Genomic DNA, 242160 nt, shown 5'->3' with positions numbered 1-242160 from the left:
GGTGCCATGGCGAGGTCTCCCAGGCGAGGGCGTTAGTTCTCGGGCCTCAGGATAATCTGGTGTAGACATATTTCAATGAGCCTAATGGCTCACTTAAATTGTTCATTTGGATCTCATCCCATGAGTGCGAGATCCAGATTGCGATGTCTCACGAGATCTTGTTCAATCTCGTTAGGCGTTCTGAGCGTCGTAAATCTCATGAAAGGTGGCCTTGTTGCACCAACAAGGTGGGCGTGACGAGGCTATTACATTGCACCCATTGTTTATCTCCTCAATCTATTTCTTCGTCTCCCCAGGTGCCATTCCTGGCCAAGAGAGCCTGTTGCCCGTTCTGTGTCAACGTTTCTCTAAGCTGACAGTAGAGTGTGAGACCAGGGCAAGGTGGCTATCCCCCTGCTTTTTCTTCCCCCACCACCATGTGGGATGGTGTCTCACTCTGCCTCATGTTTCTCTGTCACGTTATAGTGAAGAGTGATAATGGTATGCGGAATTGTAGTGCAGTGGGTGTTGTCTTGGACAAGTTGGCGATTTTGAATTCAATTCAATAGTTCTTATCATTTTGGCATCAGACGTCAGAACTGAAATGACCATTAAAGCTGCCAGATTGGCATTAAAAACCTAATATCCTTCAGGGAAGCGAACTTGCTATCCCCACCTGCTCTGGCCGACATGCAATGTCAGTCCCTCATGACATGGTTAACTCTGAAGTGGCCTAGAAAGTCATTCAGTCATAGGACAGTTGCTTCAACAAGGGTCCACCATCTCCATCTGAGGACAATAAATGTGGCCTTGTCAGCATTCCCCAGATTTTGAGGCCAAACATTTAAAAATTGATGGTCCCAACAAGTTTCTTACTCGTCTGTTATGCTCTTCATAAGCACTCCTGTATCATGCCCTCTCTGAAATAGGTATTGCTGAAGAAGCAGTTCATCACAAAATTGTATTCACTGCAAGTGTTCACTGAAAGAATCCACTATCACTAAAGTGTCCTGTTCATTTAATTAATCACACAGGAGAAAAAGTAAAGGGGGCTTTTATGAAATGGAGCTAAGTTAGCACGCTATCATGGAGTGAATGACATAGGCCGGGAGTCTCTAATCCCCCTCCGCTAAGATCAGGAATCCCGATTGGGTGGAAAATGCTGCGTTGGCCCAAAAACGGGATTGGCACCGAGCGGCAGGCCTGTCCCCAGTCTCTGGTCCCATCCTGACGGCCAGAGTGGGATTCCCACTGTATGCCGGCGGGTACACGCTAACAGCTCCTCTGCATTCATTTGAATCTGATTAACGGGCTGGAAGCACTTATGCTCAACCCCTCCTAGCCGGGAGTCACGTGGGCATGATTCGGTGTTAGTATTTAGAAATGGGGTCCTGGCGCCATGTTGAGGTGGAACCAGAAAGTAAGTACACTTTATATTGTCTCCTGGCTTGCTGGGGAGTGTATGGCTGGAACTCTGGGACTAGTGGCGACCAACTTGGTGGCAAGGGTGTGGACCCACCCTCGAAATCGGGGTGCCGTGACTGGACCTTCCATTGTTGCTGTAAAAAACTAGCAACTCAACCCTTGGGTGTTACTTACAGGCTCCTGACTGTTGAAACTGTTGACTGCTGCCAGTATCCTGGAAATGCTCTGAGGTATTCTGATCATGTAGATACCCATCTACCCCACTCATCTGGAAACCCTCATGTATCCGCGGTACAATCAAGGGGATGGGTGTGGCCATGCTCAATCGCCAGACCACCAGGTGTTGGATCTCCTCATTGTGCTCCTTAGGTGCACAACTCCACAGCAGAGGAAGCAGTGAATTAACAGAGCTCACCCCACACAAAGGACACATGCACCAGTGGCCGCTGGAACCCTCCCTGGCACAGCTCCTCTCAGAGTAACAGCCTCATTAGTGAGACCAACAGCTAACCCACTCCTAAGGATTAGGCAATGGCTCCAGGCCCTGCAGGTCAAACATGGCCCATTGATTTCAGATGCTATGAGTGTATGGATCATAGAATCATAGCATTTACAGTGCAGAAGGAGGCCATTCAGCCCATCGACTCTGCACCGGCCCTTGGAAAGGGCACCCTACCAAAGCCCACTTCTCCACCCTATCCCGTAACCCCATCTAACCTTTTTGGACACTCCACCTGACCTGCACACCTTTGGACTGTGGGAGGAAACCGGAGCACCCGGAGGAAACCCACGCAGACACAGGGGGCGCGATTCTCCGAAATGGAGACAAAATCCCGATGCCGGAGTGAAAACTGGAATGTTTCACTCCGGCGTCGGAGCCCGCTCCCAGCCCCCTATTCTCCCGCCCCCGGGAGGCTAGGAGTGGCGTCACGTATTTTATGTGCGCCGGCCTTGGCGCCGCGTAAAAAGCGGCGACGCGGCTGGCGTCGCGTAAATGACGTCACCCGCGCATGCACGGTTGCCGTCCTCCCCGAGGCCGCCCCGCAAGACGATGTCAGATCAATCTTACGGGGCGACGGAGGAAAGGAGGTCCTCCTTTAGAGAGGCCGGCCCGCCGATCGGTGGGCACCGATCGTGGGCCAGACCCCATCGGAGCCCCCCCCCTTGGTGCAGGAACACCCCCCCCCCCCACAGGCCGCCCCCCCCCCCCCCCAGCGTTCCCGCGCAGTTCCCACCGGCAGCGACCAGGTGTGGACGGCGCCGGCGGGAACCTGTCGTGTCGGGGCAGCAGCTCGGCCCATCCGGGCCGGAGAATCGCCGCTCGCCTTTTGCAAACGGCGAGCGGCGATTCTCCGAGCGGCCAGGCATGATTCTCGTGCCGCTGATTTGGGCGGGGTGGGAGAATCGCGTGTGGGTGTCGGGGCGGCGTGGCAGGACTCGCGCGGCACCCCGGCGATTCTCCCACCCGGCGTTGGGGGGGGGGGGGGGGGGCGCCGGGAGGGGGTGGAGAATTCCACCCAGGGAGAACGTGCAGACTCCGCACAGACAGTGACCCAAGCCAGGAATCGATCCTGGGACCCTGGAGCTATGAAGCAACAGTGTTAACCACTGTGCTACCGTGCTGCCCCTATCCTGAACCCGGCCAAGAAACCTGAACAGCTCCCTCTCACAACCGGTGTTAAACCCAGGCTGCACATCACACTGCAGCTAAGCTTCCAGCAAAGGCACTCCCTCAGCGACTCCCGTCTGCAGGATGTGCCCGCACACCAATCACCTAGCATAGAGCTGCATGCCCGCACAGTGTGAACGTCTCCACCACACAACCAGCTGCCAACGTTCTGGTGGGAAGATACCAGGCTCACTCAATGAGGACACCCACAGTGGACCACACTGGGAGAACCAGGACAGGGGTCACCCAGCCCATCCCTAACACCTGTTGTGGCAGCCACCAGTACCCCATTTGGCAGGGATGGGTGGAGAGGAGCTTTCCACGTCAAGGGTCGGGTGCAAGTCACTGATGGGGACAGGGCTGCAGTGTCAAGTACATGATCTAGAAGAGGGTGGGGGAATGGTAAGGGTAGCTGAGCAGTCAAACCCAGGATGATCGTATAATTTGGGGGGTTTGGATGGTCAAGGGAAGCATCACCTTGTTGACAGTCTCTGTATCTCCCCTCTCCCCTGCACAGAAATGGAATTTGGAACTTAGTCTGCCATGCGAGCTATCTACCTGGCAGCTGCTGCTGTCACCGATGCACGGGGGGGAGAGTGCCAGGGCCAACCCAGGGAAGTCTCAGTACGACAGGACCTGCCCCAGAACAGTAGGGGCCAGCCAGTGAGGCACACGTGCCGGCCATCCATCAGGCCGAGGAAGAGGTACGAAGGCGGTGCCACAGCAGCCCACGTTTCTACCGTCAACGCTTGTCCTTCGAGGAGCTGCCAGACCATCGACTCTGCCTCACCAAGGAGACCGTGTGCCACCTGTGCCAGAGGGTGGTGGACCCAGCACCCCGAGGAAAAGGAGGACGACACTGGATCTCGGTGGCTGTCAAGTTGACGGCTGCCCTCAACTTCTAGCTCGTTCCAGGGCTCAAGCCGGGGCATATGCGGGATTTCGCAAATGTCCGTGCACAGGTGTGACGGATACCCTGCACCTGGGCAGCTACCTACATCCACTTCAACCTGGACCAGGTCCACCAGGATGCCCGGGCTTCTGGATTTGCTTACTATCCCATCCCTCCCTCATCCCTCGGGGTGCTCGCTGGCTTCCGGGCTACTCCATGGAGGAGCATCCAGAGTGAGCTCCAGTGACCTCAACATCATTTGCTGCTGCCAGTCCTGGAGGCCCGCCCTTGTCTGAACCATAGTGTCAATGTCCTCAGGCATGCTGCTCTGTGACTGGGACATGTCCTTCAGCGAGTGAGCCATGTCCCTCATTGCCTCGGTCATGTCCTTCTGTGACTGTGTCATGTCCCTCTGTGACTGGCTAAGGTCAGTCAGTGCCCAGCCAATGCTCTCGATGCCCTCAGCCATGATCTGTTGTGAGTAGACCAAGCTCTGGCGCGCTGCAGCAATGTCCATCTGTGGCTGGGACATGTCTGCCTGTATCTGGGCTCTCCTGTCCTGCGTCTCAGCCATGTACAGCACAGTGTCCCCCAAGTCTTGGACATCCTGACACATGGCTCTCACTTCTTCTCCCACTGCTGACGCCACCATCTCAGTGTTGGTCTGGGTGCCACGCATTGTCGACAACATCTCCTGCACCTGAAGGTGATTGGATTCCTCCAGTTGTACTTTCAGGTGCTGGAATGTAGCTGACATCCCCTCCTGTAAATTCAGGCTCTGACTGCATCAGTGATGGGATCATCTTTTCCAGATTGGGGGCAGCTGTTCCCTGGGATCGGGCAGCCTTCAGACCGGCTACTCCCTCGGGAATCCCTGCCTCCACCTGATATGCTGCAGCATTTATGTGAGGCTCTCCAGAGGGTGACCCAGGAGTCTGACCGCTAACATTTCCCACCGAGGACTTCCGGGTGCGGCTATGCGGAGCTGAGCCGCACGATTCGGCAGCTCCCGCTACCACAAACTTTTGGGCTCGCTAGAAGAGCCCCAACCGAACTTTTTTCGAGACTAACCCGTGGGGAAGGTAAGAGGGAGGTCCCCCTCCAACTTTTATGAAACGGACTCGAAGCGTAACGGCCACAAAAGTGGCATTGGAGCAACGGGGAAAACCGGGGAAAAAAGACAAAATGGCGGCGGCCAGAGACAAAGTGGAGCTGCAGGAGTTTATTAGGCACTGCTTCGAGGAGCAGCGCGAGGAGATGCGTAAGGAAATGCTGGCACCTATGCTTTCGGCAATCAAAGGACTAGGGATCACCCAGAAGGCCCACGAGGTTCAGATCCAGGAGATACAAAAAAGAGTTGGTCAGAACGAGGACGAGATCTCGGGCGTGGTGGTGAGAGTGGAGCAGAGCGAGGCGCTACACAGGAGGTGGGCGGGAAGACTCGAAGACCTGGAGAACAGGTCGAGGAGAAAGAATCTGCGGATCTTGGGTCTCCCTGAAGGAGCGGAGGGGGCCGATGCCGGGGCGATGATGGGCAAGGAGGCCCCTTCGAGGCCGCTGGAGTTGGACGGGGCACATCGGGTGCTGGCGAAGAAGCCCCAGGCAAATGAGCCGCCAAGGGTGATGGTGGTGAGGTTCCACCGGTTCACGGACAGAGAGTGGGTCTTGAATTGGGCCAAGAAGGAGCGGAGCAGTAAGTGGGACAATGCAGAGATCCGAATATACCCGGACTGGAGCACGGAGGTTGCAAAGCGGAGAGCAGGTTTCAACTGGGCCAAAGCGGCGTTGTACCGGAAAGAAGTGAAATTCGGAATGCTGCAGCCGGCGCGACTGTGGGTCACATACAAAGGCCAACACTATTACTTCGAAACGCCTGAAGTGGCGTGGACATTTGTACAAGCCGAAAAGTTGGACTCTAACTGAGGGTTTGTGAGGGTAGGGGGGATGTTTGAGGTTTGATGTGTGATGGTTGTTGTATATAGGGGGTCAATCACAATCACGCGCAGGAAATGTTACATGGGCTGGGGGAGAGAGACAAGGCCGCGACAGGAGCTGCGCCAGAGGGGGCGGAGCGGGCTTTGGAAAGCGCGGGGTTTTTTGTTTTTCCCTCGCGCGGGAAGAAAGGTGGGAGGGGGAACTCCCACACGGGGAGGTCAATGGGATAGCGGGGGTAGCCGGGGTCAGCAGGTGTCAGCTGACATACGGGAGTGACATTGGGGGAGCAAAAAAGCTAGACAGGGTTCTAGCGGGGGGGGAGGGAAGGGGGGGGGGGGGGAAAGGATTGCTGCTGCACTGGCCGAAAGGGAATGGGACATAGAAGAGGTGGTCGGGACGGGGGTCCCCCGTCTGGGGGACTGGAGGGTGAGGGAGGCGTGGACACGGGACTGGCCCAGAAAAGGAGATGGCTAGTCGGGGGTGGGGGAGGGGGGGTGAGAGCCCCTCCAATCCGGCTGATAACGTGGAACGTGAGGGGGCTGAATGGGCCGGTGAAGAGGGCTCGAGTGTTCGCGCACTTAAAGGGACTGAAGGCGGACGTGGTCATGCTCCAAGAGACTCACCTGAAGGTGGCGGACCAGGTCAGGTTAAGAAAGGGATGGGTAGGACAGGTATTCCACTCGGGACTGGACGCGAAGAATAGAGGGGTGGCAATATTAGTGGGAAAGCGGGTGTCATTTGAGGCCAAGACTATTGAGGTGGACAATGGAGGGCGATATGTAATGGTGAGCGGTAGACTGCAAGGGACGTGGGTGGTGTTGGAAAACGTATACGCCCCGAACTGGGATGATGCAGGATTCATGAAGCGCATGTTGGGGCGCATTCCGGACCTGGAGATAGGAGGCCTGATAATGGGAGGGGACTTCAATACAGTGTTGGATCCAGCACTGGACCGCTCCAAATCAAGGACTGGAAAGAGGCCGGTGGCGGCCAAGGTACTTAGGGGGTTTATAGATCAGATGGGGGGAGTGGACCCATGGCGGTTTGCAAGGCCGCAGGCAAGGGAATTTTCTTTCTTTTCCCATGTACACAAAGCCTACTCCCGGATAGACTTTTTTGTTCTGGGCAGGGCGTTCATCCCGAGGGTGGAGGGGATGGAGTATTCGGCCATAGCCGTTTCGGACCATGCCCCGCGCTGGGTGGAACTGGAGCTGGGAGAGGAGAGGGACCAACGCCCGCTGTGGCGGCTGGATGTGGGACTGCTGGCGGACGATGTGGTGTGTGGGAAGGTGAGGGGGTGTATCGAAAGGTACTTGGAGGCCAACGAAAACGGGGAGGTGCGGGTAGGGGTGGTATGGGAGGCGTTGAAGGCGGTGGTCAGGGGAGAGCTAATCTCCATTAGGGTTCATAGGGAGAAGACAGAGGGCATGGAAAGGGAGTGGTTAGTGGGGGAGATTTTGAGAGTGGACAGGAGATACGCAGAAGCCCCGGAGGAAAGATTACTTGGGGAAAGACGACGGCTCCAGACGGAGTTTGACCTGTTGACCACAGGGAAGGTGGAGACACAGTGGAGGAAAGCGCAGGGGGCGACCTATGAGTATGGAGAAAAGGCTAGTCGGATGCTGGCACACCAGCTCCGTAAAAGGATGGCAGCGAGGGAAATAGGGGGAGTCAAAGATGGAAGGGGAGCCACGGTTCGGAGTGCGATGAAAATAAACCAGGTATTCAAGGCCTTTTATGAAGAGCTGTACAGATCCCAGCCCCCAGCGTGGGAAGAGGGGATGAGACGATTCCTAGACCAACTGAGATTCCCGAGGGTGGAGGAGCAAGAGGTGGCTGGTTTGGGGGCACCAATTGGGTTGGAGGAGCTGAGCAAGGGTTTGGGGAGCATGCAGGCGGGGAAGGCCCCGGGACCGGACAGGTTCCCGGTGGAGTTCTACAGGAAGTACGTAGACCTGTTGGCCCCGCTACTAGTGAGGACCTTTAATGAGGCAAGAGAGGAGGGGACCCTACCTCCGACAATGTCGGAAGCGACAATTTCTTTGATCCTAAAGCGGGACAAGGACCCACTGCAATGTGGATCGTACAGGCCGATCTCGCTCCTTAATGTGGATGCAAAGTTGCTGGCAAAAGTGCTGGCCACGAGGATCGAGGACTGTGTCCCGGGGGTGATTCACGAGGACCAGACAGGATTTGTAAAGGGTAGGCAGCTAAACACCCATGTGCAGCGGCTCTTAAACGTGATAATGATGCCATCGGTGGAAGGAGAAGCGGAGATAGTGGCAGCTATGGACGCGGAGAAGGCCTTTGACTGAGTAGAGTGGGAGTACCTCTGGGAGGTGCTGCGTAGGTTTGGGTTCGGGGGAGGGTTTATCAGTTGGGTTAAGCTCCTTTACAGAGCCCCGATGGCGAGTGCAGTGACGAACCGGCGGAGGTCGGAGTACTTTCGACTGTACCGAGGGACGAGGCAGGGGTGCCCCCTGTCCCCCCTGTTGTTCGCATTGGCGATCGAACCATTGGCCATGCTATTGAGGGAGTCTAATAAATGGAGGGGGGTGGTCCGAGGGGGAGAAGAGCATCGGGTGTCGCTATATGCGGATGACCTGTTGCTGTGCGTGGCGGATCCAATGGAGGGGATGGTGGAGGTCATGCAGACTCTAAGGGAGTTTGGGGAGTTTTCGGGCTATAAGCTCAATGTAGGGAAGAGTGAGCTCTTTGTATTACAGGCGGGGGACCAAGAAAGAGGGATAGGGGAACTGCCGCTGAGGAGGGTGGAGGGGAGCTTTCGGTATCTGGGGATCCAGATAACCAGGAGTTGGAGGGCCCTACATAAACTGAATCTGACGAGGTTGGTGGAGCAAATGGAGGAGGATTTTAAAAGATGGGACATGCTACCGCTCTCGCTGGCGGGTAGAGTGCAGTCGGTCAAAATGGTGGTCCTTCCGAGGTTTTTGTTTGTGTTTCAGTGCCTTCCCATCGTGATCACTAAGGCCTTTTTTAAGAGAATAGGCAGGAGTATTATGCGGTTTGTGTGGGCGAATAAGACCCCGAGGGTAAGGAGAGGGTTCCTGGAATGCAGTAGGGACCGAGGAGGGTTGGCGCTGCCAAACCTGGGGAGCTACTACTGGGCAGCAAATATGGTGATGATCCGCAAGTGGGTTATGGAGGGAGAGGGGGCGGCATGGAAGAGGGTGGAGATGGCGTCCTGCAAAGGAACGAGCCTGGGGGCGTTGGTGACGGCACCGCTGCCGCTCTCGCCGACAAAGTATACCACGATCCCGGTGGTGGCGGCAACGCTAAGGATCTGGGGCCAGTGGAGACGGCACGGTGGTCCCCGATCAGGGGTAACCATCGGTTTGTCCCGTGGAAGATGGACGGGGGGTTCCAGAGCTGGCATTGGGCGGGGATCAGAAGACTGGGGGACCTGTTCATCGACGGGACGTTTGCGAGCCTCGGGGCACTGGAGGAGAAGTTTGAGTTACCCCCGGGAAATGCCTTTAGATATATGCAGGTGAGGGCTTTTGTGAGGCGACAGGTGAGGGAATTCCCGTTGCCCCCGGCACAAGAAATTAAAGACAGGGTGATCTCGGGTGCATGGGTCGGGGAGGGCAAGGTGTCGGCAATACACCAGGAGATGAAAGAAGAGGGGGAAGCGCTGGTAGAAGAGTTGAAGGGTAAATGGGAGGAGGAGCTGGGGGAGGAGATCGAGGAAGGTCTGTGGGCTGATGGCCTGGGTAGGGTTAATTCCTCCTCCTCGTGTGCCAGGCTCAGCCTGATACAATTTAAGGTGGTTCACAGAGCTCACTTGACGGGGGCGAGGTTGAGCAGGTTCTTTGGGGTAGAGGACAGATGTGGAAGGTGCTCAGGGAGTCCGGCGAACCATGTCCATATGTTTTGGTCATGCCCGGCACTGGAGGGGTTCTGGAGGGGAGTGGCGGGAGCAATATCTCAGGTGGTGAAAGTCCGGGTCAAGCCAAGCTGGGGGCTAGCAATATTTGGAGTAGTGGACGAGCCGGGAGTGCAGGAGGCGAAAGAGTCCGGTATTCTGGCCTTTGCGTCCCTAGTAGCCCGGCGAAGGATCTTGCTAATGTGGAAGGAGGCGAAGCCCCCCAGCGTGGAGGCCTGGATAAATGATATGGCTGGGTTCATAAAGTTGGAGAGGATCAAGTTCGCCTTGAGAGGGTCTGCACAGGGGTTCTACAGGCGGTGGCAGCCGTTCCTAGACTATTTCACGGAGCTATTTCACAACCTGGGGGTGTGGGGGGGGGAACGTCCGGGGGGGGGGGGGGGGAGCTGCCTGGGGGGGTGGATGAGCAAGAGATAACATGAAGAGTCGGGGAAACTGGCACGTACGGGAGAGAGCCAGTGTACAAGCTATGTAAATATACTATTTTGCCATGTATATATCTTGCTCCGCGCGATTTCCCGTTTCCTTTTTTTTTGTTACGGCGGGGGGGAAGGGGGGGGGGGGATGCGGCGGTATTGTTTGTAAGGGAGAAAAATTGTGTTAAAAACTTTAATAAATACATTTTTTTTAAAACACACATTTCCCCCCGAGGTGATAGTCTCTGCGCTGGTAGATGGTGCTGGTGAAAGCAGTGCCATAAAGTCGGTGGGCGTGATTCAGCGGACCAAAGTTAAAGTCCGGTTTTGGGCACGTTCGGCAGGGAGTTTCACAATGGCTGAATTGGCGAGACCACGGCACGTATTCAACGGCACTTAGTGCCAAAAATTCTCGCCATTACTGGCTCCCTTGCTGTCTGATTCGCCAGAGTTACGCTTCAGCTACTCGCTGCTAACAAGAGGGAGCTGCTATTAAATGCTCCCTTACCACTCACTCCCAGTCAATACACAGGAGAGCGCACAGACCTGCTCCTCGCTTTGGGGATGCTCACCTCAAAAGGCTTCTCGACGCTGTGGATGAGAGGCGGGGCGCTCTGTTCACCCGAAAGGTCACCAGCAACAGGGTCAGCAAAGCTGCCTGGCAGGCAGTGGCAGCGGCTGTCAGTGCGGGCAGCATGACCGGGAGGACCGCCATACAATGTCGAAAGGAAACCAACGACCTCCACCAAACTGATTACTACCTCTCTCCTGCCATCAGTTCCGCCTGCCACCCCTCAAATTCCCCAAATCCCCCTCTTCTCCACTCCCCCCAATCGACTAGTTGATAACTCAGACCCTCCCCACACTGATCTTCGTGCTTGTTCCCCACACTGATTCTAGCTGGTTGCATATGTGGGCAACGTGCCTGGCCAAACAGGGCAGAGCATGTTTTAAGGGTTCCTAGAGGATGTGTCCTGAGGGACATGCTGGTAGGTGGAGTGTTACTGGCACAAGGAAGAGAGTGATGCCAGGTTCACACAGGCGGATATTCGCCCGAGCTAGTTGAAGGAGGTTGTTTATCTTCGTCCTACATTGCATGGTCTTCTTGGTGAAGCTGACCGCACTCACTGCATCCACCACCTCAACCCAGGCGTGATTCATTACAGCTGGCTGTTGCTTCCACCCCACCCTCAGGAAGAGGGTGTCCCTCCTCTGCTCAGTGGCTTCCAACATCCTGTGGATGTCTGCAACCAGGAATTGTGGTGGAGGTCTTTTAGTAGCCATCTTCTTGGCTGGAATGAGAGTATGGGGTGAGTGGAGCGTTTAAAGGCTGCTCCAGCTTGTCAGCCTCTCAATGGAGTTCCTGACCCCAGCGAATCACACACCCGGGGAACCGGGACTCGGGCGGGATGCACTTGGGCAGCGTGCTGGCCCACTTGCATGGATGGAATCGCGCCTCCCCAGCCCGTGAACATGTGATTCCCCCCCTGGTGGGAGCACTTAGACTATGGAATGGAAAATCCTGCCCACAGAGGGAATGGGGGGGACTACAAGTGGTTTAGGTTTCTCCAGGTTAGAGATGGGAAAAGTTGGTCACAACTCACTCTTGAACTGTTTGTTTGAAGCTCACATGAGTACACACTGGAGAGAACAGGGTCGGGTTGGGATGTGGGTGTTTATGCTGCTAATTACTGTTCAAAGGTACTGCTGGTGAGGTGCAGAAGAGCTGCCACAATAGAAACATAGGCCAACACACTGATTACATATTATAAACCAACATGGTTTAATAAAAGGAGTATAGTAATGTGATTTTCAGGCTATTTCACCAAGTTTAGAATAAAGCATTTGGTTATGTATATCATTATATCAAATACGTGATGAAAAGCAAAATATTTTTGGGAACAGCGTTCTTGATGCCCCATTAACCTATGCCTGTTGCTTCTGACGCAGGCAACATGCAGACTTTGTGCTGTCTGCTCATTAAACCGGAGCATCCGGAGGAAACCCACGCAGACACGGGTAGAAAGTGCAAACTCCACACAGACATTGACCCAAGGTCGGAATCGAACTCGGGGCCCTGGCGCTGTGAGGCAGCAGTGCTAACCACTATGCCACCCGTGGCCAATGCCAGCAGTGTAGCCCAGAAGATCTGGATACTTTGCCACAAGAAGTTCAATTATCTCACACGAATGATTGAGAAAAGGAAGATTGATTTTTTGATTTGATTTATTGTCACACGTACCGAAGTACAAGAAAAAGTATTTTTCTGCGGCCGAGGGAATGTACACAGTACGTACACAGTAGACAAAAAGAATAATCAACAGAGAACATTGACAAATGGTACATCAACAAATTGGTTGGTTACAGTGCGGAACAAAGAATGTGGCGGGTTAGGGGGGAAGGCAGGGGAGTGACACTGAATAATTTCTTCAGAGAACCAGTGCAGACACGATGGGCTGAATGGCCTCCTTGTGCTGTAACAATTCTGTGATTCTGTAATCAGTAACTGCATCGTCAAATGCCTTGGGCCGGATTCTCCGTTCCTGAAACAAAAGTGTTGACGCCGGGGCAGGATTAGTGGTGTTCTATGACAGCACAACTGGCACCGCACCTGGACTGATTCAGCAACCATTAAGGGGCTAGCACCGCGCCACACAGAACACAATTGATTCCAATGAGAAATGGTGCTGGATTCGCCGGATTCGGGATTGGCACTCAGGAGGCTGACAAGCTGCAGCCACATTTAAGTGTTCCACTCCCCACACACACCATCCCAGCCAACAAGATGGCAGCAAGATAAGCGGCACCAAGATTCACATATGCTGAACTGGAGACCCTACTAGGCGCCGTACCCTGTACCCCGGGGTGGGAACGAGGCTGCCAGCCGCCACCGTTCACCGGGCCTGGATGCAGGCGGCAGACGTCGTCAGCACAGTGACAACACCGTGTGGACTGGCCAGCAGTGCAGAAAAAAACTCCTTAGGAAGGCCAGGGTGAGTAGGCAGAACTGTGCCCCTAGCATCAACCCCGCCCACACACCCGTAACCTCACCCCTTCCCCCCACCCGGTGGCCGAACCCCCACCCTGCATCACATGCCGGCACGCATACTGGCCACCATGGCTGGGTGCCCCGGCCACTGAAGCCACCAGCTGGGCTGCATGCGTCGGACTGTCTAACACTGCATTTTCTGTTCCTCCCGGATGCTCAAGTCCAGGGATTACACTGACTTCCCCTCACATCTGTCTCCAACACCCTCCACCATCCCAGAGACACACACCTTGGTTGCGCACTTTAGTGAAGAGGCTCCTGGGACACTATCTGGTGCGCACCACACACACATGCTGTGGTACAACAGGTGGAGGTATGCTGCCGTCCAAACGGGTATTGGGGCATCAGGAATGGACGGTCCCATTGATAGTGGAGATGCAGAGCCAGGGACTACATGAGAGGTTGTTGGCGAACACCCAGCACCTGCAGGTGTAGTTGGAGGAGTCCAACCGCGTGCAGGAGCAGGAGATGGTCCCTACCATGCGTGTCACCCAGACCAACACCGCATGGGTAGCATCCGCGGTGGAGGCCTTGGGGGCTATGGATCAGCATGTCCAAGGCCTGGGGCAATCTCTGCAGGCAGTGGCAGAGGCCCAGGAGAGAGCTGTCCTATCACAGGCAGCCATGTACCAGAGCCACCTGGACATTGCAGCGGTGCTCCAAAGCGCGGTCCAGTCACAGCGGGCCATGGCTGAGGGCGTCGGCAGTATTGCCCTGGTACTGGTTGACGTGGCACAGACCCAGAGGGAGCTGACCCAGTCGCAGAGGGAGATGGCGCAGTCACTGGCTGATGTGGCACAGACCTAGAAGGTGGTGGTACAGTCGCAGTCCCAGGTGGAGATGGTCCCTGTCCTGTGGATTAGCCCGGGGGCTATCGGGTACCCTGAGGGAGGAGCAGGAGGTGATGGGGCCCGTGTTGGTGACTCCCGCAGGGGAGGTGTCGGAATGCCACAGAGCTTTGGACTCCCCCGTCACCTCCTGTCCCTGGCACAACACATGGGCAGACCAGGGCGGCATCACTCCCCCTTGGACACCCAAGCAGCAGCCAGGCCCATCCAGGCCCAGTCGCTCTAGAAGACGGCTGCCTAAGGGAACCCAGGTCAGAAGGCGGGAACCACAGCCGGGTGCCTCCACTCCTGATGCCTCCCCGCATGGTGATCCATTGCAAAGCTTGGCAGCAAGTCTGTGGTCACTGACCAGGAGCATGGAGGAATCTGGCACTAACCTTACGCATGATTTTGTGCAGAGCTTGGAGCCAATCTTTCCAATATTGAAGTGGTGACCAACCCCATGAGAACACTCGTGGACTCAACTATGATGCACAGAAACTAATCACCATTGTCTCGGCTTCAATTGCTGCGCAAGCAGAAGCTATCTAATGTCTGAGTGCTACAGTGGGAGCTGAGACTGAGGTCATGAAATCAGCTTGCTGCCAGACTGTTGCCATCATGGCTGCAAATACCAGTGGTCAAAGGGGCATGAGAGGTATCAGCAGTCCAGCAATGTGCCCAGCAGATAATTAGAATAGCTGAGGTGCCACCCTAGCGGAGTAGCAGTGGCTCCATGGACCACAAGTCTGCTGCCCTCTCAGACGATGTCAAGCGTGTGTGCTCCCCCACTGTTACTCCACCTATGACCCTTGCTGTTGCCAGGCAACCTTAGCCCTTGCTAAGGTGCTGCAGTCCAAAGCTGAACCTTCTGGGGCTGGAGCTGCTCGAGGACATCCTCTAAGGCCATTTGCAGTGTCCTCCACTGACAATCAGCAGCCTTCCACTATCTGTGCTGCAGCCACTGGGATAGCACTGCATGGAACGCTGGAAGAGGCAAAGGCACACAGAAGGCAGACACTGAGGGAATGCACAGCTTTGACAAAGTCACCCAGACTTGAAACATTCGCTCCCTTCTCTCTCCACAGAGGCTGTCAGACCTGCTGAGTTTGTCCAGTATTGTCTGTTTTTGTTCCAGATTCCAGCATCCGCACTTATTTGCTTTTGTTATTCTGGGAAATTGGGGTTGTGTTCACTGGTTCTGCAGTCATGTGGTTACCTGGCTGGAAAGGAGATATGATGGTTGCCCCCTCCTTTCCTTCTCATCCTCTTCTTCCTCATTTTCCTCCCCCTCAGCTACACACAGTATACCTAGTGGTGAGCAATGTTCCCTTTAAAATCTAGTTGCAGTCCATGCATACATCGTTCTTTTTTCTCAGTGCACAAATAGTCCCATTAGATTTTTTGTGTGTGGCAGTACCCACGTTATTTAACACAGAACAAGCTCTCTGCAATACCTTGAAGGCTGCTGTGCACCTTAGCAGTTTAGTGGGAGCATTGGTGATGAGGACTGTGGCCTCATGTTGGCATGATCATGCAGAATGCAGCAGACAACATGAAATCTGTTCTGCAGGGCTCCTCCAGAGCAGTCCAGGCAGCAGAAGCATTGTTTGAACATCCTGGGGGCCTGCAGTGACATTCCAGGTTGCAGCATGGCTGCTAACCTATGCAAATGTCCCTGGCACAACACCTATTCAAGCTGCTCGAAGTGGGAGGAGTAGAGAGGGACTCTCAGCAAGAGGCCTTCAGGAAGCAATTCTGCTCCCTGAACCTCAGCGAGCAACACCTCCAATATCTTGCAGTTTATACAACAGTGGATTATGAACTGCAAGATATTGGAGGTGTTCCTCACTGAGGTTCAGGGAGCAGAATTGCTTCCTGAAGGCCTCTTGCTGAGAGTCCCTCTCTACTCCTCCCACTTCGAGCAGCTTGAACTCCTCTTTATCATCTCAGTTCATTCTCTGCATCATGTTACAGGCCATGGGGGATAGAAACGACTGCACCCGTGCCTAGGAGCAAATGTTCTGAGCAGAACCTTGAAGTGAGAACCAAGGCCTCATTCTGCAGTAATATCCGACTAAAATTTTTTAATGTATGTGGAAAGAACATTGCCCTAATTCAGTTGTAATTCAAATTTGAACTGAGGGGAAGGATGGAGGGGTTCTACAATTCCTGGGCATTATTCATTATGCACTTTCGAGAATTGGATCACAGCGAACATTAGGGAGAGTTGGGGGAGGGGGGCTGTGTGTGTTAATGGTGACTATGGGTGATTCCTGATTCCTTTTTGTCATTTGTTTATGTTTGGGGTTTGGTGGGAGGATGGGATCGTTGTTCTTGATATGGGGATTGACATTACATTCGTTACTGTTTATTGTTGGGTGTAAATTTGGGAGAAAATGTGAAAAATGAGAATAAAAATATATTTTTAAAAAATTCCGTTGTAATTGATACTGGGTGGGCAATCTCACTCCAAAAGGCCAGATTTGGAGAAATGTCTTTCTGGTGGAGTAAGAGGCCCTCTTTTTAAGGTTGCTGCTGAGACCCTCATTGTTGAGACAGTGTTGAAGGAATATTACTCAAAACCTAACCCATAGCCAAACTTTACAAAATGTGATGATGGCTTTGACATAGAATTTTCAGGTCAGGCTGTTCCTAGTTATTGCAGGACAATAGCCGAGCCTAAAGTGTGATGGTGCTTATTTCTTGTACTGCCAAAGATAGAGTTTATTTGCTGTCTCGAGTAAGAATCAAAAGGTTGCGTTCTTCTCATATTTCTTTTCTTGAAAAATATTTTTATTCAAATTTTCAAAATGTTAACATTTTTACAACAAAACATAACCGGCCCCCGCCCCACACCACCCCTTGACAGCAACCAAGTTTCAAAATGTAAAACAAATAACCTCCATCTCTGATGGACCCCCTCATGCACCCCTCTCAGAGTACATTTCACTTCTCCAAATACAGGAACTCCAACAGGTCCCCCAGCCACACCGAGACACTGGGGGGAGAAGCTGACCTCCACCCCACCAGAACCCACCTACGAGCAATCAACCAGGCGAAGGCTAAAACGTCTGCCCCCACTCCCGTCTGCAGCTCTGGCAGGTCTGACACCCCGGATATGGCCCCCAAGGGACCCGGCTCCAATTCCATATGCAGAACCTGGGTTATGGTGCTGAAAAACAACCCGTAATATCTCTCAAACGTGGGGCAGGACTAGATTGGCTGGGCCCCTCCCACACTGTTCATAACTATCCTCCACTCCCTCAAACAGCTGGCTCACCCTCGCCTTTGTTAAGTGTGCCCTATACACTACACTTAACTGAATCAACCCCGGCCTCGCACACGAGGTCGAGGTATTGACCTTCGCACCATAATCCTTCTTCCAACCCCATCCTCAACTCTTCCTCCCACTTGGTCTTAATCCCTTCCATCGACTCCTTCTCCATAGCAGGCAGGAATCAGCCCGAGCCCACGTCACCGTCACCCCCTCCAACCCTCCCCCCCTTCCCAGCAACCCCCCTACCACCTCCTTGAAAACACCTCATTCATCCCCCACTATTCACACCATCCAGGCCCACTGAAACCTAGAAAAGCTCCAATGACTGCGGCCCCTCCCCCCACATTGCTCCTGTTCACTAGCCAAAATTAAATTTGCTAGCGCAGCGGCCCCTGCCAGAGCACCCTCCCCCACATCAAAAAACACACCAACTCCCCCCACATGCACCCCTTCCAAACTCCCCATACCCTGTGCCCTAACAAACCCCCAAACCCCAACAACCATAAATCCCAAACCCCTATTACACAAAAAGATTAACCATAACACCCACAACAGGAACGATGAACAGAAAAACGAGGAAAAAAACTCAGTCAAAAACCGTCAAAGTCCAAATTCAGTCCAGTCCTAGGCATTCTGCCTTCACAAATGCCTCTGCCTCCATTGCCACTCAAAGTAATAGTCTCTGCCGATGTGCGTAACCCGCAGCTTCGCCGAGTAGACCATGCCAAATCGCACGTTGCCTTAGGCTGTCTGAAGGCCGCTCGCCTCCTTGCCAGCTCTGTCATCAGGCCCTGGTGTCTGCGGATATCCTTGCCTTCCCCACACCACCTCTTGCTTCTGCTTCACGCACCTCAGCACTTTCTCCTTCAGCTGGAAGTGATGGGAACAGACAATCACCGCCCTCGGCGGTTCATTCGCCCTCGGTCTCGGCCGGAGTGACCGGTGGGCCCTGTCCAACCTGTACTGGGAGGGCACCTCCCCCATTAACATCGCCAGCATATCGGCAAAGTAATCTGTCGGCCTCTGGCCCTCCACCCCTTCAGGCACACCCATGATCCTCAGGAGCTGTTCCCCAGGTCTTCTACCTTGACTCTCAGCCCTCTGTTAATCTCTGCCCCCCTACGCAGCTCCTTATCTATCGAGGTGAACTGGTCACTGTGTCGCGACAAGGCCTCCTCCATCCCTTTCATTTTCTCCCCGTGCTCCGACACCACTGTCAAAGTCCTCACCAACTCCTCTGTCACTGGGGAAAGGTCTCACCCACCCACACCTTAAGTGAGGCCGGATCACCATCTGATGCTTTTTGAAATGCTTCAAAAACAGCTGTTCGAACTCTTCAGCCATCACCTCCGTCATCTTCTCCACCATGATGGGCCCGGCCCCACCCAACAGGCTCTCTCCCGCCATCTTTCCTCCCACTGCACCCCTCACCACTATCGGTGGTGGACTTTCACTCGCTACCTTCTTCCCTGGATTCTTCTTGCTGGTTTTTGACATTCTATAAATGCCCTAGACCTTCCCACAGCTTCTCACAGACAAATCTTCACCAAAAACTGGACTAAAAGACAGCTCTGGCAGGAGCCATCAAACATACAACCTCCACCTACATATTGCAACCAGAAATCTACTCGTATTTCTGCAATAATAATAATAGATCATTAGATTGGGGGCACAGATTGTGGTTTGTATTAACTTTTAAAAAATCACAGTAATCAACTGTGATCGTGCAATGCAAGAAAGCAAAAGCACTCTGCATAATGGACACTAGGTGGAGCCAGTGCACCAGTTTAACTATTTTAAATTGTAATTTTTCACCTTTATTCTCTCGTCCTCCTCTGCAACAATGGGGAACAAAGAGCCAAATGAGAGTGAGGAATTTAAAGGAATTGGGTGCATAGGTAGTTGTTTTTCATGGGCATCATTGGCTAGGCCAGCATTTATTGCCCCTCCCTAGTTGCCCTTCAGAAGGTGGTGGTGGTCCGCCTTCTTGAACCGCTGTAGTCCTTGAGGTGTAGGTACACCCACAGTGCTGTTAGGGAGGGAGTTCCAGGATTCTGACCCAGCGACAGGATTCTGACCCAGCGACAGTGAAGGAACGGCCGATATATTTCCAAGTCAGGACGGTGAGTGACTTGGAGGGGAACCTCCAGGTGATAGGGTTCCCAGGTATCTGCTGCCCTTGTCCTTCTAGATCAGTGTTCTTCAACTTTTTTTCCCGGGGACCCACTTTTACCAACCGGCCAACCTTTGGGACCCATGCCGGCCAACCTGAGCGACCCACCATTTTCTCTTGTCTTGTTTGCTGCTGACAAAAATGGAAGAAATGGTTTTGGGTCCCTTTGACCCTCGTACACACTCCCCCAATGGAACCTGTTGGATGAAGGTGAAGCCTTCCAGTGTCGGAAAGTATGGAGTCTCCATCTGTCCAAAGTTCTGCATTTTTTCCGGTAAAATTTTGAAGGCCGCTTGCAGCCGGCGTTTTTAACAGCCGGCTGTTGCGCGCAGATTTGTGCGATTGGGAGCGCCGCGACGGACAGCTCCGCGACCCTCCCGCGACCCACCCGTGACCCACCCGCGGGTCGCGCCCCCGAATTTGACAATGCCTGTTCTAGATGGTAATGGCCATGGGTTTGGGAGGTGCTGTCTAAGGAGCGTTGATGAGTTCCTGCAGTGCATCTTGTAGGTGGTACACACGGCTGCTACTGTTCGTCCATGGTGGAGGGAGTGAATGTTTGTGGATGGGGTGTCGATCAAGCGGGGCTGCTTTGTCCTGCTTTGGATGGTGTTGAGCTTCTTGAGTGTTGTTGGAGCTGCACTCATCCAGGCAAGTGGAGAGTATTCCCTCACACTCCTGCCTTGTGCCTTGCAGGTGGTGGACAGGCTTTGGGGAGTCAGGAGGTGAGTTACTCTCTGCAGGATTCCCAGCCTCTGACCTGCTCTGGTAGCCACAGTATTAATATGGATGATCCAGTTCAGTTTCTGATTAATGGTGTGGGTTTCAGTGATAGTAATGCCATTGAATGTCCAGGTGCAATGGTTAGATTCTCTCTTATTTAAAATGGTCATTGCCTGGCACTTGTGTGGCGTGAATGTAACTTGCCACTTGTCAGCCCAAGCCTGGATATTGTCCAGGTCTTGCTGCATTTGGACATGGACTGCTTCAGTGTCTGAGGAGCCGCAAATGGCTGAACAATGTGCATCCCCACCTCTGACCTTACGATGGAGGGAAGGTCATGATGAAGCAGCTGAAGATGGTTGGGCCTAGGACATTACCTGAGGAACTCCTGCAGTGATGTCCTGGAGCTGAGATGATTGACCTCCAACCACCACAACCATCTTCCTTTGTGCCGGGTATGACAACAACCAGCGGAGAGTTTTCCCCCTGATTCCCATTGACTCCAGTTTAGCTCGGGCTCCTTGATGCCACACTCGGTCAAATGCTGCCTTGCTGTCAAGGGCAGTCACTCTCACCTCACCTCTGGAGTTCAGCTCTTTTGTCCATGTTTGAACCAAAGCTGTAATGAGGTCAGGAGCTGAGTGACCCTGGGCGGAACCCAAACTGAGCGTCCGTGAGCAGGTTATTGCTGAGTAAATGCCGCTTGATATCACTGTTGAATACTCATTCCATCACTTTGCTGATGATGGAGAGTAGACTGATAGGACGATAATTGGGTGGGTTGGATTTGTTCTGTTTTTTTGTGTACAGGAGCTACCTGGGCAATTTTCCACATTGCCGGGGAGATGCCAGTTGTTGTCACTCTATTGGAACAGCTTGGCTAGGGGTGCGGCAAGTTCTGGAGCACAAGTCTTCAGTACTATGTTCTCTTGCTCTCTTCATTGAACCAGGGGTGATTCCCTGGTTGGGTGGTAATGGGGGAGTGGGTGATATGCTGGGCCATGAGGTTACAGATTGTGGTTGAATACAATTCTGCTGCTGCTGATGGCCCACAGCGCCTGGTGGATGCCCAGTCTTGAGTTGCTGGATCTGTTCTGAATCTATCCCATTTAGCACGGTGGTAGTGCCACTCAAAATGAGGGAGGGTATCACCAACGTGAAGACCGTTCTTTGTCTGTGTGGTGGTTACTCCAACCGATAATGTCATGGACAGATGCATCTGTGGCAGGCAGATAGGTGAGGATGTCAAATATGTTTTTCCCTCCTTTTGGTTACCCCAATTATTTACAATCTGTATCAATGACTAGGATGAAGGGACCAAATGTATGGTAGCTAACTGTGTCGATGATATCAAGGTAGGTAGGAAAATAAGTTGTCAAGAGGAGGTAGAGAGAGTGCGATTCACCGGAAAGATTTCGAAGTGCGGTAGCAAGCATAAACCGCCGCCGGCTTCCAGGTGCTCGGCCTGGCAAGGGCGGCACAGCAATTCAACGTTGATTGGTCCAATTCTCGCCGCCAGGATCCCGGGTTCGATTCCCGGCTTGGGTCACTGTCTGTGCGGAGTCTGCACGTTCTCCCCGTGTCTGTGTGGGTTTCCTCCGGATGCTCCGGTTTCCTCCCACAAGTCCCGAAAGATGTGCTGTTAGGTGAATTAAACATTCTGAATTCTCCCTCTGTGACCCGAACAGGCGCCGGAATGTGGTGATTGGGGGATTTTCACATTGGGACAAGGAGATTTTCAGAGTAACTTAATGTAAGCCTACTTGTGACAATAATAAAGATCATGATTATGACTTGTCCACGCCAAATTTAAAAACCCTCACCACAACCAGTATGATGCCTCTGGCTCTTTTTGTTTCATGGTGTGGGCCGACCACCAATCCTATGCCTCAGCCCCCCAGACATGGCATCCTGCCCCGCATACCCCTGCCCCCCACCTGGCACGCCCTGCCCACACACACCCGGCCGCAGCGGGGGGGCCCTGCTCACCAGAGCCCACACCCTGCACCCCAGACGTCCGAACAGAACGTCGCCATCCCCTGGGTGTTCTGAGGTTGGCTGCTGTGTCTGCGTTGTTGCCTCCCGCAGTGTTTAGACACAATGTCCAGGCAGCATAGTCTGATTGGGATGCTAGGCAATAAGCCCTATATGCCACATGGCCCGCCCACCCACGGGAATCCACTTTGGATGTGTGAAGTGCTTACTTAACAACGATTGCCAATTCGCAGTTAGCAATAGCCTTCAGCCGCATAGCCAGAGGCCTCAGCGGTCAGTGGGAGTTCTGAGTGTTTGGTGGGGCAGACAGGCAGGGACTAGGGTTGCCCCCGGAACGGGTACACGCGATGCAGGGATTGGCATGGAGGACCCTTGCACGGTTACACCCCCACCCCAATCTCCGATACCCCTGTTCCCCAACCCCCACGGCGGCCCACCCCAACTGGGGCTGCACCCCACCACTCCCCTCCGATTGCCTCCCCCCACCCCCTGTCCGAGCAGGGACAGCAGACCCAGTGACCTCGGGCTCATTGCCTCTGAGAGAGAATGGCTACTCACCTCCTGGGGTCCCTGCTACAGCCCTTCTGCCAGGTTCACGTTTTTGAAAAGGAGGACTAATCAGCGCCAGCTTGGGCACTTTCAGGGGAGGCTGTTGGATCAGAGGAGGCTTTAGATATGGGGTGGCTCCCATTAATTGTATGGAAATAGAGCCTAAGTGGTGATAATTGGTTTCTCGCCACGCTACGGTGGGATCCCGATTTCGCCTACGGGAGGGGGCTGGTTGTATCACAAACAGTTGGCGCCTGGTGTGGTTCTCATGTCTGTCCTCTCCCACTATTCACCAGCCTTGTCGCGCTCGAGTGAAATGAGGCCACTGAATCGCCTCGAATATAGTCAAGTGAGTGCGAAAGAAATGACAGATGGAGTATAACTTGGGAAAATGTGAACTTGTTCACTTTGGCAGGAAGAATAGAAAAGCAGAAAGCAATATACTATTTAAATGGAGAAAGATTGCAAAACTCAGTGGTACAGTGGAATCTGGGTACTATGGTACGTGAATCATAAAAAGTTAGTCTGCAGGTACAGCAAGTGATTAGGAAGGCAAATGGAATGTTGTGCTTATTGCCAAGGGAACGGCTAATAAAAGTGGGGATGTTTTGCTACAATTGTATGGGGTTTGGCGAGACCCCATCTGGCGTACTGTGTCCACTTTTGGTCTTATTTAAGAAAGGATATACTTGTATTAGAAGCAGTTCAGAGAAGGTTCACGTGACTCATTCCTGGGATTATGTACTTATGAGGAAAGAGTGGACATTTACCCATTGGAGTTTAGAAGAATGAGAGGTGCTCTTAGGGGCTGGTTTAGCACAGTGGGCTAAACAGCTGGCTTGTAATGCAGAACAAAGTCCGGAAGCGCGGGTTCAATTCCCGTACCGGCCTCCCCGAACAGGCGTCGGAATGTGGTGACTAGGGGCTTTTCACAGTAACTTCATTGAAGCCTACTTGTGACAATAAGCGATTATTATTAAATAAGGTCCTGAAAGGACTTGACAGGGTGGATACCCACAGGATGTTTCCAATTGTGGGGGAGACAAAAACTAGGGGACATAGTTTAAAAATAAGAGCTCTCCCTTTTTAAATGGACAGTAAGAAGTCTTACAACACCAGGTTAAAGTCCAACAGGTTTGTTTCAAACACTAGCTTTCGGAGCGCTGCTCCTTCCTCAGGTGAATGAAGAGGTATGTTCCAGAAACACATATATAGACAAATTCAAAGATGCCAAACAATGCTTGGAATGCGAGCATTAGCAGGTGATTAAATCTTTACAGATCCAGGTTAAAGAGGTGTAACCCCAGGTTAAAGAGGTGTGAATTGTATCAAGCCAGGACAGTTGGTAGGATTTTGCAGGCCAGATGGTGGGGGATGAATGTAATGCGACATGAATCCCAGGTCCCGGTTGAGGCCGCACTCATGTGTGCGGAACTTGGCTATAAGTTTCTGCTCGGCGATTCTGCGTTGTCGCGCGGCCGGAACCCACCTCTTCATTCACCTGAGGAAGGAGCTGTGCTCCGAAAGCTAGTGACATCGAAACAAACCTGTTGGACTTTAACCTGGTGTTGTAAGACTTCTTATTGTGCTCACCCCAGTCCAACGCCGGCATCTCCACATCATTTTTAAATGGAGATGAAGAGAAATATTTTCTCTGAGAGTCGTTACTATGGGGACTTCTCTTCCTCAGAAAACAGTGGCGGCTGAGTCAGAGACTTTAATCGGGGTCGCGATTCAATGGGAACAAAACAGAGTCCGAGGTTGGCCGTGTTTAACGGGGTGTTTCTCAGCGCCTGCAGGACCGGGAATGACCCCGCTGTTCAACGCACTTTGCCGTTTATTTTGCCTTGGCGAGGAACGCCCAATCAAGGCCGCAGTTTAGTAATTCCCTGCACTGACAAGCTCAGCTCGCCAGTGCAGGAAGACTACTCGCTGATGGGGGTGCCATTTTTAAAGGCAGCCCTGATCTGTCGACGCCCTCAGTGACCCCACTGCAGCCTCCAGACCCCCCCTTTACCTCATGCAACTTACCTCTTCCAAGGTCCTCGAGCCCCTCCCTCACCCACCTCTTATGGACAAGGCACCCTGGGTCCAACTCCCAGCATGGGCTGCGTGGCAAAACTTGGTTCCAACTCCATCTACAAGTTTGCTGACGATACGACCATAGTGGGCCGGATCTCGAGTAACGACGAGTCAGAATACAGGAGGGAGATAGAGAACCTAGTGGAGTGGTGTAGCGACAACAATCTCTCCCTCAATGCCAGCAAAACTAAAGAGCTGGTAATTGACTTCAGGAAGCAAAGTACTGTACACACCCCTGTCAGCATCAATGGGGCCGAGGTGGAGATGGTTAGCAGTTTCAAATTCCTAGGGGTGCACATCTCCAAAAATCTGTCCTGGTTCACCCACGTCGACGCTACCACCAAGAAAGCACAACAGCGCCTATACTTCCTCAGGAAACTAAGGAAATTTGGCATGTCCACATTGACTCTTACCAACTTTTACAGATGCACCATAGAAAGCATCCTATCGGGTTGCATCACAGCCTGGTATGGCAACTGCTCGGCCCAGGACCGCAAGAAACTTCAGAGAGTCGTGAACACCGCCCAGTCCATCACACGAACCTGCCTACCATCCATTGACTCCATCTACACCTCTCGCTGCCTGGGGAAAGCAGGCTGCATAATCAAAGATCCCTCCCACCCGGCTTACTCACTCTTCCAACTTCTTCCATCGGGCAGGAGATACAGAAGTCTGAGAACACGCACGAACAGACTCAAAAACAGCTTCTTCCCCACTGTCACCAGACTCCTAAATGACCCTCTTATGGACTGACTTCATTAACACTACACCCTGTATGCTTCATCCGATGCTAGTGCTTATGTAGTTACATTGTATATGTTGTGTTGCCCTATTATGTATTTTCTTTTATTCCCTTTTCTTCCCATGTACTTAATGATGTTGAGCTGCTCACAGAAAAATACTTTTCACTGTACCTCGGTACGCGTGACAATAAACAAATCCAATCCAGGCACCCGGGCACTTTGGCACTGCCAGCCTGGCAACCTGGCAGTGCCTCTGCCAACCTAAAAGTGCCACCTGGACACGCTGGTTGCGTCAGGCGGGCAGTCAAGGTGCCAGAGTGCCTGTGGGAGTGCCAGGGTGCCGCCCTGCCGAATGCCTGACCACCCAGGGGTCACCAATGGCCTGGGAGACCCACCCAGGTGCTGTTACGATTGGTCCACGTTTGTACGAAACAGCGCCCTGGCGAGGTCTCCCAGGCACAACCGGTGAATCCCGTTCCCCAGGAGGATCCACCAAGCTCATATTTAAATAAGCCTAATGGATAATTTAAATATGCTCACCTGGATCTTGCCCAGCGAGGGAGAGATCCAGATCGCAACATCTCGTGAGATTCAATGGAATCTTGCGAGACATTTCGAGCGTATCGAGGCCTCTGGCGAGATTCAATCGTCTCGTCGTGTCACCAAGTCAAGTGCAATGAGGCCCGTAAATTGCGCCCAAAGCAGAGTTAGATCGAGTTTTGATAGATAGCAGAGTAAATGGTTATGGGGGGTAGTCAAGAAAGTGGAGTTACGATCACAATCAGATCTGCCATGACCTTACCCAATGGCGGAGCCAACTGGTCAAATAGCTATTCCTGCTCCGAGGTCCTGTGTTCCTATGTTGTACATCATACTTAGAAAGTTAACATATAGGCTACAGCAAAGAGTTATGAAGGCAGAGGGTATTTGGCCTTTATTGTAAGGTATTGAGTACAAGTGTAATTAAGTTAAGTCTTGCTGCAGTTGTACAGGGTTTCAGTAAGACCTCATCTTGAGGTCTCAGGATAAGGGGTTGGTTTGTATGTACACCAGCCTGTGTGCTATTCTTTGTGTGACTCAGGCCAGTCTGGGTGGCACTTCTGTGTAACACACTACGATGAAAGGGGTTTGCACAGGAGGCCAGTGTCAGAGTTGGAGAGAGTTTGATGGGTGAGGGATGTTACAGAGACAAGGAAGGACATGAATTCATCTAAACATTAAAAGGAGAATTTTTAAGTTGCGGTATTGAGGACCCAGGAACAAATGTAGGTCAGCAAGGACTAGGATGATGGGTTAACTGGCTGTGGTGTCGTATAGAAAAAGGATACTTGAGTTTGTGATATTGTGGAAGGAGGTGATCTTTGTAATGGAGAGGATATAGGGTTGGAAGCCTATAGTTTGGGCACAAAAATTTGTTCTATTTCCTCATGCACACTTTTTCCCTTTGGAGAATAGTGGGAAAATTATCCGCGGTATTCGCCGGCTGATTATCAACCAGTTGATCCACATCATGAGCACTCCTTCCATGTGCAACAAGTCCTCGAGGGGGACATGTGCTGGGAGCCTGTTGCTCTGAGACTACCAACTGAGCCATCAGCTCTCTCTGGGGGCAAATAAAACATTGAGATTGCAATGAGTCTGACTCAGCCTGAGAGGATGGCTGGGGAAGGGATGGCTTCATTAGCAAGCACGAAGAATTTGTGGTGGTGGACAATAGTTTTTGTCTTCCAATTTCCTCCAGCTAGATACCAGGAAGAAAAGTCATTTTGGGATGCCATGGTCATAATTGGATAAATATGAGTGGAAATAAGAGCAGGTAGCCCGATGGAACTAGATAGCAGAAGAGATGTGTTCGGGGGAAGACAGTGTGGTCAACTATTTCAAAGGCTGCAGAGAGGTTGAGGAGGATAAGGAGGGATAATGCACCACAGTCGCAGAGACTGTTATTTGTAACTGTGTGATTAGGGCAGCTTGGGCACTTAGCCATGCAGCACTGCACAGATGCTGATGTACCCAACTGTGAAAGGTTTGATACAGAGTAACCAAACAGCACTTTTAGGCAAGCTGTGCAATGTCCATATTCCTGAGCTCAACAACTGCAGGTACCCTCAAGCTGACCCTTTGGATCACTGGGGGCAACCTGCGGCCCTGGGGGCCACATGCGGCCTGTCAGAGTTCTGAGTGCGGCCCACAAGACATTTTGTTGATTGTTGGCCACACGCAGGGTCACCACATTCCGCTGATTTACATCCGTGTAGTTTTGTCCTACTGGTATGGCTGAAGTGATTCACACGTAAAGTGAGGACAAGTGAAGTGAGGTGTGTGCTGATTGCTCACAACATTGAGTGTGAGAGGCGTGCCACTTTGTGTCCAAAGTGGAAATATTTCTATTGTTTTTACCACTTGGAGTTGATGGTTCTATTAATTAATATATGAATGATTAAGCATTTTCTCTCACTTGTTATGAACTATTCAGCGTGCATTAAATATATTCAGTCTTATTCAAGGGTCATAGTTAGTGAACATGTCCAATTTCACTTTTGTGGCCCACTGAGATGAAGGAGGGACACTCTTGTGGCCCACTCACTGGCCTAGGTTGCCCATCGCTGCTTTGGACAGTGGGCGATGTTGCCTCCAACTCTACCTGCAATTGCATCTCTTCATTCATGCTATGTGCCTGAGAAAGTACTCCCTCCCGTGCTTCAGTAAATGGTTCCTTTGGGAGCACCACTATGAAGTGATGCAGAGTATTGTGAGGTGCTTGGTTGAGGTTGATCATTGTATTCTGACACTGTACCCTTGGACACCTAGAGGAACAGAACAAGAGCATATTGGCAATAAAATGGCAGTGAAACGCCAGCAGTCAAACACAGCTTTACATGACATTGTCATGTATTAGGATGCAGTGTATGCCTTTGTGTGCGCGAGTGAATGAGTGAGTGCATGCAAGCAAGAAATAATGAAAAACAAACAATGAAGCTAGCCGTGAAGTTGGAGGGAAGCCATTGATTCACAGCTTAGTTGAACCCCTTCTGTCTTCATTCAATCATACTGATTATGTGTACTCTTCTCCCGCGAGCAGATAGACAGATGTTGGGAGAAGAAAAGAAGATCCTGCATTTATATGACACTATTATGCCAAAAGATGTCCCAAAGCACTCCACAGCCAACGGATTACTTTTGCAGTGCACAATGTTATTCTGTAGGCAAACATAGCAACCGATATGTACAAAGCAAGATCCCAGCTACAACAAATGAATGAAAGTCCAGTTAATCTGTTTTTGATAAGTTTGGTTGAAGGAAGAATGTTGCAGAAGAGACTAGGAGCACTCCTTGTTCCTCTTCAGATAGCGGAATGGGATATTTTACAATCCACCTGAATAGCTGGATATCTTAATGTCTCATCTAAAAGTAAGACTTCTGACAAAACAATGCTCCCACGGCACTGCACTGTAGTGTTCTTATAGTGTTCTTATTCTTAAATCAGGCAATATCTGAGATGTGTGTGACCCAAGTATCCAGAGGCAGTCACATGAGATTTTGCAAACATGCAGGGTGTATGTATGTTTGATAATTATTTCTTGCCCCATTTCATCGGCCGCAGGGCAAATGCGCTGAAATGCCAGCAATGCAGAGTCCACCAGGGATTTGGAAAGCAGATGAGCAGTTGCTAGAGAGCTGGGAATTGTCTCTTGTGCGATGCTTACATTGAAATGTTATTAAAATGCTTGCAAGACTTACTTACGGAAAGAATCAGCAAACTTCTTTGCATAGACCGGAACATTTTTCCTCACCTACCTCTAGTTTTGGGCCACGCATCAGATAGCAGTGACTCACCTGATTACCTCCAACCAGGCTGCCCTGGCAGTATTCTTGACTAGAGAGCGCCTTTTTGCTCCAAACTGTTTCCCAATAACACTTCCATAGCCCTTTGTGCTTTGCTGCTGCCATGTTTTAAATTTGCCGCCAGTTTCTTATTAAAGGAGACCAACTGTTTTTAAGAGCTGCCGCTGAATAACCCGCCCATGCTTCCAGCGTACCATGTGCTATGCGCCAGGAGTACAGAACAATTGCATTGGTTACAGAAGGTCGACGCAGTGCAATGTGAGGAGCAACAGTTCCACATCTGCTGCGACTGGACCACATTACCAGCCGCGATCAATGTACGTTCATTTTGAGGTGCACAAATAAGAAAAGAGCTTTTTATTTTGATGAAATGTGTTTTATTGATGGAAATTTACTGATACATATAGTGAACCTCCAGATCCCTGGTATGAATCACCACCCTTCAACGATCAACCTTTAGTGATGACCTGAAAAAATAAAACATGATTATTGAAGACAAATTCATTGTTTCTTCAGCAACTGTGTTTGATTCGACTGACTGACACTCAACCTCACCTCACTTTGGCTTTCATAGTGGGATCTGTAGCACTACTGATTTCAATATAGTTTCTGCAAACCCTCATCTCATTTGCTTCTGACTTTTGTCATGAGCCTTAGTGGTGATGGATCAGGTCAACTTCACTTCTGGAAACAGCCCCTAGCCCACATATTTTATATGATTTTCAGGAATTTATGTGATATGTTTAGATGAGTAGGATCCTTCAGCCCAACAGATCTCATTCTTCCAGAATACCAACCATTACTACACCATCAGGGCGGCACGTTAGCACAGCGCTTAGCACTGTGGCTTCACAGCTCCAGGATCCCAGGTTCGATTCTCGGCTTAGGTCACTGTCTGTGCGGAGTCTGCACGTTCTCCCCGTGTCTGTGTGGGTTTCCTCCGGGTGCTCCGGTTTCCTCCCACAAGTCCCGAAAGATGTGCTGGTTAGATGGATTGGTCACACTAAATTGCCCTTAGTGTCCAAATGTTAGGTGGGGTTGCTGGGTTATGGGGATAGGATGGAGGTGTGGGCTTAGGTAGGGCGCTCTTTCAGGGGCCGGTGTAGACCCGATAGGCCGAATGGCCTCCTTCTGCACTGTAAATGTTATGATTCTCTGATTTTTTAGAGTATCCAATTAATTTTTTCCAATTAAGGGGCGATTTAGCATGACCAATCCACCTACCCTGTCTTTTGGGTTGTGGGGGCGAAATCCATGCAAACACGGGGAGAATGTGAAAACTCCACACGGACAGGGATCGAACCTGGGACCTTGGCGCCATGAGGCAACTGTGCTAACCACTTGCGCCACCATTCTGCCCTTTGATTCTATGGTTAACATCACCAATTAACAGCAATTTTCCTGGCCTTAACTGCTCTGTCTGGTAACCCCATTCTAGCTGTTAATTGATCACTGTGTGACCTTTTTTTGTTTAATAAACATTTTATTGAGGTATTTTTGGTACTGTAACAACAACAAAATAAACAATGTACATGAAACTATAAACATAGTGCAAAAGCCGTCTCCCTCCCTTACAGGTCCCACCTTTATTAACCCCGTACTCTAAGCTAAACTAACCCCCCCACCTTCTGCTGACGATTAATTTTCCACGAAGAAGTCAACGAACGGTTGCCACCTCCGGGCGAACCCTAACAGTGACCCTCTCAAGGCAAACTTGATTTTCTCCAAACAGAGAAAGCTAGCCATGTCCGATAGCCAGGTCTCCGACTTTGGGGGCTTTGAGACCCTCCAAACTAATAGTATCCGTCTCCAGGCTATCAGGGAAGCTAAGGCTAGAACGTCTGCCTCTTTCTCCTCCTGGATTCCTGGGTCTTCCGACACCCCGAAAATCGCCACCTCTGGACTCGGTGCCACCCTTGTCTTTAACACCGTGGACATGACGTCCGCAAACCCCTGCCAAAATCCCCTAAGCTTCGGACATGTCCAAAACATGTGGACATGGTTCGCTGTTCCTCCCGCACATTGTGCACACCTGTCGCCCACCCCAAAGAATCTGCTCATCCAGGCCACTGTCATGTGAGCCCGGTGAACGACCTTGAATTGTATCAGGCTGAACCTGGCACATGTTACGGACGCGTTGACTCTACTCAACATGTCCGCCCATAGACCATCCTCTATCTCTCCTCCCAGCCCCTCCAGATTCCCACTGACCATAATGTACCGACCTCCCACATCCGAGACTATTCTACCCGCTTAAAACACCACCCGCTTATTGATCACGATCGCGACCCCTCTAGTCTTTGAGTCTAGTCCCGAGTAAAGGACCTGACTGACCCAGCCTTTCCTCAATCTAATCTGGTCAGTTACCTAAGGTGCGTCTCCTGCAACTTACCGCGTCCGCCTTCAGTCCCCTAAGATGCGCGGACACATGCCCTCTTGACCGGCCCATTTAACCCTCGAACATTCCAGGTGATCAGCCTAGTTGGGGGGCTCATTGCCCCCCCCCTTCACCGATCAGCCATCCCTTTTTTGGGCCCGTCTCCAGCCCATGCTCCGCGCCTCCACCGGTCCGCCCCCAGGCAGCCTCCGCCCCCAACCTCCTCTCTGCCCCTTAGCCCAAGTCCCTCCCTCGTCAGCAGAACATTTACCCCCCCTCCCCCCTTGGTAACAACCCTCTGTAACCCAACCCCTTTAATAAACCGAACATATGTACACCCCCCACTGTGCTTCCGTGAGCTAACCCGCCCAGCTAGCTTGGTGGCCCCCATCCCTAGCGCCGGATAGTCTCCCACCTGTTGTTCCCTTCCCACCCTCCCCCCCGCTCATACAAACATACTCCAACATCAAACAATCCCCACACAATTGCCCGACAGAAAAACACCAAAATCTAAACAAGCACACCTCCATTCCCCAACAGTGCAAATGAAAACCTTAACCCACTCAGCTCTACTGCTGGTCCCAAATCAATGCAAAAGGCATTACAAACAGCTTTCACAAAACGAAAACCTTTTTTTGAAAAAAAAGAACAAAAAAAACCCAAACAAGAACGTTGAAGCAAAGTTCAAAAGTTCTCAGTCCATCACCAGTCCTTTCCTTTTCACGAAGTCCAGCGCGTCCTCAGGCGACTTGAAATAAAAGTGCTGTTCCTCGTGCGTGACCCAGAGACGGGACGGATACAACAGTCCGAACTTCACCTTTTTCTTAAAAAGGATCAACCTAATCTGGTTGAAGCCTGCTCTTCTCCTGGCCACCTCCACACACAGGTCTTGGTAAACCCGCAGGATACTGTTGTCCCACTTACAGCTCCGTGTCTGCTTGGCCCACAGTAGAATGCACTCCTTATCCAAGTACCTGTGGAATCTTACCACCATTGCCCTCAGGGGGTCTCCCATTCGCAGTTTCCTCGCGAGCACTCTGTGAACCCTGTCCACCTCCAAGGGTCGGGAGAATGCCCCATCCCCCAGTAACTTCTTGAACATGCCCGCTATGTACACCCCTGCGTCCGCTCCTTCGGACCCCTCCGGGAGCCCAACGATTCTCAAGTTCTGCCGGCGGGACCTATTCTCTAGATCCTCCACCTTCTCCAGGAGCCTTTTCTGCTGGTCTCTCAGCATCCTCCCCTCCAACTCCACCGCAGTTTGATGTTCCTCCTGCGCAGCCAGCGCCTTCTCTACTTTCTGGAACGCCTGATCTTGGGCGTCCAATCTAAGCTCCAGCCGCTCAATTGACTCTTTTATCGGGTCCAAGCAGTCCCGTTTCTGCTTATCAAAGCCTTCCTGAATCACTTGCATCAGCTGCTCCGTTGACCGCTGGGTCGACAAACCAGAAGTCCGGTCCTCCGCCATGCTGTCTCCCGCTGCAGCTTCAGCCCAAGCCTTCTCTGTCTTTCTGTTTCTGCCTTTACGAGCACTTCTAGTCCTTCTCTCCATGCACCGATGTGGGAATTCAGTACACAATTGTCATCAGTTTTACAATTCAAGTCCGGTAGAAAATCGGGGGAAAAGGTCCAAATGTCTGACCAGAGCAGGAGCCGCCAGAAGTCGATCACTGTGTGACCGTAAATATATATATTTTTAAACAGTATTGTGACGGTAGTTAACATTAGGACTGCACACTATTAAATGTTCCACATTGTGTGGAACTGCTTGAGGTGGTGGTGGTTTGAAATGAAGATTGAGGTGTGTCTAGCCTCCAGAAAATTGCCCTGGCTGCTAATTCACTTTTTGCCTGGCCATTTTAATGTGGTCCAAATAGTTTTAAAATATAATTGAAACTTAAGGTTTTGACTGATTTTATCTAAATAGATTTAACTCTTAACGGGATCATTTTTAAAGCAAATATATGCATTATATTTTGTATATTGAAATATTTTTACAAGAATTAAAAATCTTGGCTCACTTGATTGATCCAATCGATCTCAGCTGAAACACGGGTCCACACCGTTGGTTTCATGTAGAACCTGCATCCTCCTGCATAGATGAAGCTAGTCACTCCATGGACATAGAATTTCCCACCCTGTTCACAGTTCAGAGGACCACCAGAATCTCCCTGTGAGAGAAAATAGACAGAAATCCTATTGCCATTCTGTTCTTCTAAATAATATTGTCTCTGAACATAGGGACACAAAGCATGGCAAAGATTGGTTCACTGACCCAGGAACCCCATTTTAATTCCACACAGCATGTACAATCTGCCCCATCCCGCCCATTTAACTTCCTGAGAGAAGGTTCTCTATTAATACGCCCTCATAACCTGTGAAGAGAGAAACAGAGTTAACATTTCAGGTCAATGACCTTTACGTTGATGATATTCTGACAAAGGGTTACAGACCTGAAATGTTAACTCTGTTTCCCTTTCCACAGATGCTGCCAGACCTGCTGAGTATTTTTAGCAATGTTTGGTTTTATTATTGAGCACTTGAGGTCAGGTATAGCAGGCGTATATATTAGCGTTAGTCAGCATTTGCAAGCTTCTGCTCGTTTATCAGCTTTCGCTCAATGCATAATTTACTGTTCTTGGTCTGTTTAGATTGCGGCAGAATATTCCCATTCTGAATGCGTAGCCATGTGGAACCTGTGCGCATGAGCATGACCAGATGATTCTTGCACTGCATCTCTGGCAGTTGGATACACCAGATACGTATTGGCAGAGGAACTGTTGCCCCAGCGTTTTAGCAGTTGGATCAGCTTTTGACCAAGGCAAAGTTGGCAAAAGTTTTTTTTTAAAGCAGCAAATTTCCATGCAGGCCACCATCAGCAGTTCATGCTGACTGACAGTTTTCATTTACATTCCATCCACACATTAGCGCTTGCTGACAAAAACAAATGCCATCCTAGCAACTGTGTCGAGGCCCTGAATGTAGCAGGAATATTATTACACTTTGTTTCCATTCCAGTACATATGCAGCCATGTAGTAAATTGTGTGTATGGGTGGAATTTCATGGCCCCATTGCAGTGGAAGCGGCACCATAAAACGCGGCGAGCCATTCAAATGTCTATAGACTTTGGCGGGACTGTAAATTCCCACCGACATAAAATCCCCATGTGCCCACTTGGCACTTGTGTGTGTACTCAGCTCTTACGATGACAAATGAAACCCAGAAGTGTGCAAGTGCTTCAAATCTTTATGATGAGATAATCTGCTCACCACCCACACAGAAATTGTTCCTGTAAATTACACTCAAGATACTAAAAAGTATTACATATAATAAAGCAAGGATGTGCAGCAGACTTACATGCTAATGTAAAGAATACTGGAGAGGATGATACAAAATATATTGGAGAGAGTTATTTAAAATGTACAGCCCAGAAGATAATACAAAGATACCAATCGTCAATGTTTGGTTTCTGCGCTACAGAGAATGAGTGGAATGATAAGGAAAACAGTACCAGGAACCAATGGAGCAGTCTTTCTTAAAGTTGATGAATAGGGTTTAGTTTCAGTCACATTAACTAAGGTTTTACAAAGTCAGGGTCGCGGGTGGGTGTTGGGAGGGTCGCGGAGCGATTGGCCTGCTGTTCCTGCTGTAGTCTCGATCGCGGGAGAAGCGCTTAAAGGCCGCTACCGTCTCTTACATGGAGAATTTCGGCCGCTGTCACCTTTTACATGGAGATACAGATTAGGCTGTGTGGAGTCTTCCAGCCAAAAGCAGCAGCAGAGAGTGGGTCACGTGCCCTGCACATAGAATTACATGAAACGCCATCCAGGCAAGTGCTTTTGACACCAAAGCAGGGAAGGGAGTTACTTTGATTTTGCATCTGCTGGCAAGCAAGGCTATGAAGATCAATATTTTTTTAATGGAAGAGAGAGCCAGAAACTCAAATAGGCGATGATCTCACAACAGAATTTGCTGGAGAGAGCTGCGCAGAAGAGTCCAGGGCAGGACAGAGCAGTGCTAGTGTTAGAGCTCCAGGGCCTCTGGTTAACGGCCCTGAACAAAGAAACTTAACTCAGAACAAGGAAGTATAAAGATGATTTATTGAGGTATGGTGTTGTCAATTGTGACAATGCAAATAAGGAGGCAAAGCCCATGTGCGTTGTATGCAGGGAATTACTGGCAAATGGGAGGAGACGTTTCAGATTTTGTAAGAGAAGTGGTGGGTGAAAACTTCCTTTTTAGGTTGAGTCCCCAGAATCAGTTATTGACTTAGGGTTGACTCCAAATTAAAAGACTACACTGCTGCAGCTTACCTGTGATACCGCATTAAAATGCTCCAAACGTCCATGAGGCTGTCAGCATTCTGGAGTAGCATCTCCCAGGAATATCCAGTGCTGAGTAAAACAAGCATTTTGTTGCTATTGCCCTTCACGACGACCACATTTGTGAGGTCGGATTTTCCGTTTTCATAAAGATGAAGATGATACAAAGAAACTGGCTGAAGTCTGCACCTGATATGCGCATTGCCCTCTGCTGCTTTGAACCAGATCGCGAGGACTAAGCAGGCTCCCCTTTTGCATTAAAAGGTAAGTACACATGGCGTGTATGGTGAAGATCGGTGGCCGTGGGTCGTGAAGGGTTGGCCAGTTGCCAAAAGTGGGTGCCGGGAAAAAAACGTTTGAGAAACACGACATAGACCTCAGAGTTCCAGAGCACAGTTGTGATTTTTATCCCGAGCGAGAGAGATCTGAGCGAGCCCCAAAGCTACTCGAATCTCAATGGCTTTTAAATTTGTCATGACACACACATGAGAAGGCCACAAAGTACACAAAAGGGAGTAGTCTACAGTTTCTTTGTAAGAGAAATGTTGTAGAAGAGTGTGTAAAGCTGAGGGAAACCCTCTGTCACTGGGTTCATCGATATTCAGGGGCCACTAATTCTAGTGCATTCAGCAATCTGCACAAAAAAGTAGGAAGCTGTGGGGGAAAAATGGCCAAACCTTAGATGTGGATGTGTTCTCCAGCACCAAGATTCACCACCCCACAGGATGACTCCCTAACCCTACCTTCATGTTGTTGACTCACATCCTGGATAGGGCTAGTATGTCTTTACTATGCATTTCTGAAAGTATTGCAGCACATCTTTTTGCAATTGATGTTGCATTGTTGTTGGACTCTCCATGGGAGCTGGTGTGCTGAACTTACCATTTTTGGCTTTGATAGAAGAATGATAGTAGACTCTAAAATCCTAGAAAATGGTTCAAGAAATGTAAAACGTTAACATGGAAAACATCCAAGACCATTACCTGACAGCCTGAGACAAAACCATCTCCTCCTGCGCACACCATGATGTCGGTGACATAGTAGCCCCAAAGGTCAGGTCTGGAACAAGTTTTGTAGTCAACAGTCCTAATTGGAGTCTGCTGAAGAACAGGACTAACTTGACCACCATCTACATCAAGAAAAAATATTCAATGAATACTATGTTTCCTTTTTAAAGTTTATCTTAATCTGGTCCACATTTATTCTATGATCATTGCACTCTGAATTTGTCATTCTTGTGCCTTGAGCTACATATAATTTCCTATGCTCTCCTGTCTGAACCTGCAATTTCATGGTGCTGAAACCAAGGGACGTTGCATTGCCTCCTACTCTAAATCAGTTCTTTCCCAAGACCTCTAAGCTTGTCTGCCAAATCCAATGTTCTGCATTTCTACTGACTTTCCAAACTAAAGCTTGACATCCAACTAATTGCTGCGTCTTGATTTATTTCATCTGCTTTCCAACTCTTTTCAATCTTGGTAGTGTCCTGGACTAGCGCTTAGGTTTCTCCAAAAATATCAATAGCAACAAGCAGATTGAAAACTGTTTGGTGGGACCAAACTGCTAAGCCCACATCTATGAATGTTTAGACAGTACTGATGACCTTTGAAAGTTAATTTGTCTGCTATAGTGTAGATGGGCTTTAGAGTGGTTTCACAGGTCGGTGCAACATCAAGGGCCGAAGGGCCTGTACTGCGCTGTAATGTTCTATGAATTAGGGCAGTTTTGTGCTACGGACTAGCACCCCCCCCCCCCCCCTCCCCCCCTCAAAACTGGGTTGGGACTGCTGCAATAAAAGCAAATTACTTCGGATGCTGGAATCTGAAACGAAAGAGAAAATGCTGGAAAATCTCAGCAAGTCTGGCAGCATCTGTAGGGAGAGAAAAGAGCGAACGTTTCGAGTCCGATGACTCTTTGTCAAAGCTAACAGACAGAGAAAGTGGGAAATATTTATACTGTGGAGTGAGAATGAAAGATGAGTCATAGCCACAGAAACCCAGGGAAACCGGGTGCTAATGGCCACAGAAACCAAGGGGAAGAGTGCTAATGGCAGTCCTCAGAGAGGACAAAAGGTGTGAAAGGTCAAACTGCACGGAAACTAACATCAGAGGATGAACTGAAGGTGTGGGGGGAGGGGAAGGGGGAAGCAAAGAGGAGAAAGGTGCAGGATAGGTGGATAAGATTGGGGGGGGGGGAATTAAATGTATATTAAGAAAGAAAGAAATGGGAAAAGACAATTAAAATGAAATTAAAACAAATGGGTCGAGGTGGGGCTGATCATCTGAAGTTGGTGAATTCAATGTTCAGGCCGGAAGGCTGTAGCGGGACTGCTGCAATGTCATTTCATTTGGGACCTTTACAACCAGCAGAAATAGCTGAAAGGAGAACATGAAATTAGTGCTGCAAGTATCCTGAGAATGATTTGTTTTCATGTTACGCTCAGCATTGGTTCAACATGAAGCCTCTTAAAAAGAAGTCTCTGTCTGCTTTGTCTTCTTGTTTCTTCCCAATTCCCAGGTGAGTATGCATTTGGGATTTTTTTCAAACAAAATATCACGTTGCTTGCTGTTCTTCAATTAAGTATTAGGGGATTTTTATTATGAAGCTTAAGTTTCACCGACTGACTAACATGACTAGCTCAATTTGAAGAGCCAGTCTCCAATACAGCTTTGATTGGTCAAATGGTCTTCTTATAATTATTATTTCTATAATACTATGAAATGAATTTTCATGCATAGATCCAAAAGCACATACTAAATGTGTAACCCCATCCAGTGGCAACGCACAGGTAGTCATTTGGCAGAACCTCTCCCTTTGGTGGCAGTAATCCAAGCTGGACTTTGTCATTGAGAACTGCAGCTTCAGCAAGGCGAACCATTGCGATGTCATGCCTGTATAACATAAATAGCTTTTCAATGTTTTCATTAATAACAGAACATGACATATCCCCCCCCAAAATGATCATTTTAGCTCATGATAAAAATGGATCTACACACGACGACATTGGAGGCTCTATAAGCTAAAGCAAGCGTTCAGAGCATTTTGTTGTGTAGACCATTTCCTTTTTAAAAAAATACATTTAGATTACCCAATTCATTTTTCCAATTAAGGGGCAATTTAGTGTGGCCAATCCACCTACCCTGCACATCTTTGGGTTGTGGGTGCGAAACCCACACAAACATGGGGAGAATGTGCAAACTCCACACGGACAGTGACCCAGAGCCAGGATAGAACCTGGAACCTCGGCGCCGTGAGGCAACAATGCTAACCACTGCGCCACCGTGCTGCCCTTGTAGACCGTTTCTTTTTCACAATATGTAACTGCAACAAAATAATTACTCCATTGTGAGGTTTGTGTATGTGGCCGATATTTAAGTTAATTGCCTTTATCCTGCTTCAGACTGAATAAATTTCATTGCAGATATGTGTTCACCTATATCATTTTCTATGCACCTGGACAACAAGACGGACACCCAGGGTTATGAAATATTGCTCACTTGTGACTGAAGTCTGATATTCACAAATCACTTACTCTGATCACTTACAAATACTTAGCGCTTGGGTCATCAGAGTGATCAGGAGATATTTCCTGTTTGTCAAGCATGCGTATTTCAGTATTGACATGAAAAGTTTTGATTATTATTACATTGCTCAAAGGCAAATAATTTGCCAAATGTTGCACTTACCCAACAGAAAGGTCCCCACTCCACTGCTTATTCAGCACAACTTTATCGACTAATATGTACTGTTCAGGACCTTCCGTCGCATAAATGTTGTGGTCACCCAGCGCAACACGGTATATCGTACCCGGTCTGTTTATCAAAGAAAGAAATTGGAGGCCATTTTAAAATGGATAAGATTACAACTCACTCAAAACCCATTCATGTGCACAAAGTTAAAATTGGGCTCAGGTTGTTTGGTGACATTAAATGTGCAAATCATAGAATTTACAATGCAGAAAGAGGCCATTTGGCCCATCGAGTCTGCACCGGCCCTTGGAAAAAGCACCCCACTTAAGCTCACATCTCCACCCTATCCCTGCAACCCAGTAACCCCATCTAACCTTTTTGGGACTCGAAGGGCAATTTATCATGGCCAATCCACCTACCCTGCACATCTTTGGGTTGTGGGGGCGAAACCCACACAAACACGGGGAGAATGTGCAAACTCCACACGGACAGTGACCCAGAGCCGGGATCGAACCTGGGTCCTCCTCGTGTAGGCAGCAGTGCTATCCGCTGCACCATCGAGCCGCCCTTTCCCATGGAGAAATAACTTCCCTCAGCTGAGCACATTTCCATGATATCACAAGGACATTGTGCATGTCCTTGGGCAACTCTTGAGTTCGACGAGCCACCTTTTACCATTCCATGGCTCTGCACAGTGGAGGCCTGGGGAACCTCCTCTCACTTATTTTATGCAGTTAACACCACCCGGTCGGTCATCAATTGGAAAGCTTTTGTCGTTGCAAATGTAAACTATTTCTACTCACAGATCCTGACGAGAGAAAACAATAAGAAAGACCTATAAAGGCCTAAGATGTTACAAACCTTGTATGAATTTCATTGGATTTTTGGTAATGGGTTCATACGGCAAGTGCTCACTCAGGAAGGAGAAAGGATATAAAGTAGATGTGAGAGAATGAATGTTTTGGAAAAGCGGAAGAAAACAGTCCTCAAAATAAGGATGACAGGAAAGTTGGGAAGGCTCAATTGGGAATATTGCAGTAAGATTCACAAATGATGTGGGACAGGCTAAGAACAAAATTAAAATCATTTACCGGTCTACACAATGGCCAGCAGTCATTACCCATCTGGGATGGACCAGAGTCCCTCCACATGTATGGTACCAGTTACCAGATAAGCCTTGAAGCGAAACCTGTTTAAAAAAAAAAATTGGATTAATGGTTTGGAAAATTTAATTTTGAAATATATCCTATCCCACATTCCCATAACATACAAGGCTACAGACCAAGGGCTGGAAAATGGGACCAGAATAGATCGGTACTTTATGGTTGGTGCAGACATGAGCAGCTGAAGGGCCCCTTTTTCTGCTGTAAAACGCTGTGCCCCTATTCAGAAACTACTAATAAAGATATGAAAATGATTTAATACAATATACGAGGATAGATCTTTAATTGATATTGGCTTCTGACCCACAGACTCCCATTTGTCACTGAGAATTGGCTTCCTTTTCTCAATCGGGTAATTGATCATTTTCATTATTGCAGAAAAATAATAGGAAAAGTTTCATACCTGCCATGGCCAAGCATTGGGTTGAGATTCAGCTCCTCCAATAATACGTGGACTCTCAAAGCACTGCCCTGCATTGAAAGAATTAAGGCAACATTTTAGGAATAGATCAGTTGTGCATTTGTCAAGTCTTGCCACTTCATATCAAGTATACTTCAGTCAGACAATGACTGGTGCTGAATTACATACTTGAGAACTTGTTCACTGTTTAGTGGAGATTAAATTCATGTGCGACTAAATAACCAGAACGTGGAATATATAATTATGTAGTCTACAATATAGTATTGCATGAATTACATTCAGGATATGATACCATTGGTCTTGACTACAACACCTTGCTACCTTCTGCTGGCACACATGCACGTTTGACTCATGCTACAGTTGACAGCAGTTCTTGGCCTGCTCTACTTCCCCATTCCATACAAAGTAAGAAATCTTACAACATCAGGTTAAAGTCCAACAGGTTTGTTTCGAATCACTAGCTTTTGGAGCACAGCTCCTTCCTCGGGTGAATCCAACGCCGGCATCTCCACATCATTCCATACAAAGACAGAACTTGTATTTATATAACATCTTTCATGCCCTCACCATGTTCAAAAGCATTTCACAGCTAATCGGTCTTTTGAAGTGTGGTCACTGTTTTGTGGGCAAACGTGGCCGCCAATATCGCACAATAAGTCCCACAAACAGCAGTGAGGTAAAATATCAGATAATCTGCGTTTTAGTGATGTTGGTTGAAGAACAAATGTTAACCCCAGGACTCCAGGAGATTTTCTTTTCCAATAGATCCACTGTTGGATCTTTAATATCAAAGAGGGCAGAGAGGGCCCTCTCATCTGAAAGATGGGCAACTTCAACAGTGGAGTATCCTCTCAGTGACACTGAAGTGTCAGCCTACGTTACATGCCCATCTCTCTGGAGCACCTCTTCAGATCCCTGTCCCCAAAAAGTGTCTTCCATCCAAGAGTGAGTAAAACTACAACTCTCTGGTGTGTCTGGGACCATCTGTATCCCTGTGTAGCAGTAGTGGGGAAGTACTGGAGGCGTACTTTCTCTTGGAGTTGCTTCATAAGATGGGCTCTCATGTGGAGACATTGTAAATCTATGTGAACAAATCAGAAATTTTGAAGTTCATGTAAAATGAGACAGAGAGTCCAGATTACACTGAACCAGATTGGATCCATGTTGACTAAATCAATGCCTGCTCAATATCCAGTTATACTGTAAAATACAAATGTCTGTACTCACCGAGCAAAGCAAGGCTTCCCAAGATTACCAGTGTCAACATTTTGGTTGTTCTGCTGGCTGTGTGTAGGACTGTTCTACCTGTGTGGCTTCATTTTAATACTCTTTTCTAATCTAAAGAATTGTTAGTGACATGCCAATTAATCTATTAACTGTGGGAAAGACACTGACTGTACAGCAAGGTATGTTGTAATATGCATCATTAGCTTTTGCAATAATCACTGTTAATATGTGAAAGATTCCAGCTGGTTTGAATTCAAACAACAAATCAATCAACAATTTGAAATAAACCCCCCCCCCCCACCTCCACAGATGCTGGCTCCTCAGTCAGGGACTGTTCTAATGCTTTGTTGTCCTCTTGTACAATGCTCAGGTGGTTGTTATTTACATGTGAAACTTGGCAGTGAATGTCACAAACTATTTGATTGCAAGGGGCATTACAGTTCCGTCCACACCTTCAACCCATACATTTCTCTCAACAAGCGAGTGTTGGATAGTGACCAGGAGTGGGACACCTGGATGATATTTTGCACCTTAACTCGGGGTCGCTGAAGTCAGTTATAGCACTGTTAATCTGGCTGATATCATCCAATGAATTGTCAGCCTTAGTTCATGGAAGTACTCTTAACCTTTGACATGGCCCACTCTCGGGTTAGCACATAATCTAGGCTGACAGTTTAGTGTACTATTGAGGGAGTGCGGCCCTCTCAGGGGTTCTACCTTTTTGGTGTGATGTTAAACCAAGGCTCTGTCTGCCCTCTCAGGTGTACGTAGAAGATTCTACAGCACCAGTCAGAGAGTTCAGGATAGTTGTCCCAATTTTTTAATCCACATTTATTCTCCAACCAACATCACCAAAAACAGATTATCTTATCGTTTATCTCATTGCCTGCTATGCGTAAATTGGCTTTTTTGCCCATATGACATGAGCAGTGCTACATCGATATAAGTTCTTTCTTTCTAACCATGTGTATATAGTTGCCCTCTCTTAATTGAGATCTTTTTGTTGATGCAAGTGAAAATAGGATCATGCTGCCTGGACTGCTAAGCTGAGGACTGAATATAGTATTTTAAATAATGAGAGCAACTGAAGTCAGCAACAAAGCAGGGAGCTGTTAACACTGCTTAACGTATATTACAAATAACAGGGCCCTCTCCCTCACCTCTTTTTCCCATTTTTGATTACTTTATCGGTACAGTTACCTAATTTTGCCCTGAATTGGAAAGATTTATCAGCTTTGTTTCCAATTCCAACCCTTTCCACGCTTTAACATGGTCTACCTTTGACTTTTTCTCTTCCTCGACTTCCCTATCTCCATTTCTGGAGAGAATCTATCGACCAATATACTCTTCGCCAAGTAACTCCAACAGCTATGTAGACTGCACCCCCTCCTACCTAGTTCCTGCAAGGACTCCATTCTCTTCTGCCCGTTTCTCCATCTCTGTTGCATAGAATCACGACAGTGCAGGAGGGGACCATTCTCCACCGACCCTCCGAAATAGCACCCGACCTAGGCCCACGACCCCACCCCATCCCCATAACCCCAGCTAACCTTTTGGACACTAAGGAACAATTTAACGTAGCCAATCCATCTAACCTGCACATCTTTGGACTGTGGGAGGAAACCGGAGCACCCGGAGGAAACCCACGCAGACATGGGGAGAACGTGCAAACCCCACACAGACAGTCACCCAAGGCTGGAATCGAACTTGGGTCACTGGCGCTGTGAGGCAGTAGTGCTAACCACTGTGCCACTGTGCCATCTGTTCTGACAATGCCACAGTCCATAACAATACTCCTTCAACTGAGGATTCTCACCCTCCCCAATATAGTTGCCAAGGCTCTTGAACACATCTATTCTATTTATCGCACTTCTGGTCTCATCCCTCCCCCTGCCTCCCAGAGCCACCATAAGAGTACTTGTCCCCATTTCCCACCTAACCAGCCTCTGCATTCAACAGATCATCCTCCCCCACCTCCAGCTTGACATCACCACCAAGCAGATCTTTCCCTCCTTTTCAGCATTCTGAAGGGACCAATCCTTCTATGACAATATAGCCCTTTCTGCAATCATTCCCAATGCCGATTCCCCTTCCCACACAACTTTCCCATTAACGTGCGGGCGGTGCGACACCACCGTCCTTTACTTCCTCCCTTCCCACTGTCCAGGTCGCCAAACACCCCTTGTACCAGGTGAAACAGCGATTTACTTGTACATTCAACTTTGTATACTGTATTCACTGCTCACAATCTAGTCTCCCTACATTGGGGAGTCCAAATGGAGATCAGGTGACCACTTTGTGGAACATCTTGGTTCAGACTGCAAGCGTGACCCTGAGCTTCCGGTCGTCTGTTGTTTTCATTCCCCACTCATGCTTCCATTCTGAACTCTCTGTCCTTACCCTACTGCAGTATTCCAATGAAGCTCAACACAAGCTCGAGGAACACCATGTCAGCTTTCAATTGACCACTTTATAGACTTCTGGACTGGACATTGAGTTGAGCAACAAATCGTAACTACCACTCCCATTTGTTCAGATGTTGATGGTTCAACTTTCCCATTCACGCCTCCAATAGACCCACCTCAAGCGGGAGAATCCAGCTAAGAAGGTCGTGCAGTGCTGGTCCGAGGACACAGATGAAAGTGAACCCTCGGAAGGCGACGGGTCCGGATGGGATTCCTGGTCGTGCACTCAGAGCCTGCGTGTACCAGCTGGCAGATGTGTTTCGCGGACATCTTTAACCTGCCCCTGCTCCGCTCCGAGGTCCCCACCTGCTTCAAGAAGACCACCATTATACCGGTGCCAAAGAAGAACCAGGCAACGTGACTCAATAACTACCGTCCGGTGGCCCTGACATCAGTCGTAATGAAGTGCTTCGAGAGGTTGGTCATGAAGCGCATCAACTCCATACTCCCAGAACGCCTTGATCACTGCAATTCGCATACCGCCGCAACCGGTCCCCAACAGATGCCCTCCCCTGGCCCTACACTCATCCCTAGAGCATCTCGACAACAAGGACTCCTACATCAGACTCCTATTTATTGACTACAGCTCCGCCTTCAACACCATAATCCCAGCCAAGCTCATATCAAAGCTCCAAAACCTAGGACTTGACTCCTCACTCTGCAACTGGATCCTCGACTTTCTGACCCACAGACCACAATCAGTAAGAATGAACAACAACACCTCCACAATAGTCCTCAACACTGGGGCCCCGCAAGGCTGCGTACTTAGCCCCCTACTATACTCCCTGCACACACACAACTGCGTGGCAACATTTGGTTCCAACTCCATCTACAAGTTCGAATGAGAAAATAGTGGAAAATCTCAGCAAGTCTGGCAGCATCTGTGGGGAGAGAAAAGAGCTAACGTTTCGAGTCCGATGACTCTTTGTCAAAGCGTCCAGCATCCGCAGTAATTTGCTTTTATCCATCTACAAGTTTGCTGACGACACGATCATCGTGGGCCGGATCTCGAATAGCGACAAGTAAAAATACAGGAGGGAGATAGAAAACCGAGTGGAGTGGTACAGCGACAACAATCTATCCCTCAATGCCAGCAAAACTAAAGAGCTGGTCATTGACTTCAGGAAGCAATGTACTGTACACACCCCTGTCAGCATCAACGGGGCCGAGGTGGAGATGATTAGCAGTTTCAAATTCCTAGGGATACACATCACCAAAAATCTGTCCTGGTCCACCCACGTCGACGCTACCACCAAGAAAGCACAACAGCGCCTATACTTCCTCAGGAAACTAAGGAAATTCGGCATGTCCACATTGACTCTTACCAACTTTTACAGATGCACCATAGAAAGCATCCTATTTGGTTGCATCACAGCCTGGTATGGCAACTGCTCGGCCCAGGACCGCAAGAAACTTCAGAGAGTCGTGAACACCGCCCAGTCCATCACATGAACCTGCCTCCCATCCATTGACTCCATCTACACCTCCCGCTGCCTGGGGAAAGCGGGCAGCTTAATCAAAGATCCCTCCCACCCGGCTTACTCACTCTTCCAACTTCTTCCATCGGGCAGGAGATACAGAAGTCTGAGAACACGCACGAACAGACTCAAAAACAGCTTCTTCCCCAGTCAGCAGACTCCTAAATGACCCTCTTATGGACTGACCTGATTAATACTACACTCCTGTGTGCTTCACCGAATGCCGGTGCCTATGTATTTCCATTGTGGACCTTGTGTTGCCCTATTATGTATTTTCTTTTTCTTTTCTTTTCATATACTTAATGATCTGTTTGAGCTGTTCGCAGAACAATACTTTTCACTGTACCTCGGTACACGTGACATTAACAAATCTATCCAACCTTCTATTCCTCCACTCGCTCCATTACCATCTCCTTTTTCCCTGCACCATCAGCCTTTTTGTCATTTACTCACTCCTGTTTTCCACCCGATCACAGACTTTCCTCTTGACCTTTCTCCCCGCTTTTACACTTGGTTCAAACCTGTTATTTTCGAACCCTTCCCAGTTCAGATGAACAGTCATTAATCTGAAACATCTACTCTGTTTCTCTCTCTCTCCACATATGCTGCCTGACCCACTGAGCATTTCCAACGTTTTCTATTGCAAATAACAAGTATTAGAGACCAATTTGTAATGATGGAGAAAGCTTGAAAACACCTATAAAATGCCTGAGCTTCTATCAACATTCTTTGATTGCGTTACAGCTTAGAAAGAGTTCGCCATCATCCTGTTCACATTCAGACAAGCAATACCACTTCAACATGGTGGCCAAACCTATACTGCGTCTTTGCATGCACACGGATACATTTTTAAATCATCTTCTACTTGAAGATTGTCAATGCTCCAATATCCATTCGGATTCCTGTATTTTACAGGAAGAGAACCGTATATGTTGAATATTGGATGGTAAAATGGCAGCCTAGTTAGATCAGCAAGACTTCAAGATTGTTGTTTTGCCAGGCTTCAAAATGACGGCCTCATTTCTGGAAGTTAAAATGACAACGCAAGCTAGGGTGCAACACAGGTGATAATATTGGAATAAGCATACAAGTTATAAATAAACACACAATGCTTTAAAAGTCTAACAAACCTATTGATTATCTGATGAAAGTTCCTTTATCAGTCCATACTGGTATAAGGTCAGCAACTTACAGGAGAACTGCAGGAACATACTTTAGTATAGAGGAAAGTGTATGGGAGCACAATGTAATTTATGGCCCCACTTTCTCTATTTTCCATTTGTTTTGCCTGACTAATACATGAACTGGAGCTCATCGGGGATTCTGTTTTTGTCTCATGGAGGTGCTGACTCTTGCTGGGGTACAGTTCTAGAAGCACCTGCTACACTCCAGGAGCTCACCCAAGTGATAGTTCATGGTGAGGCTAGACAGCGAGTGTTGCCAGGTTGCTGGGGACCATGCGTCAAAGCCAATCTGCTATTCGTCTGACACTCATCCGCTTACTGGCAACAGTTACTGAATAATGATGAAAATGGGAACCAACTGATTTTCTCCTTCCGGGCCCAACACAAAGGCTACATGTAGTATCCGACCACATACATACACACACGCAAGTTATCAAACATGAAATCTTCCTGCTTGATGTGCCTTTGTAGTACACTGGACAATCTAATTACATTCTAAACCATTTAGTGAGATCCACTGGGACATTCAAAATACAACATTTCTGGGGCAAGGAAAGGCATTTTTGCACAATTATTCCCCAAACCAGTTATAGTTATAAGAGCGAACGGATGTTCGCTAGTTAGGGCTGGTTTAGCACACTGGGCTAAATAACTGGCTTTTAAAGCAAACCAAGGCAGGCCAGCAGCACGATTCAATTCCCGTACCAGCCTCCCCAAACAGGTGCTGGAATGTGGCGACTAGGGGCTTTTCACAGTAACTTAATTTGAAGCCTACTTGTGACAATAAGTGATTTTTAGGGGCTGGTTTAGCACACTGAGCTAAATCGCTGGCTTTTAAAACAGACCAAGCAGGCCAGCAGCACGGTTCGATTCCCGTACCAGCCTCCCCGAACAGGCGCCGGAATGTGGTGACTAGGGGCTTTTCACAGTAACTTCATTTGAAGCCTACTTGTGACAATAAGCGATTTTCATTTTCATGTCTGGATCTCAAACTTTGCCGAATTAATTTATTCCTCAGCAAGGGGAAAAGAGGTAGTTAAGAGCAGTGTTTGTCAGTGGAACATTTAGGTTTTTCAGAAGTAGCCAGGAAGAAAAGTGGACTGAGAGCAGAAGTGAAAAATGAAAATCGCTTATTGTCACAAGTAGGCTTCAAATGAAGTTACTGTGAAAAGCCCCTAGTCGCCACATTCCAGCACCTGTTCAGGGAGGCTGGTACGGGAAGTAGGACATTTGGCCTGTTGAGCCTGCTCCACCATTTGATAAGATCATTGCTGATCAGATTGTTGTCTGAACTGCGCTTTTTGTCTACTCCACCCCATAACCCTCGACTCCCTTGTCTATCAAAAATCAGCATTGACCAAGTTCCCACTGCTTTCTGGTGAAGAATTCCGCAGACTAATGATCCTCTAAGAAACAAACATCTTCCTGGCCTCCACCTTATCAAGTCCCCTCAGGATCTTATACGTTTCAATAAGATCTCCTCTTCCAATGGGTAAGGACCCAACCTGTTCAATCTTTCTTCATAACTTAGGCCCTTCATTCCAAGAATGAATCGAGTGAACCTTCTCTGAACTTCTTTGAATGCAGTTATATCTATTTTCGAGACCAAAACTGTACAATATTCCAGATGTGGTCTTATCAATGCCCTGTACATCTGCAGTAAAACATCCTTAGTTTTATATTCCATTCCCCTTGCAATAAAAGCCAACATTCCATTTGCCTTCCTAATCACTTGCTGTACCTGTAGACTAACTATTTGTTATTCACGTACCAGGATATCCAGATCCCCCTGTATCACAAAGTTCTGTAGTTTCTCTCCATTCAAATATTTTATTCTTCCTTCTGTTATCACCCATCTGCCAATTTTCTCCCCACTGGATTAACCTATCTATATTATCATTGCCTCCTCTTGACAACTTACTTTCCTAGTCATTAGTTACTAGCCACTAGTTATAGCTTGCCAACTTGGAAATGACCCATTTATCCCTACTCCGAGCTTCCAGTTAGCTCACCAATTCTTTATCCATGTTAATATGTTACGCATCCCCTCCCCCCACACCATGAGCTCTTAATTTGTGCAGCAATCCTTGATGTGACACCCTATCAAATGTCTTTTGGAAATCCAAGTACAGCACATCCACAGGTTCTCCTTGATCCACGTTGCTCATTACATGGTCAAAGAACTTTAATAAATTAGTTAAACATGATTTCCCTTTCACAAAACCATGTTGACTCTGCCCGATTGTAACACGATTTAAAAAAATATCCTGCTTATAACCTCCTGAAGCATGAATTCTTGCAATTTGCCTATGACAAATGTTAGGCGAGCTGGCCCAGTCTTTTTGTATCCCTCATTTCTTGAATAAGTGTTGCATTTGCTATTTTCCAATCTGCTGGGAGCTTTCCAGAATCTCTGGTATTTTGGAAGATGATTGATATCCCTACTATCTCTGCAGCTACTTCTTTTAAGATCCTAGGATGCATTAGGTCCTAGGGACTTGTCAGACTTTACTTTACTTTCCCCCAGTATATTATCCCTGCTGATGGTGATTGTTTTAAGCTCCTCCATTCCTTTCAGCTCTTGATTTAAGAATCTTTGGAAAGTTTCCAAGTCTTCTCCAATTAAGACAGGCACATAATTACTGTTCACAACTTCTGCCATTTCTTGGTTTTGGTTTTCCATTATTAATTTCCCAGACTCACTCTTTGGAGGGCCAGCCCACATTTTAGTTACTCTTTTCCTTTTTAAATAGTTGCAGAGACTCTTACTGTTTTTGTATTACTAGCTAGCTTTCACTTGTACTTTAATTTCTCCCTCTATTATTTTTAGTAGTTTTTTGTTGGTTCTTAAAATCTGCTTAATTTTCTAACCCACATCTAACCTTTGCAGATTTTTCCAGTGTTTCTTTCAATTTGATACCATCTTACCTTCTGTATTTAGCCACAGATGTTGCATTCTTCTCTGTCTTTCTTCTAAATATCTCCTTAAAAGTCTGCCACTGCATCTTAGTACGATCCCAGATCAGATCCCAACAGTGGCTAGGATACTGGACCGAAACCCCAATGTTTTAGTTTATTTTGTAAGAATGTGCGGAAAGAATACTTTGTTCCAGGAATGATTAACAAATCCATACAATCCCTATAATGCAGAATATTGCACCAAGAAATAGGGATTTGGTATTTTAAAACAAAACTTTATTATTAACACAATATTAAACTCTTTAACACCACACCTGAAAATAACTTACAATTACACCCTAAACAATACTCAATACAGCAAAAACAATACTCTTAATTACTATCTCCATTCCCACTTGAACAAGAAATTTTTAAAAATCTACAACCCAACAGCACAGAGTAATACTTGCTTCCCAGAACAGATTTCGCTCCTGTTAGAACCCCTGCAGACTCTGCTGGATGTCTTCAAAAAGCTGTTTCAGCTGGTTTGTTTCAGCTGTACCCTTGTCCTCAGACAAGTCTGCACTGCTTTAAATACTATTTAACTATCCTGAGAGCAAAAGACCTTACTTGTGGACTCAGTGTTAGCCAGACCAGAACTCCACTCAAACGCTTCCTCAAATGTCGAAATGCCTTAACTCCAGCCAGCAATTACATCATCTTCCCAAGCTGAAAACAAATTAACTCCTCAGGGACTCCACCAAGTCAAACAACAGTGCATTAAGCCCAGCCTTCATGAGGCCAGGCAACTCTTGATTAATAAGAGGATCAGGGGTTATGGGGAGAAGGCAGGAGAATGGGGATGAGAAAATATCAGCCATGATATTTCTTGGCTAACACTGAGTCCACAAGTAAGGTCTTTTGCTCTCAGGTTAGTTAAATAGTATTTAAAGCAATGCAGACTTGTCGGAGGACAAGGGTACAGCTGAAACAAACCAGCTGAAACAGACATCCAGCAGAGTCTGCAGGCGTTCGAACAGGAGCGAAATCTGTTCTGGGAAGCAAGTATTACTCTGTGCTGTTGGGATGTAGATTTTTTAAAATTTCTTGTTCAAGTGGGAATAGAGATAGTAATTAAGGGGCTGATTAGCACAGGGCTAAATTGCTGGCTTTGAAAGCAGACCAAGGCAGGCCAGCAGCACGGTTCAATTCCCGTAACAGCCTCCCCGAATAGGTGCCGGAATGTGGCGACTAGGGGCTTTTCACAGTAACTTCATTTGAAGCCTACTTGTGACAATAAGCGATTTTCATTTTCATTTCATGATTGAATGGCGGAGCAGACTCGATGGGCCGAGTGGCCTAATTCTGCTCCTATGTCTTCTAGGCTTTACAATGGTCAATTTCACCTCTGGCTCCTAAAAGCTTTCTGGTCTTGTAAAACAAGATTCTTTAACATGGATACCACAGTCAAACACACGAACAAGCAAATAGCCAATTTTTTATAATCTGATATATCTGAAGTCCTGCATTTGTCACAATCACTACTGTCCTACCTTTTAACCTATTCTCCCAGATCACTTTAGTCAACTCTGCTTACATAATCTCAATTACCTTTATTTAGGTTTAAAACACTAGTCTTTTTTAAAAAATTCCAATTAAGGGGTAATTCAGCGTGACCAATCCACGTACCCTGCACATCTTTTGGGTTGTGGGAGTGAGACCCACGCGGGGAGAATGTACAAACTCCACAATGACCAGGGGCCAGGATCGAACCCGGGTCCTTGGCGCCGTGCTACCCACTGCGCCACCGTGTTGCCCCAAAACACTAGTCTTAAACCCACCCTTCTCACCTCCCAAAGGAATGTGAAATTTTATCATGTGGTGATTAATATCACCTAATGACTCCTTTATCATGAGGTTGATGATTATTAACTGAAGGAACTCTGAAAAGATTTATTTTGCTCCACATTTAAGCACGTCTGTGCTAGTCAGTGATCATGACACCATTTGTATCAAACTAATGGATGAGGAAAAGACAAGGAGAAAATAACCAATAGCACTCTCACAATTAGAACATGGATTTTATTATAACAGCAGGTTTTGTTCAAAATCAGGCAAGGCAAAAAAAAAACAATGTTCACAAGTGCTTGGTAGTAAGAAATAATATTTAACAAGAACACTTACAACTGCTAATTCAGAAAGAAGCCTTTTGGGAAAGTTCAATTCCAGCTTTATGCTTTTTCCTCCTCCAATTTTCTCCTCTTAGCCCAATCCTGTCTTTCATGACGCCAATGGGCATACTCAAAGATCTATTCTAAACTAATTGCAATGTTTCCAGCAGGACTCGCTAAACATAAATACACATTCTTTTTGGTTTTTTTTTTTAATGTAGCACCTTTCAGTGTCTGGTCAAAGTGCTCTACAGTCAATGAATTACTTTGAGGCGTGACCATTGTTGGAATGTAAGAAATATGACAACAATATGCACACAGCAAGGTCTGACAAACAACATTATAATGAACGATCAGAGATAGTGCCCGGATTCTTGCCCCAGCTAATGAAGCACAAAATGGGAATTGAACTCAGGCCTTTCCTGATCTTTATGACTCAGTACTACAGTGAGTGCATTTATTCACCAAGTCATTGGGGCATTGCCTTGCGTCTTCAAAATAGGAATTTCTTACAACTGCAAGTCGAACTGGCAAGTTCTTTTAGCAATTTATTCCATTTTTCAGTCACTTAGCCACCTTTCTGACATTTTTAAAAGATTGGTCTACACTTGCTGCAGCCGTGGTCTGTACAATAATCATACAACATGAAATACATATACAGAGAGCCACCTGCAGTGACGTGTAGAATTAATTCTTCACCTCATTTTTATTTCTGAAAGGTTCTATGGCGTTAGATCTCAGATTTAGGAATCAGAATACCACCGAGGCGTCCGAAGGAGGCGGAATTCAATGGAAAATCAGCAGGAGGGAAGCCCTTTGGGGGTCTTTCACATTCTCACTGAAAAAGGCCAGGATCCAGAATTAAGTATAGTTGGCATCTAAGCCAGATACCACCACCAATTATTTTGCATAAAGCAAACCGACCAAGTAGAATATAAACAACCTATTGGACAGATGATTACATTGACCATTGAGATTGCAGTGTTGGTGGGTGCGTAAATTAGTCCAGGAAGAGTCAATTTAGGCTCACTGTGGATGATCACCCTCATAACTTATTACTAGCATGATACTGTAAGGTGAGGTTGTTCTTTGGTGCTTGCTTGCTGGTGGGATATCATTGCCACGTGTGCAGAAGTGCAACCACACAGCAGAGTATTCTACAAGGAAGAGTATTCGAAAATCGAAAAAGATTAGAAAAATATACAGTTTTCACTTATCAATCCAAAATATGAAAAAGTTCAATTGGGAAATCCCTAACCCACAGTCAAAACAGCCTCGTACAGTTAAATGGGTTCAGCCCGGCTACCTTTGTGAATTCCCAATTGCAGCTTCAGGAGTTTAGATACAGTAATCCAAAATGAAACCGAAACCCATTTCAACTGTGCTGGCAACACATGTATGCAGCTGAAATGTGCAAAATGGAGTGTAAGCCTTTCAATTATCTTAAGTTATCCAACTTCATTTACACGCCCACTTTTGCTGATCTCGCTCATGTGTGGAAATGCAGTGGACGCAATGTACCTCGAGAAAAAAAAAAGTCTTCATGTTTACCCGTAAAGTTGATTCACATGCTTTTCCTAGACAATTCCAGAATTGATCAGTGACAGACTGGCTGGAAATGACCTAGACATTCTGGAGCAGCACTATAACTTTGAGAGGACACTGCTTGTAATGTCCCTACCATGATTTAATGTTAAAGCTGTCTTACCTCTGGTTATATTCATGATACAATGTCAACTGTGCTCAAGCACAAATTGAAACTCAATTGCAACAGTGAACAAGGTTACTCTCGTATTTGTTGGTCAGTGCATTGTTACTGGGCACAAATTTTAAATGCACACTTCTGATTTTATTTTCCATTGCCAGTTTCCTCTTCTATCCTTCTATAGATCTACAGGTACCGACTCCCTTACTAGGGCATGTTCCACAGATACCAGCCACCCGCTGACATCTCATGCAAGTGGGAATTATCTGGATGGCAAATATTGTCATGCTATTTCACCAGTGATGATCCGGATTGTGCCGCACTTGTGGGGATATTTAGCAGGGATCAGAAGAGGCAATTGTGGCTAGCTATATCAAGCCTGAGGCATTCGGCACAAATGTAGTGCTCCTATTGACGTCCCTACTGAGATACAAACCTGGGCCTGCTCACTGGAAATGCTTGCTGAGTCAGTGGGAGGAGCATGCAGCCTACATTTTAGTGAGAACAGTGCACATTTTCTGGAATGTAACCATTTGTTTCAATCCTTTGTCACAAACATTTCATGTCAACCATAATGGAGAAAGTTCTGTATTAAGGAAGTTCCCGCCACGCAGCAGAGTACCATCTGAACATGACAACAGTGCACAGTTCAAGGGCAGCTGTGATCTACAGGCAAATTCTGACACCGGCAACCGTGCCAGAGGGAGCTGCCCATTCACAAGACCTAGACAGAACTCAACCATTGATTAGGGTTATACTTTCCCCTTTAATACTTCCTTCTCATTTGATAGATTATCTTTCAGCAGATTCATAATCTGTACGAATTGAAAAATATCAAAAGCCAAAAACCCGGAAGGCCCAAAACACACTTTTTATCCAGGTGAAACCCCACCAGCAGAAAAAAAGTGATTCAAGGAACTTTAATGTTTCTTCTGGTCCCCTTTAACATGGCCCTTCCCTCTACAACCCTTGTGCCAGTATCATTCCCTTGCTTACAATGTGAATTTTTCAAGGTGACACTTTCTTATCCCCTGCCTCTAGGAGAAATGTCTTTCCTTCTATCTCTTCTGTGTCTCCCTGGTGAATGGTTGATGGGCTTTAGACAACACTCCCGATAGTACAGAGTGTTGCATTGTCAAACTGGATTATTTACTAAAGGCCCTGGGAGCAGGGTTGAACCCACAACCTTCTGAGCCAAACCGATTTTGAATTCACCACTGTTTCAATCCAAAAACAAATGTACCATTCTCAGCCAAGGATACACAGACTAGATCAGGATCCAAGCCCAGACTTTCAGTACTTTGTTCCAGTAGCAATGGCATTATATGCAGATTTTCTCAATGGACACCCCCTCCCAATCCTTCTCCTCTTTGGGAGAAATCCCTCCCTTGTCTTTGTGTCGCTAGCAGCCTGGCTGAGGTTGAGCATTCACCATTCACGGACTATCTGGCACACTTTCCATTTACTAGCATATTCTATTTCATTTACACAGCAGCTAGCACCAGGAGTCTCACACAATTGCATTCCTGGTGCTGAATTCTATATTTCATGGTGTTTAAGGAATTTGTTGAGATGTCATGCAACATGGAATGGTTGAGACGATCCAAGGCTAGTGAACTTGACTAAATTTGAATTGTGCATGATTGTGTTTGAAAAGATTCCTTCCCCATACCAAAATTTGAGGAATTTCAACCTCAAGCAAGAATTTTCAACCATATCGGGCTAAGGAAAATATCAAGACATAATTTCAGATAATCTCTCAACTCCCTTTGTTCTATTAACAGGCTCAGAAGTAATGGATTGGACCACATTGAGCCAACAGCCCCAATTCATTCTCATTCACTTCTTGCCACCTGTACGAAAGTGCATTGCTCAGATGGGTACTGCCCTGCTTTGGGTCAAAAACAGGGTAAAAGTGGGATTTGGATCAGATTCAATGTATGTTAAAATCCAACCAAATCTGACATCTGGAAGTCTACCAGAATATGGGGACGTTCCTGAAAACCAATGCACTCTCTTTCTCAGTGCAAATTATTATTATTCCCCCGCCCCCCCCCCCCCCCCAAAGCTGGGGGCAGTGGGGAAGATTTTTTTTTTCTTTTCTTTTTTAAACAAAATATTTAGAAGAGGCTAACTGCTAGAATCCCAGAGAAAATTGGACAGAATTTTTCAAAATGTTGTGGAAATCCTTTCAATCCATGAGATTTCTTTTTTTTAAAAAAACATAAATTAATGATCTGCTCTCAGCACCAGACACAAAATCCACAATCACAAAGGTTCAATGGTGAAAGGCTGGGCTTTTAAAATCAGGCCACTTGAGTGTTGTCCATTCAGAACGATTTGGATGCTTCCTCAAGCGCAGCTCCTCCCTTGGTAGCACTAGATGAAAGACCACTGTTGATATGGATCTGCAGAGTTGCACGGAGCTGTGGCTGGGTTCTGGCCTGATGCAGTCAAGCACTGATTTGTGGCAGAATTTATTAGATTTTCCTTAAAAAAAAACACACACAGATTCACAAGTTAAAAAACTGTGCTTCCAAATTTCCCCAATGCCTCCTTATGTTGTGGACTTACCCATGTATGGCTGATGGCTGCTGTCTGCTGACTCATCTAAGCAGTCAATCTGCTAGTGTCTCTGAGCAAGAGCATCAATTTAATTTTCAAGGCCCAGAGATAAAATAACACTGTACTAATCTACCACTCCGGTGGGGGGGGGGGGGGGGGGGGGGGGCTTTATATCACCCTTAAAAGAGCTTTAATTTGTCTGTATACCAGTTAATCAGAGGAATACAGCTGACAACTTGATACTCTTCAAGTTCCAGCATCCGCAGCAATATGCTTTATCTTATGACAAGTCCAGAATATATAGTACTTTAAAGTGAACACATTTGGTCGCACAGATCTGGTATAAAAATCACTTTGCTGATGAGCACAGGATTAATGACTGTCCTTTGAGTGCATCAGACTGAACACAACATACCAGAGAGATTGGACGAACATTAGGTTACTTTAAGTGGGTCAGATGCACCTCGCTCAGATTTATTCCCCGAGACCAGTGCTGCATGATAGAGTATGTGCTGACAAGCCACCTCTACATCCAAATGGTCATTCGTCCGGTGTAATCAGAGACAGTGAGTTGGTGTATTCCATTCAACCATTGTGTCTGGGGGGGGGGGGGGGGGGAGGTTTGGGGTAATGGGATAGTGATCCAAAATAGAAAACCTGGCTGATTTTTCCCTTTCTAGTCCAGACACATGGAGGTCAAATGTAAGAGAGAAAGTCTGGCATTTTACATAGCATCATTCAAAGTGCTTTACAGCCTATACTGCTGCAATATCGGAAACGCAGGAGCCAATTTGCACACAGCAAGCTCCCAGAGTGTAATAATTACAAGATAATCAGTTCATAAAATGTCTTTCTACCTCCTTAATGTTCAAAACCAGCCAACCTTTTTTTGTTAAAATGAGAAACAAGGTGAATGTCCAAGGTCCACATTGTAGGATGTAATCAAAATTGAAAAATACAACATAGTGAGAAGGTAAATCAAGTAGATGAGGTTCAGCACCAAGCTTAGCTTCTAAAGTCCTGCAAATTACAGGACAATGAGAAACCGAGGATGGTAAAGAATTCTCTGATTGAGGTTGTGGGAAAGAACAATTTGACTCTGAGGCGGTTGGATAAGTCTTGATTTCAAGACACTGAAGATGCAGGTCGATGTATTTGTAGTTTAGAGGGAATAAGTGGTGGCGGCTTGGCGGGTAACTGCTAATAGAGAAAGATGAGAAAAGTCAGAGCAATGGTTACTTAGTCTATGTTTTCAAGTTTCCTTTCTCTTCGAAACACCTGATCTTCAACTTTCATCAGCACAGTAGCATGGTGGTTAGCACTGTTGCTTCACAGCGCCAGGGTCCCAGGTTCGATTCCGGCTTGGGTCACTGTCTGTGCGGAGTCTGCACATCCTCCCCGTGTCTGCGTGGGTTTCCTCCGGGTGCTCCGATTTCCTCCCACAGTCCAAAGATGTGCGGGTTAGGTGGATTGGCCATGATAAATTGCCCTTAGTGTCCAAAATAGCCCTTAGTGTTGGGTGGGGTTACTGGGTTATGGGGATAGGGTGGAGGTGTTGACCTTGGATAGGGTGCTCTTTCCAAGAGCTGGTGCAGACTCGATGGGCCGAATGGCCTCCTTCTGCACTGTAAATTCTATGATCTCTATTGAAATCCATTTCAAATAAGGAGAAGAACTGCTTCCTTAACGGGTCTGCAAGATTTGTCCCGTAAGTCGCAGAGCCATTAGGGAAGATCAGAGGTTCGATTCCCTGAATTTGCTGAGTTCACTGATGTTAAGCCTAGGCAACAGTGGAAGACACAACAATTTGTCTCACTAACCCTGGGCGAGGGAGGGGAAAGTGAGCCCAGGTTCCCATTCAGGATTTCAGTCAGTCACTCCTGCTGGAGATGTGTTTGCAATGTTTGGAGGAGGACAAGGTCAATAGTGATGGAATAGCTTGCCAACTTACGGTTCACATGAAGAATGACCCTGTTCAAGATAATGGAAGACAGCCATGATACTGCAGGCTGAAATCAAGTCAATACTTTTAGAAGGCGAGGGGAGAGTTGCTAAACCCTTACCCGCCTCCCACAAAACACTTGCCTATCCAGATACATCACTTACTTTTAAAAATTTCCAGCGCTCCTCTCCCGGCACTTTTGTATCCTTCCCCTTGTATTTACAGATCTCTAATCGAATGGGGCTGTAAGCAGCACGAAGACACAGCTGCTTCCCGATGTTGTGCCGTATTTCAGACTGGGTTGTGTATTCAAAATACTGAAAATTTCAAATGGAAAAAAAAGGTGTTACATCAAAACAACAGATGACTGATCCCCCTCTGCCTGCGCCCCTCAACCCCAACAACTCCCAAGCACTGATGCCATTATAGTAGTATTTATTTAGAGGCAACCTACATGACTTTTGTCCTCCTTCCTCCACCAATATTTCTCCCCATCTTTCCTGAAGGCATTGACTCCTTGCTGATATATGGTTTCACAGGCACCTGGCACCCTCTGGTATGTTGCCCAAGTAGCTGTTCTCCAGTTGGGAGCCCAGGCAGCAAGAGTTGGCACACTATTTCACCACGTTGTAGTTAGGGAGAGAGAAAGAGGAGAAGGCATCACATCCAAGCCCATTGTTCCCACATGTTTAATTCCAGTAGGGATCATCAGATAAGAATAATGAGTGGTGATTTCAGACAGAAATCTGTCTGATTTTCCCAATCGACCAGGCATTGAACCCAAGACTTTCCTGGTCAGTTTGACTCATCTCCTCTCTGTCTCAACTAGGTGAATCCGGGCAGCACGGTGGCGTAGTGGTTAGCACTGCTGCCTCACGGCGCCGAGGACCCGGGTTCGATCCCGGCCCCGGGTCACTGTCCGTGTGGAGTTTGCACATTCTCCCAGTGTCTGCGTGCGTGGGTCTCACCCCCACAACCCAAAGATGTGCAGGGTAGGTGGATTGGCCATGCTAAATTGCCCCTTAATGGAACAAAAAAATAATTGGATACTCTAAATTTAGTTTTTTTTAAACTAGGTGAACCCTATAAGAAGCAGTCATTACATTTTTCTTCCCCCACTTAAACCAGTTATTTATTTCCACTCGTCTTTACCTTTCTAACTCAGCTGCAAGGAATCAGCATTAAATCCTTTCCTGACACCACTCACAGACCTTGAATGTATTGGCAGGTCTTGGTAACCACAATTAGACACACAAGGTCAGACCATGACTTACGCCAATTTACACTCCACTGTCTTGGCTATAAAAGTTCAGCATTCTGTTTGCTTTGTGAATAGCTGTTCTCGAAAGTTAATCATCGGGTCATTAATCATCATGCAGCAACTTGCCAAATCTTTTGACAGCACCTTCCAAATTCTATTGCCAAGAAAGACAAGAGAAACGGACGCATGGGAACATCACCACCTGCAATTTCCCTCACCATTCTGCCATAGAACTATAATCGCCACTCCTTCATAGTCACTAGGCCAGAATCCTGGAACTCTAACTAACAGCACTGTGAGATTGCCTTCACCACACAGACTGCAGTGATTCAAGGCAGCAACTCAACATTACATCGAAAACAGAGGCAGGAGGAGGCCATTCGGCCCTTCGAGCCTGCTCCGCCATTCATTTTGATAATGGCTGATTATCAAGTTCAATACCCTGATCCAACCTTCCCTCATATCCCTCGATCCCTTTAGCTCCAAGAGCTGTATCTAATTCCTTCTTGAAATTACACAACGTTTTGGCGTCAACTACTTTCTGTGGCAGTGAATTCCACAGATTCACCTCTCTCTGGTGAAGAAATTTCTCCTCACCTCAGTCCTAAAAAGGTTTACCCCTTATCCTCAAACTATGACCCCTAGTTCTGGACTCCCCACCATCGGGAACATTCTTTCTAAATCTACCCTGTCTAATCCGGTTAGAATTTTATGAGATCTCCTCTCACTCTTCTAAACTCCAGTGAATATAATCCTAACTAATTTAAGTCTCTCCTCATATGACAGTCCCGCCATCCCAGGAATCAGCCTGGTAAACCTTCGCTGCACTCCCTCCATAGCAAGAACATCCTTCCTCTGGCAAGGACACCAAAACTGCACACAATACTCCAGGTGTGGCCTCACCAATGCCCAACACAATTGCAGTAAAACATCTCTATTCTTCTCGGCACGGTAGCACAGTAGTTAGCACTGTCGCTTCACAGCGCCAGGGTCCAAGGTTCGATTCCCGACTTGGGCCACTGTCTGTGCAGAGTCTGTACGTTCTCTCCATGTCTGCGTGGGTTTCCTCCGGGTGCTCCGGTTTCCTCCCACAAAGACATGCCATTAGGTGAATTGGACATTCTGAATTCTCCCTCAGTGTACCAGAATGTGGTGACTAGGGGCTTTTCACAGTAACTTCATTGCAGTGTTAATGTAAGCCTACTTGTGACATTAATAAAGATTATTACTCAAATCCTCTCGCTATGAAGAGCAACATACCATTTGCTGCCTTTCCTGCCTGCTGTACCTGCGCGCTTACTTTCAGCGACTGAAGCACGAGGACACCAAGGTCTCGCTGAGTATCCACCTCCCTCAATTTACACCCATTCAAATAAGAATCTGCCTTCCTATTTTTGCTATTATCCATGTTATACTACATCTGCCATGCATATGCCCACTTCCTCAACCTGTCCAATCCCACTAAGGATCTCTGCATCCTCCTCACAGTTCACCCTCCCACCCAACTTTGTATCATCTGCAAATTTGGAAAAACCACATTTAGTTCCCTTGTCCAAATCATTAATATATAATGTGAACAGTTGGGGTCCCAGCACAGATCCCGGTGGTACCCCACTATTCACTGCCTGCCAATCAGAAAAAGACCCATCTATTTGCTTCCAGTCTGCTAAACCAGCTTTTTATCCATCTCCAGACACGACCCGTAACCCCATGCGTATTAACTTTACATATTAATCTGCTACATGAGACCTTCTCGAAAGCCTTCTGAAAGTCTAAATAAACCACATCTACCAGTTCTCCCTGGTCAACTCTATTGGTTACATATTCAAAGAATTTGTGCAGATTTGTCAAGCATGATTTTCCTTTCGTAAATCCATGCTGACTGTCTGATTACCATTCCAGAGTCCAAAGAATTTTGGAAAATGGATTTACTATTAGGGCCACTTCCTCAAGTACTCTGGGATGAAGATTATCAGGCCCCGGAGATTTGTCTGCCTTCAATCCCATTAATTTTCCCCAAACCATTTCTTTACTAATACTAATTTTCTTCAGCTCCTCACTAAAACTTGTGCTCCTCAGAACTTGCAGTACATTATTCATGATTTTCCTTTCATAAACCCATGCTGACTTTGTCTGATTACACCACTGCTTTCCAAATAGGAGACAGTGCAGGATGAACACCGCATACATTGTATGTTCAAATGACCATTGCCGTGTACCTGGTTGCCTCCCATTCCATGGCACGGGTACATTATCAGAGGTTTCCCACCGTGATTGTTTTCCCCAGCATCCAGGCAAGTTCCTGTTCCCTGGTTTTTAATCTGTAAAATAACACAAACTTATCAAACATTCAGCAGTTGTTACTTTTTATGGTCTATAACAAAATCAAATTACAAAATCAATGAAATGCAGAGGAGGGAGTGATTGCAAAGGCAGTTAAGTGCCTGGATGTCGAATTTTAAAAATGTTTTTAAAAATAAATCGGCATTGCCTGGAAACCGGGTTTGAATAATGATAGGATACAGGCTTGTCTGAAGACTGCATATATGTCATCAGTTGGGTAGTCTTAACCCTGTGCCCAAGGACACTCAGTGCAAATTGTCCCAGCAACTACAGCCTTTTGAGGGGAAAATAATTCTAGATTTCCAGCACCTTTTGTGTTAAACGTAGAACTTTGTGGCATAGGAGAAATTTACAGTGCAACTAACTGCAATAACCGGTTCTGGATTTGGTCCACCACTATCATGAACACGGATTTGGAAACTGGGCTCTCAAGCTCACTAGTTGAACATCATTTTTATAGCATTAATTTATTACATTGATTATCATAGAATTTACAGTGCAGGAGGCCATTCGGCCCATCGAGTCTGCACCGGCTCTTGAAAAGAGCACCCTACCCAAGGTTAATACCTCCACCCTATCCCCATAACCCAGTAACCCCACCCAACACGAAGGGCAATTTTGGACACGAAGGGCAATTTATCATGGCCAATCCACCTAACCTGCACATCTTTGGACTGTGGGAGGAAACCGGAGCACCCGGAGGAAACCCACGCACACACGGGGAGGATGTGCAGACTCCGCACAGACAGTGACCCAAGCCGGAATCGAACCTGGGACCCTGGAGCTGTGAAGCAATTGTGCTACCCACAATGCTACCGTGCTGCCCCTACAAGTACTCGATGGACTGAATAGCCTCCTTCTACACTGTAAAAGATTCTATGGATTCAACCCAATTGATGCTTTGGCTCTTCATAATTTGCAAAGATTGAGAAAGGTACCTCGTGTTTTACAGGGCAGCTGTCAGGAAAGTGGGCACCAGGAGGGAGAAAGAGATGAGAGGGATAAAGAGATATTGGGAGAGTGGTGCGAAAGGAAGAAATTCTGGAGGGTGGAGTTTGAACAGTCACAATAGTTTTCCTCAGATTATAATGAATTAGCATTAACTAAAAAATACAAAGGATTTTTCGAATTTGGTGTTATAGTTAAAAAGGGTTCTGAGGGAAACACGGTCTGAAACTAGGAACCCACATGCTCCTGCCAGCACAAACAAATCTGATCCATGGATTGAACATTTTTTTTTTAATATAAATGTCGTTGGGGAAAATTATTAGGTTCAGAAAATGACAACTCGAGAAGTGCACAGAACAATTAGCCCTCCATTTGCTGTCTCAAAAGAAGAGAGTATTAAGCACTGCTGCCTCAGCACCTGCGTTTGATTCCAGCCTTGGGTGACTGTCTGTGTGGAGTCCGTACGTTCTCCCCGTGCCTGTGTGGGCTTTCTCCAGGTGGTCCGGTTTCCTCCCACAGTCCAAAGATGTGCAGGTTAGATGGGATTATGGATATAGGGCAGGGAAGTGGACCTAGGTAGGGTGCTCTTTCAGAGAGCCAGTGCATACTCGATGGACTGAATAGCCTCCTTCTACACTGTAAAAGATTCTATGGATTCAACCCAATTGATGCTTTGGCTCTTCATAATTTGCAGGGATTTATTAGGAATATCGGTAAATGAGTTAAAAGTGAACTGCATGATATTTAATGGGATTTTGACTTGATCATGCTATGGGTTACTAGCATACAGACACTAACAGGTCTCTGAAGACCTCTCTCCATTCATTGAAAATAGATTAACACTTCTGTTAACTAATGCATTAATGCATTCATGTACTTTCAACCGGTGACATAATTTCAAAGCCCATTAATATTTTGGAAAAAGGAGTTTAAAATCAGGTTAGAAAACGTCATTCAAAACTTTAAGTTGATTTTGCTAAACAGTTCAAAGTTTGTTATTTAACTACGGTCTCCTGCCACCCACACCCTTCTGCATAGGTGCACTGGTCTGCACATGCACACAAAACCCAAAACTGGAATCTTGCTGACAATGGACAAGATGCACTAAAGCGACTCAGAACTTGAGGCTAGATAAAATATGATCTATATGTTCATTCATATATTTAGTATTCTCATTGAATTGTTAAAAAATTGGTGCAGATATTGTGCGTTCCTCACTTGACCATGTTGAATCATCCAGGTAGAGCATTGAGAAAAATTGGGTGACCCTTACACATCTTGGGACACTAAGAGGCAATTTATCATGGCCAATCTACCTAACCTGCTCATCTTTGAACTGTGGGAAGAAACCAGAGCACACGGAGGAAACCCACGCAGACACGGGGAGAACGTGCAAACTCCACACAGACAGTGACCCGAAGCTGGAATTGAACCTGGGTCCCAGGCGCGCTGAGAAGCAGCAGTGTTAACCACAATGCCACCGTATCACCCTTGACATCGTCATGGAGTGAAGCGGCACAACTGTGCATGGGCTTTGACAAAGAGTCATCCAGACTCAAAACATTAGCTCCCTTCTCGCTCCACAGAGGCTGTCAGACCTGCTGAGATTGTGCAGTATTGTCTGTTTTTGTTGTGCATGAACTCCGTTGGCAGCAAATGCAGCCTTGTTTAAATCATCATTTTACTTACCGCCCCATAACGCACTGGAGAAAAGTCTGGTACAAAGATTTCAGGGTACACATTTTGCAGATACCAGGTAAAGTTCTTGCATTTTAAACGCTCCTTCAGCTGAAACCTCTCTGAAAGATCTCCATAAGTTTTCTAAACAAAAAGAGCAACAGATGAATACCGATTCTACAAGTACATTTTACGTTGAAAGGAGTCAGCAATTGCTTCAGCCGCAATTGCGAGTGGGCAGAACATCTGTTAATTTTAAACTCAAAAATAGTGGCGGCAAAGAGTTGCAAGGTAGCTAGCAATCGAGTTTCCACTGGAAGGTGAGTTTTGATGGCTTGTTGAGTTGGTGATTTTAAAGAAGAACATACTTCACACATTATTTAAAACTGGAATGGGCTAAGCCAGAGAAACTACTGCCACAAGGGATGGTGTACCCTATTATTGAGAAAATATTGTGCAGAGATTCCAACTGCATTTTTATTAGTACCCTGTATGTTCTGATCACAATCCTATGTTTTTTTTTTAAAAACACATTTTATTCAAACTTGTATCAAAGTAGGTTACAGCAAATAAACAGCCCGGGAAACATTCTTCCCAACAATCAACTGTACAGTTTGTACAGAGTTTTACTTTATCTTCTCTAACTGCAGGAAGTCACACAGGTCACCCAACCATGCCGCTACCCCCGGTGGCGATGCCGACCGCCACTCCAGTAAAATTCATCGCCGTGCAATCAGAGAGGCGAAGGCCAAGACATCGGCCTTCCTCCTCTCCATGAGCTCCGGCTTCTCTGAAACCCCAAATATCGCCACCAAAGGGTCCGGCTCCACTCCCTCCTCCACTATCCTGGCTAAGACCGCGAACACTCCCGCCCAGAATCTCCCCAATTTTTCACAACCCCATAACATGTGCGCATGATTCGCTGGCCCCCGCCCACACCTCTCACACTCATCTGCTAACCCCTGAAAGAATCCACTCATTCTCGCCCGAGTCATATGCATCCTGTGCACCACCTTAAACTGTATCAGGCTCATCCTTAAACAAGAGGAGGTCCCATTTACCCTTCGCAGTGCCTCACTCCATACTCCCCAATTGATCTCCATTCCCAATTCCGCTTCCCATTTCTCCTTGATCTTCACCACCCGCTCGCCTCCCTGCTCCCCCAGCCACTTGTGTATATCCCCAATTCTTCCCTCCCCTTCCACATCCGGAAGCAGCAGTCGCTCCAGCAGGGTGTATCCCGGCAACCTAGGGAACCCGTTCCAGACCTTTCGTGCAAAGTCCCTAACCTGTAGATACCTGAACTCACTACCATTCAGCAGCTCTACCCTCTCCCTTAGCTCCTCCAGACTGGCGAACCCTTCCTCCAAATACAAATCCCTCACCTTGACCAGCCCCACTTCCCTCCACCTCCTGTATACACTATCCATCCCCCCCGGCTCAAACCCATGATTCTCGCACAGCGGCGTTAGCACCAACATCCCTTCCACCCTAAAATGCCTCCTCAGCTGATTCCATATCTTCACCGTAGACTGCACCACTGGGCTCCCTGAATACCTACTCTGAGCCATTGGCAATGCTGCCGTCACCATAGCCCTCAAACTAGGCCCCTTACAAGGGGGATGTACCTTGTCCACATTCGCCGCCCAATAATAATGAAGCAAGTTTGGCAACGCCAACCCCCCCTGCTGCCTCTGTAGCAGGGTCCTCCCCATCCTCGGCACCTTCCCCGCCCATACAAAGTCAGAGATGATAGTGTCCACTTTCCGAAAAAAAGACTTTTGGTATGAAGATCGGGAGAGCCTGAAAGATAAACAAGATCCTTGGCAGAATATTCATTTTCACCACTTGGACCCTCCCCGCCAACGTTAAGTACAGTGTATCCCACCTCTTCAGATCCTTCCTGGCCTCCTCCACCAGCTTTGTTGAGTTCCACTTATGGAGCCCCGTCCATTCCCTCGCTACCTGAATCCCCAAGTACCTAAACCTATCCCTCGCTACCGTAAATGGCATCCCCTAAATTAGCCCACTGTGCCAGCTCATTCACCGGGAATACCTCGCTTTTCCCTACACTCAGCTTGTATCCCGAGAACCCTCCAAACCTCCCCAAGAGGCCCATAATCCTTCCCATACTCTCCAAGGGACAGCACGAGGTCATCGGCATAGAGCGACACCCGATGCTCCCCCTGTCCCCTGCCACTCTGCCGACCCCCCGAGAGCCATCGCCAATGGCTCTATGTCCAGCGCAAACAGCAGCGGCGACAGCGGGCACACCTGCCTCGTACCCCTGTGTTAAGTCAAAGCTTTGTGAGCTCATATCATTCATCCTCACCCTTGCTCTTGGTGCCTGTCATGTGAGAGTACCTTGAAGAAATGGATGTTTAAGCAATGCACCTTTAAGAAATGGAGCTGATCATATTACTGAAGTGATGTCAGAGGGTGTGGGGAGCTGAGCTCACTTCTGCTTTTTGAGTTTCAGTTTGAGAAGGCAGCTGGGAGTGTCTGTGTGTTTTGCTGTGAGCTGCAAGAAACAACACAGAGCTGGTCTGTTGATTTCTGCAATCCAAAGACTATAAATATATTGAATGTAACCTAATGTGAGAGTACCTTTAAGAAATGGGTGTTTATAAATCGGTATGTATATAAATATCTGTAGTGAGAGTACCTTTAAGAAATGGGTGTTTACCACTGCAGTTTACTGCAACAATAAACATTGTTTTGCTTTAAAAAATACTTTTCCATTTCTGCTGTTCCACACCTGTAGAGTGGGCCGTGTGCTCCCCATACCACAATCTAGTAAAAGTTGTGGGTCAGGTGAACTGCACAATACACTTCGGGGTTCTCTAAACCCTGGCCCATAACAACACCCATTTCAAACATTCTCCCGACCATTACATAGTGCCAGCACCCCGGTTCCCAAGCATTGTCCACTCAGTTTATGCTCCGTAATGAAGTCTTCGGCCGTTTCTGGGGTCTCTAAATAATACTCCTGGCCTCAGAGCGTCACCCATAATTTCGCCGGATAGAGCACCCCAAACCTGATCTGCCGCCGGAACAGCACTGCCTTGGCCTTGTTGAAACCTGCCCACCGTTTTGCCAACTCAGCTCCGATGTCCTGATAAATCCAGACGTTATTTCCCTCCCAGTCGCAGCTACGCTTCTCCCTGGCCCACTGTGGAATTTTCTTTCTCCACAAATTTATGGAGTCTCACGATCACCGCCCGCGGCGGCTCACCAGCTCTAGGCTTTTGCCTCAGAGACCTATGCACTTGGTCCACTTCAGGGGCCTTATCCAGCACCCCTTCTGCCACCAGCATCCTCGAGACGTACCTTGTGGCACTCACACCTTCCATTCCTTCAGGCAGGCCCACTATTCGCAGGTTCTGCCTTCTCGAGGCATTCTCCTGCTCCTCCACCTTTGTCCTCAGCATTTTACAGAGGTCTCCTAGGAGCCCCACCTCCGCCTCCAGAGCCACCACACGATCGCTGTGGTCCGAGATCACTCCTTCGATCTCCCGAATCTGTGACCCCTGCACCGCCAAACACCTCTCCATCTGCCCCAAAGTACTCTTCGGGGGTGCCACAGCTTCTGCAATGCCCTTTGCATGATCCTCATGCATTTCGTTCCTCTGTTTATGGAATTCCTCCTTGATAAATGTCATCAGTTCCTGTATCTGGGGCCTTACAGCTTGCCCCTTCCCCGTCTGCATGCTGGAAGAGACTGTCTGTGAAGCACAAGACTGTTTCAACTTTCCAGCCAAACCTCTCCCTGTTTTCTGCCGGGTCCGGTGATCAGAAGACATCCCATTCCAGGGGTAAAACTACTCCTCTAACATTCACCTACGCCTTTTCATCAAAATTCCACCGGATCTGGGTAAAAAGAGCCCTTTTCTGTGACTTTGAACAGGAACAGCCCTTTATGTGACCAATCACTCCATGGTCACAAGTGGAAGTCACAATCCTATGGTTTTGCTAAATTCTGCTCCCACATTGTGGTTACCTCCGTGTATTGCATGGGGCACCTACATCATCATCAAGTACTGGAAGAGAATGGCGGGTGCGAATCCAGATTGGTGGTCATGGCAAAATGACAAATTTAGTTCATGAGCCCACCAGGAATGGGGGGGCGGGGGGTCTCGGGGGACGAAATAGGGGAAAAGAGATCATGGGGGAGTGGCAGAAGGGACGAATGTGATAACACAATGTACGCTCACTCATTGCAGAGGTTAAAGATGATCTTTTGATCCCATCGTCTTCATTGATTGATTAATAGATTGAGGTGAACAAAAATCCTCGGTCTCAAAACAGTTTAGTAGTTCTTTCACAATTCTGTGATCAAAGGACTATTTCTCACTTCGCTTTTTAACAGTTCCTTTGAGTGCTAGTGAAAGTGACCCCTGTTAAATTAGATTTTCCTCAGGACATCTGTCAATCATCAGAAAAATTTATTTCCTAGCTGCGCTGTCAAAAATGATAATAAAATGCATTATGGACAGTCTCATATTTGCATAAGTGCTTGTGGGACTGTGTGCTTCATATCTTTATTCATAGTGAGGACATATATTAGTTGCAGTAATCTGTCAAAGTTTAATATTCGGAAAGGTGTCTTGTAGTGTAATGTGAGACTACATTAAATTCAATAAATAACTTGCTGCAATTGAGAATAACTAACCCCTCGGGATACACAACTCTTCAGAAAATGGAATGCAGGGAACAGGACTCTCTCACAGGAACCCTGGTTAACCAAACATGGGGGTGGAGGCGGTGTGGAAATTAAAACAAGTCCAATTTCTAGGATTTTAAAGAATGAACTGCTGTTTACTCACCTCTTGGGCAATTTTCTCTGCTTGCTGGTTCCTCCTGTAAAACAGCTCCTTGTACTCATCCATCCAGACCTCAGCCAGGCGCACTTGGTTGCGGGCAATTACCTGCACACCTTTGGGGAAACTGTGAGGGCTCTTGGTACGGAACACGTGACCCACTACCGAGCAAGGAATGATCTCCAACTGTCCACCACATTGCCACACCTAAAACAAAGCAAGTTAGGCAACATACCCAATGCCAAACCGTAAATAAAGGCAACATAAGATTTGAAATTTAATACAGAATTTAAAATTTGCTCGGTATTCTTTTGACAAAATGGATCAATTAAGATTCTAGTCATCTAACACCCAGTTTAAATATATATTCTTGTTTGCATAGCGGTTGAAGACAGTATGATCGGAGGCAACGGACTGTGCGAAGTTATGGACTCATGCAGTCTGAAGGAACTGAATCATTAGTACAGGTACAGATTGTTAATCAATAGGGCCGTAAACAATGTATCGTCAGCTTTTTCATGTTTCTTGACTCAACCAAGTTTGCTTCCCCATGACAGTGTTGAGTATTCTCAATTTCATCTCCAATTGTACTATTGTTTCTGCTCCCACCCCATGCACCAGCCCTTCATCCAAACCCACATCGTTTTACAGAAAACTGGTTTCACACTTTGGTGCCAGAGCCAAATTTAGTGCAAATGTCAGGAAACCTGTTCATTTCCAATGCACCCTGCTCTCCCCACAAACATACGTCGAACATCCCTACAGTAAGTTTACCCTAGCTATTTTTGTTTACATTTATATACCTTGCTCTTGTTCCTATTAGAGACAATTTGTGCTCTGCGTTAAAAAGAAACCTTTATTCTTCAGTTCTTTCCCATTTAGAAAATCACCACAGTTGAGGAAGGCTCATCTTACTGTACCATCCAAAAAGAACCTACAATCGGTCTTTGACCACATTCGACCTGTCCATCAAAGTCTTGAGCATTTTAGTTTGCATTTAAATCATGCCTTTCACAACTTCAGGATGTTCCAAATACTTCATAGACAATGAACAACTTCCGAAGCGTAATCACTGTTGTAGGAAACGCAGCAGCCAATTTGCGCACAGCAAAATTCTACAGCCATTATTAGCGACCAAATAATCAGTTCAGGGAGAACTATTGACCAGGACACCATGGAGAACACCCCTCTCTTCTTTGAAAAAGTGCTGTGGAATCTTTCACACCCATCCGAGGGGGCAAATGGGCCTTGGGCACGTCTCATCTGAAAAATGGCATGTAATACAGCACTTCCTTCCGTGTCAGCCTACATACTCAAGTTCCTGGGGTCCTGAAGGAGTTAACTCTTGCATGTTTTACAGAATAGACACTCATCCAGTCCATCTGTTAATATAGACATCAAAAGCTTAAACACAGCTATGGCAGTCAAGTTCAGAAAATATATTCTTTGGAATGAATCAATTGACATGAAATGACATTGCACAACTGCGCCATCTTCTGGTGGATCTTGTCTCAGCGCCTCAAAACATCTAATCCAAAAGCACCAGTTTTGTTCCTCAATTAGCCCAGACGTTCTGTGTAGGTCCAAGTGGTTAGAGGTGCTGCTACCCAAAATTAATTATTGTTCAGATACACAAAGTACACGGCCATGTTTACATAATACTTCACAAATTAAAGCACATTCCATGTTCACAAGCCAGCTTAGAAAAATAAATTTGACTTCCAGTGGCATTATGTAGGGGAAGACGTGCACAAGGTGGTTCCCGTGAGAGTACTGCACTTTTTGCCCTTTTCTCTTAGTTTCAGGGGGTATTTTCTTTAAATCTACATAATTAATGGGGTAAGGATCCTATATGATGCTGGTGAACTGCCCAGAAAAGTCAGGGGACAAAATGCAGACAGAAGTTCATCGACGGAATCAAAGGCCTTTCAGAGCTTGTCGGCAGATAAAATAATGGAAGCAGGCTCTGGTCACTTCACTAATGGCCGAAATGCTTTCAAGTACCTTGGTGAAAGAATCTGATAAACACTGACGGGTTGTGTCAGAGGACCTCCGCAGATCGCTGGAGGCGGCCTTGGCCCCCATCCAAGTTGGTCTGGAGAAGACCAACAAAACCGTTTTGCCAACAAAAACTTTCAGCCCATGGAGCCACGATAAAAGACATGGAAGTGGCCCTTTCGAGACATACTGATCAGATTGTCTCACTGAAGCAGTGGAGATGTTTCTGGTGGCCGAAGCAATAAATCACGGAAAGCCAAGGTAAATGATCGAAAGAATCGGTCCTGGAGGCAAAATGTTCGAATTGTGGGGCGCCAGAGGGGATGGAAGGCCCAACACCCACAGAGCACTTTGCAGTGATGTTCGGGAAGATGGCAGGGGAGGGTGGATTCACCTCCCCTCCAGAGTTGGACCGAGTCCACTGTACACTCAGGCAGAGGCTTCGTCCGGAAGATCCACCGCGTGAGGTAATAGTGAAGTCCCATAGCTTCAAAGAGAAGGAGCATCAGGTCTCCAAATGGGAAGGTTTTACCAAGACATGGGAGTGGAGCTGGCGAAGAAGAGGGCTGCGTTCAACAAAGCCAAGACTGCCCTGTACAAAAGTGGACTCTGATTCAGTGTGGTGTATCCAGTGTGGCTTTCCATGGAAAAGACTACTCGTTTGATGAGTGGGGAGAGATGGACTCCTTTGTTAAGAAGCACAGGTTGGGTGCAATGTGATTGTATTTTGGGTGTTGGGGATGGGCATATTGACTTGCTGGGGTTCCATGTTTATTTTAGTATTTTCCTGTTCTTGTTGGGGTTGCATTTTTACAGTTTGGGCTTAGATTTGGGGTTTAGTTTGATGTGAGGTACTGTTCTGAAAATATATAGCTCCCGGTTGTACCACAATGGTTTATATGGTTTAAGTATTTTGTTCTTTGTAACCATTTTTCTTCACTTTAGTTGGGAGCCGCCCTGCTAACCTAAGAATTATCAAATGGGAGGGCTGACCGCAGCTCATTATAGGAGTTTTTTTAGATAATGAGCTTCTGAGTTTTTCTTTTGTTTAGGTTCTTTAGAAATAGATTTTATCTGTTTGGGTATTTGTATGCATATTTGGTGTGGTAGTGTCCAAGGGGGGTGGGATGGGATAGTTTGCTGACAGTGCCTGCAGATTTTTCTTTCTTTAGTCTTGTGATTTGGTTTGGTGGCCACCTTGCTGGTTGCTGGGCCTGTTATGCATCTGTTGGGCAATCTCTTGGTGGAAATGGTTGACTCCGGATTGAGAGGGGTGTGGGGGGCAGTGGGAGACCCTCAATTCATTTGGTCACCTGAAATGTTGAATGGCCCAGTGAAAGATCGAGAGCATTTGCTCACGCGTTTAAATTCCGACGGGTTGTTTTTGCAAGAGGCTGAATTGTGGGTCAGAGACCAGACAAGAACGTGGAAGGGGTGGGGAGGACAAGTCTTTCATTCGGGCTTTGCTGGTGGGGCCCGGGGAGCGGCAATATTAATTAATAAAAGGTTCCTTTTCTGCCGCTAAGATCTTGGCCGATCCCAATGGCAGACATGTTATGGTCTGTGGCTCTGGTGGGCACTCCAGTGGTTCTGATTAATATTTGTGCTCCAAACTGGGACGATACGGATTTTATTAATAATCTGTTGGCCTCCCTCCCCAATTTAGACTCGTGTTCTGAACCCTAGTCTCAATTGGTCCAAGTCCAAACCTCTGACTCCATCAGGGGTGGCCAGAGCTTTGTTGTTTTTCATGGAACATATGGAGGGGGGCTTTTTTGCACCCAGGTTATAAAGATTCTTAATTTTTCTGACATGTGCATCAGGTATACTCGCGAAACAATATTTTTGTGATGGACGTGTCTCTCCTCCCTTCTGTGGTGCCGGCTGGTTACTCAGCAATTGTGGACCATGCCCCACACTGTTAATTTGGCTCTAGTGTTGGGTCCCTCCCAGCATCTGCCATGGAGGGACAGAACATTATTAGCAGACAAGGAATTTTGTGAACATATGTCCACTGCCATTGGGGAATATATAAAATTCAATATATAAAAGTCAATCTCACCTTCTACACTGTGGAAAGCCCTTAAGATGGTCCTCAGAGGGAGATTATCTCCTACAAAGTGCACATGGTGAAGACACCGAGGGCAGCAGAGGCTAGTGGGCTCCATGCTGGAGGGCCCAACCCTGGAGATGTTGCAAGTAGGAAAAAGCTGCAGACACAATTCAAGCTATTGTCATCAGAGAGCAGTGGGCCAGCTGCGACACTCGAGGGGTATGTTTTAGGGATATGGGGAGAATCCAAAGAGACAGACAGTCAGAGGGCTTGGCTCGAGCTAATTTATTATTTTACTATTTGGCAGGCAATATTCAGAAGATATTGTTGTGGCTCAGTGATCCTAGGTTTCATAAATGGAAGTGGAAGCGAGCTCCTGCACAGTTTTTAGCCATCGTTGCCTTTCTCGCGGGTAAAATTTTCCATGGATCCACTGGGTGGTGTCCACCTAGAAAATCTGGAAGCAGTTAAGGCAGCACTTTAAGCTCTGTTCCCTGTCTTCGCTGGCCCCCATCTGCAATACCCACCTTTTTCCTACATGGATTTGAAGTCTGACGTTTTAAGTTATGGGAGGGAAAGAATTTTCAGACCGGTTTGTGGAGGGGAGGTTTGCCAGTTTTAAGGAGTTGGCGTAGAAATTCCAACCGTCTGGTTCCAGTCTTTTCAGATACGCAATTTTTTTAAACCCAATACTTTTCCCTTCTTTCCCTTGGCCACCACTCTTTTCCCTGTTTGAGGATATGGTCTTTAGCCAGGTCTGGTGAGGGGACTATTTTGGATATATATGGCCATATCCTCTCAGCAGAGTCAGCTTCATTGAGTGAGGGGAGGGTGAAATGGGAGGGCGAGTTGGGTCCCATTCTGGAGTATGAGGTATGGAGTGAGGCCCTTCACTGGGTCAATTCCATGTCTTCATGTGCTCGGCGTAGTCTGATACAATTCAAGGTGTTGCCACTCAAATAGAGCACATTTGACTAAAGCGAGTGGATTTTTCTCTGGGATGGAGGACAAGTGTGAGCATTGGTCTCGGGGCCTAGCTAACCACATTCGTATGTTCTGGTCTTGTCCCAAGTTAGTAAACATTTGGGCCTCTTTCTTCAACATCATGCCAGAGATACTCAATGTTGATTTGGACCCAAGTCCGTTGGTGGCCATTTTTGGGGTATCAGACTCACCAGTGCTTCAGAGGGGGGTGAAGACCAATGTCCTCACCTTTGCCTCGTTGATAGCCCGGAAGCAAGTTCTGCTTGGGTGGAGGTCTCCTACTCCACCCAGTGCCTCGGCTTGGTTGGGTGACCTGGGGCATCATTCTCTGACCCCCCCGCCAGGTTGGAGAATCGCCGGGGGCTGCCGTGAATCCCGCCCCCGTCGGTTGCCGAAGTCTCCGGTACCGGATATTCGGCGGGGGCGGGAATCGGGCCGCGCCGGTTGGCGGGCCCCCCCGCTCGATTCTCCGGCCCGGATGGGCCGAAGTCCCGCCGATAAATTGCCTGTCCCGCCGGCGTGGATTAAACCACCTTTTGAACGGCGGGACAAGGCGGCGTGGGCGGGCTCCGGGGTCCTAGGGGGGGCGCGGGGCGATCTGGCCCCGGGGGGGTGCCCCCATGGTGGCCTGGCCCGCGATCGGGGCCCACCGATCCGCGGGCGGGCCTGTGCCGTGGGGGCACTCTTTCCCTTCCGCCTCCGCCACGGTCTCCACCATGGCGGAGGCGGAAGAGACTCCCTCCACTGCACATGCGTGAGAAACTGTCAGCGGCCGCTGACGCTCCCGTGCATGCGCCGCCCGGGGATGTCATTTCCGCGCCAGCTGGCGGGGCAACAAAGGCCGTTTCCGCCAGCTGGTGGGGCGGAAATCCCTCCGGCGTTGGCCTAGCCCCTCAATGTTGGGGCTCGGCCCCCAAAGATGCGGAGCATTCCGCACCTTTGGGGCAGCGCGATGCCCGTCTGATTGGCGCCGTTTTGGGCGCCAGTCGGCGGACATCGCGCTGTTTCGGGAGAATTTCGCCCCTAATGTTTTTGTTGGAGAAGGTTAAGTACACCATTAGGGGGCGGTAGAAGAGTTCCAACGAAGATGGCAGCCATTCATTTCCTTTTTTAAGGAACTTGTCACAGTTAGCTGTTAGGGGGTTTAGTTTAGTTCTTTGGGGTTAAGTTAGTATGTGCTTTTGCTCGATAGTCTTGTTCTTTTATTGTGCAACTTTGATTAAATGTTTATTAAGATAAAGGCAAATTGAAGTGAGCAAGTCGAGCCCATCCTAGTATAGCACTGCTACTGCATTTATGGTTAATTTCCCTTCACCCACAACTCTCTCAGGCAAGATCTGCTCTCCCTTCATAACACCCATATATTATTGGTGCAATTTTCAATCTTTACTTCAAATGAGGTAAAGATCCAGTTCCTCTTCAAAATACCAATCAACACAGGATTAAATGGTTTCCCTTTAACTTTCTCCTCTATATATCCCCCCCACCCTGTTGCAAAATAGAACTCGGCCATTTAAATTACACTTCCTTTCGATTTTTCCTCCAAATAATCCTGGAAGGAACACATTGATGTTGCAAAATTACCAATCATTCCCGAATCTTCCTAAAAAGAGCGCTCAGGGCCATTATGTTTTGCTTGCTGGAGTTGGGAATGACTAATGGAGGGGCTGAAACTGGGATGTTTCACAAACAGAATGGAGGAAATGGATTTGGTGACGAAATGGCTGGGGTTGTACATGTTCCCGAGAAACAGCAGGGAAAGATTTCTTCTGCATTTATGTAGGTTTACTCATGTCCTTCAGGGAAGGAAATCTGGTATGGCCTACATGTGACTCCAGACGCACAACTATGTGGTTGACTCTACTCGTAGCAAGCCACTCAAATCACGAGCAATTGTGGATGGGCAACAAATGCTGGCCTTGCCCACATCCCATGAAAAAGAACAAAACAAAACAAAACGGTGCCTTTCGCAGAGAAAACATCCAAAGGCACTTCAGAAGTGTAATCAGACAGAAACAGGCAAAAGTGACAAAGGAGGATCTACCAGCATAACGGGAGACTTGCTCTTAAAATATATAAATTAATAACAATTTAATTTTCCTATGACAGACATCACCTTTCATCACCTCAGGATGTCCCAAAAGCCTTTCAACAAAATAAGTAATTCTGAAGTGTTGCTTTAATGTAGGCCACAAATAACAGTCAATTTGCGCACCCACAAACAGCACTGAAATTAGAGTAGATCAGATGACAGATGGCACCCGTTTTAGGCATTGGTTGAGCTAGGGCACAAGAGAATTTGCCTGCCCTTTTTTGATTAATGCTGTGGGATCGTCCACGTCCGCCCAAGGGGGTATACAGTACCTCAGTTTAATGCCTCAACAGAAAGATGGCACCAAAATTGGAGTAGCAGCCTGGATTCTGAGCTCAAGTCTCAAAGTGGAGCTTGAGCCCAGAAAGCTTGTGACTGCAGTGCTACTTCTGAACCAAGGCTGACACCGGTCAACTTTTGTCTTGATAATCTATTAAAAAATGATTGAATTGGTGAAGTGAAAATGCATCTTTTACACACCAATAAAAGTCAATTTCAATCAAGGCTTATGGCTACATCATTTGGTGCCAAATACAGCCACAGAATGGCATTTTAAAAAAAACATACTTCTAAGCTACACACCGAGTTCCAAATAAAACAGTTATATAGGCAGAAAAAAGATTTGTGACATTGTGAATTCATAATAAAGATTCACATCCACTCATTTTTCTTTTTCTATTTGTTAACATTTTTAAAAATAGATTTAGAGTACCCAATTCATTTTGTTTCCAATGAAGAGGCAATTTAGCGTGGCCAATCCACCCACCCGGCACATCTTTGGGTTGTGGGGGTGAAACCCATGCAAACACGGGGAGAATGTGCAAACTCCACACGGACAGTGACCCAGAGCCGGGATCGAACCTGGGACCTCAGCGCTGTGAAGCAGCAGTGCTAACCACTGCGCCACCGTGCCGCCCCCTAACTCGCTTTTCCAAAATATAATTGGGCACTGGGTATGACAGCAATCAGAAGTGTATTTTTTCAGCTTTGGGAATATGGGCTCAAATCCACTCCAGATCGAATAGAGATGTCTCCAACAACCAGAAACTGGAAGGAGTTTGGCCTTCCCTACTCCAGAATCGAAACACTGAAATGATGCCTGTGCGTCTCACTGAAAAGGTCTAAAGGACATTCAGTTCTGTCAACTGCTTAATGGTAATATCAAGATTAGTCAATAATTATAGTTTGCTAGTGCACTGCAAATATTTTTAGTGCAACAAGACCTAGAATATTAAACTTAACCAGGCAAAAACACTTAGGTTTGCAGCTTTGAAAGAAAAACTATGATGCGGTAAATTTCTGTGGGTGCCTTTTGGTACCTCACCCTGACTGTTCTTTAATGCACGAGCCTGGGTTTTGCTCCTGGAGTGCACCAGAGCCACATCTGACCCTGCTGTCACCAAATACTCACACACTTTCCAGCAGAACTCACTGGATAGCAATCAAGAGCAGGAACATTGGATGATTTCCCCCCTCCCCCCAACGCCTCATTCGCCCAGAAGAACAGGTGCCAATTGAACGGCCTTAACTGGTGCCCTAGTGGAGATCAGCTAACTGAGCACACACTAGGAATTGACTGGTGGGTTTTCTTGGCCTGGGTAGCTTACTTCCACAACAGGCTTTTGCACATTAGGCCACAGGGCCTGAACAAAACCAGCTATTTCTGATAGGTAAAAGGATCATTGATTTAGCCATTTTGTTTTAAATACAACACAGTTTGAAAACCATTTTAAAATGGTTTCTGTCCTAAACCACAGAGTAGAATCAATTCCATTACAATTTTTTAAAAGCCAACACGTAGCTTACAGAGAAATCTGCAAATGCATTTAAAACAAAATGGCTAAATCAATGATCCTTTTACCTATCAGAAATAGCTGATTTCCTTCAGGGCCTCGATTCATATTTAAAGCTTATCAACAGACACAACCAAGGCGTGAGCATTATAAACATAAGCATTTGCGTTTACCCTGAATGACATTTCCACATTCTCTCCTCCCCATATTTCCATCTGGTTGTCGTATGTTCCAATCAGTTCAAAGTAAGCTTTGGAGATCGCAAAGAGGCCACCAGCAAACGCGGGAGTCCTGAAAATAAACTAAATATCAACGCTGTTGGCCGGAGAGAGATTGCATAGCTTCATTTTATGCCAAACTGAAACTCACCCACATGACCAGTGAGAGACTCACTCTCTTTAAAGAGAAGACTCACAATATTTGTATTGTTTTCAAACACCTGAAAAACTTTTACCTCGTAGGGAGCAAATTCATCACATTTATTGAGCAACGCAAGACTTGGGTGGTCATCAAATGCCTCAATAAATATTTACGGTCTCTTGTGTGCCTGGACTTCCTGTTATTTGTTCTAAGGATCTGGATAATGGCAAGGCCACATTTATTTCTCATCCCCAGTTGCTGAGGAAGGGGTAGTGGACCCTGACCATCAACTGTGGCAGTCCTTGCATCGGATAGTGGTCCCACAGCAGATACAGTAAGGTTGTTAGAATTCCTATTGGTACAATCATTTCTGTTCTTGGCTACACATATGGAACCAGTTAGACATTACCTTAAGGGGCCCACTTATATGGGTGACAAATTTATGACGGGGCCATAACCAGGACCCTAAATGTCTACATACCCTGCCATGTCCCACGAAGTAGTGGTGTTGACAGCTCAAGTGCAGATAACAACTTAAATACTTTCCCATGAGCTGACTTCTGAAGAAGTGCTAGGATTATACAAGAATGTATAATTATTCAGTCAATAACTGCAGCCAGGTGATATAACGGAGCAGCTTCAACATGGTTACAAACACAGGTGAGAGCATTAAGACAGTTCTAAACACAAAGAAAACAAACCTCCTCTGCTATTTATCCACTTTAGCAGAAACAGCTGGAGAGAACATGGTGGTCTCAAGACAGCCTCCATTTTATTCTTCTGTAATCCAGTGATATTCAAATTCCAGGTAAAAATCCCTTTGCATTTTAATAGGGCAACTGACTTAAAACTAGAGACACCATTTTCTGTTACCCCAGAGTAGGTGAAAAATCAATGTTCTCATTTGCTCCATTGCTTTTTGTTACTGTTACACATGGGCCTGAGTTTTCAAAACGATACGGTCATGAAAATAATAACATTCAGCCCGTATCAGTATTTCAAATGAGTAAACTCAGGCTGACCCCATTCTTGAACACTAGCTTTTATCCAAATATAACTACTGTTAATGGACTCGCACCACATCTCAACTTTCCTGGATTTGGTTTCAAAATTGTGCTTTGTCTCAAAGTGAAAATGATCCTGTTCCTCTTTGCATGCAGTGACATCCTCAAGCACTCTAGAGTCAGGTACTGTATAGATTGGAGCTCTCTCGATCTTAACTGTGCACTTCATCTCTAGCATCAGAACAGCAATCCATTATTACATCAGCCTGATCTCTCCAATCCTAATTACTACAATCCTCGTCCATAGACAAATGTGGGAGATTAGTATCCACAGGGATCTGTCAAACCTCACTTCTGGGTTGGATTTCAGTTCAGGTTTCGGAATTAAATACATTGTTCTACCCAGTATTAGGTCTAGTCACTGCAGGTTAACGTGCCAATCAATCAAAGGGGATCAAAACATTGTCCAAACCAAAGAACCCATCGCGAAAGAAACAATCGTGAGAGCGGCCACAGTACTGGATGTTTGCTGATTAAATGTCATGTGTGCCTTTGAGAAATGACACCATGTCTGGGGTACACCAGTGGACGGATGGGTTTCTTCACTTTGACTCCAGTTCAAAACTGAATTTCTGACATATACTGGTGGCATTTTGACTGGACTTCAGATTCAGAAACTTGGGTTTAATGGCCACTAATTGCTGTAACCACCAGCCAACTGGATTTTCAAACAGAACAAACGAACTCCTGATTAAAGAGCTGCAATGAACAAAAGTGTGTTCTCGAGAGGAAATTATATTGGGCTTGGATTTGCTGCAATGCAATGTACGATGATGCATGCTGTTAGCAGACATTTGCGCTCTCCATCCATGCCGCTTTAGACTTGCGCCGTGATTTGCTTAACAATCCGTCTACAGCATGGCAAGGTCAGTGATGCATCAGGGACCTCATACACGCTGCAGTCATGGCTTACCCCACAGATCAACTGCATGGCACTATGGAAAGCAGCAAGCAGACACTAACTCATATGGAGGCAAGGCAATGGGAGATAAACAAACTGGAACTTCTGAAATCAACTTTAAAATGCTTACTTCTTACAGCCTTTTAGAAAAGGTTTAAAACACCTTTTGTGTCTGCCCTTTCATTTTTAGCAGAAATGTTGTAATCGATTGCAAAATGCTTATCCCCAGCATGCATTTGCCTTGCCATTCCCTGCTAAATAATTAATGGTGGAAAAAGACAAAGGCGCCATGAATGCTTCCCCGATTCTGAAATAACATATTGGATCTTCAGTTGGGCATCGCAGACAACGAGCACATCAAGCAAGTGTTAACCCTTTCTGTCAATGAAAGGGACAGCAAGAGAAGGGATCAAAATGGTGCCCAAATCAAACATCCCATCAAAGCAATCAGAAAATTGTTAGGAACAGTACGGATGTTCGATGGTTGGCGTCACCACAGCATTTGGTAATGACACTACATATTCAGTCAGATTATCAATCTGATGATTGGTTGCTTAGAGGGGCAAGTTGGTTGCATTGATACCCCTGCACCCTGAGGAAGCTAGCAATCCTATGGATATTGATCAACCAATCTCTTTGTTGTGCATGGAATATTTTATATTTAAGTGAAGTTTTGTGCCCTGTGGAAGAGGGAATCGGTCACATGTTGAATGCAGCTCCTTCGCTGATGTTCTAGAAGTCTCTCGAGTCAGAAGCAAGGTCCGTAGAAATTGAAGGATGCCATCACCTTTGTTGCCCCTGACAGGACCCTGTGGGAGGTGGACTGTGGTTTCAGGCCTTGCTTCCCTGGCGAAGCACAGCCTGTGTACACACAGCTCCTCCAGCAGTGCCTGAATTGGCATTTGTTCCTTGCACAGTGCGGGGAGGAGTGGCAAAAACGGTTCAGGCAATGGTGCGAGTGCTTTACCCCCAGATCGCTGATGAACGGTGGAATACCCAGTAGCTAGGCCATTGCAATATTTTCTCCTTCATAACACGTAGAAAAGAGATGGGGGTGATTCTGTAATCATAGACACTAATAAGTGGAAGGCAATAGCAAACCACCACTGGCAAAAGCTACCAAGAAGATGGCTCAGAATGAAGCATCAGCGTGCAATAAGCCACAAGCCTCTGGGCAGAGCACACATGATGACGAGACACTAACAGGACTGGATGGCAAAACTGGCAAGAAAAGATCGCTAAAACAGAGAATTAGAAAAAGGAAACTCAAATGAACAACTTCCTGACTGCTGGTGCGAGCCTCCACAACTTTAATAGTCCCTCTGTTAGCCTCCCAGGCTGAATCATGCAAGGGCCATAAACCACAGCAATACCAGGTTATTCACAACATTATTTTTCAGTCATTTGCATCACACAATTGGCAATCGCCATTGATTGCAGTGGTAGGCTAAGAGATAAGACAAACTCTTAGCAGCTTGGGCAAGGCTATTGCTGGAGGAGTGGTGCAAATATCCCAAATTATGGTGCATTGCAACTCATGGCATATTCCATTTATTCTAGTACTTCTTGGCATTTTCACATGTTAATATTGCATGCTGTTAATGGGTCATGTCCATGCTGCAATTTTCTGCCAACTTCAGACCTACAGTGAAAATCTTCAGTTAACTAATAAAAAAAAATCTGTTATTCCTGTAAACAAAAACTTAGGGGAAAACGCCATCAATACAATGACACTGCCGGCTGACCTTGCAGACAAGAGAAACAGAAGTACACCTTGGGCCTCATACACAGCAGGTTATGTGCAGCTGCCAGTATGAAGGTTTCTGGTCAATTGGACAGTCATCCTCACCAAGCTTGCCATACTGGTCATAAAGCCTCACTGCCAGGTCCTGCCTGCCCCCTCCCTTCCCGATTCAATCTTCCAGTACACTCTTCCGACATCTCAGCTTTGACCTTTGCAATTGGGACACATTCTGACTATGTGGCACACTTGCCCGCATACTGCAATCTTACTTCTCGTTATTTTAGCATCAATTACTCTCGACTTTTTGGCCAGTTCCAGAAGCCTCCTTGTAGATTCGATTCCAGAACCATCCAACCAAAATGTTCAATTGAAATCAAACTAAAAATCCACCATTATGAAGAAGACATCCTTTTTGGGTTATAAACAATCACAATAAAGACAGTTGTCTCATAAGCAAGAGGGGAAAAATAGGTTATACACAAAAATATATAATTACAATATTTAATAGGAGTAAGAGACTAGGGTGTAATTTTACCCTCGCAATGTCACAGCTGCACTACTTCAGTACAGTAATGATTCTGATAATTATAGTCTGTAACGTTTGGGTGGGATAGAAGTGTCAATACTCCATCCATTTTGATAGAAACTATGAAAAATCCAGAGGTTAAACTTCAAGCAAGCTTCAACCAAAAAGCCACTATAGGGGTCAAATTCTTGGCTATCCCAGCTGCCATATTGGAATGTCCATAGGGTACTGTAAATTATGTGGAATCCACAAGAGGTTAGGAGTATTTATGACCTTCCCCTCTTAAGTTCTTGCCAATTTCTCCCATTTCGCTTTTTAGAAGGCTTGGGCTATGGTACGATAGGAGTATAGACACAATGTTAACAGTCTATTCCATTATGGGAACCTTAAACTCAACACCATCATTACTTTAAGCACGAACCGACTCCTCCTTTTCTCCCCCAACAACCCCCCCCCCCCAAAAAAAAAGCCCAGGTCCTGTCCGAACTCAACAAATTGAGCAAAGACCAGAGATTGAGGGGGAAACTTTCTGGTCTCCAGTGCTCAGCTATTGACTGTCCCCGTTAGCTGTGCCATTCAGAGGAGAGGCACGAAGATTTAAAAAAAAAGAGAGCCCTGAAAAGGTGATATATTTGCAAATTTGTAATAAATGGGTGCAAAGGAATGGATCATGGTTGATGTAAAACATTAGCTGCAGACTTAAAAGACTAAAATAAACAGGTAATTCATAAAATTCAGTTGCTGTTTGCCAGATCTCTGGTGACTGGATAATTCCTAAGCATCGCTGCAGAGTGGGATCTACCATCACCAGTACCTTTGTGAGCATTGAGAATACGGTTGAGGAGCTTTATCCGGTGAAAACACTGGCCCATACTTCAGAAATGTTTTAAAGGTGCCAATGACAAGACATCACAAGACAGGAACTATTAAGACTCAAGAAGACTGTTACACTAGTTCACCTGGTTTGGTGAATAGTTAGGATAAGAGTTGTGAGGGACCCAGAAAAACTTCCGCAACTGCAAGAATAATTCATGCAACAGGAATTATGCTGATGTGGTCAATCACAAATCCCGAGCTACTCACCTCATCAGGAATGGGGAATTTGAGACTTCTGGTGGCGGCCATGAAGTGGGTGGTCGCACATTTGGTGGCTCCCGCTAAAGGTGGGTCTTTACTGTCCTTCCCCACCCATATGGGTTTTGTTTTGAGGGCACAGGGTGTGTGGGTCCCAGGGAAGGTAATACTCCTCTGGTGAAGTTGGTGTATGGATCAGCGGATGAGAAGTGCCATGAGACAGAGAGCAGCTGGAGCAAGAAGGTTTTCATGGTATATCAGGTGAAGATGGCAGAGGGCAAGGGGGCAGCACTGCCCGCCCAGTGATCGACAGAGCAGCTGGTGGCGTTTTTGAACAACAAATTCCAGCAGCAGAGGAAAGAGGCTTTGGAGGTTTTGGCCAAGGTGGTGGAGCCGCTCAGAGCGGTGATCGAGAGAGTGGAGCAGAGGCAGGAGGCTCAGGGCCTGGCGATCCAGAAGGTGGAGGAGGTGGTGGGGGAGCATGAGGAGTGGTTGGCCTCGCTGAAGACGGAGTTAGGGATGGTGCTTGACAGCCAGAAAAGACTGAGCGAAATTGGACAACCTTGAGAATCGCTCACCGAGGCAGAATCGGAGAATCGTCGGGATGCCTGAGGGCATCGAGGGAGCGGAGGCCGCCAGGTTGGTTGTGAAAATGCTGGAGGTTGATGGGGGAGGGGGCCTTTGACTGGCCCCTCGAGGTGCACAGGGCGCGGAGGAGGCCGCACGTGGGGGAACTTCCAAGGGCAATGGTGGTGAGGCTGCATTGATTTTTGGACAAGGAGAAAATTCTGAAATGGGTGAGGCAAATCAAGAAATGCACCTAGGAAGGGAGTGTGTTTTTTTGTTTGAGGGTTGGGGGGGGGGGGGGGGGGGGGGGAGTTGCTGACATGGGAGTGGTTGGTGAGGTTGGGAAAGGAGCGATGGCAGCAGGCATCCAAGGGTGGGCCTGGAGGACTAGCCCAAAGAAGGGCATGACTGATCGGCGGGCGGGGGGGGGGGGGGGGGGGGGGGGAAAGAGAAAGAGAGCCCCCACCCCCACCCCACCAGGCTGGTCACGTGCAACGTGCCAGAGCTGAATGGGCCGGTTGAATGGTCGCGTGTGTTCACGCATTTGAGAAGTCTGAAGGCGGACGTTGTGTTTTTGCAGGAGACGCACATGAAGCTGGGGGGGGGGATCAGACAAGGCGGAGGAAGGGATGGGTGGGGCAGGTGTTTCATTCAGGGCAGGATATGAAGATGAGGGGCGTGGCAGTGTTGGCTAATAGGAGGGTAGCGCTTGGGCTGGAGAGCATCATGGCCAATCCGGGGGGGGGGGGGGGCGGGGGGGGGGGGGGGGGGGAAAGAGAGAAAGGTAGGTATGTGATGGTCAGTGGAAAACTGGAGGGGATGCCAGTCGTTCTGGTAAACGTTTATGCCCCCAATTGGGATGACGTGGACATTATAAGGCAGGTGTTGGGGACGATTCCGGACTGAACACCCACTGGCTGATCTTTGGGGGGGGGGGGGGGGGGGGGGCGCATTTCATTTTTTTTTTATTATTAAGGGGCAATTTAGCGTGGCCAATCCACCTACCCTGCACATCTTTTGGGTTGTGGGGGCGAAACCCACGCAGACACGGGGAGAATGTGCAAACTCCACACGGACAGTGACTCAGGGAGAGGATCGAACTGGGTCCTTGGCGCCGTGAGGCAGCGGTGCTAACCACTGTGCCGGCATGTTTTTTGGGTGGGGTATATCAACATGGACCTGGACAGGTAGAGGGACGTTGGCAGTGGCTAGGGAATGCAGGGGGTTCATGGAGCAGGGGGGGGGGGGGGGGGGGAAGGAGTTTTCATACTACTCCCATGTGCACCGGGTGTACTCCCAGGTTAATTTTTTTCCTGATGGACAAGGCACGCTGGCGGGGGTGGCCGACTCGGAGCATTCAGCGATTGTGGTTTCAGATCACTCGCTGCATTGGGTGGATTTGAGGGTGGTTCAGGGGGAAGCCCTCAGGTGGTTAGATGGGGGTTTGTTGGTGGATGGGGGGGGGGGGGGGGCAAACGGGTGCGAGTGGGTGATGGCAGCCATCCGAGGCTATGTGGAGTTGAATGATACAGGGGAGGTCACAGCCGCCACGCTGAGAGAGGCACTCAAAGCGGTAGTCGGGGGGGGGGGGATTTATTTTGATTCAGGCGCATAGGGAGATGGTGGAGTGGGAGGAGCGGACAAGGCTGGTCGATGAGATTCTGAGGGTAGATGGGAAAGAGTGAGGTGTTCCTGATTAATGCCAGAGCGCAAGAAAGGAGATTGGAGGAGTTGCCGTTCAGGGTGGTGAGGGACAAGCTTTAGGTACTTAAGAATCCAGATGGTAGGGAGCTGGGCCCAGTTACATAGGTTCAATTTGGTTCGAATGGTGGAGGGAATGAAGGTGGATTGCAAGAGGTGGGATGTGTTGCTGCTGTCGCTGGCTGGGCGTGTGCAGTGACAATGACAATGCTGCCAAGGTTCCTGTTGGTGTTCCAGCACCTCTATCTTTGTTTCCCCATGTCTGCGTAGGTTTTTTCCAGGTGCTCCGGTTTCCTTCCACAGTCCAAAGACATGCAGGCTAGGTGGGGTTACGGGGATAGGGCAGGGGCGTGGGCCTAAGTAGGGTGCTCTTTCAGAGGGATGGTGCAGACGCGATGGGCCAAATGGCCTCCTGCACTGTAGGAATTCTGCGGTCCGGTTTTCTGAATTCAAGTTCACAACTGCAAGAGTCCCACATGAAAAGGGATTGGCCAACCTCCACCCAGCTTGGAGCAAAAATGTCCCCTCACGGGCAATTCTTTGGGCTCAAGATTGACAGGGTGGGAATGCAAACAATTAGGTCAGTCTCATGATTTTACTACACAGATGGGTGTACTGTGGCTGAGAAATGGAACATCCAAGGAGTGACTAGCCAAGGTAAACATTGTTGGGTCAATTGCATTGTTGTTCAGCATAAATTCAATAAAATCAACAAACACACAAGACACTCACCTGATGGGATAGGTTTCATCTTTTCTTCTTTCTATTTCAAGAGATGGAATGGCTTCCCAGCCAAACGACAAGCTCCAGTCAAAGTTTCCCCGATTGTGCAGCCTTCCATGCCGGACAGGTTTGGATACCTCAAAGGTATTGAGGTCAATGGTAGTGATGTCAGGGCTTACCACGGCAGTGTCATTTTCAGCTATCCTTCCCAGCAAAGGTTCCAGCCAGCCATTGAAGCACTCACCTAAATATTTGATAAATTAGAAAAAGACAGGGTTTTTGTGAAAGCGTGGACAAAGAAAATGAATTTTCCCTTCTCCCATTATTTGCCCTCCAAAAGGCAGTGGTTTGGCTCGTCAAATAAACCAAACAGTGTAGTACAGCAACAGAAACAAGTAATTTGTCCCAACCAGCCTATTTTGCCATTTTTGTTAGCTACAGGAACTCTTTGCTCCATAATCCTAAGCCCCTGCCTTGCCCACAAATCCTCCACTATACTTACTTCCTAGATAGCTTTACAGTTTCCAAAAGCTCAATAGTTTCTGCCTCCTCAGTTAGATAGTTCCACTTTTTTTAACTATCCTGCATCTTCAATTCTTCACCTTGGGTGACCTGATCAGTGTTCAGCTAGACTGTCTCCTTCATTTAAACTTTGCGGCACCATTCATTCCTTATTCAATTACCATTGTGTTCTGCTATTTGTCCAATTACCCACATTGGTAGCAATGCCCTAGATCCAGGATAGAATAAAGAGACGTGGCTTGGTTCATTTCCTGCAAGTGTGAAATGAATTAACAGTCATTTATAACAAAATCAAACGCAGGAACTATTTGGTGAAATAAATCATTCACTTTTATTAATAAGAGCAAGATCCTTCAAGGGCTTAGTGGGTAAATGCATTGCAGAAGAGAAACGAGTTGCAGCAAGTACATCTCCAGAATGAGTTACATGGAGCAAGCAACTGTGGCTCACTGAAGGGGAAGAAACACAAACCAAATTTCCCCACACGACAGTAGGTTACAGTTTGAATAGCCATTAGAAATTTCAAAGAGGATTCTAAATACTATACTGATGCAACCCAGTTTGAGGCCTTCTGTAAAAAGAAAAATAAACTTGCACATCCAGCCTGTTATTTTTCAACTTGTTGCACGTGCATCAATTCAGTAATCAGTCATTCCCGTTAACAAGTGTTCATTCTGTTCAGCTTTAAATAAATGGCAGCTGGTATTTTGAACAAATTCAGAATTCAATCTCTATTTAAATAACAGGACAGGCCATACTTCAGAGTAATTTTAGAATGAACTAAATTAAACTGGAATCTGGTTACATTTGATCCTATTTTGAGAGACTTTCTCGCCTTTTTTGTGCTTTCTGAGCGGCACAAACCAATCCCCAACCAGCAAGGAAGGCAAACAATCTACGCCCAGGCCTTGGTGAATCTGTCCTCCTTGAAAGATTGTTTCTTACATCTGTTCAATTCATCCCTCCTCCCATCATTGACATCCCACAGAGATTAGGAATTTACCACACGATTGAAGATTGGGACAAATATTTTGCTGCACAATTAAATTCAGCCTTTGGGAAAAGAAATCTCATCAGCACTGCTGATTTTAGGTTGAGTCAGGCAAGAAAGAACAATGGCAGGATTCTCCGGTCTACCAGCTATATGTTTCTCAGTGGCATGCCCTCGCCGGCAGCAGGATTCTCCTTTCCCGCCACCTGCCAATGGGATTTCCCATTGTGGTCACCCCAAGCCGCCAGGAACCTTGCGGGCAGAAAGGAGAATCCAGTCAGCAGAGAATCCCGCCCAATGTTCTTCACAGCTTCAACCTGCCCCGAAGCTCTTCCCAAGAGGTCTCCAACTCATTGTCTTATCCTGATATGCAAAGGGTATGGGTTTTTAAAACTCTATCATTACTTGCCACTTCACTCACCAGTTCTGGTAAGTCAGTCCTCAACTCTTACAGTTGGCTCCTGGTGATTGATGAGTTACAAGGATTTATTTGGCATTGGCTTATTTCTATTTGCAGAATGGCCTTCATATAAAATTGATCCCAGACCAAGTGGGTCCGCAACATACCATCTTCTTTGGCCCCCTTGCCAATCCTCATTCACTGCGGTCTTGTGCGCCATTTTCAGTTGCCCTGACAGACAGCTTATGCTCCTGAACTCGTGCTTTTTAAAAAAATAAACTGTTGACCATGCTGCTTCTTTTTGAAATTGGTGGTCAGATTCGCTTTCCAGCTTTTTGCATTTGAAAATACAAGTGTGTGTGTTATGGGCCAGGGTTTAGAGAACCCCAAAGTGTATCATGGAGTTCACCTGACCCGCAACCTTTAATAGATTGTGGTATGGGGGGCACACGGCCCACTCTACAGGGGTGGTACAGCAGAAATGGAAAAGTATTTTTTAAAGCAAAACAATGTTTATTCTATGAACTCACGTTAACCTTTTTAAAACAATCCGTGAACATCTTAGCAACCTTTAATTCTAATACAACCCCCAAAGAATACAACACTAAGTAATCCTTAATAACTTACCAAACAACATCCAGAAGACAAAAGAAACACCGTTTAACAGAAGCACATTAGGTTTACATTCACTACTCAGAACATTTATAATTCTGAATTCACCAAATGATCAAGAGATAGTCTTTTCATGGCAGAGAGAACAGCAGTACACCTGCTCTGTCTGGCTTCAGCTCCAACACTGAAAACGAAACTAAAACACACCCTGCAGCAAACAGCCTAAAATGAAAGTAAAAAGCTGACAGACAACCCACTCCACCCACACTGACATCACTGATAAACACCCATTTCTTAAAAGGTACATTTCTTAAACACCCACTTCTTAAAGGTACTCTCACATGACATATGGAACTTGATGTGGAAATCTCTCTTACTTCCCAAACTCTATTCTTCTTTGCCTCATATTCTGGAAGAGTCATTTTAAGCTTTGAGAATTTCATGGCAAGTTAGGGGGAGAGATGGATGAGCTTTGAATGGCCTTTCGTTATCAACACCCCTGACCTAATCTGTTAATATGCAAGTTCAACCTGACTCAGTCGGTGGCACTTTCAGTTCAGAGTCAGAAGGTGCTGGATTCAAACCCCATTCCAGGCCTCCCAAAATAACCCTAGGCAGACAATTTAGTGAGGGAGTGTGGCTTTCTTGAAGGTATCATCTTTCAGATGAAACATTAAAGCTATTCAGACAGACCCTGAAGATTCTGTGGTACTATTCACACAGCAACAGGGGTTTATTTGGTGTATTGTGGCCAACATGGACTCTTCAACCAACATGGCCAAAACCGGTTGCTATATGGTCATTTATCTCATTGCTGTTAGGTGGATGTGCAGGTTAGGTGGATTGGCCATGCTAAATTGCCCTCAAGTGTCCAAAAGTGGGATTACGGGGATAGGGTGGAGGTGTGGGCTTACGTAGGGTGCACTTGCGAAGGGACGGTGCAGACTCGATGGGCCGAATGGTCTCTTCTGCACTGTAATTTCTATGATTCTATTTTTAAAAAACATCAACATTAATAAAAAACACTCTCAAAAATCAGGATGCAGCTGGATTCAACTGCAACAAAGTTGGTTTTAAAAAAAGAATGGCATCATTTTTAGCCATAAAACAATTTTCAAAGGGTTTGCATTCATTTTCTGCTTTTGACAGGCAGAATACCTGGTCACACAGTTGCACTTGCCCATTTGATACATGGAAGAAATATGTAAATACTTACAGTGAGCATCAAGAAAGGTCAGCACTTCTCCAGTGGCCACACTAGCCCCCAAGAGCCTTGCAGTTATCAATCCTGTCCTCTCCACTTGTCGGACAACCTTCACTATCCGGAACTGCTTGACATACTCATCCAGTTGTTCTTTTAAATAGTCTGGCAAAATCAGAATCCAGTACATTTCAATAATTTAAAACAGAATTTTATTCATTATTCAAAACTTAGCTCACATGGCTTCACATCACAATTAAAATGGCAGCTCGCAGATTGTTTACTTAGCCACGGTTTGATTGCAGCTACTTCAATGTGCAATGGAGATCAATCACACAAGGAGGGTGTCAATAGTCACTATAAATCATAACCAAGCAACGTGGCCCATCGACATAATTTTAAGCACATTTGCAGCCAAAAGATGCTTTGCCAGCCCCAACAATGGTCCAGGCATCACTCACTGCAGTGCAGAGCTATACAGACTGGATGTTCCCAGATCCAAGCCCCGATCTTAGTCCTACACAATAGTTGGAGTGCAGCAATTGGCCTCAGTATCCCAGAGCTAGGTGGAGAGGGAAGAGAAAAGATTCATAGACATTACAGCACAGGAGGCCATCCAGCCATCGCTGTATATTTCAGGGAGCAGACAGAATAGGGTGAATGGCTTCCTTCTGTTACCAGTTACCTGGGAGCATTTGATGGGAGTAGAGAGGGATCTTATTCTTTCAAACCCATGCTGTACCTGTCCTGGGAGTTTTTAAATGAAGCATCTGGTTCCTTGAAACTGAAAATGTTCCATTCCCCAGCACAAAAGAGAAAAGATTCACTGCCTGCAGCTCATGACATATAAAACGTGCTGGGTGGGGATGGGTGAATGGATTTGATGTGGGGGCTGTGGGAGAGTGTGGGTGTCGGTGTTGGAGGGGCAGGGCCCCGTGGAAGAAGAAGGGGGGGGGGGTGGAGGCCCGGGGATGGGGAGTTGGGGTAAGGCCGCAAAAAGGAGCTGCGCCAGAGGGGGTGGGGCCGGCTCAGGAAAGCACGGGCTTTTTCCCGTGCTAGGGAAGGATGGGGGGGGGGGGGGGGGGGGGGAGGAGAGAAGAGGAGAAGGGCGGTGCTGGAGAGGAGCGCACACTGACTGCCAAGAGGTGGGGGGGATTTTCACACTTTTGGGGGGGGGGGGGGGGGGGTCCACGGAATGGCGGAGAGGCCGGGGTCAGCAAACGTACGGGAGTGTTATGGGGGGAGCAAAATGGCTAGATGAGGATCTAGCTGGGGGGGGGGAGAGACTGGGTTGCTGCTGCATTGGCCAAAGGGCAGCTGGAAGTAGGAGGGGTAGTCGGGGCGGGAGTCCGCCGCCTGGGGGACTGGAGGGTGTGGGAGGCGCGGGCACGTGGCTGGCCTGGAAAAGGAGATGGCTAGTCGGCAGGGGAGGGTGGAGAGTAGCCCCCCGATCCGGCTGATAACTTTGAATGTGAGGGGCCTGACCGGGCCGGTCAAGAGGGCCCGGGTGTTCGCGCACTTAAAGGGACTGAAGGCAGATGTGGTTATGCTCCAGGAGACACATCTGAAGGTGGCAGATCAGATTAGGCTGAGAAAGGGATGGGTAGGGCAGGTCTTTCATTCAGGCCTGGATGCGAAGAACAGAGGGGTTGCAATACTGGTGGGGAAGTGGGTGTCGTGCGAGGCACTGAATATTGTAGTGGATAATGTAGGTCGATATGTGATGGTGAGTGGTAGGTTGCAAGGGGTGCGGGTGGTACTGGTGAACGTATATGCCCCGAATTGGGATGATGCCGGATTTATGAAACGCATGCTGGGTCGGATTCCAGATCTGGAGGTAGGAAGCTTGATAATGGGGGGGGGGGGGGGGGGGGGGGGGGGGACACGACTTCAACACGGTGCTGGACCCAGCACTGGACCGTTCTAGGTCCAGGACGGGTAAGAGGCTGGCTGCGGCCAAGGTGCTCAGGGGGTTAATGGACCAGATTGGGGGAGGTGTTGGGGGGGGGGAAAGAGAGAGTGGATCCATGGAGGTTTGCCAGGCTGCTGGCCAGTGAATGTTCCTTCTTTTCCCACGTCCATAGAGCCTACTCCCAGATAGATTTTTTTCATTTTGAGTAGGGCGCTAATCCCGAAAGTGGAGGGAATGGAATATTCGGCCATAGCCATCTCGGACCACGCCCCGCATTGGGTGCAGCTGGAGTTGGGGGAGGAGAGGGACCAGCGCCCGCTGTGGCGCCTTGATGTGGGACTGTTGGCGGATAAGGGGGTGTGCGGGCGGGTGCATTGAAAGATACTTGGAGGCCAACGACAACGGGGAGGTGCAGGTGGGAGTAGTTTGGGAGGCGTTGAAGGCGGTGGTCGGGGAGAGCTAATCTCCCCTGACCACCGTGGGCCCACAGGGAGAAGAGAGAGAGGAGGCAGAGGGAGAGGTTGGTGGGGGAGATTTTAAGGGTGGACAGGAGTTATGCAGAGGCCCCCGAGGAGGGGCTACTTGGGGAGCGACGGAACCTCCAGACGGAATTCGACCTGTTGACCACGGGGAAAGCAGAGGCACAGTGGAAGAAAGCGCAAGGGGCGGCGTATGAGTATGGGGAGAAGGCGAGTCGGATGCTGGCACATCAGCTTCGTAAGAGGGAGGCAGCGAGGGAGACTGGTGGAGTTAAGGATAGAGGGGGGAATACGGTGCGTAGTGCGGTGAGAATAAACAAGGTATTCAGGGACTTCTATGGGGATCTGTACAGGTCTGAGCCCCCAGCGGGGGAGGAGGGGATGCGACGATTCCTAGATCAGCTGACATTCCCGAGGGTGGTGGAGGAGGTGGTGGTGGCTGGTTTGGGAGCGCCAATTGGGCTGGAGAAGCTGGTTAAAGGATTGGGGAACATGCAGGTGGGGAAGGCCCCGGGGCCGGATAGGTACCCGGTTGAATTTTACAGGAAATACGTGGACCTGCTGGGCCCGTTGCTAGTGAGGACTTTTAATAAGGCGAGGGGGGGCGGGAACCTTGCCCCCGACAATGTCCAGGGCGCTGATTTCTTTGATCTTGAAGCGGGACAAGGATCCATTACACTGTGGGTCGTAGAGACTGATCTCGCTCCTCAATGTTGACACAAAGTTGCTGGCGAAGGTGCTGGCTACGAGAATTGAGGACTGTGTCCCGGGGTTGATTCAGGAGGACCAGACGGGATTTGTGAAGGGTAGGCAGCTAAATACAAATGTGCGGAGGCTCCTCAATGTGATTATGATGCCCTCGGTGGAGAGGGAAGCGGAGGTAGTGGCAGCTATGGACGCGGAGAAGGCCTTTGGTCGGGTGGAGTGGGAGTATCTTTGGGAAGTGTTGCGGAGGTTTGGGTTCAGGGAGGGGTTAGTCAGTTGGATCAAGCTGCTCTATAGAGCCCCGGTGGCGAGTGTGGCTACGAACCGACGGAGGTCGGAGTACTTTCGGCTGTACCGGGGGACGAGGCAGGGGTGCCCCTTATCCCCCTTGTTGTTTGCACTGGCAATTGAGCCGCTGGCCATGGCACTGAGGGAGTCCAGGAAATTGGTCCGGGGAGGGGGGGGGGGGGGGGGGGAAAAAAGAGAGGAAAGAGAGAGAGAAGAGGAACACCGGGTGTCGTTGTATGCCGATGACCTGTTGTTGTATGTTGCGGATCCAATGGAGAGGATGGCTTAGGGATTCTAAGGGAGTTTGGGGACTTTTCGGGGTATAAACTCAACGTAGGGAAGAGTGAGCTCTTTGTGGTGCATTCAGGGGACCAGGGAAGGGGGATAGACGAGCTACCGCTGAAGAGGGCGGAAAGGAGCTTTCGGTACTGAAGGATCCAAGTAGCTAGGAGTTGGGGGGCCCTGCACAAGCTCAATTTGACACGGTTGGTGGAGCAGATGGAGGAGGATTTTAAAAGATGGGATATGCTGCCACTCACTGGCGGGTAGGGTGCAGTCGGTCAAAATGACAGTCGTCCCGAGGTTTTTCTTTGTGTTCCAGTGCCTTCCCATTTTGATCCCCAAGGCCTTTTTCAAACGGGTAAGCAGGAGCATCATAGGTTTTGTGTGGGCGAATAAGACCCCGAGGGTGAAGAGTGTTTCTGGAGCGTGCAAGTGAGGGCGTTTGTGAGGCGGCAGGTGAGGGAATTCCCGCTGCTTCCGGCACGTGGGATTCAGGACAGGGTGATTTCGGGTGTATGGGTTGGAGAAGGCAAGGTTTCACCGATTTACCAGGAGCTGAAGGAAGAGGAGGAGGCCTCGGTGGAGGAGTTAAAGGGCAAGTGGGAGGAGGAGCTTGGGGAGCAGATAGATGAGGGTCTGTGGGCTGCTGCCCAGAGTAGGGTTAATTCTTCCTCCTCTTGCGTCAGGCTCAGCTTAATACAGTTCAAGGTTACTCACAGAGCGCATATGACAGGGGCGAGGTTGAGTAGGTTCTTTGGGGTGGAGCACAGATGTGGGAGGTGCTTGGGGAGCCCAGCAAACCACGTCCATATGTTCTGGTCGTGCCCGGCGCTGGATGGGTTTTGGAGGGGTTTTGCGAGGACTATGTCCAAGGTGGTGACGCCCGGGTCAAGCCAAGCTGGGGATTAGCATTATTTGGGGTATCGGACGAGCCGGGAGTGCAGGAGGCGAAAGAGGCCGGTATTCTGTCCTTTGCGTCCCTGGTAGCCCGGCGGAGGATTTTGCTACAGTGGAGCGATGCGAAGCCCCCTAGTGTGGAGGCCTGGATAAATGACATGGCAGGGTTCATCAAGCTGGAGAGGATAACGTTTGCCTTGCGAGGGTCTGTGCAAGGGGTTCCTCAGGCGGCGGCAACCGTTCCTAGACTATCTCGCGGAGCGTTAGGAGGAGGTCAGCAGCAGCAGCAGCCCAAGGGTTGGGGGGGGGGGGGGTCCCTTTTTGTGTTTTTAAATGTTATATGGGGGGTTATTGTATATGGGGGAAATCCAATGTATAATTTCTACTTGTGTTCTTGTTTGGGGGGGGGGGGGGGGGGGGGGGGAGGGGGTGGTTTGTTGAAAAATTGTTGAAACATTTGAATAAATATATATTTTTTTAAAGTGACATATAAAGCGAAAGTTTAAAATATAACTACCACTTCGTAGGTCTCTTTTTCTCTCTTCCCCCCGCCCCCCCCCCTCCCCAAATCACCCAAGAAATAGGGGGCACAATTCTCCCATCGGGAGACTAAGTCCGACGCCGGAGTGAAAACCAGAGTGTTTCACTCCGGCGTCGGAGGCCGTTCCCAGCCCCTTATTCTCCCGTCCCCGGGGGGCTAGGAGCACCGCCGCGTCATTTACGTGCGCCGGGCCTTGGCGGCGCGTAAATGACACGACCGGCGCTGCGTAAATGACGTCACCCGTGCGTGCGCGGTTGCCGTCCTCCCCGCGGCCGCTCCGCAAGAACATGTCGGATGGATCTTGCGGGGCTGCGGAGGAAAGGAGGTCCCCCTTCAGAGAGGCCGGCCCGCCGATTGGTGGGCACCGATCGGGGGCCAGACCCCTTTGGAGTCCCCCCCCCCGGTGCAGGAACCCCCCCCCAGCGTTGCCGCGCTGTTCCCGCCGGCAGCGACCAGGTGTGGATGGCGCTGGCGGGAACCTGTCGTGTTGGGCAGGCCGCTAGCCGGAGAATCGCCGCTCGCCTATTACCAACGGCAAGCGGCAATTCTCCCAGCGGCCAGCCGTGATTCGCGCCGGTTTGGGGGGGGGGGGGGGGGGGGAAAAAAAGAGAGAATCGCGTTCGGGCAGCGGGGCGGGACTCGCGCAGTGCCCAGGCGATTCTCCCACCCGGCGTGGGGGGGGGGGGGGAAAGAGGAGGAGGAGAAGAATTCCGCCCAGGGTACATTTGCACGATGAACTCAAAAGGTTTTGCACGGCAACAGGTTTCAACCAGAGCAGTTGTGTTACTATCTTTGTAATCTGAAAACAGATTTAATTGGCAATACGTTATATTATTTTGGCAAATGAACAGGAAAGCAGCTGGGCTGGGGGAGGGGTTGGTGATCAGTGGGACATTAACAAACCAACAGCAATCACTTCCCCTATTCACTCCAAGGATCAAAGGGCAACGAGCGAGCCAGAGCTCTGGCTTCATCTAACTCGGAACAAAGATAGAAATGTGGCTTTTATTGCTTAAACGGTGAAGTCACTCGAGCTTTTCTGGCTGCCCACAGTATTTGCATAACGGACAAGGATGTGAGAGACAGTACATCCGAGGTCCAAGCATATTGTTTGTCGACGGTGGGGGGGGGGGGGGGGGGGGGGGAAAAGAGAGCAGGAAAGGTTCAGCTCTTCACCCCCCCAGCTGTACAACTTCTATTCTCCATCCAATGCTAACAGCGCTCAAGGCTGTTCTGAGCTTAGGTGACACATGACTCCCAGCACCTGATCAGTCTCCTGTGTATCTTTTAAATATTTTATGTACACTCTTAAAAACAAAATCCATCCAATTTGTATGGAAACATTGCAACGATCCCACCAGAGTGTGGAAAGGTTTGTATCGGGAAAGAGAAAGTGGCCAGTTTGTGGGGTGGGGGACATCATGTAGAGCAAGCTTGAAGCAGAGTTTTTGAGAATTCCCCTGATATCTGGGACTCCCCAGCAGTGCCAACAAGTGGAGCTGTGTGTGTGTCAAGGACAGTGGAGTCAATGCTGGGAAACAGAACAATGTTCTACTTTTGCAACTACCGCCAGCATGAACAACAATTCAAGAAAAAAAAATACAGGAGAAGTAAAAGGCCATTTGACCCAAAAAGCTTTTTTGATCAGTCTGCAGTATTCCCTCAAATGAAGAAGGGCAAATACAAATTTGCTGATGATACAAAGTTAGGCAGCATTGTAGACAGCCTAGATGATAGCATAGAATTGCAAGGAAATATTGACAGACTAGGTGAATGGGCAAATTTGAGGCAGATGGAATTCAATGTAAGCAAGTGTGAGGTGATCTATTTTGTACCAAAAAAGGACAGAGCAAAGTACTTTCTGAATGGAAAGAGGTTAGGTACAGTGGATGCCCAAAGAGATTTGGGGGTTCAGGCACAGAGATCCTTAAAATGCCAAAAATAGTCAAAAAGGCTAATGGAATGCTGGCCTTTATATCTAGAGGATTGGAATATAAAGACACAAGTTATGCTGCAGCTTTACAAAACCCTGGTTAGGCACCACTTGGAGTCACTGGGAGCAGTTCTGGGCACCACACCTTAGGAAGGATATTTTAGCCTTGGAGGGAGAGCAACGTAGGTTTACTAAAATCATACCTGGACTACAGGGCTTAAATTATGAGGAGAGATTACACAAATCACACCCATTTTCACTAGAATTTGGAAGGTTGACTTCCGGTGATGGGGATATGTTGAGCGGACACACGAAAGGTGGCTCTCCTCCTGAAAACTTGGAAAAAGGCACTTTAAGCCCAAAATAGCCCACTAAAATTGGGAGAAAACACCCCTCACCCTCCTCCAACACCATCAGGACAAAACATACCAAGCAGCAACAGCTCCAGGGGCTGAAAGGACAGAGAAGGCAACAAAAGCCTGGAGCGAAGGAATGAGGTGACGGCAAGCATGCGAGACAGCAAGGCCCCAATCGCACCTAACAAGACAGACCACCAGGCTGAGCACAGCACCCCCTCTCCTTCCCAGATGGATGGAGGGAATTCCTCACACAGGAACTCCAGGAGCTCGAGGAAGCCATTAAGATGGAGATGAGGGGAACAGTCAAGGTGGCGGTGGCAGATGTGCTGATTACCCTGCAAGTGGCTCTGGGAAAGGCAGCTGGTGACCCAGGACGCAATCTTGAGAGCTAGAGAAGGCCTCAACACACCAGAGCGACCGGATCGCTGCATTAGAGATGGAGATGGCATCTGACAGGGTAGACAAAGATAAATTATTTCCACTGGTTGGAGATTCTAAAACTAGGGGGCATAGTCTAAAAATTAGGGCCAGACCATTCAGGGGAGATGTTCGGAAGCGCTTCTTCACTCAAAGGGCGGTAGAGGTTTGGAACTTTCTCCCACAAACTGCAGTTGAAGCTACATCAGTTATTCATTTCAAATCGGAGATAGATGGGCCAAAGGCAGGTACATGGAGTTAGGCCACAGATCAGCCTTGATCTAATTGAATAGCAGGACAGGCTCGAAGGGCTGACTGGCCTCCTCCTGTTCCTAAAAGTCCTCTTCCTCTGTTCCTAAAAGTCCACGGGCATTTTTGGAAGCAAGAATAAGAGAAGGAAGCAGATCTTGCACATTAAGATTTTAAATGGATGAAGAGCAGAGCAGATGTACATGCCATTACTCGAGAGTCAGCAGAAGTAGACACAGCAATAAAACAAACAGACAGCAATAAAACAGACAGACAGACTCCTTTGTTTCCTATGCAAAAACATAGAGGATGCAGACATTTGACAGACAGGAGAAGACGGTTCATCCCAGCCTGTCCCAGACAGAAAAATGGTCGATGATGTTGAACATGTACAAGACCTTAATCAGACTGCAGTTGGCGTATTGAGCGTTTTGGCACCCAATTCTAACAAGGATATAAAAGAAATGGAATAGGTACAACGTAGATTCACTTGAATGTTATCAGAGATGAGGGATTAAATTATAAAGAGACTCGGGAACGTATACATCCACTGACCCACTGGAAATGTTGCAGGTGCCATGGTCGGAGAAGGGAAGGCTTCAAAAGTATCTGGCAAAATGTGAACTCGTCCACTTTGAGTATGCAGTCCACTTTGAGTATGCAGTACAGCAAGGTGGTTGGGAAGACAAATGGAATGCGGTTGTTTATTGGATATAAAAGTGGAGAAAGCTTTGCTACAGTTGAACAGGACCTCAGCACTCCAGACGTGGTCTCTATGCAGCTCAGAGAAGCTTCACTCAACTGATTCCTGGGATGAGAGAGTTGTCTCACGAGGAAAGGTTGGACCTGGATCCGTTGAAGTCGAGAAGAATGAGAGGTGGTCTTATTGAAACACCTCAGATCCTGAGGGGACTTGGCAGGGTGGAGAGACTAGAACTAGGGGACACAGGTTTAACAATAAGGGGCTCTCCCATATAAGACTGAGATGGGAGACTTTCTTTCTTCTGAAGGTCATTAGTCTGTGGAATTCTCTCTCCCAGACTAACTCGTAGGTTCATTCATTTTTGCTGGATGACTATGATAGACCAGCTATGAGAAACGGAACCCTGACTAAATCCAGTAAAGGTTAATATATCTTGGAATTGTTAAGCACTCACCATCTGTACTGGCATCATCCACCAATAGGATTTCCTTCAGGAGTATGGCTGGAGAGGTATGCATGACACTGTACACGGTCCTCAACAAGGTGGACCAGGCCTCATTGTGGAATACTATAATCACACTGGTTGAAGGTAGAGGAGGGCAACGCTTGAATCTTTGTTCAATGCACCTGTATAAGATAATTCAAAAGATTTGAGTCCCTGCCAATATTTCACAAGCCATCCTCGTTTTCCATTGTGAATTTTACACCCCAGGCAAGGGGTATTAATGCTACAAAATGGAGCCCTTTCCGTTCCATTTCATGGGCCAAGTGTTGATTTTCCAAATTGGTGATATTTTAACACCAGTGTTAACCCATTAATTTAAAAACCGATCAACACAAGCATCAAAACAACACCAATTGCACAATCTAGGCCGAAGGGTCAACATCGCGATCGGGCACAGCATACTGAGAAGTAAAACTCTGCCACAGTGCCATTGGGTCCACCCACCCCCCCCCCCCCACACGGGGACAGATAGGTCCTTATTTAAATGTCTCAGCCAAATGATGGGACCTCACTCCAGTATGACATGGGAGTCATCACCTAGATCAAGTATACCAGTCTTATTGACCTCGGGATGTCTGCATTAGCAAAGCTAGGCAATACCTCACAGAAGTGTTTTCTGGGGGTTTGTTTTTACACTGACTGAATGTCTGCCTCCCCATACATTAAACCAATGGAAATTCTCTGGGGCACAAATCCTCCTGGTCAACAATGTCACCAGAGGGAGTCTGAAGGTAAGGAATGGTAGAACAGGAAACCTAGAGTTTATTTTTTAAAGTCCCATAAAAGGATTATACCTGGACTTAGAGCAAATGGAAAATTAACTATTCAAAAATGGCAACTTCCATTGCGACTGGGTGCAATACAATGCAAAGTATTGAATGGACTGATTGCAACTCTATTTCGATAAGCAGAGTGTCTTTATATTGGCACAACTCTCCATGGAATAAAATAAATGGTTTTCTCTTGCTTTGAGGTTGCACCACACCTCGACTATTTTGAAACACAAGAATTTAATCAAACAAAAACTAAAATATGTGGAGATACACGAGGAGGCATTCTGGCGTCACACCCATGGTAGTAAACAGGACATCACCGAAGACAGAGATGGTCCCCAGGCATTTCCCTGAAAGAAAGGCGAATCAACCGGCCTCTAACTGCAGAAGCTCCTACAGACAGCTACTGGGTCAGCCTAGCGTAATCTACAGGCTACAAGGGCCCGACAGGAGAAGAGTTTGGGTAGTCTGAAACCCGTTCGTGGCTGGCATACATCAACAGCAGTAAATCAACCCTATGCTGAAATGGAAATCTCACCTCAGGGCTTTGAAGGATAGTCGGTGCGAGTATTATTGCACTGGGGGCCACTTAAAAAGCCCAGACGTTATAGAGGGAGCTTTTGTACCTCCGAGTGCTTAAAGCCGAAATGGGAAAAAAAAATAATTTCCCAGCACCAATGTTCTTCACGTTAATGAACACAAAAATTTACCAATAAAAACCCAAGAACCCCAATCTCAACAACTCGATCAAATGGGAATATTGATCTCCTACTCTGGAGGCCGCGTGTCTGGTCCAAGGGTCCTGTGTAAGGAGATGCGGTCGCTGGCGTAGGCATTGAAACAGTGTTTCTCAAAGCTGCGCGTTTTCTCCTCCCGTTGTTCTGTTGAAAGATTGTCCGTATGGAATGCCTTTGCATCAGCACCAGGTGCATTGGGATCCTCAGGAGGACGAGGGAGAAAGATCTTCAGTTCTGCCCCGGTGTAAAACCCGGACAAACAGGACTTGCTGTCATCAACAGGCTCTTGGCCTCGATCTGGGGCAATGATCTGAAACTTGGGCATTGAATCTCGGATATTGTTCACTGCTCCGAGCATAATTCCCAGCATGCGGTCTTTCCCGCCTGACAAGTCTTTAAACCAAGAGTCATTCTTTGGGCTTCGTTTGACAATATCTCTTTGAAGGATGAATATAAAGATAATGAATATTATACCGACCATGGCAAGTTTGACTGGACCAAAGCGTTTCCTAAAAAACAGCCGCATGGTTGTTGATTAAATGTTTCTGAACACTAGCAACACAGATTTCCAGGTTTCCTATAAAGCTGATCAATTTTATTCACGGTGAAGCTTGCCCAGCAGAAGGCCGCTCCAGTTTTTTCTTTTCCCAAAGCTTAAATGCAGAGACCTGGGAAGAAGAAGAAGAATTTAAATTAGTCATCACCAATCGTTCCAACCCCCATCTTCTCCTCCTCCCCGCACCCCCCCCTGTCCTGATGGTATAGACACTTCCCAACTTCCCAAGTGTCGGTTGCCCACCAGTGTTACCATATGCTTTTGTTCATGTAAATAGCGACAGAGTATCTACAATCTATTCCATTACGTGGGCGTCATCACCAAGTCCATTTTATCCTCTCCCATGCACTATCCATTACTGTCAGACTGATTTTCTTCTTTGCACAACACAGGCACACTAAAGATAATCGGAGCACATTGATGGCTGCTCCAGTTTGGGATCAGCTAACTTCTGCTGACTGGAGATTAAACCTGGGATTTACGATTGGCTCAGTACCACAATGGACTGAACAGTATCTTTACTAATCCATCCAACAGGGACTTGGGACTAAATCAGTAGCATATTCAGAATGGACAGAGTCCTGCCTCAGATAGAATCATAGAATTTACATTGCAGAAGGAGGACATTCGGCCCATCGAGTCTGCATTGGCCCTTGGAAAGAGCACCCTATCCAAGCCCACACCTCCACCCTATCTCAGTAACCCAATAACCCCACCCAACCCAACCCTTTTGGACACTACGGGCAATTTATCCGGCCAATCCACCTAACCTGCACATCTTTGGACTGTGGGAGGAAACCGGAGCACCCGGAGGAAACCCACGCACACACGGGGAGGATGTGCAGACTCCGCACAGACAGTGACCCAAGCCGGGAATCGAACCTGGGACCCTGGAGCTGTGAAGCAACTGTGCTAACCACTGTGCTACCATGCTGCCCTAGCAAATACACCAAGGGGTAGCAATCACTTCTGGCCCGTTTTCTGGTACATAACCAGGTTCAGCAGAATTATGCCCCAACTGCAAGGCCTGAGGCTCATTTGAAATTAGTCCTTATTTCAATTATTCATGTGAACTGCTGGTGCCAGTCTCCAAGATGTTGCTTGCCCATTTCAAAAAGATGAATTATGGGCTGCTCGCCCCATTGGCATTGGCCCTTGGGCAAGTCCAGCTGTGGTGATGGGGGACAATGGGTGGAGCAATTAAAACTGGGCTGCTCATAGCCCTCATGAGGGAGGCAGAGCAAGAGCCCCTGTTCCTCCTGACTCTACATCAAGTTGTGAAAAATAAAACTATAAAAACAGCTGCTTGCAAGGCCACATGCACAACAGGAAATGAACTGGATTTACTTTGCGTACAGCACACCTTATCTAAAATTATAGCATTTTACAGGAAATTATTCAGAAACAAATGCTGACAGCAGCTGCAGCGAGGACCTGGTTAATAGATTGGCAAAAGACTGGGGACCTTATAGGATGTATGTCATGACAGACAGGATGTGAACACTCTTCAAAGCAGAGGTCTAATGCTGCAGTCGTACTTGTGGTTTAATTAGGTTTCTTCTAAAACACAATTTCCCAATCATTTCATATTCTTCCCTCATCGCACCCAGCTTTCCTTCTGCCCAGGAGCACACTTTGCTGACTTTGAGTCTTGTTACTTGAAAATTACAATCCATATGAATGCGGAGAGTGGGACAGCGTCAATATTCCCCCTTTTATCACAATATTACATGCCAAAAACACAGGACGTTATCCACAGCATTTCTTGCTCACTCCTAATATGCAGTAAATCGGAAAGGATAAATAGGGTGGTGAGAAGGACTTTAAACTGTCAAATGGATGTGTGGGGGAGGGGGGAGAAGGGGGGGGGGGGGGGGGGGGGAGAAAGGAGAACGAGGCCTCAGTGGAAGTCAGTACAGTTCCCAAAACAAGTAGCAGGGCAGAGAGTAAAGAAAGAGTCAGGAGCCCAACTTCTGGAACTGCAGCTAAAGGCAAAACTACAAGTATACTGGTTAAACCAAAAGAGAAATAATAAACAAGCAAATAAAGCATCAGTGCCGAGGGACAGGTTAGGGGAAATAGCCCAATTAAGAGTGTAAGAAATAAATTAAATGAGCTGCAGGCGTTAATGCATATTGAAGATGATGATGTAGTTGCTATTATATGAGACAGCACGATAGCCTTGTGGCTAGCACAATTGCTTCACAGCTCCAGGGTCCCAGGTTCGATTCCCGGCTTGGGTCACTGTCTGTGCGGAGTCTGCACATCCTCCCCGTGTGTGCGTGGGTTTCCTCCGGGTGCTCCGGTTTCCTCCCACAGTCCAAAGATGTGCAGGTTAGGTGGATTGGCCATGATAAATTGCCCTTAGTGTTGGGTGGGGTTACTGGGTTACGGGGATAGGGTGGAAGTGTTGACCTTTGGGTAGGGTGCTCTTTCCAAGAGCCGGTGCAGACTCGATGGGCCGAATGGCCTCCTTCTGCACTGTAAATTCTATGATTCTATGAGACATGGCTGCAGGATGGTCGGGGCTGGGAACTAAACATATTTGGTGATAAAGTTTACAGGAGGGATAGGGACGACGGCAGAGGGGGTGGAGTAGCCTTACTGATCAGAAATACCATCACCCCAAGGGTGAGGGAGACTATAGCGAGGGGAAAATATCCAGTGGAGACTATATGGGTGGAACTGAGGAACAAAAAAAGATCTAAATCTGTAATGGGTGTTGTGTTTCGACCCCCTGGTAGCAGTTCTGAGGAGCTAGATTGTATAAAGGCAGAGCAGTATTAATGGGGGATTTCAATTTACACAGATTGGGAGAGGCAGACAAACACTTGTCAGAAAGGTAGTGAATTTCTGGAGTGTGTCTGGAGTAACAAGGGAACAGGCAATATTAGATTTAGTTATGAGTAATGAGCTGAATTTAATAACAGCCTAACTATATGGAGCTTGTTCAAGGAACAGCTACTGCGTGTCCTTGATAAGTATGTACCTGTCAGGCAGGGAGGAAGTGGTCGAGCAAGGGAACCGTGGTTTACTAAAGCAGTCGAAACACTTGTCAAGAGGAAGGAGGAGGTTTATGTAAAGATGAGACATGAAGGTTCAGTTAGGGCACTCGAGAGTTACAAGTTAGCTAGGAAGGACCTAAAGAGAGAGTTAAGAAGAGCCAGGAGAGGACATGAGAAATCTTTGGCAGGTAGGATCAAGGATAACCCTAAAGCTTTCTATAGATATGTCAGGAATAAACAAATGACTAGGGTAAGAGTAGGGCCAGTCAAGGACAGTAGTGGGAAGTTGTGCTTGGAGTCCAAGGAGATAGGAGAGGTGCTAAATTAATATTTTTCATCAGTATTCACACAGGAAAAAGATAATGTTGTTGAGGAGAATACGGAGATTCAGGCTACTAGACTAGAAGGGCTTGAGGTTCATAAGGAGGAGGTGTTAGCAATTCTGGAAAGTGTGACAATAGAGAAGTCCCCTGGGCCGGATGGGATTTAGCCTAGGATTCTCTGGGAAGCTAGGGAGGAGATTGCTGAGCCTTTGGCTTTGATCTTTAAGTCATCTTTGTCTACAGGAAGAGTGCCAGAAGACTGGAGGATAGCAAATGTTGTCCCCTTGTTCAAGAAGGGGAGTAGCGACAACCCCGGTAACTATAGACCAGTGAGCCTTACTTCTGTTGTGGGCAAAATCTTGGAAAGGTTTATAAGAGATAGGATGTATAATCATCTGGAAAGGAATAATTTGATTAGAGATAGTCAACACGGTTTTGTGAAGGGTAGGTCGTGCCTCACAAACCTTATTGAGTTCTTTGAGAAGGTGACCAAACAGGTGGATGAGGGTAAAGCAGTTGATGTGGTGTATATGGATTTCAGTAAAGCGTTTGATAAGGTTCCCCACGGTAGGCTACTGCAGAAAATACGGAGGCATGGGATTCAGGGTGATTTAGCAGTTTGGATCAGAAATTGGCTAGCTGGAAGAAGACAAAGGGTGGTGGTTGATGGGAAATGTTCAGACTGGAGTCCAGTTACCAGTGGTGTACCACAGGGATCTGTTTTGGGGCCACTGCTGTTTGTCATTTTTATAAATGACCTGGAGGAGGGCGTAGAAGGATGGGTGAGTAAATTTGCAGTGGGGCTGCATTTGGAGTATTGCGTGCAATTCTGGTCGCTGCATTATAGGAAGGATGTGGAAGCATTGGAAAGGGTGCAGAGGAGATTTACCAGAATGTTGCCTGGTAAGGAGGGAAGATCTTATGAGGAAAGGCTGAGGGACTTGAGGCTGTTTTCGTTAGAGAGAAGGTGGTTAAGAGGTGACTTAATTGAGGCATACAAGATGATCAGAGGATTGGATAGGGTGGACAGTGAGAGCCTTTTTCCTCAGATGGTGATGTCTAGCACGAGGGGACATATATTTATCTTCCCACAATTTAAAGCTAAGACAGATGTCAGAGGTAGGTTCTTTTCTCAGAGAGTAGTAAGGGCGTGGAATGCCCTGCCTGCAACAGTAGTGGACTCGCCAACACTAAGGGCATTCAAATGGTCATTGGATAGACATATGGACGATAAGGGAATAGTGTAGATGGGCTTTAGAGTGGTTTCATTGATCGGCGCAACATCGAGGGCCGAAGGGCCTGTACTGCGCTGTAATGTTCTATGTTCTATATGTGAAAATTTATCAAATAGTGATCACAACATGATTGAATTCAGTGTAGCAAAAAAGCACGATTCTGATACTAGAATTTTAGACTTGGGTACGGCTGACTTTAACTGGATGAGACCGAGACTGCCCAGGGTAAACTGGGAAAATGTTAATGGGTCAAACGACTGAAGATCAGTGGAGAATATTAAGATACAGAGCGAGTACATACCAGAGGGAAAAGGCTCCACTTCACAAAAAAACAGCCATGGACAACTAAAGAGGTTAGGGACAGCATAAAACTAAAAGAAAGGGCGTACAAATGCAAAACATCACACAGATGCGGACGAATGGGATAGACACAAAGACCAGCAAAATGTCGCAAAGCAGCTTATAAGAGCTACTAAAAGGGATGAAAAGAAAGTTGCAATGGACATCAAAATCAATAAGACGACATTTCATAGTTATATAAAGGGAAAGCGGGTGGTGAAGAGCAATGTAGGCCCAGTAATTGGATTGTATTGGTTTATTGTCACGTGTACCGAGGTACAGTGAAAAGTATTTTTCTGTGAGCAGCTCAACAGATCATTAAGTACATGGGAAGAAAAGGTGCCCCGATCTCGAAGTGAGCTTGTGGGTCCCCCAAACCACCCCCCCCCCCCCAACCCATGGACAATGTCACCTCCACACACATGGACACTAACCCACACACCCTACGTGAGGACACACCGCTATGGGGTCCCTGGGGGTCCCCTTCTTCAGACCCCCCAAAGCCTACAGCACCCCCTCCCTTCTAGGAACCCCACCCATCACCCCCCTTACCTCCGGCAACCTCCCAGAGGCCCCTACTTACCTGCCCTCCTCCCCCTTCAAACCCCCCCCCCCCAAATCACCCTCATTTCATGAGCATGGCCCCCCTCGCCCCCAGATCCTTGGCAGTGCCACCCTGGCACTCGGGCACCCTTGCACTACCACCCTGGCAGTGAATCCTAATGGCTGGCAGTGCCAAGGTATCAGCTGGACAGCACCAAGGTGCTCAAGTTCCAGGGGGAGGGCCAGGGACCAGCACTGATCGGCGCCCAGCTGCAGCCTCGTTGGGGAGGCCGGAATCGAGGGAGGCTGGTGGATCTCTGGCAGGGAGGTCGTAAGTAGGTTTATGACCTACTTCCGTGAGTGTCATTCGGTCCCGCCCAAAATTCCGACGTCTCGCGGAACATTCGAGAATCCCACGAGGCACAGAGCCTGTCGGGAGGCTCGCTGCAGGCCTCTCCCGGGATTCTCCGTCCGGTTGTGCTCTCGCTTGAGCGCAGCCGGAGAATCACGCCCATTGTCTCAGTATTTACAGTTGAAAAGGAGGATAACACAAGTACAGCGTCAGTAACTAGGAAATTAATGGAACTAAAGAATGACAAATCCCCAGGACCTGAAGGTTTCCATCAGAGGATGTTAAAGGAAGTAGGGTAGCACATTGTAGATGGCCTAACTACAATCTTCCAGAATTCCCTAGATTCAGGAGCAGTCCCTCTGGATTGGGAAATTGCACGTCACTCCACTTTTTAAGAATGATGAAACCAAGGAATTACAGACCGGTTCGCTGAACATCTATGGTGGAGAAATTGCTGGCGTCTATAATCAGGGATGGGGTAAATTGAACACCTCGAAAAACTTCAGGGAGAGCCAGCATGGATTTGTGAAGGGAAGATCATGCCTGACTTTGAATTCTTTGAAGAGCTGAATAATGTAGTGGACAGGGGAATGTCTATGGATGTTATTTTTAGGGACTTCCAGAAGGAATTTGATAAAGTCCCACATAAGAGATTGTTAACTAAGGTGGAAGCAGGGGCAGCACGGTGGCACAGTGGGTTAGCACTGCTGCCTCACGGCGCCGAGGTCCCAGGTTCGATCCCGGCTCTGGGTCACTGTCAGTGTGGAGTTTGCACATTCTCCCAGTGTTAGCGTGGGTTTCGCCCCCACAACAGAAAGATGTGCAGGGTAGGTGGATTGGCCACGCTAAATTGCCCCTTAATTGCAAAAAAATGAATTGGGTACACTAAATTAAAGAACAAAAAAAAACTAAGGTGGAAGTCCATGGTGTTGAGGGCAAATTATTGACATGGTTAGGAAATTGGCCGAGTGGCAGGCGACAGAGTGTGTGGATAATGGGTAATTATTCGACTTGGCAGGAGGTGACTCGAGGTGTCCCACATAGATTTGTGTTGGGGCCTCAATTATTCATTAATGACTTGGATGATGGCATAGAAAGTCATATATCCAAATTTGCTGAAGATACAAAGTTAGGTGGCATTGTAGACAATTGAGATGATAGCATAAAATTGCAAGGAGATAGTGACAGACTAGGTGAATGGGCAAATTTGAGGTGATCCATTTTGGTCCAAAAGAAGGATAGAGCAAAGTACTTTCCAAACGGAGAGAGGTGAGGTACAGGGGATATCCAGAGACTCGAGAGTTCCGGTGCATAGATCCTTAAAATGGCATGAACAAGTGCAGAAAACAATCAAAATAGCTAATGGGATGCTTGTATTCTTGGCTCGCTCAATGAAATTGCTTCAACAGTGATTTAACTTTTCGCCATGAGACTCTGATGAAGCGTAATGACTTGCCCGTAGCCATTTCAGGCAATAAGCAGAAATCTACAGACGTCAGAACAATCCTACAACTTAATTTTGTTTGTTAAAAAGGATTCCAAAAACCAGATTAATCACCCAAGATCAAAGTCATTACAGAAAGGAATTGCAAGGCGTACTAGTCTACAGTTTGATGCACATCACCCCTCCCAAGGCTCAAGACAATGCATATTTGTACTGTACTTGGAGCAATGTTCCTTTCCTTTGATGGTTCAGACAATGATATACATCGTCAACATTCACCCATCTGCAAACACTAGAATTTGAAAAGCCACCAAACAATTAACCTGCAAATATAGGCAAATAATGGAAATCCGCTAGACCAGAAGATCACTGTGGAAATGTGACTATCTTTTGGCAAATTTGGATATTAGCTAACCCAGATACAAAGATCAAGAAACTCCCAAAGCCAACTTTAATCCACATTACTCAATCTATTTAGTTATTTCATAAAACATTTTCCCTGCTTGACACATAATAAAGATGCAGTCCGATAATAATCTTTTCACCTCTCCTCACCTAGAGTTGTATAACACTTCTGTAGGAAGATATTGTCCCTGTAAAATAGGGGCTAGTTTAGCACAGTGGGCTAAACAGCTGGCGTGTGATGCAGAACAAGGCCAGCAGTGTGGGTTCAATTCCCGTACCAGCCTCCCTGAAGAGGCGCTGGAAAGTGGCGACTAGGGGCTTTTCACAGCAACTTCATTGAAGCCTACTTCTGACAATAAGTGATTATTATTATTATTATTATTAAATACCCACCTACAAAAACTTCCCTTGTATGGTGTGTTGATTTTATCATGGTTATGCACCTAGGCAGCTATCCCTTTAAATGAATGAATCCGAGAGGATGGGCCAGATTCCCTGTCGGCGGGATCCTCCGTTTTGCCGGCAGCGCACTCACGCCCGCGGATTTCTCAATGGTGTAGGGGTGGCCACAAATGGGAAACCCCATTGGCTGGCGGCTGGGACGGAGGATCCCACTGCCGGCGGGTGCAACGGGACAGAGAATCCCGCCCTAGTTATTCAATTCAAAACATTTACAAAGTAGGACAAACATTGATCAAAAGTTCCTGACTGTGAAAACATTTTTCAGTTACAAAAGGTCCCCTTGGTAAATGAACTCCCCATTGTTAAACCGATTGTTCCTGATCACCATCACCATTCCTGCTGGAAAAGAGCACGTTCGGATGCAGTCAAGTAAGTTGGGCCTCAATTGTGATGACCCTTGGGGTTGAACAGCTTGTGGACACTGTCCAAGTTCACACACAAAGAACGATCGATCATTGGATACTGGAGGGCTGATGGCATCTCTATCACTGTATAGCAGCAAGCAACCTTCAGGAGAGAAGGAGACTAAATTTGGTTTAGAAATGTAGAACCCCTCGAACAACAAGGGCAATAGGTGCATGGGAGCATCACACCCACATCTCTCATCATTCAGACTTGGATACCCATCGTCAATCCTTCATCAACACTGGGTTAAAAATCCTACAACTTTCTTACTCCAGAGCAAGAGAGCATCTTCACCATTAGGACAGCTGTGGTTCAGGACTAAACAGAGCTCACCATCTTCTCAGGGAGTCTAGGGGTGGGCAATATATGCCAGCAATGCCCAGATCCAGAGAATGATTTAAAAAGAAAATACCTTAAAACAAGTTGGCAGGTTTACAAAAGGGCATTTTTCCTGACCAACCCATTCTCAGTAGGGACAATCAGCACAGGCTCAGAAAGCCTGGAACACTCCTGTAATAAAGGAGGAGGAAAAGATGCAATCTGGCTATATTAACCTGTGCACAAAATGGGCCTGCTTACATGCAAACGCCGTTGTTTTAAATGAAGCAACCAGAAACCGGATACCTATCTAATCTTTGCAGAGTTATCTTATTAACAGAGTTACTGTTGGCAATAAGAAAAAGTCGGCATGCTTGTACGACATTCCCCTGTCATTTAGCAGAGGTGTAGACTGGTTTTAGGTTAAAGGTTGCAGTTAAAACATGGAATGCCAAAAGGTCTGCAAGTCAGCATTTCGGAGTCAGTGCCCACTTTTGCAAATAATGTTCAGTACCGCACCTGGCTGCATGCCTCCCTGGTGCTGCTGCTCTTTGGGAAAAGGAGAGCTGGCACACCGAACAAACTCTTATCACACGCTGTGGGCTGGAAACAGCATTGCCTGGTCAGCAGTTTCCATCTATAATGTGCAAAGGGAGTCAAGTGAGGAAGAGGGAATGAGAGGCAGAGACTACTAGCATGAACTGCGAGGGGATGGAACAGTTCGAGTATCTTTGTCACAACTTTCCTATGCACCTGACGGGCTATGGAGTTTATGCAGAGTGCGTTTATGGCCCCAGTTCACCAAGAAGCAACATAAGGACCCATTTCTTTTTTATTTATTCGTTCATGGGATGATGCCGCATTTTTGGCTACACCAGCATTTCTTGTCCATCCCTAATTGCCCTGGAGATGTTGGTCTTGAACCGCTGCAGCCAAAGTGTTGTAGAAACAGCTGCAGTGCTGTGAGGGCAGTTCCAGGATTTAGTCCCAACAACAGTGAAGGAATGGCAGGTGGTGGCGTTCCCATGCATCTGCTGCGCTCGGCCTTCTAGGTGGTAAAGATCATGGGTTTTAATAATAATCTTTCTTGTCACAAGTAGGCTTACGTGAACACTGCAATGAGGTTACTGTGAAAAGCCCCTAGTTGCCACATTCCGGCGCCTGTTCGGGTCACAGAGAGCGAATTCAGAATGTCCAATTCACCGAACAAACACATCTAAATCGGGACTGGAGAGGAAACCAGAGCAAACACTCGCAGACACGTGCAGACTCTGCACAGACAGTGACCCAAACCAGGAATCGAACCCAGGATCGTGGCGCTGTGAAGCAACAGTGCTACCCACTGTGCCTTGGTCAGTTGTAGTACATCTTGTAGATGGTGCACACGGCTGCCACTGTGCATCTGGCATCTGTGGTGAGGGAGAGAATGTGGAGGTTTCATAGATTATCATAGAATTTACAGTGCAGAAGGAGGCCATTCGGCCCATCGAGTCTGCACCGGCTCTTGGAAAGAGCACCCTACCCAAGGTCCACACCTCCACCCTATCCCCATAACCCAGTAACCCCACCCAACACTAAGGGCAATTTTGGACACTAAGGGCAATTTATCATGGCCAATCCACCTAACCTGCACATCTTTGGTGGATAGGGTGCCAGTAAAGCAAACTGCTTTGTCCTGGATGGTGTTGAGCTTCTTGAGTATTGTTGGAGCTGCACTCATCCAGGCAAGTGGAGAGTATTCCATCACATTCCTGACTTGTGGCTGCTTTGAGGTGTCAGAAGGGGAGTTACTCACCGTAGAATTCCCAGCCTCTGACCTTGTATCCACAGTATTTATATGGCTAGTCCAGTTCAGTTTCTGGTCAATGGTAACCCCCAGGATGTTGACAGTAAGGATTCAGCAATGGTAATACCATTGAATGTCAAGGGGTAGTGGCTAGATCATCTCTTGTTGGAGATGGTCATCACCTGAGACTTCTGTTATGGGACAAATGTTATGTGCCACATATCGGCCCAAGCCTGAACGTTGTCCAGGTTTTGCTGCATATGGACACAGACCGCTTCTGTATCAGAAGCCTTGCAAATGCTGAACATATAATCATCGGCGATCATCCGCACTCATGATAGAAGGGAAGTTGATTGATGAAGCAGCTGAAAATGGTTTGGCCCAGGACACTGCCCTGAGGAACTCCTGCAGCAATGTCTTGGGACTGAGATGATGGACCTCCATCATACACAACCCTCTACCTTTGTGCTAGGTATGACGCCAAATCAACCGAGAGTTGAATCATCCACTTGGCACTTCCGGCTGAAGGTGGTTGCAAATGCTTCAGCCTCGTCTTTTGCATGGATGTGCTGGGCTCCTCCATCATTGAGGATGGGGATATTTGTGGCGCCTCCTCCTCCACGGAGTTGTTTAATTGTCCATCACCATTCACAACTGGATGTGGCAGGACTGTAGAGCTGAGACCTGATCTGTTGGGTGTGGAATTGCTTAGCTCTGTCTATCACTTGCTGCATATGCTGTTTGGCACACGAGTAGGCCGGTGTTGTAACTTCACCAGGCCTATTCACTTCGGTATGCCTGGTGCTGCATCTGGTCTGACCTCCTGCACTCGTCATTGAACAGGGCTGATCCCCTGGCTTGGTGGTAATGGTAGAGTGGGGGACATGCTGGGCCATGAGATTACAGATTGTGGTTGAATACAATACTGCGGATGACCCCAGCATCTCACAGATGCCCAGTTTGGAGCTAGATCAAAATCTACCCCATTTATCACAGTGGTAATGCCACACTTCACAGTGGAAGGTGTCCTCAATGTGAACGGAGCTATCAGATTTTTTGCTTTGAAGCAATTGATCAGCTTTCGCTAGTTTACTATGTTAGCCTAAATGGAACGCCAGAGAGTGTCTTGGGAGGATATCACCGATTATTATGTGCAGTTGACCCCCAAGCAATAGTTTCCCGATAAAGGGAGGGGCAGGCAGGATGAGAAACTGTATAATCACAAATTTATCAAATGTCTTAGTGGATGGAGTCAGACCCAAAACAAAAAAATGGGAAGGATTGGCATCTTTTTTTGGTGTCTGTATTTATAGACATGTAGGAACACAGGAAACTGGTGTTCAGAAAACAAAAATCGGAATTGTAACTGGTGAACTTTAAAGTAAAAGGAAGCAAACCTTTGAATGAAAAATTATCACATTACATCTGTGTACCTCAAAGAGGTAAAAGAGGGGTTAAAGTTACTGATGAACAAATTGCAAACCACAAGAGCAAGCTTCAGGCAGTTTGATATTGGTCAGCCCCAGGATGGGATCCGTGATGTGCAGAGACCAGTCATCTCCCACCCGTGGAAAAGAAGCGTTAAAGCAAAACAGAAGTGAATTCTTTCTGCAGCACCACTCAAGCCCTTCCTCCTGTTTTCTCATACTACAGCCAAGATTCAGAACTGGAACCATTATGTCATCAGATCCACAATGAATAACCCATGACAGCACCATTTTAGCAAAAAGCTGCATTCAGCATCGCAAGACCAGCTCTCATAGTTTGGCAAACAGAACTTCCTGTAGACTGTACAGACTGAAGAACATTACCATAAAGAGGGCTGGAGAATTGGGCCTAGTGCAGGCTTGAACCAAATATACCGCCGAGTGGTGGTGGGGGGATTGTTAAGCAAAATCAGAAGATTTAATATCTGTAAGCATTATAAGAGATAGATCAAGGGCAGCACGGTGGCGCAGTGGTTAGCACTGCAGTCTCACGGCGTCGAGGTCCCAGGTACGATCCCGGCTCTGGGTCACTGTCCGTGTGGAGTTTGCACATTCTCCCCGTGTCTGCGTGGGTTTCACCCCCACAACCCAAAGATGTGCAGGGTAGGTGGATTGGCCACGCTAAATTGCCCCTTAATTGGAAAAAATGAATTGGGTACTCTAAATTTTTTTTTTTTTTTTAAATAATAATAATAATAATAATAATAATAGATAGATCAGTTGGTTTTTCCATGATAACCCAACAGCTGAAGAGTGATTTTTGTTTCCTGGACTCAGTCTGCATATTACTAATAATTTACTATCGCGAAAGTTCAATTCTCAATCTGTGGGTTGCTAGTCCAATATCATAACCACTACATCACCGTACGGAGGTAAACATAACCACTACATCACCGTACTGAGTTGAACAAAGTCCTGGAAATACTCAGGTTTGGCATCATCTGTGGAGAGAGAAATAGAGTTAATGGTTTAGTTTCTCCGGCATTTTGTTTTTATTTCAGATTTCCAGCATCCTCCAGAGCACTTTGCTTTTAATTATTGTTCCAATAGACCAGAATATTGCTGTGTAGCAACTCAGTGATTCCTGAGCTGCTCTGTTGTTGATGTTGGTCAAGGAAGCCCACTGCCGTTGGACATGTAACATAGCAAAGAAGTCTAGGTATTGTGGGGTTTCCAGGGGACTCTTCTCAGGAGATGCAAAAGTTGATCACATCAATCAACTGTGGAAGCAGCAGGCTAACTGATCCTTCCCCCATCACGCACACTATTTCTCATACATTTCCCTGGATAATCAAATTCATGTGGGGCAGGGGAATGGGTGTGGTGGATGTTCTGGACTATTCGACTGCAAAACAAAAACAGCACGCAAAAGCCGGATTTTCGCTCAATGTGCACCTTCCACAAGTTGTTACTAAACAGTGATCAGGGAGTGGGAACCCTGACCGATTTTGCTCTTCTCCTTCACCACTGACATGGTGACTAATGTGTTGGGTGCTCTGGATCCCTAATTTTGTCGACGTCGCCGACCCCTCGTTCGGTGGGCACAAGCGCGAGAGCCTGCTAAAAGCGTGCAAAATGGCTGCCCTCATCCAGGCGGAGGCCCTCGAGTTGCTTGGACCCGTTCTGCCTCGTGGGGACCTCGCCGCGCCGTTTCAGCCGCTTGGATGTGGGAATACCGACTAGTGGCGTGTTCGTGTAGCACGCAGGTCTCGATGGCGGTCGCTAGGGTGAGCTGCTTTACCTTGAGGAGCTGCTGGCGTAGGGAGTCCGACTGAACACCGAAAACGATCTGGTCACGTATCATGGAGTCGGAGGTGGGCCCGTAGCTACAGGACTGCGCAAGGATGCGGAGGTGGGTGAGAAAGGACTGGAAAGGTTCATCTTTACCCTGCAAACGCTGTTGGAGTACATAGCGCTCAGAACTTCATTCACCTCAATGTCGCAGTGACTGTCAAACTTAAGGAGGACCGTCTTGAATTTTGATTTATCTTCTTCATCAGCAAAGGTGAGAGAATTGAAAATGTGGATGGCATGGTCCCCGGCCGTGGATAGGAAGAGAGCGATCTTCCTGGTGTCCGAGGCATCTTCCCGGTCTGTGGCTTCAAGGTAGAGCTGTAAGCGTTGTTTGAATATCTTCCAGTTGGCCCCTAGGTTACCGGTGATGCGGAGCGGCGGCGGCGGGCAGGCGCTGTCCATGTTGCAGGATGACTGTATGCTGGTGGAAGGCAGGTCACTTGGATGTAGGTCTAAGAAGTTCTAATATCCCTCAACTCCTGGTATCATGATGTGTTGGGTGCTCTGGATCCGTGGAACACACACAGGCTACCAACACTTAAAATAGAACAACACTATTTTATTAAATTAGAAACTGTTGAACATACTTTCACTGTGGGTTAACATGATGTTAGATTAAACTAAAGACCTATGCCTGTGCAAACCAGTCAATGCACTCAGCACATGGTGAGGATCTGTGCTGTAAGCTGTAAGCTCTGTCCTACTAGGAGGCTGCATCCCGAATGAGCAGGAACTCTGATGCCCCCCGTCTTTACAGTGAGCTCTAACTGGTGATTGGCTGCGGTGTTGTGTGTGTTGATTGGTCTTGCTGTGTGTCCATCAGTGTGTGTGTCTGCACCATGATATACTGGTGTATATTATGACAGTGACCTACTATCACATCTCTGATGCTGCACTGGATAAAATCCCCTCAGTTCAACAGAGACTAGAGAACCAAAAAGGGAAATATATCTAGTGTGCGTAGTTCAGTGCCAAATCACATGTTAGATATTGTTGTGGATGGTGTGGCCCCTTTAAAGGATAATACATTGTGGGCCACATGACAGGCCCTGAGCCCATGGGGATGGAGCGTGCAAATGTTAGCCTATCAGGCATTTAGGTCCAGTTGTAGGGGCTTGGTCAGAGTTAGCCTGGGTCATGACATAGATACATAGAAGATAGGAGGCGGCCTTTTGGCCCTTCGAGCTTGCTCTGCCATTCATCACGATCATGGCTGATCATCCGACTCAATAGCCTAATCCTGCTTTCTCCCCATAGCCTTTGATCCCATTCTCCACAAGTGCTATATCTGGCCTCTTGAATATATTCAATGTTTTAGCGCTGTTTGTAGTACTGTTCCGTGTATCTAGTTCGGAGTTAAACACTGCCTCATTGCTTGCCTTGCAATACAACAGACGGGATGCTGCTAGTCCATGTTCGGATTACGCACAACACCAAGAGAGGACTGTAGCACTTGTCAATATGACGCGAGGCAGGTTGAGGTAATGTCAATTGAAGGCTTTATTAAGCAGAACTTTATCCCCAGCAGCATGGTTACAGAATGCAGCTGCTGAGGGAAATAGAGGGAAAAGCTGGGTTCTTATACTGGCATTTCTGGGTGGAGTCCAGTAGGTGGCAGATCCTATCAGGACCTGGCATCCCTCCACCAATAGCCTGTCGACACGTGGTGTACCGTATTACCCCTAATACATACCACCACATTCACCCCTCGTTGAAAAAGAACCCAGCGGGATGGTGGTTCGAATGGTGGTAGGGGTTTACAGAGTCGGTACTGTGCCGTAACTTTGAACAAAACACAAAATTAATCGCTTCAACTGGGCCAACAGGCCAAACAGGGTCAGCATGATGCCATAACTATAACAAGACACAATAACTGAAAACGTTGAGAGTTAAAGTGATTCGATGGGCCGGATGGGCGCCCTGGTCGTCCTTTCCGATCGTCTCGGGCATGGTGGTGATGGTGCTGGCTCGAGTCCCGTCGACTCTGGGAGCGTAGCGCTGTCCCGTGTCCTTACTCCCGGGAGGGTCTGGGAGGAGAACCGAACCCCCCGGGAAGGGGGTGGCTGCGGGATGAACCGGCGGGAGTGAGGAGGTGGTGATTGGCGTTGGGGGGGGGGGGGGGGGGGGTAGCTCCGGCAGGCGCCAGGTCTCGCAGGGAGACCGTGTCCTGTCGGCCATCGGGGTACTCCGCATAGGCGTATTGCGGGTTGGCGTGAAGGAGATGCACCCGTTCCACCAACGGATCGGACTTGTGCGCCCACACGTTTCCGGAGCAGAATGGGTCCCGGAGCTGCTAGCCAGGTCGGAAGTGGCGTTCCCGAGGAGGACTTCCTAGGAAAGAGGAGGAGGCGCTCGTGAGGCGTTTGATTCGTGGTGGTGCACAGCAGGGACCGGATAGAGTGAAGGGCATCCGGGAGGACTTCCTGCCAGCGGGAAATTGGGAGACTCCTAGACCAGAGGGCCAGCAGGACGGCCTTCCAGACCGTTCCATTCTCCCTTTCTACCTGCCCGTTCCCCCGGGGGTTGTAACTGGTCACCCTGCTCGAGGCTATGCCCTTGCTGAGCAGGAATTGACGCAGTTCGTCACTCATAAAGGAGGACCCCTTGTCGCTATGGATATAGTCGGGGAAACCAAACAGTGTAAAAATGGTACCGAGGGCTTTAATGACCGTGGATGCTGTCATGTCGGGGCTGGGGATGGCGAAAGGGAAACGGGAGTATTCGTCAACGACATTCAGGAAGTACGCGTTGCGATCGGTGGAGTGGAGGGGGCCTTTGAAATCCAAACTGAGGCGTTTAAAGGGTCGAGAGGCCTTAACCAGGTGCGCTCTATCTGGCCTGAAAAAGTGCGGTTTGCACTCAGCGCAGATCTGGCAGTTTCTGGTGACTGTTCGGACGTCCTCGACGGAGTAAGGGAGGTTGCGGGCCTTAAGGAAGTGGTAGAAATGAGTGACCCCCGGGTGGCAGAGGTCCTCGTGGAGGGCTTGTAGGCAGTCCACTTGTACATTGGCACATGTGCCGCGAGATAGGGCATTGGATGGCTCGTTCAGCTTTCCGGGACGGTACAAGATCTCATAATTGAAGGTGGAGAGTTCGATCCTCCACCGCAAGATCTTGTCGTTCTTGATCTTGCCCCGCTGTGCATTATCGAACATGAAGGCAACCGACCGTTGGTCAGTGAGGAGAGTGAATCTCCTACCGGCCAGGTAATGCCTCCAGTGCCGCACAGCTTCCACTATTGCTTGTGCCTCCTTTTCCACTGAGGAGTGGCGGATTTCTGAAGCGTGGAGGGTTCGGGAGAAGAAGGCCACGGGTCTGCCTGCTTGGTTGAGGGTTGCCGCCAGAGCTACGTCCGATGCGTCGCTCTCGACCTGGAAGGGGAGGGACTCGATGGCGCGCATCGTGGCCTTTGCGATATCCGCTTTGATGCGGCTGAAGGCCTGGCGGGCCTCTGTCGACAGGGGAAAGGTAGTGGACTGGATTAGCGCACGGGCCTGGTCGGTGTATTGTGGAACCCACTGGGCGTAATAAGAAAAGAAGCCCAGGCAACGTTTCAGGGCTTTGGCACAGTGAGGGAGAGGGAACTCCATGAGGGGGCGCATGCGTTCGGGGTCGGGGCCTATCACTCCATTACGCACTACGTAGCCCAGGATGGCTAGACGATCAGTGCGGAACACGGATTTTTCTTCGTTGTAAGTGAGGTTCAGGGCGTGAGCAGTCTGGAGGAATTTTTGGAGGTTGGCGTCGTGGTCCTGCTGGTCATGGCCGCAGATGGTGACGTTGTCGAGATACGGGAATGTGGCCCGTAAACCATGCTGGTCAACCATTCGGTCCATCTCTCGTTGGAAGACCGAGACTCCGTTCGTGACGCCGAATGGAACCCTTAAAAAGTGGTATAACTGCCCGTCTGCTTCGAAGGCAGTATAGTTGCGGTCACCGGGACGGATGGGGAGCTGGTGGTAGGCAGACTTGAGGTCCACGGTAGAAAAGACCTTGTACTGTGCAATCTGATTGACCATGTCGGATATGCGGGGGAGAGGGTACGCATCTAGCTGAGTGTACCTGTTGATGGTCTGACTATAGTCGATGACCATCCTCGGTTTCTCCCCGGTCTTAACGACTACCACCTGGGCTCTCCAGGGACTGTTGCTAGCCTGGATGATGCCTTCCTTCAGCAGCCTCTGGACTTCGGACCGGATAAATGCTCGGTCCTGGGCGCTGTACCGTCTGCTTCTTGTGGAGACGGGTTTGCAATCCGGGGTGAGGTTCGCAAACAAGGAAGGCGTTTCAACCTTGAGGGTCGCGAGGCCGCAGACAGTCAGTGGGGGTATAGGGCCGCCAAATTTAAATGTTAAACTCTGGAGGTTGCATTGGAAGTCCAACCCTAGGAGTGTGGGCGCACAGAGATGGGGGAGGACTTACGGCCGGTAATTTCGGAACTCCCTCCCCTGCACCGTTAGGTTAGCGATGCAGAACCCCGTGATCTGAACGGAGTGGGATCCCGCCGCCAGGAAAATTTTCTGGGTGCTTGGCCGAATTACAAGGGAACAGCCTTACCGTGTCCGGATGAATGAAGCTCTCCGTGCTCCCAGAGTCGATAAGACACGGCGTCTCGTAGCCATTCACTAGGACTGTAGTGGCTGCAGTCTGGAGCGTCCTGGGTCGTGACTGGTCGAGGGTCGTCGAAGCCAGACGTGGTTGTTGAAGTTGAGCATCGTAATCAGGCAGTATGTGGCCGTCTGTGTCGGGGTCCTTCAGCCAAGATGGTGGGCGTCTACGGATCGAGTGCGGTCGGGGGTGGACAAAATGGCGGCGCCCATCTCTCCCTCGTGGTGTCCGGGGTCCAAAATGGCGGCGTCCGTTGGTCGCACGTGGATCGCTGGGGGGGGGGGGGGGCTGGGTCGGTGGTCCCGTTTCTTCCCCGGAGATAGCGGCGACCCCGCGGGACTTGCACACCGTCGCGTAGTGGCCCTTCTTCCCGCAGCTTTTGCAGGTAGCCGCGCGGGCTGGGCAGCACTGCCGAGGGTGTTTCGGTTGGCCGCAAAAATAGCAGCGGGGCCCCCCCGGTTGGTCTGGTGTTTTGGCCGCGCAGGTTTGCGGGGGTGGGGGGGGGCTTAGGCGCGGGCGTTACGAGAGGCCACATCGAGGGATGCCGCCAGGGCCCGAGCTTCTGTAAGTCCCAGAGATTCTTTCTCCAGAAGCCTCTGGCGGATCTGGGAAGAAGCCAAACCTGCCACATACGCATCGCGGACCAGGAGCTCGGTGTGTTCATTCGCTGTTACCGCCAGGCAGTTGCAGTTTCGACCCAGGATCTGCAGGGCGTTATAAAACTCGTCCAGCGATTCCCCCGGAAATTGCCGTCGTGTGGCGAGCTGGTAGCGAGCAAAAACCTGGTTGGCGGGCCGGATGTAGATATCCTGCGGCGATGGCACCGGTGAAACCGTCCTCGTCCTCGATAAGGGAGTAGACGTCAGGACTCACCCTGGAATAGAGGACAAATCTTTTGTTCGTCTGTCGGTGTGCCGGGGGCTGTTCGGAGGTAGCCCTCAAAGCATGCCAGCCAGTGCTTGAAAATAGATGTCGAGTTAGCTGCTTGGGGTGCGATGCGCAGGCACTCCGGGGTGATTCGGAGCTCCATGTTCCCACGTCGTTTTCTTCAATTTAAATTCTGTTCAATAAATTGTAGCACTGTCAATATGACGCGAGGCAGGTTGAGGTAATGTCAATTGAAGGCTTTATTAAGCAGAACTTTATCCCCAGCAGCGTGGTTACAGAATGCAGCTGCTGAGGGAAATGGAGGGAAAAGCTGGGTTCTTATACCGGCATTTCTGGGTGGAGTCCAGTAGGTGGCAGATCCTATCAGGACCTGGCATCCCTCCACCAATAGCCTGTCAACACGTGGTGTACCGTATTACCCCTAATACATACCACCACAAGGACATTGCAACCGAGTCCAGCAAACCTGTTCATCAATACTTTTAAAAAATAAATTTGGAGTAAACAATTCTTTTTTTCCCCCAATAAGGGTCAATTTACCATGGTCAATCCACCTAGCCTGCACATCTTTTTGGGTTGTGATGGTGAAACCCACGTAGACACTGGGAGAACCTGCAAACTCCACACAGTGACCCGGGGCCGGGATCGAACCCGGGACCTCGACCTGTGAGGCAGCAGTGCTAACCACTGCGCTGCCCATCTGTTCAGCAGCACTTGACCGAGGATCCAGTGAGCTGCACTCATCGACAATGAACAGAGGCACCTCATTTCTGCATCAGAAATTAAACACGTCAGCACATCAGAGATAGTTACATTGAAATCAAAGAATGTCAGAAAATGGAGCTGCAGATAAGAACATTCTGGAAGAATTGCTACACAAAGCAGAGGAATAAAGCAGAGACTTATTTCTTTCTGATCGGTTCCTGCTGACAAAGTACTGATTGTGTACAAGATGGAATATATGGTACATGTCTATCAAAAGAATTCTACTGTGTCCCTGTTCAAATGGAAGATAAAATAATCCTTTTTATGCTGCTTGACAACCACCGTGGAATTGGATAGTATGCAGGGAATGGCCTGAGCTACAAGAACCAACCATTTTTCACAAAACACTGGACCTTGAAAGGTGCAAAGTTTCCAAAACAGAATAAAGTAACTTAGTAAGTAACCCACTTAATGATTTAGTCTGCCTGCTATACAACTACCCAGATTAAAAAGGACCATGCAACAAATTCAGATATTGAAAAAAAAAACACAGGCCCATAATATTTGGTACAGAGAATGCAAATTAAGCCCTTCATGGGCTTTCCCTGCAAGAGTTTATGTACAATACCCATATGACAAGACTGTGAAGGTGAAGTGGCCATAGTCTCAGATACCCATGGGCTGCTTTCCCCTGTGAGAGGGAGAGCTGACTGGTGGTGATTTAATCTGAGGATCACCACACCTTGGGTAAGGGGCAAGGTTGTGAAGGTGGGGCCTACATGAATAACCTCAGCAGGTACGGGAATTGAACCTGCGTTGTGGGCCTCGCTCCGCATCACGGACCAGCTGTCCAGCCAACTGAGCTAAACCAGATGAAGACTGTAATGTGACTGACAGCAAAGTCCCTTCAAGTATCTCCTCCTTCCCAGATTGTCAAAAAGGCATAAATAACAATGTGACTGATCAAATTAATAAGGCATGGTGGCATTTGAAAATTTGAGTAAAGTATTTACAAATAAAGCAAGAAACGGGGGATTAAAAAGTGTTATCTGGTTCATCTGCTCCGTTGCTCAGTTTTTCAAAGGTTGCAGTCAACCACCAGATCTGGAACCTCATTACAAAACATATATAAAAAGCGCAAATCAAAGAGAATTCTTACCAGATCCAACTTGCAGGTTTACAAGGTAGTTATTAGACATGTGTCAGCGTGCAAGGCTGCCCTGGACCTCATGCAGACCGAACTCTGTCCCCAAACTTGACATCCTTTTTCCTTTCTAGCTCTGCCCTTTTAAAAAAGAATCCTCAGTTTCAGCATCGTACATTCACCTTTTCCCATTGGTAATGTCTGTATCCTTGGGCAAGGACTGGAATAATTTCTGTTGCAGGATGCAAAAGCTGGAACACAGCCCTGCCAGAAATCTCTCTGCATAGTAACTCTTTAAAGGCAACAGCAGTTCCCCTGCATCAGTATACAAAAGATGCAATTCAGGGGTGATGTAGTGGGCTAGTATACGCTTGGGGCCAAAGTTCAACTTCAGCCCAGGCAGGATTAAAGTCTCCACTCCCTGCTGGCTAAGACCCGAGATGGTCAACCCTACGCTAGTTCGTAGCAGTAAGTCCACAGCAACGTGCCAAGCCTCCTTTGACAGCCACCTTTCAAATCCATTGACGTCTATCACCTAGCAGGACAAGGACAGCAAGAACACCATCGGCTGCAAGCTCCCCCACAACCCACACCTCTACTTTCACTGTCACTGGGTCAAAATCATAGAATCTCTTCAGTGCAGGAAGCCATTTGGCCCATCGAGTCTACATCGACCCTCTGAAAAAGCACCCTACCTATAATAATAATAATCTTTACTAGTGTCACAGGTAGGCTTACATTAACACTGCAATGAAGTTACTGTGAAAATCCCCTCGTCGCCACATTCCGGCGCCTGTTCGGGTCACAGAGGGAGAATTCAGAATGTCCAATTCACCTAACAGCACGTCTTTCGGGACTTGTGGGAGGAAACCGGAGGAGGAAACCCACGCAGACACAGGGAGAAGGTGCAGACCCTACACAGACAGCGACCCAAGCCGGGAATCGAACCTGGGACCCTGGTGCTGTGAAGCAATATTGCTAACCACTGTGCTACCATGCCGCCCATAGGCCCACTCCCCTATCCCCGTAACCCCACCCAACCTTTGGACATGGAGGCCAATCCACCTAACCTGCACATCCTTGGACCGTGGGAGGAAACCCACGTAGACACGGGGAGTAAGTGAAAACTCCACGCAGGCAGTCACCCCAGGCAGTATCAAACCCAGGTTCCTGGTGCGGTGAGGCAGCAGTGCTATCCACTGTGCCACCGTGCTGCAAAATCCTCAAACGTCTTCCCCAACAGCACTCTGGGCATACCTACGTCACAAGAATGATTTGAGAAGGTGGCTCACCTCCAACGTTTGAGAGCAATTAGGGATGGGCAACAAATGTTGGGTATTGCCAGCGAGACTTGCATCTCCACGAAAGGGAAAAAGTCCCACAAAACAAGCCAATATTAAACTGGCAATCTGTCAGAGGAGGCAGCAATGGGCTGGTGCCGCAAATAGAAGCACGACACTTGACACTTACATTGTGATTTTAAATTTGTGAAACATCCCCAGGCATGTCACAGACAAAATGACACCAAGCCACAAGGGGTTTTTAGGACAAAAGCTTGGGTGAAGAGTGGGTTTGAATGAGTCTTAAAAGGAGAGAGAGAGAAAGAGGGAGCACGTGCAAGAAGAGAGTAGAAAGGTTTAAGAGAGGGAATTTCTGACCTTATGGTCTGGAAGGAATGGAGGCCGAGGTGTCAGAAACAGAGTTCTTCGAGGGTTGTAGGGAAGAGACTACAGAGATAACGTGGGGCACGATTATGGAGAAATTTGAACTCAATAAACTTGCAGGGGTCAGGGCTACTCCTGAAGTTAGGACCCGGATCTTTATTCTATTCAAAAATACTTTTTAAATTGTGAGGGCGCAGAGTCCAAATCTTGGGGAGGGCGAGTTATATGCACTACCTGTCATAATATCCACTCATGTATATAATGAGATGTAGACAGGCAGTGATTGACACACAGGATGACCAGTAAGCATACAACACAGTGCAGCCAATCACCAGACAGGACGCTACCACTATAAAGCCAGAGGGCACTAGGTTTCCCGCTCTCTCGGGACCCAGCCACTGAGACAGGCAGAGTCCACGAGCTAGCACAGTGCAAACACCATGCGGTAGCTAGTAAGTCTGGTCAGGCTAGTACAAGGTCTCCAGTCAGTTCAGTATAGTGTCAACCGACAGCTGAATATGTATATCAGTTCTATAGTTGAATAAAAGTGTTGGATCGTCTCCAGTGTTAGACGTCTGTTTCTAGCTTCCCTGCATCGAGTGCAGTCCACATCGAACCTACCTGCCTAACACAACACTACCCTCCTGCATTTTTGCACAAGAGGCAGTCATGGTGTCAGCCAGCTTCCAAATTCAGCCCTCTTCACCCCCCATGAAAAGGTTCTGCCCACATAGTACTCTGCATTATCCATCAGTTACATGAAGCTTTAGGAACTCCATAGTACACATCCTGTAATACTAAACCAATTATTTTTAATAGAAGGCGGAGGATAAAAATTCAAACGATACTGAGCTCATCTAACCTCAATGACAATCAGATAATCCATTTATGAAACTGGTTTAAAACTGTGTACACAAAATGATAAGGCGATACTGGGAACTAAATGATTAAGTAAGTGTTTGGAGATTGGGAAATATCAATAATCAGGCTACACCCTACATTTCTTTCATTTAAGGTGGAATGGCTCCTTTAAGGCCACCACCTTATAGGCTTGCTGTCCATGTGTATTGTTTCTTTATTTTACAGCCGAGAACAAATAATTTGTTCCCTTTCACTCACCTCTATTCCCCTCCCCCAACACAAAGATAGAGAAGCAAAAATGATACTGGAGGATTGGCCCAGAATGTTGCATTACACATCAGCCCAGTGAGCTACCCAGAGCTGCCAGTCCCAATTCAGGAACCTACTGAAGGTCACGTTGTATTCAGAAGGTCCATTTACCAGGCGAACAGTTTTAATACAAGAATGAAATATGGTGCTGTGCTTAAAATGTAGTCCATTTATTTCAGCTCTTGTTCTGCGTAAATTGGGCAGAATCAAGTGCATGTTTATCAGTTTACATGATAGCTAGGCTGGTAAATTTGTGCCGTTCACCTTCTGGTTATAGAACTTCCCGACATCAGAGGGAAAAATTGCTCAGCCTATCAACATACAAAATAAAAAGCAGTTCATCTTGGCCTGTATAAGACAACCAGGGCTGCATCCTCATTCTTAGTGGTGACTGAGGCTCCAACAGAGGAATGAAAAGATGATCTTCTAAACTAGCTGGTATGCTACTGAGGCCACTAGCGCCACTTCATTTATATTGACAGGCGTACAGGCCACCTCTAGCACAGCACGGTGTAATGGTCTTGATTATAAATATATGGAAATAGAGATGGATGCCAAAACTACTGTCATCTGGAAGATTCACTCCAAGCCACTCGCCATTCCTTCACGGTCGCTGGGTCAAAATCTTGGAACTCCTTTCCTAACAGCACTATGGGTGGACCTACACCACAGACTACAGCGGTTCAAGAAGGCAGCTCACCAGCATCTTTTAAAGGGCAATTAGGGATGGACAATAAATGCTGACCTTCCCAGAGACACCCACATCCCATGAATGAATAAAATAAAACCCTTTCAAAACACATTTGCAGAAGTAGGCCATTCAGGCCATCAAGCTTGCTCCACCATTCAATAAAATCATGGCTGATTGGATTGGAACCTCAACCCCACATTCCCGCCTACCCCCAATAACCTTTCACCCGTGTTAACCTTTCACCCCTTTGTTAATCAGGAATCTACCTATCTCTGCCTTAAAAATATTCAAAGACTCTGCTTCCACTGCCTTTTGAAGAAGAGTTCCAGAGATTCACAGCATTCCGAGAGAAAACATTTTTCCTCATCTCAGTCGTAAATGAGCAACTCCTTAATTTTTAAACAGTGACCCCTCGTTCTAGATTCTCCCACAAGAGGAAACATCCTCTCCACATCCATCATGTCAATACCCCTCAGAATCTTCAAAAGTTTTGGTCAAGTCACCTCTTACTCTTCTAAACTCGCGACACAAACCTAACCTCTCCAACCTTCCCTCATAAGACAATCCGCCCATTCCTGGCATTAGTCTAATAAACCTTCCATGAATTACTTCCAACACATTTATTTACAACTTTCCTTAAATAAGGAACGTGATGAATCAAGGAGACCAACTCTGGAGACAATGCTCCAGATGTGGTCTTGCCAATGCCCTATATAACTGAAGCATAGCCTCTCTACCTTTGTAATCAATTACTCTCACATTCTATTAGGTTTCTTATTAACTTGCTGGACCTGTATACTAGCCTTTTGTGATACATGCACTTGGACACCCAGATCCCTCCACCAAAGTTCTGCAATCTCTCACTATTTAGATATTATTTTTTATTCTTCCTTCCAAAATGGACAATTCCACATTTGCTCACATTATACTCTGCTTGCCAGATGTTTGCCCACCCACTTAACCCATCTAGGTCCCTTTGTAGCCTCCTTACGTCCCCTTCACATGTTACATTCCTACCCATCATTGTGCCATCAGCAAATTTAGCAACTGTACCTTCAGGTCCTTCATCCAAGTAATTTATACAAATTGTACCAAGTTGAGGCCCCAGCACCGATTCCCTGTGGCACACCATTCGTCACATCCTGCAAACCAGAAAGAGACCCATTTACACCAACTGTTTCCCATCAGCTAACCAATCTTTAAGCCGTGCCAATATGTTACGCATTACACCGTGAACTTATATTTTATGCAGTAACCTTTGATGTGGCACCTTATCAAACACCTTCTGGAAATCTAGGTACAGTACATTCACCAATTCCCCTTTATCCACAGCATATGTGATTCCTTCAAAGAACTCCAATAAATTGGTTAAGCATAATTTCCCTTTCACAATACCATGTTGGGTGCGATTCAGCTGAATCGGTGAATCGGGCGCGAGTTCTAAACTGGACTCCGCGCCAGGCGCGAGTCACCCAACACGCGGCACCTGGCGAGACCCAGATCTGAATATTCAAATTAGCCATACCGCTCATTTAAATACCCGGATGCCAGATTCACCCAGCACCCAGGACTCACTGGCCGTGCTCAGAAGACCTCACCAGGACACAGTTTAGTATTGGTTCACACAAACGTGGACCAATCGTAACAGCACCCAGGGTGGCCCGAGTGGCACGCCCCAGGGAGTCATGCTGGCACCGCCCACTAAGGGGGTGGGAGAAAGATCAGGGCTGCCAGACAAAGCTCGCCAGCAGGAAATCTCTCCAAGTCCGGCCTAGGAGGGAAGAAACTCTCCAAGGACAAGAAAAGCTGGCAAAGTCGGGTTAGATACTGGGACGTACTGGCGCTGGAGGGTGTGCAGAGGAGATTCACTAGGTTAATCCCAGAGCTGAAGTGGTTGGATTACGAGGAGAGGTTGAGTAGACTGGGACTGTGCTCGTTGGAATTTAGAAGGATGCGGGGGGATCTTATGATGTAAAATTATGAAGGGAATAGATAGGATAGATATGGGCAGGTTGTTTCCACTGGCGGGTGAAAGCCTCAAAATAAGGGGAAGTAGATTTAGGACTGAGTTTAGGAGGAACTTCTTCACCCAAAGGGTTGTGAATCCATGGAATTCCTTGCCCAGTGAAGCAGTAGGGACTCCTTCATTAAATGTTTTTAAGATAAAGATAGATAGTTTTTTGAAGAATAAAGGGATTAAGGGTTATGGTGTTCGGGCCGGAAAGTGGAGCTGAGTCCACAAAAGATCAGCCATGATCTCATTGAATGGCGGAGCAGGCTCGAGGGGCCAGATGGCCTACTCCTGCTCCTAGTTCTTTATGTTCTTATGCTCCTCAGTGCCACAGCCACCGAGAAACACCCCGCTAAACATACCATTCAGCGGGACTTCCGGTGACGGCACACTGGAGGGCTCCCGCTCGGGAATAGAAATTTTGGGGTTTGCCCCGGTCCCAGGGGCAACGGAGGCTGAAAAAGCTGTAAGGCACAGGGAGGAGAAATGTCCAAGCTTGGGGAAAAAAAACAGCTGTGAAAAAGGGGGTTAATGAAAGTCCGCCGGTGAGTGGAAGTCAGCGCAGGAACTGTAAGGAAAGCAGAGGCTGGAGCACCGGGAGGCCGCATCGCTCTCAGCATAAGAAATGACCAAAGTGATAGTTGTGGAACTTGAAAAACAGATCACAAAGCACATGAAAGCGATGGAGGCGGCGATGGGGGCGGTATTGAAAGTGCTGGTGGAGGAGGTGATTGCCCTGGTGAGGGCTGCGGTATCAAGCGCAGCGGCGGAGGTGCGAGAGCAAGGTGAGACACTGAAGGAAGTGGAAGAGACATTATCGCAGCACAGTGCTCAACTCACCTCGATGGGGAAGGAGTTGCGGAGGGTGATAGAGACCAACAAGGGTCTGCGAGCCAAAATGGAAGACCTGGAAAACAGATCCAGGCGGCAGAATCTGAGGATCGTGGGTCTGCCCGAAGGGGTGGAAGGCCCGAGGCCGACGGAGTATTTTGCCACGATGTTGGCAGAGCTATTGGGAGGGGGACGATCCCTCCCGGTATGAACTGGATCGGGCACATCGGTCGTGGAGGCCTATACCAGAGGCGAGTGAGCCGCCAAGAGTAGTGACTTTGTTTCCGTAGGTACAGCGTGAAGGAGAAAGTCCTGTGCTGGGCAAAGCAGAAGCGGGTGGTGAAGTGGGCTGGAGGCGGGCTGCCTTCAGCTGGGTGAAGAAGGCACTGTACATCAGCAAGGTGCAGTGCGGCATAGTATACCCAGCTAAGCTGAGGGTGACCTACAAATCCAAGGACTTTTATTTTGGGACGGCGGAAGCGTTTGCTAAGGCAGAAGGACTGTGGCAGAATTGAGAAATGGGACTGAGAGCGGGTCGTGTACCGATGTAGCCTCATGTAACTTTATTTTCACACTGCGTGTTGGTGTATGTACTAAATGAGTCGACGCTGTATATTTGGACAAGGGGAGAGATGGGACTTTCACTTGCAATGATGGTTCTTTGGGGCTTGGGTGTGTATGCGGGGGTTGTGCGCTAAAGGGGATTTCTTGGTTTTCCTGGGACCGGGCAAGGGGGAAGGAGACCTGGGCGGGGGCCTCCACGCTAGCCGGTTTAAGCCGGTCAGTGAACGGGAGTGAGGTTGGGGGGGGGGGGGGGGGGGGGGGGGGCTGCGGCCATCAGAGCCTGGCAGAACAGGTTTCGGTGAGTCTAGCCGGGGTGGAAAGTTGGGGGAAGGAACAGAGGTTAGGGGGAGGAGTTTACAAGAGGAAGGGGGTGGGGGTCTACAATTCATGGGTGCCATTCACGGTACTCTTTCGGGGATTGGATATTATGGGGTGTGTGTGTGTGTGTGGGGGGGGTGGACTATATATGTCAACGGTGACCAGGGGCGATTCCGGATTCCTTTTTCTTTTTTTTTCCCACCTTGGGAGGGTTAGTTTTATTTGATGCTTATAATGTCAGGTGGGCCGTTGTTTGGGGGATGTGGTGGGAGGATGGGATCGTTGTTGCTGGTAGGTGGATCAACATTGTATTCGTTACCATTTACTGTTTGTTGGTGGGGTGTAAATTCTGAAGAAAATGTGAAAATGGAGAATAAAATTATTATCGTTTTAAAAACATACCGTTCAGCGCACTTAACTGGAGTCCGCTGAATTGTGCCCATTGACATTGCCCGATTGCTTTGAACATTTCTGATGCCCTGCAATAACATTTTTAATAATTGCTTCTAACATGGCTTCCTACTGCAGATGCTAGGCTAACTGGCCTGTAGTTTCCTGCTTTCGGTCTCCCTTTTTGAATGAAGGACTAAATTTGCTATCTTGCATGCTAATGGAGCCTTCCCTCAATTTAGCAAACTTAAAACCAATGCATCAACTATCTCACTGGACCCTTCTTAGTGCTTTGCCAGTCCGCAGACCCAACAATTTGCTCAATGCCACTTCCCTGGTGATTGAGATTTTCCCCGAGTTCCTCCCGTTCTTCCATTTCCTGATTTACAGCTATTTCTGGAATGTTAATTGTGTTCCCTGTAGTGGAGACCGATGCGAAATACCTGTTCAATTCATCTACCATCACCTTACTTTTCATTATTAATTCCCCAGGTGCACTTTCGAGGACCAATGCTCACTTTGTTCATTCTATTTCTTGTTTAAATATCTATGGAAACTTGGACTATCTGTCTTTTTTTTTTAATTTAGAGTACCCAATTCATTTTTTCCAATTAAGGGGCAATTTAGCGTGGCCAATCCACCTACCCTGCACATCTTTGGGTTGTGGGGGTGAAACCCACGCAGACACGGGGAGAATGTGCAAACTCCACACGGACAGTGACCCAGAGCCGGGATCGTACCTGGGACCTCGACGCCGTGAGACTGCAGTGCTAACCCACTGCGCCACCGTGCTGCCCTTGATCTATCTCTTATAATGCTTACAGATAATGCCCATCTGACTATCTTTACGTTACTGGCTAAGTTTCTCTAATATTCTAGTTTTTCCCTCCTTATCAATCTTTTTCTCATTCTTTGATGTTCTTTATATTCTTTCAATCTTCTGACCTGCCAACCATCTTTGTGCAAATATATGCCATTTCTTTCAGTTTAATACTGTCTTGAACCTTTCAGTTCACCGTGGGTGATGGGTCTGCCCCTTGAAATGTTGGTTTTATTGGAATGTGTCTATTCTGTGTATTCACAAATATCCCTTCAAATGTCTGCCACTCAACCTCTATTGATCTATCCGTTAAGCACATTTTCCAGCTCACTTTAGCGAGCTCTGCTTTCGGGCCTTCATAATGTCCCATGTTTAAGTTTAAAATACTCGCCTTCGATGCTCTTCTCTCCCTCAAACTGAATGTAAAACTCAATCATATTATGGTTGCTGCTACCAAGGGGGCCTTCACAATGATGTTATCCATTAATCCTATCTTGTTGCACAATACCAGATGGAACGTGTTTGAGGAAACTCTCTCAAAAACAGTCTATGAATTCTTCATCCATGTTACTGCAGTGCATCTTGTAGGTGGTGCACATGGTGCCACTGTTCGTCAGTGGTGGAGGGTTGCCCATCTGATTTTTCCAGTCTATATGTAGATTAAAATCTCCCATGATTATCACTTCACCTTTCTGACAACCTCCCACGACCTCTTCTTTTACATTCAGTCCTACCATGTCGTTACAATTTTGGGGGGGGGGGGGGGGGGGGGGGGGTGTACACCACTCCCACAAGCGACTTCACGCCTTTATCATTTCAACCCAAACTACATCCTTGCTTCCGGAACTTTTAGGTCATCAACATCCTGGGGGTTACCACTGATCAGAAACAGAGCTGGACTCGCCACTGACGAACAGTGGCAGCCATTTGTGTACACCTTCAACAAGATGCACTGCAGTAACTCACCAAGGCTTCTTAGACAGCACCCTCCAGACGCATGACCACTACCATCTAGAAGGACAAGAGCAGCAGCTACCTGGGAACCCCACCACCCGGACATTCCCCTCCCAAGTCACTCACCACCCTGACTTGGAAATCGGCAGCGCGGTAGCACAGTGGTTAGCACATTCTCCCTGTGTCTGCGTGGGTTTCCTCCAGGTGCTCCGGTTTCCTCCCACAAGTCCCGAAAGATGTGCTTGTTAGGTGAATTGGACATTCTGAATTCTCCCTGTGTACCCGAACAGGCGCCGGAATGTGGCGATGAGGGGATTCTCACAGTAACTTCATTGCAGTGTTAATGTAAGCCTACTTGTGACAATAATAAAGATTATATTGCCGTTCCTTCACTGTCACTGGGTCAAAATCCTGGAATTCCCTCCCGAACAGCACAGTGGGTGTACCTACACTTAAGGGACTGCAGAGTTCATCTGAAGGGCAACTAGGGAGGGGGGTCAAAATCCTGGAATTCCCTCCCGAACAGCACAGTGGGTGTACCTACACTTCAGGGACTGCAGAGTTCATCTGAAGGGCAACTAGGGAGGGGCAATAAACGCCAGCCTAACCAGCGACGCCCACATCCTGTGAATGAATTTTTAAAAATCCTTCTCTAATGTGCCAATATCATCATTAATGAACTGAGCCACCTTTCCACCTTGTGCCATCTCCTGCACTTCCTAAATGTCATGTACTCTTAAATATTCAGGTCCCAATCTATGTCATCCTGTAGCCATCTCTGTAATGGCTATCAGGTCATACTTATTTATTTCTATTTTCACTATCAGTTCATCTGTCTTGCTTCAAACGCTATGTGTATTTAGATACAGAGGGTGGGATTCTCCAGTCACACCCACCCAGCGGTCAATGGACCTTTACATGGTCCGCATCCCGCCCGTGGCGATTTTGCAGGGGGCGGGGCGGAAGAATCCAGCCCAAAGTCTTCTATCTTTACCTGATTTACCTCAGATTTGTACTCTGTCCCTTCCTGTCACAGTCTATTAATCATTTCCCATATTAGTACCTTTCTCCCTTGCCTAGTCTACTCTTTGGTATACCACACCTTCCCAAATTTGATCTCTTGCCCCCACTATTCAGTTTAAAACTCTCGCTACTTCCTTAGTTATGCAGCTTGCTCAAACATCAGCCCCACCACGGTTCAAATGTAGACCGTCCTAACTGTATGGACCCCACTTTCCCCAGTACTGGTGCCAGTACCACACAAACCAGAACCCACCACTGTTTGAGAGCCATGCATTCATCTTTCTAATTCTTAGTTGTTCTGTGTCAATTTGCACATGGTTCAGGTAATAATATCATCGAAGTTATTACCCTGTGAGGTTCTGCTTCTTAATTTGGTGCCTTGCTCCTCACATGGGCCGAGTAGAATCTCCATCCTCATCTTGCCTATCTCGTTGGTACCTACATGAACTACAACTACTGGATCCTCCCCATCCCACTGCAAGTTCCTCTCCAGCCCAAAGTAATTGGCTTGCGGCCTGGCACTGGGCAGGCAACACAGCAGTCTGGACTTTTGTTTGTTGCGACAGAGAAGTGTCAAACCCCCTCACATTACTGTCCCCCTACTACCACGACATTCTTACGTACTCTAACCCACTTTAAAGGCTTCCTGTACCACAGTGCCCTGATCAGTCAGCCCATCCACCCTGCAGCCCCCTCTCTCATCCAAACAAGCTGAGCCTCAGACCTATTGGATAATTGCAGAGGCGGACACTCCTGCACTGCTGCCCTCTGGGTCCCAGTCACACCCTCCTGTACCTGACCACTTTACAAACAAGACCCTATCCCAAGGGATGCAACCACCCCCTGAAACAAAATGTCCAGGTAACCCTCTCCCTCCCCGATGTGTCGTAGTGTCCGGAACTCAGCCCCCAGCTCAATGACTCCAAGCCAAAGCGCCTCAAGCTGTAAATACTTACTGCACACGTGTTTGTCCAGGATCACTTTTTTTTCCTTTTTTAAATTTAGAGCAACAAATTCATTTTTTCCAATTAAGGGTCAATTTTAGCGTGGCCAATCCACCTACCCTGCACATCTTTGGGTTGTGGGGGTGAGACCCACGCAAACACGTGGAGAATGTGAAAACTCCACACGGACAGTGACCGAGAGCTGGGATCGAACCCGGGTCCTCGGCGCAGTGAGGCATCAGTGCTAACCACTGTGCCACCGTGCCGCCTGGATCACAATATTCTCCAGGATCCTCCACAGGCAGTATCTGTGACATATCACCTGTCCTGCCATCCTTAAATGTGTTCTGAATAATTACTTAATTATTTACAGTGCTCTTCATATATTTTATTAACTTACCACCAAGTGGTGTACTAATAGAGTAGAACTTACCAGATTCTCACCTTTCCCTCCAGTATCGAAAAATCAGGCTTCGGAATTAATCATGGTCGGTTTTTTTCCCCCCACACACTCTTAGCTGCCTTTTGTCTACAGGTGATTTCATGCGAGCAAGTTTTATACGTGGCACTTTTACACGTTTGTTTGACAAGTGGAAGGTGTGTCAGAGCTAGGAATTCTTGAGCAACTGTAATACCAAAACCTACTTCCAAATGCTTCAAGCATTTCTGTGTCGCAACATGGCAAAGTTACGCAATGCTCTGCTTAAAGGACACGTTTTAAATCAGCGTCGCCCAACAACAATCACCGACCAGGGACAAATGTGGCTGTGGTGACACCATTTTAGCCCCAAGCACTAATTTAGTGGAAGACATAGTACATTCACTCAGATAACACAGGAACATTACACTTCAGAGTTTATTTTCCTCAAACATCTACCACCATTCGGAAAACAAAGGAGTAAAACCACTCACTCTAAAAAACACTCACTCGGTTTTTCATCGTACCATATTGCTAACAACTGCATTCAGTGAAACAATTTCAAGTACTTCAACAAAACAGAGTTTCAAGCCCACATGTAAAAACCATGAAGTACGAGTGTGTAGATCACAGGCCTAACAGTGTCTATTATTCAATTTCTTTATAAGACAGTCATCTGCAGTTAGCTTATTGGTTAGCTTGCGACTGCAAGTCATTGTCTTGCTTAAAAACCATTCTTGCGGACACTGCAACATGAATGAGGGAATATCGGCCTTGTGATTCCCCACAGAGTAAGCTCAATTCCATCTTTTCACCGTGTAGTTGCTTTGTGGAGATCATACATCAAAAGGGCCCTTTCACCTGCTGTGCAGAACTGAGATAGCCCTCCATACCTTCTGCTGGAGTGCAAATACACTTGGCTAGCGCACTACAATTAATTCATCAACTTATTCATAGAATCCCTACACAGTGCAGAAGGAGGCCATTCAGCCCATCGAGTCTACACTGGCCCTTTGAATGAACACTCCACCCATGTCTCTCCCCCCCTTATCCCTGTAACTCCATAATATAACCTGCATATCCCTGGACTCAAAGGGGCAATTTATCATGGTCAATCCACCTAACCTAGACTGTGGGAGTAAACTGGAGCACCAGGAAGAAACCCACACAGTCACGGGGAGAACGTACAAACGTATAATAATAATAATCTTTATTGTCACGGTAGGCTTACATTAACACTGTAATGCAATGAACTGTGACAATCCCCTAGTCGCCACTCTCTGCTGTCCGTTCAGGTACACAGTGGGAGAATATCTAATTAATCTAACCTGCACGTCTTTCGGGATTTGTGGGAGGAAACCGGAGGAAACCCACGCAGACACGGTGGGAACGTGCAGACTCCACACAGACAGTGACCCAGCGGGGAATTGAACCTGGGTCCCTGGTGCTGTGAAGCAATAGTGCTAACCACTGTGCTACCATGCTGCCCATACTGCATCTGCCAGTTTTTTTGCCCATTCACTTAACCTATCTACAGACTCTGTACTCCTCACAACCTGCTTTCCTATCTATCTTCGTATTATCAGCAAATTTTGCTGCACTTTGTCCCTTCCCAAAGTCATTATTGTAGACTGTAAATAGCCACGGCCTCAGCACTAGTCTCTGTTGGATCCCACCAAGTAGATAGCCAACCTAAAACTGGCCCACTTATTCTGACTCTGCTTCCTGTTAGGTAACCCTCTATCCTTGTTAATACATTACCCCCAACATCATGAACTTTATATTGGGCCATAATCTTTTCTATGGTAGCTTTAACAAATGCTTTTTGGAAATCCACATCTACGGTTCCCCTTTAATTATCCTGCTTGTTACATCCTCAAAGAACTCTAATAAATTTGTTTAACACGATTTTCCTTTCATAAAACCACTTGTCATTATGATTTCTTAAATGCCCCGCTACTACTTCCTTAACAATGGATTTTAGCATTTTTCCCAATGACAGATGCTAACTGGCCTAGTTTCCTGCTTTCCACCTCCCTCCTTTCTTGGATGGCAGTGTTACATTCTCGAAGAGTACAACCAACACATCCATCTCTGCAGCCACTTCTTATAGAATGCAGGCTATCAAGTCTCAGGAACGTGGTCAGTAGCCCCATGTGTTTTCCTAGTATTTTTTCTCCACTGATCAGTTCCTCTGTCCCTTTTGATTTTCTATAATTATTGGGATGGCTTTCGTATCTTCTACCATGCAGTCAGACAAGTGTTTAAAATACTTCTTCAAATTCTCTGCCATTTCCTGGTTTCCCATTATTAATTCCCCAGTCTCAACCACCAAGGGACCAATACTTAATTTAGCTACTTTTTAAATACACGAGAGAAACCCTTACTGTTAGTGTTTTTTAATTTGTTAGTTTACCCTCATATCGCGCAGTGGCTGGAACTGCTGCCTACGGCGCTGAAGACCCAGGTTCGATCCCGGCCCTGGGTCACTGTCCATGTGAAGTTTGCACATTCTCCCTGTTTCACCCCCACAACCCAAGGATGTGCAGGATAGGTGGATTGCCCACGCTAAATTGCCCCTTAATTGGAAAAATGAATTGGGTACTCATTTATTTTTTAAAACGTTGACCGTCATATTCTCACTTTATTGCTTTTTGAGTCATCCTTTGCTGGTTTCTAAAATATCCCCAATCCTCTGGTCTTAAACAAAAGGGCATTTGTCTGCCTTTTCTTTCAATTGGTACCATACTTTAGCCACGGATGGTTCACCCTTCTTTTAGAGTCTCTCTTTCTCAATGGAGTATATCTTCATTGGAGATTCATAAATTATCTCTTTAATTGTCTGTATCTGCTGATCAACTGTCTTACCTTTGAAACCTATTTTCCCAGCCTATTTTAGCCAACTCCCATCTTCATACCTTTGGAATTGCTTGTGTTTATGTTTAAGGAGCTGGTTTTAGGGGCTGGTTTAGCACAGTGGGCTGACAGCTGGCTTGTAATGCAGAACAAGACCAGCAGCGCGGGTTCAATTCTCGTTCCAGCCTCCCCAAACAGGCGCCGGAATGTGGCGTCTAGGTGCTTTTCACAGTACCTTCATTGAAGCCTGCTTGTGACATGTGGTAGTAGAGGTATTACGGTACCTGGTAATGATGGAACACCATTGGTAGAAACTGTATGCTTCCTATTGGTCAAGATGTATGGTAGCACCGCCCTGCTAGGCGGGGTATAAGAGCCCGTGCCACCCCAGCAGCCCTCATTCTGTACCTGAGCTGCTGGGGGAAACATCTAGCTTATTAAAGCCTTCAGTTGGACTACAACCTCGCTTTAGTGATCATTGATCGTGCATCATGACAATAAACGATTATTATATTATTATAAAACATTAATTGCAGATGCAAGCTTTCCACCCTCAGACTGAATGTGAAATTCTATCATTCGCCCCTACAGGTTGACCAATAACAACAGATAAAAGAAAACTGGTTTTCCATCAATAAAATTTTATGGAGCTCGAAAAACAAATAAAATTGCCGCGACACCCTCGTACATAATATGTCCTTGAGGTTATATCACAATGGGTGTAACAACATTTGTGCACCATTCAGTAACATGTAAAGCTGAACCTTTGGGCAATACCCAACTCTGGTGTAACAACCTGCTGTATCAGAAAAGTAAGCCATGGACTCATGCCAATTCTTCGACACACCAAGATCCCAATCTCGCCATGCTTTCACAAAGAGCAGGTCAGTGGACGCGGATTGTAAACAAAGGCGCCGGTTATGGAGTTGCAGTTCATCCGAACCCTTGGCCCAAAACGAATGCATTCAGGATTAGAACAGTGATAAATCCGCATTTCCATTCAGTTCCAACAAAAGCTGCTTTTGTTGGATGAACGAGGCAGAGTAGTGCGACAGATTATAAAACTGGAATTGTCTTTGGGCAAAGACAGGTGAGATAAACAAGTCTTGTTTTGAGTGCAAACACCTACTTCAAATGAAAATGACTCCGCTTGTGTAGATAAGTCCTAGTCCCATCAGGACAAATGGAAAATATCAAATTGAATTTACTACCTGTCACTTTGAGAAAGAGTCAGGCTTTTTACCTGTAATAGCTGTCCCATCCGAGGGATTCAAATCTAATCGAGTCAAATCTCTTTTGGCTAGGGCCAGGTTTCTGATGTCGTTTCCATCTGCAGTTCCTTTTGTCTCTGGTCTCTTGCTACACAAAGTAATTGGAACTGGATCGGTTTGATTAATTGAATACTGGGACTGGTGCCTCATGCTCCTCAGATTTACTACTCCAATAAGCAGCTATATGTATTAGGCGAGTGGGGGAAAGAGCAGTTGGGCTCCAAGTATGAAAGGTATTTGGGGTCCTTTGCATTCTTCCTCACTGTGTTTATCCCCCCACAACAGATTAAAAACAAATTCTGCTTCTCCCCCCTGTCAGACTGCACTGGGCCGGCACAGTGGTTAGCACTGCTGCCTCACAGTGCCAGGGACCCAGGTTCAATCCCGGCCTGAGGAGACTGTGTGGAGTTTGCACTGTCTCACCGTGTCTGCGTGGGTTTCCTCCGTGTGCTCCAGTTCCTCCCACAGTCCAAAGATGTGCAGGTTAGGTAGATTGGCCATGCTAAAAAAAACTGCCCTTGGTGTCCAGGGATGTCCAGGTTAGGTTATATGTTGATGGGGTGACGGAGTGGGCCTAGGTGGCGTGCTCCTTCAGAGGTCGATGCAAACTCAATGGGCCGAATTAACTCCCTCTACGCTGTAGAAATTCTATGATTTTCCAGTACCAATATATTTTGATCTAGTTGTATGTTTTGTTTCTGTATTATGGTGAGTTTTACCAGAAGTTCCATATTTGGGTGGGACCTGACATAGGCCCCTGCCCTGACCCCATGCATGTTATACCCAAAATTGCTTTTATGCAAAACATTTCCATAATGGACTTATTGAAGAGCTATTGAAGTGGACTATGAATTTTCTTTTTAATTTAGAGTACCCAATTCGTTTTTTTTGTTCCAATTAAGGGGCAATTTAGCGCGGCCAATCCACCTACCCTGCACATCTTTGGGTTGTGGGGGGTGAAACCCAGGCAGACACGGGGAGAATGTGCAAACTGCACACGGACAGTGACCCAGGGCCAGGATTCGAACCCGGGTCCTCAGCACCGTACTCCCAGTGCTAACCACTGTGCCACATGCTGCCCTCGGACTATGAGTTTTTAGCAAATAATTGAAGTTATTGTATTTGTTAATCTGCAGATTTATTATTGCTTCGGTGTGGTTTTACTTCTTGGTAATAGTTTAGCCTGATCTACATGATCTGTCAGCATGCTGTCTTTCTGCTCATTTGTCAAGATTAGGAATACATTATGCCTGTCCGATTTGCTGTGCACATCCTAATAGTCTAAAAGATTTATCATTGAATCTGTGGTACAATATTTCAGTTATTTCACATATACGATCAAGTTTCAGTTCAGAGGAAGCATGGGGCTGTCCAGGCGAAGCTAACTTTTGTGGAAAATTTAAGAATACTGGAAAGTACCTTGAATTGTAAATGCTGCATCAACTCCATATTAGCCCTGTACTTGATTATATCCCAGGGGATAGGTAAGAGTTAAAGAAAAAAAGAATGGTTACTACACAAGCATTACGATTCAAAAAGGTTCAGGAGAAAACACTAAAAATCTTACCAAAATAGCATAGTGCACAGCATAATATCGTCACGTGGCAAAAAAATAAACGCTGACCCATATTTCTCCACACAACAAATTCGCACCCAAGGGATTGTGGAGGATATTAGGGTGATACTACTGCAAAGATAATGGCAGAACCTACGTATAGACAGCATCTTTTAAAGGCTTCAGGGCAACTTCTCCAATGACAAGTACATTTACTGAAATGACAGCAGAGTCCTTGCTCTGGTACAGCAACAGGAGCAATTTAGGTCATCTGTAGAATCATAGAATCCCTACAGTACAGGAGGCCATTCGGCACATCTGACCCTCCGAAAGAGCACCCTACCTCTGCCCACTCCCCTGCCCTACCCTGGTAACCCCACCTAATCTGGACATTAAAAGAGGCAATTTATCGTGGCCAATCCACCTAACCTGCACATCTTTGGATTGTGGGAGGAAACCGGAGCTGGGGAGAATGTGCAAACTCCACGCAAACTCCACACAGACAGTCACCCAAGGCTGGAATTGAACCCGGGTCCCTGGCGCTGTGAGACAGCAGTGCTAAACACTGCCACCATGCCACCCCTCACCAGTAGTTGAACCAGTTTGTCCTAAATTGATGCGCATCGCATATTTCAAAACCAAAAATATACTAGGAATTATTGAAATCTGGAGATCCCAATTTCCAGTTTGGTCAGAGGTTTGTTTTCAACTAATATAGCCATTCCGGGCTATATTTGTACTAATGATGCCAGGTTTTAACCCACAGGCTAATGCCAAACCTGTTCTGAACAAACAAGATGACGGTAACTGAGTGGCTGGCATTACGTCTACACTGACCACACCTGGTATTGTAAGGGAATCATTTTCTATCTGCACAATAAGTGTCAGATTAAATGGAAAATGCTGCAAAGGTAACATTCAGGTTGGCAACATGCTCAATTCAAGTTCTAGTTATATGTTAATTTCAATGACTTGTGTCAGCTGACCTCACATACACCAATGGACTACCACTCAGTCCCAGACAATGCCATTAACTAGAAGAGTTCAAAAACAAGACAACAAAAAGACATTAACCTTACTAACCTCACCCAAGCACAAATTTCACTCAGCCCACAGAATAGCTGGTGTGGGAAACAGAAAATTCTGCAATGTTGCAACAGGGACTTCTGACGAACACAATTTGGGGGCAATGTAGAAGGAGCTTTACTCTGCATAAAACCTGTGCTAGGGGTGCTGTTTTCATTTCCCAGCTTGAACACCTTTCATCTGGAGCAAAATATTTGCCAACTATAAAACAAGCTCCCCCCCCCCATTTAAAAAGGCTTTAAAATGACTCAGAACTGGCTTTGAACGTGTCTTTTGAGAAGACATACGGTGTAATTTTTTAAAAAAGCATCAGTGGGAGCACAGTGGGTGTTGTGAAAGCTTAACTGAAGAATGAGATCATAGACCGAATCCTACAATCAAGCTGCCTCTCAATTACAACCCACTACATAACCACAGCCATTCCAGCTAGACAGACCTACCATGAGAGCTTACACACACCATATTGCTTTTTAAAAAATATTAAAAATCAAAAAGGTTTTAGAATTATCTCTCGCCATCTTTACTTTCAGCAGTTGATTGCAATGTGACATTCAGTTCAACCACAGTCAACTGTCAGTTTTATCATGGCAGGGTGAGCAGTGTCCACACCTTGCCACCCACCTCCAGAAAACTGTGACTTCTGTCCAGTGACTGGTCACAAACTCTGATCACAATGATTACTGCCCTTTCAGTCCAGTTAGAGTCAAAGGAAGAGTCAAAGGAACCAGTCCTCCAAAAAGTGTCACAGATGGGAGGCCAGCCTTCAACAATTGGTGGAAATTAGTGCAATGCACATTCAGTCTGAAGTTGTAATTGTTGTCACGATGTACTCCGGAACATACGGCAGTCCAACTGGTTCTTTTCTACCTGGACTGTAATTGCTCACTTGAGGGTTTTTCTGCTTTAATGAGACTAAGCATCTCATCCATTCACATTGAATGTGAACATAAAGTCAGGCACCCTATTCCACAATTTTGCTAATATCAGTCACTCTCCATAATTCATTCGAGAACAAGGAGCTGATTTAACATTGATCAATGTGAATTGGGGCATTCTATACTACCAGATGGACACGACACAATCCACCAGGGGATTAGCATACTGCACTGTACCTTTTCACCCATCTTTCTGAAAGCCAAGTGGCCACCAACCATTGACCGATAGGAGAGATGTCACCTGCTGGCCAACTTGTACAAAGTAGTCCTCATATTGTTACATTTTTCAGGATAGACAAGAGAAACAGTGGGTCTCATACATGTTTTCTCGTAATTGCTTTCCCAGGATTCGGGCTAATTGTTAGCCCTGGCCTTGGGAAGAGCAAAAGGCACCAGTTTCAGTATTCCAGGAGATACGGTCAATTTACAAAATCGGCCACCAAATCTCTTACAAGTACTGGGCAAGGCGTTGGAGAAAGTCTCCTGCTTGCGCCAGTAGATATTCATGACTCCAGGGCACTATGACATTCCTCCCTCACCATTACCAAAAATAGACTCACTAATCATTAATTTCATTGCTACTTGCGAGATGTTCCTTAGCATAGAATGGCCATTACGTCCGGTTACACAGAGATTGCACTTCCAAGAAGCAATGAATGGTGTGACATGTGATGCTCGCCGAGGTATTTTAATGCCTCAGCAAATAACACGGGTTCTATGAGTGATGCATGGACGGTTATGCAAGTTTTTTCTGGAGTTTCTTTGTAAATTCAATTTATAAATCAGAATCCACCCGCACAGAAAGTTCAATTGAAATAACTATGCCACTTTCTAGGGCAAGTCCAACATTAAATTGAAAAAATGTCCGAGTATCGCTAAAGTGTTTGAATTACTATAAAGAACACCATAATTTCTATTGACTTATTTCTGTTGGTTTTCTAACCTGTAAAATTGTAGTTCTCACATCATATGTGCGAAGGTGATGACTTAGAATCCCTTTGTCTCCTTTGCCACATTTTTCTTTCTGCCAACCATTTCTGGACAGGTTTTCTCCTCAAAAGGTGAAGTTCTAGGGGCAACAACACATTTTCCACTCTCTTGATCCAGTATATAAAAGGCACAACCAGCTGCCTAGTAACACTCACAAATTTACTGCCAAGTCAAAGGCAGTTGTGTGCAGTGGGCTTGTGTCCACAAAAAGCTGGCTTGAGACTGCAAAACCTGATGCCAGCAAAGCCCATTGAAAATAAATCAAAATCAAAAAAGGTGATTTATAAACAAATTGTGCCATAATCATAATTTGTGCATTCAATTGTCTTGCAAGATTAATTACCATGCAAGACGCCAATAGACCATTTCTTGTATCTTCATTAAAAAAAAAAAAAATTCCTTTCAAGCTAAGAATCCCATAAAAGTCAGTTACTTCTGAAAATAAGTAACTTTGTAACAGCTTTCTATTGTGTCACAGGGGAGGCGGTGGCATTGCTACTGGACTAGTAATCCAGCTCTGGGGTTCTGATTTCAAATCCCACCATGGCAAATGGCAAAATTTGAATTCAATGATGACGACAAAACCAGTGTCGATTGTCGTAAAATCCCATCTGGTTCACGAATGTCCTTCAGGGAAGGAAATCTGCCGTCCTTATCCGGTCTGGCCTACATGTGACTCCCGACCCCACACAACGATGCAGCCGACTCTTAACTGCCCCTCTGAAATGGCCTAGTAAGTCACTCAGTTCAAGGACAATTACTGATGGACAACCAATGCTGACCCAGCCTGTGATGCCCACATCCAAAGAACAAATTTAAAAAAAAGATTGGTAGAATTTGTAGTGGAACTGGTTACAAATGGATATGAAGTCTCATGCACGTAGGATATGGAATTTGTTCCGCACACCCAAGATAACAGCTTGGCTGGGTCAAGAGTTTATAGTATCAGCAAGCATACGGTTGTAACCATAAACTAGTTAGTGGCATACTTCATAATGCTTTGTGTGAGAGGAAAGAAAAACAAGCAAACTTTAGTTGGCGACAATCCTGGATTTGAAGGCTGGTGGCTCAAAATCCACTTTTGGGTACAACATAGCTTAGTCTGGCACATCGGTGTACTACATTGTCAGAGTAATGTCTTTTGGTGAGGCATTAAAACTGAGGTTTTGTCAGCGTGTTTAGGTGGATGTTAAAAATCCCATGGCCTAGTGCTGTCCTGACCAATAATGCCCCATCAGCTATGCCTGTAAAAAGCATTATTTCATCATTATTTGCAGAATCTTGCTATGGACAAGATGACTATTTTTCCGACATAATTCAGTCTGTGCAATACTTAGATACTTTTGAATAAATGCAAGTTTGGAGAACATGTTTACGAACAGAATTTGAAAGGTTGTTATTGCTGCTTATGCTAATCTATTTCTGCCCATGAAACCTGATGAGTGTCCTCACTGAATGTCCCGGATAGTACAAGAGTCAGAACTTAATTTCTCCCTCCTTAACTCATCAGCTAACTGAGCAAAGACTTGGAAATCAAACCAGAGGCCAACCTGCTCAGCGGCACAGTAACATAGAACGATACAGCGCAGTACAGGCCCTTCGGCCCACGATGTTGCACCGAAACAAAAGCCATCTAACCTACACTATGCCATTATCATCCATATGTTTATCCAATAAACTTTTAAATGCCCTCAATGTTGGCATTGCATGTAACTTTATGGACATTCACTTATAAAACTATTTTAATCTGGGCATATTTGGAACCCAGAGCTTCCAAAACAATACCACCTTGCCCACGATTAGTTTTCATTAAAAAAATGTTACATTATTTTTTAAAATGGATTATGGTCTCACTTCGAAAGACCAATAAAGTCAAGAATTCACAACAGAACCATCAAACTCTTGTTTAAAAACAATTTTCCAACTTACCCGAAATCATCTAAATTTAACAAACACTTTTTGAGCAGCAAACATTCAAAGCTTCGAACAGTTCAATCCCATTGCATCAAATGCATTCTCCAGCCACGCGTGTGGAATGGACATCTACCAGGAACAGGAAACACAAAACTACAAACCCCAAAGATCAGCTACAAGAGTGTAACTTTTCCTTAAAGACAGCATGTTGGAAGGTTCCGGAAAATATGTCACTCAGGAAACTTCATGAAAAAAAGACTTACCGAGGAGAATGAAGTGTCACCCGTCACGGAAATGACACAGTCATTCCCTCGTTAAATGTCAATTTCCCCTTCCTTGAAATAAGAATTGGAATTTTTAAAAAAAAGTTTCATGGTCAATAAATATGTATCCTGGCACAAGGGGATTCCCTGAGTCAATCACAATTCAGTTTCACTTCGGTTACAACTTTTAAAACATGACTTGTTACAAAAGAGTTACCCAACCCGCTATCTTAACCAGAAGAATAGAAACAAGAGCAGCAACTCAAGTACCTTAAATCCGAGCGGAAGCAAATGTAGGAAGTGTAGAAAACTTCAGACTGTCCTAATCCTGTACAAACAATTCACCAGACTGACACTGAGCGAATGGCAAAGGGCGGGCAAGCAAATGTCCAAAGTCATGGGGGTGAACCCACCCTGACTGCTAAAGATATGGAGAAAGAGTAACAAGAGAGAGACTGCAGCTTCTCGAACGGTTGCAGCAGGTGTAGAGCTGACTGCACAGCTCACAGTTTCTGTCAGGTCCTAGCTCCTTCCCTCGCAAAAGGAAACTCACGATTTCAAAAAGCACTTCGTCTCAAAAAGACAACTTTTCTCTCCCCCCTTCAACCAAATGGAAAATAATGGGGAAAAATTACATGTGGGTAAAATAACGTTTGTTTGTGGCAAGGTCCAATTCACAACTGGGAGGCAGAACAGCCAACATTGGGGGAATGTTAGGTATGAAATTTGTGATTTGAACTCATTTAGCGCCTTCTAAAGTCTCTCAGGCTGAACTTCACAGCCATTGACTTTCTTTGAAGGGCATTGTTACTGGTTGAACATCACAACTATTTTGTAAATAGCAAAGTCCCACAAGTGGAAATGAGATGAAAAAATATTGTGTTTTTTAAAATCTGATGACATTGAGAGGGGAATATTGGCCAGGACAGCAGAACCTCTTTCTTCAATAAGGGTTGGGGTACAGGCGCTAAACATCGGATGGGTGATCTAGGGTCGATGTGCTAAAAACAAAATCCAAGAGTTCATGTTGAAATTGGGATTGTGTGTGAGTCTGTTTCCTTTTTCTCTCTCTGTTGACTTTATCGAGAACAAATATTGTAGCCACTGAAAGCAACATTGGTGATTTCCTCAGGACGGTTTGTGAACCTGTGAGTTTCTGATTTTGTTATAGGGGCACACAGAAGAAATCGTCAACAAGTGGCCACCCGAACAGGATCTGCGTTAGGACCCTGTGGTTGCCAGAGCTTTCTCAGCGTTGGTTCAGGTGTGTAATCTTTCAGGCATTGCTCTCATAATCACCACAATAAAGCTCAAGTTGACCTGCCCACTGTTAATTGCTTCCTACCGACTGAATCAAATGGGTGTAGCAAACTTCTGAAGGGAAAATAATGGGTGTGCTGGAGAAGAATTGGTAAACAGGAAAGACTTTTATTAAAATCGTGTAAAGCTAATTAATTGATTCTTACACTTTGTTGTGCAAAGATTCAGAATGTGTATGTGAATGTTGAAGGTAAAATAATCAATTTTTCCCTTGATTTGAAGGGCCTACAACAAAGGGGCATAAATATAAAATTGAATACGTTCGTAGAGTTGCCAAACGTTTTTTATGCAGTGGATTCTGAGCTCTAGAATGCATTACTGGAGGTAATACATTGAACATACAGTGCAGAAGGAGGCCATTCGGCCCATCAAGTCTGCACCGACCCACTTAAGCCCTAACTTCCACCCTATCCCCGTAATCTAATAACCCCTCCTAACCTTTTTGGACACTAAGGGCAATTTAGCATAGCCAATCCACCTAACCTGCACATCTTTGGACCGTGGGACGAAACCCACGCAGACACGGGGAGAGCGTGCAGACTCCGCACAGACAGTGACCCAGTGGGGAATCGAACCTTGGACCCTGGCACTGTGAAGTCACAGTGCTATCCACTTGTGCTACCGTAGTCATAGATCATCATAGAATTTACAGTGCAGAAAGAGGCAATTCAGCCCATCGAGTCTGCACCGGCTCTTGGAAAGAGCATCCTACCCAAGGTCAACACCTCCACCCTATCCCCATAACCCAGTAACCCCACCCAACACTAAGGGCAATTTTGGACACTAAGGGCAATTTATCATGGCCAATCCACCTAACCTGCACATCTTTGGACTGATTCAAGGAAGAACCATGTCAACATTTAAGAATAGGTTAGATGAGGATTTCCGGTTGCAGTATGTAGGTGGAGGTTGTATGTTTGATGGCTCCTGCCAGAGCTGTCTTTTAGTCCAGTTTTTGGTGAAGATTTGTCTGTGAGAAGCTGTGGGAAGGTTTAGGGCATTTATAGAATGTCAAAAACCAGCAAGAATAATCCAGGGAAGAAGGTAGCGAGTGAAAGTCCACCACCGATAGTGGTGAGGGGTGCAGTGGGAGGAAAGATGGCGGGAGAGAGCCTGTTCATGGTGGAGAAGATGACGGAGGTGATGGCTGAAGAGTTCGAACAGCTGTTTTTGAAGCATTTCAAAAAGCATCAGATGGTGATCCGGCCTCACTTAAGGTGTGGGTGGGTGAGACCTTTCCCCAGTGACAGAGGAGTTGGTGAGGACTTTGACAGTGGTGTGGGAGCACGGGGAGAAAATGAAAGGGATGGAGGAGGCCTTGTCGCGACACAGTGACCAGTTCACCTCGATAGATAAGGAGCTGCGTAGGGGGGCAGAGATTAACAGAGGGCTGAGAGTCAAGGTAGAAGACCTGGGGAACAGCTCCTGAGGATCATGGGTGTGCCTGAAGGGGTGGAGGACCAGAGGCCGACAGAATACTTTGCCGATATGCTGGCGATGTTAATGGGGGAGGTGCCCTCCCAGTACAGGTTGGACAGGGCCCACCGGTCACTCCGGCCGAGACCGAGGGCGAATGAACCGCCGAGGGCGGTGATTGTCTGTTCCCATCACTTCCAGCTGAAGGAGAAAGTGCTGAGGTGCGTGAAGCAGAAGCAAGAGGTGGTGTGGGGAAGGCAAGGATATCCGCAGACACCAGGGCCTGATGACAGAGCTGGCAAGGAGGCGAATGGCCTTCAGACAGCCTAAGGCGGCATTGTACAAGCGCAACGTGTGGTCTACCCGGCGAATCTGAGGGTCACGTACAACGGCAGAGACTATTACTCTGACGTGGAGGCGTTTGTGAAGGCAGAATGCCTGGGATTGGACTCACTTTGGACTTTTGACATTTTTTGGCTGTTTCATTCTTCTGAGTTGGGTTCTTTTTCTTGTATGGGTGTTATGGATAACTTTGTTTCATTTTTTTTTGTCTGTAATGGGGATTGGAGCGGTGAGAGGGACATTGGGCTTGGTGTGGTTTTGTTTTTGATGTGGGGGAGGGGGCTCTTTCAAGGGCCATTGCGCTAGCCAACGCAATGTTGGCTAGTGAACGGGAGCAATGTCGGGGGAGGGGCCATGGCTGTTGGAACCTGTATGGGTAGGTTTCGATGGGGGGGGCAGTGACTAGTGCCAGGACAGGGTTCTGCTTGAGGTGCAGCCTGGAAGGATGGTCATGGCAGGTAGGAAGGGTGGGGTGGGGGAGGGTGAGAGACCCCGGTCAGAGTGGTGGCATGGAACGGACAAGGGTTAGGGGGATCAGTGAAGAGAGTACAGGTTTTGCTGCATCAGAAGGGCCTGAAAGCAGATGAGGTGCTGTTACAGGAGACCCATCTGTGAGAGCATATGAGGCTGGGGAAGGGCTGGGTGAGCCAGGTGTTCCATTCTGGCTTTGCTAGGGGGGGGGGGGGCAGCATTTATTGAACCATTCTTAATTACCCTCGAAGGTGGTGGTGAGCTGCCTTCTTCATCTGCTGTAGTCCACGTAGTGTAGGTACACCCACTGTGCTGTTAGAAAGGGAATTCCAGGATTTTGACCCAGCGACAGTGAAGGAACGGCGATATATTTCCAAGTCAGGACGGTGAGTGACTTGGAGGGGAACCTCCAGGTGTTGGGGTTCCCAGGTATCTGCTGCCCTTGTCCTTCTAGATGGTAGTGGCCGTGGGTGTGGAAGGTACTGCCTAGGGAACCTTGGTGAGTTCCTGCAGTGCATCTTGTAGATGGTACACACGGCTGCTTCTGTGTGTCAGTGATGGAGGGAGTGAATGATTGTGCAAGGGGGAGCAATCACCCAAGCTGCTTTGTCCTGGATGGTGTCGACCTCCTTAGTGTTGTTGAAGCTGCACTCATCCAGGCAAGGGGAGAGTATTCCATCACAGTCCTGACTTGGGCCTTGTAGACAGGCTTTGGGGAGTCAGGAGGTGATTTGATTTTGATTTGATTTATTATTGTCACATGTATTAATATACAATGCAGACCGTACATAGGGAAGGAATGAGAGACTGCAGAATGTAATGTTACAGTTATAGCAAGGTGTAGAGAAAAAAATCAACTTAATACAAGGTAGGTCCATTCAAAAGTCTGATGGCAGCAGGAAAGAAGCTGTTCTTGAGTCGGTTGGTACGTGACCTCAAACTTTGGTATCTTTTTCCTGACGGGAGAAGGTGGAAGAGAGTATGTCCGGGGTGCGTGGGGTCCTTAATTATGCTGGCTGCCTTTCCGAGGCAGTGGGAATTGTAAACCGAGTCAATGGATGGGAGGCTGGTTTGCGTGATGGATTGGGCTACATTCACAACCTTTTGTAGTTTCCTGCGGTCTTGGGCAGAGCAGGCTCCATACCAAGCTGTGATACAACCAGAATGAATGCTTTCTATGGTGCATCTGTAGAAGTTGGTGAGAGTCGTACTGATATGCCAAATTTCCTTAGTCTTCTGAGAAAGTAGAGTCGTTGGTGGGCTTTCTTAACTATAGTGCATGGGGGGACGAGGACAGGCTGTTGGTGACCTGGACACCTAAAAACTTGATGCTCTCGACTCTTTCTACTTCGTTCCCCGCAGGATTCCTAGCCTCTGGCCTGCTCTGGTAGCCACAGTATTAATGTGGCTAGTCCAGTTCAGTTTCTGATCAATGATAACCCCCAGGATGTTGATTGTGGGGGATTCAGCGACGGTAATGCCATTGAATATCAAGGGCGATGGTTAGATCCTCTTATTGGAGATGGGCATTGCCTGGCACTTGTGCGGTGCAAATGTTACATTTTTTAAAAATTTAGAGTAACCAATTCATTTTTTCCAATTAAGGAGCAGTTTCGCGTGGCCAATCCACCTACCCTGCACATCTTTGGGGTTGTGGGGGCGAAACCCACGCAAACACGGGGAGAATGTGCAAACTCCACACGGACGGTGACCCGGGGCCGGGATCGAACCTGGGACCTCGGCATCGTGAGGCAGCAGGGCTAACTCACTGCGCCACCGTGCTGCCCATGCAAATGTTACTTGTCACTTGTCAGCCAAAGCCTGGATGTTGTCCAGGTCTTGCTGCATTTGGATACTGATGGCTTTGGTATCTGAAGAGTCGTGAATGGTGCAGAACATTTGCAATCATCCGCAAACAACCCGCTTCTGACCTTATGATGGAAGGAAGGTCATTGATGAAGCAGCTAAAGGTGATTGGGCCTCTCTCTCTGAGGTCTGTGAGAATGTGAATTTGTATGTTCAGACTTGTAAATGCAGTGTGCTGTAATAATTCTCACTGATTCCCTGCCCCAATTTGTTGAAGAATATGTAGTTCAGGATGGGCCTGTGGCACAGAAGGCAGATTGGCTTCCACAGTACCCTTCAGGTGGAGGCTCTGGTGCTGATTTCTCTGTTGGACATGGTAGAAAGCAAAGGTCAAGGGACCTTTTGGGAAGAAATAGCTCAATTAGGGCAAGTAACTGCTTTACCGCGATCTGCTCAGCAACCAGCATTTCTAACACCTCTGGGGCTTTTGTGCAAAGTTGCAGTAATCTGGCATCAACTTGTGGTACACAATGTGGAAATGTGTGGGGTGTTGGGCTGCGAAATCAGTTACTGACTAATTTGAAAAACATAATGGAGCGAATTCTTGTATGCAAGTGTGTTAACCATACACATCCCTATAAATGCACGTAGATAAAAGCAAATTACTGCGGATGCTGGAATCAGGATGCTCAAATCCGAAACAAAAGCAGAAAATAATGTACAATCTCGGGAGGTCTGACAGCATCTGTGGAGATAGAAGGGAGCTAACGTTGCGATGTTTTACTGCAATTGTATCGGACATTGGTGAGGCCACACCTGGAGTATTGTGTGCAGTTTTGGTGTCCTTATCTGAGGAAGGATGTTCTTGCTATGGAGGGAGTGCAGCGAAGGTTTACCAGTCTGATTCCTGGGATGGCGGGACTAAGTTGGTTAGGGAAAAGGACATAGGAATTAGGAGCAGAAGTCGGCAATTCAGCCCTTCGAGCCTGCTCCGCTATTCAATCTCTTCCTGGTCTCAAATCCACCTCCCCACCTGTTGCCCATATCCCTTTAACACATTTTTAAAATCAGAAATATATCTATGTCCTTCTTGAAACCATTTAATGACTCCGATTCCACTGCACTATGGGGCAGTGAGTTCCACAAATTCACCACTCTCTCTGCGAGAAGTAGTTCCTCCTCATCTCTCGCCCTATATCCGTGATCTCTCATTCTAGGATTATATTCACTGGAGTTTAGAAGAGTGAGAGGGGATCTCATAGAAACTTACAAAATTCTAACAGGATTAGACAGGGTAGATTCAGAAAGAATGTTCCTGATGGTGGGGGGGTCCAGAACTAGGATGGTTTGAGGATAAGGGGTAAACCTTTTAGGACTGAGGTGAGGAGAAATTTCTTCACCCAGAGAGAGGTGAATCTGTGAAATTCGCTATTCACTCCCACAGAAAGTAGTTGAGGCTAAAATGTTGTGTAATTTCAAGAAGGAATTAGATACAGCTCTTGGGGCTCAAGGGATATGGGGCGAAGGCGGGATCAGGGTTTTAAACTTGATGATCAGCCATGATCATCATGAATGATGGAGCAGGTTCGAAGGGCCGAATGGCCTCCTTCTCCTTCTATTTTCTATGTATACTTTTATGTATGGGTCTGGATGGCTCTTGTCAAAGCACACATGCCCATAAATGCACACATTGGCTCGCAAGTTTAAAGGATTAAGGGATATGCGTTGCGAATCTCCAGAACCTTCCGGTTGATTTACGTTGCTTCATCGTTTGCTTTGTACAAATGGCTTTTTGTTCTCGGCTTCCCTGTTACTTTGAACAACTTGCACATGATTGCCCATTAAATTTCCTAATTAGTCGCATAAATACCCTTTCAATGAATTGTCATGAGAATGTCACTTTAAGAAATGTTTGTCTGCTCATGTTACTGCAGTGATGTCAGAGTGTGGGTGGAGCTGAGCTCTGGCTCTGCTTTTTAGTTTCACTTTGAGAAAAGCTTGGGTGTGTCTGTGTTTTTTTAGTTTTGTTTTCAGTGTTGGAGCTGAAGCCAGACAAAGCAGGTGTACTGCTGTTCTCTCTGCCATGAAAAGACTATCTCTTGATCATTTGGTGAATTCAGGATTATAAATGTTTTCAGTAGTGAATGTAAACCTGATGTGCTTCTGTTAAAAGGTGTTTCTTCTGTCTTCTGGATGTTGTTTGGGAAGTTATTAAGGATTATTTAGTGTTGTAGTCTTTGGGGGTTGTATTTGAATTAATGGTTGCTAAGATGTTCACTGTATGTTTTTAAAACGTTAACTTGAGTTCATAGAATAACAATTGTTTTGCTTTAAAAAATACTTTTCCATTTCTGCTGTACCACACCTGTAGAGTGGGCCGTGTGCTCCCCATACCACAATCTATTAAAAGTTGTGGGTCAGGTGAACTCCATGATACACTTTGGGGTTCTCTAAACCCTGGCCCATAACAATCTTTACAGACCAGAAAGGGAACAATTTAAAACAAGGGCACAATCCAACGGCCACGCTGCGCCGGAAAATCAGCTCACCGCGGCGCAGCGTGGCCGATAAAAGCTGGGAGACCCCTTCCCAGATCTACTCGGCACGCCACGCCACGCCTCGCAAGAGCCAACGCAACCTCATGCGCTGTAAATCCTGCCCATTGTGGGTGGGATCATGTTTTGGCAAATCTACATATTAGAGCAATACCGCTCGCCTCACTCTAATGTACAGATTCCCGAGGTACCTGAGGCTTTGGGATCGATCCCCTTCGCCTTGGAGACCTCGGGCGAGAGCTGTTCATCAATGGTCCCCACATACGGGGGCCAGATGGAACAACACTCGTGGGGGGGGTCTCCCAGGGAATCAGAGGGCCCCAGCTGCATGCCCTTTGGGCAGGGTGGTGCCCTGGCAGTGCCACCTGGGTGCCAACCTGGCACTGTCAAGGCACTCAGATGGCATTTGTCATCTGGCATGGGCACTGACAGGGTGACAGGTTGGCACTGCCAAGGTGCTAAGCTGGCATTTGTTTTGCGTGAGCGCGATTGGGCCGGGGAGATCCTGAGTAGGTATTTTGGGGGCGGGGGGGACCGGGGGGGGACCCTCCCATAATGCGTTCGAGCTGGCGGGGGAGGTCAGGGATCGCTTTGGGGTCCTCAAGAAAAAATGGTGTCCCAATCTCTTGTTACACTGGGCAGTTCCGGCAAGTGGAGCTGCCGACTTTACAAAACGGGGCTATTGCGGCGTCGGCCGCGTGCTCCCCGTTCAGGCCCCTTATACAACGCCAGTCACTTTGAATATCGATTTGTTTCTCGGCACTGTGAGCGCCGGGACACGCAGCTAAACGCGCTCACTCGGGGACTTTGTTCCCTTTTGGTAGAATCGGGTCTCATTTCTGTCTGTAGTAAATGGTTAGATTTATTAAGGGTATCAAATTTTACATTTTTTAACTTTCTCTTGTCTCTTTTTTTCCCCTCTCACTCTCAAATCTAGTCTCTCCCCCCCCCCCCCCCCCCCCCTCCCAATTTATCTTTTGTACGCGATTTGACTCTAATTCATCTTTCGCCTTTTTTTAGGGGCAATTTAGCGTGACCAATCCACCTACCCTGCACATCTTTGGGTTGTGGGGGTGAAACCCACGCAGACACGGGGAGAATGTGCAAACTCCACACAGACAGTGACCCAGTGCCGGGATCGAACCCGGGTCCTCGATGCTATGAGGCAGCAGTGCTAACCACTCAATCTCACTGATTATGGAGACAGACTGTTGGTCTCGTCATTCATCAAAGTTCCATGTGCCCCATCCTATTATAACCTTGTGCATTCCTTAAAAGCTATATTTTGAGTTGAAGGGTGCAGGGGAAAAGTCAAACAGTGCACACCGCCAGGTGACCTAGTTCAAGATTAGACCCAATATGCTTCTGGCTAGCTGACTTAAAAGAAAACCCTGCCACATTTCAATGGGTTGCAATCTGTTTGTGGAAAGCAAAAGCTATTTATTTCAATAGCTTTCATCTGTTGCACTGTGTTTGCCAGAAAATGGTGCTGTTGGAAATGGCCTAACCTTGAGTGATGTTTGGAACCATATCTTGTGCAAATGCTTACCTGGTTTCTGGGATGACCATTTATGTATTACATTCCTGTTTGAATCATTTGTTTTTCAAACTCCAAGACATTGCAACACAAACATGCTCTGAATTTATGACATTTCTCTCCTTTGTGTTTGATGCACTAAATGCCAGCCATATGGACTCTGTTTATTTCTATTCTACCCTGATAGATCCTTTGTTAAGAATAATGAAATGTATACAATTCTCTCGCTGCCAGAACTGACTGGGGTTTCATTTCCTATGCTGACTAATGATTTGTTAAACTTATCATGTGCTAAATAGTTGTTAATCCAACTGATTAAAACAGTATACAAGGGAATCCAGTGAGGTTAAACGTTGGCCATTCAGCGAGCAAAGTCCAGGTCAGATTGCTGGGATGCAAGTATGGTCTCACTGTGAGGGTCCCATGTGAGGCCAGCTGAGGTATCTGCATCTGAAAAACCCACATCCCCAAATTCGGTATTCAATTTGTGAACGCTCACTCCCAGCAGAAATAGGTCTCATTGGTCATCAGACAGCTCACTGGAAAACCGGACTACCTGACCCAGGAACACTTGACACATGGAACGGGGAGACGGATGGTGGAGTCAATAATCTATTTAGAATACACCACTTAATTTCTGACTGATCGAGGGATTTTGATGGCTTGTATCGCTTAGTGAGAGACCGCAAAACATAGGAACAGAAGTAGGTCATTCGGCCCAGTGAGTCTGCTCTGCCTTGCCCAGCTGCCATTTTGTTTGCTCACTGCCAGCCACAGGGGGACGGAGCTGGCGACATGGCGTACCGCGGGCATGGCGTACCGCGGAAAGTGATGGTGCAGCCCATCAGTCTTATTTTGACATGAGGAGAGAAGGCTGTATAATTGGCTTTGATGAATACATGAACCTTGTTCTGGATGATGCAGAGGAAATTCACATGAAATCAAAATCAAGAAAGCCATTGGGCCGTGTTATGCTGAAAGGGGACAACATCACCTTACTACAGAGCGTCCACAGTTAAGAATAGATTCACTGGAACTTGATTGTCTATACACTATAGCAAATAGCTAACTGTTGTTTCACATAGCATTTTGGATACCGGTTGTCGGAAAACAGGTTAAGTTGTGATGTGTTTTTCCACCTAGCCACAGTAAATTATTTTCTGAAAAAAAAGTCTGCTGCTGTGCCATTCAGTGAGATCATGGCTGATCTGATATGATAATCCTTAACTCCCACTTTCCCACCTTATCCCCATACCCCTTGATCCCCTTACTGATTAAAAAATCTGTCTATCTGAGCCTTGAACATATGACCCAGCCTTTACAGCAGTGTTTTTCAAACCTTTTTCTCCCAGGACCCTTTTTTTACCAACTGGTCAACCTTTGCGACTCACGCCAGCCAAACATCGCGACACACCGTTTTCACTTACCTTTAATGTGACGGGTGAGCCTGCTTGGTCCTCACAATCTCACTTGCTTTGTTATTCAATGTTAAATCTTTGCGAAGGAGTTCACCTGGGTTTGTCCTCGACCTCACCATACTTAGTCTTCAAATACCCTTGACATTTTGAGAGCTTCAAACTCTCATTTGCCAGTACGTCCTTGCATATAACACACATGGGATTTGCATCCGGAGTTGCACTGACACAGTTGAAAAGCTGCACTTCAATAAATCACCCTTATACTGCTTTGTTCTCGATTTCAGTTTTTTATTTGTTGGCTGTTCACCAGAGGCCCTGGATCTCTGTACAGTGCTAACACGAGCACTGCTTTGTCCTGCCGTGGACTCTCCTGAGCAGCGCTCTCCAGCAGATTCAGTTGAGTTCCTGGCCAGGAGGTACACAGCCTGTTTGTGTCTCTGACCCTCTCCCTTCCTTATAACAAAACGATCTATCTTCAGTTCTTCACAGTTCCTTGCATTGCTTGCTCGCAGTGAGAAAATGGAGGAATTTCTCCTCCGCGATTTTGCACCAAAAGCACGGACGTACAGGACGCGTGATGTCAGTGTGCGTTCTGGGCGTGTGACCTGCTCTCTGCTGCCGTTTCTGGCCGGAAGACTGCATCGTTCAATTTAAAAGATAGTTGCGGCCGTTAGGTGTTTCTCCCGCGACCAGGAATGCCGCAACTTCTCGCTTTACGACCCTCCCGACACCCACCCACAGGTTGAGACCCACACTTTGAAAATCCCTCCTCTACAGCTCTCTGGGGTAAAGAATTCACTGTCCTCCAAGAGAAGAAATTCCTCTTCATCTCTTTTAAACAGCGGCCTCTTTACTGAGATGATGCCCTCTGGTCCTGGACTCTCCCACAACGGGAAACAACCTCTCAGCATCTACCCTGTCAAGCCCCCTGAGAATCCTGTATGTCTCCGTAAGATCACCTCTCATTCTTCTAAACACAGTACAGGCCCAACAACACCAGCCATACTCTGCTGAGGTTGCCGCCTCATCACTTCTTCTCCAGGTCATTATTCTGATGTGGGCAGTCCACTGAGCATTAGTTGGGAATAATAAAGGAAAATTGTCTGCTGGCACCACCCAATGTCCTGCCTGAGTCAGAAGGGATTACTCACAGCAGTGTTATTTCCCTCGTCACATTGTCAATCAGCCAGTTCCTTTTACATGCATATGTGAAGGAAAGTGAGGGATTTGGTTTCAGCTGCTGTGCAGTGGCAGCGTGAAAATATTTTGGAGCTCCAGCTGGTTTAATTTACATGTTATCAGATCATTAACCCTGGTTTGAGAAATTAACTCGTATGATATGTAGCTAAAACTGTGATTGAAATGCCATCTGATCAGACAAATCTGTTCGTTCAGTTACTCACACTTTTCATTTTAATGACTGAGAGTGTCTCCCAGCCCTTCCTTCTGTTTCAAACATTGCATCTGGATTGTGCCACGAGTTAAAGGTTAATTGATGTTATTGAGGTCTGTCACTTTGGATCAAATCCCCTCCCTATAAATCTTATTATTTCAGTCACATCACAGGATCAGGAGTGTGTGGCATATTGTTTATCTTGAATTCCTCAGAGTGGATCTTTGGAACAAATGAGTAAAGTATTTGTACCGGATAAACCAGGAACAGTGAGAAGCATTCATTGCTGCTGAACAGATAAAAGTGAGATAATTAAGGGAATAATTTCAGACTGATTTGACGCTCGCGCCTAGTTCTCCCTCCAACTCATTCGAGCTGCCTCATGTAGCCAGACCCAACACAATGACTGATATGTCCTTGGCAAAGGGGGAGGAGGTGACTTTGTGGTCACTGGATTCATAATCCAGAAGCCCAAGATGATGCTGTCCGGACATGGAGTCAAATCCCACCCCAGCAGCTGGTAGAAAGAAACAATAATGGCACACCCTGCAAAATCCTCCTTGCATACAGCTGAGGGTTTGTGCCAAAATTGGGAGAATTGTCCCAAATACTAGTCGAGCAACAGCCTGACATAGTCCATGATGAGTATGACTATATTCCATCCCTAGCTATCCCACCAACAGGACAGCCCCACCAGAAGTGGCGAGCAGTACAGTGGTATACAGTCAGGAGGGAATTGCCCTGGAAATCCTCAACATTAACTCTGGACACCATGAAATCTCATGGCATCAAGTCAAACATGGGGAAGAAATCCTTGGGGGGGGGGGGGGCTGGGAGAGAGAGAAAAAAGATCTCAGTCCCAGGACATCACTAGGAGTTCATCAGGGATTACGACAGCCCCAGGTACGGATACCCAAAGGTTTGTTGATCCAGACAAGACCCCTCAATTTGTCACCATTTGGCTGGGATATCCCACTCTGGTAGCAACAAGCAAAAAGCTAACCCAGGTTCCCTTTCCCTTGGGTACCTTGGGGAAAAATAATAAACACACATCTACGTTCATACAGATCAGAAGTGAGAATTGAGTCGAATAGTAACTAAACATATCTAAAAAGTTAATACGAACAATCCTTGACTTGCGAGGGGTAGATAATGAAGCTTTGCAAATGTTACAAATTGATTCCAGTAGAGTTGACTTCTGCAGGCGAACTCTTTAAATTTGCCAAGCCCGTTCTGAACTCTTGGAGCAAGATTACCAATCTACACGATATACTAAACAGAGCACCTTTTTGATGTAGAGAAATACCCCAAGCAACTTTCTCTTTAAGCTGCACCGGTGCGGGGCTGTGTCGCAATCGGCAATGTGCCACGCAGCGGACAAGCAGGCTGGGGACAAGCAGACCAGGCACAAGCTGAGACTCCTTAAGATGTGCACATGCATGGCAATACTGAACACAGCAAAAGGCAATTACAGGGAACAATGCTTTCAACGTGCTCAATTATTGCTAAATTAAGGACAATTTAGTCCTTTGAGCCCATGCAAACTTGCAGCTGGCTTGAGCTTATCTAAAACTTTATTTACATGAGATCCTCACAGTCACAGATAGAAGAGAATGTTATCCCAGAAGTTTGGGCTGGATGTCAACCCAGGCCAGTGTAAGATTGTGCACCGAGTGTGATAACGGACCTGGGGAGATATTTATTTGTGCTCATTTATTTTTTGTGTTCTCTTCACCATTCTGCATGCTTTATATTACTGCGTATCATTTTGCAATGGGTTACTACTAGCCCTTAGTAACCAAGCACTTCTATCAGGGGCTGCACTATTACTTTGCATACCTGCTAACGTTAAATATCCAAAGTTTGTTGCTTTTTTAAAAAGAAAGGTGACAAAACTGATCACACAACTTGTGTATACAGCCTTTCAATTTCCAGTATCTGTAGGCTGGGTGAAGGTCAAGTACAAAGGCAGGGCCCACACAATGAATCACAATGTTCTTTTTGCTTTTTTAAAACCTGTTTGCTTACCATTTCCTCCCCTGAACATGCTGGTTTATCACAGGCTATATGGAGCCATCCCTCTCCACCCTGCTAGCTGCCCCAATAATCCATTCTCCAGCATAGATATCTCATTGTGATCAGCACTCATTCACCAAGTAAAGGGAGATCTCTCAATCACCCATTGGCCTGTTTCTGTGCTGTAAATGCATTTGGCCAAACTGGTCCCATGAACCTCCTTCCACCCCCTCTTCATCTCACCCCATCAGCAGAACTTTCTATTTTTTTTCAAGTTTAGCAATTCTTTCATGGAATGTGGGCGTCGCTGACTCAGCCAGAATGTGTTGCCCAACCCTAATTGCCCTTGAGAAGGAGGTGATGAGCTGTCTTCTTGAACCGTTACAGTCCATGTGATGTAGGTACACTCAGTGCTGTTAGGGAGGGAGCTCTCCCTCATGTACTTATCTATCTTCCCTTAACGGCATCAATATTTCTTTTGCATCAAAGTTCGCATTTTATGATGCCACTCCTCAGATGTTAACCAGATTAAATGGGTCTGTAACTGTAAATATTATCACTGTTGATAAAAATAGCATGCCTTAAACAAAGAGAAAAATAAATGCTGGGAATCTGAAACAACGATGGAATATGCTTGGAAAGGAAAGCTGGCCTTTCAGCCTCTGAAAGATGAAATGAAATGAAATGAAAATCGCTTATTGTCACGAGTAGGCTTCAATGAAGTTACTGTGAAAAGCCCCTAGTCGCCACATTCCGGCGCCTGTTCGGGGAGGCTGGTACGGGAATTGAACCATGCTGCTGGCCTGCCTTGGTCTGCTTTAAAAGCCAGCAATTTAGCCCATTGAGCTAAACCAGCCCATTACCAACCAGATAGAGATAGATTAATGTTCAGGGTGCGATCATGCATCAGAATAGAGCATTAGGTGTTAATCAGTACTTGGTTTTGCAGATGCTGACAAACTCACTATGTATCTTCAGCATTCTTGTGGCAAAATTCTCCCAACGTTCCGCTGGCCGCTTCAATGACTGGGTGGGAGGGGAGAATTTGGCGGGAGTACAAAAATAGATTTCACGTCAGCATGAATTTCCCACTGTATACTCTGCTGGTGCCTGCCATGGCAGATTGGGAAACCCGCAGGAGGCTGGTATGAAACTGATTCGCATCCCACTAATGGAATGCAGTTGAAGGTCTGATTGGAATCCCCCCCCCACCAAGCCCGATTTTCCACTATGCCAATAGTAAAATACGCTGGTGTACAGAAATCGGGACTCACCTGAACAATGTCTGTGGGACTCACCTGAACAATGTCTGGGAGGACTCACCTGAACAATCTCTAGGGGACTCACCTGAACAATCTCTAGGGGACTCACCTGAACAATGTCTGGGGGACTCACCTGAACAATGTCTGGGAGGACTCACCTGAACAATGTCTGGGAGGACTCACCTGAACAATGTCTGGGGGACTCACCTGAACAATGTCTAGGGGACTCACCTGAACAATGTCTGGGGGACTCACCTGAACAATCTCTAGGGGACTCACCTGAACAATGTCTGGGGGACTCACCTGAATAATGTCTGGGAGGACTCACCTGAACAATGTCTGGATGGACTCACCTGAACAATGTCTAGGGGACTCACCTGAACAATGTCTAGGGGACTCACCTGAACAATCTCCAGGGGACTCACCTGAACAATATCTGGGGGACGCACCTGAACAATGTCTGGATGGACTCACCTGAACAATGTCTGGGAGGACTCACCTGAACAATGTCTAGGGGACTCACCTGAACAATGTCTAGGGGACTCACCTGAACAATGTCTGGGGGACTCACCTGAACAATGTCTGGGAGGACTCACCTGAACAATGTCTAGGGGACTCACCTGAACAATGTCTAGGGGACTCACCTGAACAATCTCCAGGGGACGCACCTGAACAATATCTGGGGGACGCACCTGAACAATGTCTGGATGGACTCACCTGAACAATGTCTGGGAGGACTCACCTGAACAATGTCTAGGGGACTCACCTGAACAATGTCTAGGGGACTCACCTGAACAATGTCTGGGGGACTCACCTGAACAATGTCTGGGAGGACTCACCTGAACAATGTCTGGGAGGACTCACCTGAACAATGTCTGGGAGGACTCACCTGAACAATGTCTGGGAGGACTCACCTGAACAATGTCTGGGGGACTCACCTGAACAATGTCTGGGGGACTCACCTGAACAATGTCTGGGGGACTCACCTGAATAATGTCTAGGGGACTCACCTGAACAATCTCTAGGGGACTCACCTGTACAATGTTTGGGGGACTCACCTGAACAATGTCTGTGGGACTCACCTGAACAATGTCTAGGGGACTCACCTGAACAATCTCTAGGGGACTCACCTGAACAATGTCTGGGGGACTCGCCTGAACAATGTCTGGGAGACTCACCTGAACAATGTCTGGGAGGACTCACCTGAACAATGTCTGGGGGGCTCACCTGAATAATGTCTAGGGGACTCACCTGAACAATCTCTAGGGGACTCACCTGTACAATGTTTGGGGGACTTACCTGAACAATGTCTGGGGGACTCACCTGAACAATGTTTGGGGGACTCACCTGAACAATGTTTGGGGGACTCACCTGAACAATCTCTAGGGGACTCACCTGAACAATGTCTGGGGGACTCACCCGAACAATGTCTGGATGGACTCATCTGAACAATGTCTGAGAGGACTCACCTGAACAATGTCTGGGGGGACTCACCAGAACAATGTCTGGGGGGACTCACCAGAACAATGTCTGGGGGGACTCACCAGAACAATGTCTGGGGGGACTCACCAGAACAATGTCTGGGGGGACTCACCAGAACAATGTCTGGGGGGACTCACCAGAACAATGTCTGGGGGGACTCACCAGAACAATGTCTGGGGGGACTCACCTGAACAATGTCTGGGGGGACTCACCTGAACAATGTCTGGGGGGACTCACCTGAACAATGTCTGGGGGGACTCACCTGAACAATGTCTGGGGCTGCCTCCGGAGTTTAGAATGGAGGCCGTCAGCAACCCTGGACCCTGGGACACTACAGTAATGGGCGGAGGGGAACATCTACAGGTGCATCTTCCAGATTCAGTGTCATTGAGGAGGTCCAACTACCAGCCTCCGTGTTCTTGGAGATCCATCACCTTTCCCTGGAGGTCCATCTTCTTTCTTCAATAGTGAGTCATTGATGTTGGGTGCCTTTTCAATATGGCATCCAGATACAACAGTGGTGTCTGTGTCGTCAGGCCTGCCCTGCCACTGAATACGGCACAAAATACCTGGCTACATAATTTTTAAAATAATAATCTTTATTAGTGTCACAAGTAGGCTTACGTTAACACTGCAATGAAGTTACTGTGAAAAGCCCCTTAATGAGATCGCGGCTATTAATGGTGTGGCTTCCTGCCAGCCTCCACAGTGGGAAACATTCCACATTCCCACTGTCATGGGACTTAGCCCCAGATGGGAGAATTCCGCCTTCTGTTTGTATTTTATATTTAGTAGCTCAATAAGCATCTTGATCCAATGATTGGCTAGAATAAGGACAACTTTATAAGCATACAATGCGTGGAAGAAATCATTAGTCTGGTTAGTCTCCTAATGTCTTTTGTTCAGAAGTAGCTCATCCATAAAAGGCTTTTATACATAACATGATTAATAAACAATGCTTATACATAGGACGCTATTAAGTTAATACTGTAATTAGTGTGAATTAGTGTCATTCCAGAACCAGTATCTTGTTACGGACATTTTCAATTAGATGCAGATGTAATCCTTTTGATAATTAATCACTACGATCCTGTAAGCGGTGAGTGCAGGGAGCTTTACCATGGAACATGTTCCAGGGATTCAAAAAAGAGATCTTTTTTGGATTAAAAAAAAATTCTTGTATGAAGTACCTGGGGACATTTTTGTACATTACCATTGTATTTGTTATGCGAGAAAATAGTCACAGGCAACTTTCCAAAGATGTGCAGGTTCGATGGATTGGCTGCACTAAATTGCCCCTTAGTGTTCAAAAGGTTAGGTCAGGTTACGGGGATAGGGTGGAGGTGTGGGTTTAAGTAGGGTGCTCTTTCCAAGGGCCGGTGCAGACTCGATGGGCCGAATGGTCTTCTGCACTGTAAATTCTATGATTCTAAGATTTCGATATGTGGATACAAAGGAGAATTTTCATGTTTAAAGGATTGTTGCCTTCAACACTCAGTTTTGCTATTTTCCCCAATAGTACCACCGATTCTTTGGGCGTGATTTAACACGTAAAAAAGAGTCCCATTTTGGGCACATATAGCGGGGCCTTTCTCTGTGCCTGCAGCGCTGAGAATTACTCCGCTATCAAGCGGGACTCTTGTTTTGTTTCTGGCCTCTGTCGGGAATACCCTGCCGAGGCCACCGGACTTGCTCATTTCCTGCACTGTCAAGCTCAGCTAGTCAGTGCAGGAAAAGATCGGGGCACCATTTTTAAATGCCGGCCCGATCTCTCGACGCCTCCCCCCCCCCACCCCCCCGCCCCTCTTCTCAGACACCACACCGTGGCCTCCAGACCACCCCAGTGCCCCAACTTACCTCGTGGAGGGGTCCTCAGGAGGGGGGTGGTTAGGGTTAAATTTTCTTCCCTTCTTTCTTTAATGTTCTGACTTGCATTTGGATACAATTCAATGGCTGCTATCTGGTCTCTAGTAACCCATTTGTGGAGCCATGTTTTATTCTTTTAAGGGTATGGTAGCATAAATGCATCTGTTGCTGGACTAGTAATCCAAAGATCTGGACTAGTGATCTGGAGACATGTTCAAATTCCACTTCCTGGGGCATCTAATTTCAGTTAATTAAATAAATAAAGCTCCCTTAAAAAGCTAGCATCAGTAACGGTGACCACAACACTATAGGTTAACCTGGTTCGCTAATTTCCTTTTCGGGAAGGAAAACTTTTGCCTTGACCTGGTCTGCCCTACGTGTGACTCCAGACCTCCAGCAATGTGATTAACTCTTAATTGGCCCAGCAAGCCACTCCGTTGTACAGGCTTGAGTGCTAAATGTTGGCCGTATCAGTGGCTACCACCTCCTGTGAATGAATTAAAAAAGGAAGTTTGAATGTCAGTGGGTTGTTCCACCCTGATGGGGGCATCCTGGCCAAATCCAATCTAATACACACACAACTCACTGGATCATGATCAGGGTGGAACCCAAGCTAATATTTCCCCCACCCCCCCTCTCTTTGGGCTGTAGTTAATTATAGTGCTGCTAAAATGACCAGACAGTGAACAAACAGAACATAGATGGAACCTGGGAATTACCTGCTGTTTGACGAGGAAAAGAATGCCAATAATGGCTTTATTTGTAGGATATTTTACTGTTACTTGAATGTACTTAAGTTGCATGTGTATTTGTGCATCTCAACCAATTGAGTAAAAGTAGATGGATGATTATCTTAATCCATGCTTTATAAATTATAAGGTGGCACTGTAACATGGTCTGACCATGATTCCCAGGAGAGCTTGGATATTCTGTTACAGCAAAAATTTCAAGATAACATCTAGACTTTGAACATTTTGATTCGGTCACATAATAGCTGGTTTCTCGCAGTGATAATGCAATATTATCACGGTTTGATCCAGAAGTAAAATAAATACCAGTATTACTGTGGTCGAAATCTCTAACCCCATTCTTAACTTCCTCACATTTGCTGTTACTGTAATGTGAAAAGATGGCCCTCAGCTCATTAACAGATGTGGTAACAAGGGTCGTGGGAGGCACGTCACAGTAAGACAACAGACAGTAAATCACGTCAGAGATGGTGTTTCTCCACAAAATAGCGATTAAGTATTCATATATCCCCATTTTCTGATGTGCTCGTCCTCTGGTAACATTGTATTTAAAATGACAAAAATAAGGGAGCTGACACCAACTTGTCACACACAAATTCCATCTATTAATTCAAAATGAACATGTAACCCAATATATATTTCCATAAGACAACTGTTGGTTGTTCCCATAGTTACATTTATATCTTGCAGGCTAGCAACAACAAGAACAGCTTGAATTTATTTAATGCCTTCAGTAGAGTAAAAATGTCCCCCAGGAGCATTACCAGACAAAGTTTGACATTGAACCACATAAAGGGATATTGGCTGGGACTCTCCGATTCTTCACGCCGGCGGGACTCTCCGATTATACACGCCGGCGGGACTCTCCGATTCTTCACGCCGCCGTGACTCTCCGATTATACACGCCGGCGGGACTCTCCGATTCTTCACGCCGCCGGGACTCTCCGATTCTTCACGCCGCCGGGACTCTCCGATTCTTCACGCCGGCGGGACTCTCCGATTCTTCACGCCGGCGGGACTCTCCGATTCTTCACGCCGGCGGGACTCTCCGATTCTTCACGCCGGCGGGACTCTCCGATTATACACGCCGGCGGGACTCTCCGATTCTTCACGCCGCCGGGACTCTCCGATTCTTCACGCCGCCGTGACTCTCCGATTATACACGCCGGCGGGACTCTCCGATTCTTCACGCCGGCGGGACTCTCCGATTCTTCACGCCGGCGGGACTCTCCGATTCTTCACGCCGCCGGGACTCTCCGATTCTTCACGCCGGCGGGACTCTCCGATTCTTCACGCCGGCGGGACTCTCCGATTCTTCACGCCGCCGGGACTCTTCGATCCTTCACGCCGCCGGGACTCTCCGATTCTTCACGCCGGCGGGACTCTCCGATTCTTCACGCCGCCGGGACTCTCCGATTCTTCACGCCGCCGGGACTCTCCGATTCTTCACGCCGCCGGGACTCTCCGATTATACACGCCGCCGGGACTCTCCGATTATACACGCCGCCGGGACTCTCCGATTCTTCACGCCGCCGGGACTCTCCGATTCTTCACGCCGCCGGGACTCTCCGATTCTTCACGCCGCCGGGACTCTCCGATTCTTCACGCCGCCGGGACTCTCCGATTCTTCACGCCGGCGGAACTCTCCGATTATTCACGCCGCCGGGACTCTCCGATTCTTCACGCCGGCGGGACTCTCCGATTCTTCACGCCGGCGGGAGTCTCCGATTATACACGCCGGCGGGACTCTCCGATTCTTCACGCCGCCGGGACTCTCCGATTCTTCACGCCGGCGGAACTCTCCGATTATTCACGCCGCCGGGACTCTCCGATTCTTCACGCCGGCGGGACTCTCCGATTCTTCACGCCGGCGGGAGTCTCCGATTATACACGCCGGCGGGACTCTCCGATTCTTCACGCCGCCGGGACTCTCTGATTCTTCACGCCGGCGGGACTCTCCGATTCTTCACGCCGGCGGGACTCTCCGATTCTTCACGCCGGCGGGACTCTCCGATTCTTCACGCCGCCGTGACTCTCCGATTATACACGACGGCGGGACTCTCCGATTCTTCACGCCGGCGGGACTCTCCGATTCTTCACGCCGGCGGGACTCTCCGATTCTTCACCCCGCCGGGACTCTCCGATTATAAAAGCCGGCGGGACTCTCCGATTCTTCATGCCGCCGGGACTCTCCGATTCGTCACGCCGGCGGGACTCTCCGATTCTTCACGCCGCCGGGACTCTCCGATTCTTCACGCCGCCGGGACTCTCCGATTCTTCACGCCGGCGGGACTCTCCGATTCTTCACGCCGGCGGGACTCTCCGATTCTTCACGCCGGCGGGACTCTCCGATTCTTCACGCCGGCGGGACTCTCCGATTCTTCACGCCGGCGTGACTCTCCGATTCTTCACGCCGGCGGGACTCTCCGATTCTTCACGCCGGCGGGACTATCCGATTCTTCACGCCGGCGGGACTCTCCGATTCTTCACGCCGCCGGGACTCTCCGATTCTTCACGCCGGCGGGACTCTCCGATTCTTCACGCCGGCGGGACTCTCCGATTATACACGCCGGCGGGACTCTCCGACTATACACGCTGGCGGGACTCTCCGATTCTTCACGCCGGCGGGACTCTCCGATTCTTCACGCCGCCGGGACTCTCCGATTCTTCACGCCGGCGGGACCCTCCGATTATACACGCCGGCGGGACTCTCCGATTCTTCACATTGGCGGGATTCTCCGATTCTTCACGCCGCCGGGACTCTCCGATTCTTCACGCCGCCGGGACTCTCCGATTCTTCACGCCGGCGGGACTCTCCGATTCTTCACGCCGGCGGGACTCTCCGATTCTTCACGCCGCCGTGAATCTCCGATTATACACGCCGCCGGGACTCTCCGATTCTTCACGCCGCCGGGACTCTCCGATTCTTCACGCCGCCGGAACTCTCCGATTCTTCACGCCGGCGGGACTCTCCGATTCTTCACGCCGGCGGGACTCTCCGATTCTTCACGCCGGCGGGATTCTCCGATTCTTCACGCCGGCGGGACTCTCCGATTATACACGCCGGCGGGACTCTCCGATTCTTCACGCCGCCGGGACTCTCCGATTCTTCACGCCGCCGTGACTCTCCGATTATACACGCCGGCGGGACTCTCCGATTCTTCACGCCGGCGGGACTCTCCGATTCTTCACGCCGCCGGGACTCTCCGATTCTTCACGCCGCCGGGACTCTCCGATTCTTCACGCCGGTGGGACTCTCCGATTCTTCACGCCGGCGGGACTCTCCGATTCTTCACGCCGCCGGGACTCTTCGATCCTTCACGCCGCCGGGACTCTCCGATCCTTCACGCCGGCGGGACTCTCCGATTCTTCACGCCGGCGGGACTCTCCGATTCTTCACGCCGCCGGGACTCTCCGATTCTTCACGCCGCCGGGACTCTCCGATTCTTCACGCCGCCGGGACTCTCCGATTCTTCACGCCGCCGGGACTCTCCGATTCTTCACGCCGCCGGGACTCTCCGATTCTTCACGCCGCCGGGACTCTCCGATTCTTCACGCCGGCGGGACTCTCCGATTCTTCACTCCGCCGGGACTCTCCGATTCTTCACGCCGGCGGGACTCTCCGATTATACACGCCGGCGGGACTCTCCGATTCTTCACGCCGCCGGGACTCTCCGATTCTTCACGCCGCCGTGACTCTCCGATTATACACGCCGGCGGGACTCTCCGATTCTTCACGCCGCCGGGACTCTCCGATTCTTCACGCCGCCGGGACTCTCCGATTCTTCACGCCGGCGGGACTCTCCGATTCTTCACGCCGGCGGGACTCTCCGATTCTTCACTCCGCCGGGACTCTCCGATTCTTCACGCCGGCGGGACTCTCCGATTATACACGCCGGCGGGACTCTCCGATTCTTCACGCCGCCGGGACTCTCCGATTCTTCACGCCGCCGTGACTCTCCGATTATACACGCCGGCGGGACTCTCCGATTCTTCACGCCGCCGGGACTCTCCGATTCTTCACGCCGCCGGGACTCTCCGATTCTTCACGCCGGCGGGACTCTCCGATTCTTCACGCCGGCGGGACTCTCCGATTCTTCACGCCGCCGGGACTCTTCGATCCTTCACGCCGCCGGGACTCTCCGATCCTTCACGCCGGCGGGACTCTCCGATCCTTCACGCCGGCGGGACGCTCCGATTCTTCACGCCGGCGGGACTCTCCGATTCTTCACGCCGCCGGGACTCTCCGATTCTTCACGCCGCCGGGACTCTCCGATTCTTCACGCCGCCGGGACTCTCCGATTCTTCACGCCGCCGGGACTCTTCGATCCTTCACGCCGCCGGGACTCTCCGATCCTTCACGCCGGCGGGACTCTCCGATCCTTCACGCCGGCGGGACGCTCCGATTCTTCACGCCGCCGGGACTCTCCGATTCTTCACGCCGCCGGGACTCTCCGATTCTTCACGCCGCCGGGACTCTCCGATTCTTCACGCCGCCGGGACTCTCCGATTCTTCACGCCGCCGGGACTCTCCGATTCTTCACGCCGCCGGGACTCTCCGAATCTTCACGCCGGTGGGACTCTCCGATTCTTCACGCCGCCGGGACTCTCCGATTCTTCACGCCGGCGGGAGTCTCCGATTATACACGCCGCCGGGACTCTCCGATTCTTCACGCCGCCGGGACTCTCTGATTCTTCACGCCGGCGGGACTCTCCGATTCTTCACGCCGGCGGGAGTCTCCGATTATACACGCCGGCGGGACTCTCCGATTCTTCACGCCGCCGGGACTCTCCGATTCTTCACGCCGCCGGGACTCTCCGATTCTTCACGCCGGCGGGACTCTCCGATTCTTCACGCCGCCATGACTCTCCGATTATACACGCCGGCGGGACTCTCCGATTCTTCACGACGGCGGGACTCTCCGATTCTTCACGCCGGCGGGACTCTCCGATTCTTCACGCCGGCGGGACTCTCCGATTCTTCACGCCGGCGGGACTCTCCGATTCGTCACGCCGGCGGGACTCTCCGATTCGTCACGCCGGCGGGACTCTCCGATTCTTCACGCCGGCGGGACTCTCCGATTCTTCACGCCGCCGGGACTCTCCGATTCTTCACGCCGGCGGGACTCTCCGATTCTTCACGCCGGCGGGACTCTCCGATTCTTCACGCCGGCGGGACTATCCGATTCTTCACGCCGGCGGGACTCTCCGATTCTTCACGCCGCCGGGACTCTCCGATTCTTCACGCCGGCGGGACTCTCCGATTATACACGCCGGCGGGACTCTCCGATTCTTCACGCCGCCCGGACTCTCCGATTCTTCACGCCGGCGGGACTCTTCGATTCTTCACGCCGCCGGGACTCTCCGATTATACACGCCGGCGGGACTCTCCGATTCTTCACGCCGCCGGGACTCTCCGATTATACACGCCGGCGGGACTCTCCGATTCTTCACGCCGGCGGGACTCTCCGATTCTTCACGCCGGCGGGACTCTCCGATTCTTCACGCCGGCGGGACTCTCCGATTCTTCACGCCGGCGGGACTCTCCGATTCTTCACGCCGCCGGGACTCTCCGATTATACACGCCGGCGGTACTCTCCGATTCTTCACGCCGCCGGGACTCTCCGATTATACACGCCGGCGGGACTCTCCGATTCTTCACGCCGCCAGGACTCTCCGATTCTTCACGCCGGCGGGACTCTCCGATTATACACGCCGGCGGGACTCTCCGATTCTTCACGCCGCCGGGACTCTCCGATTCTTCACGCCGCCGGGACTCTCCGATTCTTCACGCCGGCGGGACTCTCCGATTCTTCACGCCGGCGGGACTCTCCGATTCTTCACGCCGGCGGGACTCTCCGATTCTTCACGCCGCCGGGACTCTCCGATTATACACGCCGGCGGGACTCTCCGATTCTTCACGCCGCCGGGACTCTCCGATTCTTCACGCCGGCGGGACTCTCCGATTATACACGCCGGCGGGACTCTCCGATTCTTCACGCCGGCGGGACTCTCCGATTCTTCACGCCGGCGGGACTTTCCGATTATACACGCCGGCGGGACTCTCCGATTCTTCACGCCGCCGGGACTCTCCGATTATACACGCCGGCGGGACTCTCCGATTCTTCACGCCGGCGGGACTCTCCGATTCTTCACGCCGGCGGGACTCTCCGATTCTTCACGCCGCCGGGACTCTCCGATTCTTCACGCCGCCGGGACTCTCCGATTATACACGCCGGCGGTACTCTCCGATTCTTCACGCCGGCGGTACTCTCCGATTATACACGCCGGCGGGACTCTCCGATTCTTCACGCCGCCGGGACTCTCCGATTCTTCACGCCGGCGGGACTCTCCGATTATACACGCTGGCGGGACTCTCCGATTCTTCACGCCGCCGGGACTCTCCGATTCTTCACGCCGCCGGGACTCTCCGATTCTTCACGCCGGCGGGACTCTCCGATTCTTCACGCCGCCGGGACTCTCCGATTCTTCACGCCGCCGGGACTCTCCGATTATACACGCCGGCGGGACTCTCCGATTCTTCACGCCGCGGCGGGACTCTCCGATTCTTCACGCCGGCGGGACTCTCCGATTCTTCACGCCGCCGGGACTCTCCGATTCTTCACGCCGCCGGGACTTTCCGATTATACACGCCGGCGGGACTCTCCGATTCTTCACGCCGGCGGGACTCTCCGATTCTTCACGCCGGCGGGACTCTCCGATGCTTCACGCCGCCGGGACTCTCCGATTATACACGCCGGCGGGACTCTCCGATTCTTCACGCCGGCGGGACTCTCCGATTCTTCACGCCGGCGGGACTCTCCGATTCTTCACGCCGGCTGGACTCTCCGATTCTTCACGCCGCCGGGACTCTCCGATTCTTCACGCCGGCGGGACTCTCCGATTCTTCACGCCGGCGGGACTCTCCGATTCTTCACGCCGCCGGGACTCTCCGATTCTTCACGCCGGCGGGACTCTCCGATTATACACGCCGCCGGGACTCTCCGATTCTTCACGCCGCCGTGACTCTCCGATTATACACGCCGGCGGGACTCTCCGATTCTTCACGCCGGCGGGATTCTCCGATTATACACGCCGGCGGGACTCTCCGATTCTTCACGCCGGCGGGACTCTCCGATTCTTCACGCCGGCGGGACTCTCCGATTCTTCACGCCGGCGGGACTCTCCGATTCTTCACGCCGGCAGGACTCTCCGATGCTTCACGCCGCCGGGACTCTCCGATTATACACGCCGGCGGGACTCTCCGATTCTTCACGCCGGCGGGACTCTCCGATTCTTCACGCCGGCGGGACTCTCCGATTCTTCACGCCGGCTGGACTCTCCGATTCTTCACGCCGCCGGGACTCTCCGATTCTTCACGCCGGCGGGACTCTCCGATTCTTCACGCCGGCGGGACTCTCCGATTCTTCACGCCGCCGGGACTCTCCGATTCTTCACGCCGGCGGGACTCTCCGATTATACACGCCGCCGGGACTCTCCGATTCTTCACGCCGCCGTGACTCTCCGATTATACACGCCGGCGGGACTCTCCGATTCTTCACGCCGGCGGGATTCTCCGATTATACACGCCGGCGGGACTCTCCGATTCTTCACGCCGGCGGGATTCTCCGATTATACACGCCGGCGGGACTCTCCGATTCTTCACGCCGGCGGGACTCTCCGATTATACACGCCGGCGGGACTCTCCGATTCTTCACGCCGGCGGGACTCTCCGATTCTTCACGCTGCCGGGACTCTCCGATTCTTCACGCCGGCGGGACTCTCCGATTCTTCACGCCGCCGGGACTCTCCGATTCTTCACGCCGCCGGGACTCTCCGATTCTTCACGCCGCCGGGACTCTCCGATTCTTCACGCCGCCGGGACTCTCCGATTCTTCACGCCGGCGGGACTCTCCGATTCTTCACGCCGCTGGGACTCTCCGATTATACACGCCGCCGGGATTCTCCGATTATACACGCCGCCGGGACTCTCCGATTCTTCACGCCGGCGGGACACTCCGATTCTTCACGCCGGCGGGACTCTTCGATTCTTCACGCCGCCGGGACTCTCCGATTCTTCACGCCGCCGGGACTCTCCGATTCTTCACGCCGCCGGGACTCTCCGATTCTTCACGCTGGCGGGACTCTCCGATTCTTCACGCCGGCGGGACTCTCCGATTCTTCACGCCGCCGGGACTCTCCGATTCTTCACGCCGCCGGGACTCTCCGATTATACACGCCGGCGGGACTCTCCGATTCTTCACGCCGGCGGGACTCTCCGATTATACACGCCGGCGGGACTCTCCGATTCTTCACGCCGGCGGGACTCTCCGATTCTTCACGCCGCCGGGACTCTCCGATTCTTCACGCCGGCGGGACTCTCCGATTCTTCACGCCGCCGGGACTCTCCGATTCTTCACGCCGGCGGGACTCTCCGATTCTTCACGCCGCCGGGACTCTCCGATTCTTCACGCCGGCGGGACTCTCCGATTCTTCACGCCGCGGGGACTCTCCGATTCTTCACGCCGCCGGGACTCTCCGATTCTTCACGCCGGCGGGACTCTCCGATTATACACGCCGGCGGGACTCTCCGATTCTTCACGCCGGCGGGACTCTCCGATTATACACGCCACCGGGACTCTCCGATTATACACGCCGGCGGGACTCTCCGATTCTTCACGCCGGCGGGACTCTCCGATTCTTCACGCCGGCGGGACTCTCCGATTCATCACGCCGGCGGGACTCTCCGATTATACACGCCGGCGGGACTCTCCGATTATACACGCCGGCGGGACTCTCCGATTCTTCACGCCGCCGGGACTCTCCGATTCTTCACGCCGCCGGGACTCTCCGATTCTTCACGCCGCCGGGACTCTCCGATTCTTCACGCCGGCGGGACTCTCCGATTCTTCACGCCGCCGGGACTCTCCGATTCTTGACGCCGCCGGGACTCTCCGATTATACACGCCGGCGGGACTCTCCGATTCTTCACGCCGCCGGGACTCTCCGATTCTTCACGCCGCCGGGACTCTCCGATTCTTCACGCCGCCGGGACTCTCCGATTCTTCACGCCGGCGGGACTCTCCGATTCTTCACGCCGGCGGGACTCTCCGATTCTTCACGCCGGCGGGACTCTCCGATTCTTCACGCCGGCGGGACTCTCCGATTCTTCACGCCGGCGGGACTCTCCGATTCTTCACGCCGGCGGGACTCTCCGATTCTTCACGCCGGCGGGACTCTCCGATTCTTCACGCCGGCGGGACTCTCCGATTCTTCACGCCGGCGGGACTCTCCGATTCTTCACGCCGGCGGGACTCTCCGATTCTTCACGCCGCCGGGACTCTCCGATTCTTCACGCCGCCGGGACTCTCCGATTCTTCACGCCGCCGGGACTCTCCGATTATACACGCCGCCGGGACTCTCCGATTCTTCACGCCGCCGGGACTCTCCGATTCTTCACGCCGCCGGGACTCTCCGATTCTTCACGCCGCCGGGACTCTCCGATTCTTCACGCCGCCGGGACTCTCCGATTCTTCACGCCGCCGGGACTCTCCGATTATACACGCCGGCGGGACTCTCCGATTCTTCACGCCGCCGGGACTCTTCGATTCTTCACGCCGGCGGGACTCTTCGATTCTTCACGCCGGCGGGACTCTCCGATTCTTCACGCCGGCCGGACTCTCCGATTATACACGCCGGCGGGACTCTCCGATGCTTCACGCCGCCGGGACTCTCCGATTATACACGCCGGCGGGACTCTCCGTTTCTTCACGCCGCCGGGACTCTCCGATTCTTCACGCCGGCGGGACTCTCCGATTCTTCACGCCGGCGGGACTCTCCGATTCTTCACGCCGGCGGGACTCTCCGATTCTTCACGCCGGCGGGACTCTCCGATTATACACGCCGGCGGGACTCTCCGATTCTTCACGCCGGCCGGACTCTCCGATTATACACGCCGGCGGGACTCTCCGATTCTTCACGCCGCCGGGACTCTCCGATTATACACGCCGGCGGGACTCTCCGATTCTTCACGCCGCCGGGTCTCTCCGATTCTTCACGCCGGCGGGACTCTCCGATTCTTCACGCCGGCGGGACTCTCCGATTCTTCACGCCGGCGGGACTCTCCGATTCTTCACGCCGGCGGGACTCTCCGATTCTTCACGCCGGCGGGACTCTCCGATTCTTCACGCCGGCGGGACTCTCCGATTCTTCACGCCGGCGGGACTCTCCTATTATACACGCCGCCGGGACTCTCCGATTCTTCACGCCGGCGGGACTCTCCGATTATACACGCCGCCGGGACTCTCCGATTCTTCACATTGGCGGGATTCTCCAATTTTTCACATCGGCAGGATTCTCCGTCCGTTCACGCCGGCGTATTCTTCTGTTCCGCTGCAGGCTGAGCTCCAAATTCACCGTCCCCACTAGCAGTGGTAGCGGGACACTGGGATCGGAGAATCCCGGCTATTAAAACAAGTGTGGTCTTAGTAAGTGACTTAAACGAGGAGAGAGGAGTGGAGAAGTTGAGAGAGGTTCAAGACCATGGGGCTAAGAAGATGAAGACGTGGACGCCAATAGTGGAGCAATTCCCGCACCAGCCTCCCTGAACAGGCGCCGGAATGTGGCGACTAGGGACCTTTCACAGTAACTTCATTTGAAGCCTACTTGTGACAATAAGCAATTTTCATTTTCAATTAAAATCAAGAATGTGCAAGTTGCCAGAATTGAAGGAGCGCAGATATCTCTCCGGGTTGTTGGGCAGGAGGAAGGTACAGAGCTAGGGAAGGGTAAGGCCAATAAGAGATTTGTATAAGAGGCAGAAAATTGTAAAGTCGAAGTGTTTGTGGACTCATCATCAATGTAGATCAGTGTCGGATGAACGGGGCTTGGTGCGATTCAGGAATTGGACAGCAGGATTTTGGCTGAGTTCAAGGTAGAATGTGGGACGCCACCCCCTAGGGGTACATTAGAATAGTTAAGTCTAGGGCAGCACGGTGGCACATTGGTAGCACTGCAGTCTCACGGCGCCGAGGTCCCAGGTTCGATCCCGGCTCTGGGTCACTGTCCGTGTGGAGTTTGCACATTCTTCCCGTGTTTGCGTGGGTTTCACCCCAACAACCCAAAGATGCGCAGGCTAGGTGGATTGGCCACGCTAAATTGCCCCTTAATTGGAGAAAATGAATTGGGTACTCTAAATTAAAAAAAAAAAAAGAATAGTTAAGTCTGGAAGTAACAATATGGATGAAGGTTTCAGCAGTGGGCGAGCTGAAATGGGCAGAGTTGAGCAATGCTATGGAGATTGAAGTGGCCTTGATGATGGAGAGAATGTGGGTTTGGGAGCTTAGCTTGGGATTAAATAGAACACCAAGGTTCTGAATAGCATTCTAGGGGAAGAAAACTTGAATTTATATAGTGCCTTATTCACCTCTCAAAATGCTTCATAAACAATTAATTATGCTTATCAGGGTATCTGACAGTACAGCCCACAGTGTGATGTAAAGCAACACGTGTCCTGTGCCTAGAGTTAGTTGTGGACTGGACAGAGATCTGTGCAGAAGCAAGCATTGGGTTATCTCATAGCTTGGGCTATATCCTGTATATGTACATAAAAGTGTTGTCAATAAACACTTAAAGTTTCATAGAATTTACAGTGCAGAAGGAGGCCCTTCGGCCCATCGAGACTGCACCGGCTCTTGGAAAGAGCACCGTACCCAAGGTCAACACCTCCACCCTATCCCCATAACCCAGTAACCCCACCCAACACTAAGGGCAATTTCGGACACTAAGGGACAATTTTATCATGGCCAATCCACCTAACCTGCACATCTTTGGACTGTGGGAGGAAACCGGAGCACCCGGAGGAAACCCACGCACACATGGGGAGGATTTGCAGACTCCGCACAGACAGTGACCCAAGCCGGAAGTTCAACAATATAAGACTCCAAACCTCTTTGTGCGATCCAGTGAACATACAACATTGCTTAAGTGCAGTGTATGTAGGCAAATTGAGCACTTATTTTTCATACCTCAATCTTGCAGGGAAATGCATGAGCAGTTAACCTGTTTTTTAGTGGTGTTAGTCGAGGGATGAAAGTTGGCCAGGACACCGGGAGATTGCCACGCTCTTCAAAGTGTACCGTGGTATCTTTGCCATTCCCCTAAAATACTAAATGGGATTTAAGGTGGCACAATTCCAAGACAAGAAATGGGCTCCCACGTCTTGCCAAAGTCCTCCCTCAACCAATACCATCCATAGAATCAGATGAAGTGATCATTCATCTAGTTGCTGTTTGTGAGATGCTACTGGTGCAGACTGGCTGCCAAGCCTGTCTCCATAAAGGACACCTCAAAAAAACAAATTGTGCAAAAATACTGTATAGCATTTGGATATGATGGTGGGGGTACAGAGAGGCAGCTGCAATACTCAACTTCTCTGTCTGACTGTGATGCGAATGAATTTATATAGTGCCTTATTCACCTCTCCGCTATTGTGTTCAGGTTCCATCTGCCACTCACCAGAGCTGCAATAAACATTCATTCTCTCTCTTGTTCCACTATTGGCCACTGTACCATCAAAATAAACAGCCTGCAGCAGTCATTTCTACTTGCTTTGCATTTAAGTATATTTTCAAAGGGATACATATTGCTGTCCTGATCATCGACACATGGAAGCACGACAGAAAGAGACACAGCAACTGAGAGATTGCCTCCAGGTATGTAGTAACTAAAATGAAAATGCTCAGCCAGATCAGATAACTAGTTTAAATATACGAATTTCCATGATGTAAGTTGTGATATCTCCCCTATCCATTATAGACTGATTTGGTATATTTTTTTGTAAGCAGCCTCTCAACTTGAATATTGCACTTTACACTGAAGTGAGAAGGTATCTGTCAGTACCACGCAGTAACCAATCAGGAGGATATGTGAAACATTAGTCTGTGGTACTCTCCCTCCTGGTAGGGCATGGGTGACATCAGTGACTCCCCCTATGGTGAACTTCATCACTAACCCTATGTAGCATGTTGTGTTCAGGTTCCATCTGCCACTCACCAGGGCTGCAATAAACAGGATACATCCTGTCCCTCGTGAATCACTCACAGAAGAAGGAAACTTGTGACAGTGGGAACAGAAGAACCTTTTATTTTCCCTTTAATGTAGTATTTCAGCAGCAGTACCAGACGACAAACTAGGAAGCAACACATGGGAGCAAATTAATTGTGTGTACCTGCAGAGATTAACACTGGTGCTTTGATGCCACTCATCACCCTTGTCCTCGCTGGTACCAGGGAATATCATCCGATTTCCTGTCGAACAGCTGAGAGAAGAAGCAAACACTGTGAAAGGAGAACTCCATTCCGATTGGGAACTCGCCTGAAGCGAAGGCAGCAAGAAAACAGACCAGGCGCGATTCTCCAGCCTCATTGCACTCTTGCTCGAGCAAATCGAGGCCGGTGAATGACGGGAGAGGCCAAAAATGAGAACCACACCAGGCGGCAAACCGTTTGTGATGCAACCGGCCCGCTCCCATAGGCGAAATCAGGATCCCACCGTAGCGTGGCAAGACCCTAATTATCATCACTTAAGCCCCATTTCCATACAATTATTGGGAACGACCCCATATCCAACGGCCTCCCGTCATTCAGTGGCCTCCCCAGCAAGTGTTCACGCTGCCGGTGAACACCCCGGGAAGGGGAGCGGACCTGGGGAGGCTACTGTCTTGCCCAGCCAGAACTAGCTTCCGGTATCCGGGATTTCGAGTGACCCATGATTCGGCTTCCCTCCATTAACTTAACTTGGCCAGTCTGGTGGATGTGGTGAAGGTTGATTTGAAGAAGTGCGATGCCCTCCCTCTGAACTTGGCAGGAAGAGTACAAACGGTGAAGATGGATATTCACCCAAGGTTTCTGTTTCTTTGGAAGATTCAATAAGTTAATATCTACTTTTGTTTGGGCGGGTAAGACCCCTTGGGTTCGTAGGGCATTTCTGCAAAGGAACAGACAATCGGGAGGTTTGGTACCTTCTAATCTGCTGTGTTATTGCTGGGGGGGGGGGGCAAACATTGAGAAGGTGCAGGGGTGGTTTAAGGATCTGGACTCTATATGGGGGATGGATGGAGGAGGCTTTATGCTGAGGATGGAGTCTGAAGGCCCTGGTTACTGCACCACACCCGTTCTCTCCAGCAAAACTTTTTTGTTGAGCCAAATGGTAATAGCCTCTCTGAGGATTTGGAATCAATTTAGGCACAGTTTTAAATTGGGCTCTTTGGTGCCGATTTGCAGGAACCATGGGGGCGATTCTCCGATATAGAGGCCAAGGGGCTGTTTAGCACAGGGCTAAATCGCTGGCTTTGAAAGCAGACCAAGGCAGGCCAGCAGCACGGTTCAATTCCCATACCAGTCTCCCCGAACAGGTGGCGGAATGTGGCGACTAGGGGCTTTTCACAGTAACTTCATTGAAGCCTACTTGTGACAATAAGCGATTTTCATTTCAAGTGTTCGCACCATCGTGAACGCCGCTCCAGCATCCTTGCGCGGCGCCAAATGGGCGCCGTGCCAACCCGCGCATGCGCAGTTGGGCCGCGCCATCCTGCGCATGCGCGGGGAACCTCTTACGCACGCCGGCCTCTCACCAACATGGAGCCGGTGTTCTGGGGCCGCACGCGGAAGGAGGTAGGCCCGGGGGGGGGAAAGAGGCCAGCCCGCCGATCGGTGGGCCCCGATCGCGGGGCAGACCCCATCAGAGGCCACCCCGGTGAAGGAGCCCCCCCTCCTCCCCCCCCCCCCCCCCAGAGGCCGCCCCCCCCCCCCCAAGTGTTCCCGCACAGTTCCCGCCGGCAGCGACCAGGGGTGGACGGCGGCGGCAGGAAACTTTCATGTCGTAGCGGCCGCTCGGCCCATCCGGGCCAGAGAATCGCCGCTCGCCGGTTCTCCAAGTGGCCTGGTGCGAATCGCGCGCCGCTGATTTCCGGGGGGGTGGGAGAATCGCGTGCGTGGGTCGGGGCGGCGTGGCGCGATTCGCACGGCACCCCGGCGATTCTCCCACCCGGCGTGGGGGTGTGGGGTGGAGTATAGGTTTGTGCTGTCTGGTCTAGATTCAACACTCAGGGCATGGGAGAGGGAGGAGTTGGAGAGGTTTCGAGATATATTTCTGGAGGGTAGATTTGCCAGTCTAGATGAGATTTTGGAGAAGTTGCAACTCCTGAGAGGGAATGTATTCCGATGCTTTCAGGTGCGCGATTTTGTACGTAAGGAGCTTCCTTTTTTTCCCCTGGTGCCAGATACTCACTTATGGATAGGATCCTGTCCTTGGACAGGCTAGGGGAGGGAAGGATCACAGGCCTTTCTGGGCAGATGTTGGCGATGGAGCAGGCATCGCATGAAGAAGTAGAGGAGGTGGGAGGACGAGTTGAGTTTGGTCTTGGGGGGCCGTGGGGGTGGGGGGGGGGGGGGTAGGGGGGGGGGGTGTTGTGGAGTGAGGAACTCCACCTCCTCATGTACAAGGTTAAGTGTGATACCTTGACAAGGCAGTTGCCAATTAGGGCTAGTTTTTATTTTTTGTTATTTAATATTTATTTATTTGTTGTTGTTTTTGTTTAAATTTAAAAAGGTCATTATTATCTGTATTGTTACAATGTTGTGTAAAGGATGCACAATGTACTGTGTTGGTTGACCAAAAATTTTCAATAAAATATTATTTAAAAAAAAAAAAAGTGTGATACCTGAGGAAGGAGCTGTGCTCCGAAAGCTAGTGATTTGAAACAAACCTGTTGGACTTTAACCTGGTGTTGTAAGATTTCTTACCAAGTCTGATACAGTTCAAGGTGGTGCACAGGTCCCACCTGACCAGGGTGTGTATGAGTGTCTCGGGGGCGGAGGACCCTAACCCAGGCCCACTCCACCACCACATCCCCGTAACCCCACTTAACCTACACATCTTTGGGCACTAAGGGGCAATTTAGCCTGGCCAATACACCTAAACTGCATATCTTGCACTGTGAATCGGTATTCGCTAAGGAGAGAGACATGACGGATGTTGAGGTTAGGGATGGGTGTGTGAATACCCTTGGACATGTCAGCATAATGAAGGATGAAGCGTTGGATATTTTAAAATGCATTAAGGTAAACAAGTCCCCTGGGCCGGATGGGATATATCCCAGGTTACTGTGTGAAGCAAGAGAGGAAATAGCTGGGGCCTTAACAGATATCTTTGCATCATCTTTGACCACAGGCGAGGTTCCAGAGGACTGGAGAATAGCTAATGTTATCCCTTTGTTCAGGAAGGGCAGCAGGGATAACCCAGGTAATTATAGGCTGGTGAGCCTGACGTCAGTGGTGGGGAAGCTGTTGGAGAAGATAGTGAGGGACAGGATTTATTCACGTTTGGAAGTGAATGAGCTTGTTAGTGATAGGTAATATGGTTTTGTGCAGGGAAGGTCATGTCTTACCAATGTGATAGAGTTTTTTGAGGAGGTGACAAAATTCATTGATATGGGAAAAGCTGTTGATGTCGTCCACATGGACTTTAGTAAGGGGGTTGACTAGGTCCTTCAAGGCAGTCTGGCACAAAAGGTAAAGTCGCATGGGATTCGGGCTGTGCGAGCGAGATGGATACACAACTGTCTTGGCAACAGGAGTCAGAGAGTAACAATAGAATGGGGTTTTTCAGAATGGAGCTCTGTAACTAGTGATGTTCCACAGGGATCAGTGCTGGGACACTGTTGTTTGTAATAGATATAAATGATCTGGAGGAAAATGTAGATGGTCTGATTAGTAAGTTTGCAGATAGTGAAGGGGACTGTCAGAGAATACAGCTGAATATCGATCGATTGGGCAGGGAAATGGCAGATGGAGTTCAATCCGGACAAATGTGAGGTGATGCATTTTGGAAGATCAAATTCAGATGTGAATTATACAATAAATGGCAGACTCCTTAGGACATTGACATACAGAGGGATCTGGGCGTTCAGATCTATTGGTCCTTGAAAGTGGTAATGCAGGTGGATAAGGTGGTCAAGAAGGCATACGCATGCTTGCCTTCATCGGCCGGGGCATTGAGTACAAGAGTTGGCAGGTCATGTTACAGTTGTATAAAACTTTAGTTCGGCCACGTTTGGAATGTTGTGTGCAGTTCTGGTCGCCACACTACCAGAAAGACGTGGATGCTTTGGAGAGAGTGCAAAGAAGGTTTACCAGGATGTTGCCAGGAGGAGAGGTTGAATAAACTCGGATTGTTTTCGTTGGAAAGACGGAGGCTGAGGGGATTAGGGTCTACAAAATTACAAGAGGTATAATCAGGGTGAATAGTCACAAGCTTTTTCCCAGGGAGGAAGACTCAGTTACAAGGGAGCACAGGGGTCAAGGTGGGAGGGGCAGAGTTTAGGGGATATATGCGGGGAAAGTTTTTCACGCAGAGGGTGGTGGGTGCCTGGAACGCGTTACCAGTGGAGGTGGTGGAGGCCGGCATGAAAGCAGCATTTAAGGTGTATCTTGATAGACACGTGAACGGGCGGGGAATGGAGAGAAACAGATCGTTTGGGCAATAAGTAGTAGGTCTAAATAAGGAATCTGGATCGGCGCAGGCTTGGTGGGCCGAAGGGCCTGTTCCTGTGCTGGAATGTTCTTTGAATGCCAGTCGAGGCTGGCACACTTGTGGTCTTGATCTAAACCACAAGCCTACACACAATGTTGCTTTGCACCCTGTGCTCGTTGCCATTTTACTTCCTTTATTCCTCTCAGACTTTCAAAGAACAAAGAACAAAGAAATGTACAGCACAGGAACAGGCCCTTCGGCCCTCCAAGCCCGTGCCGACCATGCTGCCCGACTAAACTACAATCTTCTACACTTCCTGGGTCCGTATCCCTCTATTCCCATCCTATTCATGTATTTGTCAAGATGCCCCTTAAATGTCACTATCGTCCCTGCTCCGCCACCTCCTCCGGTAGCGAGTTCCAGGCACCCACTACCCTCTGTGTAAAAAAACTTGCCTCGTACATCTCTTCTAAACCTTGCCCCTTGCACCTTAAACCTATGCCCCTTAGTAATTGATCCCTCTACCCTGGGGAAAAGCCTCTGACTATCCACTCTGTCTATGCCCCTCATAATTTTGTACACCTCTATCAGGTCTCCCCTCAACCTCCTTCGTTCCAGTGAGAACATACCAAATTTATTCAACCGCTCCTCATAGCTAATGCCTTTCGACTGAAACTTGAGAAAAGTTTTGGAAATGTGCTGTTTTATGTACCATGAGTCACTCGTGGTAATAGTAATGTGTCAGATGGTGTGACTTGGGAGTACATTTAATGTATGCAATGGGGGAGGGAAGGAGGAAGGTCAAGAAACAAATTGCACTTTATGCATTGCCTTTTGTGACCTCAGGATTTCCACGTGTTCATTGCAAATGAAGTACTTTTGAAGTGTAGTCACTATTTTAACGTGGGGAAATGCAGCTGCCAGTTCATACATGGCCGTATCCCACAATGGGATTCATTTTAAAAAATAAATTTAAAGTCCCCAATCAATTTTCCAATTAAGGGGCAATTTATCGTGGCCAATCCACCCACCCTGCACATCTTTGGGTTGTGGGGGCAAAACCCATGCAGACACTGGGAGAATGTGCATACTCCACATGGACAGTTATCCAGGGCTGGGATCGAACCTGGGACCTCGGCGCCGTGAAGCAACAGTGCTAACCACTGCATCACCGTGCTGCCCTACACAATGAGATTCATGCCCCCGCCGGCCGCCGAATTCTCCAGTCACCGAAAATTTGGCGGGGGCGGGAATCGCGCCGCGCCAGTTGGCGGGCACCCCCCCGGCGATTCTCCGGCCCGCGATGGGCCAAATTCCCGCTGCTGTCATGCCAGTCCCACCGGCGAGAATCAAACCACCTACCTTACCGGTGGGACTGGCAGCGCGGGCGGGCTCTGGGGTCCTTGGGGGGGGGGGGGGGCGCGGGGTGATCTGGCCCAGGGGGGGTGCCCCCACGGTGGCCTGGCCCGCGATTGGGGCCCACCAATCCGCGGGTGGGCCTGTGCCGTGGGGGCACTCTTTTCCTTCCGCCTCGGCCATAGCCTCCGCGATGGCCGATGCGGAAGTGACCTGCGCATGCGTGGGGATGTCATCAGCAGCCGCTGACGCTCCCGCGCATGCGCGGACTTCCGCCGGCTGGTAGAATCCCTTCGGCCCCGGCTGGCGTGGCGCCAAATGCCTTTCCCGCCGGCTGGCGGCGCGCCAACCACTCCGGCGCGGGCCTAGCCCCTCAAGGTGAGGGCTTGGCCCCTAAAGGTGCAGAGAAATCCGCACCTTTGGGGCGGCCCGACGCCGGAGTGGTTCCCGCCACTCCATCCCGCCGGGACCCCCCACCCCGCTGGGGAGGGGAGAATCCCGGCCAGGGTCTTGTTTGAACATCACATCTGAAAGGTGGCACCTCAGACAGTGCATCACTCTTTCAGCACTGCACAGGAGTGTCAACCTGGATTATGCTCGCAAGGACTCATACCTAAACCTCTTGACTTCGAAGCGAGGATGCTATCACTGGGCCAAGGAATTTTGAGTTTGTGTGCAGAATAACAAAACAGAAGCTCGACTGCTTCAGCCAGTGAGAATTCCGAAAGATCCCAGATTTGATTCCTGGCTGAGGGTGCTGTGGAAGTGACCTCAGTGCCCTAAGGATAGGGACAGGAAAAAACCAGGGCGTGTTCCCACTCCTGATTGCATAGGTGTGGGCTTCAGATGAGGACAGAACCTGGCTCAGCTATGATGTTTCTTGGGGTTGGCACAGTAAGAAGTCTTACAACACCAGGTTAAAGTCCAACAGGTGTGTTTCAAACACTAGCTTTCGGAGCGCTGCTCCTTCCTCAGGTGAATTAGGAAGGAGCAGCGCTCCGAAAGCTAGTGTTTGAAACAAACCTGTTGGACTTTAACCTGGTGTTGTAAGACTTCTTACTGTGCTCACCCCAGTCCAACGCCAGCATCTCCACATCCTGGGGTTGAGCAGCACACCCTTTCTGGGCTCAGATGAAGAGAACGATCTCTTGGATGAAGAAGTAGAGGGTATTGAGTCAACACCACCCGGAGAAGTGGAAAAATAAGCCTCACAAGCTTCACACAATTTGCATTATCATGGACTTGATCCAAACCACACCATCAAATGACAAAGAGTCATCCAGACTCGAAACGTTAGCTCCCCTCTCTCTCCACAGATGCTGTCATACCCGCTGAGATTGTCCAGCATTGTCTGTGTTTATTTGTGACAGTGAAGAGGGAGTTTGTCACATCGTCAAACCCATTGATATACAATAAAAGTAGATGGTGGCCTTTAGCACTTCACTGAGGATATTCTGTCTCGATAGCCCTCCTTTGTTACATGGCAGATCTGGAGTCTGGGAATTTATTGTTCCTGTGTTTTGGAGTAAACCTTGACAATAGGAGGTGTGAAATTCCACAGAAGGGTGCTGTTTAGGCATCTCCACTCAACGGAGACTCCTGCCTATTTTAATCCAATTTGGAAATTTTCAGAAAGCTTGCTAGGCTGTTGAAGTAGCTAAAGTCAGGTAACCCCTCGGCAGCTATCAAGGTCCATTTTTGAAGGAATAGTTTTTTTTTAAAATGGTAGTATGGTCATGCCTACACTGGCATCACACCCTGTGGAGGGATTAAGTCCCATTGTTGGGGTCGATAAGAGTAAACAATTTTAAGTTTTACTCTACTAACCCTGGAAGTGGACAATGGTGAATCAAGGTACCAAAATTTATAAAATCATAGAATCCCTACAGTGCAGAAGGAGGCCATTCAGCCCGTCGAGTCTGCACCGACCTTCTGAAAGAGCACCCTACCCAGGGCCCCCCCCCCCTTGCCCTTTCCCTGTAACCCCGCACATTGATCAAGGCCAATCCACCTAACCTGCACATCTTTGGACTGTGGGAGGAAACCCACGCACACACCGGGGGGGGGGGGGGGAAAGAGAGAGAGAGAGAGAGAATGTGCAAACTCCACACAGACAGTCACCCAAGGCCGGAATCGAACCCCGGTCCCTGGCGCTGTGAGGCAGCAGTGCTGGCCACTGTAGCAGTATCCTCTAGCCCGTTCTACTCTTCCCTCCTGGGTTGGCCTGTCTTCCTGACCTAGTTAAAATTGCACTGGACCCTGCTGATGTCATTGGTACCTGAACTGCATATTTAAAGATGGATCCTGCCAGCTTTTAAAATAAGGGCTATAATGTAGGCTGACTTCCTCCCCCCCCCCCCCCCCCCGCCCCCACCCCTCCCCTTGTGAGAGCGAGAGACATAGCCTGATTTTGAAAGTAATGTTTGAACCCAGGTTGGCTTAAAAGTAGAAAAGGGATACCACACCGGACAATAATTTGCCAGGTTTCCAGTGAATGTTTGAAATGAAGAAGAGTTGGGGAAAAATAAGACATTGAGAAAAAGAGAGGTTGGGGAAAAAAGGTGACTCGAAAATGAAAGACTTCAACGTTTCCTGTTTCACTGACTTTACCGTTGTCTGACCCAACTGCTGGGAAAGTCCCACTGAAACCAGAAGTCAGCATGTGTGTTTCTAATAAAGATTCTGAATGAGGTGAAATTGACACATTGGACAGGGAGCTGGCGTGAAGACAGAGAGTTTCATCTGACCATCGCCACCGAGGAGATGGCAAGGGATACCCAGTAAGTTTGTGAAGTTCAGTACACCAGCGTGCGTTTTGTTTGTTAACACTTGCTCAGCGATGCCTTTGAATTCATGAACGTTTGGGAATGAGAAATGTAAGAGCCAGTTTTGTTGTTATTTTACTGTGAATCATAATTTAATTATTTCTGTTGATGATCCAAATACTATTGGAGCTGGGTATGATGAGAATAACGAGCTCCTGAATAAACAAATCAGATTTAGATCACCACCAATTTTGCTGTTATGTAGATCAATATGAGAAGCTGGGACTGTTCTCGGAGAGCAGATTAAGATCAGATTTAAAAGTGACTTTCAGCATCATGAGAGGTCTGGACAGAGTATCATAGAATTTACAGTGCACAGGTTTAGCACAGGGCTAAATCGCTGGCTTTGAAAGCAGACCAAGGCAGGCCAGCAGCATGGTTCAATTCCCGTAACAGCCTCCCCGAACAGGTGCCGGAATGTGGCGACTAGGGGCTTTTCACAGTAACTTCATTGAAGCCTACTCGTGACAATAAGCGATTTTCATTTAATTTCAGAAGGAGGCCATTCAGCCCATCAAGTCTGCACTGGCCCTTGGAAAGAGCACCATACTTAAGCCCACACCTCCACCCTATCCCCGTAACCCAGTAACCCCACCTCAACTTTTTGGACACTAAGGGCAATTTATCATGCCAATCCACCTAACCTGCACATCTTTGGACTGTGGGAGGAAACCGGAGCACCCGGAGGAAACCCACGCAGACACGGGGAGGATGTGCAGACTCCACACAGACAGTGACCCAAGCCGGGAATCGAAACCTGGGACCCCAGAGCTGTGAAGCAACTGTGATAACCACTGTGCTACTGTGCTGCCCGTAGATAGGGAGCTATTGCAGGAAGGACTGAGAACCAGACAGCACTGATTCCAGGTGATGGACAACTGCTCCGTGAGGGAAAATCTGTTCACACAGCAAATGGTTAAGATCTGCCTGAAGGTGGATTGGCGGCAGATTCAATCAATCCTTCAAAAGAGAATTGTTTGAAAAGATGTGAATTGGGACTTGGTGAGTTTCTCTTGCAAAAAGTTGGCATGGGGGCAGCACAGTGGCGCAGTGGTTAGCACTGCTGCCTCACGGCACTGAAGACCCGGGTTCGAATCCCAGCTCTGGGTCACTGTCCGTGTGGAGTTTGCACATTCTCCCCGTGTCTGCGTGTGTCTCACTCCCACAATCCAAAGATGCGCAGGGTAGGTGGATTGGTCAAGCTAATTGGGAAAAAAAAAGAATTGGGCACTTTAAATTTATTTTTAAAAAAGAAAGTCGGCATGGACACAGAGCCAAATGGTCTCCTTCTGTTCTTTAACCATTCTAGGATTCTATGAAACCAGAGTGGAAGGGGGAATTTAGTAACCAGTTTTTCCTCTCTCTACCCACACTGTGGGAGAGCTAACTTGGACAAATGCACTGTGCCACCTCATTATATGGCTTTAATAATCTCAGAAGGAACGTTTCTTTTACAAAAGAACACAATTTACAATGGTGGATGTTGAAAAAAGCTTCCTAGTTTATTTCTATTGCTGTTTCTATGTGCTGTTTCATATTGGGACCCACTCGTTAACGCAATGGGACTAGAATTTCTGAACATTTCTAACTTATCTACCCCATTCCCCCTCAAAAATACAGGAAATTCTGATCATGTATTTTTATTTTCAGTTGAATATCTGTTTAATTTGTTCTGTTTTACAAAAACCCACTCGGTTGTCTGAAACTGGAAGTAGTGTGGGGGAAGGTTGTCCCAATTTGAACTATTGTCGTGCATCGGTATTGTGGCGTGTGTCGGGGGAGTGTTGGGGTAGATAAGGGAGGCAGTGAGACAACAGAAGAGGTACAGGCAACAAAATAGATTCATTTCCATTATTGCGCCTTTTTGAAGAATAGCAGGTGAAAGTCTTTTTGTATTCCTGTGAAAACATTACATTTATAGATACTGAAAACTGCTTTCATCTGTTAGTCAGGATTTGTTAGTGCTTCCTGCTGGACAAAGACTCTGAGGGGCAGGTCACTCATTCTCTTCTAATGAAAGGTCCATGACCTGAAACATTAACTCTGTTTCCCTCTCCAAAGTTGCAGCCTCACCTGTTGAGTATTTTGAGCATTGAGTTCTGTATCTTTCTTTGAGCCTTCTTCTCTGGAGAAGTTATTTTACTTCAGGCTGTGCGACCAGCTCTGCCACAATTTTTCCATTGGCTGGCCTTGCTCCAGCAATCCGCCTGTAAATGGCCCATTTCACACGGAGATGCACGCGTGTTGCTGGGTAGACGACTTCTGGGCAGCAGCCAGTTTATGGATCCTTAGTTGCGAGCTGTGAGCTGCTCTGCAACAGAAATATCTAATGCAGCTTTCAGAATTTGATTTTGCTCCGTTAATAGTCTTCTTTGGCCTCATTTTCCAAATCTCGCACTAAATGATTTATTGTCGCCAAATCTACAAAACTCTAGAAATTGCTTGAGGGTCGCAAAGAACTGCGTAATATTTTCCCCTTCTAACTGATTCCTTTGGTGAATAAAGATCTCGGGCGGGATTCTCCATAGCCCAACGCCGAAATTGGGATCGGCGATCGGGCGGAGAATGGATGTGTGACGCTGGTCCGCCATGCTCTGTCCACTCCAAACTGGAGTCATCGTGATGTGCGCCATTGGAACGCCGTTGGCGCGTCATTGGCCGGCCCACCCACGATCCTCCGCCCCCGATGGCCTGAGTTCCCAACGGCGAGGGCCACGTGTGGTCCCAGCGGTCGGGAACCTGGGGCGAGATTCTCCGACCCCCGCCCCCGCCGGGTCAGAGAATCGCCGGGGGCTGGCGTGAATCCCGCCCCCGCCGGTTGCCGAATTCTCCGGCACCGGATATTCGGCGGGGGCGGTAATCGCGCTGTGCCGGTTGGCGGGCCCCCCCCTGCGATTCTCCGGCCCGGATGGGCCAAAGTCCCACTGCTAAAATGCCTGTCCCGCCGGCGTAGATTAAACCACCTACCTTACCGGCGGGACAAGGCGGCGCGGGCGGGCTCCGGGGTCGGGGGGGGGGGGGCGCTGGGCGATCTGGCCCCGGGGGGTGCCCCCACGGTGGCCTGGCACCCGATCGGGGCCCACCGATCCGCGGGCGGGCCTGTGCCCTGGGGGCACTCTTTTCCTTCCGCCTTCGCCACGGTCTCCACCATGGCGGAGGCGGAAGAGACTCCCTCCACTGCGCATGCGTGGGGACGCCGTGAGCGGCCGCTGACGGTCCCGCGCATGCGCCGCCTGGCAATGTGGGCAGCACGGTAGCATTGTGGATAGCACAATTGCTTCACAGCTCCAGGGTCCCAGGTTCGATTCCGGCTCGGGTCACTGTCTGTGCGGAGTCTGCACATCCTCCCCGTGTGTGCGTGGGTTTCCTCCGGGTGCTCCGGTTTCCTCCCACAGTCCAAAGATGTGCAGGTTAGGTGGATTGGCCATGATAAATTGCCCTTAGTGTCCAAAATTTCCCTTTGTGTTGGGTGAAGTGACTGGGTTATGGGGATAGGGTGGAGGTGTTGACCTTGGGTAGGGTGCTCTTTCCAAGAGCCGGTGCAGACTCGATGGGCCGAATGGCCTCCTTCTGCACTGTAAATTCTATGAATGTCATTTCCGCGCCAGCTGGCGGAGCACCAAAGGCCTTTCCCGCCAGCTGGCGGGGCGGAAATCAGTCCGGCACGGGCCTAGTCCCTCAAGGTTAGGGCTCGGCCGCTCAAGGGGCAGAGGATTCCGCACCTTTGGGGCGGCGCGATGCCGGACTGATTCGCGCCGATTTTGGCGCCGGTCGGCGGACATCGCGCCGATTACGGAGAATTTCACCCTCTATTTCCCTTGTTATGTGGCTCATTCGAACACTAACCCCAGCATGGTTCAGATGTAGACCGTCTCAACACCGTCCCACTGCAAGTTCCCCAATGTCTTGAACCCTGGCACTGGGCAGGCTACATAGCTGCTTGGACTCTTGTTCATTGCTGCAGAGAACAGTGTCAATCCTCTTTGCTAGACCGTCCCCCACTACCAGTAACTTCTATTTGCTCTCCCCACTTGAATGGCTTCCTGTACCACAATGCTGATCCTGCAACCCCCACCCTTATCCCAACTAGCCAAAAGAATCTCAAACCTGTTGGATAATTGCAGAGGTTGACATGCCTGCACACCTGCCCTCTGTGTCCCTTTACCCCAGTTGCAGTCACACCCTCTTGCCCCTGACCACCTTCCAAATCAGAAGACCCTATCCTAAGGGCTGTCACCGTCTCCTGGTACAAAAGGTCTAGGTAACTTTCCCCCTTCCTGATGTGACGCAGTGTCTGAAGCTCAGCCTCCAGCTCAATGACTCTAAGCCAAAGCTCCTCAAACTGCAAACACTTGCTGCAGACGTGTTTGCCCTGGATCACACTGGTATCCAGGTGTTCCCACGTGTTGCAGCCATGACACATCACTTGTTCTGCCACCCGTATGTGTTTTAATTAATTACTTTATCCAACTATTTATTTTCTTTTATGTATTTTGTTAATCTTACCACAAATTCCTGTGCTATTTTAAACCGTAGTATTGAACTAACCTTCACCACTCACCAGATGCTCATCAAACAGCGAGCATTTTCCCCTGTCACAGAACAAGAACCAATTCCCCCCTCAGCTCGCCAAGCTCCCAGCGCTCCGTTCAGGTTGCACTCTAGTCCTGAATCTGTGATAAAAACAGAAAATGTTGGAAATATTCAGCAGGTCAGGCAGCATCTGTGAAGAGAGAAACAAAAGTTAACTTTTCATGTCATGCTAAAATTGTCCCTTCGTGTCTAAAGATATGCAGGTTAGATGGATTGGCCATGTTAAATTGTCCCTTGTTGTCCAAAGATGTGCAGGTTAGATGGGGTTACGCGGAGGGGGAGCCTTGGACCGATGGACGTTGTCTCCAGCCCATGTGAGGTGCCGTGTCCGGTCTGTCAAACATCTGTTTGGCCGTCCTCTGTGCGTCATTGTCCTGAGTCCCCGTCCTCTGTGCGTCACTGTCCTGAGTCCCTGTCCTCTGTCCGTCACTGTCCTGGCTCTCTGTCCTCTTTGTCCGTTTCATGGCTGTCAGTGTCCTGACTATCCGTCCTCTGTTCGTCACTGTCGTTTGTGTCGATCCTCTGTGCATCCGTTTCCTGTGCCCCGGCTTCGGACGAGGGCCCTCCTGTCCGTCTTCCTTCCCCTCCCTGGCGTGCGTCCTTATGGGCAGATGGGCGTGGACCTGGACGGCGGTGGCTTGTCTGAGACGTTCCGGGACGATCGTAGGCTGGCCCTGGAATACACAATAAAGCATGTATCGTTAGACACGCGGAGTCAGGAGTGAGGGGGGGGTTAGGATTGGAGGGGGCAGTGTGAGTGGGTGGTGTGAGGGGGGGGTTAGGGGGTGGAGGGGGCAGTGTGAGGGAGTGCAGTGTGGGGGGGGGGGGGGTTGGGGGGAGGTGAGGTGCTGAGGGAGTATAGCCAGGCAGGGGAGTCTCACTTGGCACTGCGCCTCCGATCTGGCATGGCGTTACCTCCCGGGTGGCGGCTCCCCCAGCGAGATCCAGAGCCCTCTGCTCATTGACGGTGAGGGGGTGCAGAACAGGTGATTCCCCCGGGCTACACCCCCTCCGGTTCCTGCACGCTCACGATGGTTGTGAGCTGTCTTATCCTGCGGGGGGGAAAACCATCAGAGTTAGGCGGTCAGCAGCAAGACGCACAGATGTTGGCAACATTATGACTGGGGGGGGGGGCACTGGGCACCACGTCACGGCGGTTCATAAGGGGGGTGTGGTGCACATGTGGGTCGGTTGGAACATGGTGCCCCCCCTCCTGCGTGGGCGGGGGGGGGGCGTGACACGTGGTGAGGGGGGAAGGGAGGGGTGGGGTGTGGCCTGGGGGAACTCTCAGGGTACTTACCCTGGCAGCCCTCGTGAGGTCGTGGAGTTTCTTGCGGCACTGCTCTCCAGAGCGTGGGGTGTGCCCTACAGCGCTAACGGCGAGGCCCACATCACGCCAGTTGCGCCTGACTGAGCTGGCCGGGTGCCGGTGGCCACGTCTTGGGCACAGGATCGCCCTCCGCTCTTCCACTGCGTCCAGCAGTGCCTCCAGGTCATTGTCCCGGAACCTGGGAGTGGCACGGCGGGGCACAGCCATAGTGTTGGGGCCTGTGCGCGGATCGCGCACATAAAATGACGCGGCGCCGTGTCATCCGGGCGTCACGTGATGACAGCGCCACGTCCACCGCGTTTCTCTGGCCCCTTTGCGGGGCCTGAATCGATGCTGCCGGCGGCCTGTTCGCGCCATCATGAAACGCGACGTCGCGGACGCTCTGACTCGCTATCGTAGAATCCCGCCCATTGTGTTGAATGTGAACACCTGTTGTGTGGTTGATTTTGTTTTTGCTTGAACCAACCTGAAAATTCTCAACAACTGAGGTCAAGTGAAATTTTATAACAAATTGTTCTTCAACCAGTGACCCAGTACTAAGCTAATTACCAAGATATCACCACAAATCAGGTAGGTTTTCTCATATCTTTAGTGACCTCCTAACATAGACGTTATACATCCAACAATATTAAATTAGCTAAGAGTCATAAAGCTGCCGTGACAGTGTGGACCTCACTAGATGCGAGTACAGTTCGGAGGGTTTTTATTTTTGTTCCTTCAGAGGATGTGGCCATCGCTGGTTAGACCCGCTTTTATTGCCCATCCCTAATTGCCCCTTGAGAAGGTGGTGGTGAGCTGGCTTCTTGAACCGCTGCAGTCCCTGTGGTGTAGGTACACCCACAGTGCTGTTAGGAAGGGAGTTCCAGGATTTTGACCTGGCGATAGTGAAGGAATGGCTGATATGGTTCCTCGTCAGATAGCGCTACAATGCTGTCTGTCTAATTCAGTACTGGGGGCGGGATTCTCCACTCCCGCGCCGAAGTGCCCAAGCCGTCGTGAACGGCGTCGAGGTTCACGACGGCGCGAAACGGCCACTATCCCGACCGATTCAGGGCCCGATAATGGGCTAGGAGTGGGGCCGCGTCATTTACACGCGCCAGGCCTTGTCGCCACGTAAAGGCGGCGCCGCATAACTGGCTCCACATAACAGCCCTTTGGCCAGTGGAGACAGTCAGTGAGGAGAGGCACAGGGTTGATTCATTATCGCCACCCACCACGTGGAAGACAGCAGCTGGTTAGTCAGTTTAGGTAGCTACAATAGGATTAGCAGTAGTGTCGAACTCAAGTTATAAAAGTGTACATAGTGTAAATAAATGTGTTGAAGTTATTTACACGTCTCGACCTTCCTTGACAAATGCAACACAAGGAAGCCGCTTATGTTACAAAGGAAACATAACAAAACACTCACCTCCATTAATTTTATACTCTTCCCCTTGCAATAAAGCCAACGTTCTATTTCCCTTCTCACTTACTTACTTTACCTGCATACTGACCGTTTGTGACAAATGTACCAGGATGCTCGGTCCCTCTGTACTGCAGCTTTCTGACGTTTTTCTCCATTTAAATGATATTCTGCTTTTCCATTCTTCCTGCCAAAGTGGACAAGCTCATGCTTTCTCATATTATACTCCATGCCAAATTTCCCCCCACTCGTTTAACCCATTTATATCCTTTTACATTCTGTTTGTGTCCTCTTCACGAGTTGCTTTGTTGCCTATCTATGTGTCATCAGCAAATTTAGATACCACACACTCAGTCCCTTTGTCCAAGCCATTACTATTGATTGTAAAGAGGTGACGCCCCGGCACAGATCTCTGTGACACGCCACGAGTTATGGTTTGCCAACCTGAAAATGACCCATTTATCCTGATGTTCTGCTTCCTGTTAGCTAACCAATGCTCTATCCGTGCTAATCTATTACCCCCAACACCATGAGCTCTTATCTTGTGTGGTAATCTTTTATGTGGGATATTATTGAATACCTTGTGGAAATCCAAATACATCACATCTACTGGTTCCCCATTATCCACCCTGCTTGTTACATCCTCAAAGAGCTCTAATTCTCTTTCACGAAACAATGTTGCTCTGCCTGATTGCAATATGATTTTCTAAATGTACTGCCATACCTCCTTAGTAATGGTTTCTAGCACCTTCCCAATGACAGATGTTAGACTGAACAGGCTTATAGTTTCCTGCTTTCTATCTTCCTCTTTTCTTGAATAGAGGTGTCACATTTGTGCTTTTCCAATCTGCTAGGACCTTTCCAGAAGGGAAGTTTGGAAGATTACAACCAATGCATCCACTACCCCTGCAGCCACTTCTTTTAAGGCCCTAGGATACAGGCCATCCGGTCCAGGGGGCTTCAATCCCAACAGTTTTTCCAGTACCTTTCATTAGTGATTGTTTTAAGTTCCTTCTTCCCTATTTCCTCTTGATTTTCAACTATTATTGGGATCTTTTTTGTGTCTTCTACAGTCTTACAACTCAAATCTACATGTTTATTTGGGAGAAAGGGTTCCTGCTTTGTAAATAGGACAAAACCTTTATTACTTTCCCCCACACTTCCCTAGCCTGGAGAAATGAGGCCAATTGTCTTGTCCACCTTGCCATCTTGGGTAAGATCAGCATAACCCAGGAACTAAACCTGCTTTGACGAAGAGTCACCCAGACTGGAACGTTCACTCCCTTCTCTCTCCACAGAGGCTGTCAGACCTGCTGAGATTGTCCAGTATTTTCTGTTTATGTTTCAGATTCCAGCATCGGCAGTAATTTGCTTTTAACTAAACCTGGGATTTTCCTCCAGACCCAAACTTGTGTGTCGGATGACTAATTGATTTATGGGGCCAGCCCTGTGTGTCGGTCAGGGTAATCTGGCTCCTTCGATGAAGTAGAAATCAATCTGAAAATGTGTTGGGGAAACTCGCCCATCGAAAAGGTTCAGGCTGAAACTTATCAACTGATGTTACAAAGTGGCATTGGCTTGGCTAACATTTGAACTCTTGCTTTCCACTAGTGTCAAGGAGATGGAAGAAGCATTTGGACTGCTGTACCAGGAATTTAGACGTTTGAAAACTGTGTGTGTGAGGCAGGCAGAGCTTATTAAGGCGCTGACTGTGAGGAGAGAAATAACCATTGGTGAGTAAAGAGCAGTTTTTCAACCCAGACGAGCCGATCTTCCATTGTGTTGTTCATGGTGAGATGGAAGATGCGCACATTTTTTTATTTAACAAGCGGGGTTATCAATCAACTGTGGCATGAATTATGAACAGTACGAAGTCTTACAACACCAGGTTAAAGTCCAACAGGTTTGTTTCGATGTCACTAGCTTTCGGAGCGCTGCTCCTTCCTCAGGTGAATGAAGAGGTATGTTCCAGAAACATATATATAGACAAATTCAAAGATGCCAAACAATGCTAGGAATGCGAGCATTAGCAGGTGATTAAATCTTTACAGATCCAGAGATGGGGTAACCCCAGGTTAAAGAGGGGTGTATTGTCTCAAGCCAGGACAGTTGGTAGGATTTCGCAGGCCAGATGGTGGGGGATGAATGTAATGTGACATGAATCCCAGGTCCCGGTTGAGGCCGCACTCATGTGTGCGGAACTTGGCTACAAGTTTCTGCTCGGCGATTCTGCGTTGTCGCGGGTCCTGAAGGCCGCCTTGGAGAACGCTTACCCGGAGATCAGAGGCTGAATGCCCTTGACTGCTGAAGTGTTCCCCGACTGGAAGGGAACATTCCTGCCTGGTGATTGTTGCGCGATGTCCGTTCATTCGTTGTCGCAGCGTCTGCATGGTCTCGCCAATGTACCACGCTTCGGGACATCCTTTCCTGCAGCGTATGAGGTAGAAAACGTTGGCCGAGTCGCACGAGTATGTACCGCGTACCTGGTGGTTGGTGTTCTCACGTGTAATAGTGGTATCCATGTCGATGATCTGGCACGTCTTGCAGAGATTGCCATGACAGGGTTGTGTGGTGTCGTGGTCACTGTTCTGAAGACTGGGTAGTTTGCTGCAAACAATGGTTCGTTTGAGGTTGTGCGGTTGTTTGAAGGCAAGTAGTGGGGGTGTGGGGCTGACCTTGGCAAGATGTTCATCGTCATCAATGACGTGTTGAAGGCTGTGAAGAAGATGACGTAGTTTCTCCGCTCCGGGGAAGTACTGGACGACGAAGGGTATTCTGTCGGTTGTGTCCCATGTTTGTCTTCTGAGGAGGTCGGTCCGGTTTTTCGCTGTGGCGCGTTGGAACCGTCGATCGATGAGTCGAGTGCCATATCCCATTCGTACGAGGGCATCTTTCAACGTCTGTAGATGTCTGTTACGCTCCTCCTCGTCTGAGCAGATCCTGTGTATACGGAGCGCTTGTCCATAGGGGATGGCTTCTTTAATGTGTTTAGGGTGGAAGCTGGAGAAGTGGAGCATCATGAGGTTATCCGTGGGTTTGCGGTAAAGCGAAGTGCTGAGGTGACCGTCCTTGATGGAGACGAGTGTGTCCAAGAATGCAACTGATTTTGGAGAGTAGTCCATGGTGAGTCTGATGGTTGGATGGAACTTATTAATGTCATTGTGTAGTCGTTTCAGTGATTCTTCGCCGTGGGTCCAAAGGAAAAAAATGTCATCGATGTATCTGGTGTATAACATCGGTTGAAGGTCCTGTGCGGTGTCTGTTATACACCAGATACATCGATGACATTTTTTTTCCTTTGGACCCACGGCGAAGAATCACTGAAACGACTACACAATGACATTAATAAGTTCCATCCAACCATCAGACTCACTATGGACTACTCTCCAAAATCAGTTGCATTCTTGGACACACTCGTCTCCATCAAGGACGGTCACCTCAGCACTTCGCTTTACCGCAAACCCACGGATAACCTCATGATGCTCCACTTCTCCAGATTCCACCCTAAACACATTAAAGAAGCCATCCCCTATGGACAAGCGCTCCGTATACACAGGATCTGCTCAGACGAGGAGGAGCGTAACAGACATCTACAGACGTTGAAAGATGCCCTCGTACGAATGGGATATGGTACTCGACTCATCGATCGACGGTTCCAACGCGCCACAGCGAAAAACCGGACCGACCTCCTCAGAAGACAAACATGGGACACAACCGACAGAATACCCTTCGTCGTCCAGTACTTCCCCGGAGCGGAGAAACTACGTCATCTTCTTCACAGCCTTCAACACGTCATTGATGACGATGAACATCTTGCCAAGGTCAGCCCCACACCCCCACTACTTGCCTTCAAACAACCGCACAACCTCAAACGAACCATTGTTTGCAGCAAACTACCCAGTCTTCAGAACAGTGACCACGACACCACACAACCCTGTCATGGTAATCTCTGCAAGACGTGCCAGATCATCGACATGGATACCACTATTACACGTGAGAACACCAACCACCAGGTACGCGGTACATACTCGTGCGACTCGGCCAACGTTGTCTACCTCATACGCTGCAGGAAAGGATGTCCCGAAGCGTGGTACATTGGCGAGACCATGCAGACGCTGCGACAACGAATGAACGGACATCGCGCAACAATCACCAGGCAGGAATGTTCCCTTCCAGTCGGGGAACACTTCAGCAGTCAAGGGCATTCAGCCTCTGATCTCCGGGTAAGCGTTCTCCAAGGTGGCCTTCAGGACCCGCGACAACGCAGAATCGCCGAGCAGAAACTTGTAGCCAAGTTCCGCACACATGAGTGCGGCCTCAACCGGGACCTGGGATTCATGTCACATTACATTCATCCCCCACCATCTGGCCTGCAAAATCCTACCAACTGTCCTGGCTTGAGACAATTCACCCCTCTTTAACCTGGGGTTACCCCATCTCTGGATCTGTAAAGATTTAATCACCTGCTAATGCTCGCATTCCTAGCATTGTTTGGCATCTTTGAATTTGTCTATATATATGTTTCTGGAACATACCTCTTCATTCACCTGAGGAAGGAGCAGCGCTCCGAAAGCTAGTGACATCGAAACAAACCTGTTGGACTTTAACCTGGTGTTGTAAGACTTCGTACTGTGCTCACCCCAGTCCAACGCCGGCATCTCCACATCATGAATTATGAAGGGACAAATACTATGGGATTTTAGAGGAAGAGTAGGCAGGATTTGGAATATAATCTGGATCAGTGTATGTGGTTTATGTCATGAAATTTTCTCATTGCGATGAGCAATGGTGAAGTAGTAGAAACATATTAACATAGAAAATAGGGGGCAGCATGGTGGCGCAGTGGATAGCACTGCTGCCTCACGGCGCCGAGGTTCCAGGTTCGATCCCGGCCCCGTGCCACTGTCCGTGTGGAGTTTGCACATTCTCCCCGTGTCTGCGTAGGTCTCACCCCCACAACCCAAAGATGTGCAGGGTAGGTGGATTGGCCACGCTAAATTGCCCCTTAATTGCAAAAAATGAATTGGGTACTCTAAATTTATTTTTTAAAAACATAGAAAATAGGAACACGAGTGGATTGTTCGGCCTATCGAGCCTGCTCCATCATTCATTATGATCATGGCTGACCATCTAACTCCGTAACCTGTATCCGTCTTTCCCCCCATATCCTTTGATTCCATTGAGCCCCAAGAGTATCTAACTCCTCTTGAAAACTTACAGGGCGTGATCGAACAGCCACGCTACTTCTGAAGAGCAGCTCGCCGCGGCACGGCATGGCCGATAAAGAGCCGGGAGACCTCGCTCCTGGGATCTACCCGGCTTGTGACATCTCGCAAGTTCTAACATGATAGACATTGTGATGTGAATCCCGCCATCACTTTTTAGCAAACCTGCATATTAAAGCGAGACACCTAGTCTCACTTTAATGGGCAGATTCCCGAGTTACCCGAGGTGTGGGGTCGTGCGTTCAATCTGCTTCGCCTCGGAGACCTTGGGCCAGCGATGGTCGGTACTGGTGTCCACAAACAGGGACCAGATCCAACAGCATTTGTGGGATCCTCCCAGAGGAACGTAGACCCCCAGGTGCGTGCCCTTTGGGCAGAGTGGTACCCTGGCACTGCTGGTGCCACATTGGCATCCTGGCAGTACCAGCCTTGAACCTAGAGGTGACACCTGGATGCCAGCCCAGCACTGCCAGGGTGCCCTGGTGGCACTGCCAGGGTGCCAAGTTGGCATTTTTTGCACAGTGCGATTGGGATGGGGATGCCCTATGTGGGTGTTGGGGGGGGGGCAGCGGGGAGGGGACCGTCCCATAGTGCTTGGGGAGGCGTCGGGGGTCGCTTTGGTGGCCTCGGAGTTCGGGATGCCATTTAAAAGTGGCGTCCAGATCTCTCGCTATACTGACAAGTTCCGGTGGGTGACGTTCCTACAAAACAGGGCTATGTGTGGCCTCGTTGAGGCCCCTTGTTAAATGTGAGTCGTGTTTTATAGCCTTGTGTTTCTCAGCTCAATGAACTTACTTTGTTCCAAGGAAAATAACCCTAACCTATCCAATCTCTCCTGATAGCTACACTTTTCTAGCCTTGCAACATTCTTGTAAACCTCCTCTGCACTCTCTCCAGAGCAGTAACGTCCTTCTTGTAATGTGGTGACCAGAACCGCACACAATACTCCAGTTGTGACCTCACCAGTGTTTTATACAATTCCAACATTATAGCCTTACTTTTATATTCTATACCTCTGCCAATGAGGGAGAGCATTCCAGATGCTTTCTTAACAACCTTGCCTAATTGAACTTCTGCCTTTAGGGAGCTGTGTACTTGTACACCAAGATCTCTCACTTCATCTACCCTTCTTCGTATATTGTGTACTCCCTATACACATGACCTCACACTTCTCTGTGTTAAATTCCATCTGCCACTTTATCGCCCACTCCACCAACCCATCTATATCATGTTGGAGATGATAGCTATCCTCTACACTGTCCACCACTCCGCCAATCTTTGTGTCGTCTGCAAATTTCCCAATCATGCTCCCCATGTTCACGTCCAAATTGTTAATATATAACACTGTTATCGCCTGACAGGAGGCCCAGGGATTTGCAACATCAGAGTCCCTGTGGCCTCACCTCAATATGATTTACCCAGATGACCATTTAGTTCAGACAGGCAGCATAGTCGGCACGGGCTTGGAGGGTCGAAGGGCCTGTTCCTGTGCTGTACTTTTCTTTGTTCTATGTCCCTCCATTCCATTAGATCATGGCCAATCTGCACCTCCCTCCATTGACCCACCTTTCCTCCATATCCTGATCTCCCTTACCCAACAAAGATCGATCAATCTCAATCTTGAAAATTTTGATTGACGAATCATCCACAGCCTTTTCTAGGGGTTGGGGACAGCTCCTGATCACCTTTCTGTGAAAAATGCTTTCTGAATTCATTTTGATATGGCCTAGTTCTAATTTAAAGATTTGCCCACTTGTTCTGGATTCGATGGTTAAGCCATGGCCCCTGATTCCATGGCTGAGAGTTCTTCCAGTAGCCTGGCCAACATTGTTCCCTCAACCAACACTACCAAAAGACAGATAAATTGGTCATTCATCTCCTTACTGTTTGTGGGACCTTGCTCTGCACAAATTGGCTGCTGCACTTACTCACGCAACACCAATAACTGCACTTCAAAAGTAATACATTAGTTTGAATTGTTTGATGACATCTATGATCTTGTTGTATAAATGCAAGATTTTTCTTTATGCACTGTGATACTGTGAACACGCTGGCTAATATATCTGCTGCTCCCTATGGCATAGTTCAAGGTACTGCTAATGGGAGAATTTATCATCCAATGTTAATTCCTATTTTTGTCGAACTGTCAGAATTTCCATGTTGATATCACATAATGTACGTGGGTGTCTCATTCAGTACTACATCAGCTGACACTCAATGACATTGCTGAGCTACCCAGACTGCTAGAATATGGTTGGTGTTAACTGAACCCAAGGAACACTCCAACTTATCTGTTGTCATGGATTGTGAATGCAGCAAATGCAGTAGCCGAGGCCCCTAAATGGGTTTATTCAGTGAGCAGCTGATTGATATGGAGCAAGGAATATCCCAGATTTGTTGTATATTGCATGTTTGGTAGGTCTCACAAAGAGGTTCTGAATCTTGTATCCTTGAGCATTAGGTGTTAATTAAAACACATCATACTATACATATATATAGCAATAGGCCAAGCTATGAACTAACTCCATGCTTCCTTTTACGCAGGTCTCTGTCCAGTCCACAACTGACACTCGTCTCAGGTCATGTGTCTCTTTACATCACACGGTGGATGCGACTGCTTCCCAGTCCCATATCAATTCTTGCTCGGCCAGATACCCTGCGACATTACAACTCCCAAGTCTTTTTTTTTTAAATTCCAATTAAGGGGCAATGTAACGTGGTCAATCCACCTAACCTGCACATCTTTGGGTTGTGAGGGTGAAACCCACGCAGACACGGGGAGAATGTGCAAACTCCACACGGACAGTGACCCGGGGCCGGGATCGAACCCGGGTCCTCAGTGCCATGAGGCAGCAGTGCTAACCACTGCGCCACTGCCGTCCAACTCCCCCAAGTCTTTACCCAATGTATTTGCATTAAAATCATGCTACCACCCCACAAGTCTCTGACTTTATCAATTGAGATGGTCTGGAGGACACATTTGGAGGAGTGGTAGGTTCTGATGATTGGGGCAACTTTTGTTGATTTATGAGTTTGAGTTGTAGCCTCTATTTCTAGCACTTGGTGTCTTCTTCTGATTGGCTTTCTCCACTCTTTGGAGTTGAACTTTTGTTTGTCAACTCCCCATCTGTTCTGCTCGAGGACCACTGGCTTGTTCTATTCTGGAGAGAGTGTTAACTCTGTACAATTGTAGGGCAGCATGTGGCGCAGTGGTTAGCACTGGGACTGCAGCGCCAAGGACCCGGGTTCGAATCCCGGCCTTGGGTCACTGACTGTGTGGAGTTTGCGCATTCTCCCCATATCTGCGTGGGTTTCACCCCCACAACCCAAAGATGTGCAGGTTAGGTGGATTTGGCCACGCTACATTGCCCCTTAATTGAAAAAAACAATTGGTACTCTAAATATATATTTTTAAAAACTCTGTACAATTGTGGTATGAACCCGGTTTTCCTTTCTCCGTGTGTTCCACTGTAATTGTGGAAGTTGAAGGTGTCTTTCCCAATCGCTTTGATGTTCCTCATCAGTGGGCTCACCTTGCAGTTTGGCTTTTATCACAAAATAGTGTTCTTCAGTGTGTGTCTGCATCACTGAGGTGTGCTTTGGCGAGTTGCTGATCATTGGTTCCTTGCTCCAGCATTGTCTTGCAGCTTTGCGCATTGGCTGGAGGTTGCAGTGTCTGTTCCGTGGTGTTGACGGATAGTGTGACAGCAACCATTGGAGTCTAGGTTCATTCTTCTGTTGCTGGTCATTGCACTGTGTGTTTTCCACTCGAGGTACAATGTTAATTATCTGAAGCTTTGGCTAGTCGAACCACGCTGGAGCTTCTGCCACCTGCAAATAAATTGGACAAACTGTTTCTGCGAAGATTGGCAACAATTCAGAGATGAAGTCCAAGTCAAGCCTGGTGAGCTTCGCGGAAACGTGCAGCTCCATGTCATTGATGACAGGAGTTGGCTTGATGCCTCCTTCCGTTTTGAGAAGGTTAAGGGCAACACAGGCATCTCTGCTTAAGAGAGGAAATGATTTGTTTCAGATGACGTACATGACTTTGAATATCTGCTTGTCCCCATACCTTAGTGGTTCTAGGATCATGTCTCTGACTGGAAGTTTGATTCCTCCAGACCTGTCGAGTGGTGTGTCTCATTCATAGCCAGAGACGTCTCGGCCACGGTTTCTTACCTGAGAGAATCACAACACTGGCTCCCGTGTCAAATTTGAAGTTGATGAGGTAACCTTATACTGTCTCTTCCTGGTGTGGTACCTCAATCTCCTGGATTGTCTTGGGATGCTCTGCACATCTGGGTGTATTAGCTTTGCAGTGCTTTCTGAAGTGTCTCAGGCAGTTGCAGTTGAAACACTGCACTGAGATTGCTGAACATTGCTCTCGCCTGTGAGGTCATTTGACTCCAGAGTGCTGACATTGTCTCCCACCCTCTTCTGGTCTGTTTGAGTATTGCCTTCCTTGGCTTGGAGCCTCTCTGCCACTTTGTTATTTCACTAGTTGGACAGTTGGAGTTGCTCTGTACCATAGTTTACTTTTGCCTCATAAAATACATCATTGCTGTTGGTGGATTTCGGACCGCTGGTTATTTGGATGGCCTTTTCTAGAGTCGGGTCTTCCTGGGCCTGTAGTTTGTCTGAAAGGGCACAGACACTCCAACAATAATTCTGTACATTAGGAATTCTGATTCAAGGGCACCATAGTCACAGCCTTCAGCCAATCTGTATAATTTGTTTTTCAAAGAGTCAACTGATTCTCCAGTCTGTTGGACACATTTGTTTAATTTTGCTCTTAATGTTTGTTGCTTCTTAGCTTTAATTATGTGTCAAACGATTTCAGAACTTCATGAAATTTATCTGAGGATTTGTTTGTTCCTTGCCTCGCAATAATCATCGGCTATTGAACCTCCTGAATAAAGTAGCACTTTTTAAACCTTCTGCTCCTGTTTTTTTCTTAAAATGCAGTCAGCCGCCACTTGGTATGGCACCGATTCTAAGCCTGAGCTGGCCACAATGCTTTCGGGAGTGGGCTGCTCTGTCTTTTTCTTTGCAGCACTGAAGCCTTTTCGACTAGCCCTGGCTTCGAACTGAATTATTTGCTCCCCCCTGCACAGTCCTTTGACTCTGCACTCTATAGGTATTCACAATTGACCCTCCACGAGACCTTGTGGAGTCCCCTGGTGCACAGTGGAGCTTTTTCTTCTGCCTTTCTGCTTCCAGATCTGCAATGGAGCCTGTTGATCTCCCTCTTGTGTCTCCACTTCGCACGCTATCCATCAGGTCAGAATACTGCTCCTTCAGTTTTCCAATCTTTGAATTTCTGCTCCAGCTTCTCCGAGGCTCTGGGTTTTTCTATTCGCTGCTGCTATGTTGTATCTTCAGTAGGTCTCACAAAGAGGTTCTGAGTCTTATATACTGGAGCATTGTGTTTGTTGATAGTTAAGTCACCATAGTCCCAGATGACCATGGGCTGCTTTCCCCTTTGAGGGGGAGAGCTGACTGGTGGTGATTTAACCGGAGGATCACCACACCTCAGGCGAGGGGCAAGGTTGAGAATGTGGACCGTCATGAATAACCTCAGCCGGTATGGGGATTGAACCTGCGTTGCTGGCCTCGCTCTGCACCACGAACCAGCTGTCCAGCCAACTGAGCTAAGCCGGTTTATTGATAACACATAACTATGTTCATATAAACAGGGTACAGCCCAAGCTATGAGTTAACTTCATACTTGTCGGGGTGAGGGGTCCCGCTGCCTGGGGAAAGCGGGTAGCATAATCAAAGACCCCTCCCACCCGGCTTACTCACTCTTCCAACTTCTTCCATCGGGCAGGAGATACAAAAGTCTGAGAACACGCACAAACATCTATATTTAACAGGGAAAGTTGCCAGACTCCTAAACGACCCTCTTATGAACTGACCTGATTAATACTACACTCCTGTATGCTTCACCCAATGCGGTGTCTATGTATTTGCATTGTGGACCTTATGTTGCCCTTTTATGTATTTTCTTTTTATTTTATTTTATTCCCATGTACTAAATTATCTGTTTGAGCTGCTCGCAGAAAAATACTTTTCACTGTACCTTGGTACATGTAACAATAAACAAATTCAACAAATACAATCTAATCTCTCTCTCACTCTCGCTCTCTCTCCGACACTGACTGATCTTCTATGTAGGTCCATCATTTTGTTTCCTATCCTTTATATGATGTTTCAAGATACAAAATACATTTTGGTCAAAATCTTCTTGTTTTCCCTCTAAGTCTCCTTGATTTCTTTCAGATATGGCATTCACTGTGCCAATACAGTGCACAGACACCGGGAAGCCAGACCAATCTGAAGGTCCCTTCCTCAGACCACAGAAGAAGAACGGCCTCGAGGTAGCTGCCTGCAATGTTCCTGTTGCTCCTCCGGATGTTATGGTGGACAGAAACCATGACCAGGTGCTTGAGTGCTGTTCCAAACTCGACATTATGTTTCCCCCAACCAGTGCCGAGTACAACTTTTTAATCAGCGAACCAGAAAATCTACCCCACGTGAACACTGTTCATTTACCAGAACCTCCAACTCCAACTGATGAAATTGTTCAAGGTTCTGCCAGCAACTTGTATGATGACTACAGAAGTACTTACAGCTTTAATATAGACAGGAGTGCATTGGAACAGTCAACTGTGAATATTCCGGGGTCCTTTCTGGGTGAGAGGGGGATACCTTTAGGGCCAGCCTACCCCTTTTGGGAAAGACAGGACTTGGATACATTCAATGCTTTAGAGAATGTTCAATTACCGAGGAGTTTGGACTCCGCCGTTGCCTGTCATTCTACAGACTATGCACCTGTTACACCTGGACCTTGCATCCCTCGAAAGATAAGCGGGCCTCAACAGGTAGGCAACTGTCCTTTTGAATTGATTGGTGGCGTCGCACTGTTTAAATATCTCTGAACAATCTACACACAAGGCTGTCTGGTACTTTTGTAAAGCATCTCGAAGCCAGTAATTACACCATATGACTCAACAAAGAAATGATCTCCTGTGGACTGGGCAGGATTTAAAATCAGGCCCCAGAGTTTGAAGTACAGAGGTATGTCACACTGCCCTTCCACTTCTGGTCTTAGGTTTGATTGGTTGACAATCTATTTTCCCTGTTAAATATAGATGCCCACTTTGAAATGATTCTGGGCAATCTTAAATACAATAGTGTGGCCCCACAGCATAAAACCACCCAGAACCCAGCACAAATTGATTCGGATCACTCGGATATGGCTGGTGTGTGTGGTTCACCCGTCACTGAGATGAGATAGTGTTGGTGTAATGTAAAGGATTCTGTGTATAGCCTGTGCTATACCTCACCAGGGAGTCCTTGATGCTGACAGTCAGTGGAAAAGTGTTCCATTTTCCAGCACTTACTCATGTCAATCAGCTCAAAATTAAGCAAAAAGTAGAAATTATTTTTTCAAGCAAACACCTCATTTTTAATTTGAGCCACCTGGTGACTGTGCTAACTATGTGTGGAGCCCTTACTGTCCTCCTCTGGCGCTTCAGTTGCTGCCCTTTCTAACGAGGCCAAGCACTAGGTGGCTGGACACCTGCCTGATTCAGGCAGCGGGCCCTGTATTCTGTAATTTGCCTTTGTAAGATGTACACCGGACCCCAATTGCCATTTTAAAAGACAACTTGACAGAGCGAGCGTCGCCAATCTTGGCACACAGCCAAATAGGACCAAAATGATGCCTTTAAAGTGCTGCCAAACACAAACTTTTCCAATGCACTGCAGCCAAACCCAGCACATTTCAAAGAACCAGCAGACACCAAATGGCCTCTTTCTGGGCTGTACCATTCGACGGTTTCCACCTCACTGATACCAAGCCCCAGCATCCCTTATCCAGTGCGACCAAATCCCAATACCGCACTCCCCTAAATAGCTCCACTCTGGTGCATCTTGCAAACCATCTTGTTGTGTTTCCTCAACTTTAAAAAGTTAATGTATAAAAGGCAAATAGATCGGTAAAATGTTTTAAAAATTCTTTCCTGGGATGTGAGTGTCATAGAATCATAGAATTTACAGTACAGAAGGAGACCATTCGGCCCATCGAGTCTGCACCGGCCCTTGGAAAGAGCACCCTACTTAAGCTCCTTTCTCCACCCTATCCCCGCAACCCAGTAACCCGATCAAGTTAGCATGGCCAATCCACCTAACCTGCACATCTTTAGACTGTAGGAGGAAACTGGAGCACCCGGAGGAACCCACGCAGACACGGGGAGAACGTGCAGACTCCGCATAGTCACCCGAGGCCAGAATTGAACCCGGGACCCTGGAGCTGTGAGGCAACAGTGCTAACCACTGTGCCACCGTGCGTGTCACTGCAAAGGCCATCTTTTGTTGCCCATCCCGAACTGCCCTTGAATTGAGTGACTTTCCAGGCCACTTCAGAGGGCAGTCAAGAGCCAACCACATTGTCACGTGTAGGTCAGGCCAGGTAAGGACGGCAGATTTCCTTCCCTAAAGGACATTAGCGAACCGGGTGGGTTTTTATAACAATAGATGATAGGTGTATGGTCAACATTACTGAGACTAGTTTTCACTTCCAGATGTTTAGTTATTGAATTTAAATTCCACCAGCTGGATTGGAACCCTCGCCCCCAGAGCATTTGCCTGGGCCTCTGGATTGCTAGTGTTGTGACATTACCACTACACCATCAGCTTCCCATTGTAAAATAAAACCTTTCATTAACAAATGTAAAATAATCAAGGTAACTAAAAAGCCCCGAATACAACGCAGTAAAGAAGTCAGTGGCCTGGCGAATGGGTATTTAATGGAAAACAGCGTTATTGTTTGTGAATAATAGCACACAAAGGGCTGAATTTTCTGACCCTTCCTGCCAGCGTGTTAATGATGCTTCTAATTGGCTGCAGAGTTCATGGAGCCCTCCTTATTTACCCGAGGATTGCCACGCAGGACATGAAACCACTTTGAACTCGGAATCAAGCCTCAACTCGCAAGTCTGTGAATTCTGTCAAGCTGTATTCCCGGCGGGTGCAGCAACCCGAGACGATTACTTGGTACATCTCACCGGACATATCGAATGCGACTAACTCCTGTGGCTCCATTTCTGGGTATCTGGGCAATGCCACCTAACCGCTGCAAAAGGTGAATGAGCAACACTGTACTCCATTCAATGGAGGCTGACGGGCCACGAATGGGCGAATGTTTGTTCCCAAAAGAGTGCAATGGGGTGAGGGATACTTGAACTGGACTGAGCAAATGTCAAACAGCACTCGGGGCAGGAGGTGATGGGGAGGTAATTAAACGAATGTGAAAAGAACAGAATTTGCTACATCGCAGATCACTTTATACTCAATGTAGTTCAGAGAACAGATGGCTGAAAAGTGTTTGATCCACAGAATAACACAGCAGGAGTGTGTTACCAGGCAGCAACTCACCAGGGAAGGGTTCAGATCACTCCATCAACAGTGAGGGTAACGTTGCTGTTTCTGATAGACAAGAGGCACACTCGCAAAATGAACCATAGTAACATTATACTACATTTCAGATGGCCTCCATTGCAGTATTATCATGTATCACAAAAAGAGGCTCTTCAGCCGATCATGCCTATGCCAGTTCTGTAAAAGAGCTGTCCAATTAGCCCACTGCCCTGCTCTTTCCCCATCACATAATTCTCCAATTTCCTTTTTAAAGCCTCTATTGAATCTTTCAGGCAGCACATTCCGAATTGGAACTGCTCATTGTTTACAATTTGTTTCCTCATGTTACCTTTGGTTCTTTTGCAAATCGCTTTAAATCTGTTTTCTTTTGTTACCGACCCTCCTGCCATTGGAAACAAAGTAGTTCAGCAAAGCTGTCAAAACCCTTCATGATTTTGAATGCCCCTAGTAAAACTTCTCTCAACCTAATCTGCTGTAAGGAGATCAACCACACTTTTCCAGTCTCTCCAGGCACCTGAAGTCTTTTATCCCTTGTACCTTTGGCGGGATTCTCCATTCCTGAGACGAAGTGTTGACGCCGGGGTAGGATTCGTGGAGTTCCACGACAGCAAACCTGGCGCTGCACCTGGACCGATTCAATAACCGTTAAGAGGCTCGCACCGGCTCCACATGGAACACATCAACTCTAATGCGAAACGGTGCCGGATTTGCCGGGTTCGGGATTGACACACAGGAGGCTGACAAGCTGCAGCCGCACATACACACTTCACTCCCCACACACACCATCCCAGCCAACAAGATGGCAGTGAGGAGAGCAGCTCCACGTTTCATGGACGCCGCGCTGCAGACCCTGTCATTTTCTGTTCTCCCCCGCCCCCCCCAGAAGAAGGCCGCCAAACCCGCCGGGACCGGGAGAAAGCTGGAGGGGGACCGCCGAACCTGCAGCTCCTCACCGCGGCTGAGCAGAGGGCCCTGGTCATGGTCGGCAGCCCAGAGGGAAGGGAGGTCGTCCAGGTGGAGTTTAGCCACGGGCGAGGAAGTGAGACCGTGCTTAGTTGCGGTACCCCATGCCACATGTGTTCAAAAACCCCCCCCCAACCCTCACCCCCTCCACCCCCCCCCCCCCAACCCCAACCCTCACCCCCTCCACCCCCCCAACCCTCACCCCCTCCACCCCCCCCCCCCCCCCCCCCCCCCCCAATACCCATCCGGCCCACAGTCTAATCATGCGTCTTGTCATGCGTCAGCACAGGATGCTGGAGATGGGACAGGTCCATCTGGCGTCCCCTGCCCCCAGCCAGTGCCACAGCCGGAGCCCCCCCTGTGAGCCGAGCAGTGAAGATGACAGCAGCACGGGAGGCGGCCCTCGACAAGAGACCTAAGGAACACCGGAGCTTGAGTCCGGGGATGACAGTGATTTTCCGTCACAGCTGTCTCCAACACCGTCCACCATCCCAGAGACACTCACCTCGGCTGGGCACTTTAGTGAAGAGGCTCCTGGGGCACTACCTGGTGCGCACCACACACATGCTGCTTACATCAGGTGGAGGTAGGAACACCCAAGGGGCGGGTGGTCGGAGGGCGGGCCGACCCCAGGGTCTAGCTGCCGCCTGTCGGTTTTCTGGAATGGACAGTCTCATCGATTGTGTAGATGCAGTCACAGAGCCAGGGACTGCATGAGGGGTTTTCGGCGAGCACCCAGCATCTGGAGGCGCAGGTGGAGGAGTCCAACCACGTGCAGGAGCAGGAGGTGGCACCGACCATGTGTGCCACCCAGGCCAACACCGCATGGGTGGTGTCCGCGATGGAGGGATGAGGGGTGATGGTTGTGGCTATGGATCAGCATGTCCAAGGCCTGGGGCACTCTGTGCAGGCACTGGCCAAGGCCCAGAGCCACCTGGAAATTGCACCGGCGCTCCTGAGTGTGTCCCCGCAGGCCATGGCTGGGAACGTGGGCAGCATTACCCAGGCGCTGGCCCAAGTGGCGCAGACACAGAGGGAGGTGGCCCAGTCTCAGAGGGAGATGGCACAGTCACTGGCTGATGTGATACATGCCCAGAAGGTGGTGGCACAGTCAGTGGGTGATGTGGCGCAATCCCAGACGGTGGTGGTCCACTCTCTGTGCTCCATGGTCACGAGCATGCAGCCCCTGGTTATGACCAGAGCGGGCCTCCAGGACTGGCAGTGCCAGGTGGCGGGCAAACCTCAGGGGATGGCTCCGCTCACACCCCCGTCCCATGGAGTAGCCGGGGGGCCATCAGGCCCCCCGAGGAGGGAGCCAGGTCTCAGGGTGGGAATCGCAGCAGGCCGCCTCCACTCCTGATGTACCTACCATCTGGTGATCCACCTAGACGTAGTGTTAGGGCCCATAAGGCCAGAAAATTAGATACTAGTTAAGTTGGCATGGGTGCAGGGCATAGATTAATTATAGGGGCCAGAGCATGTATCTGTAAATATTTATGCACATTAAACACCAGTTAACACTGTTACAACCTGCCTCTGTGCTCTGTCATGTGGGTGTGGGCTGACCAGAGATGGGGTGCCGGGGTGGGGGATGGGCTTGCAACCCTCAGGGATCCAATGGCACGTGTGATGGAATGGCCGGTTCACATGCAGGAATCTCCCAGGTGGACAGTGGAAAATGCTACCGTGGGCAGGAGTCAGATGTTGTCGGAAGATGTGGGCAACAGAGCTCATCGCAGAGCAGGTTGTCATCATCTTCCATCCCAGAGACAACACCTGGTGTTACTGCCCACCCAGGGCCCGCACCCTGTAGTCGGCAGTTATGTATCACGGAGGGGGTTGCGGGGCGCGGCGGGGGGTGGGTGGGGGGTTAAGCGGTAACCCCCCCTCCAATCATAGAGTCATAGAAACCCTACAGTGCAGAACAAAGCCATTTGGCCCATTGAGTCTCCACCGGCCCTTGCTCCGATAGAGCACCCCACCTATTCCCCACTCCCATCCCTGTTACCACACCTAACCTTTGGGCAATATTATCATGGCCAATTCACCTAACCTTCACATCTTTGGACTGTGGGAGGAAACCGGAGCACCCGGAGGAAACCCACGCACACACGGGGAGGACGTGCAAACTCCACACAGACAGTCGGTGAACCTGGAGGTGATCATAGTGTCCCGTGCGTGTTGGCCCTGGTCCACACCGTGGGGCCTCCCGTGCCTGGCTGGGGCCCATGTCCTGTCCACCCTCCCCCCTCCCCCGCATCCTCCTCGTCGGACGAGGCCTGGTGTTCATCCTCCACCTCCAGCACGTCACCCCTCTGCCGTGCGATGTTGTGGAGGACGCAGCAGCTCGCCACAATGCGGGCGACCCTCTCAGCGTCATACTGGAGGGCCACTCCAGAGCGGCCCTGGCACCTGAACCTCATCTTCAGGAGGCCGAAGCACCGCTCAATCACACCCCTGGTCGCTGCATGGTCGCCGTTGCAGCAGGTCTCGGCATCGTTCTTTAGCCTCCAGATAGGCGTCATCAGCCACCCCTGTCATCCAGGAGCCAACCCCCCAACCGGGGAGGTGGAGGGGCATATCGAAGAGGCTGGGAATCATGTGCCAGGATGAAGGCGTCGTGCCTGTGTATCGAGCGCAAATAATAATAATAATAGTCTTTATTATTGTCACAAGTAGTCTGACATTAACACTGTAACAAAGTTACTGTGAAAAGCCCCTTGTCACCACACTCCGGCGCCTGTTCAGATATACTGAGGGAGAATTCAGAATGTCCAAATGACCTATCAGCACGTCTTTGGGGACTTGTGGGAGGAAACCGGAGCACCCGGAGGAAACCCACGCAGACACGGAGAGAACGTGCAGACTCCGCACAGACAGTGACCCAGCAGGGAATCGAACCCGGGACCCTGGAGCTGTGAAGCAACAGTGCCAACCACTGTGCCGCTGTGCATGATGCGCAGCTTAGGGTCACATATCAACTGCACATTCATAGAGTGGAACCCCTTTTGGTTTGTGTAGAGCGGCCTGTCATCTGCAGGCGCTTGTAGGGGGACATCCAACCCATCGGTCACCCTTGGACCTAGGCCATGTTGGCGATGGCGGCTAACTCCGCTACCCGGGCATCCTAGTGGGCTCGGTCCACATTGAAATGGATGTATTGTGCCGACCGAGCATATAGGGCCTCCGTGACTGCATGGATGCACCTGTGCACTGAGCTGTGTGAGATCCCGGACACGTCCCCACTCGATGCCTGGAAGGACCCCGTGGCATCGAGGTTCAGGGCGACCGTAATCTTGACGGCCACCGGTAGCGCGTGTCCTCCCCCATTCCTCCCCAGTGCCAGGTGCACCCATATGGCCGGTGTCACTCTGCAGAACCAAGGTGGGTGGTCAGTGGGGTGTGCACCAAGATGGCCTTGCAGGCTGCGGCAATGACGGTTCGTACCTGGACACCGCCCCTGTCCCGTGGGGTGTCACCCCGGCCACACGGCCCGTTTTCCCCCATAACCCCCTGGCGTTGGCAGGCCCCCCCATAGCTCGGCCAGTGTCCGGCTTGGCAGCCCACAGTCGCAACTCTCCGTGCCCTACCTTCTCTTTCTCCCTCAACGGCCACGACGCTGGTTTCATGATTTTTAAAAGCACAAATGAACCTCGCCATTGGGAATTCAGCCCGGTCCTGGAGAATACCGGGTCGGGCCTGCTAATGATATGCAAACAGTGTGTACTGTACATGCGTTCTGGAACGCGCGATGCCACTGTCGAGGCGGCGGAGAATTGCGATTTGGCATCAAATCGGTGCCTACTGTGATTTTGGCGTCAGAACCGATTCTCCGTCTAATCGCATTTCCCGGTTTTGGTGTCAGCCAACGGAGAATTCCACCCCTTGTTTTTCTCCTTTATTTCTAACGCAAAGGATCTTGTTTTCCTTTCTAATGGTCCTCCTGCCCCCTCCAAAGGCTTGTGTATGGCCACCTCAAGGTCAGATATCCCATGTGACTATGTGTCATGTGAACTCTATGCCATATAACTCCCTGCGGTGATGTGGTCAATTTTACACGTTATTTCTTTTCTTGTCTAATGATTTGATTTTACAGTTTGGCATGTGGAGGTCTTTAATTGGAGAGTTCTTAAAAAGTATTTCTTGGCCGGAATTCTCCAGCCGTTGGGATTCTCTTTTCCCGCTGGCAGTGCACCCTCACCCGCGGATTTCCCAGCACCGTGGGGTGTCTGCAATGGAAATCCCATTGACAAGCTGCGGGAGTCAGGAATCCCACAACGGGCGAACGCCACTGCTGAGAGACACACAGCTGGGGGGGGGCCGCAGAAGCCCGCCCATTATCTTTAAATGTGCTTTGGTGTATCAGATTGTAGCAACTCCATGGTAGCAAAACCAAAGTAATTGAATACACAAACCTACTTACACTCCATATATGTGGTAAGTAAATGTAACTTGAAATTTCTGTGCAACAACGAGGTAACAAAAGCTTGAACTTGTCACCAAATGGTTCTGAACAGAGGGCAGAGAGGGTTAGAAGATCAACTTTTAGGACAGGTGAACTAACTGGGGCTAGGTTAATGAAGAGAGTGAGTCTTCGAGGGTTAGTAATGCTTCTATCAGCCATTTCTGATTGTTTTTTTAGGCAGGCTCTTAGCTGCTGGATTTTCAGCTGACAAATGACCTGATCAGCACAGTGTGAATCTGGACCCTTTTTTCTTTGCTGCTTTGTGTGTTTTACCTTTTTGAATACAAGGCTCTTCACTCTTCGATTAATTATGTAAAAATATATTCTTCAAATAAATGGAACAAAATGGCCAATCTAGCCGCCTTTTGTTAAGATAAGTATAATTCTTGTTGCCCTTTTATAAATCTGTTTTCTGAGGGATGGAAGACTTCGGGCAGCATGTGGTTAGCACTGTGGCTTCACAGCTCCAGGGTCCCAGGTTCGATTCCCGGCTTGGGTCACTGTCTGTGCGGAGTCTGCACGTTCTCCCGTGTCTGTGTGGGTTTCCTCCGGGTGCTCCGGTTTCCTCCCACAGTCCAAAGACGTGCAGGTTAGGGGGATTGGCCATGATCAATTGCCCTTAGTGACCAAAAAAAGGTTAGGAGGGGTTATTGGGATACGGGGATAGGGTGCAAGTGAGGGCTTAAGTGGGTCGGTGCAGACTCGATGGGCCGAATGGTCTCGTTCTGCACTGTATGTTCTAGAATAACTTTCCAAAAGAAATGAAATGAAAATCGCTTATTGTCACAAGTAGGCTTCAATGAAGTTACTGTGAAAAGCCCCTAGTCGCCACATTCCGGCGCCTGTTCGGGGAGGCTGGTACGGGAATTGAACCCGTGCTGCTGGCCTGCCTTGGTCTGCTTTCAAAGCCAGCGATTTAGCCTAGTGTGCTAAACAGCCCCTGAAAGAACATTTAACACTTTTCCTGAAACTTTAAATGGAATTGAGCAAAAGTTTCAGGATTAAACAAATCAATTTAACATTGCAAATGTTCACTCAAGCCTAATTACAATCTTCTGGTTTGAACTAAAATAAACTCCTTAAACGGCTGGCGAACCTCAAGTTCGTGACTCAGTTTGCTTTTCATTTGATGTCATCATCCATTTTTAGACTTCACAACCTTTAACTTCAAAAGCCTTGCTTAAATGTCCTTCAAATCTGTGACAAACCCACAGCACAAATGTGTAACCAACAACTGCTGGTCTCCTTTTGACAAGTTGTCTGAACAATTCGTCTCTGAGTTAGATAATCGTTCAAATTTGCTCCAGGTAGATTGAAGTGTCAACCATTGTTGGATTGAATTCACAAGTAAAGAGGCTGTGAAGAAACCATACGTGTGCAAAGCTGAGCCTTTACCTCTGGACTTTAAAAGGAGCCTTGCTATTTTTTTCATTTACAAAGTCCTATAGGCTTAAGTATAATTTTATCATTTTATTTGACTTGAAATGACAGTTGGAACGTGTTTGATGTTTAAACTGAACTTGGTCATTGAAACTATCTACTCACATTGCATTTATCCAGCAGCACCAGTCAGATGTTGCATACTCTCTCCACCAAGCTCAGAAATGCTCGAAGGAGCCGTGGTCCTTTAATTTGCCATTGGTGAACATTAACTGTGAGTTCTTGCATCATTGACTTTGTCTATATATATGTTTGTGGAACCCACCTCTTCACTCACCTGAGGAAGGAGCAGCGCTCCGAAAGCTAGTGATTCCAAACAAACCTGTTGGACTTTAACCTGGTGTTGTAAGACTTCTTACTGTAACAGTGAGGTCAGCAACTTACTCAATACACACCTTCATTAGTTTTGCACTTGTGATTATTGGGACCCTTGTCAACAGGGGGAAATTATAGAGACTATGCCTCTTTAAGAGCCCTACAAAAGTTATGTGATCTTCCTGATCCCATCCTGCAGCCGCACACCAAGGGGCTGGTTTAGCTCACTGGGCTAAATCGCTGGCTTTTAAAGCAGACCAAGGCAGGCCAGCAGCACGGTTCAATTGAGTCCACTAAATTAGTTAGGCACGACCTGCCCTTTATGAACCCACGCTGCGTCTGCCCAATGGGACAATTTCCATCCAGATGCCTCGCTATTTCTTCCTTGATGATAGATTCCAGCATCTTCCCTACTACCGAAGTTAAGCTCACTGGCCTATAATTACCCGCTTTCTGCCTACCTCCTTTTTCAAACAGTGGTGTCACGTTTGCTAATTTCCAATCCGCCGGGACCACCCCAGAGTCTAGTGAATTTTGGTAAATTATCACTAGTGCATTTGCAATTTCCCTAGCCATCTCTTTTAGCACTCTGGGATGCATTCCATCAGGTCCAGGAGACTTGTCTACCTTTAGCCCCATTAGCTTGCCCATCACTACCTCCTTGGTGATAACAATCCTCTCAAGGTCCTCACCTGTCATAGCCTAATTTCCATCAGTCACTGGTATGTTATTTGTGTCTTCCACTGTGAAGACCGACCCAAAAAATCTGTTCAGTTCCTCAGCCATTTCCTCATCTCCCATTATTAAATCTCCCTTCTCATCCTCTAAAGGACCAATATTTACCTTAGCCACTCTTTTTTTGTTTTATGTATTTGTAGAAACTTTTACTATCTGTTTTTATATTCTGAGCAAGTTTACTCTCATAATCTATCTTACTCTTCTTTATAGCTTTTTTAGTAGCTTTCTGTTGCCCCCTAAAGATTTCCCAGTCCTCTAGTCTCCCACTGATCTTTGCTACTTTGTATGTTTTTTCCTTCAATTTGATACTCTCCCTTATTTCCTTAGATATCCATGGTCGATTTTCCCTCTTTTTACCGTCCTTCCTTTTTGTTGGTATAAACCTTTGCTGAGCACTGTGAAAAATCACTTGGAAGGTTCTCCACTGCTCCTCAACTGTTTCACTATAAAGTCGTTGCTCCCAGTCTACCTTAGCTAGTTCTTCTCATTGTAATCTCCCTGAAAGGCCTGCATCTCTTCTGGACCCAGTGCTCCATTCTGGTCTTCCTCCTGACGCTTTCTTTGTGGTCCACCACAAACCATGAGTTAACCTACACCCCCAGCGTGTTACCTCTATTAAGACAATGCAGATGTTTTCAACTGAAATGGTTATCTGAAAACAAATCTGTTTGTCGGTTCTCAAAAAGGAAGTGAATGGGCTTATTCCAGAGCTAAATGGTGTTAAGCTGTGATTTAATTTCTCCCAGCTCTGCACAAATGAGCTGATGGTGGAACTCTGGCTGCGATTGTTAAAGAATCAATATGCTGGCCATGTTGAACTTGGAGCATTAAGGGAGCTCCAGTTATAAGAAATTCAATTCAGCTGAACAGATATGAAATTCCTTGCACCAAATTGTCGGACTGGGCTGTTTTCTAACATTGGTAAAGCTGAAAAAGAGAAGTTGACGGGCTTGTAAGAAATTATGCTAACTCACTTGATGAACCCTCATTGCCGTCTCGCATTCTATTGCACTGGTCTTCACTACCCCACTGACCATCTCCGCCATACCTACACTGGACCTTGTTCCACTTCCTCTAGTTAAATTGTTTCAGCAGGTGTAAAAAATAGTTTGGAATGACTGAAAAAAATCTTTAAGACTTTTGTGAAACCGGTGTCCAATCAGCAGCTTCTGGGAGAGGCAAAAATTACTCTGGCCTTGCTCTTCTTCTTATCCTTTCCGTCATTCAGGATTATGACATCTTACCATCTGTCCCTTATACAGGAAGTGTTCTCACTGCATAGTTCAGTGTGCATTCTGTGGGAAACGCACAAATCCTAATTTAATGTTTCACAGAATTGTTACAGCACAGGATGTAATGTCTGTAATGTCCTGTAATGTCTGCACTGGTTCTCCATAGGAATAATTTAACTAGAGTCACCACTGCCCCCAGCCGCTCCAACCCTGCACGTTTTCCCTTTTTCAGATACCAATCCAATTCCCTTTTGAAAGCGTCCAGTGAACCTGCCTCCACCTGGCTCTCAGGCAGCCACATTCCAGATCCTAAACACTCGCTGTGTGAAATTGTTTCCCCTCCATTGCTTATTTTACCAGTTACCTTTTAAGTCTGTGCCCCCTCTCGTTCTTGATCCTGCCACCAACGGGAACAGTTTCTCCCTATCTACTCTGTCCAGAATTCATGAAGGCTTCAGTAACAAATTTTAGGAAATAGTTAAGTTCCCCAGTATTTGAGTTAGAATTGGTGTTTTAATTGTTTTATTGTTTAATAGACTGCATTCAATGTTTAATAGACTGCACCATTTAAATAAAGGGGATACAGGTGGCACTGGGTGAGTTGATGGAGAAGTGATCACTGCACAGAATAAACATGGATTTGAAGAAGTCAAGATTTGCTTTCTAGTCTTATTGGCAGAGTTACCTTGGAGTTTAACACCAAACTCCAGGGAATGATTTGGAGGGCTATACACATTCGTTATCGAAACAGATTCTTCCTATACAAGAGCCTTAACAATCACGTATCTACCTCTCCTTACCTTTCAACACAATTCTCCACATGAAGGGAACATTTTTATTGACCAAAATTGCTACTCCCTTACTACTGGTTGAGAACGAGGCAAAGCAAACCTTCGGCCACCCACTCCCACTTTAATTTTAAGTGTCAGTCAGATGAGTCTCGTATAACAAAGCTATGTCCACTTTCTCCTTTTTAAGAAAAGGTTCTTCTTTTAATAGGATGATACATTCCCCGCACATGATTTAAAATTAACTATCGCCATTGCACAGACCACCATAAGAAATTTAGGATAGGATTTCCACACTACATTCGGGCATGAACCAAAACACAACTCTCCCAGCTCAAGTCACGCCAGAGGCACCGTAGACTCCATATAACATCTTTCCTTGGATAAGAGACCTGTCTGTACCATTGCAGGATCTAATCAACATTTTACAAATCCCAACGCAACAAAAATACAAACATAAATCACATTCACAATAGTTCTAAGGGGACATTCCTCAACACAAGTGAGGACCCATACAGCTAGCCTTACGGCCAAACCGTCATTACCATCAGGAGCCAAACTCCTCGAAAAAGAGGTGAGGAGATAAGCCAAAAAGAGTATGGGAGCCAAATGTCCCTCCCACATTTTGGGCTCACCCATGTAGACTTAAACCTTCTACCCACCTCCTGGCAATGGTGCCACTCAATTCTATCATGATTAAAGAAAAGATGCCAAATGACCAGTATTACCATCATAAAGACACGGATAAGAGGAAGCTACCATAAATGAAGGTCCCTGAGATTCTTTAAAAAATAATTTTAGAGTACCCAATTATTTTTTTTCCCAATTAAGGGGTAATTTAGCGTGGCCAATCCACCTACCCTGCACATCTTTGGGTTGTGGGGGTGAGACCCACGCAGACACGGGGAGAATGTACAAACTCCACACAGACAGTGACCTGGGGCCAGGATCGAACCCGGGTCCTCCGTGCCGAAGGCAGCAGTGCTAACCACTATGCCACTGTGCCACCCTTCCCTGAGATTCGTAAGGATAAAACATTTAGTATAGTGCTCAATTGTTAACATCTCCCAATAAACATGATATATGAGATCAGACAAAAGGCATTATTACAGGATGAAAGTCCAAGGATTTGAATGATCTGCAGACTGTCAATCCAAGTCCTTGCCTTCTATGGACTTTACTAAGGCCAAGGCACCAGCCGGATTATCGAAAGACTTAACGGAATTGTTGGATATTACCCTCAGGGTCGCAGGATAAAGCAGGACATAATTCACTCCAGCTGCCTTGAGCTGTTTTCTAACTTCATCAAAGCTCCAACTCTTCTGCTGTGTCGCTGCCAAGAAATCCTGGAAAAACTAGATCCTCGCTCCCTCATGGAACCAGGTCCCGCCACGCCTCACCGCGTCCAGAACCTTCTGCCGGAGTTGTGAATGTGAATGATTATGGGCCTGGAACGTTGATTGTCCCTGGGCCTCAAAGATCTGTGCCCTTTCTAACTCGAAACACCCAACCTCCACATCCAGCTTGAGGAAACATGGTAGCCAACTCTAGGGGTCTTACCCTCCACTCCTTCTGGCAGACCGAAGACCCGGACATTCTTTCTCCGGCCTCGATTCTCCAGATCCTCCAGGATTTCTGACATACCAAGAAGCTGGTTTTCCAAGGATTGAATGCGAGCTTCGGCCGAGGAAGCAACATTTTCGACGTTCAGGATTCTCACTGCCGTTTCAACGAGCCTATTGTTAGTATTCTGCAGCTCGGTCTCGTGAGCACTAATATTCTGCGTCAACAAGCCGAGCTTGTCGTCTGTCACTTAAATGATCACAGTTATCATTTGCAGCATCTTCGAAGGCACAAAGCCGAAAGCCCGCTCGAGGATCAGGTCGCCGTATTGAGAAGACGGCTCCAACCTCATGGCATCCGACTGCTCCCTTTTATCGGCAATCTCGAGGATTCTCGGGACATACAATGGAGAAAGAACTCCCGGATTAGGCAAGCATGTGCCACGTAAACAGGATAAAAGAAGGATATTTTTTAGAAGAGTAGCGCCAGAACCTGTGGAAAAGCTGTTGTTCCCGCACCCGTGTCACGTGATTCGACTTTCCACTTTCGGACTCCAGTTTTACTTTTTGAGTCATAGCACGTGTTGAAGTCCCTTTGTCATTTTTAAAGGAGAGAAAACAAATGCAATTGATGCAGCCCATTGTTTTTTTTAATATAAATTTAGAGTACCCAATTATTTTTTTCCAATTAATGGGGCAATTTAGCGTGGCCAATCCACCTAACCTGCACATCTTTGGGTTGTGGGGGTGAGATCCACGCAGACATGGGGAGAATGTGCAAACTCCACACAGACAGTGACCCGGGATCGAACCCGGGTGCTCAGCGCCGTGAGGCAGCAGTGCTAACCACTGCACCACCGTGCCGCCCAATGCAGCGCATTGTTACATTTCTCAGCACTTTATGTACAAGGACTAGAAAACTGGGGTTGTTCTCCACTGAGCTGAGACGGTTAAGGGATGATTTAATAGAGGGTTTGGATGTACGAAATAAGGAGAAATTGTTTCTATTGGCAAGAGGGCTGGTAACCCTGGAACACAGATTTAATGCAATTGGTAAATGAACGTGATTTCTTTTTTACGCAGCAGGTTATTATGATCCGGAACCCACTCCCCGAAAGGAAGCGGATTTAGTAAAAACTTTCAATACTTAATGAGGGGAAGACATGTGCCTGCTGTGAGGCAAAAGGCAGGGTATTGAGACCAATTGGATGGCTCATAAGAGCTGATAGACGTACGATAAGTTGAATGGGCTCCTGTTTCATTCCATGATTCTAAATAAAAACCTTTTAAAGTGTCATCATCGTAGCCATGGACTTAGAGATATATATGCACACATTGTTGAAGGTGGCAGCTGTTAAAAAGGCATATGGATCCTGGCTTTTAGAAATAGAGGCATTGAGTACATAAAGCAAGGAGGTTAAGGTGAACCTTTATAAAACTCTGATTCAGCCTCATCTGGAGTATTGTGTCTAGTTCTGGACACCATACTTAGGAAGGATGTGGAGGCTTTAGAGAAGGTGCATAAAGGGTTTATGAGAATGGTTTCAGGGATGAAGGGCTTCTGTTACATGGATGGATTTGAGAAGTTGGAGCTGTAGTTCAAGAAGAGAAGATTAAGGGGAAATTTCAAAGAGATGTTCACAATCATGAGGGGGCTAGACAGTATAGACAGGGAGAAAATGTTCCAATTGGTGGAAATGTTGAGAACCAGAGGACACTGATTTAAGGTGAGTGTTAAAAGAACCAAAGGCGATATGAGAAAAAGCTGTAGCCGTATGGCTCCGCTCATACAAAATGGCTAACAACAAGAACCCCTTAAAGCATGATGGGAAAAGTAGCCATCATTACAAGCCTCTGAAATGGCATATTCAGAGAAGCTTGCAAAGAATACAAAACCAAATTCAAAACAGGAAACTTGAGTTGAGCAGATTGGCATCGAAAAGCATAGACATCATCAAGACCCATCATGAATGAGACAGGCTCAGACACCTTAAAACCACAAAGCTTAAGCATTCGCTGAGGGTTGGAACAAATGACTGCATAATGAACCGATGCGGTTAGAAAATGGGGTCATTCGGCCTTTTGTGGTCTCGGAGTGGAACTATCAATAGAAAACAAGGACACAACCCTTGCATGGCATACGCATGCAGGAGGCATAAATATCTAGCTCTTCGACCACTCTGCAGCATAATCCTGGGAAGACCCTCGCAGATGCAACCCCCCTGAGTTAGAATCATAGAATCACTACAGTGCATAAGGAGGCCATTTGGCCCATCAAGGCTGCACCGACCCTCTGAAGGAGCACACTACCTAGGCCCAATCCAATCCCCCACCCTACCCCCATCCCATAATCCCACCAGAGGCAATCTAGCATAGCCAGTCCACCTAACCTGCACAGCTTTGGACTGTGGAAAGAAACCGGAGCACCCGCAGACACGGGAAGAATGTCCAAACTCCACACCGACAGTCACCTGAGGTCAGAATTGAACCCGGGTCCCTGGCTCTGTGAGGCAGCATTGCTAATCACTGTGCCACCGTGCCGCCCCACAAGCTCAGTGATCGAAGACCCTGCAGAAGAGAACCCAGCCAGTTCCTACACGAGGTAATATATAGCTAAGTGTCCAAGCTGTGAGCCTTGGGACAATTGTAATCATTAGTGAAGAATAAGAATTACATGAATAGTGTATTTGCTTGATGTATATAATAAAAATTGTGTTGAATCATAACCTAATGTGCATTGTGTTTGTTTGATATATAAGCTGCTCGACCTCATGCAATGGTACAGAGACCAAGAGGGTCAACAAAGCTTTTTTATGTAGCCAGTGGTTAAGTGTCGTGTTGGGTGTTCCGATATACAAATGAACCAACACGGTTGCAGATGGTACAACTCTGTTTTATTGTCTTGTACAATTATAACTAATAACTGCTGGCTGAGGTTTGTGCTTCACCAGCTAACCTGTGGACCCAGCCCTAGCACTATCTTAGTGAGGCACTCAGCACATGGTGTATGTCTGAGTGGCACGCTGTGAGCTCTGTGCTCTGAGCTATCTCCTGGTAGAATCAGCGGGAACTGTGGTGTTCCCTGTTTTATAGTGCGTGTGCTCTCACTGGTGATTGGCTGCGATGTTATGTGTGTGCTGGTTGGTCCAACTACCTGTCCATCAGTGTGTGTGTGTGAATGCACCATGATATGCTGATGTGGATATTACGACAGTTAGGATCTGGAATGCTCTGCCTGAGGGTGTGCAGGAAGCAGATTCGATCGTGGCTTTCAAAAGGCAACGAGATGAGCATCTGAAGGGAAAATATTGTAGGACTACAAGGAAAGAGTGGGAGAGAGCGGATACGGGCTCAATGGGCCCAATAGCCTTCAATGATTCTGTGATTAATGCGAACCCAGAGATCAAAATGCCGGTTAGTTCCACCTGGAATGTCTTGGGCTGGAATTTTCCGACCTCACTGTGGCAGGTCCCCCACAGCAGACGTGATGAACCATTCAAATGTCCATTGACTTGATCCCACCAGTGAGAGGAGTCATCACGTTCCGGCCCTGGGTGTTTTGGCTGCAGTGAAGTTACTTATTAATTACATCAGGGGGCAGTGAAACTCCATTAAAGGTTGTGTATGCATACTCAGTTTGAAAAAGATTTGAATTTGTCTCGTGATGTACTTTTACAGCAGCCAGTGATTTCTGCAATTCTTTATACTAATAGATTTTTTTTCAATCAAATTAATTAAGAGATTTGGGTCTGCTACCATGGGTATACTGTTCTGCATCTCATTGAATCCTTTGCAGGAATTTAGCAATTTCCTGAAAACTCCTAGTCTTTTGTCTAATTTTTAATTCTTCTCTAAATGCCATTTGAATCCGATACCAAGTGAACTTGTTATATAGTTCGGAAGGAGTTCTTTGCTTTCTAAACCTGGCTTTACATCAGGCACAGGCACTCTAATAATCGCTTATTGTCACAAGTAGGCTTCGAATGAAGTTACTGTGAAAAGTCCCTAGTCGCCACATTCCGGCGCCTGTTCAGGGAGGTCGGTACGGGAATTGAACCCACACTACTGGCATTGTTCTGTATTACAAGCCAGCGATTTAGCCCAGTGTGCTAAACCAGACCCTGCTACCTCTACCAATGGCCTTGCACTGCGTGGCTTGTGCTGCTCACTGACCTAACTGTCGAGTTGTGTCCACTGCACCTGTGAAACTGTTTCACACAAGTGCACGACGAATACAATTCGGGGCCTATAAATAATCCAAATGGCTAACCCAAGCAGTTCAAGGAGTGCTTTGCTTTGAAAGAAAATATCCACTTCTCATGTTATTTCAGTATAGATGCACATTCAATCCAAATACTGTTTCGCCCTATTGGACGCGATCTAATGTCTGTGTCGCACCGGGCGCAAATCCACGCAAGCCGGTTCGATCGTGGGAGAGGCCGAAATCAGGACCCACACCGGCGCTGATCAGTTTACGATCTAACCGGCCCGCTCCCGTTGGCGAGAAACCAATAATCACCAATTAAGGCCAGTCTCCATTAACGGGCAGGACCCCCTATCGAATGGCCACCCCAGCGAGCATTCACACAGGCACCATTCAGTACACCTATTTAAAAACATGAAGCTAGCGCGATAGCTTCTGTGGGTATCGGAGGAGGTGAGTAGCCATCTTTGGATTTGGGGCACCAGCCCGGGGGCATCGGGGTGGTGTTATTCTCATGTTATTTCTGCTGCTGCCGGGGGTGCGTGTAAAGGGCATGTTGGATAGCACCCTGAAAGATGGCAGGGGATGTGAGGGTGGGGATCATGGGGGACCCGCAGGTCCCGGGGTGGAAGCCACAGCTGATTGTGTGTCTCGCACCCTCTCCAATTCCTTGCAGATATCACATTATGTTTGATATGGTAGATGCTGCAAATGCTACCCTCGCGGTGGCAGTGGCAATCCAGGCTGCCAGGCGCCGGAGAAGGCAGTGGAAGCAGCATCGGCAGAGGCTCGGGGCAGCAGCCCATGTGCAGGTGCCCACCCCACAACCCGAGGACTCGGCCGCCCATCAGGCCAGGGAGGGACACAGAGGGAGATGCCAGCGACGACCCAGGATGTACAGGCATCGCTGGTCTTTCAAACTGATGTCGGACAAGATGCGATACAGGAAGCTCCGCCTCAACAAGGGGACGGTGTGGCACCTGTGCCATGTCCTCGTGGATTTGGCACCACGTGGAGGAGGAGGGTACCCGCTCCTGGTGGCCATCAAGGTCACCGCAGCCCTGAGCTTTTGCACCTCAGGATCATTCTAGGGATTGAGCGGGGACTTGTGCGACATGTCCCAACGGGTGAAGTCACAGGTGCCCTGTTTGCCTGGGAAGCCAACTGCATAAACGTTGATCTGGACCATGCCCATCACGATGCACAGGCAGCAGGATTCTCTGCTTTCGCCAGGATGCCCCAGGTCCAGCGGGTAATAGATGTCACGCATGTTGTCTTGCATGCACGTCCAAGAGCGCCCTTCATTAACAGGAAGGGTTTCCACTCCCTAAACATCCAACTCGTGTGCGACCACCACCTGCGATAATGCACGTGGATGCACACTTCCCGGGGAGTGTGCACGACAGCTACATCCTGGGGCAGTCAGAGATCCACAGCGTCTTCGAGGGACACCCCAGGATGACTGGTTGGCTCTTGGGGATAAGGTGTACCCGCTGAGGACCTGGCTAATGACGCCAGGACAGAGGCCAGAAACTGATGTGGAGACCTGATATAACGGGGCCCATGTGTCGGGCTATCATTGAGCGGTGCATCGGATTGCTCAAAATGCAGTTCTGATGCCTCGACCGCTCCGGTGGTGCCCTGCAGTACACCCCCCGGAGGGTCGCCCCTTTGTGGTGGTCTGCTGTGCCCTCCATAACCTGGCACAGCAGCAGGGCGACGTGCTGGAGGAGGAGGAACATGCAGCCATGTCGGAGGAGGAGGAGCCGGAACAGCAGGGGCTGGAGGACGAGCCCGGGGCAGACCCACGGGACCAGCTGGAGAATGGAGGACAGGCAGCTAGGGTCTGCCATGCCGGAGGACCAGGGAGGCCCTCATCCTTGCCTGCTTCTCATAGGACGTGGCTTCGTCCGTCATCTCTCCCCTTTTTCTTGTCCCATCCACCCTCTCCCCCCACCTGTGCCTCCCTCCCGCACCCGGTCTGCCTCAGACTCCCCCTCCCTTCTGCCCCTCCGTCCCCGTTGCCCTGTTCCACACTCCCAGAGTCTGTGTTCCATGACTCCAGGGCGATGGGCCTGTGTCGGCACTGTCAGCAGGTCAATATACAAGGCAGGAGGGTGTGATAAGCTGCTCTGAGCTGAGCTCTGATAGGCCTAGGGCCAGCAAGTCCTGGGTGCTGGGTCCGGGGGAGGGCAGAGGGGTTGCAGGCCAGCCTGCAGTGCAGAATAACGTGACGGAAGCTTCACATGTCTCGGGTGTAACGTGCTTTAATGTTGTACAATCGTTACCCCAACTGTTCCTAGCCCCTCCTCCCATGACACCGCGCCCCCTCCCCCAGTGCCCTCTCAGTGACCCTCAATCTACTTAGCCCTCTGTGCTTTGCTGCTACATCTAGGTGTGTCCCCAGGGTGCACATCAGAGGTGGAGGCAGCCTGCCACTTACTGTGGCCTTTGATGCCCCTGGTGGGTGTCCTCTGGAGGTCTGGGGCTGGTGGGCCCTGGCAGAGATGCAGGTGTCACTGGCTTCTCCGTGTCACCCTGCTCTGCACACTGACTCCGAGACTCATGGTTGTCAGGAGGGGAGACTCGGGAGAGCTGGTGACCACCGCGAGTCATCCTGTTGGAAGGCTCCAGGTTGGTCTCCAGCGCCCCTTCCTCCTGGTCGGTGGCTGTAGGGGCCTGGGAGGTCACCTTAGGACAGAGGGGCAGCTGGATTTGGCTCTAGAGGCCCCTGCGCCATCTGGCTCTGCCAGCCCTGTCTGCACCATGGTCCGATTCCCTCAACGATACTCCTCTTGTGACCGGGCCATGTCCTGCAGTGCCTCACCAATGTCCACATGCGTCTGGGACACGGTCTGCTGCAACAGGGACATGCTCTGGAGTGCCTCGACAATGCCCATCGGAGACTAGGACATGCCCCACAGCACCTTGGCAAGGTCCACCTGCGTCAGGGATACGTCCCCCTAGTGACTGGGACATGTTGTGGAAGCTCTCAGCCATGGCTGTCACTGACTGAGTCACACATTGGACACCACCCCTCATGCTGGTGATGGTGTGCTCCAGGTTTCCACTACGTTCGCCACCCTGGCAGTGTTGGCCTTGGTGCCACGCATTGCCGGCACAATGTCCTGCACCTGTAACCTTTGGAATTCCTCCAGTCAGCTATTGACCTGCTGGAGTGTCGCTGACGTCCAACAAAGAACAGAGGGCAGTACGATAGCACAGTGGCTAGCACAGTTGCTTCGCAGCTCCAGGGTCCCAGGTTCGATTCCCCGCTGGGTCACTGTCTGTGCGGAGTCTGCACGTTCTCCCCGTGTCTGCGTGGGTTTCCTCTGGGTGCTCCGGTTTCCTCCCACAGTCCAAAGATGTGCAGGTTAGGTGGATTGGCCACGCTAAATTGCCCCTTAGTGTCTAAAAAGTTTGGTGGGGTTATTGGGTTACGGGGATAGGGTGGAGGTGTGGGCTTAAGCAGGGTGCTCTTTCCAAGGGCCGGTGTAGACTCGATGGGCCGAATGGCCTCCTTCTGCACTGTAAATGCTATGATATAATACAGCACAGGAACATGGGGGGGGCCCTCGGATAGGCTGGCCCCATTGGATAGAGATCCTGTGGGAGAATGGACATGTGGTCAGTGAGAGGGAAGGAACATCATGCTGGTATGTACAACTCACGTGTGACAGTGGCAGATAGCAGTGGGTACTCACCTCTGCGGCACAGACCAATCTCGACATCGGTGACCGATCTGTCCTCGGCCACCCCCGCAACCTCCAGGGCCCGTTCCTCGTAGGGGCTGAGGACTCCGATGTCTGGCACCCTGCCGCCTTTCTGTGCCCTCTCCCGTCTGTTGTGGGCCAATTCTTCCTCCGGGGACACAGAGGGGGCATTGTGAGAACAAAGAACAAAGAACAAAGAAATGTACAGCACAGGAACAGGCCCTTCGGCCCTCCAAGCCCGTGCCGACCATGCTGCCCGACTAAACTACAATCTTCTACACTTCCTGGGTCCGTATCCTTCTATTCCCATCCTATTCATATATTTGTCAAGATGCCCCTTAAATGTCCCTATCGTCCCTGCTTCCACTACCTCCTCCGGTAGCGAGTTCCAGGCACCCACTACCCTCTGCGTAAAAAACTTGCCTCGTACATCTACTCTAAACCTTGCCCCTCTCACCTTAAACCTATGCCCCCTAGTAATTGACCCCTCTACCCTGGGGAAAAGCCTCTGACTATCCACTCTGTCTATGCCCCTCATAATTTTGTATACCTCTATCAGGTCTCCCCTCAACCTCCTTCGTTCCAGTGAGAACAAACCGAGTTTATTCAATCGCTCCTCATAGCTAATGCCCTCCATACCAGGCAACATTCTGGTAAATCTCTTCTGCACCCTCTCTAAAGCCTCCACATCCTTCTGGTAGTGTGGCGACCAGAATTGAACACTATACTCCAAGTGTGGCCTAACTAAGGTTCTATACAGCTGCAACATGACTTGCCAATTCTTATACTCCTGTCTCGAAGAATTCTCTCCAGTAATTTCCCTCCCACTGAAGTAAGGCTCACCGGCCTGTAGTTCCCGGGATTATCCTTGCTACCCTTCTTAAACAGAGGAACAACATTGGCTATTCTCCAGTCCTCCGGGACATCCCCTGAAGACAGCGAGGATCCAAAGATTTCTGTCAAGGCCTCAGCAATTTCCTCTCCAGCCTCCTTCAGTATTCTGGGGTAGATCCCATCAGGCCCTGGGGACTTATCTACCTTAATATTTTTTAAGACACCCAACACCTCGTCTTTTTGGATCACAATGTGACCCAGGCTATCTACACCCCCTTCTCCAGACTCAACATCTACCAATTCCTTCTCTTTGGTGAATACTGATGCAAAGTATTCATTTAGTACCTCGCCCATTTCCTCTGGCGCCACACATAGATTCCCTTGCCTATCCTTCAGTGGGCCAACCCTTTCCCTGGCTACCCTCTTGCTTTTTATGTACGTGTAAAAAGCCTTGGGATTTTCCTTAACCCTATTTGCCAATGACTTTTCGTGACCCCTTCTAGCCCTCCTGACTCCTTGCTTAAGTTCCTTCCTACTTTCCTTCTATTCCACACAGGCTTCGTCTGTTCCCAGCCTTTTAGCCCTGACAAATGCCTCCTTTTTCTTTTTGACGAGGCCTACAATATCACTCGTCATCCAAGGTTCCCGAAAATTGCTGTATTTATCTTTCTTCCTCACAGGAACATGCCGGTCCTGTATTCCTTTCAACTGCCACTTGAAAGCCTCCCACATGTCAGATGTTGATTTGCCCTCAAACATCCGCCCCCAATCTATGTTCTTCAGTTCCCGCCTAATATTGTTATAATTAGCCTTCCCCCAATTTAGCACATTCATCCTCGGACCACTCTTATCCTTGTCCACCAGTACTTTAAAACTTACTGAATTGTGGTCACTGTTACCGAAATGCTCCACTACTGAAACATCTACCACCTGGCCGGGCTCATTCCCCAATACCAGGTCCAGCACCGCCCCTTCCCTAGTTGGACTGTCTACATATTGTTTTAAGAAGCCCTCCTGGATGCTCCTTACAAACTCCGCCCCGTCTAAGCCCCTGGCACGAAGTGAGTCCCAGTCAATATTGGGGAAGTTGCATGCTTTGCTGGGGGGGGCATGGTGGGGGGCAGGCACGGACACCACCGCTGGGCATGTTTGGAGTGTGCTGGTGGGTGCCAGGGTGTGGTATTGTGCTTGGGGGGGGGGGGGCGGTTTCAAGCACAGGGTCGTCAGGCGGGGGGCCCAAGTGCAGAGTCGTCGGGGGGTGGGGGGATGCCAGGCGGAACCTGTTTCAGGAGGCCGATGCCACTCACCCATGCAGCCTGGTGGAGGTTGTTGAGCTTCTTGCGGCACTGGGTGGCAGTCTTCCAGGTGACACTCCCCGAATTGATGGCCTCTGCCACTGCCTCCCAGGTGACACTGGCTGACCTGTGGCTGACCCTCTGACCCCCTCGGGGGAACAGTGTATCCCATCTGGACTCCACTGCATCCATCAGTCTGGCCAGGTCGGCATCCCCGAATCGGGTAACTGGTCTGCACGGTGGCACGGCTGTGTGCTCTCTGGGGTTTGCTCTGTGGGATCGGTTTAAGAGCTGCTCCCCCTCGTCAGCAGGGAGCTGCCGGGAGCAGTCCCGGCGAATCGGCTGGCAGGACAGTCTTTTCCGGCGTGAAGCCCGTGGGGGCATCATTAAGTGGCCCTAATTAACATTTGATACTGGTGATGGCCTCGCTGGGTCGACCGTTTTGAACACCCGGCAGGATGCCGCTCGCTATCACACTTAGAAACTTTCCCGTTAGATCGTGCCCATTGCCTTTAAGTCAGGCAGTGACAAACATCATAGCCTGTGGTATCAGTCCCGACATATCATGTTAATTGGAAAAACATTGGACTGTGGGTAGGTGCGACTGAAACACAGTTAAACCCTGAAAGTGTGGATTGCACTCAAAGCAATATTTTTCAATTTTGAAGTGTGCAAGGTGGTGCTGCTGACCTTGGGGCACCTGAATTAATTTGTGTTGCTGTGTTCTATTCAACAACTTCAGGGATACCAAGCAGTGTTCTGAGTGTTGGGAATTAATGGTGCTGAGCCCCATCTGCTGGAGGAAAATGAAGAAATAATTTTAGCATTGCCCTTCATTTGTCCTTGTTCTCGTGCTGCAAGCTCTGTCACTGGTAGGGGTGCTCTACTGGAAGGCACTAAACTGCTGCCTATCTCCCTTTACTGATGTCCGAGGTTCCAATGTCTCGCTGTTCTCACTTCATCATCAAGTGCAATTTGCAGTCATTTTGAAAAGAAAGGCTTGCATTTATACAGTATCAGAAGTCCCAAAGCACCTCACACCCGCCAAGTACATAATAGAAATGATTTACTTCATGTCGAAAATGATTCCTTGATGTCAAATTTGTGTGACAATATTGACTGTTAATGGAAATTAGAAAGAGTTTGGATTCTGAAGCTGAATGTAAACGGGTCAGATTTGCAGCTATTGCCAGATTTAGTGGGGGAGTGTTGAATATGGGAGATTGAGTCGACCCGATGCAAAACAAGTCCAGCCAATGCCAGCACAAATCAAGAATGAAAATAGAACGTTGTACTGCACGCCTGAAACAGGAGAATGTAAATCAGAGGAAGCGATGATTTGCCAGTTTAGTTCGGCTAAAGACAATCTTTTAATAAATATATTTTTATGAAAAATTTTCATTTGTAACAAACAGGACATCAATAATTATAATAATAATCATTAGTGTCACAAGTAGGCTTACATTAACACTGCAATGAAGTTACTGTGAGAATCCCCTAGTCGCCACACTCCGGCGCCTGTTCGGGTCACTGAGGGAGAATTCAGAATGTCCAATTCACCGAACAGCACGTCTTTCAGGACTTGTGGGAGGAAACCGGAGCACCCGGAGGAAACCCACGCAGACACGGGGAGAACGTGCAGCCTCCACACAGACAGTGACCCAGCGGGGAATCGAACCCGGGACCCTGGAGCTGTGAAGCAACGGTGCTAACCACTGTGCTACCGTGCTGCCCAATAACAGTAACATAGCCGATGTTACAGACTATAATGTAATGATAAAAGCACATAGAAAGAAACAAGACTAACACAACCTATCATATAATCTTTTCATTACAATACTAACAACATTAGGATTAGTATACCCCCAACAGCTGATGACAACTAGTTCTTTCAAGTTGGAAATCAATGGCTGCCACCTCAGCTAGAATCCCTCCACTCACCTTTAATACTGCTCTTGATCTTTTCCAGGTATCAGACCTCTATAAGGTCACCCAACCAGGCTGAGGTACTGGGCGACTAAAGACAATTTACCAGGGACCTGAAGAAAGGCTTCAATTAGAGTTATGCATGCAGCATTAGGGTCTACACGAGGGTTGTCCAACCTTTTGGTCTGTGGGCCACATTTCAATTTCATTCTCAGTCAGGCGACCAATGGGCAAATATCAGACCAATAAAGTTAGATATTCATTTTAAAAGAGATATGTAAAAAAGCAGGAGTAATAAATAAAGATGAGTGTGAGAGGGTGAGGGTGAGAGGGTGAGAGTTTGAGAGGGTGTGAGAGGGTGATGGTGTGAGAGGGTGAGTGTGAGAGGGTGAGAGTTTGAGAGGGTGTGAGTGTGAGTGGGTGAGAGAGGGTGAGGGTGTGTGAGAGGGTGAGGGTGTGAGAGGGGGTGAGGGTGAGGGTGTGGGTGTGAGAGGGTGAGGGTGTGAGGGTGAGGGTGTGAGAGGGTGAGGGTGAGGGTGTGAGAGGCTGAGGGTGAGAGAGGGTGAGGGTGAGAGGGTGAGGGTGAGAGAGGGTGACGGTGTGAGAGAGGGTGAGGGGGAGAGGGGGTGAGGGGGAGAGTGTGAGAGTGTGAGAGGGTGAGGGTGAGGGTGAGGGTGTGAGAGGGTGAGGGTGTGAGAGGGTTAGGGTGTGAGAGGGTGAGGGTGTGAGAGGGTGAGGGTGTGAGAGGGTGAGAGAGGGTGAGGGTGTGAGAGGGTGAGGGTGTGAGAGGGTGAGGGGGTGAGAGCATGAGGGTGAGGGGGTGAGAGGGTCAGGGTGAGAGATGGTGAGGGTGTGAGGGGGTGAGAGGGCGAGGGTGTGAGAGGGTGAGAGGGTGAGAGATGGTGAGGGTGTGAGAGGGTGGGGGTGAGAAAGGGTGAGGGTGACAGAGGGTGAGTGTGTGAGAGGGTGAGAGTTTGAGAAGGCGAGGGTGAGAGAGGGTGAGGGTGAGAGAGGGTGAGGGTGAGAGAGGGTGTGAGCGGGTGAGGGTGAGAGAGGGTGAGGGTGAGAGAGGGTGAGGGTAGGTGAGGGTGTGAGAGGGTGAGGGTGAGGGTGTGAGAGAGTGAGGGTGAGGGTAAGAGAGGGTGAGGGTGTGAAGGTGAGGGTGAGAGAGCGTGAGGGTGAGGGTGTGAGGGTGAGGGTGTGAGAGGGTGAGTGTGTGAGAGGGTGAGGGTGTGAGAGGGTGAGGGTGAGGGTGTGAGGGTGAGGGTGTGAGAGGGTGAGAGAGGGTGAGGGTGTTGGAGGGTGAGGGTGTGAGTGGGTGTGAGAGGGTGAGGGTGTGAGAGGGTGAGGGTGTGAGAGGGTGAGGGTGAGGGTGTGAGAGGGTGAGAGAGGGTGAGGGTGTGAGAGGGTGAGGGTGTGAGAGGGTGAGGGGGTGAGAGAGTGAGGGTGAGGGTGTGAGGGTGTGAGAGGGTGAGGGTGAGAGGGTGAGAGATGGTGAGGGTGTGAGAGGGTGGGGGTGAGAAAGGGTGAGGGTGACAGAGGGTGAGTGTGTGAGAGGGTGAGAGTTTGAGAAGGAGAGGGTGAGGGTGAGAGAGGGTGAGGGTGAGAGAGGGTGTGAGCGGGTGAGGGTGAGAGAGGGTGAGGGTGAGAGAGGGTGAGGGTAGGTGAGGGTGTGAGAGGGTGAGGGTGAGGGTGTGAGAGAGTGAGGGTGAGGGTGAGGGTGTGAGGGTGAGGGTGAGAGAGGGTGAGGGTGTGAGGGTGAGGGTGTGAGGGTGAGGGTGTGAGAGGGTGAGGGTGTGAGGGTGAGGGTGTGAGAGGGTGAGAGAGGATGAGGGTGTGAGAGGGTGAGGGTGTGAGTGGGTGTGAGAGGGTGAGGGTGAGGGTGTGAGAGGGTGAGGGTGAGGGTGTGAGAGGGTGAGGGTGAGGGTGTGAGAGGGTGAGGGTGTGAGAGGGTGAGGGTGTGAGAGGGTGAGGGTGTGAGAGGGTGAGGGTGAGGGTGTGAGAGGGTGAGGGTGATGGTGTGAGTGGGTGAGGGTGTGAGAGGGTGAGGGTGAGAGAGGGTGAGGGTGTGAGAGGGTGAGGGTGAGGGTGTGAGAGGGTGAGGGGGTGAGAGCGTGAGGCGGAGGGTGTGAGAGGGTGAGAGGGTGAGGGTGAGAGATGGTGAGGGGGTGAGAGGGGGTGAGAGGGTGAGGGGGTGAGAGATGGTGAGGGTGTGAGAGGGTGAGGGGATGAGAGCGTGAGGGTGAGAGAGGGTGAGGGTGACAGAGGGTGAGGGTGTGAGAGGGTGAGGGTGAGAGAGGGTGAGGGTGTGAGAGGGCGAGGGTGAGAGAGGGTGAGGGTGAGGGTGAGAGAGGGTGAGGGTGAGAGAGGGTGAGGGTGCGGGTGTGAGGGTGAGGGTGTGAGGGTGAGGGTGTGAGAGGGTGAGGGTGAGGGTGAGAGAGGGTGAGGGTGTGAGAGGGTGAGGGTGTGAGAGGGTGAGGGTGTGAGGGTGAGGGTGAGAGAGGGTGAGGGTGAGAGAGGGTGAGGGTGAGAGAGGGTGGGGGTGTGAGGGTGAGAGAGGGTGAGGGTGTCAGAGGGTGACGGTGAGGGTGTGAAGGTGAGAGAGGGTGAGGGTGTGAGAGGGTGAGGGTGTGAGAGAGTGAGGGTGAGGGTGAGGGTGTGAGAGGGTGAGAGAGGGTGAGGGTGTGAGAGGGTGAGGGTGAGGGTGTGAGAGGGTGAGGGTGTGAGAGGGTGAGGGTGAGAGAGAGAGGGTGAGTGTGTGAGAGGGTGAGGGTGTGAGAGGGTGAGGGTGTGAGAGGGTGAGAGAGAGAGAGGGTTAGGGGGTCAGAGGGTGAGTGTGAGGGTGTGAGGGTGAGGGTGTTAGAGGGTGGGGGTGAGAGGGTGGGGGTGAGAGGGTGAGAGAGAGAGGGTGAGGGTGAGAGAGGGTGACTGTGTGAGAGGGTGAGGGTGTGAGAGGTTGTGAGAGGCTGAGGGTGTGAGAGGGTGAGGGTGTGAGAGGCTGAGGGTGAGAGAGGGTGAGAGGGTGAGGGTGTGAGAGGGTGACGGTGTGAGAGGGTGAGAGTGTGAGAGGGTGAGGGTGAGGGTGTGAGAGGGTGAGGGTGAGGGTGAGGGTGTGAGAGGGTGAGGGTGAGGGTGTGAGAGGGTGAGGGTGTGCGAGGGTGAGGGTGTGAGAGGGTGAGGGTGTGAGAGGGTGAGGGTGTGAGAGGGTGAGGGTGTGAGAGGGTGAGGGGGTGAGAGCGTGAGGGTGAGGGGGTGAGAGGGTGAGGGTGAGAGATGGTGAGGGTGTGAGGGGGTGAGAGGGTGAGGGTGTGAGAGGGTGAGAGATGGTGAGGGTGTGAGAGGGTGGGGGTGAGAAAGGGTGAGGGTGTGAGGGTGAGGGTGTGAGAGGGTGTTAGCGGGTGAGGGTGAGAGAGGGTGAGGGTGAGAGAGGGTGAGGGTAGGTGAGGGTGTGAGAGGGTGAGGGTGAGGGTGTGAGATAGTGAGGGTGAGGGTAAGAGAGGGTGTGGGTGTGAGGGTGAGGGTGAGAGAGCGTGAGGGTTAGGGTGTGAGGGTGAGGGTGTGAGAGGGTGAGTGTGTGAGAGGGTGAGGGTGTGAGAGGGTGAGGGTGTGAGGGTGAGGGTGTGAGAGGGTGAGAGAGGGTGAGGGTGTTGGAGGGTGAGGGTGTGAGTGGGTGTGAGAGGGTGAGCGTGAGGGTGTGAGAGGGTGAGGGTGTGAGAGGGTGAGGGTGAGGGTGTGAGAGGGTGAGAGAGGGTGAGGGTGTGAGAGGGTGAGGGTGTGAGAGGGTGAGGGTGTGAGAGGGTGAGGGGGTGAGAGGGTGAGGGGGTGAGAGGGTGAGGGGGTGAGAGCGTGAGGGTGAGGGGGTGAGAGGGTGAGGGTGAGAGATGGTGAGGGTGGGAGGGGGTGAGAGGGTGAGGGTGTGAGAGGGTGAGAGGGTGAGAGATGGTGAGGGTGTGAGAGGGTGGGGGTGAGAAAGGGTGAGGGTGACAGAGGGTGAGTGTGTGAGAGGGTGAGAGTTTGAGAAGGCGAGGGTGAGAGAGGGTGAGGGTGAGAGAGGGTGAGGGTGAGAGAGGGTGTGAGCGGGTGAGGGTGAGAGAGGGTGAGGGTGAGAGAGGGTGAGGGTAGGTGAGGGTGTGAGAGGGTGAGGGTGAGGGTGTGAGAGAGTGAGGGTGAGGGTAAGAGAGGGTGAGGGTGTGAGGGTGAGGGTGAGAGAGCGTGAGGGTGTGAGGGTGAGGGTGTGAGGGTGAGGGTGTGAGAGGGTGAGGGTGTGAGAGGGTGAGGGTGTGAGGGTGAGGGTGTGAGAGGGTGAGAGAGGATGAGGGTGTGAGAAGGTGAGGGTGTGAGTGGGTGTGAGAGGGTGAGGGTGAGGGTGTGAGAGGGTGAGGGTGAGGGTGTGAGAGGGTGAGGGTGAGGGTGTGAGAGGGTGAGGGTGTGAGAGCGTGAGGGTGTGAGAGGGTGAGGGTGAGGGTGTGAGAGGGTGAGGGTGAGGGTGTGAGAGGGTGAGGGTGTGAGAGGGTGAGGGTGAGAGAGGGTGAGGGTGTGAGAGGGTGAGGGTGTGAGAGGGTGAGGGGGTGAGAGCGTGAGAGGGTGAGGGTGAGAGACGGTGAGGGGGTGAGAGGGGGTGAGAGGGTGAGGGGGTGAGAGATGGTGAGGGTGTGAGAGAGTGAGGGGATGAGAGCGTGAGGGCGAGAGAGGGTGAGGGTGACAGAGGGTGAGGGTGTGAGAGGGTGAGGGTGAGAGAGGGTGAGGGTGTGAGAGGGTGAGGGTGTGAGAGGGCGAGGGTGTGAGAGGGCGAGGGTGAGAGAGGGTGAGGGTGAGAGAGGGTGAGGGTGAGAGAGGGTGAGGGTGAGAGAGAGTGAGGGTGAGAGAGGGTGAGGGTGTGAGAGGGTGAGGGTGTGAGGGTGAGAGAGGGTGAGGGTGAGAGAGGGTGAGGGTGAGAGAGGGTGGGGGTGTGAGGGTGAGAGAGGGTGAGGGTGTGAGAGGGTGAGGGTGAGGGTGTGAAGGTGAGAGAGGGTGAGGGTGTGAGAGGGTGAGGGTGAGGGTGTGAAGGTGAGAGAGGGTGAGGGTGTGAGAGGGTGAGGGTGTGAGAGAGTGAGGGTGAGGGTGAGGGTGTGAGAGGGTGAGGGTGTGAGAGGGTGAGAGAGGGTGAGGGTGTGAGAGGGTGAGGGTGTGAGAGGGTGAGGGTGAGAGAGAGAGGGTGAGTGTGTGAGAGGGTGAGGGTGTGAGAGGGTGAGGGTGTGAGAGGGTGAGAGAGAGAGAGGGTTAGGGGGTCAGAGGGTGAGTGTGAGGGTGTGAGGGTGAGGGTGTTAGAGGGTGGGGGTGAGAGGGTGGGGGTGAGAGGGTGAGAGAGAGAGGGTGATGGTGAGAGAGGGTGACTGTGTGAGAGGGTGAGGGTGTAAGAGGTTGTGAGAGGCTGGGGGTGTGAGAGGGTGAGAGGGTGAGGGTGTGAGAGGGTGACGGTGTGAGAGTGTGAGAGGGTGAGGGTGAGGGTGTGAGAGGGTGAGGGTGAGAGAGGGTGAGAGTGTGAGAGGGCGAGGGTGTGAGAGGGAGAGGGTGTGAGAGGCTGAGGGTGTGAGAGGCTGAGGGTGTGAGAGGGTGAGGGTGAGAGAGGGTGAGGGTGTGAGAGGGTGAGGGTGAGAGAGGGTGAGGGTGAGAGAGGGTGAGGGTGAGAGAGGGTGAGGGTGAGGGTGTGAGAGGGTGAGGATGTGAGAGGGTGTGAGGGTGAGGGTGTGAGGGTGAGGGTGTGTAAGGTTGTGAGGGTGAGGGGGTGAGAGGGTGAGGGTGTGAGAGGGTGAGGGTGTGAGAGGGTGAGAGAGGGTGAGTGTGAGGGTGTGAGGGTGAGAGAGGGTGAGGGTGTGAGAGTGTGAGGGTGTGAGAGTACGAGAGAGGGTGAGGGTGTGAGAGGGTGCGAGAGGGTGATGGTGTGAGAGGGTGTGGGTGTGAGTTCATGAGAGAGTGAGGGTGAGGGTGTGAGAGGGTGAGGGTGAGAGAGGGTGAGGGTGAGAGAGGGTGAGGGTGTGAGAGGGTGAGGGTGTGAGAGGATGAGGGTGTGAGAGGGTGAGGGTGAGAGAGGGTGAGAGAGGGTGAGGGTGTGAGAGGGTGAGGGTAAGAGAGGGTGAGGGTGTGAGAGGGTGAGGGTGAGAGAGGGTGAGGGTGAGAGAGGGTGAGGGTGAGAGGGTGAGGGTGAGAGAGGGTGAGGGTGTGAGGGTGAGGGTGTGAGGGTGACGGGGTGAGGGTGAGGGTGTGAGAGGGTGATGGTGTGAGAGGGTGAGGGGGAGAGGGGGAGGGTGTGAGAGGGTGAGGGTGTGAGAGGGTGAGGGTGTGAGAGGGTGAGGGTGTGAGAGGGGGTGAGAGGGTGTGAGTCTGAGTGGGTGAGAGAGGGTGAGTGTGAGAGTGTGAGGGTGTGAGAGGGTGAGGGTGAGAGAGGGTGAGGGTGAGAGAGGGTGAGGGTGAGAGAGGGTGAGGGTGTGAGAGGGTGAGGTTGAGGGTGTGAGGGTGAGGGTGTGAGAGGGTGAGGGTGAGAGAGGGTGAGGGTGAGAGAGGGTGACGGTGTGAGAGAGGGTGAGGGGGAGAGGGGGTGAGGGGGAGAGAGTGAGAGTGTGAGAGGGTGAGAGTGTGAGAGGGTGAGGGTGAGGGTGTGAGAGGGTGAGGGTGTGAGAGGGTGAGGGTGTGAGGGTGTGAGGGTGAGGGTGTGAGAGGGTGAGGGTGAGAGAGGGTGAGGGTGAGAGGGTGAGGGTGAGAGAGGGTGACGGTGTGACAGAGGGTGAGGGGGTGAGGGGGAGAGGGGGAGAGTGTGAGAGGGAGAGGGTGAGGGTGAGGGTGTGAGAGGGTGAGGGTGAGGGTGTGAGAGGGTGAGGGTGTGAGAGGGTGTGGGGGTGAGAGGGTGAGGGGGTGAGAGGGGGTGAGGGGGTGAGAGGGGGTGAGAGGGTGAGGGGGTGAGAGATGGTGAGGGTGTGAGAGGGTGAGGGGATGAGAGCGTGAGGGCGAGAGAGGGTGAGGGTGACAGAGGGTGAGGGTGTGAGAGGGTGAGGGTGAGAGAGGGTGAGGGTGTGAGAGGGCGAGGGTGAGAGAGGGCGAGGGTGAGAGAGGGTGAGGGTGAGAGAGGGTGAGGGTGAGAGAGGGTGCGGGTGTGAGGGTGAGAGGGTGAGGGTGTGAGGGTGAGGGTGTGAGAGGGTGAGGGTGAGGGTGAGAGAGGGTGAGGGTGAGAGAGGGTGAGGGTGTGAGAGGGTGAGGGTGTGAGGGTGAGGGTGTGAGGGTGAGGGTGAGAGAGGGTGAGGGTGAGAGAGGGTGAGGGTGAGAGAGGGTGGGGGTGTGAGGGTGAGAGAGGGTGAGGGTGTGAGAGGGTGAGGGTGAGGGTGTGAAGGTGAGAGAGGGTGAGGGTGTGAGAGGGTGAGGGTGTGAGAGAGTGAGGGTGAGGGTGAGGGTGTGAGAGGGTGAGAGAGGGTGAGGGTGTGAGAGGGTGAGGGTGAGGGTGTGAGAGGGTGAGGGTGTGAGAGGGTGAGGGTGAGAGAGAGAGGGTGAGTATGTGAGAGGGTGAGGGTGTGAGAGGGTGAGGGTGTGAGAGGGTGAGAGAGAGAGAGGGTTAGGGGGTCAGAGGGTGAGTGTGAGGGTGTGAGGGTGAGGGTGTTAGAGGGTGGGGGTGAGAGGGTGGGGGTGAGAGGGTGAGAGAGAGAGGGTGATGGTGAGAGAGGGTGACTGTGTGAGAGGGTGAGGGTGTAAGAGGTTGTGAGAGGCTGAGGGTGTGAGAGGGTGAGGGTGTGAGAGGCTGAGGGTGAGAGGGTGAGAGAGGGTGAGAGGGTGAGAGGGTGAGGGTGTGAGAGGGTGACGGTGTGAGAGTGTGAGAGGGTGAGGGTGAGGGTGTGAGAGGGTGAGGGTGAGGGTGAGAGAGGGTGAGAGTGTGAGAGGGCGAGGGTGTGAGAGGGTGAGGGTGTGAGAGGGTGAGGGTGTGAGAGGGTGAGGGGGTGAGAGGGTGAGGGGGTGAGAGCGTGAGGGTGAGGGGGTGAGAGGGTGAGGGTGAGAGATGGTGAGGGTGTGAGGGGGTGAGAGGGTGAGGGTGTGAGAGGGTGAGAGATGGTGAGGGTGTGAGAGGGCGGGGGTGAGAAAGGGTGAGGGTGTGAGGGTGAGGGTGTGAGAGGGTGTGAGCGGGTGAGGGTGAGAGAGGGTGAGGGTGAGAGAGGGTGAGGGTAGGTGAGGGTGTGAGAGGGTGAGGGTGAGGGTGTGAGAGAGTGAGGGTGAGGGTAAGAGAGGGTGAGGGTGTGAGGGTGAGGGTGAGAGAGGGTGAGAGAGGGAGAGGGTGTGAGAGGCTGAGGGTGTGAAAGGGTGAGGGTGTGAGAGGGTGAGGGTGTGAGAGGGTGAGGGTGAGAGAGGGTGAGGGTGAGAGAGGGTGAGGGTGAGGGTGAGGGTGTGAGAGGGTGAGGGTGTGAGAGGGTGTGAGGGTGAGGGTGTGAGGGTGAGGGTGTGTAAGGGTGTGAGGGTGAGGGGGTGAGAGGGTGAGGGTGTGAGAGGGTGAGGGTGTGAGAGGGTGAGTGTGAGAGTGTGAGGGTGTGAGGGTGAGAGAGGGTGAGGGTGTGAGAGTACGAGAGAGGGTGAGGGTGTGAGAGGGTGCGAGAGGGTGATGGTGTGAGAGGGTGTGGGTGTGAGTTCATGAG

The 242160-nt window shown here is 48.9% G+C and overlaps 3 protein-coding genes and 1 pseudogene across 9 annotated transcripts; 2 read left to right on the top strand and 2 right to left on the bottom strand.

Moving 5' to 3' along the window:
* Positions 1-29844: 29844 nt before the first annotated feature.
* LOC140405473 (chymotrypsin-like elastase family member 1) lies at positions 29845-42771 on the bottom strand. The gene is made up of 8 exons (XM_072493946.1): positions 42691-42771; positions 41446-41513; positions 40971-41068; positions 39877-40002; positions 38945-39081; positions 37174-37319; positions 33889-34038; positions 29845-29957 (listed from the first exon to the last, which is right to left on the bottom strand). Exons 1-8 carry the CDS (start codon positions 42728-42730, stop codon positions 29940-29942), a joined length of 783 nt encoding a protein of 260 aa, XP_072350047.1. The 5' UTR covers positions 42731-42771; the 3' UTR covers positions 29845-29939.
* Positions 42772-52783: 10012 nt separating this feature from the next.
* LOC140405471 (polypeptide N-acetylgalactosaminyltransferase 6-like) lies at positions 52784-147181 on the bottom strand. Of its 7 annotated transcripts, none has more exons than XM_072493939.1 (13): positions 146971-147181; positions 128611-128699; positions 124048-124173; positions 102269-102901; positions 100673-100845; positions 91469-91618; positions 87737-87971; positions 79241-79358; positions 70154-70354; positions 65340-65471; positions 62579-62680; positions 59263-59415; positions 52784-57081 (listed from the first exon to the last, which is right to left on the bottom strand). In XM_072493939.1, the coding sequence occupies exons 4-13, from the start codon at positions 102757-102759 to the stop codon at positions 56971-56973; spliced, it is 1866 nt and encodes a 621-aa protein (XP_072350040.1). In that variant the 5' UTR covers positions 102760-102901; positions 124048-124173; positions 128611-128699; positions 146971-147181; the 3' UTR covers positions 52784-56970. The 7 variants fall into 7 exon arrangements, with proteins under 7 accessions (XP_072350040.1, XP_072350042.1, XP_072350041.1 ...); XM_072493941.1 differs by lacking the exon at positions 146971-147181 and adding an exon at positions 146453-146568; XM_072493940.1 differs by lacking the exon at positions 146971-147181 and adding an exon at positions 135846-135968.
* A 694-nt stretch (positions 147182-147875) lies between these two features.
* On the top strand, positions 147876-221411 carry LOC140405338 (uncharacterized). Its single transcript, XM_072493628.1, has 4 exons — positions 147876-147964; positions 196983-197104; positions 206879-207480; positions 221226-221411. Exons 2-4 carry the CDS (start codon positions 196993-196995, stop codon positions 221409-221411), a joined length of 900 nt encoding a protein of 299 aa, XP_072349729.1. The 5' UTR covers positions 147876-147964; positions 196983-196992.
* Positions 156943-157212, top strand: LOC140405386 (small nuclear ribonucleoprotein E pseudogene; annotated as a pseudogene).
* Positions 221412-242160: the final 20749 nt, after the last annotated feature.

The sequence above is a fragment of the Scyliorhinus torazame genome, chromosome X (assembly GCF_047496885.1).
Source record: "Scyliorhinus torazame isolate Kashiwa2021f chromosome X, sScyTor2.1, whole genome shotgun sequence".
NCBI lineage: Eukaryota > Metazoa > Chordata > Chondrichthyes > Carcharhiniformes > Scyliorhinidae > Scyliorhinus > Scyliorhinus torazame.
This window is presented reverse-complemented; position numbering and strand designations above follow the sequence as displayed.

Excerpts from the sequence above, each read along its gene's own strand:
- LOC140405473 (XM_072493946.1), bottom strand. The coding sequence starts at position 42,730 with ATGTTGACACTGGTAATCTTGGGAAGCCTTGCTTTGCTCG. Across the intron at positions 40,003-40,970 it reads GCTGGCCATTGTGTAGACCG|ACCGGGTACGATATACCGTG; the intron begins GTAAATGATTTT and ends TTTGATAAACAG. Across the intron at positions 34,039-37,173 it reads GTTTTGTCTCAGGCTGTCAG|GGAGATTCTGGTGGTCCTCT; the intron begins GTAATGGTCTTG and ends TTTCTCTCACAG.
- LOC140405471 (XM_072493939.1), bottom strand. The coding sequence starts at position 102,759 with ATGCGGCTGTTTTTTAGGAAACGCTTTGGTCCAGTCAAACTTGCCATG. Across the intron at positions 100,846-102,268 it reads CCAGACACGCGGCCTCCAGA|GTGCATTGAACAAAGATTCA; the intron begins GTAGGAGATCAA and ends TATCTTATACAG. Across the intron at positions 91,619-100,672 it reads GGATGATGCCAGTACAGATG|ACTATTTAAAAGAACAACTG; the intron begins GTGAGTGCTTAA and ends TGATTTTGCCAG.
- LOC140405338 (XM_072493628.1), top strand. The coding sequence starts at position 196,993 with ATGGAAGAAGCATTTGGACTGCTGTACCAGGAATTTAGACGTTTGAAA. Across the intron at positions 197,105-206,878 it reads GAGGAGAGAAATAACCATTG|ATATGGCATTCACTGTGCCA; the intron begins GTGAGTAAAGAG and ends GATTTCTTTCAG. Across the intron at positions 207,481-221,225 it reads AGATAAGCGGGCCTCAACAG|GGTCGCAGGATAAAGCAGGA; the intron begins GTAGGCAACTGT and ends TATTACCCTCAG.